At 44.6% G+C, this 207,193-nt stretch overlaps 28 protein-coding genes and 1 long non-coding RNA gene across 43 annotated transcripts; 16 read left to right on the top strand and 13 right to left on the bottom strand.

Moving 5' to 3' along the window:
- Positions 1 to 3,170: 3,170 nt before the first annotated feature.
- Positions 3,171 to 15,589, bottom strand: LOC100839617 (histone-lysine N-methyltransferase SUVR5). Of its 2 annotated transcripts, none has more exons than XM_010237570.3 (12): positions 15,296 to 15,589; positions 13,598 to 14,597; positions 12,369 to 12,674; positions 12,177 to 12,287; positions 11,138 to 11,248; positions 6,186 to 8,954; positions 5,881 to 6,042; positions 4,874 to 4,990; positions 4,662 to 4,765; positions 4,076 to 4,213; positions 3,907 to 3,982; positions 3,171 to 3,810 (listed from the first exon to the last, which is right to left on the bottom strand). In XM_010237570.3, exons 2-12 carry the CDS (start codon positions 14,474 to 14,476, stop codon positions 3,703 to 3,705), a joined length of 4,881 nt encoding a protein of 1,626 aa, XP_010235872.1. In that variant the 5' UTR covers positions 14,477 to 14,597; positions 15,296 to 15,589; the 3' UTR covers positions 3,171 to 3,702. The 2 variants fall into 2 exon arrangements, with proteins under 2 accessions (XP_010235872.1, XP_003572863.1); XM_003572815.4 differs by having other exon boundaries at positions 12,369 to 12,671.
- A 7,768-nt stretch (positions 15,590 to 23,357) lies between these two features.
- Positions 23,358 to 27,458, top strand: LOC100826447 (kinesin light chain). Its single transcript, XM_003570157.4, has 3 exons — positions 23,358 to 23,543; positions 23,814 to 25,783; positions 26,851 to 27,458. The coding sequence occupies exons 2-3, from the start codon at positions 23,862 to 23,864 to the stop codon at positions 27,062 to 27,064; spliced, it is 2,136 nt and encodes a 711-aa protein (XP_003570205.1). The 5' UTR covers positions 23,358 to 23,543; positions 23,814 to 23,861; the 3' UTR covers positions 27,065 to 27,458.
- Positions 27,459 to 28,528: 1,070 nt separating this feature from the next.
- LOC100826136 (RING-box protein 1) lies at positions 28,529 to 31,732 on the bottom strand. Its single transcript, XM_003570156.4, has 5 exons — positions 31,510 to 31,732; positions 31,347 to 31,397; positions 31,183 to 31,242; positions 28,937 to 29,008; positions 28,529 to 28,849 (listed from the first exon to the last, which is right to left on the bottom strand). Exons 1-5 carry the CDS (start codon positions 31,637 to 31,639, stop codon positions 28,812 to 28,814), a joined length of 351 nt encoding a protein of 116 aa, XP_003570204.1. The 5' UTR covers positions 31,640 to 31,732; the 3' UTR covers positions 28,529 to 28,811.
- Positions 31,733 to 33,309: 1,577 nt separating this feature from the next.
- LOC100825306 (uridine-cytidine kinase C) lies at positions 33,310 to 39,809 on the bottom strand. Of its 2 annotated transcripts, none has more exons than XM_003570153.4 (12): positions 39,658 to 39,809; positions 38,466 to 38,826; positions 37,519 to 37,633; positions 37,211 to 37,406; positions 36,924 to 37,037; positions 36,583 to 36,756; positions 35,894 to 36,088; positions 35,626 to 35,748; positions 35,298 to 35,410; positions 35,067 to 35,187; positions 34,668 to 34,928; positions 33,310 to 33,948 (listed from the first exon to the last, which is right to left on the bottom strand). In XM_003570153.4, exons 2-12 carry the CDS (start codon positions 38,800 to 38,802, stop codon positions 33,736 to 33,738), a joined length of 1,962 nt encoding a protein of 653 aa, XP_003570201.1. In that variant the 5' UTR covers positions 38,803 to 38,826; positions 39,658 to 39,809; the 3' UTR covers positions 33,310 to 33,735. The 2 variants fall into 2 exon arrangements, with proteins under 2 accessions (XP_003570201.1, XP_010235870.1); XM_010237568.3 differs by lacking the exon at positions 39,658 to 39,809 and adding an exon at positions 39,260 to 39,598.
- A 5,192-nt stretch (positions 39,810 to 45,001) lies between these two features.
- LOC100825611 (universal stress protein A-like protein) lies at positions 45,002 to 50,638 on the top strand. The gene is made up of 4 exons (XM_003570154.3): positions 45,002 to 45,261; positions 47,668 to 47,789; positions 47,883 to 48,001; positions 50,295 to 50,638. The coding sequence occupies exons 1-4, from the start codon at positions 45,078 to 45,080 to the stop codon at positions 50,401 to 50,403; spliced, it is 534 nt and encodes a 177-aa protein (XP_003570202.1). The 5' UTR covers positions 45,002 to 45,077; the 3' UTR covers positions 50,404 to 50,638.
- LOC104583827 lies at positions 50,426 to 51,286 on the bottom strand. The gene has a single exon (XM_010237567.3). The coding sequence runs from the start codon at positions 51,128 to 51,130 to the stop codon at positions 50,612 to 50,614; it is 519 nt and encodes a 172-aa protein (XP_010235869.1). The 5' UTR covers positions 51,131 to 51,286; the 3' UTR covers positions 50,426 to 50,611.
- A 1,365-nt stretch (positions 51,287 to 52,651) lies between these two features.
- On the top strand, positions 52,652 to 56,932 carry LOC100839315 (serine/threonine-protein phosphatase 7 long form homolog). Its single transcript, XM_003572814.3, has 8 exons — positions 52,652 to 52,818; positions 54,195 to 54,261; positions 54,362 to 54,967; positions 55,053 to 55,310; positions 55,394 to 55,461; positions 55,695 to 56,007; positions 56,084 to 56,182; positions 56,924 to 56,932. The coding sequence occupies exons 1-8, from the start codon at positions 52,652 to 52,654 to the stop codon at positions 56,930 to 56,932; spliced, it is 1,587 nt and encodes a 528-aa protein (XP_003572862.3).
- A 9,305-nt stretch (positions 56,933 to 66,237) lies between these two features.
- On the top strand, positions 66,238 to 69,712 carry LOC100825001 (dof zinc finger protein DOF5.6). The gene is made up of 2 exons (XM_003570152.4): positions 66,238 to 66,730; positions 68,507 to 69,712. The coding sequence occupies exons 1-2, from the start codon at positions 66,674 to 66,676 to the stop codon at positions 69,404 to 69,406; spliced, it is 957 nt and encodes a 318-aa protein (XP_003570200.1). The 5' UTR covers positions 66,238 to 66,673; the 3' UTR covers positions 69,407 to 69,712.
- Positions 69,713 to 70,651: 939 nt separating this feature from the next.
- Positions 70,652 to 73,683, bottom strand: LOC100839009 (putative pentatricopeptide repeat-containing protein At3g01580). Its single transcript, XM_003572813.4, has 2 exons — positions 71,368 to 73,683; positions 70,652 to 71,102 (listed from the first exon to the last, which is right to left on the bottom strand). The coding sequence occupies exon 1, from the start codon at positions 73,549 to 73,551 to the stop codon at positions 71,458 to 71,460; it is 2,094 nt and encodes a 697-aa protein (XP_003572861.1). The 5' UTR covers positions 73,552 to 73,683; the 3' UTR covers positions 70,652 to 71,102; positions 71,368 to 71,457.
- A 1,341-nt stretch (positions 73,684 to 75,024) lies between these two features.
- Positions 75,025 to 79,487, top strand: LOC100824698 (monodehydroascorbate reductase 2, peroxisomal). Its single transcript, XM_003570151.2, has 7 exons — positions 75,025 to 75,320; positions 76,107 to 76,158; positions 76,605 to 76,685; positions 76,944 to 77,062; positions 77,168 to 77,387; positions 77,511 to 77,632; positions 78,564 to 79,487. Exons 1-7 carry the CDS (start codon positions 75,198 to 75,200, stop codon positions 79,278 to 79,280), a joined length of 1,434 nt encoding a protein of 477 aa, XP_003570199.1. The 5' UTR covers positions 75,025 to 75,197; the 3' UTR covers positions 79,281 to 79,487.
- Positions 79,488 to 79,641: 154 nt separating this feature from the next.
- On the top strand, positions 79,642 to 82,435 carry LOC100824394 (monodehydroascorbate reductase 1, peroxisomal). Its single transcript, XM_003570150.4, has 7 exons — positions 79,642 to 80,193; positions 80,298 to 80,349; positions 80,456 to 80,536; positions 80,702 to 80,820; positions 80,952 to 81,171; positions 81,287 to 81,402; positions 81,489 to 82,435. Exons 1-7 carry the CDS (start codon positions 80,068 to 80,070, stop codon positions 82,251 to 82,253), a joined length of 1,479 nt encoding a protein of 492 aa, XP_003570198.1. The 5' UTR covers positions 79,642 to 80,067; the 3' UTR covers positions 82,254 to 82,435.
- A 389-nt stretch (positions 82,436 to 82,824) lies between these two features.
- LOC100824085 (pimeloyl-[acyl-carrier protein] methyl ester esterase) lies at positions 82,825 to 85,276 on the top strand. The gene is made up of 4 exons (XM_003570149.4): positions 82,825 to 83,659; positions 83,844 to 83,933; positions 84,588 to 84,655; positions 84,802 to 85,276. Exons 1-4 carry the CDS (start codon positions 82,934 to 82,936, stop codon positions 85,004 to 85,006), a joined length of 1,089 nt encoding a protein of 362 aa, XP_003570197.1. The 5' UTR covers positions 82,825 to 82,933; the 3' UTR covers positions 85,007 to 85,276.
- Positions 85,277 to 92,468: 7,192 nt separating this feature from the next.
- LOC100838704 (zinc-finger homeodomain protein 7) lies at positions 92,469 to 95,711 on the top strand. The gene has a single exon (XM_003572812.4). It carries the CDS (start codon positions 93,158 to 93,160, stop codon positions 94,514 to 94,516), a length of 1,359 nt encoding a protein of 452 aa, XP_003572860.1. The 5' UTR covers positions 92,469 to 93,157; the 3' UTR covers positions 94,517 to 95,711.
- A 554-nt stretch (positions 95,712 to 96,265) lies between these two features.
- On the bottom strand, positions 96,266 to 100,659 carry LOC100823773 (ATPase family AAA domain-containing protein 3C). The gene is made up of 8 exons (XM_003570148.4): positions 100,260 to 100,659; positions 100,085 to 100,180; positions 99,543 to 99,653; positions 99,157 to 99,466; positions 98,429 to 98,519; positions 98,013 to 98,322; positions 97,449 to 97,597; positions 96,266 to 97,102 (listed from the first exon to the last, which is right to left on the bottom strand). The coding sequence occupies exons 1-8, from the start codon at positions 100,533 to 100,535 to the stop codon at positions 96,598 to 96,600; spliced, it is 1,848 nt and encodes a 615-aa protein (XP_003570196.1). The 5' UTR covers positions 100,536 to 100,659; the 3' UTR covers positions 96,266 to 96,597.
- Positions 100,660 to 101,161: 502 nt separating this feature from the next.
- On the bottom strand, positions 101,162 to 104,623 carry LOC100823473 (chromatin modification-related protein MEAF6). The gene is made up of 6 exons (XM_003570147.4): positions 104,392 to 104,623; positions 102,853 to 102,953; positions 101,847 to 101,916; positions 101,729 to 101,756; positions 101,585 to 101,642; positions 101,162 to 101,468 (listed from the first exon to the last, which is right to left on the bottom strand). Exons 1-6 carry the CDS (start codon positions 104,545 to 104,547, stop codon positions 101,372 to 101,374), a joined length of 510 nt encoding a protein of 169 aa, XP_003570195.1. The 5' UTR covers positions 104,548 to 104,623; the 3' UTR covers positions 101,162 to 101,371.
- Positions 104,624 to 108,988: 4,365 nt separating this feature from the next.
- LOC100823169 (protein RADIALIS-like 4) lies at positions 108,989 to 115,911 on the bottom strand. Its single transcript, XM_003570146.4, has 2 exons — positions 110,944 to 115,911; positions 108,989 to 109,324 (listed from the first exon to the last, which is right to left on the bottom strand). The coding sequence occupies exons 1-2, from the start codon at positions 111,210 to 111,212 to the stop codon at positions 109,300 to 109,302; spliced, it is 294 nt and encodes a 97-aa protein (XP_003570194.1). The 5' UTR covers positions 111,213 to 115,911; the 3' UTR covers positions 108,989 to 109,299.
- Positions 115,912 to 120,588: 4,677 nt separating this feature from the next.
- On the top strand, positions 120,589 to 126,742 carry LOC100822859 (U-box domain-containing protein 5). Its single transcript, XM_003570145.4, has 7 exons — positions 120,589 to 120,911; positions 121,011 to 121,122; positions 122,686 to 122,769; positions 123,105 to 123,290; positions 123,402 to 123,509; positions 124,366 to 125,558; positions 125,694 to 126,742. The coding sequence occupies exons 3-7, from the start codon at positions 122,707 to 122,709 to the stop codon at positions 126,466 to 126,468; spliced, it is 2,325 nt and encodes a 774-aa protein (XP_003570193.1). The 5' UTR covers positions 120,589 to 120,911; positions 121,011 to 121,122; positions 122,686 to 122,706; the 3' UTR covers positions 126,469 to 126,742.
- Positions 126,743 to 134,194: 7,452 nt separating this feature from the next.
- On the top strand, positions 134,195 to 136,494 carry LOC100822236 (transcription factor bHLH63). Its single transcript, XM_003570143.4, has 6 exons — positions 134,195 to 134,762; positions 134,848 to 135,069; positions 135,147 to 135,281; positions 135,382 to 135,684; positions 135,771 to 135,849; positions 136,316 to 136,494. Exons 1-6 carry the CDS (start codon positions 134,454 to 134,456, stop codon positions 136,351 to 136,353), a joined length of 1,086 nt encoding a protein of 361 aa, XP_003570191.1. The 5' UTR covers positions 134,195 to 134,453; the 3' UTR covers positions 136,354 to 136,494.
- On the bottom strand, positions 136,412 to 140,439 carry LOC100822547 (universal stress protein PHOS34). Its single transcript, XM_003570144.4, has 5 exons — positions 139,187 to 140,439; positions 138,493 to 138,572; positions 138,161 to 138,279; positions 137,363 to 137,439; positions 136,412 to 136,743 (listed from the first exon to the last, which is right to left on the bottom strand). The coding sequence occupies exons 1-5, from the start codon at positions 139,425 to 139,427 to the stop codon at positions 136,718 to 136,720; spliced, it is 543 nt and encodes a 180-aa protein (XP_003570192.1). The 5' UTR covers positions 139,428 to 140,439; the 3' UTR covers positions 136,412 to 136,717.
- Positions 140,426 to 141,821, top strand: LOC106866510. Of its 2 annotated transcripts, none has more exons than XR_001406882.2 (3): positions 140,426 to 140,544; positions 140,675 to 141,307; positions 141,391 to 141,821. It is a non-coding gene; the product is annotated as an uncharacterized LOC106866510 (long non-coding RNA). The 2 variants fall into 2 exon arrangements; XR_002964695.1 differs by having other exon boundaries at positions 140,477 to 140,754; positions 140,863 to 141,307.
- LOC100821611 (tubby-like F-box protein 5) lies at positions 141,671 to 144,724 on the bottom strand. Its single transcript, XM_003570141.4, has 4 exons — positions 143,841 to 144,724; positions 143,647 to 143,734; positions 142,724 to 142,856; positions 141,671 to 142,640 (listed from the first exon to the last, which is right to left on the bottom strand). Exons 1-4 carry the CDS (start codon positions 144,231 to 144,233, stop codon positions 141,968 to 141,970), a joined length of 1,287 nt encoding a protein of 428 aa, XP_003570189.1. The 5' UTR covers positions 144,234 to 144,724; the 3' UTR covers positions 141,671 to 141,967.
- A 4,833-nt stretch (positions 144,725 to 149,557) lies between these two features.
- Positions 149,558 to 151,910, top strand: LOC100838397 (pheophytinase, chloroplastic). Of its 2 annotated transcripts, none has more exons than XM_014900782.2 (7): positions 149,558 to 149,874; positions 149,991 to 150,095; positions 150,208 to 150,367; positions 150,560 to 150,730; positions 150,835 to 151,084; positions 151,183 to 151,274; positions 151,369 to 151,910. In XM_014900782.2, exons 1-7 carry the CDS (start codon positions 149,583 to 149,585, stop codon positions 151,664 to 151,666), a joined length of 1,368 nt encoding a protein of 455 aa, XP_014756268.1. In that variant the 5' UTR covers positions 149,558 to 149,582; the 3' UTR covers positions 151,667 to 151,910. The 2 variants fall into 2 exon arrangements, with proteins under 2 accessions (XP_014756268.1, XP_003572859.2); XM_003572811.4 differs by having other exon boundaries at positions 149,561 to 149,874; positions 150,229 to 150,367; positions 151,369 to 151,666.
- Positions 151,911 to 152,071: 161 nt separating this feature from the next.
- Positions 152,072 to 154,585, top strand: LOC100821928 (probable pinoresinol-lariciresinol reductase 3). The gene is made up of 5 exons (XM_003570142.4): positions 152,072 to 152,351; positions 152,452 to 152,592; positions 153,678 to 153,915; positions 154,018 to 154,221; positions 154,368 to 154,585. The coding sequence occupies exons 1-5, from the start codon at positions 152,163 to 152,165 to the stop codon at positions 154,526 to 154,528; spliced, it is 933 nt and encodes a 310-aa protein (XP_003570190.1). The 5' UTR covers positions 152,072 to 152,162; the 3' UTR covers positions 154,529 to 154,585.
- A 200-nt stretch (positions 154,586 to 154,785) lies between these two features.
- On the top strand, positions 154,786 to 163,591 carry LOC104583826. Of its 4 annotated transcripts, none has more exons than XM_010237563.3 (12): positions 154,786 to 155,257; positions 156,359 to 157,640; positions 157,949 to 158,059; positions 158,145 to 158,177; positions 160,920 to 161,088; positions 161,169 to 161,350; positions 161,735 to 161,871; positions 161,972 to 162,067; positions 162,300 to 162,369; positions 162,495 to 162,569; positions 162,654 to 162,699; positions 162,832 to 163,591. In XM_010237563.3, exons 2-12 carry the CDS (start codon positions 156,411 to 156,413, stop codon positions 162,885 to 162,887), a joined length of 2,205 nt encoding a protein of 734 aa, XP_010235865.1. In that variant the 5' UTR covers positions 154,786 to 155,257; positions 156,359 to 156,410; the 3' UTR covers positions 162,888 to 163,591. The 4 variants fall into 4 exon arrangements, with proteins under 4 accessions (XP_010235865.1, XP_010235866.1, XP_010235864.1 ...); XM_010237564.3 differs by having other exon boundaries at positions 154,786 to 155,792; XM_010237562.3 differs by having other exon boundaries at positions 154,786 to 157,640.
- Positions 163,592 to 166,442: 2,851 nt separating this feature from the next.
- Positions 166,443 to 170,617, top strand: LOC100821009 (soluble inorganic pyrophosphatase). 2 transcript variants are annotated; one of them, XM_024461049.1, is made up of 10 exons: positions 166,443 to 166,674; positions 167,025 to 167,057; positions 167,984 to 168,112; positions 168,297 to 168,325; positions 168,804 to 168,869; positions 169,158 to 169,265; positions 169,436 to 169,501; positions 169,771 to 169,891; positions 170,000 to 170,081; positions 170,288 to 170,617. In XM_024461049.1, exons 1-10 carry the CDS (start codon positions 166,458 to 166,460, stop codon positions 170,328 to 170,330), a joined length of 894 nt encoding a protein of 297 aa, XP_024316817.1. In that variant the 5' UTR covers positions 166,443 to 166,457; the 3' UTR covers positions 170,331 to 170,617. The 2 variants fall into 2 exon arrangements, with proteins under 2 accessions (XP_024316817.1, XP_010235863.1); XM_010237561.3 differs by lacking the exon at positions 167,025 to 167,057 and having other exon boundaries at positions 166,515 to 166,674.
- An 814-nt stretch (positions 170,618 to 171,431) lies between these two features.
- Positions 171,432 to 175,053, bottom strand: LOC100846818 (ornithine carbamoyltransferase, chloroplastic). Its single transcript, XM_003570138.4, has 5 exons — positions 174,330 to 175,053; positions 173,254 to 173,588; positions 172,529 to 172,660; positions 172,175 to 172,447; positions 171,432 to 171,881 (listed from the first exon to the last, which is right to left on the bottom strand). Exons 1-5 carry the CDS (start codon positions 174,520 to 174,522, stop codon positions 171,699 to 171,701), a joined length of 1,116 nt encoding a protein of 371 aa, XP_003570186.1. The 5' UTR covers positions 174,523 to 175,053; the 3' UTR covers positions 171,432 to 171,698.
- Positions 175,054 to 178,487: 3,434 nt separating this feature from the next.
- LOC100846000 lies at positions 178,488 to 182,478 on the top strand. The gene is made up of 4 exons (XM_003570136.4): positions 178,488 to 178,739; positions 179,176 to 179,971; positions 181,031 to 181,459; positions 181,972 to 182,478. The coding sequence occupies exons 2-4, from the start codon at positions 179,245 to 179,247 to the stop codon at positions 182,133 to 182,135; spliced, it is 1,320 nt and encodes a 439-aa protein (XP_003570184.1). The 5' UTR covers positions 178,488 to 178,739; positions 179,176 to 179,244; the 3' UTR covers positions 182,136 to 182,478.
- A 2,896-nt stretch (positions 182,479 to 185,374) lies between these two features.
- Positions 185,375 to 188,231, bottom strand: LOC100846306 (lipid phosphate phosphatase epsilon 2, chloroplastic). 5 transcript variants are annotated; one of them, XM_024461564.1, is made up of 6 exons: positions 188,030 to 188,231; positions 187,559 to 187,860; positions 187,346 to 187,492; positions 186,425 to 186,650; positions 186,047 to 186,120; positions 185,375 to 185,854 (listed from the first exon to the last, which is right to left on the bottom strand). In XM_024461564.1, exons 2-6 carry the CDS (start codon positions 187,625 to 187,627, stop codon positions 185,633 to 185,635), a joined length of 738 nt encoding a protein of 245 aa, XP_024317332.1. In that variant the 5' UTR covers positions 187,628 to 187,860; positions 188,030 to 188,231; the 3' UTR covers positions 185,375 to 185,632. The 5 variants fall into 5 exon arrangements, with proteins under 5 accessions (XP_024317332.1, XP_024317331.1, XP_010235861.1 ...); XM_024461563.1 differs by having other exon boundaries at positions 187,559 to 187,857; XM_010237559.3 differs by having other exon boundaries at positions 187,559 to 188,231.
- A 695-nt stretch (positions 188,232 to 188,926) lies between these two features.
- On the bottom strand, positions 188,927 to 192,296 carry LOC100838102 (lipid phosphate phosphatase epsilon 2, chloroplastic). 3 transcript variants are annotated; one of them, XM_010237558.3, is made up of 4 exons: positions 191,890 to 192,296; positions 191,022 to 191,247; positions 189,768 to 189,841; positions 188,927 to 189,574 (listed from the first exon to the last, which is right to left on the bottom strand). In XM_010237558.3, the coding sequence occupies exons 1-4, from the start codon at positions 192,172 to 192,174 to the stop codon at positions 189,371 to 189,373; spliced, it is 789 nt and encodes a 262-aa protein (XP_010235860.1). In that variant the 5' UTR covers positions 192,175 to 192,296; the 3' UTR covers positions 188,927 to 189,370. The 3 variants fall into 3 exon arrangements, with proteins under 3 accessions (XP_010235860.1, XP_024317329.1, XP_024317330.1); XM_024461561.1 differs by having other exon boundaries at positions 188,927 to 189,595; positions 191,890 to 192,295; XM_024461562.1 differs by lacking the exon at positions 189,768 to 189,841 and having other exon boundaries at positions 188,927 to 189,595.
- Between the last annotated feature and the right edge of the window lie 14,897 nt (positions 192,297 to 207,193).

The following is a 207,193-nucleotide window of genomic DNA, read 5'->3' as shown; positions in this document are numbered from 1 at the left end:
GCTAGTCAAAGGAATTGAGCCCCGTGACCGCGACGGCGTTTTGGGAATCCCCATGTGCCCTGTGCGGCCGGCCGGCGATCCGCGCGCTCGATCGCTGGCTCGCGGAGCTCGACAGGCAAGCCGGCCGGGCAGTGGCCACGAACTTCTGGTGTATGTGGTGGGAATTAATGGTGTGATATATTTTCAATTTTATTTTCAACCCGAGCTAGCAAAGCAGCAGATATCAGGATGCCGGCAGCGGTATCAATCGAGATGATCTGCTCCTGCCGCTGCTTTGCCGTGATAGACAGGAAGTGGGGCCTCCTTGTCGTTGATAAGCAGGATTCTCAAAACTCCGCAATAAAAAGAAGTTTTTTTTCTTCTTCTCAAACATCAAAAAACCCGCAGAAATTAGATGCCATGACATTATGTTTTGGTGTGGCTGTACTATACATCAAACGCATGACTTTTAAGCAAAATCTTTAAATCTCAATAGATAGTATCAGAGTCGTCAGATTAGTATCTAGATGCTATCCCCCCTTCTCTCGGTCGCCTCGAAGCCGTCGTCCCCAAGCGTGAAACACAAATATATGACCGGCCGAGCAATTGACTAATCCTAAAATGAGGCGACTTGGACAAAGAAAAACTGTCATGTTTTAAATTGAAAGCATCAGTATAAACTGGTAATACATGAAGCTGTTTAGTTGGCAGCACATGAACATTTTTTCACGGATTAGTTACATGCCACTGTTGGTTGTCAATTGCATGCAAAGTGACCCATATGAAAGTTTCTAAGGATTCTAATTCTACATACCAAACAAGCTTCTTAAGAAAAACCAGTCGACTCCACGCGACGGTCGTTTAGGTTCATCTGTGCATCTATATTGCCATGTAATGGTGAAGTCGGAGTCATAGACTTGTGGAGCGATAACGTGGCAATAAATGCCTCATGAATGGTTGGTTCAGTGTTCAATAATCTTAGACACAAGGTTTGCGGCTTTTATTCTTCTAAACTTGTCATCGGAATTGGTTCTCTTATCCTTGACGTGTTGGCTGGTTGTTCGATAGAGGCTAAGGTGGGCTCTGTGCAACTATTGCGGCGAGAGCTTTACTTATTGTCATCTACGGTTAAGTCGAAGTCACCAATTCGAGAGGAGTGATGTGTGATGATGATGATATTTGCAGATGACCTCGACGATGGATTTCTTCTCACCAGTTGTGTGGATTGCCTGTTGGTGGCAAGGTCGCCGGTGGTGCACTGCGTGCAGCCGTGTTCCACGATGAATATGGACACTTGTGGCGATTTTTGCTGTATCTCCTGCTAATTAATTCGGCAATTCACTTTTGCTTCATAAATGGTCTTAGTCCTTTGGACTTTTGTTCAAAATAGAACACCCAGCAAAATTTGTTTGAATTATTTTGATCAACAAGACTATAGCACGGAATTTTGTCATCCTAATCGATCCTCTCTTATTTGTCACAACCTGCACACGTGTTCCTGTCAACCTGTTGTACCTAGTTTACTTAGGAGATTAGTCATATACTCTCTGATTCTAAATTCTTGATGCAAATTTCCCCAAATATGAAAGTATCTATTCTTAAAAAGCGTCTAGATACATGTAATATTTCGACAACAATTTAGAATCGGAGGAAGTATTTTTATTTATTTATTATATTATGTGTTCGAATTGAAGGTGCATGCATTCTGTGGTAGCAGCTGCAGAATGTAAAAAAGTGGAAAGCGAAGGAACAATTGAACATATGAAATTGTGGTGTTCTAGTATTAGCTGTTTTGGGCCTTTTGGCACCTGGGCACAGCATATGGTAGCTCACAAGATAGCTTAACGATTCAACCAAATCCATATGTATTCAAGAATCAATACTCGCATGGCTTAAGTTTAGGGATTTTTCGGCTTTATTTTGTAAAACAATACTTTTCCTTGGATCTTCCTTCATGGTTTTTATATTCAATAAGTAGAGTTCAGAAAATGAGTACAGTACTTAGTAGCCTATCGCCATTCGCCAGTGAATTTCAATGGGCTTGCAGCTAAGAGCAAGAATAATAGTAGTAGCCAACAGCCGGCTATAAGCCCTCTATAACCAGTCTAATAACTAGCACGTACAAGAGTGAGCTATAAAGATGTAGTATTATTTTTAAACATGAACCACATTTCCGTCTCATGGTTTTTATATTCAATATGCCAACTTTGAGTGACGATTCCTTGTAAAGCAAAAGATTCATACTCCAGCAGATATGCAAAGCGCCAGTGAATGAGATTCCCGGTACACCCTTCAAAGTGGCGCTTCGCTTATCTTGTTTAAGATTATACTTCCCTACTCCTTTCCGAAAGAAAAAAAGAAAGAAATATTGCTTAATTCCCTACATGCGCGTGCAAATTTGCTCAGGATGAAAGCTCGGATCTGATCAAAGAATCGTCACTGGATTTAGCGAATCTCGTGCGAAGATCGAGTTATTTTCCTCGGTTAAGTGACAATAATCGATTAGATCCGTTAGCACTAAAATTGGAAGAGAATTTCACTTCTTTCGGCCTCTCAGCTGTATAACTTTGTGGAAGGTTTGGGTTAATCTCTTGACTTTGGTTTTTTAGTGCTTTTTCGATGTTTTGCAACTTGCTGCGACAGGGGCATGTAGCACACGTGTTCAGTTGCTACGAGAAAGCTGGTCAAGGGCATCTCCGGGCCGCTTTCTCCTTCATTCCCCGATCATTTTGCCTGTCACTGTCTCTGTCGTGGGCGGAAAACTTGTTCCTCTGACGCGTGAATATCCAGCAAGATCGAGGGTGGTCCCTCTACGCCAGGCGCCCGCGCTTGCAGAAATACTCTGAACACGCCAGCAAATCAATTTAGCAAGGAAACTTCCATTCGTTCCTGAATCCAGATTCGAGATTGGACTATCCGGAGCGAACGGGAGGGCAAGACGGAGTCAGAAACTACAGGATTCAGTTTGTCTTGCAACCGTGCGTTGCCATCTTGACCGGATGTTATGGGCTGTACGCTAACGGCGACAGGTCGCCACATCATAGTAACAGGTCCTCTTTTGGCCTTTTCACCAATTGCATTTGCAACTGTGGTGGCTTCACGTTGCGTCTAGTGTTGCAAACCAAATTTCAGTACACTTTCTACATACGAAATTTGTCACGTCCCCAACTAGAAGAAAACAATCACAAAAGTTTAAACTTGGAAGGGTCGACTGCCTTTTTTCTTCACAGTGCAAACACAATTTCCTACAACACTGCCGAAACAGGCACCGCAGCACAAGCATAACTCCACGACAATCAGTCGAGTAATAAGTACAAATTCTTGCTTCAACTTCGACGATGGAAATTATGGGCAGTAAAAATTGAATGAACATATTTTACAAAGGCATTGACTTCTCACCTACCAACAATGCAGCCTGAATTGCTCTAATTTCAGGCTGCTTCTAACAAATCATCAGTTAAACACGATGCCATGACTAAAATCAATGCTACGGTGTACCTAGTCACTGTTGTGAGTCCTATATCACAATCACTATTTTGTTGCACGAAGAATGAGATCCTACTGCTGCCTTCAATTGGTTTCATCAAGAATGAGATCCTACCCTGCATTCAAGCTATAGGAAAAACAATGTTATCTTCTGCCAATTGACCACCATTGTACGACCTTTTGAAGATGCTCTGCTAATCAATGGATCATTCCTTTTTATTTTTGCACCCAGCAAATTCAACAAATACGGCCTCGACAATTCTGAGCACCACAATAGCAGGGGCAGCCATCGCCAGATAACAGCTTTTGTCGATAGTCATAGGACAATTCTTCTCCGACAGCAATCTGGAGAAAAGTGTAGTAACAATTAGCGAAAACCAATGCAAGTTCAAATTGCTTCTCAATGCATATGTTGGAAGAGTACAGCCAAAATATTCTTACATCCTGGTTAGCAAACAATCCAACGTGAGCGAGCTGGTCCACCAGAACTAATCGGGTATTGAGGTTAGGGGAACAGCTGTCATGCCAAAAACACAGAAACAAGCATCGTATCAAAATCGATTTGATCCAGTGCTAGATGCTCCTAAAATGCACCGAATAGACCAATTACCTATGGTTAATAAAGCGGGACACGTTCCCATATCTTGTGGCATCAATCATATATGGGATAGTCCCTAGAGTCTTGGCTCTTTCCTGGTCAATATGAGAATTGATTTGAAGCAAGTAGCTGCACTCACCTTTTGCCTCCCTGAAATTCAAGATTTTTCCTGTCAATTTCCACACACAGACGATTCCTAAAGAATATAAAACCTCGACAATTCCTAGAGAGAGTAGGAAATGACGCATGACATGGCTCTGCACTTAAGGCCAGAATTTTACAGGATAAAAAATGAGTAGCATGTGCCCAGCCCATCAGAATAATATAATTCAAAGTTCAAACCATTCAAATCTAACAGATCACAACCAATAGCTCAAACTCACCGAGAAATTAAGTGTTATATCTACAGAAATGTTAGATGAAATACCAATTGGATGTGAGATTGGAGAGCAAGGTAGGCCTGTATCGTCAAGCACGAGAAAATGGACATTGTATTAAATATGAAAAATTTAATGATGCATGCTCTCTACTGCCATATATCTGAGAACTTAAGTAGGTTTTAGCTTAAATTGGAAGGCATGAGAAAGAACTGGCAGACCTTTCTGTATTTCTCATGGCCTCATCATCCTTCACAACCTCCCCAACATACTCGCACACAAAAGTGCCCCGTGGAATAGGATCTGCAGCTCGAACAGCCCAACCCTGCAGTATTTGCAACAATTACAATGACTTGTGAAGCACATTTTATCTTAATGGGAAAGTGCTATGAGCAAGGTTCACGGGGACCAAACCATGGTTAAAGTACTTCACCTTATTCTCAGTGCTGAAGAGTTCCAATTTAACTAGCAACCCTTGCTGCAATACTTTATTCTGACAGGATGCATCACAGGTGCATAAAGAATTGCACTCGTATACCGGAAACCCTTCCTGGCAATTTGACAAAACATACACACACATCAAACTGTATACAATAACATAGATGGAAGTAATATCTCGACGATTGATGTGTAACTTCTAAAATTAAGAAGATAACTCAATCAGACAAGATAAAAACAGACATGCAGAGCAACTCGGCGACGCAGATCACCATTTTGACATTTGCAGATAGTTTGCCTTCTATCAAAAGTTTCTAAGGATTGGAAGCAGCCCAGTCACAAAAAAGAGGGACATGGGATGATATACTCTCATGGCCAAAAAATAGTCACCATGGATGTAAAGCAACAGTAAATGGTGGTTTCAAGACCTGTCCAGTACTACATGCACGACTCACAAGAACTATGGAAAAGGGTGAACGGAAATGCTGTGTGTATGACAAATTCTTAACAATAGAATGACAGAAAGCCCAGCCCAAGTCATGCTGGGCCACAATACTATACATCGTTAAAAGATCATACATGAAGTGTCGTACGTATAGCACTGCTAAAGGATGAAAGAAGGCTTTTCAGTCTTGACACAACTAAAACCTTACATTGACACACAGGACGTTGCTTTGACAACCTTACATTGACAACCATCATTATGGATGATAAGTTGAAAAGGTATACACGGGCATGATATCAGATGATAGTCAACATCACAAACCTTTTAGAATCATTAAACAATGTAGTATAGTAACTGCAAGTCCCATGTTGTGATAGTAACTACCATATCAATGGGTATGCTAAGTGCAGGAGAAGAATCCCGACTTACAGAAGCATTCAATTACTAATAGAGTTCTTTTTTACTTGCTTAGTCATTTTAGTGCAAATATTTGTTCTTTCAGTAAGACTAGTAAAAAAATCTAGAAATAAAAGGTGTCAAACACCAGCAATTATTACCTGCAAAATGATTTTCCTGTTTTCATCATATGCAAATCTGCCATGCATGGATATACCATTGATATCCAGCAGGTTTTCGTAGACACTGTCAGAGAGATTCACATGGTCACATTTCCCAGGAGAGCAGTGGCCATGAGAACATGAACAGCCAGCCATATAATTCTGCAGATACATCCTAAATTAGAAAAGTAATTTGACAAATATAAACAAAATTTACATAGACATGAACCAAGGGCAAGGAAGACCAAGCCCCTTGGCAGAACCAATATGTTTGTATTTATAGATGGTAATTTCCAAAAGAGTACCTCTGAATCAACATTTGAAAAATCCACCAAACAGGCTGTGATGTAGTTAAAACTTTGCCATGGCACATAATTGCAATGCTGCAACAGTTCTTCAGGTTTCATATGAATAGATCCTTTTGCATCAACATCAATGGCACAAACAATTGGAACTTTCTCCCTGCCAAAGCTTACATCCTCGCAAAGAACAACCTTCTCATTTTTAAGCTTCCACCTGAAGTGCTCTGAATCAAGAATATAATGATATTCTTCCATGCCCCACGTCCCATCACTATCTGGTGGATTTGTCACGGAAGGAACTATGGGAAATTCAACTCGAGCAGACTGTAAAGGTGTCAGGGTATTTGAATTATATCCAGATTTACAACCATTGGGGCAAAGAAATTCATCTTGATGCCAATTGATTTTGTGGCCATTGTCACTACAAAGCTTTGCAGCTTTCACAAACATGTTCTCGGGCATGGTTCCATATTTAACTTCCAATGCAGCAAGAAGACTTGTCTTGCAGCATACAGAACGGGCCACAGATAAAATATCATGGTTACTTGGATGGGGTCTTGTCTTTTGAATCTTAGAAAATAAAGTTTGTGCCACATCGGAGCATTGGAAATCCAGTAACTTGCCAAGGCTGGCTGTTTCAGATTCCACAATTTGTGATGTAATCATAGACAAATCAGAGCTTGAAATCTTAAAATGTTTCCCAATTCTAGAACTAGTCCTCTTCTTTAATGAACTTGACGGTCGCAAGTTTTTCCTGAAGGCAGAATAGTAGTGTCGACCTCGGTTAAGCTGATACTTCCCACGTCCTGGTGGTATGTGGCCAACAGTACCTTGGTTCATATGAGCAACTTGATGGTGGCGGCCAAGATCTGGCAGTAAATCGAATCTCCACCCACACAGTCTACAGACCAACTTCTGTGAGCCATCATCATTCCCAAGGTTATGGTCATCATAAAGGGGCTTGACACTTGTCCCTTCTGTACTTTGGATAGATTGGCCATTAAATCGTTGAGGAGGATTGAGAAGCCTGAACTCATGGGCATGATCTGAAACAATATGCTGCCATAAAAGATCCATGTTCAAAAAATTGCTGTTACACCACATACATCGGAAGAGAATTGAATATTGGAGATATTGAGCACCATGTCTGTCCTGCACATGTCCTTCGAGAAATTTTCTGTTTGTAAACGGGTTCATGCAAACAGCACAAGAATACCCTCTGAATAGCCATCGAGCCTCCTTTCTGTGAACTTCTGTCCAATGTAACGCAAGATCTTGATCATCAGAGAACTCCTGAACACACATTTTGCACTTCAGATCAGCTGAAGGATTAGTTCTCTCTTCTTGTAACACCACCATAGATCCCTCTTGGTTATTGGAATATATTTGCTTAGATGTATTTGCACCAAAGCCCCAAAGACTAGTGAGTTTTTCTCTTTCGCTAGATATCAACCTTAACAAAAATTCTCCAACCTCAGGATCTTTAGACACTTCAGCCACTATCTGAGGCATATAGTCACTACCAAGACCAGAATGTTGACGAGAAAAGTTGTTCCTCAAGAACCAATAAAGAAACTCACATGCACGATGTAAACATATTTTTTCTTTCCTTGATGTGCAACCCTTCAACAGACTGATAAAGACATCTTTAGAGATGAGTCGGCTCTTTCCGTTCCTGGCACGTTTAAGGAACTTTGGAAGGTGCTTCTCACAGTAAAGAGTGTGTCGCTTAGCATAATCCTGACATTCAACAATATTGTCATGAGAAAGAATTCCAACGCAAAGATGGCTATCTAAATTAGCTTTTTCCATGGAAGTTGACATGGGGTTGAACAGGTCAGTGTTCTCCAATCCACGAGTTTTATCACCTGAAATATCTGCAGCCACGGTCGGGACCAAATTAACTTGAACAGAAACTTGGGAACTGCTGGCCCTTTCTGAGCCCACGATAGATATTGCATTTGAGTTGCAATTCTTTTCCATCCCTTTATTTGGAGACTCTTCCCTCTTATGGAGACCCTCAGATGAACTGAATAAATTATCAGAGCTCATTATATCCAGGTTTGTCTGGGATCGGTGCTTTTTACAGAAAGTAGAACCATGCTGGGCTCGATGCTTGCATTGTCTACCCTGATTAGTCATACCACTGCACACTGCAGTATCACTAGTAAGTGCCTTGTCCTCCCTAGAAGAAGGGTCAACAAAATGCATGCTCTGATGCACACAACAGTAGATATCACCATCATTTGCCCACCTGCCACACTGTCTTCCCTTTGCTTCTATGTAGGCAGAACACTGCCTAGAATTCTTTGAGGAATCAAACTCATGTCTGGCACTCTGCACAGCTGGGTTGACACTGCCTGATTCTGCAATCTCATGGACCACAGAATTACTGAGGAAGGAGACGGTGTTATTCTGATCACTTGATTTTAATGCTTCTGCATTTTCATGCGTAGTAGGTTTACTAGAGAGGTTATTACAGTTTGGATCCTCGTTTAGAGTGCTGCAGCCAGCATCATCCAGGTGAGAAAAATGTGTTTCTCCTCTGCGTACTTCAAGTTTGGGACGCTTTCTGCGAGCTTGATGATCCATACCTGGATCATCATAGTTATTGCTTTGTTCAGTGTTGCCAGTGTTACCTACAGCATGTGATGAAAAGAACTGTTTCATGACTTCTTGTTTCCATGTTTTCCACTCGGGTACTAATTCAGGCTGCATTGGTGCATTCCACAATTCATCAATCTTGTCCCACAAAACAGATTGCTTAAGTTCCTGTGTTAAAATGGCAAGAATTAACAAGGTTGTCCGGGTTTTAACCAGCTTAAGAAATAGTACGATATTGTGAATGTAACAAAGGAAATAATCGATATAAGTACCGCCAGAAGACTTGCACTTCATTGGCAATTTCATCAGGGAAGCAACAACCGAGACATAGAGTTCGATGTAAGAGAGTTTAATACTCCGTATCATAACATCATATCACGAATGGCATCGTTGACAGCTTGATGCCACACAAAGCTCAAGTTACATCACGAAATTTAACATGTTTCTGTTCTTTTCTAATGATTCACTCTTTGGGAACCGGTGATCTACTTAATTTTAAAAAGAGTGGGGAATGCATTTTGTTAGCGATAAGGATAGGGGGCTAGCCAGCTCTACACCAAATAAGGGATCATATCCATCTAGTTAATTATCTCCTTATAGTTAGGGGCTAATCATATCTATATAAAGAGATGAGCTGCACCCACAATGATAAATTATATCATCAATCAAAGAAGTACATCAATTTTAGTTTCTCTCTTGAGCCTAGTCTCATCTGATCCGTGCCGCGCTACTTTTCAACAAGAACAAGTGCAGCTCAGAAGAGCTGCACTCACTGCGCTAACAGAAAAGCCCCTAGCGATCGATGAGTGACAATGTGCAATTAACGACATTGGGGAACAAAAAGAGGCAGCATGGTCCCTGGTTGCAACGGCAAAGCTAATCGACAAAGTGATTGAGATCGCAGGACTGCAACAAGCCGCGCCAGTGGCAGCCATGACAAATGTCGTCAAAGGGGCACAGCAGACGCAATGGACGAGGAGACATACAGTGGTGACGATGTCAGGGCAGAAAGCTCAGTCGGAGATATACAGTGGGGCATCTCCTCCCACGGCAGGAGCGTCGCGGGGGGTTCATGTTGCGGTCAGGATAAAGGGCCAGCAAGCCTCCGCCCACCAAATAAGGGATGATATCCTAATCCAATTAGTGGAAAATGTCACACTAGCTAGGAACTCTAGTCAAGCAGTTAAGATTAGCTTGTATAGTTAGGGGTTAACCATCTGTAAGTCACACCTTAGATGGTCAATCAATCAAAGAAATATTTATTCTTGGTTTACTTTCTCTCTTGAGCTTAGTCTCATTAAGACAAAAATATCATACATTGACCAAAAACCTACTATATTTTCTCATTTAGTGTTTCCTTTGGTCTGTGCACATGGTGGGATGATAGCAAATACTGCAGTGAAACACAGGAGGTGATAAGTAAATCCTAAGCTACACCATTTAAATGAAAAATAATTAGTCCTTTAAAAATGTACTTAAACGAGAGAATATTTCCTACTGGGTTTACCATCTTAAATATAACACGTATAGGGTAATATGTATATAGACAGGAAAGTGGAACACAAATAACATAAAAAGATAATTTCATCTGAGCCAAATACCACCATCTCATCCATAATCTAACGAGGTGAGATGTTCATGGAAACCTCTGGTTAAACTCATCGCACAATTTACCATTAGCTAGACACTATTTCTCCTGTCGTTGGGGGGGGGGGGGGGGGGGAGGTTAGGGATTAGAGGCTTGATCACCCACAGCCCCTTCACTGACAGGTGGGACCACTGTAAAGTCACTGACTTTGCGTCAGGGGATCCCTCTCCCGTCATCAGGTGGCGCCTTAATTGGATTTGCTCATTTGAAAACGTTAGATGGAAACATAAGTTCGCTAGAAGCCCATATAGCCGTCCTATTGATACCAACAAAATGTTTCAGGTGAATACTAGGTGGCAAGTCTTACTACAAGGCTATAAGCCAACGGCAGCCTGTATTGTGAAAGTAGAACTCAGTTAGCTAGTGCATACCATGGAAAGATCAAAGAATTATTTATGAGACTCCACAATCTAGATATATGCCACTTGTGCAGGGAACTTAAGAGCTTATCAAATATGTAGAATTGGTAATTCAAGAACTAGGTTAACACCGTATCCATGTTGATACAACTAGTCGAGTACAACCATATTAGAACATTTAAGTTCATGGTGAAACAGAATGGAGATAAGCAAACGAGTAACCTGAGATTTTGTAAGCACGCAACTTAGTCAAATAGAAAAACGTGACTGTTTATTCCATACTATGAACTAAACCACACTACAATAAATCAGTTCAACCTAGAGGATAACAGAATCCAGATTACCTCAGCAAGGATTTCAACAGTCTCAGCGTCATGAGCAATGTTACACTTTCGGCCCCACAAGTCGGAAGAGTTTTGCAGCCAATGACAGCTTAGGTAGTCTGGAAGAATCATCTGAAATTACACAACCAAGGTGAAACAATGTCAAGAAACACCAGGAAAATGCTGTTGCAATGTTATTGAAGATCAAACATTTTTCTTATTTGTGGCATCAGCAGTGAATGTTGGATGGCGCACAGATGGCCCTAATGAACATACTCCTTCTCAGCTGTGCTTTTAGAATCTCTTACAGCATTAATAAATAGAAAATGTATTGAAATCATGTACTCCCTCCGTCCCATATTAAGTGCCGAAATATTATATGTATCTAAACATATTTTAGTATATAGATACGTACATTTTTAGACAAATTTAAGTCACTTAATATGGGATGGAGGGAGTAATAAAAAACTGTTACTTTTACGTCCTTATATGGTCATAGCTGGTTTTGGACCTTCTGAGCAATTTGCACATATTTTTCGGACTGAAATTCACACATATTTTGATATCTTTTTTTACAAGTATCCTCCAGCATATCCTTGGACCTTTGAGCAATTCCCCCATATTCATGTCTTTCTCTAACAATTATCCTCCAGCATATCCTTGGAACTTGAGAAAACCCCCACAGCAGATAACAATGGTATAAGATCACAAAGTAATAGCTCATACTCATAGAAGAGCTATTTTCAAAACTTGGCAACACTAGCACCACGATAGTGACATTTCATGATACATCCTTGATAAAGTAAGGAAATAGCATTACAACACAGTGAGTGTTGTTTGTCCAGAAACAACAAAATATAAGTTATTTACGATCAAATAATGTCTAGATAAATATACCACCAACTACTACATATATATACAACAGTCACAAAACTTCCCGTTGCGTGAGTAAAATTGATAGAAAAATTCTTAAATATTTTCCTGAAGAAATAATATGTTGCAAAATTTTATAAGAACATCAAACTTGCTGGGAGAAATTAACAGGCGGCATTGTATTTACTTTCTGAAGTTTGACAAGCATCTTCCCGAGATCAGCGTAATCTTTGCAGCATGATGCTTCCTGAGCAAATTCTTTCCAAGCTGTAGCCCTTCGAGCATTCTCAATTATGGCCTATTGAACAAATAAACAGTATGGAGACCAATAGTGGTGGTACATTAATAAAAAAAAAATACTGAAGAAGAAAGAGCATACCTCGGTGTGAAGCTCATCGCTAAAATTTAGCATTGAGATAGCAAGTTTCTGCATGATGAATCGTCGAGGAACACTCAAGTCGTTTACCGCCTTTCGCCATTTGCCATGATTTCCACTCACGAGTGGCACAGGGTTTTCATCAATTGGAAGAACAAGTAGCATGTCTACCCACAAATAAGTTTTTGTTCGTGGGAAGAAAACGACAATATAGTTCTTCCTGTCAATGGTTGGTTTTGCTTTCAGAGTAGACAAAGGACAGTCTACTCTGCAACATCGAATCCCTGTTTGCCATTTTCCTCTACACTGCTTTTAAATGAATGTAATGACAGTTCAGGGTGCAGCCATTGGAGATACTAAAAGCAATTAGCATGCATAAATGTAGAAATATAGGAACATAGACACAGGCGAAACATAGTTCTACGTTTGATGTTCTGAGTAGCTCAGTAAACAAAAAATCACCTTGTTGTATTTTGCAAGCAAATTTTTCTGCATGAGTAACAGGAGGCCATATTATTGCAACATATAGGTTCCCACGTAGTCAACATGGTTATTTCAGTTACGAAAACCCTATTGTTGACTATCAATACCTACTCCAAGACCTCTAGAGAATACATTCAACAGCCAGACTTTCCAATCCTAGTTCTCATTTCATAAGTTCACAACTTGACATATAAAATTTCAAGATGAGGAATCTTATTCATGAAAGTATATTAGCACAATTTTGTTTAAAAAAGCACTCTTCGAAGCTTCATCATGGCTAGATATTCCAAACTTCATGCCTACATCTATGTTATTTTTTGTGAGTCTAACTACAAACAACCTTGTAGTAACATTTTAGCATGGTGTAGATACTATGCTACCCACTGACATTTCAGCTAAACGTGGAACAAATGGAACTGTATTCAGAAAAGTACAAGTTTCTGAAGCTTCAAGGAGTTGATGCAAAATCCTCTCCTAAGTACAGGTTGCTACTAAACATATAACAGAAATTCCTAGATAAACTAAAAACCTTATGAGCTCCACACATGGGGTACTCATTAGTTGCTTGAGTAAATAAAAAACATACTTTATCTATAGGAGCTGCAACTTAAAAGACACCTCTACCTCAAAATACAAAACTGAAGATGACAGAAATTTAAGTAGAGCTCTAAACAAATTAATTCACAAATATATAGTTCAAAGCCACCGTTCAAAGCCACCACCATGTGTTCGAAATAAACAAAGCATACCTTTACCCAAAGTGCAACAGCATGATCTTCTTCTCCAGTATTTCCTGTATCCATCTCTCCGCCAACATCATTAGTATTACCATTACAACTGTTGTCATGGACAAGCGGTTCCATGTCGTTTTTAGGTGAGACAGTTGTGTCTTTCTCTTCCTGAGAAGACTTCTTACGTACTACACCAATGCTGCATGCTATTTCTGATAGACCTTCAAGTGTGCACAACAAGTCCTTTTGTGTTGCTTGAGATTCGACCATATCAGCCTTGACTTCCTTACTTGCTATGTCAGATCCAACTTCCTTGCTTACGATGTCAGAACACACTTCCTTATTTTCTGCATCAACATTGACACTCTGTAGGACTTGTTCTTCTGTCATTTTCTTCTCTTCAGAAGGCAAGGCATCTCCATTGGACTGGCATAACTCAAGTCCTGTAACTGTACTGGGAGGTGCATGCATCTCTTCCTGAGAATTATGTACATCCTCCTTGCTAAAAAGGTGTTTATTGAAGTTGACATCCATGCTTGGGGAGCCATTACTCTCGGTGCTTACATTCAATTGAAAACTTGCATCATTGAAGTAAGCATCCTCACCATTCTTTTCTTTATGTGGCACTGAAAATGTAACCTGAGGTAAACCATCCACGCAAGCAGATGACTTTTCAGAGGAACCATCTAATTTCTCATCTATGCCTGTTCGAGAAGAATTGTTAACTTCGACAGGGTTACCACTAATCACATCATTTGTTAGATGAGTATCGGAGCCTTGCCACCCATAATCATCATGTGATAAGTTATGTTTCTTATCGTAAGCAATAGATGGTATTTTCTCCACATCATTCTGTAATTGGCAATCAGCTTGCATAATAGGAGGATCCATCAGCATTTCTTAGGTATATTGTGATCTGCCAATGCACTATGAAATAAAGCAGGACTTCTAAAAGCAGTGCAGGACTCCTCTATTGGCTTTAAGTCCATAAACTCTTGGAACTAATTCAACTCAACACCTAGAAACAAAGCTGCTGTTTAGGAGTGTGTATAATATTTTAGATGAAAACAAGCACAAGGTACGAAAAACAAAACGAAGCATACTTCGATATATAACAGAGCTACAGTTTAAATATAAATAAGCATACGATCAGCTAATTACAACCTGAGTTGTTATGCAGCTGCTGTCAGTACATAATACATATCAAAAAAATCTTAACCGCAAAGACACTGAGACTGACACCAAGACACAGAAAGTACCTTTGGACAAAAAACATGAGTACACAATCAAGCAAAATTTTGAGAACGGAAGAAATCAAGTTTACATCAATCATATTAGCACATCCCAGTTACATGATTTTTACGAAATAGCTACAGCAAAAACACATGAAAATTGTACGGGGTTGGTTAAACGTACAATACTGCACCAAGGGGTGGGCATTGGTGTGCAGAAATCAGTACCATCAATTATCTGTCATCAAAACCCTAATGGCCCGTTTCAATGCGTAGGAAAAAAAACTTCCATGGTAGAACGAAAATACCCTATGAATTTACGCAAGCCATAGGATCCAGTCGAAAAGTATCAGGATCCCTGAGGAGTTTCCGCGATGTAGTTTTAAGATTCCGACACGTATTTGGGCGCCGAACGATTCAAATCCCAAAATAAGCGGAATGGAGCCGATCCTTGAGGCAAAGGGGATACGGGAGAGCGAATTACCCTTCTCCACGAGCCGCCGCAGTGGCATCGGCGGTGGTGGCGACGGCGGTAGGGCGTCGGAGGCAGGAGCACCAGGCCCGCGACGACGTCGGAGGAGGATGCCGCGGGCAAGTAAGGGAGGGCGTAAGTCGCAGGGTCCGCAGTGGGGAGGAGACCTCGGCGGCGCCGACCAGACTAGGGGGCGGCGGTGCGGTGGACGCGAGAGGAGGAACACGCGACGGTGGTGGCGACGAAGGGTTTGCGACGTGAGGGAGATGTGGGGAGGTGGGCGGCGTGCGCGATACCCACAGGGCCACAGGTAAAAAAGGAAAAAGGAAATAAAAACTCCCCGACCCAATGTTACTTCACCGGATTAACCGCTCAGGCCGACTGGACGAGCATTAGGCGGAATCGATGTCCTGAGTTGGGCCACATGTGGGAGTCCTGGATAGTAAGGCCCGGTATCTCCACACAGGGTCCAGTATTATCTCCCAATTGGACGGCCAGGCCTTTGTCGTTACAATTTCCTAATATCTTGTTCCGCTGCTATGCCTGTGAATTTATCGGAAAATATTTTGCGAGACGAATTGCAGAGAGCATTCATGTATGTTTAGACCATGGCAAACAAATTTACTAACCAACTTTCATTTGCAATATTCTTATGCAGGCATAGTGAGCCTAAAATTAGCCGCCAACCTCAGTGCGACAGTCCGTCCGTCACTGGACCAGGCCTTGTGGGGATCGTGGGGCGGGGTTCTTACCGGTCGTCGTTGTGGCATGGCAGCCATCTATCAGCACCTTACCTGACGGTTTTAGAGAGTGATAATACCGACTTTGGCCTCGCAGTGCACGGCCCTTGCCACACTCTTGTCATGTTAAATGTATGAATAAGTTGATGGCTCGGTACCTTGGCAGGTGCCCCCGTTGATGATCGTATGGTGTTGTTGTTGGCTCGGCGGCTCCCTAGAAATGAGATTGGTTGCCACATTTTACCGTGGCGGGTGAAATCCCTTCGTAGCTTTACTTCACTAATCTGACACTGTCAGCGCCACCGATTCAGTTCTCGTGGCCATCGACATGGCCGTCAGAAGTGATCTAGTATTTATTGGTTTGGTTGAGCGATCCTGTTTTTTGTGCATCAGGCGAGAACCTACAGTCGAGAGAGAATAGAACACGGGAGGCGATCCGGTGTCTCGCATATGGGCCACGAAAAAACGGCCACTAACCAAAGACATGGGATTTTTCTGGCGGAACAGCCGCACCAAGGACAAAATCAAATGATGGAAAACACTCGTTAGTAGGATCAGACGGTAAGCGTTAGGGTGTCAAGTGGGATCCCACCAGTATCCCACTTATAGTTCAATTTTTTTTTAGTTTAATTGTTTAGCTAAGATTTTGAAGTAACAATTCCTAATGAACTAGAAGTGAGACTTAAGTTGAATCCCATTTACATCCCTAGCTAGCCTGGCGGATGGCAGAATGCTTGAAGGCTGTCCAGTTTTACTGTCTTTAGTGTGGCAACAACAAAACTAGTATGGCATCTCTCTTTTTTCTTTTCTAGGTGTTGTTTGGGAGTTCTAAATGTTTTGGTAATATTGTCTTTATGCGTGGGGAAAGACCGATGAGGTGAAATTTATGTTTTGATATTGTGTCTGGTGACAATGTTGTCATACACTTTGTGTTGTTACGTTCTTGGAAGTCGTTGTCTCATTGCCCAAATTTCTACATGTGTTGTGTGATGTTGTGGTTCCGAGTTAGCCAAGTAAGAGCAGTATGTTGTCATGCCGTTGCTAGCATGATTTTCCGTTAATAATCATTGCATGGCAATGTTTTCGTTCCTTCGGTATTGGCATCTTGGATGTCTATACTAAAAAAATTTATGTGTGTATTTTGCGTGTCGAAAGAGTAGTCGGTTGTCTAAGAAACGGTACTAACATACATAAATGGTTCTTGTATTTGGACCATATATTCATATTGATCATTATTTCATGATCACTGAATACGCATCGGCGTTTATCTGCAATAGTGTGTGTATTTGTTGATATAGCAAAAGTTTGAATCATTCGACATAAAAGCCAGATTTGCGTTTTTTTTGTGATGGTAAGCTGCAAGAAAAATCAGTCAAATCTATTGTGAGGGCGAAGTTTTAGGCCGGCGCAAATTCTCTTATTTTTCTATCTCGTGACTTTAGGGGCTGTTTGGTTTCATGCGCTGGTGTTATGGTGCTTGGCCAAATGCCTACCTGAAAGTTGCCTGCATCTCGATTGGTTGTTGTCCTCGTGAGGTCCCTGGCTCAGGCAGAGAACCTCAGGCTCAAGCCTCCAAAATCATGAGCTTGCGAGTTAATCGAAATTTTTAATCTAAAACTCACATCATGAATAGGAATAGTGGTGGTATTCCTCCTATGGCCCACCTTGTAGCACTTTAGGATGTGTTTGGTTGCTCGGCTCGGAGGGCGGCTCATTTTTAAGCCGTGTGGTGGCCCGATCAGGTGTTTGGTTGAATGAGTGGGGCTGCTCGACTTGGTTGCTGATGTATGATTTTGCAAACACGATCTGGTAACCTCTTAGTCACACCGGTGAGATTACCGCGTCATAGTTGCATAACAGAAGGATACCAACTGCGCACACCATAACACATCATCGAAGCTAGACTTAATGAAACCATGATACAACACAAATATTTGATGTCAATTTCTCGCTACAACATATTACGCTTTGAGTATTTCACAAACTTCTTCACCGTCCAAAACAGGATATTCGAACATTGACACCTCAATTATCACCAAGTCTGGCACTACTACAAAAATCAACACTAATTATCATCAAGACGTTGCTGCTACTGTGAGCACATAGTGACTACATGTACACAAGAGGGTATATTTCAGCTACCTTGCCAAGAGCATAGCAGCGAGGAACATATAACATCTACAGCCAAGAACATCAAGAAACATATAAAGGAGGAAAAATAGAACCGGATCGAAATATTTACCTTGCAAGAAGTCCAAGAACCGAAGAGACATTAGGATGTCATAGATAGCCAAAAAATAAGCAGATCCGTCCCTTCCTCTGCATAGCAATTCAAGAACGCAGCAAAAAAACAGATCAAGAAAGGCCAAGAAAACGGATCGAGAACAGAAACATATCAAGAATGGAGATGAGGAGCTTACCCCGTGTCGTGAGGTCGCCTTGCGTCACCGCCGCCGCTGGTGGCCTTCAACAGAGCGAGAGGAGAGAGTGGGAGCAGAAGGAGCGTGCGGCTCGGGTTCGGGGTCGTGAGGAGATAGCGACGCCATGGCTTCTGTTCGGGAGGAGAGAGCGGCGCGAGTGGGGAAATATGCCTAGGGTTGGGGAGAGGGGCCAGGGGAGAGGTATTTTGTATCAGCAGTGTGGGGGGGGGAGGAGGGTGTTAGGATGCGAGCGAACGGGCACGGGCTCGCGGGGCACGTTTCCGCCAATTTTGGCAAGGGAGCAGGATCAATTTTTCGGGGTTGATTTTCCGTGTGGGCCACTCAGCTCAGGCCAAACCAAACACAATGTTACGTGTGCGGGGCCGCCCGAACCCACCCAGACTGGCAACCAAACACATCCTTGATGTTTTGTTATGCTCATGCCACGAACCAAATACTCCATTCTACAACTAGCCTGGCTAGACAAAATCCATCAACATTTCACGCTAGCTTGAGGCATCAATATTTCCCACGCACGGTGTTCAGGTTAATCAGGCGGCCTGGCCTGGCTTCACGAACGCGCCGTGACAGTTGGGCGCGCCGCACACGCTCCTCTCTTCTTGCAAGTTGTAACGCGCCCCTCGGCCAGGCTTCGGAATCCCGGTTCCTGGCGTTGTCGCAAACCGCCCGCCGGCCACCCCTGGTTTCTCGTGGGCGTCACACCCGCGCTCGCACGGCACGGGTGGCCTGTGGCCACGGGACAACGAACGCGGACCTCGATGAATCCCATCATGAGAAACGGCGAAATCGGGGAAAGGTTTATTATCCCCGGCCGGAAGCGTGTGCCGGCACGATCGCCCATTAAAAAAGAATCCATTTGCGTTCATCATCCAAATCCATGCCTTATGCCACCGTCATTAGCTATGCAATGGCGCAATGCCGGTTCTAATTTCTGAAGAACCTGGAGTATGAACGAAACAGCGAGTCCCTCGTCCTTTTCCTTCCGACGCACATCTGTTCCTGCGCTCGAAATCTGTGAGACTCTGACCATTGCATAATGTATAGGATCCTCTTCTTCATTTTCTTCTTGCGTGTGTTTTGCGCGCTATGATAGGAAAACAACAATCGTATGGACTCACGACCGACCTTGCCACACGAGCCAGCGGGCAGCGGCGCCTAAATGCCTGATTGCAATCAACGCCGAATGGTTCATTAACAACAGGCACGAACAGATTGCATTTCTTTTTTCCATGTAGTCGGTGACCCCACACGTACGGTGGCAGCGAGCTCTGCCCAATATTTTGTGTGTTTCATCCAAGCATTGACCAGAACACCCAGGACTCCCAGGATGCAGGCTGTCCTCCAAACCCAATAGAAAAAGGTAACCGAACTGTCCACCCCGATAAGACCAGTGATAAGTTCCCTCGATGGAGTTTGTTCAGGGGAATCCATCCAGCCAAGTTCAGGGGACCTTTTCTCGCTGGCCAGGCCTGCCGGCCGGCCGGTGACGAGCAAGTCTCGCCAACCCTGCTGATGCTTCCCTCCTGTCTTCCTGCTCCCACTATTACTACTGATCCCTTCTTTATGTTTGTTTGTTAATTGCAACATGACAACCCTCGGACTCTAATTTCCGCCCTCCCGTCGCTGTCCTGCCAACCGATCGTCCACTCTGTCACGCCCGTTTCTTTCCACTAACAACCAGGATGCGACAGAGACAATCCATTTTTCTCCTCTTGTGTGCAAGAGAAAAGGTCAAAAGGGGGAGGGAGAGAGATGAAAGAGAAAGAGCAGCTCCTCCAAAGTGGTATTGCAACCATATATGGCCAAGGTATATAGCGCCAAATGTAATTATAGTACAAAAGACGGTTTCCTCTTTATGATAATATTTGAAAACCACTAACTATATTCATCTTAAATTATAGCCATGCATGCTCCTCCGGACTCCGGTCCTCCCTTTGCCTCTGCCTGCAAAAGGAGGAGGAGAACAAAAGAAGAAAACGAACTTTGTTCCTGACATGCCATTCGCAAAACGTTTATAACTCAAAATAACAAAGAGTATTGGCTCATGAAAGAGTGCTTGAAAGAGAGGTGATTGGTAGGGACGCCATGATAGCAGAGGTGTGGTCATCGCCATTGATAGCAGAGGTGTGCATTTGACTCCGGACTCCCCCATCCTCCCCGCGCACGTAGGACCAGCATATTCTCGCCGTTTCCTTGTACGGTACCTCTGCCTCCCGTCTTCGTTTGATGACAACGAAAGCAACGACTCAACTTAAAATGTGATTGATATTTGATCAGTCAAATGGTAGTATGCCTATGCCACAGCAGCACAGAGCAGTAGCACACCGACTGACTGGTTCAGTTCACCGACCATGCGTGCAACGGTGCAAGCAACCTGCATTTACAGTAGAAAACTCACCTCCATTTTGTGATTCAAATATATCCTTCGATAAACACATGAACACTGAAACAAAGCTCTTGGCAGCTTTAGGATCCGATTTGTTATATTTTTACGGTTTTGCTATTTCGAAGGCGCCAAAAAAATACGTATTTCTAATTCGATACTAACAACCGTCTGATTTAAACACTGAGATTCGTGCAAAACTATACAAGTACAAATGATGAGAAATTTTTAATCGGGTGGCTACGATCATTCGATTGAGAAATAACTATTTCTAAATCGACTGAGGAATAGACACTTCCATATTTCCAGTAGGAGGATTAGTATTCAGTTCAATTGATAGTGTAATTTTGAGGAAGCTAAACTAAATAAAAAAATCTTTTCTATCATACAAACTACATAATACACATTTACAAACCCCACAAATATTTTATAAATACGGTTTTGTATTCATAGACGACTCAAGTTATTTCTAAGTCAATGTTAACAAATTATCTGATCCAATCACTAAGATTCATGTGAGATTCGCGCAAGTACAAAACACAAAAAAATCTTAATCGAATGCCATTGTTATTGACTTGAAAAATATACCTTTCTGTCGATCGAGAATATACGTTCTGTAATGGGACAGTATTTTTTTAGGCCATTACAAAAAGCGTGAGACCATCCATCTCCGGTGGATAATGCAATAATGGCATGCTTTAATCAAATCTCAGCGATGAGCAAGCTATTCACCCGCGGTCAAAATCCATCCCCTCCCGTAGTGCAGCGATATTTCCTATCCACCACCCCGAACCTTCCCTCTTCCTCTCTAAAAAGGCATTTCTCTCCTAAATGGTTTTGGTGGCGATGACAACATGTTGTGTTATCTAATCGTGTGCTAATCATTTCAGATTTTATAAAGAATTTGTCATAAGACGATGAGTAGACCCTCGAGATGGAAAGAAGTGTAGCGGTGTTAGTGGCTTTTTTGATTTGATTTGAGTCGTATGACATCCATACTATAAGAGGGAATCCACAAAGGAAAGTAACGAGTGAATCACTTTCACAAACACGGGCATATATTTTGCACCCACAAAAAAGCCTACCCATTATGAGAAAGAAACAAAAATGAATTTCTAAGTTGAACTGTGTACTCTGGCTCAAAAGTTCCGCCCGAACTTCCGCCTGAACCTCCAGGTGCTCTCGGTTTCTTTCAGGAAAAATGCGGAACTTCCGGTACCTACATTTCCGGTGCAAAATGGTTCAATTTTGGGGACCTCATATAAATACCCCTAAGTCCCCAACGGTTTTTTTTTTTTGCCCGAGCATAAGCCAAGAATAGCCTTTCTCTCTCCCCAAGAACAAAAAGCTTAAATCTCCAAGATCTCCTTCCCTAATGCTTCCCCACTCTTGATTCTTCAAAGATTGGAGGAAAAGATCTTGATATAGGATTTCACCAAGTCAAAAAGTTGATTCTCCTTGTGTGCTTTGTGGATTTCGTTTCTCTTGGGTCGTTGGGAACCCTAGACGGAAGCGGTTGCCTCGTGCTCATCTTGGTGTTGAAGAACTCGAAGATTGGATTGGGCGCCTCTAATTGAGTTGTGAAGAGTGTCCCGGTCAAGTTTGTAAGGGTCAGGACTTCGCCCTCAAGGAAGCCATTAGTGGAGCTCACCCCACCTTTGTGGTGTTGTGAGAGGAGAATAGAGTGACCCTTTGTGGCGCCTCTACCTTTGTGGTAGAGCACTCTTCCAAACGGAGACGTACACCTATTCCAAAATGTCGAACTCCGGTCAAATCTTCGTCTCCCGTGTGGTGTCATTTTTTCTCCTTTACATTCTTGCAAGCTATATTGTTTCTCTTGTTGCTTCGGCTATTGCAGTTCATACTTGGGTTGCATTCACTTTAGAGAATTTAGTAAGCCCTAAGATTAAGTGTTTGTATCTTTGAAGAAAATAAAAATAAAAAGGAAAAGTTAAAATTTGTTAGTCGTCTATTCACCCCCCTCTAGTTGATCATACCGATCTTTCGGTTGGTACCAAAGCAAAGGTACGACAGTTAAAACATCAATGAGCAATCATACATGGACATCAACAGTAGATAACCAAAATAACTAAGAGTGCAGAAGTTGCATCTCCCGAAGAACCAGTCTTTGCAGGCTATATCGTCGTCGATTGCAAAAATTCACGTTGAAACACCAGACACACCACCTTACACGGGTGTTGCCGTCGAAAACTGGCCGCTGATGTAGGCAACAATTGGCCCGATCTCCTACGACGTTTTTCTCAGACACTGTCCAAATACATAGCTTGGCAAGTCATCGCCATCGCTGCCTCTAATGATCAGTTAAATTAATTGAAATTTTACAGATTTATTTAATACGGAGTATAATAATTTGTCTTAAAATTAATCGAACAATGACTTGATGCAACGGTTACAACATCTTACACAAATTTGTCTTTCTTTCGTCATGTATTCTTAAACATTATACGAGTAATCCTATTATTCTTGTTTACTCGTTATTATTCTCATCTACTCGTCGGTAGTTGGCCCCCCTCTCCCCATCTCCTTCTTGCCGAGCGACACAGCCCCCTCGCTCCGTGCATCTTCTTCCTCGGAGCTCCTTCTTCCTCCTCGCGCGAGCGCCGCCACCCATCCCGCTGCCGAGCGCCCGAGCCCCCTAGCTCGTCTTCCTCCTCGCTCGAGCGCCTCCACCGCAGGTTGATCTCCCCTTCGATTCTCTCGCTCCCGACCGTTTCTCCTCCCATCATCCCACGAACGGATTCCGCCCTTTAGATCCCCGTTTCATAATCTTCCCCAATTCGTAACTGAGGCAAAAATCAAGGTAGGGCGGCCGCCCTACCTTGCCCTACTGGGTCCTCCGCCCGTGAAGTTGGCCGATGTTGGATTTCTCATTAATTGACCCCTTATGGCTTGGTTTTGTAGCATTTATGTCTTAGCTTATTTGATTTTGTTCTGTTTACTGCAAGGTCGTTGAGCAAAGGGCAAGAAGAAATCTGGCCTAATTGTCCCCAAAGATGCCTGGAATTGCAGTGGATGGAATTGTTACGGAGGAGGTGCCGAATGAGGTGAATTCTTCTCAAAACAAGGAGAATTTGTCAGCCCCAAGGTCGCCTGTGGCCTCAAACATGATGGCAAGCATGCAAAGCGAGACACTTGAGATGCACGTTGAGAATTCTGGTGCTGGGGAGCCCTCAATCGAGCAGCTCTACAACAATGTGTGTGAGATGGAGAGCTCGAGTGAGGGTGGGTCCCCTTCACGTGAGAGCTTTGGGTCGGATGGGGAGGAGTCAAGGATTGACTCGGAGCTTCGCCACCTTGTTGCTGGGGAGATGGAGGCCATGAAGGTAATTGAGGAGGAGGAGGAGACTGGAGGTGCTGCCAATGTTGTGACTCCTGTTGAGAATGGGACCCCTGCCAAGGCACTGTCGTCTAATTCATCCAAGAAATCGAAGAAGGCTACAAAATCACAGCTTGAATCTGATGCCTCTGTAGGCCCTAATGGCAAGGCATCCCCTGAGGAAGGTGAGAGTGAGGTCAGCAAACCTGGAAGCCGAGTTGGCCGTCGCCGTAAAGCTAGTGTCAATCCACAGAATGGAGCAGAAGAGGCTGGCCTCGATAATCCAGACCTTGGTCCATTTCTTCTTAAGCATGCAAGAGACCTGATTGCCTCTGATAATCCACGGCGAGCACTGAAATACGCACTCCGTGCCACCAAGTCATTTGAGAGATGCACAGGTGGAAAGCCAAGCTTGAACTTGGTGATGAGTTTGCATGTCGTGGCTGCAATCCACTGCAACTTGGGAAAGTACGAAGAGGCTGTACCTGTGCTACAGCGATCCCTCGAGATCCCTGTGACCGAGGAAGGTCAAGAGCATGCTCTTGCAAAGTTTTCTGGTTGCATGCAATTGGGGGACACCTATGGGATGCTAGGTCAGACAGCACTCTCCCTGCAATGGTATGCCAAGGGGCTTGATATCCAGAAGCAGACATTGGGGGAGCAAGATCCAAGGGTTGGAGAGACTTGCCGGTACTTGGCTGAGGCTCATGTGCAGGCACTGCAATTAGATGAAGCACAAAGATTGTGCCAGATGGCTCTTGACATCCACAGGGATAATGGTCAGCCGGCATCACTTGAAGAAACGGCTGATAGGAGGCTCATGGGCCTTATTTGTGACACAAAGGGTGACCATGAAGCTGCATTAGAACATCTAGTGATGGCTAGCATGGCCATGGTGGCCAACGGCCAGGAAACTGAGGTGGCCTCAGTGGACTGCAGCATTGGTGACATTTATCTGTCATTGGGTCGATATGATGAGGCCGTGTGTGCTTACCAGAAAGCTCTTACAGTATTCAAAACTAGCAAAGGGGAGAATCATGCAACTGTGGCTTCTGTTTTTCTACGGCTTGCAGATCTATACAACAAGACAGGGAAACTGAGGGAGTCAAAATCTTACTGTGAAAATGCTCTCAAAATTTATCAGAAACCCATTCCTGGCACGTCTCTTGAAGAGATTGCCACTGGTTTAACTGATGTTTCAGCCATATATGAGACCATGAATGAGCATGATCAAGCACTGAAGTTGCTCCAGAAGGCCTTAAAGATGTACAACAATTCTGCTGGCCAACAGAGCACAATTGCTGGAATTGAAGCTCAGATTGGCGTCTTGCAATATATCTCAGGGAATTATGGAGAGGCGTACAACTCCTTCAAGAGTGCGATTACTAAGCTCCGCACATGTGGTGAGAAAAAGTCAGCCTTCTTCGGCATTGCCTTGAACCAGATGGGGCTGGCATGTGTTCAAAGATACTCGATTAATGAAGCTGCAGAACTCTTCGAGGAAGCTAGAACCGTTCTGGAGCAAGAATATGGCCCATATCATCCAGATACTCTGGGAGTGTACAGCAATCTTGCTGGAACTTATGATGCAATGGGAAGGTAAGCTTCATACTGATTCCCTTGTTAACTTATCTCTTACCTTCTACTGCAAATAGATTTTATGTCGGTATGTCACTAGCTGGAACTGCAAGTATACGCTGTTTCCCATCTTGCACTATTGTTTCTTTGGCAAACTAACTGTTACTCCCTCCGATCCTAAATTGTTGTCGAAATATTACATGTATCTAGACGCTTTTTAAGAATAGATACATCCATATTTGGACAAATTTGAGTCAAGAATTTAGGATTAAAGGGATAGCTTTTATCTGGGACTTCTTAGTTCTCATCATTACCAGACATCTAAGCCATAACATATTTGTCAAAATTAATAGAAGTGATGGTTTTCCATGTGCACCTCACCTTTCTTATTTCCATGATTTATCGCTAAGTTAATGTGGCAATCAATTTGGTCGCTCTGAAGTTTCAACGAGGGAACTGATTACTGGTCCATGTTAGTGCTCATGATGTCCTGGTATAGGGTTTTTGGTAAAACCACAAATTGTTCTGTTATAAATGGCAATACTTGAGCCTGTGTTATTGTGTACCACCTACCAGCTTGGCACATGGATTAGTCTCTTTATGCAGGCTTTTGCAGTTCAAATTGAATTGAGCAGATATTGATTGAGATAAAGTTGTATCTACTTAACTGAAGCTGGGCCATCTTAAAACAATCTTTTAGTGTAGCTGGCTATTCTGTGAAAGAAATATTGCAAATACTTTATCCTCTTTTTTGAGGAAAATACTTTATCCTCTTTCTTTATCTCCATTTGCTTTTCTTTGTCCGTCTGGAAACTTCATGCTACCTTGCTAGACATGTGGACTGCCAGCTTTATAGCGTTCTTTCTAATCATGATGCAAATTCTGAACTAAGAATACAACTGCCTTCTTGATAAGAAATGTCAACACTCTAGCCTAGCTGGCCAGATCAGATTTCTTAAGCAACATGCTTTCTTTTCTCCGATACCTTTTGAAGCACATGTTATTAAGATACTGAAAAATTTATGTTTCCCTCTCTCTCAGAAGGCTCAGTTGATGAGACTTTTCTTTTGCGTTCTTTTGTTTACCAGACTGGACGAGGCCATTGAGATCTTGGAATATGTTGTTGGAATGCGCGAAGAGAAGCTAGGCACCGCTAACCCAGATGTCGACGACGAGAAGCGGAGGCTTGCAGAGTTACTGAAGGAGGCTGGCCGTGGGAGAAGCAGGAAGGCGAAATCCCTCGAAAATCTGCTTGAGACCAACCCGTATACCGTCACAAAGAGGAGTACCGTCGCAGCATGAATGAATCATACTGCTCTGAAAGGAGGAGAAAAAAAGAAGGAAACTTGACTCGAGAGCGGTGGTAAGAATTGGTGCATCAATTCGTTTATTCGGACCTGGTGAGAGGGGTAAATGGGAATAGCGGGATTGTTTAAGAAATCTAGAGGTACGAAAATGTTCTGATTGATTGTTGTAAAGTTACAAAGGCTATTATCGCCGGTTGGTTATTACTTGTTCAGTGTCCTGGGCTCTGCGTCTTTGCTGTTCTTGTATAAGCGAGTGCTGCTTTGCAGTAGTTGTGTGCGGCGTTTTGGTTGGTTGCCCTGTCTGTCGCAGTATATAATATGGACAATTATAGTTCCCTTCTAATAATGATGATGGTACTACCAATTGAATAATACAGCTCATTTGACCCTGCAAGATTATCAGTTGCAAAAGCGATTCGCCAGCGAGACTGTACCTGCCGTTCGATAATTAAACAAGTTGCCGTGGTGTGCACTAGAGCGAGCCGTCAAAGACTTTGAATGCAGAAAATTCAAGCCAGCAAATGTACCGTCTGCTCAGTACAACTGCTTAGTTGACAGGGATGAACAGTAAAATCTACTTCCGATCCATAATAAAATCTACTTCTTCCAGTCCATAATAAGTGTTAGGCATTTAGTACAAATTTGTATTAACTTTCTACTAAACCCCCAACATTTGTTATGGATCTGAGGGGTATTTTTTTTGAAATATTATAAAATTCTGAAAAAAGACCCGAGCCTGCACCAACTATAAATTTTCCATGTCGAACAGAGAAATTTTATGTCTTATACAAAATTAACAAATCTCAGTGCTCTGAAAAGAAATAAATAGTACCACTAAATTTTGTTTATTTGAACATAAGTAACTCTAAAACTTTTTTTTTGCTTCAAAATTTACAGGTGTGGCTTTTTTGCGAACTTGGGGGTACAAGGAAATAATTACTTTTTTTGGTAGCCAGTCAGTAGAATAGCCAAAAAGTGAACGTCTCTTATCTACCACGTAATTTTACAAAATAGCTCCTCGGTTTAATGAAATAAAGTCTTGTGAACAACTGTATAAGTAAGGCAATGACACCCCGTATCATAAGATAGTACTGGAGTACTTATGAAAAGCCTTTTACTGATTACAGACTTATGAAAAGATTTTTACTACTTCCTCCGTCCCATATTAAGTGACTTAAATTTGTCTAAACATGGGCGTATCTATATACTAAAATACATCTAGATACATACGTCTAGATACATGTAATATTTCGACACTTAATATGGGACAGAGTAGTACTCACTTATGGAAGCAAGTACAGACTAAGTGGTACAGTACCCCTCCGATCCATAAAAAATGTCGGCCATTTTGTACTAAGTTAGTACAAACTTCGTAGTAAGTGGACAACATTTTTTATGGATCGAGGGGAGTCGTACTTACTGGAAAAGGTGGTTTTTTAGGAGCAGAAAAGATAGACAATACTTAGGCAACTTCAAGCACTGGAATTTCACATGCAAAGTACCAAGGACAAGGATACTCTCCAAAGTCACTTAATTTCTGCAAAATAAAGATCTCTCTTGACAGCACCGAGGGACGATTTACTCGAAGAGTTCCTACTGCGGCAAGCACACGTATGGTTTAGACCAAAATTCAAGATTCCGTCACATTAACCACCCATTGCATATTCTTAACCAGGACTTATCACTAGGAGTATTAAAGTACGAGGAACCATGAAGTAATTTCACCAACAGGCCATGGCTATCTAGTGACCATACTTCTGGAACTCCCACTCACTGTTGTCTGCAATGACAAGTTGGAGCGTCAAAAAGTGAGCAGGCACAAGTAGCAAGTAACATTTATACTGGAAGGATTGACAGGGCTACAGACCTAGAGGGCACACTTGACGGGTCTTGAGCCAACGGCTGATGCAGTGGAAGTGGAATGCATGGTTGCAAACTCCTGAGAAATGCAAACAAATCATCAATTTAGTTTTTTGTGAGTCCTTGACAGCATAGTTTAACTCTTTGCAAAATGCAGTGTCAAAAGTTACGCAGACACAAATAAGAACAGGGGCAGTACAAGTAATCATTATAAAACAAGAACAATGATAACCTTGCAGTAAAGAAAATTCACTACAGTAGATAAATGTATGGCTATAATATTTAGCTACAGAACACCATCGAGGAAAACTATATGGCAGATGTTGCAGTTTTATCACCTAATGATCTCATACACCCATGGGAGATCCATACTATTTTATCACCTAATGGTCTCATAAACATATGCAATATTCTTGAAATAATAACTTCTGATCTAAAAATACGCATCATTAGTATAATGATGAAGTGCTAAACAGGAGATATATAAGAATTTTCACTTCCAATCAATCCCCTCAACAGCTGATCAGTATCTCAAGAAGGTTTATGTCTGTAGGGCATTGGTGGGTACTTCACAAAAATTTCCCATATTCTGACCTCCATTCCTTTGAAACTTTGAATTTCAAACCAAATGATGTAATTACCTCAAGGAATAAATAATTACCTTAAGGAATAACCAAAAGTGAACAAATGATAGACGGTGAGCTGAACAATAAAGCTATTCTGTTAAGTGGATATACTTCCTTTCTTTCTGAGAACAACAAATGTTGTAACAGAATATAAGGCATACTGAAATTCAAGAAATGAGACAAAAGACCAACAATCCAATACTTCGGTTTAGTACGGGGATTAGAAAGCCATTATTGGTAGAGGAAAGAACTATGTTAGATGTTATTGTCCTGGGAACATGAGAGAAAAAACCAAGTACGTGTATCTAGCCATAAACGATGAAGATAAAGCAAAACCCATTGATTATGCATGCATGCCTTATATTCTGAAAGAACATTGCCGAAACCATAAGCCTTATATTTTGAAATGAAGGAGTACCATGTTTGCAGTTAAGAACATAGATTAGACCAAACATTGCCTGATATATCTAAATCTGTTGTACCCTACAAAGAAGTTAAGAACTAAGGGATGACATCCATTATCGACCTCCAAAAAAATGGGTATCCAGTATCCTACCACGGAAATCTAAAACATATGATCATATGACTACAATTAGAACCAGTAGGTCAAGTACAGACTGCAGGATAGATGGTTAGATTACATTGCCTTTCCTATAGAACATGTGCACCCTCTTAAGTTTTACTCTGAAGTCTCCAGTTGAGGACCCTTAAATAATGAAGAGGGTGCTGGTTAAATTATGAGCTTAGCCACTAGACCATGTAAGCCAAGACCACTCCTCATATCCCAATACCAGTAGTATGATAAAATGATGTTAGAAAAGCACTAGGTTGCTGAGTAAAGCGTTAGTAAATGATGCTGACAAGTGACAAATCATTACCATGCAAGAAATATCTTCCCAAAACAAGCTAATTGTTGTCGTAGCACAGTGCAGAGTAACAAATTGATACATATAAGCAGCAGCTCTAACTTCAGCTTAACCAACCTATGAGACCAAAGGGAACCATCATTGCATTTTTCAAATAACACAGCACCAGCTTTGTGCGACTAAACTAAGTGACACTGCAAACACCTGAGTTTCATGCAACTGAAATTAAGCAGTGCTGCAGTCTAGCGATAATAAGTAAATCCCCTTTCCAGAGAATTCAAGCAAACACCCTTCAAGGACTCCCAAAGCCATACAGGTTGTATACTTAACAAGGCTAACATCACAGAAGTAATATTGAGCAACCAGGGTCTTGTAAGATGCAAAATATTACTACTAGCAGCACAAGCCTACCAAAAAGTTACATTACGGAGTGGAAGGAAACACTCTCCAATATTGCTACTAGGAGTGGCAACCAAAACTGTCAGCTAACATCACGGAGTGGAAGGAAACACTCTCCAATAGTTCAGTCCCTAATAAACCTTTAACAGATTAAGAAACTTGTTACGTAACCTAGCATGTGTCACCGAAATTTATATGGTACGACTAACATCAGATTGATCAGGTACTACTACTCTACTATCAGCACTGGGCCACAACGACGCACCAACCAAGCATTACATTACCAGTAACAACCACCGCTAAATTGCAACATCATAATCAGTAAGAAAAGGGGGGAGTGGGTAGGAAGATCAGTATCATACCCCAAGCGACGGTGCACTCCTCGCTGGTGGCGCTGGCCTGGTTCGCCTGGCACTCGATGCCTACATAGACGCGCATCCAAAGCGCCGGAATTCAGATTAAACACCAAAACCCTAGAATCATATAAACAAATCGAAGGAATGCGGCGAACGCGACGAGTGCTCACAGAGGTCCATAATGTGGTTGCGGCAGATTGCGCAGTTGTCGACCACGATGTCTGCACGCACACGAAAACGGGGGCAAAATCACATCAGATCACGCGGAATCAACGGAGCGAGACCAGGGAGCGAGCGAGAAGAGGGGTGGATGTATATAGTTCATCTGCTTACCCCAGGCCCAGAGCGCGACGGCGTTCCACTTCTTGACCTCGAAGCGCTTGCCCTTCTTGCACCCGGCGCCGGCGCAGGAGGGGGAGGCAGCGGCGGGGGGCACGGCCACGGCGACGTCGCCCTGGTCCATCGCGAGCGAACCTACGACGCGAACCCTAGGAGAGCGGGGGACAGGGAGGGGGGCACCGCGAGCAGGGGGAGAAGAGAGCTTTCGCGTCTGGTGAGGACGAAACCGACTAAAAAGAGGGGGCGAGCGACATGCAACCCCCCTTATGGGCCGTCATAACAGATCGAGGTGTGTACGGGCCCAAATTCTTATGGGTCGCAAGAACATCCTTCTTCCCCACTACAAAAAAAAAGAACATCCTTCTTCCGAAGGAACCAGAGTTTTGTTTCCTGATACTTACATGAGGTATTCCGGATGCCAATACATGTAATTCAAAATGTTATTCCGGATGCCAAGACATGGTTGTTTATGCTAATGGAGTCGACGCCAATTAGTGATTTTGCTGTTATCTTAACTACTTTGTGGGCTATTTGGTGGGCACGTCGGAAGGCAATCCACGAAGACAAATTTCAGAGCCCATTATCTACCTTTGCTTTTATTCAGCGCTTTTTGGAGGATCTTTCAATTGCTGTCAATGAGAAGACACCTGAACCAGAGCAGGCTGGTCTCGGTCGCCATGCTCTAGCCCGGGCTGTGCCTAGATGGATCCCTCCTCCATCTGGACTTTGTAAAATCAATGTAGATGCTGGCCTTGCTCGTTCGGGAGCTGGCGGTGCTTGTGCTGCAGTATGTCGGGATGAGTCTGGGATGTACCTAGGTGCCTCAGCCATCACTATTGTGGGCTTGACTGATCCCACAGCCTTGGAGGCAATGGCATGTAACGAGGTTCTGTCACTGGCTCAGCCGCTCAGGATCTCCAGTTATCCAACTTCGTGGTGGCGTCTGACTGCTTGAGCGTAATCAAAGATCTGAAAGAAGTTAACTTATGCTATTACAGCGCTATCCTCAGAGAGATTGTTGATAGAAGAAAGTTATTTGCCGATGTGCTTTTTCAGCATGAGAAGCGTACTTTTAATCTAGAGGCTCATAATTTAGCTAAAGCGGCTTCACCGCTGTCTTTCGGTCGCCCTTTGTGGCTTCTTGGAACCCCCCGACATGGCTTGTATCCCTTACCAAGTCAGAGTTGAATAAAGCTGGATTTTCCCCTCAAAAAAGAAAAAACATGAGGTATTATTTTACAGTAAATTGTGACACTTAATACGAGACGGAGAGAGTAGTATGCAATTGCTGCGATCTTAACGGTTCCAGAGTGGAAGTCCACCTTCGTCGAGTTGTGCCAGACTTGTGGATTTCCTGAAGAACAACATTGATAATTATTTTTCTAAGCTTTTGGGATGGTGGTTGTGGCTTCTCCATCAGAGGTTCGCAAGGTTGTGTTCATGGCGCAGGAATGGGCAAACAATATGGCTAATGTTGTCCAGGGCTCCAGGCAGATCAATGTTGTGATGTTCGTTTGGTTGGAGATGAATATTCCGTACCATTCATCGCCCAGGTAAACTCATGTTTGTAGCATATGATCAGTTGAACGTATACAATTTTTCGCAGCGTGTTGCAAATGCCGTCACCATCTGCCACTCATTTTGTGTGCCTATGCGTGACAGATTAACAGACACACGAAAGCTTGCGTGACACATTAAGAGGCAAGAAAGCCCTAGCAAGTAAAAACACAATACTGCAGTGTAGCAGACTATAAGTACATTGTTGATAGGTGGGAAGAAAGATTTCAGCGAAAATTTTCAGCGAAAATTTGCTTATGCAGCTATGCTTACTAGGAACTTGTTGACATTATATCAGGATTTATCATTAGGACCCTCAAAATTTATTGATACTGGGATTTCCAGTATCGATTACAGGCAATGTATTCCTCCAGTACACCATTTTTCAAGGTTTTCAGAGTATCTCCACTCCATATGAAAACTGCACGCTGTTGATTGTGCTGGTATACGAGTTTACCTATCTTAATAACTTTGTAATCTACTAGAGATATGATCCTCATGGTGTCATTGATTTGAGGACCGTCTATAGCTTCCAGGAAAAATATCAGTTTTGAAGCATGGGTTCCAGGTACTGAAGATCAATTGAGATGGCTGGCTTCCTCTAGTCCTTGACTGAATTGGTGGTGAGCTTCAGGACTGCACACTTTGTAGAGTTACCTCTGGTTAGGTCCGGTTGAGACTCTTGAACGCAAAATACCCGACACTGCCGATTGTCAGGATTATAAGAGGACAGATGGCCATATCGAAACCCTCCAGGATACGGTTCCTGCTCATGGAATTTCCTTGGCGGGTCAAGACCAAATGCTCATGAAGCAGGTTGGTCAGATTGTCCAGCTGATGTATTACTTGGCGCTGACCTCTTGATAAGTTCATAACCTGCTAGGAAATAAACCATCGAACAAAATGAGATACCGAAATTTGGATCAATTAGCGCATTACATTAAGAGTAAAGGATTAAATAGCACAACCAGCACTCATGTATCCAAAGTACGGAGTATTTCCCGTTGAACTTTACCATAACAAGCAAAATGCACGGGTGCTGCTACAGAACTAAAATGTATTGCATGAGTTGTTGAAATGATTGTGCCTTCATATTTCCTTTTTTTGCTAAATAACAAGCAGAAGACTGTGATATGTACCACCTAGAATGGATTGAACAAGTTCATTTAGGTCCGGTTCCCAGTTACTGTCATTTTTTGTCACCAAAAGCTGGAGTCTCAATGGCTCTCAATCAAGCCAAAGCTCATGGATCTGAGGACCAAGTTAATAAAGTACACTTTATTTCCACAAAGCCAGTTGTAATTCTAAATCTAGTTCACAACAAACCATGAAAAGTGTAGCTACAAATAGTAATGCAACACATCCTCAACGAGTCTAATGGATTGAGAGAACATTTTAACCTAATTCAATTTCTAGCTGTCATTGATGTCTTGTCTCTGATGACTAAATTTGATGATTTGCTTTTTGTAACCAGATCTCATGCTTCAAAATCTTATTGAACACTACTTGATAGTATTCGGAAAAGTTCAACTAAATCAAGGGTAACAATGGGGAAAGAGAACTCAGGAGAACAGGTGATAACAGCAGTAAAATACCTCTTCCATCATTGGGGACTCTTTTGAAAGTTGGTTTGATGATGACGAATGAGGTATAAGGGTACCATTGCCCAACTGAGAAACAAAGAGATTTGTAGGTGCAGAACCATTGCGAGTTTCACTTGGAAGAGCTAAATTTTGCTGACTCGATGAAGGTTTCATCAGTGTAAATTTTGAGTTGAGCTCTTCAACTCGACACGTAAACTCATCCATCCTCTCATTCAATGTTGATATCTGTTCTGACAGCTGGTTGATTGCACCCTGTGCAAGACAACAAGTGTCAAGACAAGAGGAATTTGTACATCAGCATTTAGGTTATGTCAAAACATCATGACAGAAAAAGTTTTAAATTGCCATGCAAGTTATAATTCTACACAGGAATATAGTAGGAATTGCCACCTGGTTAATCGCAGGTGGTTCAGGGGTTCGCCCACTGCCAAACCTTCTGTTGGTTTCGGTTAGTTTATTCAATTTCACAATACTTTTATCTCCATGTGTTGAATATGAATGAGATAGCCCACTGGAAGATCCACAAGAGAAAGTCAGTTAACCTCATTCAGATTCCGATGGCTTTAACAAATCACTCAATTACAGGAGATTAAACTGGGAACAGAAATGAGATAAGGAAACCTTTTCATGAGTTTGTTTCTCCTATCAGCAGAAGCCCGGGAAAAAGCTTCCTTTGGACTTGAAACCAGCTCATCATCAATGCTGAGCTTTGTTTTCAAATCATCTGGTAATGCCTGAACATCATCTTGTCAGATACCACCACAAAACTAAGCAATATAGCGAGAAGGTGAATATTGAACTACTCCCTCCGTCCAACAAAAGATGTCTCAAGTTCGTCAAAATTTGGATGTATTTAGACATGACTTAGTGTATACATGCATTCAAATTTAGTCAAAGTTGAGACATCCTTTGTTGGACGGAGGGAGTATATAATTAGCAAAGTACATACCATAACATCATTCATCAGTTTCTCCAGCTGAATTTGTTCAATATATGTGCGCGGGATATAAGAACCATCCAAACCTAACTGCTCTGCTACAAATTTGACATAAAGTCTATCTCTACCTTGCACCTAAATGATAAAAACCAAGGTGAGAAAGTTTGCATTTCAAGTTGCCAGGAGAATAATGACTTAAGTAGTCAAGATGTGGGCAAAGACAGATCATAGTAAGTTAGTGACACAAACCACAGCAATAAAACAGAAAAGACATGCTCACCTGTATATACCTTCGGCTAAGTTGCTCCAGCCAGTCAATTTTAACAGTAGCCTTGCCATCAGAAAACACACGACTGCTTCTCTTCAATATAGCTGCTATAGTATATCCCAACGCCATCAAGCCACCAAGAAGACGTACACTGACTTCAAAAGTAATCCTCGGTGATATGATAAAAGGATTATCCGTCACCCACTCCTTCAAATTAAAAAAAAAAGCCAGTCAGCAAGCACGAATGCCAAAAATAGTGCACATAGGGTATGATGACAATAACTAAAAAAGGTAACATAAGGCATATGTTAGTATCTACGCTAACTACCATGGTAGAGAACACCATTAGTCTGCAAGAAGATCAACTAAAATGCATGGAGTTAAGAAGTTGCTAGAGAATAAAAAAGGAGAGTATCATTAAGACTTGGCTGATCTTTTCTTCTTTTTTATGCCGACTACATAAGTAAGCTTTGCTTTGTATGAACTGCAGGTGCTAATGTGGTGAAAATTTGAATTTTCTATCATGGAAAGGATTCCTGGAACCTATAAATATGGAGTAAATTAAGCAACAACTAAGAAAATGATAATGGACATAACATGAAGGATCCTAAAATGCAACACTTGTAAGTTGCAACAGAACAATCAACAATATTCTTCGCAAATATATATAGTATGTAGCCATCAAACATAGGACGGCATACCTCAAACATGAGATTATATTTCCCTTCCCTATTCCTCATTCTCAAATAAGATTGGCATGCTTCTGGATCTTCACCTGGTGGAAGTAAATATATATCATATGTTTCTTCATTGCTTTCTGTTTGATCTTCACCAAGAGCAGCTTTGATTTCATCAGGTGTTAGAGACCGCGGTGACTGAGAGTAGAGATAGAAGAGTCAGGTCATCTTGCTAAACCATAAGATAACTATCTGTTATTCAAGTTACGGCATTTCTAAAAATCAACACTCAGCCATCTTGCCAGAAAACCCAAATTGCTAGCACATGGATGACAAAAGGATTGAACAATTTAAGGAAGACTTACCTTCAGAATATACATAGGATTTTGGAACCCAGAGAAAGGATTGAACTTGTTGATAATTCTTATGTGTGCTGTCTTCAAATCCGGCTCAATGAAAGCCTTGTACATTGGATAAACCTGAAAATACATCTTTCGCCTTGTTAAATTTGCCACACGGATGGCTGAGAAAGTACTAAACATACAAATATAAATCCATAACCCGGTAATGATTTTCTACATTGACCTTTTACGGGAGGCAAAAAAGAAGAAGGAAACAAAGACATATATTCAAGTTCGAAAGGTCAAGCAACCGTTTCCGAGATCTGATGAATTATTTCCTCAGGCTCCTGGCCAGCTCGTTGTATGTCTCTTAGGACCCTCTTGACCAGGTCAAAATGAACACCACCAGTGACAGAAACACGCAGATCCAATATAGGCCGTAACTTATCACTCAACGCATATATACCTTCAATAATAACAATCCTGGAGCTAGGAACATCAACTGTTCTGTTGTCCATAAGAAATTAAATAGTTAGATAAGATTGAGCATGATGAAGTAAGAGCCTAACTTTCTAGTACAGTATTGTAAAACAGCAATGACTATGCACAAAAATATTACCTGTATCCTGTCCGGCAGCTCATCTTGAAATCATATATTGGAACCTGAACGGACCTTCCTTCCTTCAGACCATGAATATTTTCCAGCAGTGTGTCATAGTCTGTTAGACGTGGATCTGGCCATATTTCAGAAAGTACAAACATCAGTTACTCTCGTTTGCACCAGGATTGCCTCGATGCATACAGGTTCTAGCAAGAACTACTAATATTTCCATTATATCATACTCCCTCTGTCCATATTAAGTGTCTCAAATTTGCCCAAATATGGATGTATCTATACCTAAAAAGCATCTAGATACATGTAATATTTCGACACTTAATATGGGACGGAGGGAGTACATCATATGCATTAGTTACATTATTGTTACTGAAGTGGCATGCGGACATGCAGTTGCAAGTAAAAAACAATAAGATAATGCATAGATAATGTAACGGTAATTATCTGTAGAGTGTGGCTCTTTCTGAATCGCCTGAGTTTTAAACAAAAGTCTTAAATCTAAGTTGACGCGTCAGAAATGTCATCTCCACTCCTCCTCTCAAGTGGTGCCGTTTGATTAAGATCTAACGGCCAAACAAATCAACTGATCTCTAACTAAAAATCAGGCAACTACTCTATAGCAAAATTGTTATCTGTATTGCTTGTTACAGCATCTTCCGACTGTAAAAGGAAGTAGAGATTGAATCAGTCGGTTTACCATCACAATTTCCATTAACTATGTGGCTTGCATCATAGTAGTGCACTAGTTCTAGCAAGAACTACTACTATCTCTATTATATCATACATCATATGCATTAGTTATGTTATTGTTACTGAAGTGGCATGCAGACATGCGGTTGCAAGTAAAAACAATAAGATAATGCATAGATAGTGTAATGGTATTATCTGTATTGCTTGTTACAGCATCTTCCTATTGTAAAAGGAAGTAGATATTGAGTCAGTCAGTTTACCATCAAAATTTCCATCAACTATGCGACTTGCATCATTGTAGTTGTCCATTGATATCACAGCAACACTAGGCATGAAATTGAGCACCTTCTCAGTAAATACCGTCTTCCCAGCTCCAGAGGGGCCAGCAACTCCCACGAATATTATCCCTTCATTGTGCTGCACTAGAAGCTGGATGGCACGGATCATAACAAAGAAGCCTTTCTCAAAAGACAGTGGCTCTGGAAAGGGGACGATTTCATAGCGGCCCGCGTCCTTCCTTTTCACCAGCTGAACCTGGTCTCGCAGAAGGCCATTCCGCTTCCTTGGTGATTCGGACATGGAATCACTCCGCTCCATTAGTCTCCAAGATTGCAACTTAACCTGCGATGAAGAACCTTAAGATTCAAGAGTCATAATGACACATCTGATAGAAATGTGAAAAATGTTTCTCTACTCCATGTAGCCATAGCTCCATCTTTTATCACCCTTGGATGTGTTATGGGGATTCATGCCACTGTAAAAACTACAAAATTGTAGGAAGATAGATTGCACTAACAATGGCATTATAATTTATACACACTAAGAACTTGGTGAAAAAAGCACCTCTAACAAGATGTCAATTATTCTATGCATGGCTCAATAGAGCTGGAACTTTTTCTTCAAATTACAAGGACGGACACTCACACACACCAATACGATTCACCGGCATTAATAAAAACATAAATTCGTTAACTGATGTCATCACTCATTCACACCATTAGAATGTCTAACGTCCCTAAATGTGTAACTGAACTCAATCAAGAGAGACATGGACCTTTTGACCGGAGGCGATGGGCTTGGGGGACCCATAGAGATCACGCCACGCTACTGAAACCTTCCACGTGATTGCCCACTGAATGACTAACTCAACTCTTGCATATGGATAACTACTACCAACCAAACTCAGCAAGTAATCTAGGCAGGAACTCGCCGCAGAACTGCAGGCCGGGGCCTTACGTGGGGCACGTGGGTTCAATAAGCGGCATGGGGAGCATACGAAGCTCCAGGAGGCCGTGCCGAGATTCGACCGCACCAGACAACGGGGAGGAGGAGAAGCGGCGCGGTGGGGGGAGAGACACGAGTCTGGACTCTGGAGGTGAAGGGGAGGAGGCGGCGGAGGGGGGAGGAGCGGGAAATCCAGAGGTAATCGATAAAATGGGGAGAAGAGCTCACCAGAGGAGGAGGGCTTCGGTCGCCGGCGATTTGGGTGGCGAGGGCGGCTCCGCTGCGGTGGTACTGGTACGCCCTTTATGGAGGCGCCGCTGCTTGGCCTCGATCGAGTGCCATGAAAGGGAGAGATATTGCCCTTGGCAACGGGGGCAAGATGGGAATTTCTTTTTTTTTAATGGCCAGATGGGAATTTTGATGCTCGTACTAATTAAAACCGCGATTTTTTTATAATAAAAAAGCAAAAACACACTGTCAAGAGGACAGTGATGATCGCAGTGAAAAAAATTACTCACTCCCATCCATACTAAGACAACTTCGTTGAGATAAGTACGTATCTAGACGTGTTTAATTGCATAGATACATGCATTTCAAATCGCGATTTTCTGACAATTAAAACCAAAAAAACACACAGTCAAGTGGACGATGAGGATCGCAGCCAAAATTATTACTCCACCGATCCATATTTTTTTGTTGCAACTTTGCCTAGATACGCATGTTTTTAGACGCTTTTTATTTATATAGATATATGCACATATAGACAAAACTTTCATAATATGAATCGGACGGATACTGTAATAAAAGTAAATGACACTCCAAAAACTTGTTGAAGCGATCAACCACCACCAACGGCATGGTATCTCTAGGAGAGCATGGCCATAGAGCACATGATTAGAGACAACCATGGGAAGAAGATGATATTGTAAAAGCCAGATCGCCAAGATGCATCGAGACACCATGGACTTTGGGATCTGGAATTTCCAACCATTTCATGGCATTCATGTGCGGCTGAGGCCTCTCCAGACTTAGATCAATACTCCATCACATGCGACTCACATTGTTCGCCCCAGGAGCCCTTGCAGCCCAACAAGGACATGTGTCGCTGGAACTATCCGCCGACATGGACCAGCACAACTGGTTGTCAGATCTCATCGCCAATGAACCTGGCCACCAACCATGTTGCCTTTGATTCGCACAAACAACAAGCCCAAGAGTGGTGAGGCGAGCAATACCCATCAGTTGTTGTCTCAATGATGATGGCAAGGCTACATCTGATCTTTATATACATGATAAAGACGAGATAGTACCCCGTAGATGTGTGATTTGCAACAAGGTCGCGGCGGCCTCCTATTTAAATCAGGATGACCCGAAGTGCAAGTGAAGGCCTTGAAGAAGGGCCATTGGGTGGTGGATAGGGTTTTCCTTGAGCCGTCATTGGGAGGATGCGAGGGTCAGCTTGTTCATGGCATGAATTCGTATATATGTTTGCTCGGCCATGTCCTTATACATAGTACTCCCTCCGATCCTAAATTCTTGTTCTGGTTTTAGTTCAAATTCAAAAACCATGACAAGAATATTTAGGATCGGAGGGAGTAGTGAATACAAGTGACCTAAACTTCATAACTTGAGTCACAATGGATATGTTTGGTTTAACCCAAACTTACCTCGCCAAAAAATTGCTACTCCCTCCGATCCATATTACTTGTCTCAAATTTGATCAAATATGAATGTATCTATGTTTAAAAAGTGACTAGATAAATGTAATATTTCGACAAGTAATATGGGTCGGAGGGAGTAGCTAATATTTTGGACAAGGTTTTGGTTGCCAAGATTTGGCCAATTAATGTTGAATGCAAAAGTAAATCAGAATTGGTCATGACCATTGGCGTGTCAATATTTTGGCAACCATTAGACAAGAGTACGAAAGGTTAGTGGTGGCCAAAATGTTGGTAGTGTTGGCCGCCCTTGATCATCAACGTAAACACACACGTTCATCTTTAGACTATTGCTCTCTTTTTTTTTCTCATAAAATCTTTCCGTCCTCCCCACGCACCACCATAAGAGTTGCCATCCTCACCACGGCCTAGGAAGGTCTGTGCTGTTCTGAAGACCTGGCGTAAGCCCCCGCCGGGCATGGTGAAACTGAACATTGATGGCTCGTTCTCAAAGGATCCACAAGGGGCCGGTATGGGCATGATTCTCCGCGATGATCAGGGGAGATATTCTTTTCCTCCTATCGTGTTCTTCAGCGCTGCAACCCAGTGGAGGCTGAACTCTGTCCCTGCATGGAAGGCATCGCCTTGGCACTGCAGTGGAGTGAGCTGCCGGTCATCGTCGAAATGGACCGCTCGTTTGTGCTGACGGATGGGCGTGCGAAAGGTTTGGATAGGTCTGATTATGCGACCTAAGTTAATGAGATTAGAAATTTAGTTTCTCAGGGTAGAAGTTTGTCGTTTGTTAAAAGGGATAGATCTCAGAATCGTGTTGGTCATATGCTCACAAACTTAGCCAGAGTTGTGCATCGGACGGAGACTTGGTTGGGGTCCGGTCCGCCACCGGTGGTTGACCTGGCTCTCCAAGATTGTAATGTGTTGAATTGATTAATAGATCCCTTTTACCCGGAAAAAAAAAGAGTTGCTTAAAAAAAAAGTTGCAATTACATAAATTAGCTACGAAGTAAATTCGCAAAAAGGCAGACGTGAACTCACAAAAGAACATGGAATAACTAATTAGGTCCATGAAACGAAACCTCAGCCTAAGTCTACCAAGATATCTTGGAGATTGGAGAGAAACGTGTGTCACAGTGTCACACACCAGAGGAGAGGACACACCCGGTAAGTGGGGGCAGTGCTAATCTAAAAGCAATTGGCAAGGAGGGAGGTCCACAGGAGATTGTTCTGCTTAAGACATGAGATCGTCATCCCTTCGCAGCTTGATTACTTGATTCGATATGCATTCAAGTTTGTTGTCACGTATTCCCTTGCTGTGCCAATACAAGTTTTTTTTTAGTTAAAAAACGGTAAAAACGACAAATTTGATGTGCAGTGAAAGGCTTTGCCTTATAGACCGGGCTGTTTCTTCCCAGGGCTAATTTTGAGAAGAAAAAATTAAGGCACGCATAGAAAACCATTGCTTAGTGTGATTTAATGCGCTAGGTAAAAATATAACAAAATACTCAAGTTTGATCAAGTTCGTATAAAAAATCTATTCATATCTACAATATCAAATAAGTAAACTAATTTAAAGTTGTAGATGTTTGTAGATTTTTTTTTATAAACTTGATCAAACTCATAGAAGTTCATTTAGAGCAAAGTTAGGAGTCTTTATATTTAAAAGCGGAGGAGTAATGGACAGGAGAACTGCCAATGGTTTGAGCAAACAGAGGAAGTTTGGTATCAATAGTTCTACTGTAACACTTTTTCTCCCCATTAGCTCCATCGATCAACCACTCAAACCGAGTTTCATTAAAACCAACATAGAACATCTTACAAAAAGAAACACGTCTCGAATGAATGAAAAAAGATTTGCGTGACGTGACCGGCCGGATGCAAGTCACGAAAAGAAATATCTTCCCGGCACTTATCCCCGCCAAATCCGAGAGTAATAAAAGAAGATGACAACATATATTTTTGTAAGCTCTAAGCATATCCATGCGAGGAGCAAATTATCCTGGAAAACAGAGCAAATGTTCCCTTCAGAGACATTCTTGTTTGGTGGCAACCTTTTGCCGTGGACCAGCTCAAGATGAGCACCGGAATTCCATGGCGTCGTCTGCATGCCGAGATCGATCGATAAGGTGAGCATCATCCTGGTGTGCATACGCATCACGACTTCTCAACGAATGGTGACCCCACGGACAAGAACGACGTTAACAAGGAGAAAAATATCCTTGTGGTACTAGACCGATTTGGTTTCTGCCATCAAGGACCATGCATATCTTATTCTTGAGTGATTGACCTGAAAATAATCTAAAGGAAAGGAAGGATCGGCAAGATATCTTTATACATAATCTTGTCAAATCCACGTACAACTGATTATATGTTCTTTTTTTTTTTTGCCAAAGTTGGCTTTCTAGGGGACATTTTTTTTTCCTTTGAGGTCGCTAAAATTTTGCACTAATACAAATCGTTAGTTTGTTGTAGCACTCAGCCCAGAAGCACCGGGAGTCCGGGACAGCCACGAGAGACGCTGGCTGCTGTCGGCTGATGGGCAAGCCTGCCGTGGCCGAACTGTTACCAAAGTAGACGGACTTCCGAAACGTGAAACGTGGATCGCAACTGACGTGAGTCCCCGGACCAGCGAAGAGCGAACAACGTCAGCTGCCTACGTTCTACGGCATGCTTCCTAGCCACGTTGGCTTTGTACTGGTGCGACTTGCGGCCGGACCACCGTGGCCACGTCTAGGAAGTACCATAGGGATCACGCGGCGATCAGTGGCAATCAATGGCTGATTGATTGAGAAATGAGAATAAATGCTTTATGCACACCAGAGTGTACCAAAGAGTACCCTATACGACGTGTTTTAAGTTTACATCTTCAAACCATATACCAGTATAGTAGAAACTGTAAAAGCATTTTCCATGGAATATTCTCATGTAATATTTGAGTTGATGATGGTAATGTTTCTCCTCTATGCAAGACATATGCATTACGATCTTTGATTTGACTATAAGACTATTTGATTTAATTGATGTATATTTTCAGATGATTTTCTAAAATGTAAACAAAGTTAGGGCTACAGTGATGCAAAACATAGCATTTAAATAGCATATGCAGTAATTAAAAGGCTACTGTGGAACGAGCATTTAGCTAGTACTAGTAGTACAGACAAAATCAACAGCTAGTTTAGGTTTGGTGTTTGATGGTGTTTTGGGTCTAGAAGGAGGCGACACTTAACTAACTGGATGATGTCCCACACGTTGTTGCGGAAATTTTTAGTTAACATACGTGAGTCCACGTTGTTGAGAATATATATGAGTGAAAAGTAGCAACAAAATAATATCTAGTGAAAATGTATAATGAAATTGTATGACAGATTATAGATTCTTCACTTAGTGAAAATAGTTTGATGAAAAGTAGCTGCATGTGCAAAAAAATATGAGTTTTCCACTAAATAGGTGCGAACAAATTAATAATGTGATGATGTGATATGCTTGCATGTTGAGACAAATCAAGTAGTGAGTTTCTCGTAATTAGATAAAACAAAAAAGAGTGTACATCTTCATTTTGATGCCCTCGATCTTAACAGTGGCGTATGTCCGCAAAGACAACTAGTATATGAAATAATTACTCTCTGATTTTTTTTGCTCGTTTAGTAGGGCATCTTGACATTGTCAAGAAACTCTCAAAGTTCGTTCCCGTAGATCTGAGCTTTCTCATTTTATCTGACTATGTCTATATTAGGTTAACCAGAACTGTTAAATGATGAAATTTCAAGTAAGAATCCCGAATCGGGAGTATCCTGGGTTTTTATGAACAGTTAGTCACATGTGGATATAGCAAAATGAACCGAGATTATTAGGAGCCATTATAAATGAAGAAAGAAAATTGTAGATTGCCTTTTGTCCTCTCTTCGAAATTTCCCCAAAAGTAGTCTTCTTCTTGCCGAGGAAGTCAGAGCAAACGAGCAAGCGAGGGCGTGCGCAATGGCGGATTCGTCGGCGCCGACGCGGGTGATGATGGCGGTGAATGAGTCGTCGCTCAAGGGGTACCCGCACCCCTCCATCAGCTGCCGCGCCGCCTTCGACTGGATGCTCTCCAAGCTCGTCCGCTCCAACGCCGACGGCTTTCACCTCCTCTTCCTCCACGTCCAGGTCCCCGACGAGGACGGTACGTGTAGTCGCGCGCCTCTCTTGTCCGTTCCCCGGAGTGCGCCCTTGGGTGGATTTGCTTGCTTGCTGCGTACTTGAGGTGCTCGATAAAATGCGTGGGTTCCCTCTCGGTCGCGCAGGGTGGTGTGATGTAGCGATGTGTCGGTAACTCTTCTTCGAGCAGGGACTAATTGTCCTTAGCACTGCAAGCCCAAATGGTGTCATAGAAAAGTAGAAATGCATGATAATTCCTTAGTCCTTAGTGTTTATCGATGCTTTCCTAACTGCAACACGGATCCGTCGACTGTTGCGACCTGTTTCAGTGACTCTGTGCAGACTGTAGTGTTAGCCTGTTAGGTAATGAATAGCTCGATCTGTCTAGAATCTGAGTCTGGTGTGAGATTGCATGCTACTGATACATTTGGCTACTGATTCCGTTCGTAGCATCCTATTTTGGCTGCATATTTAGTGTTCTGACAAGGTGTTTTGTGCAGAGCTTGTTCGGGTTTTTTTTATCGTGGTTATTGGTAGTCGTTACAGCATATGCATAGTTTGTTTTTTGCATGATGGGTGGTGTACTGAAAGGGCTCTGATTTCATGGTCTGGTTGTAGCTTCTCTTTCTCCAGAGGGTACTGCATATGCATTGTTTGTTCTTTGCATGACACGTGTAACACTAATGCTTACTGAGTTGTATAGATGTGGATCATATAAGTTTATCTCCAGTAATCTTAAAAATATAAATACAGCGGTACTGCATGGTGTATTTTTTAAATTGATGTGATGCTGTGTAATTTAGAAGAACATGGCATTTGATTGATGCGTCCCAGTTGGATTCAGGATAGGCGAGGAATCCAATACACACTCATGGTTTTATTAAAGCTTTTTGTGTGGCATGGAATCTCCTGTTTTACCAACTTCTCATGTTCGACCTTGTTCTTCGTTGACTCCTTAATTTATATCATTACCACCCTACCAGGGAAATGATCAGTGATGTTTCTGCAAATTTTTGTGTTAATGTTAGGTGTTAATGTGCTATTGACTATGTTATATCCTTTGATGGAATAGTGCTAATTATCACAGACATTATCTCAATTTGTTTTAGCCTATTTTAGACTATCATTTTATGACTTTGAGACATTGTCTACCATGACTTTGCTGTTTCTGCGCCCAGCATTATTTTTTAGCAAAACAATTACTTACTCTGGCGTTTGAAGAAATGCTTATGTTGCAGCACCATTTGTCTCTTAATCCGTGTAATATCCTCTTTAGCTATTTCTAGATTGAAATGTATCCTCTGCCATTACTATTTTAACAGCAAAATTTGCTGTTTGCTTCATCCAATTTTCCTCTATGAGTGCTTAAGTCTTGTCTTCATGCACTTAGCTGTGCACCGTCAGCAAAAATGAGTGAAGAGATTTTCCACAATCCTTTTTCTAGTATAAACAATGTTTTAAAAGAAAGAAGATTTTCCCTTCCAACGTGTTATAGCACGTGCGATTTAAAAGAGCTCTGATGAATCAAGTTATTTTAACTTTAATTTGCCAAGGAAAATGACTTATCAACACAGCAGTATAGAGTAGTAGGCCTACAGCACCTAATCCTTGTCATTCCCTAAGAATAGACCAGTAAAGCTAAAGGCGCATTCTGCTATAATAATAGCAAGAGCATGGGATACACTTCCATTTTGAGTTTGGCTGCCCTATGAGTTGTTTAACATCTTTGCATCCTTGTTTTATCTCCTTCCCATTTGCTATACCATCTGAACTGGTGCATGAGATGAAATAGTTTTTGTGCTCTCAAATGATTTAACTTGAATCTTGCTTTTATTCGGTCAAAAAAAGTCTTGCTTTTGTTTCTCATGATTTTTGCACCAAAAGACACTTGAGCTGGTACTTGAAATTTAGTACTCCCTCCGTCCCAAAATAAGTGACTTGGATAAGTGAAAATTAGTACTCCCACTGGACGGAGGGAGTAGATGATAAGCAAGAAAGCTTGGGGAGCACTTCTCCTGAGGCCTTAATTGCTTTCCCTTTTGTATTAGCTAATCCTTCTTTCTTTGCCACTTGATGTAAACCCTTGTGTCAGCGCCACCTATGGCATCCCCTTGCTTGTGAGGAACTATCTGGCAAGCAAACTAGCTGTCTGTGCTAATTTTTATGTCACAAAATAGTATATATGGCATCTGGCTAAGAAATTGGTTGCGTAGAAATTCCACCTCGTGGAACATATATTTTCCACCTCTTCTTTGTTGTGGATGTTCAGCCCTGAATCCTGATGATTAAACTATTTTTCGTGGACTCACGGAACATATATTTCGATGTATAATTTCCCCCCTTTTATCTTCCAGTTCAACAGGCTAATATTGAGTACTTGCTTAAACATTTGGATATCTGCTTATGTTGCCTTTTGTTTCTAAATCCAAAGGATTTGATGATATGGATAGTATATATGCATCACCGACGGACTTCCAGACCATGAAACAGAGAGACAAGATAAGAGGGATTCACCTGCTTGAGCACTTCGTGAACCAATGCCATGAATTGGGGGTAGTTGAACCTTTTAGTTATTTTCTCCAGTATTTCAGGTTTCTGTTGGCAATAGCCATTTTGGTATATAATGTGTGTCAAATTATGCTGCAGATAAAATGCGAAGCTTGGACTAAACAAGGGGATCCGAAGGAGGTCATCTGCAGCGAGGTGAAGAGAGTCCAGCCTGATCTTCTAGTTGTGGGAAGTAGAGGCCTTGGACCATTTCAGAGGTACTATATGTCAAAATATTACATTAGCTTTTATAGCATTTTGTAAAGGGTGTATAAGTAATCTTTATTGTGCATTAACATGGCCATATATATGTTTTATTTTAGTTAGACAATACATCAACTATGTGTGCACCTCATCCAAACTAAGATACATTACTATCTGCTCTTTATTTTGCAATACTGGGCTGGATTGAGCTTGTTATGTGTTGTTGATAACCATGTTTTTGTGTGGTATTTACGGGCTGTGTGTGGTATTTTTAGGATATCTCAGTATTGACCCTCCTCTATTTCTGTTTCATCTCCACCGTAGTATAGTAGGAGGAGAATGTTGCAGTATTCTAAAGGAAGACAAATCTTACTCTCATATCAAGCACAAGAAATAACATCTTGCTATTTTTCTTTCATGATGTACCTAGAACCCTGGTATTTTTTTTGCTAAATGGTCTGTACAATATCCCTTCAGGTGCAAGTATAGAATCTCAATTCTTTCGTGATAAACTTCTCAGATTTACTTATATAATTATGGTAGCAATCTAAGATGAGGGTTGAACAAAGGAGCTCTGAATTAGAGAAATTGGGTAGCCAAAAGTCGTGTATTCAAAACAAGGGAAAACGACCATCAGTTTTTGGCCTAAAATATTTGTGTTGTATACTGTGGCGACTAATGAAAGGACTCCTACACGGTTAACATTGGACTTTGGAGCGGATTATGAATTGGTTATTGTAGATAGACATCTCTTGTAGATAATCACACTAGAATTTAGAATGTTATGCTTGATTTGGTAACCTTCAACTCAAATCTGAGTGTACTATAATAAATCTGATAGTCTTGAACTCTTTACATTGATCTCATTCTAATAAGTTGGATGTGTTTTATCCTCTGTATTTCACAAGCCAAAAATTCTTCCAAGTATGCCATTCTTTTTTTTTTTTGCGCTGGCCAAGTATGCCATTCCTGACTGTCATCTTTTTTAAACAGAAAAATGCACTAGATGATCGGACAAAACATAAGTCCTTATGCCCATGCATCTTCTAGTGAAGTCTTAATAAGTGTCTAAGTTTAAATTGTGGCCTTTGCCCATTGGTATTATCCCGACTATATTTTTTTTGGTTTGTGTTGGTACTAATTATGAATAGTTGTGCGCACGCATGTGCTTGTGTGTAATTATGAAGAGTGATTTTGATATTTGTGCTCCCTAGACAAGATGCTGCCGTAAAAATCAAGCAGCGGTAGAAGCCTGCCTAGCTATTGTGAAACAGCCTATAAACTCTTCTCGTGTAACTTTAGGCAAACGTGCTACTGATAGAAAGACTTGGTGATTTACAGAACTAATCATATCCCTGCTTATGATGTAGTGGTCTATCTGTAGAACTAGCACTGTACTGCACAGCCAAATTTTATCTGCGTGTTTACTAATTGAGCGTTTTGGCTACTATTCAGATCATATAGTTTAAAGAATATTACTACTTTGTATGGGGTTGCACCATATAGAATTGGCGAGTGGCAAGAGTTGGATCATCTAGTATGGTGTTTGATTAGCAATTCTTGCCTACTCAATGATTTTCTCTCAACTTAAGGGATATAATTTTCATATAATGTAAGGTGTGTTTGGATGGTGGTCAAAGTTCACCCTACCAAATTTTTGGCCATGGCCAATATTTTAGTCCTTGTTTGGATAGTAGCCAACTTTTTGGCAAACCCCCCATTACCAACTCTAGTTCATCTTTTCTTGCCAACTTTGGCCAACTCATGGGCTACCAAAAACTTCACCAAAATTTTGGCTAGCCAAATACTTGGCATGACAGGTTTGGGCTAAAATCAAACATACCAGTAGTTCCTTCATGCATTGTTTCTCTGCAACACTTTATAACACGTCAAAACTTTTAGTTACCTTGTTACTTGATTGTTAGTTTTGAAATGGTGGCAGTATGAAGTTTTCACATGGACTGGTATCATATGCTATGTTTGCATCCATAGTTGTGACTCAATGCGAAATTCCTGCAACCCATTTTTCACTTCATAGAAACTTAATTACTAAAACTCGGTTCGAGTGGTTTATGATTTAGAATTTCAGCATGTCACCTCCATCCTTATACAGCCTATATACAAAAGCAAGAAAATAATTCAATGTATGTATTCAATTAGTCTTTTGGCTCATTCCTATGTTACCACAGTATTTTCATGCGCAACTGAAAAAGTGTGCATTATGAAATATGTCGTGTAAATTATTTTAAATTTCTTTTGGTCATTTCTTCATGTAGATTTTCATTTGGATTGAGTTGTTTTTTGTAGGGTCTTCGTGGGCACTGTGAGCGAGTTCTGCGTTAAGCATGCTGAGTGTCCAGTCATCACCATCAAACGCAAGGCCAATGAAGCCCCCCAGGACCCTATTGATGATTGATGCTTTCGTGCAGTCATAGTACTTGAGAATGGGATATTCTTCACTGCTTAATGGGTTAATGTACAAATACAATATGGAAGTGATTGGAACTAGTACAAACTTTGCAGAGTGCGCACCCCAAAACCAGAGTGAAGATGAATGGATGGCTAGGACAGATTGTATCATATGAGATACATCAAGTTGTGAACCTAAGCTACTTGGATGATGATCATGTACTAGGCTTTGCAGAGATGAATGTTCCACCCCTTACTTGCCCTTGCCTGACCACGCCATTTGCAGCTGCAGGGTACCTGAAACCTGCATATTCTTTCGGCATGGCAACCTGGGGATGCTGCTGGCGCCCTCTGTTGTCGCCCTTGTTGTCGTTCTTCCATGCTGCAGGTTTTCCCGGCGCAAACTTGATCTCGAAGCCATCATCCATGTCATGGATGACGGCACGGGAGCTCGGCATGGGCTTCATCGGAGGGTACTTGAGCTCGAAGCCCTTCTCCAGGTCGCCTCCCACGGCGTTGGTACTGTAGAACTGCTGGTCGGAGGAGGACTTCTTCTTGGAAAGCCGACGTCCGCACAGTCGCCCCGCAATGCAGGCGGCGACGGCGAGGAAGGAGATGACGCCGAGCACGGTGAACACCGGCCCGAACGAGCCCCTGGACGAGGTGGCCGGCTGCGCATGCATGATGGCGTTGGAGGTAGGGTAATATGGCATGGTCTGAGGTAAAGAAGCCATGCTGCTTCTCAGCTCTTGCAAACTGCTCTCTTCTCTCTATTTTTCTCAAGGAAATGGCTTGCGATGGAGTGTTTGTTTCGTGCCGTTGTGAGGGAGTAGTGTGTGGTCCTTTTTATCATGGAGCGAGCCAAAGGCCTCGGATTTGAAATGAATCATTCCTTTTCCTCCTCGCAAGCCAAGTGCCGGGGTATGATGATGTTGCATCGCCCATCTTTCCATTCATTCTTTTTTCCTCTCTTCGCTCTCTTGCAGCAGAGATCTTTGAATGCATCGGACCACGAGAAAGGCGCGTGCTTTGGGATCTCTCTTTGGAGCAGTTCAATGCGCGAGCTTGGCATAAACGTCTAGGCATGCAGCCTGCTTGGTCGGTCTCACACACACACACTCTCGCTCCTGTACTGCGGCCCTTTGCTTTTGCTTTTGGACGTTGCATTGGATCAAAGCAACCATAGCAGCGGGCAGCAGGGACATCACATCGCTTTGGCTTCTTTGATTGCTTTCCCGTCCGCTTTAGCAGATTGTGGGGGCACAGGCACAGAGGAATGAACGCCTACTTGACTAGTCACCTTTCTTGGGCATGCCACTGCCATTTCACATATAATCAAAATTCTTCGAGGTGACATCTTAGACCTGTTCGCCATAGGTTTTTTTGCTCTCCCATGATGTGTGATCGAATGCGTTAGTAGACTTCTACGAGTAGCATGTATGGCAGGATGGGAATTTGCAGCGTGTAGGAAGCACAATAATTTTGCCTATGGTAAGTAGCAACGTGGAAGTAGTCATGCAGATGCATTGTACTGATTGAACCAGGAGAAGCATGCGTGGCAAGGATTGCTTCAAGAATGGAAATCTATGAGCCTCTTGGAGGGAATTCTCCTCTGTTCCTACCTGAATTTCCCTATAGATTTACGCCGTCATGGGAAAACAAAGAAACAAACGAATCGCGGTATCTGTGCCTCAAGATAACCATGTTCAGAGATCTCTTGGAGCTCTGGGATAAAACTCAGAAACGAAGCGAAATAAAATACTATTGCATCCGTACAACAAAAGATGTCTTAAATTTGTCAAAATTTGAATATATCTAGGGTGAAGTATCCGGTGAAAATCACCTATATGGTGCAAATTGTGAAAACTCCATCAAAAAGACTTCGCCTATATCTAGATATGATTTAGTGTATATATGCATTCAAATTTAGCCAAATTTGATACATCATTGTTGAACAGGGAAGCAGAAGAACGTACGCCCACTGTGAAGAAGGATTCAGTGCAATTACTTCAGATGACTTTGTGTGGCTGACGTGTGGGTCCTACATGTCAGCCAGCCAAAGTCACCTGCGGTATTTCACCGGAGCTGCGTCGCCCACTGGATGGATGGTGCGTAGAGACTAGAGAGGACCGTCCTGAACTGATGATCCGTACGCACATCGCGTCGCCGGACTGGCCCAAAAGAAAGTAAAGTGCTTCCATATGAGCGACCGGAGCCCAGGAGCATGGATGATGCTCCATTCTCTCTGCAGGCCGATGGAGCGCCACGATTTGGTCGCGTCACGCCGCGCTGCCGCTGCTTTGCTCGCCCGGGCTGTCCGCCGCACTCGCACTCGACGAGATTCTGGCACTGGCCGTGCCCAGGTCCCCCCAGCTGTCCTGTCGCCACTCGCCACCCATGCCCGTGTTGTCACCTCACCAATGTAAGAGACGTCTGGACAAAAAAAAAAGAAAAGAAAAGGCTAGCTAAGGCATTCGTACAAGTGACTATGTGAGGAGTGTTTAGCACATTTGCCCCCTTGCCGGACGTTGCAAACCGAAGCGGAGTTGTATTTCGTACATCTTGCTGTGTACTAGCACGAACCTCCATTTCGGATTTGGGTTGGGTCCATGTGCGGGGTCGTACGCAGGGGCAATGTGGGTACGAGGAGTTCAAAACATGGCCCTACGGAATTTGCATGAGGCTGATAGGCGCTGAGACCCGAAATGGTTGTGTGGCGTGCTGGCCTCCCGTACGTGGGGAGCACAGACGCCGTTCTTTAGGGCTGAATTTCGATAAAATTGATCCAAAACATAAAAAAAATTGAAATATGGACTCTTGGCGAAACTATTTCACAAAACTGACTCTTTCGTGTAGCGCGAGCATACTGGACGTTAGCCCTACGCTATAACGTCTTGTGTCCGGGCATTAAACCGGTGCCAGCGTGGCGTGCTTGTCCAGCGTGACGACGTCGGGGACCCACGGCAAGCCACTATAGCGCCTCGTTCATCCGGCGCTATACCCCCGTACCCTAAAGCGGCCGAACCGCTCGGGACAGAGGCTCACGCACACAAGGTTCAGCCCTTTTTCTTTCCCGTTAGAACGTGGCGGCGGCGGTTCCTCCCCTCCAAATATCTCCCCCGATTCGTCGATTTCTCCGTGGATTCCGGTCGCATTTGCTCCCCCCAGGTATTCTCCCCCGATCCCCTCAGTTTGGTCCGCATTTTGCCCGAGAAATTTCTGTACATTTAGGGTTCGAGGGTTAGGATCCGGCTAGAATCACAATCTTCAACAAAATGACATGTTAGGATCCGGCTAGAAGTGTTAAGCTGTTCAAAGTTATCACTTAAACATAGTCATACATGCGCCACTTGTTCCACTTCTCATTTGTGGCATTCAAATAAAATCCAGCACATACTCATGAACAATCAAGATAAGAGAATTGTAGTTTTGTGGACTGTGGCCGGCTAAGAACAAAGCTAGGTTTTTTTGGAATGTGGCCGGCCGGTAGTTGCTAGTTTTGTATGAAGAAAAAACTTATTGCTCAAATACCTTGATATGTTATACGAAGTTGTATTGTTGGGGATAATAAGACCTCAGAAAGTATGCTCTTTTCCATGCACGTGGGATGGCTGTTATAATCAATTCTTTTGTGTTAATTGTTACAACTATTTCTTAGGCATGGCTGGTTTGGATTGTTTCTTGGATGGTTGTCTTCAATTCATAAGATGGATTTGTAGGAAAGGCTTGCTTTGTTGATATAGTTCGGAGTACGGGTGTCCCATTCGTTTGTTAATATGTCTTAATTAGAACATGTAGGATGGCGCTCCTAATGGATCACTACGACATGGCTCACCGTGGGCGTTTGATACGGGATGAACAAATGGTAATGAGCATTTACATGTTGCTTCTTTTTGTCATTGTTTTGTTCCAAATGTGTAAGTGAGACGATCGAAACTTTAATTGCTTTTGTACTTGTTTTGTAGGATCTTGTACCCCTCAAACTTTGGTCTCACGGTGCCTCCTCAGGCGCCATGTCTTACGATGAGCGATACACACCGTTCATCTTGAGAACAGGGCTCCTTCCGTTCATCCATATGGTGACCCGGTCGACACCTTGGATGAACGCTTGTGCAATCACCGCGCTTGTTGACCGGTGGAGGCCTGAGACCCACACTTTTCACCTCCGGACCGGTGAGATGACTGTGACTCTTCAGGACGTGTCCATGATCCTGGCACTCCCCATCGGCAGGGAACCGGTATGTATCAATACGGCCTCTTCGGGATGGCGCCAGCAGATGGCGGATCTTATTGGTAGGGCACCGGAGGCCCCTGAGGACCCCGCTAACGACAGAGTGCCAGCGGGCGCAACGTACACTTGGATAGTTGAGGACTTCTCCGAGTGCCCCGAGGATGCTGCCATCGAGGTGGTTGAGCAGTACGCACGAGTATACGTGTGGTATGTCATCACACGTACTCTGTTTGCTGACGGGGGTGGCAGGATAGCTCAATGGCATTGGCTGAAGGCCTTGACCGTATGGGACTCCAATTGGAGCTGGGGCACAGCTGCACTTGCCTACCTTTACCGGCAGGTAATTAATATTTCATTGTTGTTACTATGTGCAATGACCTGTGATGACATGTCTTAATTTATTTCCTGATTGCCTTTTGTTTTAGTTGGACGATGCTTGTCGTAGGAGCAAACGAGACAGCGGCATAGGTGGTCCACTGCTCCTACTGTCTGTTTGGAGCTGGGAACGCTTCCCCGTTGGACGCCCGGAAATGTTGGCATTCAACAATTGGGACGATCACGAAGACCCACTCCGGAGACCCACTTGGGCTTACAAGTGGGACCGTACGAGAGATAACTGGAACGACACTAAACTTTTGTACAAGCAGTACACGAACGAGTTCGACACTTTAACCCCTGAGCAGGTAAATATTGTTGCTGCAGAAAATTATTATGATTTCCGTGCTCTATGGTAACTGAACATTGCGATGCTTGTGATATGTTTAAGGTGAAATGGCAGCCATATGGTAGCGGGGACGATTTCGGAGTCCCATTCGATTATGAGCTAAACCCAAAGTGCTTGGAAAAAAGACATATGTGGTTGATGCGATGTCCAATGATATGCTTGTGGGCCGTTGAACTTCATCAACCACATCGTGTGATGCAACAATTTGGGTTGTTGCAGACCAATCCCCCAAAGTGGAAAGACACAAATATACAGCTTCACGAGTAAGTTTTTGTTGTTCCCATTAAACTTTCCAGTGTTACCTTTTTACCGCAATAATATGGTGGCTTCCAAATATTTGTAGGCTTGATAGGAAAAAACAGAAGAGCAAACAAAATTGGCCAAAGGAACATAGGGTGCATGTGGACAAGTTCAAAAGGTGCTTGGCCAAGATGGAGAATGGTGAAGGAAACCCCCAACGGCCGGCAAATCCTGATGCATTTAACAACTACCTTCGTTGGTATCTTGAGAACGCCAGAGCGGAGATTTGCCGGCCCGCATACAACCATGAAATTTTGGAAGATAACAACCTATTTGACGAGGCTGCAAACGCGGAGTACAACAGGCTTGTAAAGGATGGGAGGCAAACATCATATGCTAATGTCTTGCACTTTGTGGTAATTGTGTTATGCTTCTCCAGTCTTTTGTGCTTTTTGAATATTCTGTTGTTACACAATATTTTCCTCATTTCAGCGTGATGAGATCAGGAAGGGCCCCGACAGAACCGAGATAGTTCTCGATGAAACTCCTCACGGGAAAAAGGGGGAGAGTACACTAAGGAAGTTTATGAAGGTGCGTGCTTGGATGTCTTGTATTTGCATATATGTGAACCGATAAATCAATTTTTCATTTCTGAACAATACAACGGCAAGGCAATAGGCTACGGCGGTTAGCCAACCTGATAGGAGGTTGCCGTGACTCCGAGATTTCATCGTCAGCACTGTCTAGTTCGTCTTCACCCACCAATGTTGATGAAGATCTTGAAGATGACTTGTCCAATGAGGTTTGAATTGTGCTTACATTAATGCAATTGTCATGTCATGTTAAATCCATGACAAGGTTTGACGCATTTGTCTTACGGGCAATCGAATGCAGGAAGGATGAGCTATGGAAGACGACACCACATTAGGTGATTATCAACGTTCAATCTCTAAGCAGCAGCGTGGAAACAAGGGAAAGGAACCCCACAGATTTACACCATTGGATTATTTGACAAAAAACAAGAAGGTGGTTGTTCATTCCGACAGTGAAGATGAGGAAGTGGCAAAGGAAGCTAATTTCAGCTCATGTACAAGGAGACGGATGAGGGGCATCTCCGAAGAAGAGCAAGAAGGAGAGGAAGAGGAAGAGGTACATGAAGATGATGAGGACGCGGAACCACCCCGACGGAGGAAGAAGTTGGCTACGAGGAGAGGAAGAGGGTCTAGGAAGTAGATGTGTTTTTAGATAACTATCATGCTTCTCGTTGGTGCTAGTTGAACTGTTATGACTCTACTTGTTGAACTGTTATAACTCTATTTGGTGTGCTCTCAGACTAGTTGAACTGTTATAACTCTACTTGTTGCTCTGGTGCTAGTTGTGTATCTATTTGGTGTGCTCTGGTGCAATGCAAGAATCACTTTTTCTGTTAATGTATACATGGCACACTCTGTTACGTGAACTGTTTTTCTATACAACTAGTAGAACTGTTATACTGGAACCTTCTGTTATGTAAAATTAATAGCTATAGCACCTCGACACCAGGTGCTAAACGGGTAAGTCACAACTTATTGCGACCAACATTGTGCCCTTGAATTGGCCGGTCAAGAAGCTGCCATCGACGGATATCACCGGCCTGCAGTGCTGGAAAGCCTGTATGCATTGTTCAAAAGCCCAGAAAGCACAGCCAAATATCCGCACGGTTGCACCTTTGTAAGTCCTTGTTCGTTGGCCAAAAGGCTCGACCACATGAACCATGCCCGGATTTGTATGCGCCATAGCACCCAACAACCTTGGGAGACGGTTGTAGGCTTCCTCCCAGTCACCATACAACATCTTGAGTGCGGCTTGCTTCGCCTTCCATGCCTTCCCATACTTCACCCGGTAATGGAACAGAGTATAGACAAGCTACATGACCGACTTAATGGGCATTATTGGAAGTGACTTGATGGAATTAGAAAGCCTATAAGCGATGAATTCTGAGGTCAGCTGTCTATGATCGTTCTTGACCGTAGGGTCATCTATGTTCTTGCCATCGCACAAGTGAGTTGCACAACAACTCACGATGTACCATTCGGACCCTAGTTTACGTGGCCTTGCACGGACAATCCATGGACAACGATCTTCGGTACACTTAACCGTGTATCGAATCTTGTTGTTAGAGTGGACAACCTTGTACAGTCGATGGTGCTTGACCGAGAACTCCTTATCCACATCTTAAATTCCAACAATGTTCGGAACCTCAAACCAGCCTTAATGCCATACCGTCTTTGTGTCACATCCCGATGGGAACTTGGCCTAGGTCCAAGCACGAACCCTTCGCCACCGTCAACCACGGCCTGATCCGCCAGGCTAACATCACGGAACAATGGTATACTTGGATCCCGGCCAGTTGCAACCTTGAAAGCGTTAGCTTCTTTGGCTGTCAACCCATCCTCATCAACTTCTTCCTCCGGACCATCTTCATCCGAATCCGATGCAAATACTCGGTTAAATGGGATTTCACGGTCCATGTCCTCTTGCTCACAATATGCCTCCAAATCACCTACATTATTGTCATGCATATCATCGTTCTCCTCTAGCCACGGTTCAGGTTGTTCGTCTGTCATCAAGCTCGATGGTTGCGCCTCTTCATGTTGGGTCTCTTCAGGTTCAGGCCGACTCATTGTAGTCTTGCCAACATCGGCCTCATCATTTGGCTCAGTTCGGACAGGACTTCTTGCGCAAGAAGGGGAAGCCGCACTACAGTTCAGGTCAATGTGAAAATCTAGAACAGCCTTTCTTGTAGCAAATATCTCTAGAGCTTTGTCTTGTGATTGGCCCACCGTCTTTTTATATGTCTCCCAACGTTGCTTGGAAGATATGCGCATTGTCTTCCAACGGAGGTGCACTCCATACCCAACATTGTGTCTTCCCTCCAACTCTACCACGTCGCTTGGGTCCATCCATTTCAACTCAAGCCTCACTTCCTCCAATAGCTCGGCATAGGTTGGACTAAAATTGAACACCAAGTCTCGCTCCTCCGTGTCCGCCTTTACATTGCCTCCCAAAAATGTCTCTTTGTCCACGTGATGAACATGAACAATTCTTGCCATCTAGAATATAATTAGAATGGAAAAAATCCATCAACGTCCCTGAGATTAACTAATATCCAACAAGAAAAGTGCTACATATCCAAATATTAGACACCCTAAATACCATTCCATAATTCGGACCAAATATATCCAACAAGAAAGTGCTGCATGTCCAAATACTAGACAACCTAAATAACATTCCATAATTCGGACCAAACATTCTTGGGCAAGTACATAAACTAGGGTTTGCCCCAAAGCCACCTCGAACCCTAAATGTACAGAAATTTCTCGGGCAAAATGCGGACCAAACTGAGGGAATCGGAGGAGAATACCTGGGGGGAGCAAATGCGACCGGAATCCACGGAGAAATCGACGAATCGGGGGAGAGATTTGGAGGGGAGGAACCACCGCCGCCGCTGCGTTCTTATGGGAGAGGAAAAGGACCGAACCCTTGTGTGCGTGAGCCTCTGGCCCGAGCAGTTCGGCCGTTTTTGGGGTACGGGGGTATAGCGCCGGGTGAGGAGGCGCTAAACTAGTCGTATAGCGCCCATGTACGAGGCGCTATAGTGGTTTGCCGTGGGTCCCCGGCATCGTCACGCTAGACAAGCACGCCATGCTGGCACCGGTTTAACGCCCGGACACAAGGCGTTATAGCGTAGGGCTAACGCCCAGTATGCAGGCGCTACACGGAAGGATCAGGTTTGTGAAATAGTTTCGTCAGGAGTCCATATTTCAAATTTTTTTGTGTTTTGGGTCAATTTTGTCGAAATTCGGTCTTTAGGACAGGACTGTAGAGTAGGACTGTAGGATTATGTTTTATTTTCAGCTCAGGATGGAAGTGGAGTACTCCCTCCGTCCCCGTCACACACGCATATCTGATTTTTAATTTGATTAATCAAATATGTATTTTTTTAATAAAAGGTATATCATTAGACTCGTTACAAAAAAAATTCTAATAATATTTTTTTAATTATTTAATTTATATTTAGTTAGCTAAATTAACGATATAGGAATGCGTGCGTTACTCATAGTATGGGATGGAGAGAGTACTGTATAGACCGTACACTGATACATTGTCGTGGGTGACCAGACAAAAGCACAATGGGTTTCGGGTTCTAGCTATATGACCTTTTGGGACAGACTATTCTTGTACGAATTTCGCAGGATAACACCAAAACAGTTACACTGCTCGTTCCTAGCAAAACAAACCCAAGGCCCTCGTAGACTCGTAGTTCAGCAAGAACTGTATTTCTTCGTAAACTGGTTTGCTAGACAAGGTTGAAGTAAATAAGTACCAATGATGTTTTCGTCTAGAAAAAAAAGGATTGCGTTAAAAAAGATCTTGCGCTGTATAGTTTGTATCCCAGGGAAGTCGAAACTTTCAGAAAGAAAAATCTGCGAGTCTTCGAGGGCATTTATGCATGTCTCGCTCCAAACTAGTGTTTGGACATTTCTGTGTAAAATCGAAGTTGTTCCAACAAAGGCCGAAATCCTCCACTCGGGCACCGTGATGTTCTTGGTCCGGCCTTGTTACATAGGCTGCAAATGGGCCTCAGTGTCAATAGTGGGCTACCGGGCTCTGGTGGTCTAAAAAAAGAACGATGTGTACGTATTTCTCTTCTCAGCACTACAGGTCGATTGCAACTAGAACAGCGCATATACTATTTTCGAAAATACATTTAATATTATATTTTTTAATATAATAATAGTTGTTTGATCAAAATTATATTCAGTAGTGAACTGAGCCTAACTCAGCTGGTCTGTTTCTTTGTGGTCTGGTTTCAGTGGTAGGTGACGTATCCGTTAAAACTCCTGCGATGACTTCGTCAATCTCTTAAGATCTGCTGGTTCAGTCTTTCGGAGGTGCTCATAGAGATAGGGTGTGCGTGTGTGCGTTCAATAGGGGTGAGTGTACGCACGTGCTGTGAGCGTCTGTTGTTGTACTGTGTTTCTAAAAATATATATTATATTCAGATAGTAGAAATGTGCTCAGAAAGATTGCAACGAGTAGGAAATAGTTGAAGCTGCAAAACCTCTTTCGGTTTTGATTTTTCAGGTTGTAATTTCGGATACCCGTGTTGCTAACCGGATTATGAAAAAAACCGAAATAAACAAACCGAAAATTCGGTTTTCACCGAACGCCCAGGCCTAGTTGAAGCTGCAAAACCTCTTAAAAAAAAGGGTGCAAAACCAGTTTGTTTCGGTGGGGCCGTGAGTCACTAGCGGCAGGTTTGCGCTTGAATTCAACACAAACCGCACGCTTTGTCGGGAACAGACGGCGACCGGGAGCCCAGCCGGTCGGAGATGCCAGGCGTGGATGGCGATAGGATTAAATCAGGACAGTGACAAAAACTCTTAATACCTGTACGGCGCTTTGAAATCCAGAGCTAGTTAATCTGTTGTTTATGCATCATGCATGCGCTGATTTGATCTTGGACACGGGCAGGGAGCCTGGCATGATCGTGGGCAGTGTTTTGGCCGGGTCACGTCGATCGACGGACGTCCTTTCCGGTGAACGGAACATATCACAAATCCATACATTAACCTCTGTCGTTTCCTCGTTGATCCATAAGCCCGATGTCGAAACATGTGTCCTTTTCCTCCCCTGCGCGTCAGCCCAACGCTGAGACGATCGAGCTAGTGTTATGTAATGTATCGTTGTTTCGTGCCGCTAGCTAATCAAACTGCTCGATCGTGTCGTGTGCTCCTGCTGGATTAGATGATGATGCGATCGATTCCTGGCGTAAAAAGTCGTCGAAATCGTATCAATATCATCGCGCGTGTAGTTGGATGGATCGGCAGACAGGCGCGTGGTTTGGTCAAAAGATGTGAAACGGACCTGCCGCCGAGCAGCGACCGGCGACCAACCCGATCCGCTGATGGATCGAGTGATGGGCGGCCGGAAACCGCACGGGAGTAGTAGTACGTAGGACGAATGTGGCCAGAAGCTTTATATTCCCGTCAGTCTCCATCGAGCGGCGCACGGGGGGCTAAGGCATTTGGTGCGGTGGACGTGCGAAATCTGAAAACGAGATCCTGCGCGACGCGTGGTACATACTACAGTTTTGTGTTGTGCACGACTGGGCAGCGACATCCGACCAAACCTGGGCCCGTGCCGGGCCGGATGGTTAATTATAGGCCCGTGAGGCTAGCTGCCGCCCCGCACGACTCGGGATCCATCTTTGACGGTGGGAATTAACGTTGGACTGTTGGAGATAGCCGGCTAGTATAGGCACGTTCCGATAAAAATGGGGCCTGGGATGCGAGGAAACCGTACGTGACGGCGCCTAGGTTAGGGTGCCGTGCGTGAGCCGAGTTGCCGACACGCGCCACGCCGGCATGTGGGTCAGGTGTGGGAAAACTCAAACACGCGAGGCAGCAGCTGCTGGCCGGTCGCATTTGCTTCACAGCCATCGCTCCCACTCTCCCAGATGCAATAGCACTAGTGGAGTAGGACTAGTTTGCCACGGGTAGGAGAGAGCCAAAAGGTTCATCGGTCGAGCCGGCGTTGACTGGTCAATGGACATTTTAGGCTCTCCGGCCGCCGCTCGCCGGATGAAGGGGCTCGGTCAGCCTTTTGGAAATTCCTCTGCTTCTGCAATCTCCGTGTACACGAACTCACGTTTTCGCTTCTGAACAATTAGTTACTCTACAGAGAAACGAAATTAACAGCGCGCCGTTCGGTGCTGTGCTAATGCTCGATCCGCGCATAGTGACGCGCTAACATTGTCATTGTTCCGGACACGTACAAGTCATATCGAAAAATATTCTGACAGAGACTGGAGATCTCTCGCCGAGATAATTTCCCGATTGTTTAGTCTCCTCTGACGCCAATGCGCGGCGCAGACACAAAAAAGTTTGACGGCGGCGGGATTTGTTTTGATCACGAGTTAACAATTGGATATCTGCAGCCACGAACACCGATAGGTTTGTTTAATAAGTGAAGGGATTTTACAGGTGAGCAGTTGACATTCGGTAATCACCAGTTCGCTGCCTTTTCACCTGGCGTAACGGCAGACCTATCGACTATCTCTACTTCTGAACAAGATCAGACATACGCATGCAAAAGGAATTGTTAAATAATAATAAGAAAAACACTTTCTCGAGCTTTTCTTTATCGATCAGTTGTTCACGATATATATGTAAAACTTGCATCATTGCATCGACGCCAATGAATATTCGCACACATCTTTGCAAACACAAAAAGCCACATTAAAGCATGCTGATCGAAGTGTGGGCCATGCACCCACAATCACTGTCGAGGAGTTTGTACTGGTATTCCCCGCGGCTCAGGTAGACTGGTTTCCGGCCAAAATTACAACTCCAGGCTGAACAAAATTTCATACAAGTAAATTTCTGTCTCCTCGACGAGCAAGCGAAGCAAATAAGAGACCAGTGGGGTCGATGTGTGTGGCACAGACAAACTGACTGACACCAAGCCAGCACACCCACAGACACAGATCGAGGACGAGGATGATGATGACGGGAGGGAATATATACCTTGCTTGCGGACGGCGAGCTCGGAAAAGCGAAGGAAACAAATTTTGAATCTGAAAAGAGAGGGCGCAAAGACAGGGAGAGATGCTTCTTCTCTGCTATCCTTGTCTCTTCTTTGCAACCACATGCCTTTCAACCCCTCGAAAAAGCATGCTTTCAAAACGACCCCGCAAAATAATATTCCGGTCATGTCTACGTACTTATACGTTCGTCCGTAGACTCCATAAGTACTCCAGAATTAAGAATTTGTATCGCCGTAGTATGCGATTTTTTACTGTCAGTGGTGGCGAGCAGGCCAGTCCTTGGACCGGATATTTTGATGTCTCGGCCTGTGGGTGTGGAATGGCCTTTTTAACTTGGATGCATCACCCGTGTCGCCCTACGTCGACGTGGTTCCGAATGCATTTTTCCTAATGAAGCCTGCACTTTCAACTTCATTCCATGCATGGCGAAAAATCATCCGGGTTTAAAGAAGGGTAGTACCTAGCATGTATCTTACAATATACTCTCTCCGTTCACAAATAAGTGTACGTTTATCATTTGGTTTTAAAATTTGTCCACAAAAACGTATTTCTCTCTTTCCAAAACAGTTTAGAGTAAAAAAATACTTTTCTCTCAACAAATGAAAATCAAATCTAATAACATTTTTTCACGCATTTAGCTCACTGAATACGGGAGAGTTAAGAAGACAAAGATGACGATTGACACATTCCCAATACATTTTCTATACCACACTCCTTAAAATTTCTATATGTACACTTATTTGTGGACGGAGAGCTTATAGCTGAAAATTGGTAATCAAGAAAATAAACTGGTCTTTTTTTTAACCCATCCATAAAAGGATAAAAGAATGCATTAGATTTTTTTTGTTTATTTGATCGACCCCACGTTAGTCTTGAGCTGACCATATTTGCTTTAACTTCTTTTCCTACTTCTGCATAATGTAACACCTTCTTACTTTTTTTGCACATGTTTGGTTACTTTTAACAGCACCAGCTTAGTTTGTTAAAGACAAATCAAAGTTTGAGAAAAAAAAAGATACTCCTACTACTGCTCACCACCGTCTTTGTCAACAGTGTACCTTTCGACAAAATTTTGTACGCGGTATTTTAAGGGGCTGCGGATGAAAGAACGCACGTCACGATGCAGAAGACGGAAAAGGAGATCGATCGGGTCAAGAAGAACAAAACATGGGTCCCAACAGGAGTGAGCTTTCGGTTTTCTCGTCGCTCCTTTTCTCACGGGGTCCGAAATATTCCACGTGGCTCCGGCCGGCCGGTGTCGTCATGGCGACGCATGACACTACACATGCCTCGTTAATTGGTTCGTTTTGTTAGCTGGACCATCGTCCATCCTAGCTAGGTCATGGTGCGGATCAGTAGACACGCGCCGTGGTGGTGCATGAGTAGAAAAAAAAAATAGTAAGCTTCTTTACGATGGTGATTCTCGAAGCATGGCAGTCGCTCCGTCACATGTTAAGTGACCTTCTATTATATGTATTTAGATGTTTTTTGATATACTCTTTTCGTCCAACAAAAGATGTTTTAAGTTTGTCAAAATTTGAATGTATCTAGATATAACTTAATGCATGGATAAATTCAAATTTAGTCAAAGTTGAGACATTTTTTATTGGACGGAGGAAGTAGATACATTCATTTTAGAAAAATTTGAGTCACTTAATATGAGATGGAGGAAATAGTAGTATTGTTTTGTTTCTAGAGACAAAATCACACTTTTTGGTTGGATCGGATTATAACAATGCAGGTTGGCCAAAATCATCGTGACATATAGAAAAACAACAAATCTAACCTGCAGGGCAATGACGAGGCATCCAGTCTTCAGTAGACGCACGCAGGGTAGTAACTGTGTGTGCGCGCGCGCGCGCGCGCACGCACCTGGCTACGCGCGCGTGTTGTATCTCAGTATACCTGACGCGTTACCACCAGTCCTGTAAAACAGCCCACGTACTACGCTCCAATTCGATCACCATTCATTTTACCTGCAAACAAACGTACAACCGAGAACCGACCGAAGCAAAATGGCAAAATTGACTGCCCAACACAGTCCACGCAGCTACGTACGCGTGCAGGCGCTTCGGGAATCCCGGCGCTTGTATACCCGCGCCGTATTTTTCCACCCTCGGAAACACGCGCATGCAGCAGCTATACACAGGCTATAGCAACAATGAAATTGGACCACACCCCATCGGTCGACGCAGCCGGATACGTAGAGGGCTATCCATAGCTGGAGGCGGCCAACCGACACGCGCATGTCGTACACGCAGCGGGATGCGAGCCAGCCAGCCGCGCGCATAGCACTATAGCAGGCCCCACTCTCGACGACGAACGAGAGATGGCGCCTGGGCTGGGCGGCCCGTCTTAGCCCCCATGTCTCCACACAGACGCATGCGCCCGGGCCCCGACACGGCGGGCCATACCCCGTGCCGGGCCCAGCGACATGCATGCAACGAACCGATCGATCCTGACCATCCAGCTCCTGGCGCCCGGCCGGCACTAGAACAGCGAGCATGGCTTAGGACACTCGCAGTGAGGAGTGGGCCTGACTTAGCCAGTAACATAAGATGTCAATTAGACATTTCGATGACATGGTATTATATTAAATAAAAAAAAAAGAAGTAGTAACTAGATATCTATACTATCTATACTATATTATGTTAAATTCAAAACGGTGGTGATGGTACGGGCGTCGCTGCGGTACGTCACTTTGCCAAAATTACGAATATGCCACCACTGTCCGAGGGTGGGCACGGTACGTCACATTTGTTCTTCCGTAGCAACGCACGGGGCTTTTTGCTAGTGTTACCATAACATCACACAAACCAAGACAAGACAAGTCGAGTGTACAACATAATAAATAACACAATACATGACACCACATATATATTACTACCAACTACAAAGATAGAAACTTAGGTTAGTGACATATACATGTTGCCGCTGCAAGTTACTCCCCACTGTTACCGGGCTTGCTCGTCCGATCGGTCCTCTGTCTGTACTCCTCCGGTTGGGGCTTTGGGCATGCATGGCGCGCCTTTTTTCCTCCCCTGGCCTTCTTATTCACATCTCGCGCGCCCCCCTCTCCCTCGTTCACATCGCTCACCAACTACAGCCAGCAGCTTCTCTGTCCTATCATCTCCTTCCTTCTCCGTAGCTTAGCTCAGCCGCTTCCTCTCCTCCCTCCCCACTATCCCCCTTCTCGATCTCTATCTTCTTCCTGCTAGCCAGAAAGCTACTCCGTAGTCCGTACATGTGTGCATCGCTCGATCGGCTTCAGTCTGCCAGTTCTTCTCTAGTTAACCACCTTTAAACTCGTCGACGATAAATAAAAAACACAAGACCCGCCGTCCTGCGGGAGCGTGTGTAGTAGGTAGACATCTAGGTTTTGTTGCTGGATCTTCAATTCGAGACGGGAAACCGGGCGGCCAAAGCCGGCAGCGAGGTTGTGTTTGGTTCCTTGCTGGATCGGGAAGCTAGCGCGCGCGGTCGATCGATCGATGATGGCAGGAGCAGCTCATCCGATGCATTTCTGCATGGACTCCGACTGGCTCAAGGTATATATGCACACATACTACTTGAATGCTTCATTACTCTCTTAGTTCTAATTTGCATCTCATGCGTACGTGCGTGCATATACACTGGAATTCTTCATGGATCTCCTCTATATATGTGATTTCAGTTAGCATCTCAATATGTTGTATCTTCATATTTATTCTCATCCTGCCCGTGTTCACAAACGCTGATGTGTGAAAACTGACCGGCCACTCCATTTCTTTCTCGGTACATGCAAATTATGCATACGACGGGTAGTTTTTTTATAGATGGACATGGAGTACCTTGTCCTGCAGAACGAAAAGCTGTAATTAATTGAACTACAAGAAGAAACGAGCGTCTCACATATATAGTTAGAGGAAATAGTTTTAGATCTTCACCGACCGATCTTCAGGCACGATCCAATACTTTACTCAGTCAACACCTGCTGAAATCAGCGTGTTATACATGCAAATTCTCTTAATCAGTTGGTCTTATCAAACTAGTACGTAGCGGATTTCCATTTTTCCTGTTTGTTAGTTCATGTCATTTAACGATTTAATCCATACTGTTGCTCTAATCTTTCATTGCGCATTTGGTTCAAAAAGGTTCTGCAACCGTGTTCTTTTCTTCTATCATGTTACATTATCTACAACTGTTAGCCGTCCCTGTTTGTTTGGAAGAATAACCTACCTGAACTGATCAAATTTACTGTAGGAAGATGTATGTGAAACCACGTTCCTCATAGACAGCTAGTATCTGAATGTTTCACTTTTGGACCATAGATAGTGCAAATCACGAGTTCACGACGTGTTTCTGGAACAACTTGCCACTGTTTTTTGTTACAAAATGCAACTTGATCTAGAAGGGAAAACTAGCAAAAGTTGCAACAAAAGCGAGTACACAACCAGACATTATACACTGTCCAATTTAAGAAACTGTACAAAGTGAATGCTATCTCTCGATTAGGGGACCCATCCATGCATATGTGTTGTGCCAGCAAAAGCAACAACAAGATAAAGAGTCGACTCCAGCAAGTACGGTTTGATCGTCTGATCTATTTCACTTTAACTTTAGAACATGAATGACAAAAGATGCCGCTGTTGGGATAAAAACATGTTACTGCGGATGAACAAAAGCTAGCATTACCGTAGCCCTAATACATGATTACATTATCACGTAGAGTTGCGTATATATTTAGGAAAATTTAACTTGATCTGTTGGGGTAAACTAACATGTATGTATTTGTCAAATTAAGCTCAGGTCCTGAGGGTTTACCACAATTTCACGACACATTATTCAAACTAGGTATACTCTTAATTATATTAGGACCTAATGCGTAATCATACAAAATGCATGAAGAATTAATGATGAAGAGATCAAGACCAAGAGTCACCAAGTACCACTATACTGTATCTGGCCGTCAAGAGAAATCTACACTGTTGTTACTTTTGAATGCATGTGATGAAAAGCGTAACTATGCAAGCATAGAAAGAACACAGAGATCAATGTGAGTCTCAAAGTACGGTATACCATAGGATCAGCCCCAGATCTAGACTTCAGCCTACTTGATGCCTCCATCATGAGGCAAAGCTTTACACTCTGATAAACCCTAGCTTGGTCTTCAGCTTCCAACATGCATGGGACCATGCACGCAGCTAGCTATCCAAAACGCTTTCTCGCATTCCGAGGCTTCCATGCATTCTTCTGTCACGACGGCTGATGATGATTACAGATCACATTGGGACAACGTGGTAACTTACATTTGTCTGGTGCCTTTTCCTTTTCTTTTCTTTCAGGGCATGGTTGTCCCCGAGGATCAGGGCGGGGCTATGGGGTCGTCATCGCCATCTTCCCCGTCCGATACTATGATCATAGCGTGCCCGCAGCCGATGCAGCAGCACCAGGCCCAGCAGCAGGACCGCCGCCTGCGCCCGCAGCACGACAGCCCGCTCAAGTGCCCGCGCTGTGACTCGGCGCACACCAAGTTCTGCTACTACAACAACTACAGCCTCTCCCAGCCACGCTACTTCTGCAAGACGTGCCGCCGCTACTGGACCAAAGGTGGCTCTCTCCGCAATGTGCCCGTCGGCGGGGGGTGCCGCAAGAACAAGCGGGCCACCAGGAAGCCCTCTTCCTCCTCAGCTGTTGTCGTCCCTGTCGCGCCATCGCCGGCCATGCCGATGTCGATGATGCTTCATGGCGGCCGGCATGTGGAGACCAGCGGCGGCCTCCACCTTTCCTTCTCCGGGTCGACGATGCAGCTGCCGTCGCACACCTCAGCGCCCGACCCGCTCTGCAGCAGCCTCGGGCTGCTGGACTGGAAGTACGACAACGTCTTCTCAGGCTCTGGCGGTGGCACCACGTTTGAGAGCGCGAACTCTGAGGCAGCGCATTTCACGGGGCAGGGCATGATGGGCATTGGAGGTAGCCGCGGCGGCGCGGACTGCCATGCCCTGGACGCGCTCCGGTACGCGGCCAGCCTGGGCATGGGCGAGCATCTGGCGCTGCCGTTCGGTGCAGGGGCACGAGCCGAACGCGACCACGCTGTGGAGATGAAGCCGTTGTCGCTGGAGTGGTGTGGCGAGGCGAGCCGCGTGCCAGAGAGCTCCACCATCAGCTCCCTCAGCGGGCTGGGCCTGTGGAGCGGCATGATCAGCGGGGCGCACCACCACCATGGATCCTCTGCCGCCATCTGAACCGGCGAAGCATGCATCATGTGGACGTCCAGCCCTCATGCATGCACGCATGTGTGCGTTAGTGGTTTGCTAATAGCATTAACAAGTACCAGGAGTACGTAGAAGTGCTTGCCTTCTTTTCATTCTTGTTTTGCTTGTGGTTTCATGCATGATTTGCTGCTGTTTCTTTTTTGTTTCCATCGTTTGCTTGGATCGATGTTAAGTTTGCATCTCTTATATTTCCATGTACTGGACAATGTTCTGTGTTGCTCAACGCCACACATTGCTGTGGTTCAATCAATGAAGTTCGTGGCTGTTTCTGTGATCTACAGTTGTTTGGAGTAATAATTCTGGTCAAGATGTTCAGATGCATAATGCATCAAAATTAGTATATTCACGTCTGGTGTTTTTTACCCGGGACTGAAGCACAATGCATAATGCCCAGTGGTAGTTACAGTTCAGGTAGATTGACACAACTTAGCCGGAATCGATGAATGTGGCTTCTGATAAACTTAAGGTCAAGTTTTCTCTATAAGCAGATTTATTAGTCACCACAATTTGATACAACTTAGTAATAATCTTATCAGCAACAGCTTCCATGAAAAATCACATAACTTCTAGTGCGGTAATATTGCTAGAGCAGGAAAGGAGATGGCTAGGAAGGGCTCATAGACCATAGTATAGTAGTCTCTCCGATCCATAATAAGTGTCTGGGATTTAGTACAAAGTTATTTTCTACTAAATTCCCGACACTTTATTATGGATCGGAGGGAGCAGTTGTTGCTTCATACTGAGGATACATCGTATTTGTAGCATAGCTTCAGTAGCACTTTTAGCCCAGGACTTGTTTGCATCAAATGCAAATTGCAGCATGCAAATCTGAAGTGACTAATAAATCTGCTTATATAGAGAAAGCAATCATACGTGGTAACATGTAAGACTGTATTCAACTGGTATAATTGGCCTTGGGCCTCGGCCAACCTACATTTCGTACTCTGTGGATTGGTTTACAGGTGCAGCAGTCTGCTAATACTACCAGAGCTGCATTTGTGTGAAGTATGCTAGGGGGAGGGGCATCTGTATCGGGTACATAGTAGAAAAGGATGGTAAACGGGAAGAGAAGTGTCTTCGTGACACCAAGATACCGCATGGTAAAGCACATGCCTTGGTGGTGCAGGAAAACTGTCTGGTTAGGCCGAGACTATACACCATAAAGCCAAAGCATGAAACATGCCAATTAAAGGCAAACATTCTGACAGTTCCACCTTTGTTAATTATATCAGTAATAAATCCATTAATCAGAGTGTTCGGGGTGATACAAGAATTGCTGCATAGGACAACAAACGTAAAATGATGCCAAGCTAGTCCCCAAAGGGTAAGGAGTTCTTAGATGATTTATGGGGAGGTTAATTCAACTGCATTGTGCTATTCTTAACCGCACCTAACAGAACAAATAAACATAGCAAAAGTGGAGTATCATAAATGGTTTCAGTACCTGTTAATCAGAGCCTGCGGACCAAACATAGGAGCAAGGGGAACTGTTGAATTTAGGATGTACATCATGTACAAGGTGCTGAGAACTGTAGATCAATTTTCTCTGCAGAAGCGTTGGAGCTTCTATCCATAAACTCATTTTTGTCCAGAGAAGAACCAAATAGTCACCATCTGACTGCTCATGGACCAGAACAAACACATTGTCCAATATGGTTCCACCTACCTACAAACCAGTCGTCATTTCAGGACATTTGTGTTGACATCAGATCAATAAGCCTTTCTGGTTATAGTAAAAATTTGCCATGCTCTGACCATCAGTAAGCTTTTTTTTTTTGCAAAACATACGTAGCTGATCATTAAATGCAATACAGTTAAACTCTTCTTAAGTGTCTGTGCTATGTATAAAATCTCACAACCAATGCAAAATTTGCCTGCAATTGGCTACTAGCAAATTAAATTACACAACTTACACGTTAGATGAATTTTACCTCACATATCCTGTTTTGTTCATCAGTTTCTTCTAGAAATCCACCATCAAGTGAAGTGAATTCAAATACTATTTTTCAATTCAGAGAAGATCAGAAATCTTCAAATACCAAGTGATTGTCCAACTGAAAGAAACAATCCCCGCCTTTCAATGTTCGTGAAAACTCCCTGAGCAATCTAGAAATCTTCTCCCAATCCTTGTGTGGCCTCTCCCCAGCAGTGAATGTATGCATTACATTATTGAGCTCTACTGCACTGCAACCAGGTACTTTATTCAAACCTCTATCTCTGATAATGTTCCTATTCTCTTTTGCACTGCTCCAATTTTCATCAAACGTGTATATATTGTTCAAGAGATTATAGTAGCCAGCATGGTCAGGATCCAGCTTGAGCAGTTTGGCAGCTACCACTTCACTCATCTCTGTGTCATGATGTGCTCTGCAGGCAGCAAGCAAGGCACACCAAGTATGAGCATCAGCTCTCCCATTTCCATGAAGGAGCTTCGCTGCCTCTTGCAATTCGCCAGCTCGGCCAAGGAGATCAACCATGGCACTATGATGCACTGCATTTGGCACAACTCCATAAACTTGGGTCATGCTTTCAAAGATGCGCTTTCCTTCCTGCACAAGTCCAGAGTGGCTGCATGCCGATAACACTGAAACAAATGTCAGGCTATTAGGTTTAACTGAAGAGGCAACCATCATCTGGAATAATTCGACAGCTTGCTGCCCGAGTCCATGGACTCCATAACCTGAGATCATCGAGCTCCATAGCACAACGTCCTTTTCCATGGCACTTTCAAATACCCTGACAGCGCAACCCAAGTTTCCACATTTTGAATACAAATCCACGAGTGCAGCTGCCACAAATATCTTATCACAGAAGCCGGTGATAACCAAATATCCATGAAGACAAAAGGCTTGGCGCATAACACCAGATTCCGAGCATGCAGCAAGTACCTTCACCATAGTGACAGCGTCAGGGAAAGGACCACCAAACAACATGCATTTGAACACTCGCATCGACTCATCAGGGAGACCATTTTGGGTAAAACCACTAATGACCACTGCCCAAGCCACTGCATCTTTCTTTGACATCCGACAGAATAACTGCATTGCCTCCTCATGACATGAGCACTTCATGTACATATCAACTAGTGCAGTTGCAACTGTCATCTCAAGTTCACACCCTATCTTAACAGCGATGTCATGCACCCTCCTACCTTCTTCAATATCTGGAGCAAGCGAACAAGCCTGCACAACACTCACAACGGTCACTGCATTGGGCTTAATTCCTGCCTCAACCATCTTCTTGTATGCAGTCAATGCTTCACAGATATCTCCAGATTGTACATATCCTGTGACCATACAGCTCCATGTGACAACGTCTTTCTCAGTCATTCCCTCGAACAACCTCCTTGCAGCTTGTACTGCTCCAATTCTCATGTAAAATCCAAGAATAGCATTCACCAAAACCAAGTCATACTCAAAGTTGTTCCTGATAACAAATGCATGGCAGGCCTGCCCGTTTAGGACATCCTTCAACTGTGCTGCTGCTGAGATCACACTCACAAGAGTAACTGGACTCGGCATGAAACCTTGGCCGACCACATGCCTTGAGAAGAACTCCAGTGCCTCCGCCGCCATTCTGTTCTGCTCGTACCCCGTCACCATGGAAGTCCGGAGAACCATGTCCGGTTCGCTAAACGCATTGTAGGCGTTGATCGAACCGACCATGCCCCTGCATTTCGCGTACATATGCACAAGCGCGGCGGCCACAAAGGCATCAGTGTACGCAGTGCAGGAACGAATGGCGAGCGCATGCAGGGCGCGGCCATGGGCGAGGGCGGGGAGCATGGCGCAGGCCTTGAGCAGGAGGGACAGCGTGAAGGCGTCCGGTCGGACGCGGAGGCACGGGATGAGGAGGAGCGCGTCGCACCACTGGCGCGCTCGGACATGGGCGCGGAGGAGTGCATTGGCAAGGCGCGGGGTCGGGACGGGGATTTCGTCGAACAGGTGGCGAGCGAGGCCGGTAGGGTAGGACGCGAGAACGTGGGATGTGAGGTGGTGGGAAGAGTGGAGGTGGCCCGAGCGAAGGAGGTGGGCGTGGAGGCGGGCGGCGGCGACCGGGGTAGAGGAGTCCGCGGCGGCTTCTAGAAGCTTCTGGAGCGGTTGCCAACCTCGCATGAGAGGGAGCGCGATGATCAGGACATCAGCTTCTCAAAGGCGCGTCAGTTTTTTTTATCTCCTTCCGAACTGCGCAAATTGTCCTTGGTTGGATTGAGTGTTTTCCCCGTGGGGCTGCCGCTATTTAGCACAAATGTAAACTTTAGCACAAATCTGAACTGTAGGTTCGTCCACGGAAGATATACTCAATCCAAGCAGGGTTTCTTTGATTTGTGCCAAATTTGCATTTCAATTCTTCTTTTGCGAACGAGTCCTTGGCGTAATGGTTAAGGAAACAACTCTAGTAGCACTCCTCAAGTCCTGAGTTCGACTCTCAGTGGGAACGAATTTCAGGTTAGGATTAAAAAATCCCCTCGTCTGCCTCACGCCTTAAGCATAGACCTAAGGCCCGCCCGTTCTCACATGAGATTCGGTGCTGTTGTGTATGGTGAGATTCGGTGCCGCCTGTGTGAGAAGGTCTTTTTCTTAATCCAAAGGGGTGGCTTGCCCCTTTGCAGGTTGAGTTTTTTTTAGCAATTTATCCTTTTACCAATGTTGATCCACTCATATAAAATTTAGCCAAAAAATTTACAAGATCAATCTCTATTAAACCAAACATACCCTAAGCTGCTCAAGTTGCCCGTTCTCACATGAGATTCGGTGCTGTTGTGTATGGTGAGATTCGGTGCCGCCTGTGTGAGAAGGTCTTTTTCTTAATCCAAAGGGGTGGCTTGCCCCTTTGCAGGTTGAGTTTTTTTTAGCAATTTATCCTTTTACCAATGTTGATCCACTCATATAAAATTTAGCCAAAAAATTTACAAGATCAATCTCTATTAAACCAAACATACCCTAAGCTGCTCAAGTTGCACAAAAATACATTGCAAAGTACGTGTAAAGTGTAATAGGAAATCTCGAGGTACGACGCGGGGGAAACGCTGCTCAATGAACCGCTATTTACCTTTTAGTTTACAAGACGTACACGTGGCTATCGGTTTGACCAACAGAACATAAGTTATATGATATACAAAGTATACCTACCATTAGAAATTATGATATAGTTCTAAGTTTCTAATACGGAGTAGTATAGCTTTTTATGACAATAACTAGCTTCCCGTGATATGAAACGTCCAGACGACAGACGAAAACGTACTGACTGACGACGGAAACCTAGGGTTAGATTAGATAACTCATATTTAGTTGATCAAACCGACGACAGCTTATAACCAAAAAATCTAAAAAAGAGAAGTTTTCCAATTCCAGCTCTCTTTTTTTGGACCTGTTGAGGAAAGAAAAACTACCATCTCATTTTTCTTTCAAAGGCAAGTCCACTGCCTTCCAAGTTGCAACACGCGCAAAATTATTATTTTTCTGGAAGGAAAATTATTTTGCTTCCACGACTTCTCAACCCACAAGAAAACCGAAAGAGAAAAACACCACGGAATTCCATCCTCCACATTAAATGAAAGCCCATATCTGTTTGCTTGATCGTGTGGGGAAGATAACACGGGTTGGACTGGGCCCCCCAGGGTGAGGAGGAGGAGACGCAAAGGACATCATCTCATCTCCGACTCCCCACACGAGTACACGACTCGCACAAGCCGAGCAGGTCAGAGGCTTCGCCATGGCCCGCATCTAGGGACGAGAAGAAGAAGCCCAGTACACCCGGGATGGGGCGCGCGTTCGTGTACGTCGTCCTGGGCGGCGGCGTGGCCGCGGGCTACGCGGCGCTCGAGTTCGCCCGCCGCGGCGGCTACTCCCGCGGCGAGCTCTGCATCATCTCCGAAGAGGCCGTGAGCGCTTCCCTCGCTTCCTTGTTTGATTCCTTTCCTGAGCTCGCCTTTCCGTATTTTGTCAGCTCGAGAACTCCCCTCCCTCTATAATCGAATTCGAGTGGTTTGGTTGTTGGATGGAACTGTGCCACTGGTGCTTCTGATTGCTTGTTTCCTTACTTCGAACTGTGCTAGAAATAGTTGCCCCAAAAGATGAACTGTTTTTTGTTGCTTGAGCCGTCAAGCCATGAATGCTACAATATCTTTTCACGGGCCAAGCAGGATGTTATTTAGGTTGTCGTGGATAAGTCTGCAGTTTCGTAACTGAAATTTGATACTAGGTGAGATTGTAGTGGCAAGATATTTCTTCTTCAGGATTGGCTCCTCTATTACACCTCCAAGGAATACATGTATGTTCCAAGAATGCATTTGTGTGCCTAGTTAAATTCAGTTATAGGGATTTTTCTTCAAGGAGCAAGAAACGGTGCTACATCTTCTGTGTGTGACCTTAAGATTCAGCGCATCAAAAGAAAAACCACCTCACAAACGGGAGTAAATAGCCCATACGGCATATGGATTCATCTGTGGTTGAATATACAATAAAACAATACCATGCTAAAAAGGAGACGAAGTTTTCTCATGGAAGATGGGAAAGCTGGTGGGGGCGGGATGAAAGCAAAAACGTCACACCTTTATCTAGAAAGCAGAGAATTTTGTTTGTGGAGCATAATCCATTGTTGTGTGCCCTATGATTCTATTGTTGAACACATACCTCTATGGTGATGATTTCTCTTGTATTGTTGCCAGGTTGCTCCTTACGAACGTCCTGCATTAAGCAAAGGCTATTTACTCCCAGAAGGTGCATTCTCCCACATTTTAGAAGTTTACATAACCGGTCTAGCATTCCACCTGCGCATTTGTTTGTAGTTATGGACAGAACAGTACAATTGTACTCATGATCTTCTGTCAATAAAATAATATTGTTCAAGATTAGTATTGCTCCATTTAATTGTTTCCATAAATTGAAATTTTAACTCTCTTATTTTCAATAAAATCTGATTCTATTCACATTTGTTAAAGCTAATTTGTGTAACACATTAATTGACAGTTTCACACTTTCAAAACAATGTGAATAATCTGTCATTTTTGGAATAAATGAATAATCCGTCATGCTATTTGTAATACTATGTTTCAGCATTTTGCTTACCATGGTATTTGCTGATGTGTCCTGTCGTCCAGCATTCGAAGCAAAGATTGTTAATCTTTCTAACTGTCTCTAATCCGCTAATCCCTGTGCGAATACAGATCCCGCTCGTCTTCCAGGATTTCATACTTGTGTTGGTGCTAATGATGAGTTACTGACGACAAAATGGTACAAGGAACAAGGTAGGTTTGTTAAGATTTTTTTCCAATCGTTCCAGTCACGGCATATTGGGAAATGCGATAGCTGATCATTTACTAAGTAAACATCAGATATGGTAAATAGAAAAGAAATATGATCTGGTAACAATATAGTTATTTTTGTTGGTTCTTCAATTCAGTTATATAAATATTTTTATCACCCGGTTATTTTATTGTATGTAGTGTGTATGCCTTCATGTTCACAATTTATCAGATCTACTAACTGTGAATTTTCTTGACTAGGTATTGAACTTGTTCTGGGAACAAAAGTGATATCTGCTGATGTGAGACGGAAGACATTGCTTACAGCCACTGGAGAAACTATCAGCTATAAGACACTTATAATTGCAACTGGTGCTCGGGTATGAATTTATATATAGCTTCTTTAAATCCTACTTCTGTCGTTTTTGAAATTTAATCTACTTGATTCATTAGTATTTTCCTTTGTGTCTCTGTATATGACATAGGCTTTGAAACTGGAAGAGTTTGGAATAAGCGGTTCAGATGCCACAAACATATGTTATTTACGCAGTCTCGACGATGCAGATAAGTTGGTGAATGCAATGAGCTCATGTTCAGGTGGAAATGCTGTTGTCATTGGTGGTGGCTACATAGGAATGGAATGTGCAGCAGCATTGGTTACTAATAAGATAAAAGTAACCATGGTCTTCCCTGAAAACCACTGCAGTAAGTAGGAGATGTTTGATCGCTTGAAACATTGTTTGTCATATTGTCTTACCATTTTGGCCGCCCAATATATCCTGCAAAGATTTTTGCTCATCTATATAAAACCTCTTTTTTTTTCTGCAGTGGCTCGGCTATTTACACAAAAAATTGCGGAATATTATGAAAGCTACTACACTTCGAAAGGAGTTACTTTTACCAAAGGAACTGTTCTTACATCCTTTGAAAAAGAAGACCCAACGGGGAAGGTTAGTTTCTGTTCCATGAAACTGGCAGTGCTGTGCAGTTGGTGACTAGTAACTTCTCATAACAAGTCAATGTCCAGAATCTCCTTTCCTCATAGTCACTAGCTAAATGGCTGTGCTTTGCTACGGATAAAACATATTAGACTGCTCGTGAATTAAAAAACTTTTATGTGTTAATGACACGTGCTAGTAATTTAAGCTTTTTTTTTACGATAGAGGAGGCAAAGAGGTGACGGACCACCGCCACCAATTGCCTCTTTTATAAGAGCAAAGATATTCAGGTGGCTGGTAGGGGTTCTTTGGTTAAAATACAGGTGATTGTTGAAGTCTCAGCAAACTCACTTAGCCACCTAAAAGTCATGTCAATAGCAATTCGCAGAAGTCCTGGTCATTATCCATTGAGAACTGACAAACAACTAACTGGGTTTTGTCCATTTGGCGGGAGATAGTTTAGATCATCTTTGTTATTCGCTTGAGTATGGCCTACGGGTAGTAGTCATCCATAACTAGTTTATCATCTCTTGTCATGGCTTTGATGAAATATAAGCGCAAGAGGCATCAAGAAAACTTTTGTTTGAGAGTTGTCTGAAGCAATAAGCGGACAAAAGATGAATGGGTTGAACCCAAGTGCACTGGGGAAAAGCAGAATATTTCATGGAAGAATCAGAAACCCCTTTGAATGCCCTTTTCTTAAGGGAAGTACTATATGATTGGAGGTAAAGCAATTCGGGGGGAAAAATTGGCTTGGTTTTCCAATAGTACGCACTGTGACACAAATGAGCATGATGAGCTTAACAAGGTTCAACAGTTCCTGCTCTTTTGTTATTAGATATATATTGTCCGGAAAGTATGAATCCTGTAGGTATAATTAAGCTACTGTCTTTATTTGCTAACAATGACAGTCAAAGTAAAAAAGGCTACTGTGTATTTACAGGTGACTGCAGTAGTCCTAAAAGATGGCAAACACCTTCCTGCTGATATGGTAGTGGTTGGTATTGGGATCCGTGCAAATACAAGTCTTTTTGAAGGTCAGCTGTTGATGGAGAAAGGTGGCATAAAGGTAAATGGGCAAATGCAAACTAGCGACAGCTCTGTGTATGCCGTTGGTGATGTTGCCGCATTCCCTATCAAGCTTTTTGATGGTGATACCCGACGGCTTGAGCATGTTGACTCAGCTCGTAGAACTGCTAGGCACGCTGTTGCAGCCATCTTGGAGCCTTCAAAAACTAGGGACGTTGATTACCTGCCATTCTTCTACTCCAGAGTCTTCACATTGTCCTGGCAGTTCTACGGGGATAATGTTGGAGAAGTAGTCCACTACGGCGACTTTGCAAGCAGCAGCCCAAGTTTTGGTGCATATTGGATCAGTAAAGGCCGAATCACGGGCGCATTTCTCGAAGGTGGAAGCCGAGAAGAGTATGAGGCGTTGTCGGTGGTTGTTCGGCGTAAAGCAAAGGTCTCAAGCATGTCTGAACTTGAAAAGCAAGGTCTGTCGTTTGCCATTCAGGAAAGCAAGAAAGATTTGCCTGACAGTGGGGTCACCCTTGGTGAAAAGCCTACCTTTGTATGGTATGCAACGGCAGGTGTTGTTGCAGCTGTATCGATTTCTGCATTTGGTTATTGGTATGGCCGGAAGCGCCGGAGATGGTGAATTTGAGAACAGTCCTTGCACTGCCGAGCTGGTGGAAGAAGGGAGGAAAATCTGTGGTGTGCCATCGTTTACAGTTACTAGGAGGAAATCCTGTGTAAACCTGTATGTAAGTGTAATCTTTGTTTCAAATGTAAACACGTATAGAAATCACATCATACATTGTTCAGCTTCAATGAAACGAAATGAAATGCTGTTACGGTATCTCAAGAGCCATCCTTTTTCTACCAGAGATCCATAATCTTGCAAATACCTTGCTGAGCGCTGACTGGCTGTTTGATAATCATCTCTAAGTTTTGCAAAGGTGCCTGAGATACTTGAAAATCCTTGCAAGCACATGCCCATCTTATCAAATGTTCAGAAGATACTGCTTCATCCTCATTACATTGCAGTGGCAGCCAAGGAACCAAACAGGCCTGATCAGCGAAGACAAGAGACACTAAAAAGACGCTTTACCTTCCCCGAGAAGGCGAGAAGAATTCCCTGGACCCTGCAATATTTTTCTTGATGGCAAGGGTAAGAAGAAGAAGGCAGGACCGGTGGTCCCACGGTAGGAGTGCGAGGAAGAGCAAAGGCAAGGCATTTGATTTCCCGCCATGTCCCCACTATACTCTCCTCTGAACCTCTCAAGCCGCAAGGCAAGAACAAAGAATTAACGGCGGGGTCCGCCCGAGCAGAGCTGCTGTGCGATCGCGGATACTTAAGCCGTCCATCCATGGCGAAATCGAGAGCCGCAAGCGAAGGACAGAGGTAATAGAGATCCATTCCAGACGTAAATTAAGCTGATCGGATGGGCCGAGCGTTCGCGTACGTGATCCTGGGCGGCGGCGTGGCCGCGGGCTACGCGGCGCTCGAGCTCGTCCGCCACCGCAACGGCGTCTCCCCCGGCGAGCTCTGCATCATCTCCGACGAGGCCGTACGCTTGTTCCCTTCTTCACAGCTTTATTTACCTATCGCTTAAGTCTGCCTTGTGCATACATGCATGTAGAAAGATTTCTTGATCCCCTCTTGACTTGGCAGGTCGCTCCTTATGAACGCCCTGCACTAAGCAAAGGCTATCTGCTCCCACGAGGTATCTTTACCTACATGACCATGCTCTGTTTCGACCATCAAGTGTTCCACTGATCCACTCAATCACACGCTCTTTGCGTAACTGTTATTTACTCTGTTCTTTGCAGGCGCTGCTCGTCTTCCAGCGTTTCATACCTGCGTTGGTGCCAACGATGAGTTGCTCACAGAACAATGGTACAAAGAACACGGTATGCTTATATCCATGATTACCACTGAGTCTTCTGCATATGATTTCTTTGTCTGCTTTTTTTTTGTGAGCAATCACCAGGGGTTAAGAGGATCCCCACAGGTCAATTTCGTTGCCTACCTCCTCTTCAGCATTGTGGATCATGTGTCTCTTCTACCTTGACCAGGTATCGAACTTGTTCTTGCGACAAGGGTGATTTCTGCTGATTTGCGGCGCAAGACGCTGCTCACTGATACTGGAGAAACTATCAGCTACAAAACACTCATCGTCGCGACAGGTGCTCGGGTACATACAATTTTTTTTTGCGTATCCTGTCACATTTAAACCGTTAAGCTTAATAATCTCGAACACCTTGCGCGTTTGCTTCGAAAGATTTGGAACCAAAATCAATGTACATAATCTGTTCACGATCGTAGGCCTTGAAACTGGAGGAATTTGGAGTCGGCGGTTCGCATGCCGCAAACGTCTGCTATCTGCGCAATCTCGAGGATGCCGATAAAATGGTGGGTGTGATGAGATCATGCCATGGTGGAAGTGCTGTTGTGATCGGTGGTGGGTACATAGGAATGGAGTGCGCGGCGGCTTTGGTTGCCCATGAGATCAAGGTCACCATGGTTTTCCCCGGAAAACACTGCAGTAAGTAGTCCATCATGTTATCTGAAGCACAATCCAAACTCTGAATTTCCTACTTAAACGAATATACTTAACAGTACATAATCAATCTGATGGAGCTGCGATTTGTTGTGTGCAGTGGATCGTCTGTTTACACCGAAAATCGCTGAATTTTATGAGAAGTACTACACCGCGAAAGGGGTTGCTTTCATCAAAGGAACTGCGGTTACATCCTTGGAGGTCTCAGATGGGAAGGTACAGTTTCTTTCCATCCCACGAAACATGCAAAATTTAAGCAAGAGATTTTTGAGAATCAGCGGCAGTGCAATTGCATGCCACAGGTGACAGAAGCGATTCTGCGAGACGGCAGGCGCCTTCCCTGCGACATGGTGGTGGTCGGCATCGGCGCCCGCGCCAACACGGGCCTCTTCGACGGGCAGCTGGCCACGGAGAAGCGCGGCGGGATCAAGGTGGACGCGCGGATGCGGGCCAGCGACGCCGCCGTGTACGCCGTGGGCGACGTGGCCGCGTTCCCCGTCGCGCTCTTCGGCGGCGACCTCCGCCGGTTCGAGCACGTCGACTGCGCGCGCCGGACCGCCCGCCGCGCCGCCTCTGCTATTCTGCAGGATCCCGCCGCCTCCAATGGGGATAACGCCAAGGAGGAGGGGTTCGACTACCTGCCCTTCTTCTATTCAAGGGTGTTCGCGCTCTCGTGGCAGTTCTACGGCGACAACGCAGCCGGAGACGCCGTGATCCACTTCGGGGACTTCTCGCCGGGCCCCGCCGCGCCCAGGTTCGGCGCGTGCTGGGTGGGCGCCGGAGGCCGGGTCGGCGGCGTGTTCCTCGAAGGCGGGACCCGGGAGCAGAGCGAGTCGGCGGCGAGCGCGGTCCGGCGCGGGGCCACCGTCGCGGAGCTGGCGGGCGAGCTCGAGAGGCGCGGGCTCACTTTTGCCGTTGACCCGGAGGGGCGGCTGCGTCGTGATTGCATTGCTGCCGGTGGGTACGCGTGGCACGCGACGGTGGGCGTCGCCGCGGCGGTGTCCATCGCGGCGTTCGTGTACTGGTACGGCTGGAAGGCGCCCTACGTGCTCAAACGAGACTTCTGAATCAAGCTGCCTACGGCCGGCCGGAGTCAAATAATGCACTGTACTCTATCTGCTGGGATGAAATGCTAGCCATTGGTTCAGAAGTTCAAATGTAAATATGTACGATGTATCCAAATCAGAAATCACTCTCAATATATATGCAAGGATGAAAATGAAGAAATAGTGGTTGCACTTGCACATGATGTGGACTATTCCATTATTGTTTGGGGAAAATTCTAGTTTCCAAATAGTAGTTGCAGCTAGCGCGGATCACCGTGGGTAGGATCGGCTGGTTTGTTGCACCAATCCAATCTACCGCGCATGCGTGCATTATACACATCTGTGGTGGTAGATCACTCACTAATCCCGCCTCCTGTTCCCGTCCGATTTCCCGGCCACTTGCTGTCGACCCTCGATCGCCACCCAACTCCCACCCATCCTCAATCCCGTAGCCGTCAGCCGCCGTCGACGTCACCAGCCGTTACACCGGCGTTCCCCCAACTATCTCGCTGCATGACACATCTCGGATTCCCCCTGCTCCCGCGCATGCATACACCTCCTCTCTATTAATACGAGCCGGCCAGCTCTCAAACACTTCAGCTAAGCACGTACGCACTCTCTAGCACACATTTGGTCGTAGTAGGCCGTGCTGCACGCGAGTCGTGGCCTCCCAGGCAATCAACAAAGATCGCGGGAAGAAGATGGTGAACCTGATCGAGGCGCAGAAGCCGCTGCTGACGGGGATGATGCGGCTAGCCGGGCTCCGGCCCATCGACATCGAGCTCGAGCCGGGCACCACCATGCACGTCTGGGCACCCAAGCACCACGCCGGCAAGCAGAAAGGCGCCACCACCATAAGCCCTGATCTCGACCCCGCCACCGCCACCAAGAACAAGCAGCCATCATCATCCAGCCGCCGCCGCCGTCGCCGGAACCGGCCCGGAGACTCGAAGCCCAACGTGGTCCTGATCCACGGCTTCGCGGCGGAGGGCTGCGTGACGTTCCAGTTCAACTTCGGGGTGCTCGTGTCCCGCTACAACGTGTACATCCCGGACCTGCTCTTCTTCGGGAAATCCTCCGCGACGGACAGCGCCGACCGGTCCCCGGAGTTCCAGGCCCGGTGCGTGGCCGCGGCGCTGGCCAGGCTCGGCGTGTCCAGGTGCGACGTCGTCGGGTTCAGCTACGGCGGCATGGTGGCGTTCAAGCTGGCCGAGTCACGGCCCGACCTGGTGAGGTCGCTCGCCGTGTCCGGGTCAGTGGTCGCCATGACGGATGCCGTGAACGCCGAGACCATGGCGAGGCTCGGGACCGGGTCGGCGGCTGACCTGCTCATGCCGGACACGCTCCAGGGGCTCAAGGCGCTCTTCTCTGTCTCCATGTACCGGAAGATGTGGTTCCCGGATAGGATGTACAAGGACTACCTCAAGGTAATTGTTTAAGCAAACCATGATCATCTACGCTAGAAGAAAATCGGATATATACATTCAAACTATCATTGGGGGATTTAGATAGTTTTAATCTTCTTTTAGTTTTAGTCATGGTTGGGGTAGTTTGGTTTGTTTGTCTGGTTAACTGACAAAATCTATATATGTTTGCCTTGGCGATGTCTAGGCAATGTTCACCAATAGGAAGGAGAGGCTGGAGCTCCTGCAAGGACTACTAACCAGTAACATGGATGCCAAGATCCCTACGTTCCAACAGGTAAGCGAATTGCACCAACCAACACCTACTTAACGTTTTCGCCAACATAGCCAGAGATGGATGTCACAGGGGCAAGAAAGTGGCACGCCCGATCTAAAGCAGTTGGCCTATGAGAGCGATTGTTGGATCAATAACTATGGCATCATCAAGGTTTGGTGTGTAGTATGTCAAAATTTGCTTATCCTAGGGTCCTTGCGACAGCAATAAAATACAATTGGTCACTCAGCTGTTTATTGGGTATTGACCATGCAAGTATAGGGATAAGTTCTTTTTTCACCCAACGGTGTTGGGAAAACTTCTTTGTAGGAGAGGTACAGCCGTACAGGGATACGTTTTTTTTTTTGGTAAGGGTATTGGCATAAGTCTTTTTTTTTGTGAAAAGAAAAGCCCAATAGAGTTACAGACTAGCTCTACTAGAGTTGACGGCGAAAATAGGTGAAAAGCCCAACAGAGTGGCAGACTAGCAGTTCACGGTGATAATGGGCTGTTCCATACTTCCATGGCCAACGTCTGCTGGCTGACGCTCCTTCATGGGCCTAAATATCTAAGTTCGGCCGCCCGCTCGGGCAAACTCTGACTTTGGGTTATCCATGTGCGATTACTTCTCTTCTTCTGAAGAAAAAGTAACCTTGAACTGCCGCCTTGTTTTTACAGAAAATAATGCTTATCTGGGGCGAGGAGGACAAGCTTTTCGACATAGGGCTCGCCAGGAAGATGAAAGAGTAAGCATTATTTCCATCCTCTCCTCCCCCGAATCCCCGACGTACGAATTCCATCTCCACTTTGAGTTCAACAAAACAAACTCCTGAACTTGTATGAGCAAAAACTCTCAGATACTGATATAGCCGCGTTCATGGCATATACGCAGGCAGCTGGGCGAGAACTGCTTCCTGCAGGGCATCCCGAAGGCCGGCCATCTGCTGCACCTGGAGCGGCCGTGCGCCTACAACCGCCAGCTCGGGAGGTTCCTCCGCTTCGTCAACTCCCAGGAAGACCACCACCAAGCCGTTTTCTCCAACGCAAGCGAAGGGTCCAACCCAGTTAACCGGTCCGGTTCTCCAAGCACGCGCTGACGGATGGTATTTGCTGCCTGGCGTGATCGTGTGTTTGATGTGTCGCTGTTCCCGTTGACTGCCCTTGTTGAGTACGAGTACTGGTGGTACGTAATGCCATGATGTTACTTGAAAGCAAGGGGCTGTTCGCTTTGCTGGGCTTGCTAGGAATCGACGTGCAGGTGCATGTCTCTCTCGGTTTCAGTCAATTCGTTGGGATTCCTTTGTAATCCTGCTATACACACCCGCGCGTAATATATTCCGTCAGATCACTTACAGCTGGCTGCATCACTATTATTGTTTCCTACTGTCCTGAATGAAAATACTCCGTAATAAAAAGGCGAAAAGCATGCACGCCCAGGCCTGCCGAAAAGTTGCTCGACGGTCGCGCGACAAGACGAGCGAGCAAACAGGAGCTACAGCTGCTTGTTCCGGCACAGGAACAGACAACTAACGCAAGCGCCTCACCAAACCAATCAGATGATCAGAACGACTCGTTCGTTCGTGGGACGGTGGGAGGGAGAGATTGGAGTACCGCGCAGGTCGGTTGTGCCACCAGCAAACAGTGCTACGATAAGCTAGCTAGGCCGGGCTGGAGCATCCGACGCTAGCTAGCTCATTCCCTGGCGCCTCCTCACGGCGTGTGCGAGCACGTACGTACACGGTCGACGCGGCTCGTAATTTTCCATGGCGCAGTGCCCGGCCCGCCCGCCCAAGAGAGAAAACCAACGGCAACACATGGTTTGCCCAAGCGCGGGCCTCGTGCGTATGTACGTGTTCGTATCGATCGTCTCGGCCGGAACCGGGCTGGGCTCTCGACTGGACCACGCACAGCTAGCTAGCGGGGGAGCGGCGTAGTAGTATGGTAGTGCTGGCCGTCCTGGCATGATGCGATTATAATTACTGTGGCTATAGCTGGCTGGCAACGGCGCATTGCAATCGTCATGCCAGTGCCTCCGCTGCGCTGCGCGCATGCAGTGAGCGGGAATGCGCCGGCGGCCTGGTCCGCGCTCTGGACGTACGCCATTTTCGGCGCGATCGTCGCATCTCGCGCGCGCCCGGGACCGGACGACAGCGCGCGGCCACGGCGAGGCGCGCGCCGGGCGGCCTGGGCAGCAGCAGGCCAGGGGGGGACGCGTCGCGAATGATTCCATCGGCGCGCGTCAACCGTGCATCCCCTGATTAGTACTAACCCGCTTCTCGATCCGCCGGGCCCCGGCGCAAGCGCTCAGAGCCTCAGACGACAGACGTACCCCCTGGAGCACCTCACGTCACGTACGCGCCGGTAGTACAGGTAATAAACTCAACTGCATGCAATGATGCAACGGAGCTCCGTCTCATCTCATTCCGCTCCGCACAGATTTATGGTTGTTGTTAATTTGACGTGAATACAGGGTCAGTACCGATCTGTAAGCGGCAGGGATTTCTCCAAAGAGTAAAATACAACACTAGTGTAATATACCCTCTACATCAGACCAATTTTAACAAGTACTCCCTCCATTCCATAACTCTTGTCGAAATATTACATGTATCTAGACGTGTTTTGGGAATAGATAGATCCATTTTTAGGCAAATTTGGGACAAGAATTATGAAACGGAGAGATACATTCTAAGAGGGTAAGAAGTTTTCTATTCCAAGCATGATGGAGAAGATTACTAGCCAAGTGATGAAGAGGATGCATTAGAAACAGAAAGAGTGTTTGGAGAAATGGACAGGTCTCATCTGCCCCAAGATAATTAATGGACGGGATGCAGAGAAATGTTGATTTTGCAACACAGTGTAGTAGCCTCAGAAAACGTGGGTTATGGGACAGGCTGATGTGAGGGTATGACCCACCCGCGTGGTATTTTTGCAAATCAACCCTTGAGAAAACGAAGTAGAAACGCGAGGTCCCGGCCGAAGCCGACGTAGTGGCCATACGGCGTGTTTAAATCTCGCCGAACCGTTTTTGGACTAAATGACACAGTAATCCCAGTTTAAGAGTTTAATTGTGCGTTTTCTGAGTTCATGGACTAAAATGTTCATTTCTGCCAAAATCATGACTAGCGGTTTATTTTACTCTTCTCTAAATTATCTAAATTACAGAGATTAGCCCCAGCTGAAGTGCTTGAGATTTGCTGCGTGTACATATGTCAGTACATGCACATGAATGCAGGTTGAAGTTTTTTTTTCCTGACACCGGCCAGAAGGATAGAATGCAGGTTGAAGTTTAATTTGGAGTGACCACCCTAGAAACGTACGTACGATACATCATATTATTCCATTTCCATGGACGGTAGCTAGTCCTATGTATACGAGATACGGTGTATATATCTCTATCCGGTGAGCGCAGTGCTGTCGATTCCCCTTGACTTCCGTCGTGGAATCAATGGTCACTGCTACGAATAGGCCGGTCCATGCAACCTCACTACACGGTACGAAGACCTGTGTTAAGTTCGTCCGATGGAGGAAATAAAATGGGCGCGTATATATATACCGTGGTCCTTGCTGTTGCATACAGTTTTTGCTGCTACATTAATTCATCAAAGAAAAACGCTCAGGGTGAGACTGTTAATTTGTACCGTGAGCTTAGTTTTTCTTAGCTTAAATGGCTAAATTCTCGTACGTTGCTAGGATATATTCGATTAATTAGTCAAACAAATGGGCAAGGCACGTAATAAACACTTAGTATCAATGATTCAGTAATCAAGTTCATAGCATCTAGCTAAAACATCAAAAAGATGGGCAACAATCACTTTCAGAGCAAGCACCCCTACGACCATACTAACTTGGATCGATCACCTTTCTTATTATGCACTTTAGGTGCTGCTCAGCAATGCTTTACTACTTCTTTTCCCAAACCGCAATCAGCTAGCTATAGCTAGGATACCTAGCTATACTTCAAAGCCAAGCATGCACATGCATTTCTTTCTGTGTTGGAAAGGGAGGGAAAGGCCCAGTGGTAACAACAACCACCCCTCCCGATCGAGTAGTCCTGACTGCAAATGCAGTGGCAGCTTGCATTCCAAAATTGGTTCAGGGTTCAGAGCTAACATGTGCCACATGCACGGGCGCTGATGATGAGCATGGGGTTAAGTGAGTGTGGTGGCCTTCCGCGCGGCCAGGCCTGGGCTGGCTTGCTGCCATTGATGCTGCATGTCTTTATTCCCAGTAGCTAGCTCTAAGCTAGCGCCTCAATTATTTTTCATCTCTTTGGATGGACCGTGTACTAAATGAGCACAAAAGAAACTAGGGCTTGTTTTTTGGTAGGTAAGACACTCGCGTAACGTACGTGCTTGGTACCAAGTTGTAGGCTAGCAGCGTGACCGTGGGTTAAATAAATGCCACAGCCCACAGATGCAACGTGAAGGTGGGTTAAATTTCATTGCCAGTTTACCTTGAGCTATATACTAGCTGCAGAACATTACTGCCATGGCGCCATATCTCATCCTAAATCGAGGGTTGATTAGTTTCTATACTTCGATAATATCAGAGTGTGAAATGGACTTTTTGTTAGATTAACAACAGCCTTGTTATTTCACATGTTAGGCGTTCGTGTGTAGAGAATCGTACGAAATGGGCGTGACCTGCATCTGCCGGCAAGTACTTGAAGACTAAAGGCAAACGTATTTGTTCAGATCGATTATCAAGAGTATATAGCTAACCTTATCTCATCCTAAAGAATCTGATTCTCAGTTTCTCACGTCTATTCATATCTTTGAATCCGTATGCAAAAGACACGTCGCTTTGGAAGAGCATATAATACCTAAACGAGTTCTTTACTTGATTCATTACGTATAGCCGGTGGCAAATTAAACGGATTTTTACACGTGGAGACATTCCTCCTCTGCCTTGTGCATGCATGCATGCTGGCGAACGGGTACAGGGTACGTACTGTCGCGACCAAATTAAGTCCCCGTTCAGTTTTGCTTAACCAAAAGCCAAACAAAACAAGCAAACTCAAAACTGTCGGTAAATGGCTCCCTAGCTTGTCTTCTTATGAGTGTATACATGACTACGTGTACGCCTTAATTTCCCATCTACTTTTTATCTCGGCCGTACGTGTGCGGTCGGATCTGACGGCTCAGAATTCAGATGGTCCATCCAGGGAGTAGTGGCTAGCACGAAGTCACAAACGCGTACGGTCTGGGTCCAGCCACGCCGCCGCGGCCTGTTGTTGACCAAAGCTAGAACAGGTGACGGCCGGCACAGTGGATCCGGGCTCATGCCGGCGACGCGCGGGTCTCGTAACTTGCCACGTGGGCTCCGAGCATCCACGTGTCTGTGCGTTTTGGGGGGTATGCTACATTTTATTTAAGGAGAAATCGCGTGCTCTCGAATTCAATCACGACACAATTATAGCCCCAATAATTTGATTGTTTGTAAGAGTATTAAATTGCTGAGGGACAAAGTCAAGGAGGATTGTGCAGTCATTTGGTTGTGTTTATGGCTCCATTTTTTTAACGGTGGGCAAGTACGTAAGGATGCTTGGTTTGGAAATCCTCAATCCTAGGTGGAACTGTAGATTAACAGTACAGTCGATCTCTCTGTGAAATTGAACTAGAGTAAAGTACAAAAAAAAACATCTCTAGCTGCTCTTGTAACTAAAAACTAAAGACTTTGTGACTAATACCCAGCCTAGACTAGTGAGTTACAAAAAAATCCAAAAATCACAGGTTTTCGCCAAGTTAATGATTCGGGCCCACACGTCATACTCAAGAGTCTACTTACTGTATCCATTCTTCTAACCAATCGGCTTTACCGAGCTGGGAGCCGAGCCGTGAAGGCGTGACTGGAGCAGCTTCGTCGACGTCCATGGCGGCGGTGAGGCCGTCAGCCGCGGCCTGCTCCTCGTCCATGACCCCTGCGCTTCCGGATGGCACACGGGCGAGGCAGAGCTGCACGAGGAAGTTCCAGGGCGTGCAGCGGAGGCGGCGGCAAGGGCGGCCCGCGGCGGGGGCGGTGGCCCGGGTGGCGCACGCCGGCGGAGGCGGCTGGATAGAGAGTGGGAGAGAGAGATGAACGCGGACTACCGGGGAAGAAGAGCAGCGCGCAGCACACGCACAAGTTTTTATTGAACTAAAACCCCGACAAAAATTTAGAAAGAGGAATTATATTTCCTAAGCGGACAAGACTCTAGGATCATCGTATTTTTGTTCAGCTCACAAGTATACAACCACCTTCGGCATCCCCGTGACTCTCGGAGAGGTGGTAGCCGTAGCAAATGCCGGAAAAGAGGGGCGAGACAGACGCGCGGGCAGCGTAGATGCAAGCGTATTTCTGGCAAGCAGCAGCCAGTAGTCCGGGGCTGCAAGCCAGCTGTTATGCACCACACGCACGCACGCCGACGCGTGACACCACTCACTCACCCAGCAGCCGTGCGGAGCTAGCGCGTGCGTACGTGCCAAGTGCCAACACAGACACTGCTACGGAGCTTTTCTGTCTTCGGTCTTCCACTGCTGGTTCACGAGTGTCGTTGGTGCTAGCAAACAGCACGCCCGTAGGAGTCGATCGGCAGAACTGTCATTCGCGGCAAGAACTCGCATCATTGCACCGCATATCGGCTCGCCGGAGATTGCCCGAGGAAAGAAGAGGAGCAGCCAGCCATGAGTGAGAGTGTGAGACAAGGAAGGGCGCATCGCTTCACCGCTGTGGGATGCTGGAATGGTAAATGGAGTAGTGGCAGACCATGGCACGCCAATTAGAGCGGCCTGACACTTACGCTGGTGTTCGCGAGACGGGCGGGACCCAGCAGCTCCCAGCGCCTTCGCAATTCCCGAGGCTGTCATTTCTCCACCGTCTCAGGTGACCGTTGTGTGCCCGCCCGGCTAGAGCTGTTTTTTTTTTTGAACCAACCTCCTGGCTATAGCTGATTAACTGGCGAGCTGTAAACATTGCTCGACGTACTCCTACCTGCGGGACCGGCTGCTGCATGCCACGTACGTATCGGAGTATTGATAGTCGTATCCTACAGCAGCCCCGGCCGGCTGTTCCGTGTCGGAAATACGGAAGTTTCATATGCCGCTGCATGCATTATTGGCCGACGACACCTACACGCTTTGTCGACGTGCCGTACGTACGTGCAGAGTTCGCCAAGCAAATCTAAACGCAATCAAGGCAAGTAAAAGTTTGGTCGCGCGTACAGAATTGCGTGGTGCGAAAATTCGCTGAAAACACGTACGCGTGGCGTCGATGTTTAAACCCTCTGTTAATCCGAGCTACTCCTATAATACTCCGTATGTGCATTATATGGCAAAAAGATCAGAGCAGCTAAAACTTGTTTCGAATACCCATACGAATATGCATTGCTATAATGTTTGTGATGCACAAATTACATTTTATTGATCTGATTAGTGATTAATGTAGAATCGTCTTGAAATACATGTGCATTTACTGTAAAAGGGTGGATACATTGACATGCATGCAACACGTTTTTCTCCGCTATGTATTCTTTTCTTTACACGTCCGACGGGTATGATTGTTATTCCAAGGAGCTTGGGCACTTGGCTGACTTGGTCTGAAAAATAAGGAACATGTTTGTCTTTGTCTAAAACAAGAAATGTGTCTTACTTGGCACTACAAAGATGTTCACAATTATGTCTTTGATGCGGAAGTCCTCTTTGATGTGACTTGTGCGGTATTCTCTTGGCCAACTATACCAAATCCCATGCCTTCCATCTTTTTATTTGGTGAAAGAGCGGTATTTTTTGACACTCCTGTTAACTTGTTTTCTGTGATCCGGTCTTATTAAGATGTGTTTACCAACAACAAGAAACCCAATAGAGCACTTTGTTGTTTAGCTGTTGTTTCGGATGTTTTTTTTTTCTCTGTGCGCGCATCAAAGGGGGTTCTCGTGGTCGACAAATATTCATGCGCTTTTTCAACATTTCACTTACGCACTGTACGTTTTCGCGCACGTACACCAAAAGGGGTAGCAAGTAAGCTGTAAGCAACAAGAATCAGGCATCGTTTAGGAAATTTCACTTACACGCTGTAGTACGTACTACCGTTTTACACCGGATAAAACGTAGTACTGGACATTGAAGCTGAACATACATGTACCCGCATCAACTGTGCTCCAATTACACTACATACCCAGCAAGCACCGTGCCCGCGCCGCGCTCCGAATCGTGTCGTGCGGTACAAAATCCTTACTACTGGTTTTTTTTTTACCACGCCCTTTCAGTCTTTCACGCGGCAGGCAGGAGAGGCAGCAGAATTGCAAGGGGCTTAATTAAGGATCGAGGAGACATGGGTGTACTTGGAGTCAATGGTGGTGGCCGAGCAAAAACACAATACGCCAGCCCCGGCAAGCAATGCGCACTTATTGCAGCGCCGCGGTAGGTCACCGGATCACCACCGCTGGAGAATTGTGGAGTCCCGGGCGGGCGCAGTTAAGGAAACCGAGCTAAAGAGCTTAGCTGCTGCTGGGCAGCAGGAGAGAAATTGGAGGGGGTGATGGTGCGTAGGCCATCGTGCAGTCGTGTGAGGGGGTGAAACATGGCCCTGTCGGTGGGCATGGCATGGGCTTCTTTCTTCCATCCACACCTCTCTATCACACACAACTCTCGCTTTCTCTCTCTATCTATAGCTCAAATCATCCTCCTTCCCCACTATGGAGTAGACTCCTTCAAACCCCTCCACCCATCCTCCCTCCTCCTAGCAGCTGCTTTCTCTCTCCTGTCACCCCCACTTCGCCCTTGCTCCCTCCACTCTCTTTCATACTGCTTGGCCTTGTTTTCTTTTGAGATGCATACATGGATGGATGGATAGATAAGATGGCTGGATGGGTAGCTTAGCTCTCTCTCAAGGAAACATTCCCCACTTTATGGATGCCGTATTGTTACTTTGCCATTGATATTTGTCATTAGACATCACTAACCAACTACTGTACCACCCATGTATGCATGTATGCTTCCTTTGTTTGTTAGCTTAAGCTAAGCTAAAGAGAGCCAAGAGAGCGAGAGCGAGCTCCCCTCCTTGCCTCTTTCCCCCTTGAGGCCAACACCCTCCTCCTCCTACCACAAACCTAGCTAGAACTATAAGATACTCCAAGTTACACAGCCCCACCACAGCCCTCTCCCCACCCTTTCTTCCTCCTCCAAGGAAAATAACAAGGAAGGGATCATCATCCTCATAAATAGCTCCAGTAAAACCACGCATAAGCTCGCTCGATCCAGACCTAGCTAGCCATGGAGTACAAGAGATCGTCGCATGTGGAGGAGGACGACGATATGGAGGAGGAGGACGAGATGGAGGAGGATGATGATGAAGAGGAGGAGGAAGAAGAAGATGAGGAGGAGGAGATGAAAGGCCGCCATCATCATCACCATCAGCATCACTACGCAGCGGCAGCACCGGCGGCCACGGGCGGCGCGCCGCCGCCGCACCAGCACGCCCATGGCCATGTGCTTGTCTCGTCTGCTGCTGCTTCCTCTCCATCCTCGTTGCTGGAGTCCGCGGCTTTCTCCAGGCCCCTCCTGCCTCCCAACTCCTCCCTCATCTCCTCGCCGCCCGGCTTCCTCTCGCCTCATGACCACCACCACCATCAGCAGCAGCAGCAGCCTCATCGGAGAAGGGGAGAGAGGGAGAGGGAGAGAACGGTGGAGTCAACTGGGGAGCAGCAACGGCAGCGGCAGCAAGAACCGGCCAGAAATGGCGTTCTGGGCGGTGGAAGTGGCGGCCCCATGCCGCCCCCGGCAGCGCCTGCCGCGCTCGCCCTCGTGACCGGCGGCAGCGCAGCCGCGGCGGGGGAGCCGTTGCCGTGGAGGTACAGGGAGTGCCTGCGGAACCACGCGGCGCGGCTGGGCGCGCACGTGCTCGACGGCTGCGGCGAGTTCATGCCGTCATCGGCCCCCGGCGAAGGGTCCGCCGCGGCAGCGGCGCTGGCCTGCGCCGCGTGCGGGTGCCACCGCAGCTTCCACCGCCGCGAGCCGGTGGTGGCGGCGGCCTCGCCGTCGCCCTCCCCCGCCTCTGCCGTGGTGTCCCCCTCGGCTACCCCCCGCGCCGGCGCCGGCGCCGGCGCCAACCCCAACTCCCGGCTCATCCCGCTGCTCCTGGCCCCGCCGCACATGCAGCAGCAGAAGCGCCCGCCCGTCGTCGTCCCGGGGTCGTCCCCGATGTCCGCCCCCGCCGCGCTGGCCGTGGCCGAGTCCTCGAGCGAGGAGCTGCCGCGACCGCCGCCGCAGCAGCAGCATCCGCCCCACGCGCAGGCGGCGGCCATGGCGGGGTCGGCCTCGGCGCCGGCGGCGCCGGGGAAGAAGCGGTTCCGGACCAAGTTCACGCCGGAGCAGAAGGACCGCATGCTGGAGTTCGCGCACCGCGTCGGGTGGCGCATCCACAAGCCCGACGGCGGCGCCGTCGACGCCTTCTGCGACCAGGTCGGCGTCTCCCGCCGGGTGCTCAAGGTGTGGATGCACAACAACAAGCACCTCGCCAAGACCTCGCCCTCGCCCTCGCAGCCACTGCCCCCACTCCACCATGACCCTCCTCCTGCTCCTCACCACCACCATCACCACCCAGCACAGCACCACCAGCAGCATGACGCGTGAGCAGGCGAGTAGCAGCAGCAGCAGCACATTGCGAGAGGATGCATTCTAGTCATTAGCCATTGGTTTTTTTTAGTCTCTTCTCTTCTTCTCCCGTGTAATTTCAGTGACCTCCTTGTTGTCAAGTGTTAACTCATGCATCGCCGGCGGGTTACTTAGGGAGTAGAGTAGTAATGTGAGGCAGGTGACCAGCTGAGGCATGCATTCATCCATTCCTCTTGCTCATTGCTCTCTTTGGATAAATAACAGTCTTAGGTTAACATGCTGAGAGCCAAATGCTTCTTGCTTAGGTCTTACAACAATCAGGTTCCTTAATAAGCTCTCTTTCTCTCTCTCTCTACCCCCATGTCCCCCTCTGTCGCTTTATCTCTGCTAGTGCATGCACGGCTGTGCTTGTAAGAAATGTAGCAGCAGACTTGCCAATGCACTCTTCTTGGCTTGGGCACTCCTTGCTTTTTGACTTTGCCTTTTGGGTTTGTTGGATTCCCTTTGGCAGGGGCATTGTGCTGTGCATTGCTGCATGGCATTGGGAAGAGGGTCCCGTTGTTGGGAATGTACTTAGGCATGGGGGTTTGTCATTTGGTGTGCAAAGTACAATTAAGGGGGTCATTACAGGAAGGTTTGTTCCTGGCTTCTAAGCTTCTGTGCTAGGTTTCTGTCTTGATGGGGTGGGGGACCATCTCTGCCTGCTGATAACCTCCTTTCTTAAGTGTTCTTTGCAGCTTTTTGGGGGGCAATTTTGTTTGAGCTACTTCTACCTTCTGCCAAAGTTTTTTTTTCCTTTTTTTTTGTGGCTTCCTTATTTCTGTGGTGGTGTCAACTGTCAAGTTGTTGGTCTTTGGCCAGAAGGCAAGCGCATGTGAGAGTGGACTGTTGTGTCAGAAGGTGATCAAGGAGAAAGAAGACCTGTGTTTTGAGTGTGTATGTTGGGTGGATGGCAGTGTAGAGTGAATGATGATATGTACATGTCGGCAGTTGAAGGCTTGCAATAGAGCCATTCACTTTGCATTTGGTGTGGCAAGGAGAAAGATGTGTTTGGCAATGACACTTCATCTCATCGTTTGTTTTTATGGTCACCAACATGGTGATATATACTTCTGTTTCCATCTCCATAGTCCTTCTGAATAGAGAGTATCTTAAATGACATGTGTTTCAAGTGTATTCTGGAAGGGAAAAGGACTGATCAGGAGTTGATTTCCCTCTCTTTTGGCACAACTATTCGACGCACTTGAGATCTGAAATTTGATGCACCGGGAAAGCTTATCAAGATTTTGCCTGGTGCCATGACAACAGCCTGATGAAACTTGAATACGACACCCAGATCTACAGGCACTCTCTGTACTTGGCTATAGTTCAGCTTTGATGGTTCCAAATGAGAATTTCAGAACAATAGTAGTGCGAAAAGAGAACAACAATAGTATGTGCCTATAGATGTGAAGAAGAGACCGAGCTTATTTATGCGATCGGAAGCTACATCAATGATACCGAGGGGGACCATACTCTGGTGGCACTGTTGTGTTTTGTACTCCTCTTTCGATTTTCAGAAATACAGTAAAAATACAAGGATACATCCAGCTATCAAAAAAAGTGAAAAAAAGTGCGAGCCCGCTTTGTTGTGAGTTTGAAATACATTATGTTTTGGGTTTCTGAATTCTGATGTAAGAAGCCAGCTCGTAGGAGAGGACCAGGAAAACAAGATGATAACTGCGTAAATGATTGCTACAGGCTACAGCTAAGGCCAAGTCGGTCCAATAAAAAACAGCCTCCAGAGAAACATTAGCCCAAAAGAATATTCTCTCATCTTCAGTAGCTAAACAAGAGTACAGATTAGCAACCGAAAATACATGCTCAAAGCGGCTGGGCTACTCACGGCCTACATATTAGAAGGTCTGATGGACAACTGGCTACAAGCAAGCACATCGAACAAAATTGATGGAACAAACTCTGGCTTATTAGATTTTCTGTCATTATGCAATCCAAAATCTCAGCTGCTACTGAAGTGGGAGGAGATTAGATCTCAGTACCACATCTCATCAAAGAACATATGAAGAGGGTAGGCTTATCAAATAAATCTACAACCCTGCTCAAGCTGTAGCCTCAGAAGAAAGCTTGATGCGTTGGTGATGCTCAGCAACCTTGTATTCAACTACCTCATTAAACAACTGGGGATCCAATATACAGTCAGGACGGCCGTAGACAGCAGCCTGCACACTGGCCATCAGCTTAGCAATCTCTCTGCCGGAGAAGCCATTGATTTTTCGTGCAGCATCCTTGAGTAGATCATCAGTTATGTCCCTTACATGTATCTTCTGCGGCTGCTTGTTCAGCAGTAAACTCCAAGGAGAACGCTTGCCATCTTCCTTAATCATATATCTGTTCAAGTATAACTTGAGCAGCTGAAACCGTTCCTCTTCCCCAGGTAGGGGGAACTCGATAACTTCGTCAATCCGGTCAGTGATTGCAGCATCAAGATCACCAGGTCGGTTTGTTGCTAGGACAAGTACAATATCCCTTGATTGGTCACCGGTTCGAAACAGCAATGCATTGAGAGCACTCCGCTGAGCTTCACTCATATGGGTACTGTTACGCCTAGTGAATTGAAAGGAAAAAATTAGATAGTAGATGGAACTTGATCTATCAATGTTATTACATGCATAAAATTCCAATTGAAGCGTGTCATTTGGTTCTCACAAAATTCAAATTAAAGTGTGTTATTTTGGTTCTAACTAGCTGGGCCGCAAAATAAGCTTTGTTTCAATCCAGTAGCTACAGAAGTGGTAGCAGAGTTTGGATTCACTTTTGGGCTGGAAATTACTTCAAGAAAAGCTTGAGACTGAGGAAATGTACTCAACATCAGCTCATTTACATAACTTCTGTGTTACAGCTAATTATAAAATTATTTAATACTCAAACAATGATTGAGTTGAAAACGTACTCGCATAAGAATGCATCAGCCTCATCAATGAAAAGGAGCATGCCTTTTCGGGACTTCTTAGCCCAATCAAAGATTTCATGGATCTTGGTAACAGCTTCTGATCCTAAGGGTGCAACATCTCCTCCGGTCATCATCGCATAATCAAGGCCCTGTTATGAAGGATACAATGGTGTGAATATTAGTGTTTACAAGGAAAATTATTCATTTGTTTAAATATGTAGGATGTGAAATTGAATTCCCAACAGTCTCCTCTGAAAACAACACTATCACACCAGTCAAAACTCAACAGCTCCTAGTGTCAGACAAGGTAATTGCTCCTTTTTCAACAATAAAGCATTCGATAGGAAAATGAAGGGATTGACAGTACAGTTACACACTACAGAAATCTGCCACATAGCTGGAGTTGATTGGCAAAGATTTCTGAAAGACTAGTTAAATTTAGAAACAAGTTATACACGGCAGTCTGGTTTTATAAGCACTCTATAATCCCACAAACAAACAAAGTTGATTGCAAAAGACTCCCTAATGATGGTAAAATATAAATTAAATGCATTAAAAACTTACAGATTTGCGAGCAATCTCCCTAGCTACTAAAGTTTTGCCAGTTCCAGGATGTCCATAGAACAACATATTGCGGAATGGTGCATCATGAGATTTTGTATTTGCAGTTGCTCGTGCAAGATGTTCAATCCTCCGTTTGAGTGAAGGGTGAAGAACAACATTCTCAAAGCCTGCCCCTCCCGACAGAGATGCTGAGCTAGGTTTAAGAGCCTTAAGTCCAGACAAAGGAAACTTTCGCATTGATGATTCACGAATCAGTGAAGGCTGACCCAAGATTCTATTAATGTAACCCCATGTAACCCTGGCTCCTTCCCTGAATGAAAAGCAAATAAAACCATCACATGCCTATACCATTTGTTTGTGACAAGGAAAAATATGTGATTCCTATCTTGTGGTTTAAGTATGATATCCAGACAAACCTAGTAGTATAAACTCCGGCAGCCAGTGCAGTAACTCCACCAATACACATTACTAGTTTACGCCTATCAGTCAATAGCATTCTACACCCACCTGCACTTTCAAATCAGAACTAGTATCAAAATTACTGCGAATTACAAATTATCATGTTTTCCTTAACAATAGGGGCCATTAAAAACAGAAAGACTAGTCCTTACCTGAAATCTAAAGCACATGCACAGATGATAATAAGAAAGGCTAAGTGCTAGTTTCAATTTGTGAAACAATGCGGCAGATTGTGGGTACAAAGATACAATGTAGTTCCACAAAGTATGATGCATGAGTTTTGGCATGCAATGCATAGTGCATCCTACAGGACAAGATTTGAGTTCGCAAAAAAAAATACAGGACAAGATTCGAGAACTGCACAACTTCATGTAATAAAATTCCTACTGATTATGCACAGTGAGTACAATACAGACAAAGGGTCTCAACTGAAAAGACCACCACCCAGCTGTTTTGTCGTGAAATTAAGAAGCAAAACATGGAATGATATAGTATATGAGCATACTGCCTAATTTTATTCATTTAAGTTCGATGGAAAGTCAAACATAAGGACATTAATCAAATACTTGAAAAATGACATGATTGGACAAAGCAAGTGATGTAACTTTTGAATGAGGAACTGTCAATATTTAAACAGATAGCAGACTAGCTTAATAATAATTGTTATTAGCAAAAGCATATGAACCTTCTATATGCGAGAAAGTTGTATTTATTGCAGCAAGCCACTTTTCTTTTTCGCCATCCATGCGTGTCAAAAGCATTTTCCTGTTGTAATCTTCTGTCAGCTCTGCTTCATGAGCGCGAGCTTTAGCTTCCGAAATAGCGTTTACTTTATCTGTCTCCCGCTGGTTTTCAGCATTGTCTTTATAGCTTTGTAGCGTTTGTTCTAAAATCTTCTGTTCTGTGGCACGCCTAGCTTCCTCTCTTCTCATGGCAGTAATCTCTTGCATCCTCACAAGTTCAGCATCCTGTCGCCTTTGAACTTCGCGCTCTGCCTGGTAAAGTACGTGCTTGGTTAAATCACAACTAAAGCACAGACAACAGTAGAGGAGGGAGGGGGGGCTTTAATACCTGCATTCTATTCCTAGTTAATTCATCCTCATAGCGTAACCTTTGCGCTTCAACTTGTGATTGTTGTTTCAAATTGTCTCTATATTCTTCGCCTATTTTCTGTCTCCTCTCCTGTAGATGAAACAAGGATCAGAACATGAGCGTATAGGCAGCAAAACAGCTCGACACATCATTACATAGATGAAAGATCTCTCGACTCTCGCAGAACACATAAGTTCCAATTTTTAATATTAACATGTCTTCCGTTTATTTGCCATGATGTTCAAAAGGGCGAGTCCTTGAAATTCACAAAGATCAAGGAGGTGATTTATTATGAATTATGATGTAGACACCTGAAATGCTTAGATCCTAGTACAATGTTTGAGGTGAGATCGCCTAACAGGTCTGCTTTTACAAAATCTAATGCTCTTCATTCCGGAAAAACCATGACTCCAGGAAGAAAAGGTTCGACAATACTTAGGTAAAGTAGATTCCAGTAGTCTAGCATTGGAATTCCAGTCCACTTGCATCAAAAGAAAGGGGGGAAGTCACAAATAACTCACGATGTCCTTGAGTTTCTGGTAGTTAGCGTACTGGACCTTCTCTGCCGCCAGCTCCGCCAGGCGAGCCTCCTCCTGCTTCCGCATTAGCTCGAACAGCTGGAGCCAAAACCAACAAAAACAAGGGCGTCAGAAGGGCGCAGAAGGTCCGGTTAGGGCAAAAGCGCGAACACCTTGCCTGCTTGGCGTACGAGGAGCGATTGATCTCCCGCAGAGCGCGGGCCCCGCGCTCCAGTTCTTCAGGGTCGAACCCGTTGGAGCGTGACGACGCGACAGCCGGGGCGGGCTCCGGGGCGGAGGCGGCAGGAGGAGGAGGAGGAGGAGCGGCGGACTGGCGGCGGAAGGGGAAGACGCCGTCCGCGTAGACGACGTCCCCACGCGACGCCGCCGCCGCCGCTGCAGCCACGACGGCTACAGTGGCGGCCGCCTTCGCCGGCGAGAGTAGGCGGCGCATGGTGTGGAGCACTGGGGCGCGAGGTTTTCCTGGGGTTTTGGCGAAGCGGCGACTGGAGAGAAATAGGAGAGGAAGGGGAGGAGAGCAGCTCCCTCCTTGGAAGTGGGGTTCGGGGTTCTTCCGGTAACCTTCTTTCTTGCTTTCCAAGCGAGAGTTAATAGTGGATGGACCTTAACTGGGCTTTACCACCTATCGGGCTTGAGTTGTTGTTGGCCATTATATCGGGCTCGTGTTGTTCCAGGCCATGCTTGGGCTTGTTCATTTTCAAGAGCAAGATTGGATTTATTTATTTTTTACGGCAGAGCAAGATTGGATCGGTTCCATGCTTAGTTGCTTACGCCACAAAACTTTATTCTAGAGAAGACGGAAGGAGTAGCTACTTGAAAATTATCGTATTTGTTTATTGAGATGATGCATAGAGCGAGCTACTACTTGATAAATCCACAGTTAATTCGAATTCATACGTACTACGTGAGAAGCTGTTTCGCAATCTTTTGGCCCGCAATTCCCTCATTTTTAACGTTTTAACCCCTACTAACCTGATCCAGACCAGCTGGTAACGCCTAACTCTTCTACCGCCACCAACAGCAACAGGGATGTAGTTACCGAGGACCATAGCAAGTTGATTCCTAAGAACAAACAGAATTGTGCCCAATAAACTTTCACAATCTATTAACCTGCTGCTACCTTATGTTGCAAAACGGGAAGAAAAAATAGTACTTGTATTTGCAAAACAACAATCCTACAAGCAATATAGCAAGAAGAATCATACAAACTAGACCCTATAAGAGCTAAGAAGAATCACACAAACTAAACAGCATTGCGACATGCAACGGTTAGTAGTCATCTTCGTCATCCAGGTCTGGATCATTCGATGGCCGTATTCTCTTGCCATCTCTCCCTCCAGGACGCCCTCCCTTCTTTGGTTTCCCTCTGCCAAAAAAATTTGTTAACCACCTCACGTGCTCTAGCTTTTGCGTAGAATCTCAAGGAGATTTTTCTTCACTGTGGCAGTACTAGATTGGCACAAAGGATAACTCAAAACTTACTGGCCATTAGCAGGAGTGCTTGCGCCCTTTGAACGACCAGATCCATATTCTCTTCCATCTGCCAGGGTGGGACAAGTATTAAGTTGAACTCAATTTCTGAACTGTTGCTGATCCCAACTGAAAAGAAAAACAATTAAAGCTTACCATCTCGTCCAGCCAGATGTTCCTCGACCTGGAAATGTATAAAGAAAACTAGCGTTAAGCAGGTAGGAAGGCAAGTGCTTTTCAGCAGCATTGGGTTTACAATTGCTCATAGTCATACCGCTGGAGAGGTAACTGACGACAGAGAGAATAGCCTCTCATCAGCCTGAAATTTTCTGGACCGCTTGAGGCTGAAAAACGTTAGGCAGAAGCCATCATGAGTACTTTATGTGATTTCTAGTACCCGAATTGCTTAAAAGAAGCAAAACTAAATGATAAGAACAGAGCATAGGGTTAATAGATTATGTCACATATTGCTTGCAGAGGAGCGACATCCAACAGTGTCACATATAATCAGCTTTTCTAAATATAAAGCTCTCAAACTAATGCTGGATAAGGTACCCACGCAACAGTGACAAAAACTGACCTAAGTACATACTCCAACTTGCACTAAAACAGCGACAAGTATTTAGGAACGGAGGGAGTACCAAATAGAACACACCAGCATAACTTTACAGAGTTATTTATCTCCTGATGTATACCAGTAGTGATTATTGACCCAATTATTATTAATTAATTGATATACAATCTTCTATATCTAAGTAGGAGAAACCCACTACTTGATTTTTCTCAACATGCAAACATGCCACATCATCACACCATTTATTTGTTCACACCTATTTAGTGGAAAACTCATATTTTTTGCACATGCATGCATGCTACTTTTCATCAAGCTATTTCCACTAAGTGAAGAATCTATAATCTATCATACAAACATTATACATTTTCACTGGATACTCTTCTGTTGCTACTTTTCACTCATGTATGTTCTCAACAACGTGGGCTCATGTATGTTAACTAAAAATTTCCGCAACAACGTGTGGGGCATCATCTAGTTCAAAGAAAGGTCAGGTCAGATCCCATCATCCCATCCATATAGCTCATGGTAATAAGGATACAGAGACATTAAAGAATCTGGGAGCTGAGTTCTCATAAATTACAAACGGTGATGGAATGCAATCATAAAAAAGAAACGAATAAATGAGTGATGTCCTCCATACAGAGAAGACACCCATCAGTTAATCAGTTTAATCAGAAACTGAATAATAGAATATTAGCTCTCTTACTTAGCAGTGTTTTTTGACGATGACAAAAATGATTCAAAACCTTTCAGCACGCTTCCAAATTGATTAGACTCTTGTAGGTATGTGGTCTCCATATCATAAACCTGGTAGAATACAGATATTATTAAAGTAAGGCATGGATTGCCCAAAATAATTTCTACTACATGCATGAATAGTACTCCCTCCGATCCATATTAATTGTCGAAATATTACATGTATCTAGATGCTTTTTAACCATAGATACATCCATATCTGGGCAAATTTGAGACAATTAATATGGATCGGAGGGAGTAAGAAATTTGGACTTCTATGCTACAATATTACGGATGTAGTATTTCGAGTGTCCGATGGCTTGAAGCTCCTTGGCTTAGCAAGCCACATAGAGTTTCGTTAAAAAAAACATATACACTCAGGAAGGGAGAGTTTGTTAGATGTCTAGTGAGACAACAGATAATGTACTGCATGTAGCGTTGCGGGTTTCTTTGGTAAAATGTACATTGGTGTCACTATACAATGTGCTCTCTAAGCTGTATTGGAAGACTTGAAATAAGATCAATATACTTCACTCTTTTCGGATTACAAAGCCTTTCTTTTATACTTGATCAATCGTTCCAATGATTTAATAACGTTGGATGAAATGCCAAGATAACATCAGAATATAAATGCAGACCCTTTTTTGGGTACCATGGGACCTTAACAGAGCCTTACAAGAGAATGTACAAGAATACATAATAAAATGTTCTTATGGCTATCGTATAACAGGATATACTAGCTCAACATGATTTATTTCTGACAGAGAGCTATTAACTAAAGCATCGAGGCTCGATGAGGAAAAAGACAAGAATATTTAACCAACTATTTTTGTGCTACTCATAGGGAAATTAATCCTATATGACCGGGTCACTGCGTGGACCTTATCAAGCGCACGCCACCTGGACCGACCAAGCACGCAGTTTCACTTTGAGATTTATTTTTATGACCAGATCTGCAGTTATGATTTCAATCTGAAGGCACTCCGTCGGGTTCAGCGCTGGGAGCCAGTGACAGGGTGGCATAAGATTATTTTCCTACTTATAGCAATCAAGTGTTTCACATGTCAAGCACACTGCAACTCGGTCGATAAAAAAGTAATCAATAATCTTTTGCCATATAAAAACAAGACCGGCAAAGTTCCACTCCTGCATCCCTAATTAATTCAATCCCCGACTTCAGTTTGCTACAATACCACCTCTTCCAAAATGAGCTCAATATTCACTTGATGCAATAACATTTAGTGTTTCATGTATTGGTTCAGAAATCTATCCTTCAGATTTGTATTGTTCCTAGTGCTAAATAGGATAAATTGGCGTTACCACACATATATGCGACTTCAATTCTACGACCCCTCATCCGTTTCAAGCCACCGTGTATATTATCAATGTTCATAGAGCGGGGTATGAAATCTTCGGGAACGAGAAATCCTCTATGTCAATTCCGAAGAAACATCAGAGATATAAACAGAGGAGACGTCTAAAGTGAGACAGGTACTGCAGGAGACCTAACCTGCCGCTCGATGGAACGGACCTCCTCCTGGAGCTTTGCGCGCTTACTCATCAGGGCTGAGAGCATTGCCGTGGGGTTTGGAGCCGGCACCGCCGCCGAGGGCGCGGAGCCCGACGCAGCCTTGTGCGCTCCCCCTCCTCCGCCCCCTGAGTCCATGGTCGCGTTTCTAGGGTTCGACCTTGTGTTTTGGCCTTTGGGGGCGCTCGGTTTTCAGATTGCAGTTTTTTCTTTCTTTGAGCTTCTTTCAGTCTGTACGGTAACTGGTCACCGACGACTCGCAAATTTGCCACGTCACCCGCGATTTTTTTTTAAGAACCCTTCCAAATTATACTATTCCCTCCGGCCGGAATTACTCGTCGAAATATTAGATATATTTAGACGTTTTTTGCACATAGATATATCCGTATTTGGGTAAATTTGAGACAAGTAATACCGGTCGGAGGGGTACCTCCGGTAATTCACTTTATACGGGACGGAGGGAGTAGAAGAAATAGAGTCGTTCGGTTAATTAGAGAAAATCGCACGAAAACCCGATACATTGCACGACTTATTCTAGGAATGCCGTGCGAAAAATCCTGTCTAGGAGCAAACACAAGGCGAAACCAAAGAAACGAGATACAAGCGTCAAAGCGAACCACTCCTGCTCCAACGACGCCGAACAGAGAACAAATCCATGCTCCAGAAGAAGGTAGGCAGAACTGGACTTATTCGACGACCAGAGCAATGAAGAGGCTGCCTCGACGGGAACAACTCGCCCCTTAGCAAGCCTGTGCTGCACGAAGCCGCCATCCCTGGCCAAGACCCTAGCCAGGCCCACCGCTGCAGGCATACTCCGCCGCCAAACGAGGGCCTCAAAGGCAACACATCTAAGGAGGACACAACGTCCAAGGACGCCGCTGTTACCCAATTCGGAAACCAAATTTGAGCTTTCGCTCGAAGACACTTGTCTGCAAAGGGTGGGGTGTGGCAAAGCTGCACGACGACGCCTTCAAGAAGATAGCGATGTCCGAGGACGCCGTCGCCGTCGGAACCGACAAGTCGGTACAGGGTTTTCACCTGCAGCCCCCGCGCACACACCTTGGACAGAAGCAAACAACCTCGCAACGAGCCAGAGGGCCGAATGCCTGACCAGAGGCCACCACACCACCGCGAGCGCCGATGAAGCCGGCGTACCCATGGCCCATCCACCATCGGCTAGGGCACCGCAACCGCCCCACGCACTGGATCTGACGCTCCCTAGCCCGGATCAGCTGCCACCGACGACGAAATCGGCATTGAACACCGGCCGGCCGCGACCCGCGGCACAGGCCCCTGGGCCGACGACCTCCTCACGACGCAACTCCTGCGGATCCGCACATCACACGCCGGACGCCCCACATCGACGGCCTCCGTGTGCCACCACACCTGCAGATCCACGCACCATGCACCGGCGGCTGCAGCCCCGCGCCTCCACGCACCACCACCACTGCAGATCCGGCCACATCGCTCCGTCGCGCCTCCAGACCCGTGGCCCCTCGAGGCACAGCACCACCGCCCACCGACGCCTGAAGGACAGCCGCCCTCACGCGCCTCCTCGCCTGTAGAAATTGCGCCCGCCACGCCCCGCTACACCAAGCACAACGAGGGAAACCCCCCCGCCGCCACCTTCACTGGACGTGCCCGGCTTCGCCAGCACGCCTTCGGCGGCGGCGTTTGTGGCGGAGGGAGGTACGGGTGGACTAGGGCAGGCGGCCGCTAGGGTTCCCCGGTGTCGCCAGAGGAGGGCGACGCAGGGGTCGGCATTTTTAATGATATCTCTGAGAGCTTTGCTTTACGTCACCCGAGATTTCTCAGATTTGTTTGTAAATAAACCTTTTTTTGAAAGGATCACCGATTATAATCATCAACAGCAATACAACACCATTATAATCATCAACAGCAATACAAAAAGTCCTAAAGATAATAAGGATCACAAATAGATCCTAGGACTACCTAGCGATGGCAACAAACACTAGAACGGGCCGGAATCGGGCCACTGTCCTTGTCCTACATCACATGAGCCAGACAGACCTTGCTAAAGGAGAGATTGTGGTACTAGTGAGGCGTTTTGCTAACTTCATCATTTTTGAAGTTTTGTGGCTTCGTATTCTAAAGTTGTTGTGTTAATTTGTGCATACTCGTGACGGTGTGTGTCTATATTATAATCCGTGTTCTTAAAATAATTAGATCTATACGAATTGAAGAGGAAGAGATGCGACTAATTTATGATCATTTATGTAAATAGCTATATTCCGACAACGTCTCTTCCATTCTAAGACATCAATTTTTCCTCTTTCCATTTGCCGACAGAGATCCGTTAAAAAAATAGCCTACAAATTTTCAAAACTCCGCCCACAAATTTCCATAAACTTAGAACTCCCAACTTGCTTATGTGTAGCTTGGAATTCTAGATTCGACCCTATGCGTCCACAATTTGGGTGGCTCGGTCTTCTTTATTAAAATTTAGCAAGGGGTTCTCCCACTTAAGCCATTCAAGCTCTAACTAAAGTTCTAATTATTTCAAATGGGATTCAACAAAAAAAATTAAGATCTTCCAACTAGATTTCACATACATTCAACTAAGAGTCTTCCAACTACATCTTGCAAAAAAAACATTATTTTTAAGAGGCTTTCCACTAAATTTCTTGAACTTTCATAGTCTCCCAATCAAAATTTACAAATTTAATGTCATTTTTTTACACAAAATATTAATCTCATTCAAAAAGGTTTGAACCAAAAACTGGCTTCCAAATGAGCATACCGTAAATTTCAACCTCTAGATCCAAAGCTTTTAATCTTCAAATATAATCAAAAGTTTGTAAGAGAACCACAAAAAATCATGTCAAACGAGTACTGACATCCGCGTAATGCATCGTCGTGGGACGATGCCCCCCCCCTCTCTATAGGGAAGAGATATGATGGGGAATCATACCTTGAGGCAATTGTTGTATAGTAAATCCCAGGTCATTTAAGGGGTGCTACGAGGTTCGACATACAGGGCCACGAAAGGACAATGTCGTATCATCTCCGCCTCGCCGAAAGAAGCGAGGGAACGGCATAAACAAGTGCTTAGAAGAGAAATAGAGATGAGGCTGAGGGATAGATGAAGAAGGGAGGGAAGCATCGTGTAAGGCAGTCTAGATATTTCTTTTTTTTAAAAGAGAGGTAAAATTGGTGTGTCCTAGTTGGAACATTTCTCTAAAGGGGACATGGTTTAACGGAGGGCATACACCAATACTGTGTTTTTGATACTTTTATCGCTCCATGTCAACCATCCAACAATAAGACAACTCATATAGTGTTGTCCTTCTAAGTACTTAGTCGAGATGTGCAGGAACACTATGAGGTCGATCCTCTCCATTATTAGCAGTGACTTTAATAAGGAGTTATCTTCTTTTCTCCACACAAGTAATTATCATGAATGACAAAACAAAATGTTAGTCAATGTTTCGATGTACTAACCCCAAATCATCGATTTTAAGAGGAACTCTTGCTTTGTGTGGGAAAAAAAACTTTGTAACCTCGGACATTGGACAATAGTTAATTACGAGTAATTCCGACCGGAGGGAGTACTCCCTCCGTCCTAATTTAGGAAGCATATTATTCAACTTTTGGTGTCCATCTATACCAGGCGTCGGATCTTTCTGCCAATTCGATACAACGTGATATGGGTCGGGGTGGCCCGATCATTTTTTGGAACCAAGCTGCTCCCAAAAACACCCTCCGCCTGGGGCTGCATGCATTAAATAATGGTAGGCTATTGGACCAATCGTAGGTAACTGCAGCCCGTGTGATTAGGCAAGCCGGATAAAAAAACATAACCTTTTGGGTCCACTAAGAAGCGACGCAGCGTCATGCAGGAATAAAGTAGTACTGTTGTGGGGGTAGAAGAGGAATTTGCTTGGACTCCTTGGTATTTGCGCCAAAACTAAGGCGCTGGAATAAACGGACGGAGGGAGTAAGAGCAAAGAAAAAACGATTATTGTTGCCATTTACGGATCAGGTCTCCCCATTTGCAGTATAACAATGAAGGCAACGTAGATCACTCTTAGATAACGATCCTCATCAATCATGCCCTCAATGAGTGTGAACTGTACACACCAAGGTCTACTTCCTATTCAGATTTTCAGCCAGACCCGTTCAGCTATACGACACCCACTGTCTACAGTCGACAGGCTCGGCAGCTCAGGTCGCACTCCAGGTATCGTGGACCCCATCACCCGCGGAAAACTGTACATGCGGATATGGCCTTCCTAACACGACCATGGCTGCCACAACTCCCTGATCCTCTTTTCGTTGTGGTTCATTGGGCCACTTGCCAAAACTCAGTATCAAGATCGAGCCGATGACTCATAGCTAGTGAAGGATCATGTACATCTTGGCAACTGCTTCTTACTTTCTTCGATCAGGACCGCCCTGCACAGTTCATGCCTTGGTCGCCTGTCCAAGATGGCTAATGTTCATCATTATCATATGACTGTTGAGTATTTGGACCTGAACTTGGTGGCCTGATATCAGTGACGTCCAACGAACCAAGACTCAATATATACTCCATCCATCTGGAAATAAGTGACACTTATTTAGGGACGGAAGGAGTTTCCTAAATATCCATTTCCAGCACACAGTAACCATAGTATTTTCAACAGGTATCAATAGCATGCCCACATCAGATACATTCTCATAATAAATATCAAACCAAACAGACCTCTATTACTACTACAGAGGTCTCCTGCTACCTATGTTGACGTACAGACAACACAAGAGCACATGGACTCGAACAATAAGCAAAGGTAACAGCATCTTCAGAGAGACTTGGTTATGTTTTTGTTTTGCTGCGAGGCATGCTGCTTCAAGCTCTCTAGAGACCAACCAGCTCCTTCCAGATCACATTCACTGAAGATTGAGGTTCCTTCCCCTGGAACAAGAAACCACAATCACGACATTGTTACCAGTTGGAATAAGTGGAAAGATCGGGAACCGAATGTGCACTACTGTGAAAGTGATTTATTCATCATAAAGGTGGGCAAGTTTAAGATGGTGGGGTTCTGTAATTATTTGCCTGCAAACTTTACGAAAATATGCATGCTTGATCACCATGGTGTAGGGAGTAAGCAGGTATGGGGCCTTCCTCTTTTTGGACAGGAATGCAAAGCGCAACTTCCGAAAGGGACACCTGCACTGGTGTCCTTATCGTGACTACTCTCACAAGCACACAATTTGAGTGCTGAATTTTTCGAAGCATAAGCAGCAGCACGAACACAGTAATGGCAAGAACACAGTTGCTAGCACAGAAGAATTTTAGACTAGCAAATACTAGACCGACCTGCTTCTCCGTTCAACTGAATAGGCTTATCTGTTCTGCTACAAATTAATAACTAACTATGGGTAATGTTGGGATTAATAACTAACTATGGGTACTGGAGTTTATACATATCTTTCCCATGGTACTACATGTAATTCGACACTAAATTGGATCATATATTGATAGTGGCCATGGTTATCCACTAAATTTTTTTGCCTGCAGATCATCATAATGGACAGGTGGTGTTGCCCGCGGTCTAAACTTTTAGCATACCAGTTATTTATGATGCATCCTCCGTTTAGTTCAATTTGCATGGTGTTGACAGACAATAAATAAGAAAGAGTTAGAAAAAGGAACCAGTTGGACTTGTCTGAGTTGTCTCGTCAAAATGATGTCTCAATCAACAGAGCCCAAAACAAGAAAAAAGAGTACAAAGTGTATATAACTAGTAGGAACTTGGGAATACTCCTTACAAACAAGGCTCACATGCTAAAACAGGCTATATCACGAGATGGAAATGGAAAATGGAAGCTATAATATACTCCCTCCATTTCACAAAGGTTGGCGTATTTTGTTTCGTTAAAACAAGGCTTTGATCAAGAATTACACTATTAATATGTAACCTATATGATACAAAATCATGATTATTAGAAAGAACTTTTAAAGACAAATCTATTGATATAAATTTCATGTATGTAAAAACACATATTAATAGAGTTATAATTGGTCAAAGCCTTGTCTTAACGAAACAAAATATGCCAACCTTTGTGAAAAATGGAGGGTAGGTAAGTTCCGAAAAGAAAAAAAGCAATCTGCCTAGTCAAATTTTGTACTTCGACAAAAATGTATAATTAATAAACAAATCGCATAAGAAAATTCTAAGGACAATGGATTTGACTTACATTTCAGAAGAGACATGATAAAGATGTTCAAAGCTCGTTGGACACTGAAAAATGAGCCCAGGGAACAAGACACAAGGAACAAGCTATAAATGCACGTCACATATTAGAGGGGAGAGGGGGGATAATCTAGGTGGACCACAGAATATAGGAAGTTCGAAATCATCAAATGATCAAAAGCTTCAAACTCAAGTGAGTACATCAAGAACAAACAACAGCGTTCTCGAATATATAACTAAGACTAGTTGTTCGTAATGGTGCATGAAGAGGATGTACAACGTGATTATGCATGCATGGGACAGTCATGGAGAGAGAGTAAGGGATTCTTAATACCTGCGGTCCTCATTGGCACTGCCCCAAGAGTTGCTGTTGCTGCTGCTAGCGCCGGAGACGCTGTTGTCAGATCCTTGACGGCCTCCAGCAGACTCCATGTCCTCCACATCCTTCTCCAGCTCTTCATAATGCCTCTTCACATCCTCAGCGGACTTCCCATCACCGACCGCTCGTGCCACATTCTGCCAGCGATCTGCCGTGTCCTTCTCAAATACCGCTAGAGCACTCTCAAAGAGAGCGTTTTGTCTTTTTGTCCAAGATTGACTCATTCTCTCTCTATTCTCTCTTCCCCTTTTGTTGTTTCCTCAACACAGAGAAATGTTTCAAGAAAAGCCAGGGGACTAGTAATGGCTACAACTTATGTCTGCTCGTACTCCTGTGGAACAAAGAGTGAGTATAGCTGTGCTATTTATATAGGAGGGGAAGGTGGGGCATGGTTCGTGGTATTAGTAAATTCATCGACTCACTGCTTCATGTCTGGTGTATTAGTAAATTCTTAAGGGCACATTTGGTACTTCACATAATTATAGTTATACCTAAAATACTATACAATGAACAAGTGGTAATATACAGTCCTACAAGGCCATTTCGCACTTCGTAACCACCAGGATAGCAGTATGCAGACATCCTTGTTGATAATTTACCAGCTTGAAGAATAGCAGATCCTTTCGGAACACAAGCCCTGATTGTAGCAAGTACAAGACAAAGTTAGCAACTACCAATTTGTGTTGATAATCTCCCGTCGGTAAGAAAGATCATCAATATCTGTCTATCACAAGCTAATGATTAAATTTCGGGAAGGTCTTACAAGTGTTGAATGCATGTATAATATCATACTTTTCTCAAAAAAAAAATCATACTCATTTTTTTAATAGATCATTTACACTGAAAAGGACAAGAGGAGTACAGAATCTCTTGTGCAATCCATATGTGGTGGGCTAGTGTTTACTATTAGCTTCATTCTTGTAATCTTGTTCTGCATCTCCGCTAAAATTCTTTTATGGGGATGCCACCCAATTTAGTATGAATTAATACACCCTAAATTGCTTATTTTGGACTTTCTGCAATTCAGGGAAAATGAGTCATTATTGAGTCAAAAGGATAGGACTACTTATTTCTTCCTTCATATTCTACTCAACTGAACTGCAAATTAGTATATGCATTTAAATGGGCAGAGAACACTGACATGCAATATGATACTCCCTCCGTCCGGAAACAAGTGAAGTGGATTTGTATAAGAATCTATACAAATCCAAGTCACTTATTCCGGACGGAGGGAGTATATGGCTCTGTGATCTGTGGTCAAACAAATTAAAGAAAAATATATCAATCCATAGTACCTGTACTTTGAGCAAAATGATAGCAGAACTGGACAGGTTATTCGGTCAAGTCTCCTTTGTCAGCTGCTTTAACATTCCAGGTCTCAGACAATAGAAAATTATAAATAAGAAAACATTACTGTCTAATGAAGTGGCATAATTAGATTTGGGATTCATGAGATTGCTTTCATGTTACGTAAGAGCACACATGTTCAATTTCCATGGAATAATGGTTCGTGATTTGTCGGAGTTACCACAAGCCTCGATAGTCTAAAGAAGAAGAAAAGAAGGGAAGATTATATGTTCCCCAAACCAGGATCCAAACAGCCCACGCTAAAGGAACCTTTATTTCGTAGTAGTCCTCAAGGATAATGGAATGGCAATACTCCTGGTAAAAAAAATACTAAATCTACTCAAGAGTTGAGCATTTAGAATTTCCAGTGGGTATTGCAGGAAACTAGTAAATCCATCAAGTAGGTTAAGCCCTATGACAATATTCTCTGAATATCACACCAAATATGACTGATTTTAAAAGAGTTCACATCATGATTTGTTTTAGCAACTTGCTGCTAAACTCATAATAGTTCCTTCTGGTAAATTTAACAAGTCCAAAGAATTTCCAACTTATTTCGAACAAGTCCAGTTATAAGTCTAAGCAAATATTACAAGAATTTAAACCTAGGGCAAGATCAAGTAAACAAAAGCATATGCCTAACCTAGTTGATAAGAATTAAGAAATAGCAAGCAGTAAATGATGACATTTCTAACAGCTTATCAGAATTTAGAATAAAGCACATACCACCACTTCTTATAAGGTGTAAGCCCTTCTTGTGTCTCCGATGTTCTTGAAAAGTTTGTTCTGTTAAGGTTAGCACCAACATCGTTTACCATTTCGTGGACCAACTACAGTTAAGTTACCTTGTAATCTTGATTTGTTCCAAAAATTTCATCTGAAAAATGAAGTTTAAAAGCTTATAGTTTTAGGCTTGCCTCAAGTAGTTTCATCTAATCTTATTCTGAGCACAACAGGATGCACGAAAGCTGCCATACTATTGGATGATACATGGTCAGAACACTTGCTACTGAATAGTAAGCGAAGACACGGTATTAATTTTGAATTAACACTGTAACTGGTACTATCTATTTAGTATATATTCATTGACACTGGTCAAAGCATTATCCACTTGCCTTATTATGTTTCTGCTTGGCTATTTACTAAAGGAATATAACAGAAAGATGCTCCAAGCCTCGACTTACATTCAGAAAGTAATAACTATTTGCCAGACATTTCTATATTACTACGTGTCCCCCATCTTGGTCCTCAATAATTGTTTCAATTAAAAGAATAGGACCAACAAGGGACTTTCCCCTGGTCTCTTTTATAGAAAGAAGAAAACCTGTGGCGCCTTGAGGAGGCTAGGCCTCGAACGTGTGGGCAGCATGTCCATTCACTCTGCTAGCCAACTGAGATTCCCATACTTGGCCAGTATCCACACAGTTAACTTTGCAGACGTTGCCACCTTTTCACAAGAGGGATTTGTGAGAAAGGGAAAGGCTATCTAGTGCAGAAGTAGATTATCCCATGAAGGTACGGAACACCACTGCTCCTTTGCATCAATCACATCAGCAAAAGTTGAAGGTGTTTGCACATATGCGGATCATACACACAATTTAGTTCAAGTTTTCACCATCCTAAGGTGTGGAAAGGTGGATTCGAGATGATGGAAAAGAACCCCACCAGGCAAGTAGCTAGGATTCTCACCAACTGGAGAGCATATCTCTACTGTGAAGCAATGTGTAGTCTCTTGGTAATGAATCTAAACTTGGTACTTAAACAAAAATTGGACACAAGTATCAACTTGAACCCTTATTATCTCACACCCTTACCACGATTCCTGGAAAGCTGTGGCACTGGATATCCTCTTTTCAGTCTTCAAAGTGAGGTGTTTTCTTTCAATTATTCCCCCTTTCTATGAAAGGTGAAGAGAATCATGTCATGCTTCGAATCAATATCCAAATGGAATTTATGTTGACCGACAAATTAACAATTCACTACACCTGTCAGCCTGCCATGATATGTGATGGGTGGAGGGGAAAACCAGTCAAAGTTTATGGTTGAGTGCACCAAGATTCAAAATATCATGTAAATATAAGTGCTACATGGCAACAATGGTTTTGGGTCAGAATAGAGGTTCAACCTATGCTCTTAAGCATGCTGCTCTGCAAGAAGAAGTATTTATGGAAGGATCTTATAATCTTGAACAATAGTATATGCAGATTTCCTAACCTTCTGACACTCACTAAAGAATGCAAGAGGAGATTTCTCTACAAAGAAGCATGGAATTATGTGATGGCGATGTCATAAGAATAAAACGATCATTAAATATAGCATCTGAAAGATTGGATTCTCAAACATAGAGGTGCACTTGCCAAAAAGTAGGGAACCTCGCAGGAAAAGGTACCTGATAATGGATCTGTGGCATATGAGCTAAAGAATGATTCCTTGATAAGACATGACAAAAAATACTGTGAGAATAAGTGGTCCAATTTTTTTGTAGACAGAAAATTGGCACGTAGGTTCATAACAACAGCAGGATTAAGGAACGGACAAGCATGACCCAAGAACATGAATTCCTCTGTTTGGGAATCATTTGGACAACATTGTCATCTTTGGTAATTAAGAGTTCCAAATTCCAAAGGTTCAAGATCACCAATCGAATTTGGTATTCTAGAAACAAACATATTGAGCTTGCAATTATATAGACAACATGTTTACAACTGTGAGGCCTGTGAGGTAATCCTAAGGTGGCAGTTACTGAAATAAATGTTAAAACGCTTGCGATAGATGCCGTTATCATCAACACAATAATACTCCATAAACACGGCTATGATCCACTCAGATGTTAGGAAACCAATGGAATGTAGATTTTCAAATGTCATCCAGACAAAAAACAACATGGCCAGTAATGAGTTCTGTAACATAATTAAGCACCACAATTTCTACACCAACCAACTATTTTCTTATGTATATGGCCATATGAGCTGAACCTACCGCTATATTACATAAACTCCCGACCTGTGGCAAAGAATGACAGAAACAAAGCGACGATTAAATGTCACTGCACTACGACAGACTTGTAGTCATAATTTGTTTCATAGTCGTCACTATATCATATCAAGCAATGATGCCAGGGTTAGAAAGAATCATCAAAAAACTACAAAAGAGAAGTTACTGCAGACTCAAGGTGGAACTTGTGCCATGAAAACTATCAAATTAGAAAGGGTACCCTGCTTACCACATTATGCGGTTTCCTGAGTTCTACATCTAGATAATGATGAACATCGGATGCAAGCTAACGTGTGCCTCCAATGTAACAATGGTGAAATACATCAGACGCCGCCGCCAATCTTGTGAAGAAATGAAAAACCATTGCATAATCGCTCCATCTGATCCATTATTTCTGCACGACACGATTTGGTCAGTCACACGGTGCATCGAATATTTAGTCATCAACCCTTAGGGAACCATCCGCGGTAATGTGAAAACGCCGGCAGAACGCAAGAGGAACATTTTGTATAGTGAACACGTCTTAAATTCCAGAGATGTGGCGGCTGGCGGGTCGCCATTCACAGACACGCCGCCGTACCGTTTCTCCCCTCAGGCCCTCGCAGGCGTAGAAACGAACACCTGGCCTACGCACGCACGTATACGAACGTTGGGGATATTGGTTACCTCTCGAACGGCCCAAGTAAAAATCCATGGAGACTGCGAGGACGCCGCGCCGGGGTTGCCCGTCCTCGCGCCTCTCTGCATTTCGAGAGACACGGCGGCGCTGGAGGTCGGGTCTGGCGGGGGAGTCGAGCGCGATGCGGCAGCCGGCAGGGCAGGGAGACAGAGCTTCCGGTTCGGCCGTGAGCTCGTGACTGGCCCGTGAGGAGGAGGAAGACATCCGGCCCAGCCGGACTTCACTCTTACCACTACTCGGGCCGCGGCCCGGGGCGTTTCCACACACCTCGTGCGGCCCTGTTGCATCCCTACCCGGCCCAACAGACTCGCACAGGCAGGTCCGTTCTCAACAAAAAAAAATCACCGGGAGGTCCTCGTCGTGCAGTCAGTTTCGCGAAAACGGGATTTGAGACGGAGAACCTTATCGACCTGCACAAAACACATACTACAGAGAACAGTCAGAAAACGTCGGTGGGAATGCATACCGGTAGTAGCATCTTCTGCTGAAAACGGTAGAATGCTTGAGACAGACGTGCGAGGAGCGGTCCGGCCTCTACTTGGTCGATCGATCGGGCTCGTCACCACGCAGCCTATCGTCGGTCGTTTCTTGTGATGAAAGGTTCAGAGATGTAGACGTGATTACGTGGGCTCGATCCGGTCGATGTGTTGTTAATGTGCTCGATTTCATAGCGTTGATCAGTCGGGACGTACGTACTTCGGGATTCTGGTGGGTGGGTAGCGATTCCGGCCAGCTACGTATCAGTATAACGAAGACCTTGGTTGGTCATTTATATAGTTTGTATTGGGCAGAACAATCTTGGGGCTGATACGTACATACGTCTTTGCACTTTCTTTTTAAAGTCGGAGCGTTTGGTGTAAAATTTGAAAGCAGCAGCAGGAGATACTTCTGCGACAAGAAGAAACCTGATTGGACTGTAGAGTCATGCTTTCTCGTCTTAATTAAGAAATGTATGCGTTCCACACTGCGCTTTCAAATAGGAGTATATCTATCACTGCGCGCGGCGTTTGAAAGAGACAATGATCAAATCCACAGTCAATCATGTTTTTTGTTGCATACAAATCCCTGACCTGCGCTGCCCGCTTCCACATCAACACGAGCGCGGTCGATCATGTCTTAAATCTGAACTGGTCGCGAGCATTTGTGTGATTGTGTCGTTGCACATCCATGCATTCCCCTTTCAGTCTGTTCTTGCAATTAATTTGGATCCCGAAAGAAAGGTTCCGGCCGGACTATTCGCCAGAGATGGCATATACTTCTCCATGTTCCGATCACCAGTCCAAATATCTCCACAAAAGTGTCGTTCTTTACTTACTTTTAAGTTTTAACCAATTGAACCAGCTGTCATTGTGATCGATCACATTCACCATTGGAACCTTTCCCCGGTCAAGAGAAGTCACCCCTCCGCTACCGCGCAGATCACCATTGTGGAGTTAATTATATCTGTTATATTTGCAGCTGCTGCATGTATATCTACAACGACAGAAAATTCCACGGCGTATCTCGATCGTGGCAGGGCTAAGATATGATATCGCGACCTTTTATGACTCTGGTAGGGTCGATTGACCCGGAAAAGAATTGGAACAGCCGATGGCAATGACGACGTTTCTTCCATTCTTCGCCTGGCTGCATGCGTACAATAGCACTATTTTGTGTATCATTGACGGCGCTTTCTCTGATCGATCAATCTTGGTCGTCGGCGGCCGGCGCTCCTCGACACGCGGCAGACAGATGCAGGTCAATCACGAGTCAGCTGGCCGGCCGGCCGGGGCAAACGACGACACCGGCAGCCAGGTACCCGACGATGTCAGCGTGCGGTTTGAACTTTCGACGATACCAGTAGTACGTAACCTATCTCTCGTGTCGTTTTATATGCTGCAACCGTGAATCCGTGATCGACCGTCGTCGCTATGCTCCAAGTTGGCCGTTTCTGACCGGGTCGAATCAAGTACGGAGTACGTACAACAGCAGTGCGTGGGCACGGCTGGCGGCACCGTCAAAAAAAGGAGATTGTGCATGCATGCATGCATGGCCGGATGGAAGGGAGCATGGCGCCACTGATTCAGTCGTCCTATATATTCGTATGGCCGTGTGCATGGGCTGACCGGCCGGCGACGCGGGCAGGCACTAGTAATAACTGCGTGCTCCAGCCGTTGGGATTTGAAGCCATGGCAGCGCGCGTCGCGTAGCCATGCCGCACGGTCGGCGGTGCAGGTGCAACGCATGTTGTACGTGGTGCCACGGTCAAAGTCAAACGAAGCGTACGCCCACGGACGTACCGGTCCTTTCTTTTGAGACTCCACGGACGGTCCTTTTTGTTTCTCCTTTGCATGCGCGTTCGTGGTCGAACGGCCGCGTGCCCGTCCGCCATGGACCGCAACACGATCGGCAGCTCGCGGTCGCGGGTCGATCATGGTGGGATCGGAGTAGGCTTTGCAACATGCACGATTAACCTTTCTCGCAACAAAAAAAACGTGCACGATCAACCTTACCGGAGTGTCGATCTCTACTCTGTGATCAGGGTCAACCGTCGCAAGCACGTGGACCACCCAAGCGCGCGATACGTCCGTCTCGCTCTCGCGCGCGCAGCAACTAACAACCGTTGCTCCTACGCAAAGTCGCAAAGGAGCGCTGGTAATTAACGTGTCGTCTGTTCCGATGCAACACATGGAAATAAGAACGTGTCACGGTCAGTTACTCCGATGTGCGCGCTACACGGATGCATACAATACCATCATGAAACCTCATCAAAAGCCCAGCCTCGATCTATCTGGTGACTGCCACGAGCGATCCCCCGGCCGGCCGGCCACATCTTGCGAGCGGACCCAGAACGCACTGTCCTCAAAAGGCACGGACCATCGATCGAGATTCGAGACGATCGACGCCATCTTATAGAAAACGATGGTAAAGTGAAAACGATCTGCGCTAGCTGTTAGTTACCGAAATTTAATTACTCATCGGCCGGCTTATATAACCCTGACCCGCACGGGGGACGTTGAGAGGAAGGCGTCGACGGAGACGTGCAGGGCGAGCGAGCGAGTGCGAGATCGATTCGATCCCCACCGGCCACACCGGCATGTCGGGGCAGGTGGAACCCGCCGTGTTGGCCGACGCCGATCGAATAAAAACTAACCGGGAGACGCGCGTCGCCCGGCCGTCGGATGGCTGGTCCGTTTTAATTTTGTGGCCGGCCGGCCGGCCCGCCAGCCTCTCTCACCGTGGCACGGCGTCAGCCGCAGCCCTCGTCGTGGATCGAGCACCCGGCGCATCGATTTGTCGCGCGCCTTTGCACACGAACAACGTCCTATCGAGAGAGAGCACGGTGGAGCATTCCTATAGCTTTAAGTTGTTCCGTGAGAGCAACGGGCTCTAAAATGCAGTGCATGATGCGTCAGTGGTCTGTGGATCGCCTTTTATACGGAATCGTCGGTCACCAGCCAGGGACAGTGTGCGTGATATCTATATCTATGATTGACACAAGGGCATGGATGGATCATGCATCATCCATGATGATGGATGATTGAATCAAGACGCAAAGTGGAGACGGTGCTCGATCGGACTGCAGTAACGATTCTTTTTGTTAATGTCGTCGTGTAGCATTTCTATACACATGATGTTGTCCAGTAGGAATAGGAATATATGAAGTCTAGCTTCTTCTTTCTTTTTTTTTCTTTGGAAGTTGGACGTCTCTAGATCGGAGTCATAGATAGCGCCAGTGGCTAGCTTTTAGGTGTGTTCGATTAAGACGAAACCGCATGCTTCCGTACGAAGCTAAGATTACGATCGAAGAAGCAAAGTCGCATCATACATAATCCAGACTTTCCTAACCAATTTTGGATTGTTAGTACGTTCCAAATACAAGGCTGAAACCATTCTTAATCTCATGCATGCTCCAGCCAGGAAGCTTAATCAATTATGAAGGTACTTGAGCAAAGACTAGCTAGCTCTGTTTTCCAAAAAGATTAGCTAGCTCGCTCGGCCGGTGTAAACACGCGCAAACTTTCCCGAAACAGTTTCAGATCCTTGAACAAGAAACAGAGAACCTTCTCCATCCAGCGCTGCGTGCGCAACCACTGATCACTTTTCTTTTTAAAAAAGGATTTCAACGCCTAACAAACATCCCGAAATCAGGTGGCCGCGTGCGGTAGGATTGCAGCACAAACGCATGGTTCTGCCGCGGGACGGGGCGGGCGGCCAGGCCAACCAAACCGGCCGTAGTCCGCTTTGCGCTCCCGGCTTCTTCGGGCCTTTCCCCTCTGCGATGGTGCACGCCCCGCGCACACGCACAAGACTCGAAATCAATTGCCTTGCCGGCCTCGCGCGGGGGTCCCTCACACCCTTTGCTGACCTTCATTCCCCACGAGCAAAGCAAATCCCTCTGTAGTCTTTACCGAGCCGATCGATGGTGACAGCAGAGAGAGAGGATGGATGGGGAGGTGGTGGCGCCATCGCGCGCGGGCCCCGCGACACCCGCTACGCCGGAGACGGCGACCGGGAAGAAGGAAGGAGGAGCGCGAGGGACTCAGGGGAGCGGAAATTGGACACGAGCCCGATAAAGAGCAAGAGGGAGAGTGCGCGCGAGGGGCAGCAGGTGGTGGTGTGTGCGGTGTGCCTGCTGGCTGTCTCTCCCCATCATTTCCACGATTGACGATTCCTCTCTCTCTCTTTCTTTCTCTCTCTCTGCCCCCACCCAGCCACCCTTCCCTTCCCTCCCTGCCGCCGTCTTTATCCGCCCCCGTTTTCTAGAGTGGTCAGACTGGTCCGAGAGAACCCTCCGTTCATCCATAGCGCCCGACTTCCTTCCTTCCTTCCCTGCCTCCGATTGCTCTGCTCCCTCTCGCGGCCTCCGACGACCCATCCTTGGTTCGGTGAGCCGGAGCGAAGGTGTTCTTGCGCTGCGGAGGTTTGTTTCGTCCCGCCCCTCCCTGCGTGCTTGCGCCCACTCTCTCTTGCTGCTGTTGCGTGGGTTGTTTGGCTGATTGGTTCGCTTTGTTGATTGCAGGAGGGTTTACCCCCCTCTGCTTCTGCTTGACCGGCAAGAGCAAGGAGGTTCTTTTCTTGCTCTGCGTGCAGCACGATTCCTCCCAGCAGGTGCAGCAGGGACTCCCAACCAGGTTGGTTTGGTTGCTTTCCTTCCTCCATGTTTGTTCTTTCTGTGTATGCCTCTGCTCCTGCTGCTGATTGGAGCCTCCCCGCCTCTTAATTGTCTGGAGGAGGATCGGTGCCATTTCAATGATCAACAGACGGTCCGGTCCTGCTTTGTGGTTTGTGCCTTTTATCGATTATTACTAACTCCTGTCCTGATCTTCCCCGGGACCAAACCCTCTCCTTCTCTTTTTTTTTTGCACCGTTTAGGTCCGCTCCTTGGTACAGAAAGGAGCCAATTTTGTGCTTTTCCTCTCCCCTCATTTATTTTTCCTTCTGTATGAATGATCGGTGAGATTGGGGTTTACGCCTCGTGCTGTAACATCCTGTAGTAGTATTGGCATGATGCAATAATAACATATGGAACTTGGAACAAAAATTCTTCCTTTTTTTGCGCTTATGTTCCCTGCAGCAAGCTTGACACTTGCAACAAGTATGTATGCTTGGCTGTTACGACTGCAAGTTCGTGATTTACCCATTACTCCATTTGTACAGTTTGAAGCATACAATAGAACTGCTTTGTCTGTCCTTCCTCTTATCCTGTGGTCTATTTTCTACAACCAATTGTCCAATTGTATGAGGTTGGAGGGATGAAATGGTCTATAATGAACTCAAACCACCATTTATTTTATTTTAATTTTATGCCATGCCGCCATGGTAGTTGAAAGAACAAAAGAACAGTTGGAGACCGGTTAGTTGACTTTTAATAATGGTGGGAGTTCAAGCCGTATTTTGACCAATCAGTTGACTTTTCCTATGCTGGGAGACTGGGGGTGTTGGTTAGAGCCATAACCTTTCTGTTCCTTAGGATATATCTTGGTTTCTTGGGGATTAGCCATTGTTGATATATGTGATTTAGTTATGCAGTTGATCCTGTAAGATGAGTTTGCTTTGATAGTCAACTTGCGCATTCACCCTGCAAAATAATAATAACAGATAGCAGCTAGAAGCATTGCTGGGATGAACATTTTCCTTCTAATGCATGACAGCTCTCCTGCATGGTTGAAAAAAAAATGTCCTAATGTGACGAAGTTGCTTACAGAACGCATACAATGAACACCTCTTGTCAAAGAAGACACAACTGATGTTCCCTTCATGCAACACCAGCATATCGTTTGGATTGGAGATTTGTGTTCTTATAAGGCATTGCTGCCCGGCTTTATTGACTAAAAGTCTGCTGATGAGATCAGCCTGGTTACTGGCAACACCAGAATTAGTCCCCAGGCTAAGGTATCATATAAGCAAGATATGGTGATAAGCCTATCTAAAACATAAACCATTCTTCTTATCCAGAAAAAACATAAACCATGATGAGCCCCATCATCTCGGCACCACTTGTGGAGGACGAAGCTGGTGATGCAGTGCCAGAGATGGACATATGTGTTTGACTGAACTACTCTGTCCTTTATAAGCAAGCATGCATAGACTGAATTTGACACCATCTTAACAACTTACTATTCTGCAGTGTCGTGATGGTTGAATTTGCTCTCGCTTATTTCCCAGCTTTCCTTGACATTTTTTTTGTTGAACAGGTTAAGACCATTGGGATTAAGATGGACAGTTACTCATCGTGGATGGAGAACACGGCTTCATCTCAGCGTAATTCCTGCCCAAAGGTTGAATACTGAATTAACCTCTCCTTATTTACAACCATTTATTCAAACATGAAGTATTTGTAATTAGTAATAGAGCTGATGCACATGATCTAATGCGCTGTTGCAAAACAGACATGTAGTGGATATCAATCATCGATCTCAACAAATGCTGCATTAACAGTTACATTTCTTGAATACCCTTGACCTATTTTGCTTCAACAGTAGCTGATGTTCCTGCTTCTTTCTGTAGTCCCTTAGACCTAGTTTGCTGTATCTGTACGAGAGCCATTCATTATTTTTCCATTTCATCTTCTTGTACCTAATTTTTTTCTTGTTGAATTGTTTTGCTTTGTTAGGTTCACAGTTCATTATGCAGTGAGCTGACAATAATGTTGGATAAAGTCTCCTCTATTCTTCCATCAATTGAGGCAGCACGGCCAGGATGTAAAGCGGGTATACAGGAATTGTGCAATCTGTACAATATAGTTGGAAAAGGAAAACTCATAACTCAACACTGCGTAGAATGTAGTAAGCTCTACTTGGTACGTTATTCCTGTGTTAATGGGAAACTTAAGATTCTAATATCATACATTTACTATTGATTTCCCAAACTTTTGTTGTTTATTTGATGATTTCGGATATTTATGTTTCAGGCTATCACCGGAGAGGCAATTTTAGTGCGGTGTGAGAGGGTCAGAGACTCGCTTAAGCGGAGCTTGTTCCTGATACAAAATATGGTCCCAACAGTATTAGCTAATCAGGTTAGTTGATTCAATGATTTGGTTTGATAATTTTACTCTCTATTTTATTGGTGTCACCAAAATAATTATGCCATGATGTATAGTATAGATTACAGAAGACATTACCAGTTCCGACATGTGCAGAAGTTATTAATCTTCCTAGGTTATCAGTTAACTACTTTATTATTTTTATTTTCGATAATGGAAGCTTTATTGGTTCTTATCATCACATCAAGCCAACAAAACCAAACTTATTTTCTCTAGGTTCTCAAAACCCACTTGTTTAAAATAGTGCAATTTAAGTATTTAGCACATTCTTTTGGAAAGGACTATTTAAGTATTCATCACCAGGATTAATGCGGCTAAACCGACCTGGACTAGAGGACTCTTTTGGGATATGATCATCCTCGGTGCCTGGGGTATCTGGAAGGAGAGAAACCAAAAGATTTTTGAAGGCATTGTTCCCTCCAAAAACTCTTGGGTAGCTAGGCTCAAATCTGATCTGGAACTTCTCAAGTACAGGCTTTTCTAAAGACACCCAGAAAAATCAACTTGTAGCATCTCTTTAGTTTTTTGTGGAGCAGCTTTGCTCTTCGATATTTGTTCATATGTTGTAACTCTTTCTGTGTGTAATATAATTATGCAGTAAGGAGCCTCTCCTGCTGTTTTACGGGTCAAAATATATATTTAAAAATAGTCTATAAGGGCGTCAAGTAAATGGAAATCGATCAGAACTATGTGGGCAAACTAGGATAAATAAATATCCATAGGACCTAACGGTGTTGCTTTATCATACAGTTTCAGGCAATCTTATTGCTAGCATCTTCACTGTTACTTTGCTTTACTTGATTATTTATAATATTGCTATTTAACACAGATTGCTGAGGTCCATATTGATCTGGGAGATGTAAAATTTGTTATTGATCCACTGGAAGAAGAGGCTGGCAAAATCATTTTAGAGATGCTTCGACAGTCTGATGCAACTGAAGAACTTGAGCTTGAGACATTCATGCAGGCAGCTTCAAAGTTAAACCTTACATCTCCTAAAGCTATCTTAATTGAAAGAAGAGCAATCAAGAAACTGCTCAATAAGATTAGTGGTACTGATCCAAAAAAGGAGGGGGTTCTTAAGTTTTTTCTGTATCTTGTTAACAAGTATGGAAAGAACATCAAATCTGACACTGGCGAGCGGAATGAAAAAATGCAACCTGAAAACAAATCTTGGAATCCAAGCTTAAGTCTTGCTAACGATGCTAGTACTCCTGGAAAATGCTGTACACCAACAGACTTTCAGACATATGAATACCGGAATAGTATGTCTGGAGAAGCCACACCACCTACAGAGCTTTGCTGCCCAATATCAACAAAGCTAATGCATGATCCTGTGATAATAACATCTGGACAGACTTATGAAAGAGAGTATATTGAGAAATGGTTCAGTCAGGGACACGATACCTGTCCCAGGACGCGGATAAAGCTAGAGAACTTCGCGATGATTCCAAATACCTGCATGAGGGATCTCATCTGCAATTGGTGCCAAGAACATGGTTTCTCAATCTCAGATTTTCTTCCAAGCAAAAATGCCTACAGTTATTTGCCAGAGCAATTACATGGGCACTCTATGTCAAGTTTGTGCAATGTTTCAGTTCCTTTAATTGATGGGAATGCTAGGAATTTTGTGTTTGATCACACTAATTCATCTGCCTTGTCTGATGCCAGTTATGTTTCAGACTCCTCCCATGTGAAGGACATGGAGGAGCCAAAGGATAGTTTTTCTCAGTTCTCTTGGAGTACAGACTACCAGAAGTATATGTCATTCCACAACTTCAACCAGGGCATGTTCTTGAGATTCTTTTGCGAACTGTCCCAGCTCCCATTAGAAATACAAGGCAGCTCCATTAAAGATCTAAAAAACATTCTTGATGATGAAAATGAGGTTTCATGTGCTATGATCTCCAATGGATTTGTTGAGGCATTCCTCGAATTCTTGAGAAATGATAGCGGCAGCTACAGTATGCAAGCTCAAAAGGATGTATTTCTGTTTTTTCTAGCTTTCCTTTCCAGTAGCAGGTAAGAGAATCTTCTCTGATTAGTTTGCATCTTCCTTTCATTAATTTAGATTGTTATTCCAGTACTGCTAGATTAATCTATTCTACCTAAGGCCTCATGGTAGCATTCTCACTGACACTTTCGTTTGAGTTGTAGGACTAAGATACCATCCATGAATGAAGAAGTATTCCAGCTGATCACATCCTTTCTTGATTCTGAGTTAAAAAATGAAGCTTTGCTGGTACTCTATGAACTGGTTCAACACCTGAGTCATCAACAATCCCATCTTATGGCCTCCATTGTTATTCCTCCAATTTTCAAAATTTTGGAATCTGAAGAGATCGAGGGCCTTGAACTTCCGTTGAAGATTATCTGTGACCTTTCATCTGATGCTGATATACAAGCACACCTGATTTCCCTTGGAATATTCTCAAAGCTGTCTCCCATCTTGACTGAAGGAAGCTTCATCGAGTGCTGTTTGAAGATTTTGTGGAACTTCTGCGATGCGGAAGAAGCCAGGGTGCTTATTACCAGAACGGATCGATGTCTTGGTTGCATTGCAGAGTATCTGGACACAGGGAGCCCCAAAGAACGAGAACTCGCAGTGATAATCCTCTTAGCAATATGTTCCCATAGTACAGAGGATTGTTCACTTGTTATGAAGGAGGGTGTGATCCCTGGCCTTGTGGACTTGTCAGTGAATGGAACCGATGAAGCAAGACGCTGTTCATCTAAGTTACTTCATCTTCTTAGGGATCTGCGGCAAAGCGACCAGTTGAGTAACACATGTTCGCAAGAAGGGGCTGTTGCTAATGTGGTGGAGGATCCTCCTGAGAGCACAATCCGCAAGCAGCCAACATCGAAGTCATCTCGTTTTTTCCAAAGAAAAATGAACATTTTCTCAAAACCTCGGTCCCTCACGCTGTTCTGAAAACTGCAGAGGTAGACTGAGTTGGTAGTCCTTGACTCCTTGTACATGTTACAACACTAACCTTTTTTTTATTTGTATAGATAGATGGTAGCAGTTATATTCCCCAAATGAAATGCTTGGTGAGATGATCTTTTTCATCCTCGAGCCTTTCAGTAGATTTTGATTAGCAGTTACAGATCCTGCAGATTGCAGCTGTAATGCATCTTGCCGTGTGTAAAATGTAAAAACAGCAGATATAGTTCATATTTAAGTGTCAAAAAGCTTTTGCCGTTCTGTTCCCTACTGTCGCCATGTTGCACGATAGCTGGAAAGTCTGAGGAAAAAAAACTGATCCAAGATTTTATTTATCTTATCTTAGCCAAGCAGGACACATCAGTTATAAGTAATCGGCTACTGCCTTCATCTCAGGCATAAATAGAACAAAACAAATGATGATAAAAAGAACCAGCTCAGCTTGGGTGGTGAGCCCGGAGAGATATACTAGCTGCCCTCCGTAGTTTTATCCTTAAAGGTCGCATTCTGATCCCTCAATCTTGCAAAAACTGATACTCCTTCCTCCTATATGAAGTGACTTTTTATTACATGTATCAAGACACATTTTAGACATACATACATTCATATTTGGACAAATTAAGTCACTTAATATGAGACAGAGAAAATATATGTATCTACGTGCTGTCGGAATGAAATCGCTTATCTCTTATAGTTTAAAATCACAACTGGCTGGTTCTCATCATTTGTTTTGTCTATTCATGCCTGAGATGAAGGCAGTAGCTGATTACTGATCACTGATGTAATTTCTGATTCCGATCTTCGGTACCAGCGGAGATTTACTTTGAATTGTCTTCTGTAGTACTAGTGGTAGTTTAGAAGTCGAGAGAAGTCACCATTTGTTTGTCACTCGGAGCATGCCCTTGGGTACTTCCAACCTTTACTTCAGTGTTCTTAGTGATGCGTACACAGAACAGAAAAAAAAGGAGTAGTAACAACTTATTTCAGCTGCACTCCCAAAACAATAGATACTGACACCGCCACCGCCACCACACAAGATGCAATCTCTTTTGCACTTCGCACATCTGCCTGCGCAGGCAGATGCTCCGAATTTATCTTTAAGACGGTGCTGGAAAGATCGCATATCTGTTCCTTTTGAGCGAGTAGCATGTCATTGCACGATTACTGACAAAAAAAAAAGAGAGAGTCAGAATCATGTCAGTTCCACTCATCATGATCTACTCAGGCTAGCACAGGTGTAGTCCGTCGATAGCTTCAGACCCTGGACCTCGGTTTCGGCGGTCATTTCCTGTCGGAATTCGGTGCACGGAACCACTACGCCCATCCAGCTACGGTTCGCGGTTCAGACACGAGAGCAGAGTACGCTTGGACTTGGCTCTGAACCCGGTCCGTGCACGTACTGTGTCACTCAGCGTGGCTTGTTATCACAGCTCTGAACCTGATTTCCTGAATGTTCGTTTCCGTTTCACTTTCAGCTCACTTGAATTCATTCATGGCATACTTGAGTGGGTCATTCCATTCGCTTACTGTCGCCCGTTGCTGGTTATGGTCACATCTCGTCCGATCCGGCTAACATCTGCCCCCTCTCCCAGCGGACGCATAGGTCGACTGACATTGATCGTGGATGGATGCGTCTCCTTCCTCCGGCCCAGGTGCAGCGTACGGTGTTCGCTCCATATCGCCATCTCTTAAAGTTTCTTCCTTCACCGTCGTGATCAGGAGTCACAATGCACACAGCTGCAACAGGTCCATGCATACTACATGTTCCCAACACCGCCTTCTGGCTTCCGGGGTTTTCGTCCGGTTCCGTAGATCAGCTCCAAATGCGCAGTGGAAACCCAAGCAGCATCGTGCCCGGTGCAGTACGGTGACATGCATGCTCCTGGTGCAGTAGTAGTATCGCCATCTGTTGTTTAAACTGCAACTTGCAGGTGTAAAGATAGTAGGCAGATTAGCGCCGGTTTCGTCAATGTTGATAGCACTGCAATTGTACAGCCACGGGCCACCCATGTAATTAGCCTCACGTTTCCACGCTGATTGACGTAACTAAGCTTCAAGAAGCTTCAAGCCTCTACTAATCAGAAGTTCAGAACCACGTCCAGACTCCAGAGAAAGAAAAAAAACCGGAAGCTGAGAGTGGAGCACAGCGCAGCCTTTCTACCCTGCTCTGCCCGGCTGGGCTGTATGTGTCAAGTCAAGATTCCGCAATAAATTAAGCTTAGAGCTGCTCCCCGATAGCTGGAGCGCATGCAGTGCAGGCAGGATGGCGATAGATGCTTGCTTGCAGATTAATTAGTTCCATACTCTGGAGTCCAGAGTGGTTTAATTTGTCCCCCTCTCCCTGCCGCTTTTCCTCTAGTGCCTCTATACCGTCCTGCCCAAGTTCAGTGCACCGATGGAGCCAGCAGCCCAAAGCAAAGCAGGCAGAGCGCGTCCCTTTCCATGCCGGATGATCGATATATCCAGCGACAAACGGGTGCCGATCAGGAGCCAGGACGGAGGAGGAGTAATAATAATTGATGGAGGATTGAGTGTCGAGCGAGGCAGTGGCGACATGTTCCCTCTTGACGGTGACTGAATCTGGTTAAGCGAATTAAACGTGGGGTTTAATCAGGGTTTTGGAAGTGTGGCGTGTGCGGGTGCAGGATAAGGTAAGGTTTTGTTTGTAGTGGCCTGTGCGATATGCGACCAAATTAACGGCCGTGCCGACACCGGATCAAAGGAAGGGATTAGAGATCGGAGGAATTTGCACAAGAAAATTGTTGGTGGAAACGTTGGTGCGTCTGCACCACCGAGAATCGCCTGTGAAGTTGTGATACGTACTAATGTGAAAATAACTACGGGTTTGTGACGTTTGTCTTCGAAAGCAGGCTTGGCGGGTAGAGAATACCTTCTTCGGATCAACAAGGATGGTAGCCTTGTAACCTCGTATTAAGGCCGTGATTTCTTCTGGTTGAGTATTCGTGGATCACGAGGGATCAGTTGGTCATCCACTTGCTGGGTGCTGGCCATTGGATTTTATTTTTATTTTTTTATTAGTTGAGAAAGTCATTGGAATGTTGAATCTGCTAGTACAACAAATCAACAATATTGTAAGTTCCTGGCATTAAAAGGACGTCTCAATCATTATTTTCAGACTCTGTACACACTAAATTCCAATAATGCATTTGCAGCGACCATTTCCTCAAGGTAATCATTTGGACGTACCCAATTAATTCCAATGTCCTAAATAAAATATAAATATTCATTTCTCATGAAATTCCAGTAGGTGCTGTATTGCTGTATTTTTGCACTGGTCACTGGAAATTTACACCGGAAATAACAAATAAGTGCTCTTAGTTGCTAGCTTGCAAATGTTTGCTTGTTCTTAAGTTTTGAAAGGCTTTGATAATCATCACTGTTAGTCCGATAAATACAACCTGTTCTCAGTGCATTTTATTCATGAGTTCACCAGCACCTGCTCTGTCCCGTCGCAACATTTGAACGGGACCCCATGTGGACTATTTGAACTGAAATGCCAATATGGGGTGCCTTGAAATCTGCATCATTGTCATTTTTTCCTTTTCAGAAGCTTGACTTCCTGTTCCCATGGTTTGTGACATTGTACCTTGCCCTTATCTTCACAGCTGTGTAGAGAGGCCTAAAGACGCATCCGACAGAAGGGAATGGAAGAGAGAACCACCCGAAAAGGATACCTACCAGATATCTGTTCTTCTCTCAGGGGACCTATCCATCATTCTGGGGCCCTAGCTTAGCTTGGAAGCAGCCAACAAACTTGATAAAGACCAGATGCTGCTTCCTCTTATGATTCATTACCCCCTGAATGTTTCTTATACTCCATCTTAGCCCCTCGAACAATCTCAAACAGTTTTACTATCCTATAAATTAGGATTCGGTATATATATCGATCCACACCTCCTAATCCATGTTACAAAAATATTGCTAAGAAACCCCTAACAACCGCTATTAAATTAACCAACTAACACGCAATGTAATTTCCCACACAAACTAGAGTAATCACCTTCTAAAAAAGTTCTTTAACAAAATAGAGTGACTTGATGCAAGATGTGGACATGACGATAAACTAGACAATGAACATGGGTAAGAAAACATTTTGACCAAGAATTAATTTGCTACTATATGGTTTTTATAACATGAAATTTATATATTCATCTTTAGAAATAATTATACTATGAATATATAAATCATGATAGGTTTAATAAAACTAGTTTAGAGTTATACCTTCTGGTAGATATATTTTGTAGTCAAATTTTAAGAAATTTGATTTTAGAACAAAGCTAAAACATCTTAAAATATAGCAATTAAGAAGATTTTTTTTCCGAAAAGGAGGGTAAACCCTGGCCTTTGCATCGATCGATGAACGATGAACGAGAGTTCACAAAAATATACCACAGGGTTCTGACGAGCCTGTCACGAGAAACGACAAAACAAGTCTTGCTCCGCGCCGGCAGGATTTACACCAAATGATATTTTGAGTAGCGATTTACACAAAATGTAATAATGCCAAGAGCTTTGCATGCGAGCTGGAAACTCCACTAGACTATTAATGGCAGTCGTTCTCTGATTTGCAACCACTTGTATTGATCCTAGTCAGACAGAACTACATGTAAGGTTAACATGTTGCCAATTAAGTCGAGGTTACCTCCAAACGGAAGTTGCAGTGTCCACACAAATAATGCAGGTAAGGTGAGATGCACCGTTAAACAGGGTACATACATGGTGAGGATCCGAGAAGTAACCCACTTGTGTGCACTGCAGTAATGCAGCCTGTTTCAATCAGAGTCTTGTTTTGAGACAAAGGCGAGAAAAAGAAAAGGATAGAGCTAAGCTAGGTGGTGCTGGATCTGTGATGGAAATCCCACATCTTTGGTCACTTTTGAGCGAGATTGATAGCCTCCTAAGCCTAGCCTTGCTACAACAAGAGTTGGTGACACAGACGCAGCAATTGATGAAACAGAGGGGGGCTGCATGGCATGGGTGGGGGAGCTAGCTAGCTTATTAGCCATATTCATCTCCCCGGCCAGCAGCACTTGCTGATCGCTTCCAAAGTTCTCCTGACCTTAATGCTCCAGCTAGTTCTTCCATGTCCGGCCCGTTAATTGCAGTTTTTTTGCTTTCGCTTTCCAATTAAATCTGTCTTTCTGCAGCGTTGTCTACGCCTCCCAGCTCGTTAATTTAAGGTCCTATGTGTGAACTGTGAAGCGTTGAGCTAGGAGAGGGCGAAGACGGGAAGAAGGTGGATGTATGATGCATGGCTGGACCGGATCGGCATCGGCATGTGGGGTGTCTGGCCAGAGGTGGTTTTCAGGGGCCCTGTTTGGGCGCACCGGCAGAGATCCCCTCTGCCGCGCCTCCCGCCAGCAGCGACAAATACAAGACAAGCCACACACAACACATACACACCCCACCACCGCATGCAAGGTGCTAACCAACAGCTGCTGCTGCATGGGCCTAACCAACAGCCCATCCATTCACGCATCGACCTGCAATTGATACGATCTTCTCAAGGCCAAGGTTCAGAAGCCATACGTACGCCTGGGTTTCTGCTTTGACCTGTGACCGTGTCTGCCCACAAGAAGAGGATAATTCACAGGGACGCTCTTTCCCGAACAGGAACGTGTACCGGGCCTGCCCCGCCCCCCCGCGAGTAAAGTTTGCATGCGGTGCATCGTCGACGTTCGGGGCCGGTGTGCTGTGCTGCAGGCCAGGGAGGGCCGACAATTAATTGAGTCGGATCGGTGTGGTGTGCGAACCGTTTCTTGTTTGCTTGATTCGAATTGCATGACCTGAAAATTGTGATTGCCTACATGATGAGCTTGCCTACCCATTTTAACATCGTATCAGAATCGATAATAGACCGTAGCATTGTTGCACACCGGTAAAAAGAAGAAGATAATTCTCGACATGATCGTAAATAAAAGAAAATCCAAGGTGCATATTGCAAGTTCAAATGCATCCTCGTGCATATGAAATACTCCCTGGCCGGCCGTAAAAACAACAGAGGAACTTTACAACAGTCTCATGCATCCTCATGCATGCATGCACGCACGCACAGGACAAGCTAGTAGACCTTGCAAGTCTTGTCCGAGCAGCATCACGTATAGTCTGCGTCGCATATAGTATAGGGATGAGGACTGATAGCACCGGACGAATTAAGCCGATCTGCACGTGTACTGACCATCGTATTAGCGACGTCGCAAAGTGCGATTCAGACAGTAATGTGCTAAATGGCCAAATGGTTGTTATCATTAATCAGGCGAGGTCATCATCCCTCTTAATGTAGTGCACACGTGGCGGGCTTAGTGTGCCGGGGCCTGGCCAGTGAATTCAGAGAAGATATAGAGCTGTCCATGCGGTGATGGCAGCAGCTGTCATCTCCTCCATCGTCCTTTTGTAGCCTCGGAAAGGTTCAGTGCTAGCCAGTCAGACACCTCTCGTTTCAGTTATGCGCAAAAGAGATAATTGCTCAGTTGCTGTTTCTCTTTTCTCAGAAAAGAGATGACTTTAAGCATATCTTAATACTGATTACTGGCCATGTTGACACTCGAGCGCTGAGAATAGGCCAATGATGTGCCTAAAATCAAATTAAGGCATTTTTGGGAAGGCAAGAGTGTTCTGATGGATTCAGTTAGTTTTAAAAAATTTATGTGTCCAAACAATTGGTTAGATGGTTAGGCCAGTGGTTGTATCTGTTTGATGCCATGTCCCAAGGGTCTGCGACGGCGGCCTTCTATAGGCACTGTGTGAGTACAGCATGGAATAATTAGATTATTTTCCGAGTCAGTGAATTTTTTTTTCCTTCTGTAAACGTGTGGGAAGGGGCGGAGGCAGAAAAAAATATAGGTAGGGCCAAAAACAAAAGGAATGATTTATTAGGGAGGCCGAAACGTAAAAATATGAAACTTTTATGGTGAAATTACAAAGGCTATGCAGTGATTTAAGTAAAAGTTCCAATTCTTAGAGGGGGGCAGCCGGGCTGGCCTGGCCCCTGCCTCTGCCCCTGCGCGTGGGTGACTTGCTTAATTATCACTACAAGTTTTGAGATCTCAATCCTCTGACAGAACTCATTTCTGAATAATGACATTCCATCACGAAGGGTCACTTTGTGGGGTTGATGAACCGTGATGTGCTGATTAAGCTCTAGAATGTAGTTAATTTAGAGAATCTCTAGTATATTACATCTAAATAAAGTTTTTTAACTAACTACTCCCTCCACCATTCATAAAAATATAACATTCTAGAATTCATACAGTCAAACTTTTTTAACTTCCACTTGTATATACTAAAAATATTTAGTTTGTGATGTGGAATTAACACTACTAGATTTGACATGATAACTATTTTCATATTATACAAATTTGATAATAGATGGAGTATATTACATAAAAAAATCAAGTTTCCTATGAAAAGCCATCGTAGTGCCAAAATGCAGCCTGAATCAAATTCTACTTGTGTTCCTCTTTTTTTAATAACCAAGTCGCCAATTTGTGGACGATTGGAGGGTGTAAACTGTGACCTCTTTAGCCACTGCATGATGCCAGCTGAAACACAGGGACCCTCACTCCTTTATCCAACGTACCCTACCTCACATGATCACACCTAAAGGGCCGAATCCAATCTCACAGCAAAAGGTACGATTACACAAAGGCTCCTACATATCCACCTATCGTCCTCCTCTCTATATATATGCATTAGGAAAAAATCCAGGACGCACAAAAGAGGAGGGAGAGAAAGGGACACGCAAACTTGAGGCACAAGATCGATCGTTGCTTATCTTCAAAGATTCACACATACTCCTTCCTGCTAGCTTGTAGTTACACACCTCACCGTCGTCTGCACCAAGAAGAACCGATCGATTAGCCAAAACTTGGCCTCAAATTAATCATCCTCTGTTCTTCTTATATTAGGCCAATAGGGCCCTATCACTCGATCAATTCTTACGCACGCTGCTAATGGCGCACTGTGGCGGCGGCGGCCTGCCGTCACGGAGGCCCGGTGCTCAGCTGCAGCAAGAGACGGCCGTCGAGAGCCTCTGCCAGAGCTTAATGCTCGACGACGTGATGCTCCATGACGGCAGGTACCGCGCGATTTGCGGCGCGTTCGGCGGCTACCTTCAGGAGTGGCCGGACATGAGCAGCGCATGTTACGCCGGCGGCTTCGGCGCGACGCCGGTGCAGGAGGTCAGCAACGGCGGCAACTCCTTCTCCTGCAGCGGCGGCGGCTCCACGAAGAGAAAATCCGACGCGTATCTCGACGCAAAGGTGAGAGATTTGGTATCTATGTGTGCTAGTGCTAGTGCAATTCCCGTCTTGGAACTGACATGGGTGTGTGTTTGTCTGTGATCAGGGTGAATGCAAGAGGCCGAGAGGGAAGCAGCAGGTGTGCGAGCTTGATCAGAGCTCAGGGAGAGGGAAGCCGGAGAAGGCCAAGCCGGCAGGGACAAGGAAGAAGGGAGACGTGGCAGCGCAAAAGCAGGACCCCAGGGCGGCCGGCGGGCAGAAGACCGACTACATCCACGTCAGAGCCCGCCGTGGGCAGGCCACGGACAGCCACAGCCTCGCCGAACGGGTACGTAGATCCTCTCAAGTCTGAACTGAGCCAACCGCTATCAATGGAGAGAACTGACGATGTGGCTGAATCCGCAGGTGAGAAGGGAGAGGATCAGCGAGAGGATGCGGTACCTGCAGGAGCTGGTGCCCGGGTGCGACAAGGTCACCGGAAAGGCCGGCATGCTCGACGAGATCATCAACTACGTCCAGTCCCTGCAGAAGCAGGTCGAGGTAGGCACCCGCGTATAAACCAGCCAGCACCAGCATTTTTGCCCTCTGCTTCATTTCTTTTCCAAATGCTCATCGGAGGCTTGGATGGATGGATATGCAGTTCTTGTCCATGAAGATCGCCGCTTCCAACCCGGTGGTGAACTTCGACATCGTGGAGGACCTCTTCGGCGGCCGGCGGCTGGGCCAAGCCTGCAGCCCTGCAGCGGCGACCATGCCGATGCCGATTCATGGGCAGATGGACACGTCCTGCCTCCAGATGCAGCAGATGCATCAGCCGGCCGCTGCTGGGTTTGGGCTAGAGATGGTCGTCAACAACCAGTACACGCCGGCACAGAGCCGGCCGCTGCCGGCTGCCACGCCGCCTCCGGTGTCGGCCGGGGCGTCAGTGGAGTCATGCCTGGACGTACGTGTCTGGAGAAACTTCCTTGGCAGGGTGTATTGCTGTAGCAGATGCCATTGCTGAACTCTTTTCTCTGTATTTTGTTGCAGGTGAATGGAGCTGCTGCCTGGGACATTGGCTCTCAGAATTTGTTCAGTGGGTTCGATGCACAGTTTCAGCAAGTACAAAGTGAGTTACTGTTTCTGTCAAGCAAAGCTTGCAGGTTACTTTTTTTTTTCTTTCGAAACTAACCTCCTCATGTGAAATAACATACATACAGAGTTATAGTAGGGGAGTTAAGATCACGTTACAGTTTAGATTTCAGGGTAATAGTCATCACAGAGCTGTTGCCTGCTATTACTGATAGACGATTTAAGAACTCAGCCAGAAACGAACACCTCAAATGATGCTTGCTTAATTTGAGTGTATTGCAAGATGCATGTATAGAGTTAGTTAAGCACATGACGGCATATGGCCTGAACACTTTGAAACTTTGATAAGCTGTTGCTCTGGAACTGCAAGGCAAAGCTGTTTGTGTGTGTAAGGCAGCGCTAAGACATAAGATACAGTTCGCAAAAAAAAAAAAGACAGAAGATACAGTTTTGTACTCCAGATGAATATTTCCCCTGAATCCAGCTGCTACTTTCCCCTGCAGGTGATTGTTTACTAGACAACCTCAAAATGGAAATGTAAGCAGGACTGCAGGATTCATTGCCATTCCTGGAGTTTTAACTACAGCGACACTTGTGGCTGAAGATTCATTATTCATAGCAACTGTACTAATGCAATATTCTGTCAGCAATGACAATAGAAGTACATCTGTGTGAAATTCTATTTTTGTCTTGCTAATCTATCAATTCGTAAGCAATGGGTAACTCTTCACTACCTAGCTGCACAAAGGGTTCAGACTTCAGATTACAAACAAAGCACTTACAACATATTCTCACAACGAACGGGTCCATAACAATATACACAGATCATATCGCATGAAATTACATTAAGTTGAAAGTGCAACACCAAACCAATGGACCTATGTCTCCAGCATATCCTCCCCTCTTTAAAGTACAGACTGTTCGCCAGCTTCTGCAAAAAGAAAATCCAACCTTACTTGTACTCAAAGTAAAAGATAATTCATATGTGCATCATCCCTGACAATAACTTCTGACTGGAAAACTCCACTCAGATGATCTCCTCGGGCAAGGTATGCTTTTTCAGGATTTTCACGAGTACTACTCAAGCTTAGTATCTTTCGAACCTTGGTTCATGAAAAGGCAACAATAATATAATTTTACTATCGCTGTGACTCGATCAATGAAATTACCCTTAAACATTGTTTATCAAAGTATTTGTCCATTAGGAACATTGTATTACTGTCTTATTATGAATTTCATCAGGAAGATTGCAGTGCTAGCGTGCAAAGAAAAAGGAGTCGTTCTTTACAGATTTACTGTGAGTATAACCCAAGGTGCTCTTGTAAAAGAGACAGAATTGTAGAGAAATGGCAAAAATATTTGCTTGCAATTCAGCATCCACATGCATAACTAGATGCTGCTACAAATCATCAGCATGCCTCCACCGATGCATGTCAATATGAACATACGCAGATGCCCACGCCAAACTTGGCACTACCACTTATATCTGGTAACAGTCTTTATTTCGTGGAGTGTTCGCAAACTATCAAGAATTAAGAACGTGAACTAACCTTTGCCTGGGACAATGATAACTGGTGCTGCTTTACAGTTGTGGAAGCAATACTCACTGACACTTCCCTGCAACACACTACAGTAAAAAGACAAGTTACAGATGGACTTGATAATGAATCCTCAACTCATGTGCAACTCTAAAATATGACGATTTATCAAATGGTGGAAGCAGAGAAACAACAAAGAGCATATTTATTACACCAAATTGAATTAACTTCAAGTCCTTGTTGTGGTTTCAGAAGAAATAATCCAATTATCATGTATTCTCACAAAGAGCACTGCAATTGATGTTCCATGCATTAGGTGAAGCACACCTCACCACGATCCCAAAGAAAGGCAAAATTTTATTGCGGCTCTGCCTTTTTTTCAAGCATTGAATTAGATCATGGACTTAGGAGTTTGCGACTCACAAGAAACTTGATAAGTAGAAGATCGAGACACAGAAAACTAGAAATCGAGCACTTGTACGCTGGCTATTAGATGGTGAAATAGTGAGCAAATTATGTGCTCACAAATCAAGTATATATGACCTACAATAGTACTTAATAATTATGCCAATGTTCCAAAGAAGATATGTAAGTTGAATGCTGAAAGGACTTCGCAATGCCCCTTTGAGGGAGTTCCATAGGCATAACCTTATCACGATATGATAACCATAGAATTAGTACTTCTCCTGACCAGGAAATTTCTACTTGCGAAGTTGGCCAAGACAATAAATTACAAAGCTATCTTATCAGGTCTGGAAACTTTTTTATGTCTTCCACCGCTGTGATGAATTCGGTTTAGGAGTCATATACCTCTGAATAAGGCCTCTACCACGTGTGCCAAGAATGACGGCCGCTGGCTTCAGTCGTTCTGCTTCTAGGCAAATAGCCTTTCCAGCATTCCCTTCAACAATCCGTGCCTTTGTACGAACCTTGCAAATTTCCAATCAAAGGCACATGTATCAATCCCTTATGGAAATTAGGAAAAAGAAACAGAACATAGGTTTTCACAAAGATAAACCTCACACAAGAAAGGGGTGCACAGTTTTCATTAAAAGGGTGCTCATAGAATCATAGTAGGCTCGTGGCATTGTGCATTAAGTTGCAAGGCAATAAACAATACACACAGGGGTAACAGAGCATACCAGTGACACCTTGAATGCCTCAATGGCCAAATCTTCCATCAGTTCCTGACTTTTGTCATATACCAGATCATTATGCACGCCTACACAAATTTAACATCACATTTAGACAAATGTTCAATTGACCGCAAAATTGAGAGGAAACATGTCTTGATAAGTAGAATTTGAATTCAAAATGGACCAATATCCTTCATATTCAGATTACAATATTTCTGAGAATTTCGTATACTTGGATGATCTCACACAAATTCTGACTATGACCAAATGCCAGTGGATTATTCAGGACTCAATTATACTATCTTGCGCTAGCCTGCCGATGAATCTATAGTAACATCAATCAAATATGCCCGGGATACTAACTAACAACTTCCCTAGTTGTAATTCCCTGTTATCGTCCCAATCTCACATCTAACATGAATGACCAGTAAATCCCAACGGGCTGCACACACTGACACACTTAACAAACAAGCCGCCAAATGAGAGTCACAAAAATATCTACTGATCGACAGCGACTGCATTGCACATAATTAAACAATTCGGACTATCATGATTAGGAATCCAAACCTGAATCATCTCGAAAATATTTACCAACCCAAGTATTGTAGCCCTACACCGGACACCTGTACACAATTGTTTCTATCTGATGTACTCCCTAGCATCTCAGTAGGTTTTAGACGAGGACATGAATGGACTCAACTGGAGACGGCGTGGACGAGGTGGACGGTGTCCGCCATGCGCGCGAGGTGCACGAGCGCCCAGTCGAAGGCGTGCTTGGAGTTGGGCCCGAAGTCGACGGCGACGAGGAGGTCCCGTCCGCGGCGGCGCTCCCCCGTCTCGCGCTCGAGCTCCGGCGCCGCGTCCTGCACCACCGGGATGAGCCGCGGCAGCACCACCTCCCTCCAGCTGTACTCCTCCACGTCCTCCTCCACCGTCTCCATCGCTTCGATCGCCGCCGACGAAATCAGCGGAGCACCCACCCCTCTGATTTCTGTTTCCTTCCTCGCGACGTCTCTGTGGGTTGTGGGTACGAACTACGAAGCACTATTTCGGGGCGGCTTTGCTACTTGTTTGGTGATCGCACTTAAACTCCTGACTCCCGGTCGTTCTGACCAACCCCCCTAGTCTGAATCTGAATATTCTAAGCAGAGAAACAGATTTGTGCTCCAAGAAGAAGGTGAATCCAAATCCTTTTTGTGCAGGTTTCGCCGTGTGTTCCGCATTCTACGAGCTGCAGAAAATTAGTATGGAGCAGCGGCGGAGACATGAACAAATTATAAGAATGGCCAGAACAGAAAGAATTATTTATGAAAAGGGTCAAAACATAAAAATATGAAACTCATATGGTTAAATCGCAAAATTATGTAAGGACCCAAGTAGAAATTCGAAATCTTAGAGGGGCCAAGGCCAGGGCTGGCCTGGTCCTGCCTCCGCCCCTGGTACGGAGTAGTTACGACTGACTAATCACGGGTTATTAACCACAACCTGTCCACAATTTTTTTTTGATAAAAGGGATTTTCTCCCCCGGTTTCTTAACAAAACCATATATAGTTCTACAGAGTTTAACACAACAGCTACACGTCTTGCTAGACCAAACTGGCAAAACAGGGGAAACACCTGTCCACATATTTGAACGTGCAAATGTGCAACGGCAGCAGATGACACGTCACGTATGTAGATTCAGAGTTTTGTGTCGAAGAAGTTGCTCGCCGGCTCGCCAGTGCCAGAGCAAAAAAGCTACATACGGTCAAAATGGCAGCACACGAGGAAGGCCACGGAGAAAGCGGCCGCAGGCGATAGCCTAGCCCCAACCTTACGGCGCAGTCACACGTCACCGTCTGCGTAAGCCTTGGTGGATCGTGCTGCCGTCCGAGGCCTTCTGGAAGGCGGCGGCTATGACCGACGCCAGGATCACAATCCTCCTCGATTTGCCAGCGTGGCGTGGAATCCCGGAGTTGCCTTTTGCGTCGACGCAAAACCAGTCGCCGGGCGCCTCGCTCTAAATTAACGCACGGGAACGGGACGATTCTTGGAGGAAGCGGGTGGCTCGCAACTGCGGTAAAAAAATCTTATACGACAGCGACCCGGTGCTGCCGGCCGTTGGATCTCAGGATCTGAATGGACCCGGTGCTGCCGACCTTGAATTTTATTTGCAAATGTTCTAAAAAAACATTATTTGCAATTGCAGGGGGTCGCAGAGGATTTTCTTCCCGCAACTGCAGCCCAGTAATCACGGGGATATCAGCACAAACGAATCCGTTTTGGCAGGTATAGAAACAAGCCGTAATCTATTTTGGCAAGTACAGATTGCGGTAATTAAGCAAAAAAGCACGGAGAAATTTGCTATCCGCAAGCATACTTAACTCCTTTTGGCAGGCGGATTTTGATTGCCGCCCGTAACTATAGCAGACTTAGCACTGAGGAAGGACACGGCGGGGCAGAGAAGGAGAAATAGGAGAGGCGGCCGACCACCTGCTTTAGCTCCTCTTCTTCCCCATGAACTTAACCATCATCAGCCTCCGCCCCCGCCCCGAGGCGCCTGGTCAGAGATGGGTTTGCGGTGGTGGGTGCAGCCTGCAGCGGCGTGGTGGTGGGCGCAGCAGACGAGTGTCGCCGGAGTTGCAGCGGTGGTATCAGCCTGATCGAGAGAGGTAGAGCTGAAGAAGATTCAAGCCGCTGGCTCGGCACGCAACGAAGCAGGCGGCGATTGCTTCTCAGGGCTTCGCGGTACAGAAAATGCTTCTTGCGGTCTTGCCGAAGCGACGTCGTGTCGAAGAGGACTATCAGGTTATGGATCAAAGTGAACGCAGTCCACACACACGTACAGGACCAAATCAACAAACTTTCGTCTAATCCGTGTTTGTTTTATGCCATCTAAATTTTGTCCAATCTGTATACTTGCAGGTTCGTTCTAAACGATAACACTCTTCACACCTGAGCGGTGCTGAAACGAAGCAGCGCATGCCGTCCATGTTTGTCTGAGCAATCGACCAAACCGATCTCTGTCTCTCAGACAGCGGAGGAGATCGTGTATGCAAATGCAAACGACCACAATCACGCCCACAGTTATCATGATTATATGGAAGGCTACAGAGGAGCAGATACACAAGATACTCATATTATCTGGCAAAGCATGAACAGGATCGTAGGACATGAAAAATGGGAACACAATCATCAACCTCAATAGCTAGAACATTGTCCATACTATTATCCATAAAAGGCAGCGCCATGTCACTGCTAAACATTACAAGAACAATAATACATAGCAGTTGGTTACAGCAGATCACTCAAATCTTCCTGGGGTTTGCCAATATACAGAGATATCATTGCCCATCTTGATCTGACAAAACTACCAATCTACCTACCATTTCCCCAGGGCAGCGTCCAGAGAAAACAAAGATTTGAGGATTTACAGCATGCAGGGGGGCAGGTAATGTCCTGAGCTAAAGTAGAATCAAGGCCCAGTTAATGCCTTCTTCAGTTATTCGCACGCCGGTTTGGTGTCGAAGCTAGTCAGGCAGATTGCAAAAGCCTGGAATGCTGAGAGCGGGTACCTATAGTCCATCGTGAATATGTCTTTTCCGATTTTCCCAAACTGGAGGATAACTTTTTCCTGCTCCGCTGCAGGAACACCAAGAGAGGGATCAACCGAGGCAACAAGCTGGAAGTTCTTCACTGATGCTACAGTGACCCGCCCGCGGAAGTTGAGGCACCAGCACTGCAGCTGCTCGTGCCAGCGAGGAGCTTTATTCTTCAGAAGCATAGGTGCTTCACTAGTACAAATTTGTCCAGATAAATCCGTGCTCAGGCTTGTTGACGAAAATTCTACATTAGGTTCCTTCCCTTTGCTAGTTGACAAGGTGGACACTTGATCATCAAGTGAATGGATGATGCCAGTAGGAGTTGGGGCCTTCCCGCCTTCCTGAATACACAAGGCTGGTATCGAGTGCATTGTGCACTGCATTCTCCTTGGCCCTCGATTGCGCAGGACGGTGAGCTCATATGAGACAGTAGCAACATTGTAATTACCTAATGGTAGTCTGGGTGATACTTGCTTCGAGTGTCGTTTACTTGGTCTGTTGTTTGGCAATACGGCAGCATCACAAGGAGGCTGGCTGTCGATTATTGTGAACTTTGTGCCAAGGAAATTTGGTCTGATTCAAGGGAAAACGATAGAGTGACTACAAGCCAAAACGTAATGATCATATAAATTAAGCCAACAAAATAGAAAGCTTACTTCAGTTTGCCAACATAGGTGCTACTAGAATGAGAAAAATCATCAGAGATCAGCGATATCACAAAAGAAGTTCTGGTGGCACGTCTGATCTTGCGGGCTGCAAGCAAAAGCTTGTCGTTTTCCACATGCAGAGCTGCATTACACAAGTTAGTGACATTCTTGACAATAATTGAGCATATATGAACTTTAGTATCTGTGGCTGTGTTAATTTCTGTAAATATATTTATCTTAAATAGGATGTCATGTACTTAACCATTCTGAATGCATCCTATTCAACGGCCTACCAAGTTTGTTGTGGGCTGCACATGATGTCTAGCCTATTCTGGTAGTAAGAAGTTAATGCACCGCGCCGACTTTGGGTCCTGCTATGCCATTGCTTGCTAAGCAATGAGGAGACGAATTTAATTTAATGTAGTAAGACATGGGTGTTGCTACAGTATACAAAAGGTGCTCTGAGTTAACCAGTTACAGTATTCCAAAAAAAATGTTACGATATACAGCTAGCTTCTTTCCCAAATTGAAGTTCAGGACTAGCCATCAATAAAGCTCTTACGGTGGAAGGGAAACTTTGCCTGCCTGGTTGTTTTCGGTTGTTCCAGTAATACTTCTTAACTGAATGTAGTAAAGGTTCGTGACAAAACCGGATTGGCACTCCCCTAAAGTGAACCATATATCTTTGATGGCATCTCATTAGCTGGCCCAGATTCCGTTAAAGAGAATAGAGCATGTAATTCACCCCCCTAACCTACACGTATGAAAAATCATAACCCCACTAGGACAGAGCTTATTCTGGGATTTGATTCTTGCAAATGGTACTACAGCAAGAAAGCTATGACTGAAACCGCGCATCTTGATGCAATGGTAAATGGTATCAGAACTAATGCTAAACCATATGTTGAAGCAACCAGACATGATTGACTTACATGGGCTGAGCCCCAGGTAGAGGAGATAAGTAGACGTCGCCCTGTCCCTCCTCACAAAGCACTGCACCGGATGATCACGAGGCCCCGGCTGCGCCAAACCACCAAGTTAAGGATGCAAACATTCAACCAACGCACCTTGATGAACAAACAGATCATGATATAAGATGGCATTGATGTGTAGAGACTGGGGATACCTGCTTTAGGGAGATCGGGAAGGTGATCCTGCCACACTCCTCGAGAGTCTTCACCACATCCTTGGTGACCTCACGCCAGGACCGGCAGACGGCAGCGCACGCCACGACCTGGCGCCGCGACGGCCACACCGCCTCGCTGGCCTCCACCCTCTGTATCACGTCCAGCAGCAGCTCCGGCGGCAGGTTCGCCCACTGGCCCTGCTGCTGCGGCTCCTGACCCTGCCGCTGTGGCTGCGACTGTGGCTCCGGCCACAGACCGGGCCAAGAATGCCGCGACCCCCCGCGGCTGTGGCCGTGGCCGACGCGACCATCGGAGCCGCCGGCACGCCTCGACATGCTCCCGATGCCGTCCCTCATCTCCTTCAGCTCCCGCACAATGCTCTTGAGAGACATTGCAACCTAGAGCAACCCCAAACCGTTCCCCAAACTTACAGCTTCCCTACTCAGCCTCCATCTTCGCCAGATCTATGGACGCCCTCGGGATCCCCGTCCGCCAACGGCCGCAGGGAGAGGGTACCCTCCCCCCATCTCACCTTCACTGTCCACCAGCTGCTGCCGCCGCCTTCCTCCCCCACGCCGTGCTCGCTCTGGAGGTCGACAATCAGGCCCCCCCACACCGCACCCAAGCTGGATCTCCGCGCCGGACGACCAGGGGGCAGGAGGTCGAGGGGAGACTAGGTGTGTGTGTGTGGGTGGGTGGGGGGGGGGGGGGGGGGCGCGGCAGGAAAAGGACGAAGACGACGCGGCCGGTGCGTTGGGGCAGGATGGTAGATCGAGTTCCGGCCGGTGAGGAAGCCAGCCGGCGGTAGCAATGGCGTTGGATAGGGGAGAAGGACTGGGGCGTCTTGTGGTTTGTATCAGGCAGGAAATAAAAGAAGGGGTTGGATTTAAAGGAAGAAAGAAACGGAAACGATTTTCCTTTTTTAAGAACGGTGGGGGGCAGCTTTTGAGGATGCTTTTCTCCTCTCCTTCAGTTTTCACTTTTCAAGGTGTGCAGGTACTGGTACTTGCAACTCCCCAAAACTCACAGCTGCTGCTCAGCAAGAATCCTATGCGTGAACATGGAGTATACACCGCTCCGCCAGCGGTCTCTTCTGGTCTTTGCGGTTTGAGCTGTGCTCTGGCGATGTTGCGGGGCAAGTTTAGTTTACTCTTGGTAAAAGGCACTTTCTGTTGGGAAGACTTTTAGGGTGTAAATTCATGTTCGTGTGTGTAAATTTTTCTACTCTTTTACTCCGTATTTAGCACTGTTCTTCATTTGGGACTGGGAGCACGTGCTCCTCGGCTTTGAATTACTCAGATTTCAAGTGCTTAGAGAATTCGGTGCTCTATGTATGAAAATTATGGAAGTAGGCGTACATGCATTCACTGTTCAGTACTTCAGTATACATTTCAATACACGGTGCTGTGTATCAGCGGCGGAGCCAGAGAAATCAACTAATTTGTTCATTCTATTGTAACTATGGAGTTCATACGTAGTATTGTGTCTAAATTGTAATGGATTTGATCAATTTTATTGGGTTCATCTGAACCCAATGCTAACACTACAACTCCGCCCTGCTGTGTATACAGCCAATGTTTCAGAAAAAAAAAGTATACATCCAATCATACCTCAAAATGTACTCCCTCCGATCCATAAAAATATGTCACCCATTTTGTACCATGTTAATACAAATTTTGTACTAAGTGGACGACACTTTTTATGGATCGGATGGAGTGGTACTCCAACCGTCCAACAAAGGATGTCTCAACTTTATCTAAATTCCCTCCGTTCGGATCGGATTAATATAAGGCCTGCGCGTATCCAAGATCACAATTTAACTACTCCCTCCGACCCATATTACTTGTTAAAATATTACATGTATCTACACGCTTTTTAAATATAGATACATTCATATTTGAGCAAATTTGAGACAAGTAATATGGGTCGGAGAGAGTAAGAAAATAAAAGTTATATGACAAAAAATGTGATTCAGAAAGACCCACTCAGTCCGAGCACTTGTCACCACAATCCTCTCGAAGCCTCTCTAAACATATGATTAAATCACATCTACAAGATCGACTGAATCCATTAAAAAGACATCCACGTGCCAACTTTGTCCAAGTATACAACAACCTTTGCTGTAAGACAGTCGTATACGCCCTTCTTTACACATTGTACCATCGAGCATTAGTACCACGTATAAGTGTTGTTTGACAACAACAACATGTATTATGGTTTTTAGTGTATAGTACTTCTGCATTTCAGGACGGGAATGTATCAGGTTAAAAATATCTATTTAATGGAAATTTAAAAACTTGTAGTGGTAGCCTTTACAGATCTCAAAAAAGGATCAGATAAAAGGTGCAGACTCTAATCATTTATTAACACACATTTTGTGAAACCTCCCTCGACCTATAACGACGTAAGGGCTTTTTAGAAAATGCGTCTAAGTGGTTAGATATTCAACATTTCATTTGATCCGTTTATTTCAGACCTAATAAGTAGGATTGAATTTTTTTTTTACATTTGGAGTGAATTGAGATTTTCACCTTATACGTTGGTCTAAAATAACATGCTCCATTAGATTAGTTTGGGCAAATTTCAGAAAAAAAGGAAATGAAACTTGTCGATGAGAAAAGAGCGCATGTTAAATTCTAAGATTCCAAACATGGAGTGCTTTGGTCAGTTACTTCCACAGCTTCTCGAATATATCCTGGCCAGAAGGAACTTTCTAGCACCTCTACGCTCATTGGAACTTTTTTATTTTTGAAACACCCTTCCGAAACGCAGGGCTTACTGGAAAGAACTTGACAGAAGGGCGATCGATGATTTGCCCCGCCCAGACAACATTTTCTTGTTTGCTCAACAGATATTCCTCTTAGAACACAATACAGATTGTATATATTCTAGTCTAGCAATAGCCGTCGCTTCATAGATTGAGCAAGGTATACGTATATACCCATGTACCAAATGATCATGACACTGATCCTGCACACATAATGGCGGACATGGTCATGAGGATGACAGCCTTGTTGGTTCCTGTTGGCATCGGCCGCTGCGTTTGCATCGCTTGCCACGCCATTCAAGGTATCATATCAACATGGCTCTCCCAACCCAAGAGACAGTACCACTAATTTGATTTAATAGGATACCCATTTCGTTGTTCCGTCCATAATACGGGCCGCCCGCGCGCGTGGAAGGCCACACCAACACCATTTTCCTCGCACGCCTCCGGCTTTCTTCTGAACCCCATGTTCAGGCGCAGAGGAAAGGAAGTTCGTCAAAAGGGGACCCCGGCTACCGGCGGAAAGAACTCCGGACGGAGTCCATCATGGTCCAAGCATGATGCCATGATCTCGAATTACTTATGAGCAGAGGCTCTCTCAATCAATCATGGCCTGCGCAAGGATGGCTTCTTTTCTCTTGCCCTTTTTTGACCGAACGAGCAACGTAGTACTACACGGGAGGGACGGGGACCATGTGGACGTCCCTGAAAACAAGCGAGCGTTCTCCAGTGTTTTCCATTGAATAGTACGTACGTTGGTTCTTTAATCGGACCATTCAAGTGAGTATCGGGGTTCAGCTTTCGGAGATTCGGGCCGGTACAATGGGCCTCAAAGCGTCAAAATGTTGCGAGTGAATGATGTGCTCTACAGTACTATGATACACGTACCGCTACCATTTGCAAATGATAATGTGCTAACAAATTAAGCCACTATGGATCATCAGGAGCTAATCCACTTAGCGGCGGGCCAGGCCGATCTGGACCATTGGTCCTTACCCTGTGTCCCATCAGGTCATCGCCGTCCGAGATGTTTGGTTTCGTTCTTTCGCGACGGTGACCACAAAATTCTCTCTTTAGGAAGACGCCGATCGGCAACCGATTCTCTCCTTTTCTTTTCGACCATCGGACGCTGACAGCCAAGTTGATGTACTACGATACGAGATCAGACCCCTTCGACCGATGCGTTTCTTCTGTTAGTTAACTATGGAAACATTGCACAAGGGTTCTCACTTACAAAGAGGAATACTACTACAAGACTTCTTATCCCTGATACCGAGAGAGCCGTCATGAATGAATTGTCGACCCATCTGTCAGTAGCTTGGGCTAGATACTCTTCGCCGTGCGTCCTCTAGTACGAATATTATGGGCTTAATCTAGAGCTGGTTTCGAAATCGGGCTAATCGACGCGCGCTCGGAGGCCTGTGCATGCCATGCCGGCGCATAAACTAACCAAGGAGTGGCCTCGCGTTTTGCGTTCCCGTCTTGTCCGAGCGCTTGGTGCGTGCTGCTACACGAGTCACGAACTCACGATCGCCACGAGCACAACGTCTAGATATCCAGAACACGATCAACTCTTATTCTACGGACTAGTTTCGAAGCTAAGCCACGAGCGGTTGTTTAGCAAACATAAACGTGGAAATGCACGTTTTTGTCCATATACAAAACACGTCTTTCGAACTATAATGTCACCAGATGTCAAGCTGTCTTTCCGACTTTTTTCTGAGAAATTGTGAACTTAGTACGATTTAAATAATATTATAAATACTTGTCGCTGTTTTAGTGTAAATTTGTACTAAAACAACAACAAGTATTTAGGAACGGAGGGAGTATTTTTTTTTAGGAAAAGATTGTCCGTAGGGAACCCTACATCATAATTGTGAGCATCGGAATTTAAATACTAATGGGTGGAGTCATACACCCACAACTCTACCACGACATCAAGAGGTGAGTCACAAAGACTATAATCTACTTGAATTTTCGCAAGAAAAAATATACTTGAGTTTATTTATACTTGTCATGTACGTACAACTTACAAGCATAGTATTTGGCGAGCATTATCAATTTATTTTTTCCTACCATGTATCTATCGAACGACACACGTTGCGCCTTTTGTTTTGAGCACGAATCAGTTCAACATCTCTATTTTGATTGTGCAATGGCTAGGCTTATGTGGACATCAGTTCATTTGGCATTTAATATTTCGTCTCCAAATATTATGGCCCTTTTTTGGTGCAGGAGGTTGACACGAATTTGCTTCCTCTCATTTTAGTAGAGGTGGCGGCAGTTTTTTGATCTATTTTGGTTATGCCGTAATGGTATCGGTTTTGTAAAAGAAATGCATTCATGTATGCATGTGTTACTCTTATGTACCAATTGGTTGCGACTAATGAGCACCGCTACAAAAGGTGCAACACAAGTAACCGACAGAGATTGGCGCCAAACGACTAGAGTGGATCGCCAGAAAATTTATGTCCCGGTTTGGATGAGCTGGTTCTAAACTTCTTAGTTTGTAGATCAGTTTTTCATGCGACCTGTCACACTTGAAATGTGATCATGTGTTTTCAGTTGTCGAGAATAATGTATTTAAGTTGAATGCATCCTGAATACAGAGTCTGGAAGTAACAAAGCTTCCATAATCTATAAAAAAAAAATGCATGCACCAACATGTCTTGCTGCTCACACGCAAGCAATATCATTGTAGTGCCTAAGACTCGCAAACATGCACCTGCAATGCACGTTTCGTCCAAAAAATGACATGAAATTGAAAATATGCTCTTTTGTTTCCAAATACATGCACACATTTTTAAATGTATTATGGGGTATAAAAAATTATTCATAACTTGAAAATACGGTTGTTTAGAATAACTTGCACATACAGGAACTACGAGGCTAGATATTTCATCGCGGCTACTCTCTGCTCGTGGGCCTCAACGGCCGACCTGATCGAAGCTAGCTAGAGAGTTGCCACGCCTCCATGAATCTCTCCCTTTCAAACTTTTGGCCCGGACGCTGCCACGGCTGCCCGATTGCCCGCCGCCACCCACACAACTCAAGCGCAAACGCACAGGTAAAAACTCTCCTGCCCTGCCCGCCCGCTCGTTCCCACGAATCACCGGGTAGAATTCCTTCTGAGCTCCGAGGAAAGAACAAGCATTCTTCTCCAGAGCAAACCTTTGGCCACGGCAGCATCCTGATGTCCGTCGCGTCCGCTGCCGCCGTCCGGTCCGCGTCCGGCCGCCGCTGCGGCGTCGGCTCTGGCCTCAACGGTTAGTTCCTCAGGGTTCTTTGCTTTGCCTCTTATTACTTGGACGCATGCTTATAATTTGGGTGATACGTACCGTACTCTTCGTGATTCCTTTGTGAATCGTTGGGCTCCTGGCAGGAGGCAATAAGTTTCTGATGATGCAGAGGAGAGACATCGTGACCAAGGGGATCGCGCTCTCCGTCTGCTCCTCGCTCCTCTCTTCCTCCAACGGCGACGCTCAAGGTTCGCCCAGCTTAGCTGTGCTGTTTTTTTTTTATCGGGAGATCAGAGATGGGTTCCGGTATATATCACAATGTTTGCAAATTGCAATGATATCTACCGACTGACGCTGTAGCGAGGAATTCAATCTTTGCAGGATTGGAGAGGTTGCCGTTCAAGGCGGACGGGTACAACTTCTGGACATGGCGGGGCCGCAGGATCCACTACGTGGAGCAAGGGGAAGGGCAGCCCATCGTGCTCGTGCACGGCTTCGGCGCGTCCGCGTTCCATTGGAGGTCAGCACAGCAGCTTAACTGATTGTGCCTTATCTCATCTCCTGTGTGGGGGCGTGTGGCCTGTGTGAAAGCCATCACCGCCAGTTGTTATGGATCATGTAACCTGTGCACTGCAACGATGGCCGATGCGCGTACGTGTTGCTTACTTGCTTTGCTTTGACGCGTGTCTGAACTTCTGAAGCCTGGATTCAGGTACAACATCCCGGAGCTGGCCAAGAAGTACAAGGTGTACGCCGTGGACCTGCTGGGTTTCGGGTGGAGCGAGAAGGCGCTGGTGGAGTACGACGCCACCATCTGGATGGAGCAGGTCTCCGACTTCCTCAGGGAGGTCGTCAAATCGCCCTCCGTCCTCGTCGGCAACAGGTGCCTGCCACCAGCGTTGTCAGAGACACACATTCTTCAGAGTTTAGTTAGAGCCGCATTGTTTCTTGGCATGTTACTGAAGAGCAGGCGTGCTGTGGTCTCAGCTTAGGGGGATTCACGACGCTGTTCACGGCGACGGAGCTGCCGGAGCTAGTCCGGGGCCTCGTGCTGCTCAACTCCGCCGGGCAGTTCGGGGACCCCAATGCGCCGCCGCCCATTGAAGCAGAGGAGGAAGTGGGCGTGTTGAGCAGGCTGCTCGTCAGGCCGATCAAGGAGGCCTTCCAGCGGGTCGTGCTCGGGTTCCTCTTCTGGCAGGCCAAGCAGCCGGCCAGGGTCGAGAAAGTCTTGAAAAGCGTAAAGCACCTCAAAACGATCTACTATAGCTTAGCTGCAGGAAGCGAGTTCTCATCGCTTTCTTCCTCTGACCCTCTCGATCGTTGCATTGCGTGCAGGTGTACAAAGACCCCAGCAACGTGGACGACTACCTCATCAGCTCCATCACGGCGCCGACGGCGGACCCCAACGCCGGCGAGGTGTACTACAGGTGTGGCGATGATCTGAACATCGTAGCGTGCTCTGATTCCTTATTTCATATACCCAAACTCAAGCTGCTGATATGACATATTTTAACACTGCAGACTGATGTCGCGGTTCATGGCGAACCAGAGCCGGTACACGCTGGACAGGCTGCTGGGGAAGCTGTCGTGCCCGCTGCTGCTGCTGTGGGGGGACCTGGACCCGTGGGTCGGGCCGTCCAAGGCGGCGCGGATCAAGGAATTCTACAAAAACTCCACCGTCGTCAACCTGCAGGCGGGCCACTGCCCGCACGACGAGGCGCCGGAGCAGTTCAACGCGGCGCTGCTCCAGTGGCTCGACACGCTGGAGGAGACTGGCACCGGCGGCAAGTCGGCCGAGCCCAGCCTCCAGGCCGTGTGATTCTTTGCTTGCACCCGATGACAGATCCACCAAGTTGTACTGAATCACAGAATGGGTAGCTTGCAAAATTGTACTCCCTCCGTCCCACACACTTAATATGGGACGGAGGGAGTAGTACAGTACGGTTTAGCAATCTGATGGTGTTGTCTATTAGTTGAACCTGGGGTTTTGCACGTAGATAGAGCAAATAGAGGACTGTGTCTATTTTCTCCATTGAAATAGCGCCCAATTCTTATGCGCCGTACGTGCCTTCTGAATTTCATTTTATTTTTGATCGGGTTCTGAAATTATAGTCAGCTTCTGCTGCTGGACTCCAAAGAAAGAGGACTCCCAAAGAAATAAAATCATCTTAACCGTCCCGAGCCGTTTCATGGACCGTCTGATTAAGCATATCAACGGTGTCGTTTCGATCTGATCTGGCTTACCGGCCACGGCTCGCAGTCGGCTGTTTCTCTCCCTCGTCCCCTTTTGGCCTTTTCTTTGTCCACCGGCGGCGATGTCAGAGGAGGCGACGAGGAGCAAGGTCCTGGTGGTCGGAGCCACCGGCCGCCTCGGAGGCAGCCTCGTGCGCGCAAGCCTCGCCGCTGGACACCCCACCTTCGCGCTCGTCCGCCCGCACCACCTCGCTGCCCCCGACTCCGGCCCTCTCAAGCATCTCGCAACAGCCGGTGCTACGCTCCTCAAGGTAAACGCGTGTGACTTCGAGTTCTTTCCATGTCCGTGTGCCAAAACCTGTGCATCCTGCCTGCATGCCTGACTCGCCCGATGTCTTCCTTGTGGTTCAGGGGTCGCTCGAACTGGAAGACTACCCGAGCCTGCTCGAAGCGGTGCGGCAGGTGGATGTGGTCATCTGCTCGGTGCCCACGAAGCACGCCCTCGAGCAGAAGTCTCTGATTCAGGCTATAAAGGAAGCCGGGTGTGTGAAGGTGAGCTCCCAAGTTGCAATGCATTATGCATCTATATTCTCTGATTAATTAGGTTTCTCAAATGGCCAAATCGATTTACACATTTCTGGGAACCATTACATATACAGGATAGTTGAGCCTTGGGCCTTCTTAGTCTATATGGACCTAAAGCTATACAAGACATACACAAACGTACATATATACTCTTAACAAATCCCACAATTTTCCTCTATGAATCTCGTAGTCAAGTAATGCCAAATGTTTATTCTCGAAATTGTGTTATTGGGAGTCAGTAGCAATGTAGCATGTGCTCGCTGAAATTAAGCACTGGCTTCACTTATCAGTAGCTAGTTCTACTCGTGCTATTATCATTTAACTAGCTAAATGCTTGTGGATTGCTATGGGAGTTCATTTTAGTGCTCAGCAGTTGTTTAAACGCTTGTGAGATTGTCTCTAATTTGTGAAAAGTAAAAAAATATATCAAAATAACAATTAATCAACTAATCAAAAGATTGTGACACATATGTCTACTACATATAATGTATGGTAACTGTGGCAATTAATTCCTTGGTAAATTTAGAGGTAATCTCGGTGAGGGTGAACAGAATGCCACAAACTCAGCTCTTTATAAGAGTATAAGGATACTTTAGTTTTTTTTCCGCACATCATTTTTTTTTGAGGAAACACAGTACAAATGCAGACGCTCACAAACACGCACATACACTCATCCCTATGAACACACGCACACACACTCTACCCCTATGAGCACCTTCGAGAGACTGGTCCGACACATCATCTTGAGATTGACGAAGTCACCACAGGCGTCTCGTAGTTGATGGGTACGTCACTCCCACTAAAAGCACAACGCCTGTTTAAGCCCTAGAATAAATCCAAGGAAGTGCGAGCACCCATGCCAAGTCTGAGACTTGAACCTGGGTGGGCTGGTTCCACCACAAGGAACCAACCACCCGAGCTACGCTTAGTTTGCTCCGCACATCACTTTTTGAGAAGGATATTATTTGGTTTCCTGATCTTGTCAACCAGAATCCTTGAATTATGGACAAAAAATTGAGCATTGCTTCTGACTTCATTGGGAGTTCATGCAGAGATTTATTCCGGCAGAATTCGGAGTTGATCACACAAAGGTGCATATTTCTGACATGGACCATGGCTTCTATGAGAAGAAAGCTGAAATCCGCCATCTAATAGAGAGGGAAGATATTCCACATACCTACATCTGCTGCAACTTCTTCATGCGATATTTGCTTCCTTCACTGGTGCAGCCGGGTCTACATGCTCCTCCGAGGGATGAAGTTACTATATTTGGTGAAGGAAACACTAAAGGTCTGGTGATATTACTTCTATCCAATCTGCTGTTTGATTCCTGAAAAGTGAAAAGTTTCTTCCACGTTTTCTTTTTTCCTCAAGGAAGAATTGTCCATGCAGGTATCTTTGTTCAAGAGAGTGATGTGGCTGAATTTACGGTGTGTACCATAGATGACCCCAGGACATTAAACAAGACATTGTATCTGAGACCTCTGGGAAATGTCTACTCACTGAACGAATTGGTTGGCCTCTGGGAGACAAAAATCAACAAATGCCTAAAGAAGATACATATAACAGAAGAGCAACTCCTTGAAAACATCCATGGTAAGTTAGAAATTAGAACTGCGCTTCTGTGTTTATACTTAGTGAATATAAGGAGTTCATGTAATAGGAAACAAATGAGAAGCCTTTCCCGTTTCTATTATTTTATTTGTGTTGTATCTCATTCTCTTTTGCTTTTTTATTTGCAGATGCACCATTTCCTTTGAAAATGGATTTAATATTTATATATTCAGCTTTTGTTAAGGGCAACCACACATATTTTGAAATTGATTCGAGATTTGAAGGATCTCAACTGTATCCTCAAGTAAAGTATACCACAGTGAATGAGTATTTGGATACACTACTGTAGATTGTTGGCTTGATCTGTATCTTCCTCATAAATAACATCCTTCTGTTTCATATGTCATTTTGAATAACGCGGAAAGTGATGAATATGAATCGGGTTCTGTCTGCTCATTTTATTCTACAAGATGTTCCTATTCCTTTTCTTTTATCTGAAAGAAGGAAGTGGAAATGATGATTGATGAATATGTATGAAATTCTGGGTGCTCAGTAAATTCTATATTTGTTAGATGTTTCTGACCCTTCTGTTAATTAACTGGCTCTTAGCTCTAGCTAGTCTTGTAAAGAACTACTTTTACCTTTTGGCATGTGGTCATCATCTTTGAATCTGATGGGTTATTTTGTAAGCTTTGTGTTATGTATACACTAATATAATTAGTTCAGTGTGGGTCGGCATCGGCATTATTTGAGTCACAGTAAAATAATCTATAGTGGTTGGGTCCTACATATGCTGGCTACTTTTAGGTATAATTTTGTGTCCTAGGAATAGATGATCTTTCTTAGAATATGCAGCCTAGGGAATGGAGAAGAGTGGCTTCTTTTTCTCTTCTGCCTTTGGTTTCTTCTCTCCTTGGTGGAGTGGAAGAAGAGGACAAGAATGACAACACAGATGAGAATAATCAGTGTTTTTTGTCCTTTCCTCTTATTTGTCTCTTTATAACTCTTGCTTATGTCCTCCCTTTGGGCTTCTAACTGTGAATGTTGGAAGAAGGCCATACTGCTCTTGGTCCTGTAGGTAATAACTTTCCTGATTCATTCCTTATCCATTCAGTTATGTAATCCATAGTTTATGCCATATATTTCATTTGTTTGGAATTGCAATATCCAGACTATGAGGTCAGTATTCTGTAAAGTGATAATTGATTCTAGATATTTGGTGTTCTGTAAAGTTGTTAGTCCAAAATATTTGATTCTGGATACTTAGTATTCTGTAAAGTTAAATCTCAGGAACTAACGTATGTGCTAATCCATCACTCATCAGTAATCCTCTCTTATGCATATAATCAACATGTATCATGAGTCATGACTTTGACATGATGATAAAGTGGCATCTAGACCCTAAAAGTTCCAGCGTAAACACAGGAGAATAGTACAATGCATATCCTCGCTTTGTCCTACTTTCAACTGGTTTCAGTACAGTTCTTGAGACGATTAACTATCACCGGCGGTGAATACCAGATTTCATATGCCAGTATCCCACCAACTGTGTATAAAGCAGTGACTTATATGGAAATGTATCTCCAGGGTAGTACTTTCCATGTGAGAGTCAGGTATTAACTTCCAAACACAAAGGTTCACAGTTTTCAGCTAGTTCACAGAAGGGCATGGCGACTTGCTAGTTTTATTCCTTTTTTATGTCCAGTTCTTCACCAGCCACCAGGACATAAAATTTCTTTGATGTGTTCATCATGAACAATGTCAACCATTGCAATTTAGTAGTACAATATTTCAAGGATCCCATGAAAAAGCAATGGGAAAGTAAAACCTGCGTACATCATAGTGATACTACTGGATGAACTGTGGTCTGTTGAATGAAATTAACAGTGGGTCTCCTGTCTCAGTTTGTATTTTTGCACCATGCAGTAAGTTCTTTTTTACGTATCATTCTAATGTTGTTCATTTTCGTTGCGTACAACTTATGCTGGATTATTTGGCAGAGTGACTTATCATTGTTGAGCTACATAATTGCATTGTGAACTAATTGCTGCTATAATATTGTCATGGAATGGAAGATGAGCCAAAAGTTACTTTGAATTTGTTTGAACTTCAAGATAGGCATAATTAATCTTGGTCTTTCTTAGTAATTTAATAAATATTTTTGTAATTTGTTCTGTAGATGTCACAATAATGCAAATCTTCTGAAGCACAGAAACTTCGAGTGATCAAGTATGCTAGCTGCAGAGAGCAACTCAGGGAACAACCGGCACTCTCGCAATGATTCTTCCACACGGCACAAAAGTGGCTATGAACCTTCAGATACAGAAACTGAGTGGCATGAAAGCCCTTGGAACGATGCAATATTGAAATCACAGAGGACTGTGCTGCCTAAAGATCCTGGTAGGATCCCACAAGTTGGTGCTAGAAGGCAAAACACATCCCCCAACCGTACAAAGGAGCATCCGGATGAGAAAACTTCAAACTTAAGAAACAGTCGTACTCCTCCCAGGGTCACAGAACAAAGGCACCAAACTTCCCCATACACTGGTGGAAAAAATGAATCACGCAAGAAAAGCAGCCGAACACCTCCCAGATTTCGGTCTTCTATGGAAAAATTTAGTCGTTCATCGATCAAGGAGAAGATTTCCCATCGCCGGTCAATTTCAACACCTAAACTACGAGCACATGAGAAGGAACATCCTTCTAGAGTTCCGGCATTCCATGGCACTCCTGTCTCAACTCAGGCAGAAAGAGACTCAACTGATTTTATGAAAGCAGATTCACACGCAGAACCGGAGATAAATGAGTTGATTGCAAATGGCAAGTTGTCCAATTCTAGGCATAATGAGTATACATGCACAAGCACAGAGTCAGTAGCTACAGGTGAAATATTCATCTCCCGTGATTGCAGGGCTCAGTTTGAGAAAACATCAGTAAAGCATAAGGATGTTGACAAATCTTTTACCTCTAATTCAAATGCCGATGCTGAGAATGACGGTGCTGTTACTCAAGCAAATATCAGTAACCTGGGTCAGACATCACAGTTTGTTTCAGTCCGGACAGTTTTTTCACAAACAACTACAAACACCAGCTATGCTACTGGTCGGCACTCCCAAATTAGCAGTGGCACCACTTTGAGTAACCAGTTTAATAGTGGCAGATATAGTGGGGACAGCGGGAAGTTCAGTGATTTTACTGGGAAACTAGTTGGAGGCGTCATGAAATTCACCTCCAATGTGCAGAAGGCACAAAATGATGCTTGGTTTCCATGTGTGACTGGAAAGTCATGCCATAAACCAAGAGCACCGAACCACAAAACAACTGATGAATCAGAATCAACTTTCATTCAGAAAGCACTCGTCATAGAGAAGATTAGACTTTTCTGGGCTGATAAGTATCGTCCACGAACATTGAGTGGATTTACCTGTCACAGGGAGCAAGTTCAACAGCTTAAAGAATTGGTAAAATCTTTGAGATACTTCCTAATGGCACAAAATTTTATGGACCATAAATTTATATTCTTGCTGTAACCCTGTCATTGAACAAGAGTTGTCTTGGTTATTGCTCAACTGAAATATTTATGAAAAATTATTCCAAAAATTTCAGCCGAAATACTCCATTTAATGCTAATTCATTCTACCTTAGCTAATTTGTATGGATTTACTTGTCAATTGCCTTGCCATGCTGTTCTACAGATGATCATTCCAGACTTCCAGTAGCTCAAAGTTAGTTCTCTAGTCTTATAAATGCAAGTTCCCTCTTGTGACAGGTTTCGCCAGAGTTTTGCCCTCATATCATTCTCAAAGGGCCTCCTGGGTCAGGGAAGAGATCATTGTGCAGAGCTGTACTCACTGAGATCTTTGGTGATTCCTCTCTGAATGTACAATCTTGAACACTGCAAGAAAGCCTTTTTAATATACAACCCATTAAAGACTGCATTAAAGTATTTCTTGATGCTTTTACAGGTATCTCACTGTTTGAAGAGTTGCAATGGCCAGGTTAGTTCTGTCACGGATGAGTAGAATTTATCTAATTGTTTTATGCACTTAAGAGTAGAATTTGGGATGTACATCCCACAATTGATTCATTTTAATGCAACATTTGTTCGAATTCCAATCATCGCCATCTGGAGTTTACATAAAGCAATCATGACCTGCTGTTTTTTTTTTCTCGAACACGCCGAGCGGCGTGTCATTTCCATTAAGAAGAAGGCGCAAGAAGTGCAAGTACAAAAAGGCCCAAAGGCTCAAAAAGAGAAAAAACGCAAAAGGCAAAACAAAACAAAAAGGAAGAAAAAGGAAAAAACAACTATACAAGGGTGGTGAAAGGGCTAGAATCTGGAGGACGCGCGTGGAGGGGGAGGCGGTCAAGAGCTCGCGCACCAGCGGCCCGCCACAAGTCCGCCTCCACAAAGATGTCCTCGACGAGCCGAGCGACAACCGGGGTGGCTCCCTCAAAAATGCAAGCATTCCGAAGTTTCCAAATCCTCCAAAGAGTGAGATTAAGGAGCGACCGAGTAGCTTTCACCTTTCCCTGCAGCCTACGAGCCCCCGCCGAGAGCCAAGCTACCAAGTCCTCATAAGGGCGAGGGAGACAGCAAAGTGCTCCAACCCTCGCCAGCACCTCATGAAGGACCGCCTTCGTGAAGGCGCAGCCCATGAGAAGGTGGGCCATGGTTTTCAGTTCCTGATCACACAAAGGGCAGCAGGCATTGAAAGGGAGGTTATGGCGTTCCAGGCAATCGGCCGTCCATCAACGGTTAGCGCAGGCAAGCCAAACCCAGATTCGGCACTTTAACGAAGTCCAACAACGCCAAATCTGCGACCAAGGTGGATAAGTCGGGCGATCCTCAAAGAAGTGAAGGAACGCGGACTGAGCGGAGTAGACCCCAGAGGCCGACCACTTCCAGCGAAGCACGTCCTCTCGACCTGGGAAGAGGACCACGGCTGCCAAGAGGTCGGCGAGCTGGAGAAACTCAATCATGCCCTGGGCATTGAGAGGACCGGAGATGTCCTGAACCCACGCGCTCTCCCCAAGGCCATCCGCAACAGAGCGTGTGCGGGTGACCCTCCGGCCAACAGCAGAGAAGACAACCGGGGCGAGAAACTCAATTGATTTCCCATCAATCCAGTTATCCGTCCAGAAAAGAGTGGAACGACCATTTCCCACAACCGAGCTACAAGCCTCGCGGAAGAGGGCAAGTACCTGTGGGCTGAAACGGATGCGGAAGGAAGCCCAGGGCTTCCCGACCTCGGTGCGCTGCAACCAGGGCCAGCGGAGCTGAAGGGCGGTGCTAACCAAGTTGGCATCTCGCACACCAAGGCCTCCAAGACGGGTCGGGAGACAAGCCTTGGCCCAAGCAACCGCGCAATGACCTCGTTGAGAATCAGTCCGACCTTTCCAAAAGAAACACCGCTGCTTCTTATTGATGGCATCGCCAAACCACTTGGGTGTGTCAATGGCCAAAAGGGTGTGAACCGGTATAGCCGAGAGGACCGACTTCACAAGGACAAGCCGACCACCCCTCGACAACATACCGGCACGCCAACCCGCCAGCTTGCGATCTATCTTGTCAAGAATGGGCTGCAAATCTTGACGACGGAGCTTGGAGATGGAGAGAGGAGCTCCCAAATAGAGGATGGGGAACTCCTGAACCGGGCAAGCTAGGTAGTGGCACACGACCTGGATCTCCTCGGGAGAACAGCGAATGGGAGTGGTTGAACTCTTGAGAATGTTCGAGTGAAGCCCGGAGGCCTCCCCGAAGATCTCAAGGAGGTCTAACAGGATGGTACAATCCTCCGCCGTGGGCTTGACGAAAACAACCACATCATCGGCATAGAAAGAAGCTTGACATCCCGGGGGTACACCCCGAAATGGGGAGAGAAGATGCTCGCGAGAGGCCGCATGGAGGAGGCAATCGCCGTTTCTCCAGACATCCACCACTCCAGCCGCCCACCCCTTCCACTGCCTCCTTCCTGGGTTCGTCCTGCATCATGGCAGGAGGAGCCAGCATGGTGAGGAGGAAATGTGGTGATGCATGATGTATGCATGTGCCGTCCTCAGCCGGTCCTTCCTTTCTCCTTCCCTCCCCTCTCCATTTCACTGGTGGTTTCTGCATTACGGTGGACACCTGCTCCACGCCAGTCCACACTAAAGAGGCTCCACCCTCTCGGTCCACTCTAACCGAATGGAATCAGATTGCTGCCGGCCCTCGCTAACGAATCAAGCCACACCAGCTTTCCTTGATGCTGCTCGCTCCCCTCCTGCCGTCCTTTGGGTGCGAGCTCTCCATCGTGACCTTTGTTTCTCTCCTCCTGATGTCCTCATGACGCGAGGGTGTTGTCAAGTTGAGGTGAAGTAGAAGACCAAACTATTGCATGTAGTTGAGGAGGAGCAGACTCGGTGTGTAGCTGAGTCGGGTGGCCCCATCAATTTCAATTATTAATCTGTTGACTAGGTGATTACATACACGTAGGCACCATGACATTCAAAACAAGGGTGGTATTTTTCCAATGATGAAAACAACACAGTATTAATGTTTCAGTCTTGATGCAGAGGCCGGGACATCCCCTTTTTGAAAGAAAAATGTTAATGTTTCAGTCTCAAATGTACCCGGTTTTGGAGTTTCGGGATGGAATATTTGATGGATCAGAAAACACTGTTCCCATTCTTCAAGCACCACATTAAGTTGTTGTCTTGTTGGAATTTTAAGTGATTACATGTTTCCCTGATTTTGGCAGGGCTCTGCATCTTTGCCCATTCTTGTCCCCTTATCATCAAGTGATCACCATGTTGAACTTAACATGAGGTCTCAATCTAAGAATGCAAGATATGCTTTGACCGCTCTGGCGAATGAAATGTCAAATAAGCATAAAACCTCTGAGGCATCTGCAAGAAAGAACTTTAAAGGTATACATCTTCTGCAGTGTTGTTTTTGGAGATCCCTTTTCTTTTAAAATCTTCCTAACATGCTTATTTGTTGATTCCAGTAATTGTTCTCTATGATGTCGACAAAGTTAGTGAGAATAATCAACGTTTGATAAAATGGATAATTGATTCCTCCTCTGATGCATGCAAGATAATGATGACTTGCCAAGATGAGTCCAATCTTCTTGATTCTATCGTGAGCCGTTGTAAGCTTATTACCATTGGCGTGCCCAATACACGTGAGGTGATCCTTCTGGCATGATTTCACAGAATTCCAGCAGTTATAGCGTACTCCCTCCGATCCTAAATTCTTGTCTCAAATTTGGCCAAATATGGATGTATCTATTCCTAAAAAGCATCTAGATACATGTAATATTTCAACAACAATTTAGGATCGGAGGGAGTAGATATTAACTTTTATCAGTTAGTGTCCAAAATTCAAAATCACAGGACTGTATTTTTTTTCGAAAATCATTAACATTTGTACTTTCACTTGACATGTCTCTACATGCTTTTTATAGATGATTGCTTCGTGATATGAAGCATGGGCAAACTTCTCATTTTTCTATGCATTACATTTTGCTGCATTATTCTGATAACGCCACTGACTAAACATAAAAACTCTTAGATTGTGGAGATTCTTACTTACATATCAAAAAGAGAGAGTTTTGATCTTCCTGCAAGTTTTGCTGCTACCATTGCAAGTCAATCTGCGCGGAATATGAGGGAGGCAATATTGGCCTTAGAGGCATGCAAAGCCAGCAAGTATGCTTGCAGTGTTTGTCTGTTATGAAGAGTATTTCGTGATACATATTATGATTTTAATATCTGCCTTTTACTTTTTTTTTTCCCTTTCATTTATCAGTTACCCCTTCATTGATGGACAAGCTATACCTCTAGGATGGGAGGGTGTTCTTCAGGAGCTTGCAGCAGAAATTTTAGATGACCCTTCTCCTAAGAGGTTCGGCATTTGGAGTTGGATTTTTTTTTTAAGCTTTTGAATGTTTTCCTCTGACTTCTCATTGGTTCTTGTAGGACAACAGTACCTTTTCCGCCATCAGTTTTTCAATTTATAAATTGCAGCAGCTTTGATCAGTCTGAATCAATTTTGATAACTAACACGGGAAAATGATATTGAACTGTGTGATTACATTCCTAGCTCTATTTGCATGACCGATGAAAGTTCAATGTAGGTTATTTTTGGTACGAGGCAAGCTCCAAAAACTCTTGGTTGAATTTGTACCTCCTAAACTTATTCTCCAGGTAATATATGCAAAACACATGTTATTTTTTGTGTGTGAAATATTTAAATTCAACTTCCAAGGACACTACTATATTCACAGATATAACTGTGCAAATAAACTTCATTCTTCTTGAATCTTCCGCAGAAACTTGTAGAGCTGTTCCTGAAGGGAATTCATGCTAGCATAAAGAGGGAAGTTTATTATTGGCATGCCTACTATGTGAGTTTTCTATGCCATATTTCTGTTTTACTTGCACTTCCCCAGTGACCTATGGTAACCATGTGTGAAAATAATGGATTTCAGGATAAGAGGTTGCCGGCTGGTGCAAGTGCACTGCTGAAACTGGAAGGTATTTTGCCATTGCTTTGCCCCTACCAGGCTTCCATTTGGATCATCTTAGTCAAATGTTATCTTCTAAGATTAAACAGCCCAAAATCGTTGTGATGCTCTGAATTTTAACGGTTGCCTTCTTTTTTGTCAGAATTTGTTGCCAAGTTCATGAGCATCCACCGGAAGAACCTGTCGGTTGTTTCATGAGGATCACTCTAAGTTTGCACCGGAACAGCCAAGGAAAGATTGTCTCCTTGCAGTTAATCTAAAGCCAATATGTTTTAGAAAAATCTACAGCCAATATTTCCAGCCATGGAGCCGGAGTTCAGGTTTGGGGAAACCAAAACGAAAACTGCTGTGAAATCAGTCTGGTGCAGTTGGTGTATGTTATATAGGTCCTTGTGCATTTGGTCTTGGCACACCAGAAACCAATTATACATCAATGTACATTGGCTTCAGAATGTACAGGGAATAAGTTTTTGCAGGTGTTGGAAACTTCTTGTTTCAATCTTCTAGACAGCAGAAGGAAAATGTGTGATCCGTGGTGTGTACATTGATGTTAATTTATATGTACGTGTGAAGTCGTTTGTGTTGCCATCATCTTTGCACTTCAAGCCGAAACCGACATGGGCAGAGAGGGAGTTTCTTTTTTCTCCCTCCCTCTGTTAACTCATGCACAGTTAATCACTTGGTCCGTCTAACCAAGGTCGGGCCTGCCGCGCGCCGCGCCGGACGCGCAGTCCTTTTTACCGGGTCCTGTATGGTCTGTGGTGGTTTCTTGGCTGTTGGCTTGCTGTACTGAAATTCTTCTCCTTTGTTGGCTGGCTGGGTGGTTTGTGCCTTTTGTAAGCTGGTTGTCCCCCAGCAGGATCTCGTAAACTTTCTAATAAAACAATGATGTGTGGATGGTATATGAATAGAATGCTGATATTAATGAATTTGATTGATATAGTAATGAAATATGAATAAAATATTAATTACATATTATTGATACAGTAAATGTAGTGCAACTACACCAAACTCTCGTAGGTAACAGAATGATTTTTTTTCCTTTGAGATGGAATGCTGCTTTAGCTCCCACACTGTACTCTTATGGGGTAGCAAACCAAACTAGCAATAGATGCTTCCTTTTTCTTTTTGATAATTAGAGCTAACCACGTTTGCCGCGTGGTAGCAATAGATGCTTCCTGCTTTAGTCGGCAAACCAGCACCATAGAACCATTCCGGGCAGCAATTGAATGCGCGCTAACTCATTTGGTGCCATAAATTCTCGAAAAGAATGAATAGCAAACAAGAAACTTGCACGTTCAAAACCGAAGCATCTCACCGAAGAAGAAAACAAAGCATGGGCTCTGCTGTATCGTACGGAACCCATGGTCCACGGTGGACGAGATCTATGCACGTCAAGGTCCCGATTCCCAGTATAGGATCGCCTCTCTCTGATTCTCGTGGGTGGTGCTGGGAGAGAGAATCCAGGTGTGCGGCTCGGGCCCACCGTGGCTTCCATCCCACGCCTGCTTTCACTAAAGCGTTATCCCACGCGTGCCAGCGGCGGATCTAAGTTTTTGAGACAGTGTGATCCAATATATAAACTTTCATCCCAATATAATTATAACCAGCAACTTTTTTACCTCAAACATACTAGTAGTATTGAATTTGGGGGAGAAAAACCCGGCATGGAACAATTTTGCGATAATTTCGATTCGATCAATGAGCAAAACTTAATTCGATTCAATGAAAGACCGAGAAAAATGTCGCCGGCTCCGTGTAAGCTGCTGCCCCGTCGCATGCTCGCATTGATGAAGCGTATGTTTGTCGTCCGCTGGCAGTCAGCGATGATGATGACGGAGAAATACGATGCGATGTTAGCTGCTCATGCTCGTCTGCTCGGCAAAAATACGATACAATGCCAATTGCTCATGATCGGTTGCTAGGCTGCTAGAAGGCCTGATCTGATGTGGTCATACGTACACTACACAATAGAAAGAAAAATAAGAACTGGCCGGGAAGATGGGCTATTTGGTCGGTCTGAATTTTCTTTTTTGGTGGATTTAAGATACACTAGTGTCTGGAGTATACGGGCTGTATTTTCAGGGTGGTCCATGGACCACTCTGGCCACCCTATGGATCCGCCGGTGCGCGTGGCGCCACCCGTTGCCGTGTGTATCCGGATCGGACGGCCACGGAAGGCCGAGCGACCGGCACCCGCTAGATCGCTATGCTTTCCCGTATATCTATCTTGCGTCTGCCAGTAGAAAGGCCTCGGCCCCCGAAATATCACACGCATCGGTCCCTGCGTTGCGCGCTTCTGCCTCTTCGTTTTGCTTCCGTTTTTGTTGTCGCCATCGCCGTCGCGGCGAGATCTTACGATTGTGGTGAGGGATCTTGCTCTCTTACTCGTTTGATTCTCTCGTAGTGGTTGTCAAATCGTGTTACCGTTGGTTTTGGAAAAGTTGGGGATGTGGTACTGTAGGAGTGACCGCGTTTCTCGAGCCTTGTCGGTTGACCTTATTGCGCTGCTTTTGTTCACTTCTCTCTCCGCTTTGGTGTTTCGGTGGGATCCTTTGCCGTGCTTCGCTCGGGTGATCGCGATACAGTTTGTGGCTTCTTTCTCGTTCGCCTTTTACCTTTTGCTGTACGGGGCATTTTTTTTCCATGCCTCTCTCCCCCCTACGATTTTGTACATTTCGGTGTTTTTCGACCTTTTTTTATCGCGATTAAAGTACTTATTGTCCGGCGACATCTTCTCATCGGTATTTTGAGAACTCGGCACTACTCTCTCTCTCTCACTCTCTCTCTCTCTCTCTTTGGCAATTTTTAGTGCGCTATATGGATTTCGATTGCAGCATGGGCGAAGCACAAAAATACGCTGAGGTAGGGCGAATTCGTATATCATATAACATTAAATGTTTATTTTATGATTGCAAAAATGCGTTCTCATATGTTTAGTTTGTATCTTTTAATAATTCTTATAATGTTTTGTTGCTTACATTCAATATTTGCATGGGTGGATTTTCTTTGTTTTGGGAATCCACTTTGATATTTGAAACGCTCGCAAGCAGGTTGTACTATCCGAATTCATGCAAGTACAATGTCACATTGCATATAAGTATAGACTGTCAAATGTGTAACAATCTTGATGTTATATTTTTTTTTAATAATCCAATGTTTCACGGAATGATAAAACACATGGAGGGGATCGTGAAATTAAGTCTTTATAAGAGTAAATATATAGTTATATATCTTTTGTTTTCAGAAACATCTCCATACTTACATACTTAAAGAAATAGATATTCATGTTTGATATATCTAAGTCGCATAACTTTAGTTAGGGATAAGTTGATTGTGTTAGTCGTTGAATCTACATTGTTTTTTAAGATTCATAATCAAAAGAGAAGGGAGTGGCTCTGATACAATCAACTAAGAAGAAAATATTTTGCTTAAAAAATCAGGCACTTGAGATACGACACACCCATAAGATATTTGGCACCAAGTCGTGGGGAACAGGGAGGGTGTCAGGCCGGAGGGGATCAGGAAAGACTCCAGACCTCATACGGTCTTTGCCGGCGGCGCGTGCTAGTTGCTCCTCTACTTGCCGGCTCCCCACACGATGAGAGGGAGGGACATGCTGGGAGAGATGATTGTCGACGACGGCAGTTGCTGGCGGCAGCAACACTAGCGGAGAAAGATGCGAGGTTTATGGAGGAAAAAAAAAACACGACGTTGGCCCATGTTTTTTTTTACTAGAGGGGAAAAGGAGCGAACGTGGCCACATAAATGATTTTGGGTGGGACCGTGGGGGTGGTGGTGGGAAAGGAAGATGATAAGATGCAATTCGAAAGGCGCCCGTCAGACAGACTTGGAATTCGAAAGGCGCCCGTCGCTTGTCTTCGTCTTCGTCTTCGTCTTCGAGCGAGCGCCGCCACCCATCCCGCTGCCGAGCAGCGCCCCAGCCCCCTCGCTCCGTCTCGTCTTCCTCCTCGTGCGAGCGCAGGTATCTATCTCCCCTCGTTTCTCTCGCTCCCGTCACCCCACGAACAGATCCCGCCCTTTAGCTCCCCATTTCATCTCCTTAATATTCGCCAATTCGTAACTGAGGCAAAAATCAAGGTAGGGCGCCCTACCGGGTCCTCCTCCTCCGCCCTTGTTTTGCAGTTGCATGGGAGCGGTTATTCCCCCTATTCTATGGTGTTCCACTTCCCTTTTCAGCAACTTCTCTCGCCATGACATTTGCCAAACTTTTAGCAGCATTTTTTGTTTGTTTCCACAACTCGTTGCTCCTCTCCAAATCTGTCCTTGCTATGATTGTTTCCCCCCTGAGTACTCGTGTTTGCTTCTATTCAGGGGGGAAGGCTCCTTCATCTCGTCTGATGTTGAGTTAAGTAGGACGTGACGCCATCTTGTCATTATTTTATTCCTAAGATCACTCTAGCTTTGATTTGTATACTACAGTCCTTGCATAGATTTTTTTTCTTTCTTTCAAAAAGGAGGTTGCCTAACTGCAGCTCCTCTGCATCAAACACAGCCATAGTCCCTGCCTAGATGATTAGCCTAACTGCAGCTCCTCACTTGCTATTGTTTACTGATATCTTGCTAGTGTTGTTCTGAAGCTACTTGGAAGGGCGGTGCACTTTACAATTGCTTTTCTGTGCGTGGGCTTGCAGTTACTCCTAATGGGAGATCTTCTCTGCCTTTTCAGTTTCTTGAATGCGAATCAAGTTACTTAGATCTGTCTAGATTTGGGATATTTTTCCTTTTCCTGGGGCCATTTTAATTTGTATGTGAATTGTTTTCGCTGACTGGAGGATACCAACGTCTGAATTCATTTGGTCCTTCAGGTCATGGATGTTGTAGTAATCATTTTTGCTGGATATGTACATAATTTGTCGCTAGTATATGATTGTCAACTATCATCATGCATTTGAGACCAAAGTGATCCATATTCAGGAAATACAGAAACTTTGTAATCCTGTATAGTGGATAGAACTGCTCTGAGTTTTATAATTGTATGTAGGCACGTTTTCCATTCTGAGTTTTATATAGTGGAAATACAGGGGCAGGTTTTCCATTTTGCCTATTTGTATGTAGGCACGATAAGGATGTACTCCATGTTTTATAATTGAATGGCAGACTTCCTGCCTCTTTCATCCAAAAAGGCAAAATGGTGTATATATAGTCCACAGTTTCAATGTATGCATTGGTTGCCTAGGTCTCTCTCTTAACATCCCTTTAATTCAATTTGCTTGTTAGAGCTTGATACATGGTAAGTATCAACTTAGCAGTGTCTGTTTTTAATTATATAGCCATGGCTGGAGAAGCTGATGGGAACACCCGACAGACATCAAGGTTCCCCCCGGCTCTGAATGAGCGTATCCTTTCCTCCATGTCTCAAAAGCACGTTGCTGCACACCCATGGCACGACCTGGAGATAGGTATTGCACACCCTCACATCAAGGATATTACCAGCTTTCTGTGTTTTCCTTAGATCTTTGTATTCTGTATGCTTTAATGTTTTGGTTATGTTTTATAGAATTTCAGCATGCATGATTTATACTGCATATAAGTTCTTTGTCTCAAATTTATCTTACTGGTTACTATACTTCATTTTAAATGTAGGTCCAGGAGCTCCTGCAGTTTTCAACTGTGTAAGTATCTTTTACTACTTGAGTTTTAGTAGTAGTTGGTGCTCTTGTTATATCTCGATCTATACCAATTTGGAGCTTTACCTTCATACTTGCATTACAAGTGGTATTGTCGGGACCGAGATTTATCTCCTGGTTCTCAAGTCTCGGAATCCTCAATTTTGAACCTATATATTTGTATTAAGTAGCAAGTACTGATTCCATAAAAGAATAGGGTCAAGTGTATGAAACTTTCTGGGACAGTGCAGAGTTTCATTATACCAAATTCCTGGTATCAGTTTGGCTTTAATATGATATATATTAGTTCAACCATGTTCCATAATCATATTCACTGATCAACTGTTATTCAAAGATGTTGTAAACCAGTCTAGACTAGATATTATAGTGTGATTTTATTCTTTATTTACTTGTTCTTATCTGGCGTGTTATCAAGTTATGTGGAGTGAAGTACTGAACATGGACTTGTATTTTTAATTGCCAGGTGGTTGAAATTCCTAGAGGCAGCAAGGTTAAGTATGAGTTGGACAAATCAACTGGTCTTATCAAGGTCAGCTAACACTGAATCATTTGATCTTAGTATGCATCATGTTTATACTCCCTGTCATATCCACTAGTCACTACAGTACCACCGAATCTGCCTATTCTCAAAACATAAAAGGAGATTTAAAGTGCCATTGATTCACACTGCTAGGTACAAACTGAGTACTTTTTTCATGCCTTAAGAATGTGCCACTAACATTACGTTGGTTATTAACACACATGAATGTGGAGAACTTGGACGTTACAACTATTGTTTTACACATTGACAGAAGAGAATGTTTTACTTGTGTTTCAGGTTGATCGTGTTCTTTACTCCTCTGTTGTTTACCCACACAATTATGGTTTCATTCCACGCACACTCTGTGAGGATAATGACCCCATAGACGTCCTTGTCCTGATGCAGGTATGTCATGGATGCAGTGTCCAAATATTTGTTTGCACATTATACTCCCTCCGTCCCAAAATAAGTGACTTGAATTTGTATAGATTCTTATACAAATCCACGTCACTTATTTATGGACGGAGGGAGTATAAGTTTTGCTCTGACCTCACATGCTATTTCTCTTTGGACAGGAACAAGTTGTTCCTGGATGTTTCCTGCGTGCCCGTGCTATTGGACTTATGCCTATGATTGACCAGGTCAGGACCAGGTTAACTTTTTACATCCCTTGATTACACTGGGGTCGCTTCGTTTCAAGTTGTACTAAATCAGCAACACTTATTATGGATCGGAGGGAGTATAATTGTATGCTTGATTTGCTTGTATGCTTCCGCACACTTTTAAATTCACTTGATGGATGAGATTTCATGACAGCCAAAAGAAAGGGAGAGTTAGAATGCTTCATACAAATTGGATTCTATCTGACTGGATTTCTTACATCTAGTTATTTCATTTTGATGTCACTTAGGGTGAGAAAGATGATAAGATCATAGCTGTATGTGCTGATGACCCTGAGTACCGTCACTTTAGAGATATCAGTGAACTTCCCAAGCATCGCCTTCAGGAGATCCGTCGCTTCTTTGAAGATTGTACAATCCTACATTATGATCTTTCCCTTCCCTTTCCAAAATGTTATGTGCCAGATCATCAACTACAGTGCCTGGATACTGACTATTGAACTTCTACTGGGTTGACAGACAAGAAGAACGAAAACAAAGAGGTCGCAGTGAATGATTTCCTCCCAGCAGAAGATGCCATCAAGGCGATCAAGTACTCGATGTGAGTCTCGCTTCTACAAAATACTCCCTCCGATCCATAATAAGTGTCTCAGACTTAGTATAATTTTGTTCTAAGTAAGTACAAAATCTGAGACACTTATTATGGATCGGAGGGAGTATGATACTCCATATACTATACAGCCTATGGACTCTGAACTGACTGTTGTCAAACCTACTCTTCCACTAATTTTGAATGTTATGCTGCAGGGATCTCTACGGTTCCTACATCATTGAGGGCTTAAGGAAGTGATCTCTAGCTGCTCAACTGCAGATGCTACGTGATTCTTCATTCCACAGCTTATCTATACCACGCGAGACTTATGTTAACATCATGTCCTTAAACCATGAATCGGGGATATATATATACCTTAACTGAACGGTCCATATATTTTCTTTCCATATATGCCATGTCAGCTCCAAATTATATGACCGCTTGCTCGAACAGCGGTCCCCAAACCGTCGCTTAACTGAACGGTTGGTGTAATAGAAAATCACCATTTCATAAAGGCTCATTTCAATATCTGATGTTATTTTTTATTGGTAAGGCTGGATGCCAGGAGCTTCGTATCTGCTGCTTTCAAAAAGAAAAAAAATTGTGCTCGGAGGCATATGTTGTCTACTGTTTTGTCGTGTTGGATGCAGAAGCAATGAGTTCTCCGCGAGGATTCTAATCCATAAGGGCGTGTACAATGGGATGATGTCAGTCTTTTCTTAGCGATGCCCGTAGGATAAAATCCGTGGAAGAAAGAGAAATTAAGAAAGGCGCAAGTTTCTTTTAATTAAGAGATGATCTTTTCACAAGAATGATAAAGCAAAAATAAAGCAATTTCCCCATTGTAATAGATTTCACTTTTTTTTAACATTTAATTATTTAATTTTACTCATCTAACTATTAATTGTAAAATAAGACAATAAGATATGATCTATTGTACAATATGATTTTTTTGTCTTTTTTAAATGACGTGAAACATGTAAAGAAAAGCTGCATTATGAAACCATTGTACATGCCCTTATCATCGTGTTGGGCTCACCCTTTAGTCCAAGTCAATATAGCAGTCAATATAGCGATGGAAGTTCATCCAAAAAACCATAGCTATGGACGTTCAGAGCTGTCGGGAAATCTTTAAAGACTGTCGATTCATCAGTTTCCGGCAACAAACTGGAAAATTGGAAAATTCTGGCGTTCAAATGGGGACCCGTAGGTCAAACTTTAAAAAAAAAAAACTTGACCCGTAGGCCAAACTACTCTCTTGGTCAACTCCTTTATGAGCCAACGAAGAAGTTTGAAGTATAGTCTAAGTAGATAAGCGAATAACGTGCTCAAGCAGAATAACGTGCTCAAGCAAAGAAATAATCCAGATCAGGTGACACGACTTGAAATGAATCACGAAGGTGCTCTGTTTATTCAGGATTACCACATTGCTACCTCCGAAGTACCAAATACTTTAGTAATTGGACAATCCATGCATCTGAATATTGCGAGGTGTTCTAAAGTCTCTACCCTTCACGCCTCTGAAGAAAACGTCTTGGATTACAGTGCAAAACCCTGAAGGAACCTAAGTTCTCAGAAAACTCTTCAATGTTGATATCGATGGAGCAATAGCATGTAGAAGGGCTACTAAGCCCCAAGCACATGAAGCATGATTGCATTCTGAGCGTGCATTCTGTTCTCAGCTTGTGGGAACACGATCGAGTTGGGAGCCTCAATGGCACCGTCTGTCACCTCCACCCCTCTCTCCGCAGGCAAACAATGCATAAGGAAGGCTTTTGGACCAGCTATCTCCATCAGGGCTTCATCCACCTGCAGGGACCAAGAATAACTTTAGTATCAGGCGAGGGCCATCCTATGTGCAGAGACTATTGACTGTGAAAGACTAAATAATAATGGCTTCTAATGAGCAAAATTCTAGTATTATTCTTTAATTTCTAAACATCAAACATAAAAGAAACAAATGTATGAGCATTTCCAAGTAGATGCAGTTAGCATCTAGTAAGCAAAAAAACAAAGAAATAAACAAGTATCAACATTCCAGTTCAAATGACATATCCACGTATCAAAATTAGTTTGAGCTGTTAAAAGGGTGGTAGACAAACCATGAATCCTTGGAACACTTGTTTCCTATATTCAGCTTCCTCCTTTTGGCCCATGCTGGCCCAAACATCTGTATACACAACATCTGCTCCCTTTACTGCTTCCTTGGGATCATTTGTTATTTCAATCTTACTTCCGGCACTCCTGGCGATCTCCACAGTCTTTGCATCTGGCTCAAAGCCTTTAGGACAAGCACATACAAAGTGTAAAGGAAGTACGGCAGCCAATAGAAGCCATGAGTGCACAATATTGTTCCCGTCTCCAACATAGACAACCTGCATAAACAATTAGCAAAATGAGAGAATTGGCCACAGGACAAGAAAATGACCATATGCTGTTATTTTAAGGGGGGTCACCTTGGTGTTTTCAATACGACCAATGTGTTCAACCATAGTGAGTGCATCAGCCATTATCTGGCATGGATGGTTATAGTCCGTGAGGCCATTTATGACAGGTACAGATGCATATTTTGCCAAGTCCACAATGTCCTGTCAAAATGCCAAAATCATATGTGAGATGTTAGGAAGAAAAATGCTCAGATGGAATCGAACATAAATCGACTTTCACTGAAACTTCTTAAGATCAATGAATGAATGCAGAATGTGAGTAAGTTTAGGGAAACAGTATCTCACTATCTCGGATAGAAGCAAGATATAGTGGAAGTGAATTAAATGGCCAGCCGAAACATCAACTATATGTTAAATTGTTTGAAGAAAAGTACAAATAAACAAAATGAATATGCACAGTAGAAAGAGAACTGCTGCAACAAAATTATTTTTTCATGGAATTCTCTGATAAAAAATATTTCCAGGTTATTAGGGTGGAATGGACTTACTATTTCAGTTATGAGTACACATTATTAAGGTTGATGCTCCTCTTAATAGATTTCAATTTGCAGAACATATTGCTTTCCCACCAACGAAATAACAAGAAATTACATTGTTGTCTTGATTGCGCTCAATAGGCGTCATGGAAGAGACAGATTTCAATAAGCAGGGATTTGATTTGGAATCTGTGTACATGCAAATTATGCTGCTAAATGGATCAAACGAAAAAATGATCACGTAACTCATGATCATACCTGGTGAGCAAAAAGCCTGGCCATAATGATGTCATTGTATCCAGAAAGTACTCGAGCAACATCACGAGTCTCCTCGCGCTTGCCCATCTGGATATCATCAGGTCCCAAATAAACGGCATGCCCACCAAGCAAGAAGAATCCTGTTTCAAATGAAACACGGGTTCTCATCGACGGCTTCGCAAAGATCATTGCCATTGACTTTCCTTTGAACGGTTGGAAGCTCCTATCTCCTGACTTTATCATTGCCTTAACTTCAATGGCTCGATTGAGGATCTTCATGATTGTATCTTTGTCAAAATCATTGATATGTAGAAAATCCTTAGGAATCAGTTTGGCTGCAAGAAATTAGTATGGTTAGTAAAAAGAAGCATATTTTTATAACATCTTCAGTAATGAAAGTTTCCATCGATGCCCAAAAAGTTTTAAAATGTATACCAGAGTTTCCACCATTCACATCTTCCCTCCCCCCCCCCCCCCCCCCACCCCCCCAAAAAAAAGTAGGATAAAAGCAAATGAACAACCATGTGAATTATAAAGCTAATGTCTTTACCACAAACAATTCTATCACAGTAACACAGTGATGTGGACAAGAAAGAAAATTCGGGCATTGCTTCTGCACTGTCAAAGAAGAAAATTTAATTAAACTCTTCTGTGATCACCATATGTCTAGTGCAAGTTTGTGAAATGTAATCTATACCAGATAATGAGATAATTGTTCATTCAGTGGCCACAAAAAAATGGAAGTGCCTGCCAAGAATTTGCCATAGCTAATGCAATCGTACTTGGATCCACATTTTGCACCAACCTTTTATTTATTTCTGTATTTAGAAAACTATTTGGGATGTCTAAGCTTCAGCTACTGTCAGTAACTACTAATTAGTGCCTGATGAATTAAAATTCGCATCTATAAGAAAGATGACTAAAAACAAGTACTCATTGGCAGCCTGATTATTGCTTGTTTGTCAAATCTATTCTAACGATGACGAAAACCCCACTAGAACCACAGTTACCATGTAGCTCCCTAGGCCCTAACCAACCAACCAACAAACAAAATGATACAATGCTTAAACCCTAACCATCTTTCCCCGCGGAGGAGAACGCGGCGGGGCTGGAGACTGCGGCGGCCGCAAGCCCTCGGCGAGCGGCGGAGGCGGCGGATGAGGCGATTGGTCTCGCTGAGGGATGTTGGAGCGGGAGCGGCTGCAGGCGCTGGGAAGAGGCAGGAGAGGAGAGGACGAGGTGGCCACCGGAGATCGCCGCCGCAGCCATCGCAGGAAGATGCTGAAGTGGCTATCGGCGACGGAGGGCAAAATTCGGGGCCGCCGGCGGCTCGCGGTTACTGCAGCCCAGTGGGGAGCGACGACGGCGCTGCGGCTCAGGTACGGCGGCTCGTGGCTGCGGGAAAGGTCAGGAAGCGACGGGACGGCTATACCTGGCCAACGGACCTCACATGCCCGGCACGGCCTGGTCCGTGGATAAACGGGCTTCGCACGGCCAAGGCCCGCTAGGCACGACTATAAGTGGGCCGTGTCGTGCCCGCCCGCTTCAGCCCAGACACGGCACATGACAGAAAAGGCCAGGCTCGCCGCCGTCGCGCCCGCTTGCTGCGCTGTTGCCGCCGCCGCGGAGAGGGGCCGCCGCCGTGCTGGAGTGGTCGGGGACAGAGAGATGGGGTCGGGTGCAGGTTTGGCGTCGCAGAAGCCGGACCGCCGGAGACAGAGAGGAAGAGGCAGTCTGCGGCGTGCCTGTCGACGGGGAGGTCGGAGACGAGGTAGAGGCGGTCGGGGGCGTGGGCAGAGAGGACTGGGGATCGACGCGGATTGGCCTCGATCTCAATACAGAATTCCAGATCCAGTCATGGCCCAAGGCGGGTCGCGGGCCAGCGCGGCCGAGTTATAATCGTGCCGGGCCGAGCCCGCAACGGGCCAAGGCACAGTGGGGGCCGTTGGCCAGCTACAGTTGTAACCGGCGGAGGGGTGGGGGGAGTAGGGTAAACACTTCATGTACTCTAAAAAAAAAAAGGTAAACACTTCGTGTAAGTGAGCTACCTTTTTTTTCGAGAAAATTTATGATTTGTTCGAGAAATGGGTCTGATCTTGTAAGTTTCCTCTTTTCTATCTCGACTGCAATTTACAGAAGTTGTTCCTGATTTTCTCTCAGATGTGGGTGCATGGACGAATTTGAATCATAGTTTATATCGTAGACCAGCTGACCGAGTGAGCGAACTATTATGACCTATGACGAAAACTACCAATCATGTAGCGCTCACAGCGTTTAAAATCGAAGTTTCGGTGATTTGAGTTACCAAAAGATTTCTGCATTAAAATTTCATTTTCTTTTTGTGAATTTCTTTTGAAAAATATTTGAAATTATTGAAAAAATAAAAAAACTATGGGGCCGATTATCAAATTTGAAACGTAGATGCCACGAAATATGTACCGAGTAACTATGTGGTTAAGAGAAACCTAGCTACTATGGGATAAGAGGTATCAACTTGTTTTCTCGCCCATTGGATTAAATTATGTTTTGATTGTATGGATTGATTGGATCAAACCTAACTCATGTTTTTTTTTGTATACATATAGGTGCTTATCTCCACCTAGATGGATTCCCTCTCTAATTTCCATTTCATGAATCTTACTGAAAATGGATGTTTACAAGACTGCGCTTACATCTATAGTATGGACACCTAAATAAAGTTTGGTAAAAAAACATGTCCACAAAACAATGAAATTGCTTGTGTCCGGATAAGATACTTCTCACTATTCAGGTTTAAATTGCACATGACACATATGGTTTCATTTTCCATCATTTCTACAAGCCTGACATGTTTTTATAGGACTTAAAGGTTCGTGTCCTTTTATTTTGTTTCCACCATTTTTTGACTGGGAGAAAAGAGATCTTATGTACTCGAGCGGAAAAAAATCTTCGTTCACGCTACCAATTGAATCAACTTGGCTTCACGCTAAGCTGATAGATCACGGGCACGTGAAGCAATAAAAATATCACGTTAAATAGAAAAAAAAAGTATGGGCAACAAATTCAAGTTGAATGACCCCCACCCCTTGACTTTGCTCGATAACTGATAACCCATCTGTTTTTTTATGTAAGGCATGTAACATCGTCACGGTATTAGTGCAAACTCGCCCCATGTGTAGATCGGGTGCATGCAGGGGAGGATACATGCCTCATGATTTGGCATGAGTCTTACTTGCTAATTCTAGCGATTTTATCTAAGACGTGTTTCCTTGAAATAGTCTACAACTCTACAATTTGTTAACTCCTATATATATATAGGTTGAGAGACCTCAAATACCACTTATATATCTACTTCTTTTTGCGGGTGTCTTATATATCTACTTCTGACATGAAGCTCTCTATCTCTTACTATTAAACTTCCACCTCCCCTTGCTGCTATATACATGATGCTATGTTGTTTTTTCTGAGAATACTAATCTCCTCTGAGCATACAAATCTGATGGGGACAAAAGAAATCCATGTATGCTTGTATATCTCTATGTCTCTATACAATAGGAGGACTAATCTCCTCTAAGCATACTGAAATTCTAAAGTGTGTGTGTCCATGTAGGACAAACTCTAAAGCTGATAAGAGTAGGTGCAAGAAGTGCCTAAACCATTAATGGTTAACTCAAAAATATATTCCCCTTTTCTCATCAAATTCCTATTTTATACTTTTACTTCCATTCAGCAGATCAACACATAAACAATCAAGAAAGCAACTTTATTTAAATTCTTGGTGCCTTCAAATGCAAGATCTCACCAGATTGATAAGTGACTTAAGGATGTGCTAATCTGATTGGAGATTTGATCCTTAATCTCCATTGAATTTGTCATGCTCTCCTGGTCTTCCGGTTTTCCCATCCTTGCTCCATGCGTCTTGCAGGCGCCACCACCACCTCAAATCCTCAATCCCAATTCCCCCCTACTGCGCCACCCCTTCCTAGCCCCTGCTTTCTTCCTCTCTGCCCACCGGTGCTTGGCACTCCAGTCAGCAGCCATGACCATAGCTTAATTCCTTATAGGGATTTGCTATGGTGGTGACGAAGAGAGGCTCAAGGTTTCCTACTCTTCCAATCATCGCCGTCCCAAATGCTTGATTTTTTCAGGTCTCCCCCATAGCCTCCAAGCGTCCTGGCCGCTGGAATCGAGGGCGCGCAAGAGGGCGCCAGCGAGCATGGGCTCATGGGCCCTAGCCGGGGGAATCAAAGGCGAGCAGGAGAGGCGCATAGGGGGGCTCGGACTTGGACGTCGGAATAAATGGCGCGCACGGCCCTAGCCGCTGGAATCGACGGCAACCAGGGACGGGGGAATACGCTTTTGACGCGGAAGGGCGACCAGGCGGCGCGCGCTAGTCTGACTCGAGCAGATTCGTGGAGGGGTGGCCGGGCAGCGCGAGCAGGCAAAGAGCGGGCGCGCGGAGGGGCGGGCGGGCGGCGGTGTTGTCTGCAGGCACGACAAGGAAAAAGAGGAAAGAGAAAAGAGACGGTGATAGACGCGGGGCGTGATATTTTACCACACGAGACGTATGGCGACGACGCTCATGCCATCACCACCAACTCTAATTTAATATATTGATATAGATCGATGATATTTTCTTGCTTCGCATCTCTTCGCCTCGCACGGTCGCACCGTCGGTTGCATCGCCGTGGGGAAGAATCCCCGGGAACGCCCGAGACTTGTGCACGAAGACAGCAGCGTACGTACCACACGAGGAAAAGAAGAGAAAGCAAATCATGAAGCATCCATCCACGAGCGGCAGTGTCCAGGCAACCCCACCTGCAGTCCTGCGTGCGTCACGTGGTTAACCCAGCCACGCGGTTCCGTCTTCCGTGCGGGCGCCAGAGCCAACCAGCCAACAACAACCTCCTCTCCTGCGCCGCTTGCTCGTTCCCCACCCACCCGAGATCCACCGCACCGAACAAGGACCCGAAACATCTCCGCCCAAGCTCGACCGCCCCCACAAGCCCAGGAGCCCAGCAGGACCCAGTCACCCGCGGGGCTTTCCCTTTCTTCCCTTCCAAGATTAGGGGAGCCGCGGCGCACCACGTCTCCAGGCTCCTGACGCCGCTGACATCGGGGCCCGCGCGCCCGCTCCCTGAAGGGTAAGCGACGGACACGGTGCGAGCCGATGAAGCGGCAGCTTTGTTCTTTCTTTTTTTCCTTTCGTGTTTTCCAGGCATCTAATTTCCCGGCCGAATAAAAATCAGCGGCGCCCTTTCTCTCGCCTTCCTTCTTTCTCTGCGGCGTGGAGGCGTATTTTAGCATTCTCTCTCTCTCCCTCGTGCCTGGCTGGTTCGTCTCGCGCCGCTTAATTTTGTTTGCCAACATAAATTCGAAACGCGAGCTGCGGGTTCCGTTCCTCGGGAGGTGGACGAGGCCGCCGCCGCCGCCGCTGGTTAGGGTTTCCTCCGACCACGCGACAGGCGGAGCCGCCCGCGCGCGCTCCCTCCCACGGCCGGTGTCAGGTGATTATTTCCTCCACGCTTGCTTCGTCTTTGCCGGCTGGGGTTTCGGCGTCGATTCGAGCGTTTGGGGTCCTGTCCTGCTTGCCGCGTGGTAGATTTGGGCGGGGCTTGTTGGTTGAAATTTTCGTACCGAGCTGTTCGATTTGGGGTGTGTCTGATTCCGGTGTTCGTGTGCGTGATTTGTTCTTGTTGATTTAGGCGGAGAATATTGTGGGGTTCTCCCCCTTTTTTGGTTGATTTGAGCAGCTTATCTCGTCGGTATCTTATGCTGCCCCCTTTCCCCCCAAGGATAGGTGGCTACGTGTTTCGCTGCATATGTTTCCGAATATTTTGGATCGGAATCTCCTAATCTTGGTGTCCTGTCTCTTCTCTCCAGGGTGAAAGAAAAGAAGGTTTGATCCATTCTAACCTTCTGGTCTTGTCTCTTTCTATTCAGGACCCCTTTGATGTCAGGAAGGTGCAATCTCCGGTGATCTCCCACTTCAATTCCGGCAGCCACATCCCCATGCCGACCATCACGCACTACGTTCTGGACCCCTTCCTGGAGACTGGGTCCATTACAAATACCCACAAGGTTGTTCCGAAGCCGCCGCTGCTCCCGGGGGAGTCTCCTGAGAAGCCGATACCTGTGCCAGTTGCTCCTGCTAGGACATCGCCGGCGCTCTACACCACGCCTGAGAGCACACCACTCCCAGACTCACCATCATCGTTCCCTGGAACCTGGTCGCCGTACCTCATCAACCATAAACGTCGTGGACCTGGCCTGATCAAGACACTTTCCCAGGGTGATGTTGGAGGTGAGGGTAGCCAGCCAAAGATACCTGTGACGTTACCTGCTTTGCCAAAAAGGAGTGAAACCTTCACAGCGCAAGAGTTCAATGGTGTGGTTGGAGGTCACGGTGTGGATGAGACCTTGGATGGGCAGACTGGAATGGTACTGAAGGGCAAAGCCACCCTTTCTGCCCAAGATGAGCAGAATCAGCCCGAGTTTGAGTTTCAGCATGGAAGTCCAGACGCTTTGGTGAGGCCTGTCAATGTTGGAAGGCTTGTCAATGGTGGAACTCCAAGAAATGCTGAGAATGATGCCTTCTTTGAGCCTCAGGATTCACAAAGTGTTGCTAGTAACTCCGAAGCTGAGGATGCTGGCGGGCAGGAGCGGTGGTGGAAACCCAGTTCCCCTTTTGGGGCATCTGTTGGCACACCTGGTGCAGAGTTTTATGATGCATTTGAAGGTACCATTCAGTTTTTACTAATGATACACTTCACTTGTTTGTTTGTATATCAGTATTGAATCTTGTTAATTTGTGTTTTACTTGGCATACTGCTTTGAACTGATCTCTTTGGTCGGTTGTTCCTTGTCATCGTCAGTAAAAAATGCAATAGTGAAACAAAACTAGCAGAGGAAAGAAGAAACTCCATAGGATAGAAGGTTTAGTTCCTATTTTAAAGCCTACTCATGTCTCTCCATGGAACTTATGATACGCCGTTAAATTTACTGAACATCCTACTGGTTCAGTCCTCTCCTACATGTTGTTTACTACATTTATTTTGGTGAAAAACAAGGGTTTGCACAGCCTAGTTTGGTTAGATTGGCATTATCAGGTTTCAGGTGCTGACTTAGTTCCTAAACTTCATGATATGTTGTAATTAAAGGCCATCTAGGTGTTGTGTAATCTTGTTTTTGAACTATAATCATCTTGGTGCTCCCATAACCTATGGTTTCCTTTATTTATTACAGCCCTTGCATGCCTTACTCCATGGCCCATCTACGCACCCTTTTTCTTTAGTTGATAGTAATATACTACTGTTGAGCCATTCGAACGATTATCTGTCAGTTAATGTGACTATGAGCTAAAATTTTCTTATAGCGAACATGCTACTTCCTCCATTCCACAAAACACCTCATATAGATTTGTGCACTTAGACCAAGGCAACTCTCGTTTCTATTGCTTGACCACTCATATTGGATTAGTACTAAATGGATGTGAACGGTTATTGGCTGGGTGTGGCAGCCAAGAGAAAAACGAGCTATATTATGGAACAAACCAGAAAAATCTATGTGAATTGTTTTGTGGAATGGACGGAGTATGAGCTAAAAAAATCATTCACAAGTGATATCTCGAACATATGTTTAATGATGTATGTTTGTAACTGCATCAATAGTTTGGCTAATCACTTGCTTGCATTCTGTTGCTGAAGATATCATCTATCCTCTCCTATTATCCATTCTGATGCTTGCTGTTTTATTTACAATGCTTCTCCACACTAAGTCCTGTTCGTTTGAAATGTAGAAATATCCAGTGATGGTGCAACTCGATCTTCTCGGTGTATAGATGATGACTTTCGTGAAATGAGGTTAAGTCTGTTGACAGAAATTGAGGGGAGGAAACAAGCTGAGGAAGCAGTTGATAACTGGCAGAAGGAATGGAAGAAGCTGAATCATCACCTATCACTTATAGCCTTGACACTTCCATCTCCATGTGTAGATGAGACCACTGATGATTCAAGTATGGATCCTGGAGCTGAGTTGTGCCAGCAAATAGCTGTTTCACAACTTGTAGCTGCTGCTATTGCTCGGGGATTAGCTCGTGCAGAAGTTGAATCAGAGATGGAAAGTGTGATTTCAGCAAAGAACTTTGAGATTGCAAGGCTATCAGATAGGGTACAGTACTATGAAGCTGCAAACAGGGAGATGTCTCAAAGAAACCAAGAAGCTATCGGTACTCGTGCTGAACTTAATATATTTATCTTGCAATCAGTACAATTTATACAATCATGTATTACTATCTGTGAACCTGGTTTCCTTCCTGGTGTCAGCTGTTGACTAGCATAGCCCATATTTCTATTGCATAAAAATATCCGACATTCGATACATTAGGTAGGTGAGAAAAATGACTTCTGCAGAACCAGGATTGCAAAATATATGAACTTACAGGTCCTATGTCTGATAAATTATGTACATCCCCTGGCAAAAAGTAGTCTGCTGGCTATCAGTGTTGACTAGAACATGGTATAGGTGTGTGGTTGTTGTGATGCATACATATCACTGGCTGTCTTGGTATCATATCTTGTTATCAGTGTTGACTAAAACATGATATGTGTAGTTGTCATGATGCATACATATAACTGGCTGTCTTAATATCATATCTTCTTGCCAGCTGTTTGTTGAATACTGCAAATAAGCGTGATGTTTAATATCGATCCTTGAATTCTCTCTTTGGATGTCTTGCAGAGATGTCCAGGCAACAGCGGAACAAGCGTAAGCTGAGACAGAAGTGGTTCTGGGGTTCAGTTGGGCTAGCAGTTACCCTTGGCACAGCAGCCATTGCGTGGTCCTACCTACCCACGACTCAGGCTAGCCCAGAGTCGGATAGCACCAATACCAACAGCGATTAGAGCTAGCTGAAGATGTATCCTCTCCTTTCAGAGGTCCTAACAAAAGCTCTAACTATACTTCCTAGAGAGCAAAGAAGGTTGTATAACTTTTCTCTTTTTGGTGATCGGCTGTGATCACTACAATCCTCGTTTGCCGCTTCCTCTGTAAAATGTGGAATGGGTCATCTCCGTGCAGGACAGGCTCTATTCTCCTTTACCGTAAGTCCCTCGTTGCATAGTTGGTTGAGCAAAATAATACGAGGAATGTGGATATGAGTAGCAATCGTCCTTGGTGAACTCTTGATCTTGGCAATTGCAGTTTTGATCTGGGTATTGACTGTTCTCTCGAACTACTTTTTCCCCAGTTATTGTTCTGTTACGTTTTCTGTCAGTTATTTCGCTTCTATACCAACGAGTCACCAGCATATAGTATTATTCTACGTCCGGCCGCTTAGTGTGGCGTCAATTTAGTTTGAGCAGCAAGTATTTTTCATTGCTTTAAATTGCTAGATATAACGCGTGTATAATTTTTCTGTAACACTATTTTATTAGCTGTGAAAATAGTTTTGCTGTTTGTCTTCGCATGAAATTTCCAAAACAACGTCATACCATAGATTATAGCCGTAATCTAGCTAAAAATAAAATGTATACGATAAAATCAAGTAAAAAGGCAGAAATCTAGTTATACCATTGCTCGCCAAGAAATGACTCCCTCGGTTTCAAATTAGCCGTATAGATAGTATGTTTTCTCAAAATACTTGAATATTTAAACTTCGAGTACTAATCATCGTTCTCTTGATTTAGAATGATATTCCTTCCGATCCAAAATAAGTGTCTCGGTTTTGAACTAAGGTTTAGTATAATCCTATTGGATGAATAGAGGCTAAGTAGAGATTGGAGAAAGATTTTAATTATACAATCCTATTTGATGAAAAGTTGTAGGGCTAATTAAGATTGGAGAAAGATTGAATGTATGGTGCAACAAATAGCACATATCAAGTGATATTTTGTCTTTGTGGCTTATTTTCTGTAAATAACTGCGTGCAACTAATTTGAAACGGAATAATTTAATACTATCTCATTTTCGCAAAGTTTGGCGTATTTGGTTTTGTTAAGACAAGAGTTAACCAACAATAATTTTATAATTACATATTTATATGATGTGAAAGCACAATTATAAGCAAGAACTTTTGGAGACGAATATATTGACATAAATTTCATGTTTTAAAAATTACATATTGATAGAATAATTCTTGATCAAAATCTTGTGTTAACCAAATCAAATATACCAACCTTTATGAAAATGATGGAATGCTTAAAAGAGAAAACTTGTTTTTCTGTTCAAACTTCCTACGAGTTCCCTTTTGAACAGGTCCAATACTACTTTGACCTGTGCAATGTAAACTGTGGTGCATGCACCTTAAGGATGCATTTGGTTGCCTGTGGAGTCTTATCTTGTATCCAGACAGAGCACACGTACGGAAAAGATGAGATATGACCGTCTGGTTGTTTTTCTCCCTTTTTCTTCCTTCCTCTCTTCTCTTTCCTGTCACATGCCACTCACCGTCTAGCGCAGTGAGGACGAGTTAGAGCATCTCCACTCGACGGCCCTAAACCAGTTATGGAACCGTCGGCACAAAAAAAAACCAGTCAGCCGGCCTTCCCAATTAAAATTTTGAGCCGGCGCTGCCTAATAAAATAACTGGTGCTATCAGGCCAAACCCAACCCAAAGGGAGGCGAGCAGGGGCGCCGGAGGCACGCATTATTACGGCGGGTTCGTCCTGTCAGCGACCATTAATCGCCCTCACCGGTTTCTCACCGGCTTCTCCTCGATCACCGAGGCGATTAATGGTGGTTCGCAGGGTCAAAGCCCGCTAGTTGACACGCGGCCGTGGCCCCGTGCATTCCCAACGCCAATCTCGCCGTGTTCACACCGCCTGCCGATCCGCATTTCCCGGATATAAAAGCAGCCCCCTCTCCGCGGTGCTCGCCATTCTTCCCTCGCCGTCCTTCCTCTCTCCTTGCCATCCTTCCTCTCTCCTCGGCCGGCCAGCACCGCTGGCTAGCGCGCTCCTTCAGCTCCTCCTCCTTGCCAGCGCTGCGCATCAACGACGAGCCCGACTCCTCCTCCCACGGAGCCGGAGTGAGCGTCGGAGCCGGAAGACGAGTGCCTCGCGCTCGACTTCCGCTGCGACGGTGACCCGGAGGGGTTCCCGGGCCTGCGTGCGGCGGAAGCCGAGGAGGCGTGTCGCCTCGGCCTCACCATGGCAGAGGCCGAGATCCTCACCTGGAGCGAGGCCGAGGCCAAGAAGGAGGCGGCTGAGAAAGATGGCGGCGAAGGAGACGGCGACGGTGAAGAAGGAGCCAGGCGTCATCGTCCCTGACATCACGAGGAAGACGAAGACGACTTTGACTTCGACGCCTATCTGAACGATGACTAGGGTTTTAGTTTCTTTTTTTATATAAATTTCGCCAAGTTTAATTAAATGTCGCCGAGTTTGATGAAATGTGCTAAATTTAGATTTGTTTGGAATTTAGCATTGGGAGCACGGTGGAACCCCAAATTTAATTTTTGCGCCGGCGCTTCCCAAAAGGCGTAGAGATCGGACCTGCCGGACGCCAAATGGGCGGGCGCAAGAGGGGACGCTATTAGCCCCGCTGCCGCCGCTTCCTGCAGCCCGATGTGGATCCCTGCGGCTCAACGTGGATAACTTTGTCACCGCGGTTCTCTCTGTATGGCCGTTGCTCGCTCTCTGCGACCCATTGGGGATATCGTCTCGCAGGTATGCCGCCGACCGCTACCTCCTCCCGAACCCCTCCCCTTTCCGTGGCTTACGCAAGAGGCGGTGGAGGAGCTCTCGGTAAGGGTGGCGGCGGAGTTGGAGCGGCGGCCACTGCGGCGGAAGGGGAAAAACAATGAGACGAGGCAGAACAGGAGGCTGCATCCGAGATACACATCCGATTCCTGTGTTTTCGCTCAGCCTGATTGAGGTGTCTTTTTTTGCATCAGTTGGATCAGGCAAGAGAAATGATGCAGAGTACGAAACATGGACTAAATTTTATGGGCCATGCGAGGCATGTGCAAGGCGACCAACCAAACAGACCTGAAATGACTTGTTCTTCACTACCATTACTTCAATCGCCGTTACTAGAAGGATCGACTATTATTTTGGTTTTTGAACCATAATCTCTTCTCGTATCAGCAAGGATCTTGAAGTTTTTGAAAATAAAGTCTCGTATATGCACGTTTCAAACTTCAATGGTACAAAATCAAAACAACGTGTTACTTATTGGAGTGTTGAGCTGATGTACATTGATCATACAAGTGTACAACACACGAATGAAGTGGTAAAGAATTCTTGCAAAAAATTTATAGGGGCCTGATTTAAATTATTTGTTTAATCTGCCCATGACCAATGATGTACAATGTGTAGTAAAGCAAATATATGTAGGAAAACAGCTGAATTGCTCTTCGTTCTCTCACCAGCAGGCTTTGAACCAGATGTATATATCACGATTAAACCTTGCGCCGGTCGTGGATCATCTGGAGGATGACGGCAATGCAGAACGCCACTGGACCAAGGAGGACTGTAATTTTCACCCATAATGAGGAAGCGAACGCTTCCTGCACGAGCGAACGCCAGAGCACAAACCACAGAGTGCCGAAAGCAGATCCTACAGCAGCACCCACGAGGATCTGATTCAGCGTGTGCTGACGATGCAACACCCGCAACCACGACTGCACATATATAATCGGGGGGGGGGGGGGGGGGGGTTATAATTTAGAACGCAGTGAAGAACTTGAATATCATAACCAAAAAGCATGGTTGCTTCTGCAATGGAGATGGTGGTTAAGGTGAAAGAGTTTCAAGGAACTGAGGAAGAATTGGCTGGGTAATGGCAAATTTAGCCAGACAGGGAGAAATCTTACTAGATAGGATGCTGATGCCATAGTTGTAGCCCCGATAATCATTGCCAGGTAATTTGTCCCAAGCCATTTGAACACTGCATTGCAAAGAATCCACATGAGTAATGCATTCTGTTTCACTGGAGAAATAGGTGGCTATTTCGTATATTTGATTGCTAATGTGCCACGGAAGTACTGTTAATACCACCGCTAGTGTTTTACAGTGACGAGTCTCGTTTAGCACAAAAGGAAGAGCCATATTAGCAAAATGATGGAATTACTGACAAACTGTATCATGGTTGAAGTAAATTAGGAAGGGGCTCTAATCAGCATTTATGTTTTTGTTGTTGCCAGTAGACTACGGTATACTGGCATGATTCAAGTAAATCTTGAAGTGCTTACATGATAGAACTAGAAACGTCGCGGCATAGAACATGGATTGAGCATGGGATGATGGCATCCCAGGACCAGATCGCAAAGCTTGATCCGGCCTTTGATGGTTGAGCATCTTTTTAAGAATTGTTGAAAGTGCCTTGTTCAACACCGCACCCATCAAAGCCCACATAACCTCAGCATCATGCTTCCAAACAGCTGCAAACGCAAAACCACCAGCCACCAGCCATTTACTCTGGACCACAATTTAAAAATTTCAGTACAAGGTCCATAATTTCTAAGTAAACAACAAAAGAAAGTTAAGCTCCAGATCCAGTCAAAGGTAACTTCAAACATAACGGGCTTTTGAAAATTTCACTAAAAGCCCATCAGACATAGTAGCTGTGAAAATCAGGCACTAGACACCGAAATACTCTTGATTTAAACAAAACTATATACCTATACGTAAAATCCGCTCATAAAATATGTTCCGTACGAAAATGCAGGAGCTCAGTAGCTCACAGCTGTGTACTGGAACTAGACGGTCGACACCTACAAAGGCTACAATAATAATACTACTCCGTACGCTTTTTGCGATTTCACAGTAATATATAAAGCGATGGATATTCCACAGAGACATCAATTCAATCACAATATCTTGGTGCCCAGTTCCTTTTTTCTGGGAGATGCTTCGGTCCCTTTTGGTAAGCTACTTCCTTTTCAGCCTAGTAAAGAAGTTCTAACTTTCAAGTATCAGATCTCATTTAAAAGGCATTAGCAAGTGGCAATTGGTTGCGAATTATATCCTAGAAGGATTACTAAGCTCATGCTTAGCCGTAACGTAATGCAGACGACAATTGATTCCCAGAAGTTCAAATTGCTACCCCTATCAACTTTGTAATAAATCTCTAACACATAGTATTTGGATTGGAGGGAGTACTGAGTACTGACCATCCCATTGAGCGACGCCTCAACCGGCGTCCACCAGGTCGCGGCCTCCCGCCTCGTGCCGGGCAACATGTTAACCGGATCGCCCCGCCCGGCAGAAACCTCCAGCTCCCGCCGTGAAGACCCACCGCCGACCCTGGCCATCGAGTTCTGCGACAACATAAGACAAACTCTCCTTTCTTCTTGAACTCGCGAGGATCGTGACAGGATCATTACCTTTTGTGAGGGGAAAACCAATCGATTAGCTGGGCGAAGTGCCAGGCGGAGACATAGTAACAGTGTCATCCCGGACAGACCCAGCTAAGAATCCAGAGGAATTCCTAACTCTGGCAAAGTGAGCGAGGCGATGAGCCAGCTCAATTACCAGATCGTGACGGGATTATGAAATGGCTGTGCGGGGATTGGAGGAGAAGTAATCAGGGAGAAGATAAGACAAAAAATGTTTGTTTTTTTGGGAGTTGACTACGTGCCACCGCACGCAACCCTGGCACGCGCTTGCAGCATTGCTTTCCCATCTGCTGCCGACCAAACGAGGAACACGCATGTCATAAGAAAATAAAAGGTGACGTCAGCAAGTTTATATATATACTTCCTTAATTTGCAGAGATTCTTACGCAAATCTACCTCACTTATTCGGGACGGAGGAAGTACTAAAAATTCAAATATTTAACTATGGAAACACTTTACCTCATTTATATTTGTTTTCACCGTGGAGTTCATCGTGACGAAAATTTCAAAATTACATGTCACTGTACATGTTTTGACAACCTTACGATTCGATTCTTTTCAATTTTAATATTGAAGCACTATTGGCAATAGCTTCCAATGTACTCCCTGCTCAGCAATGGCTCGCTTAGTTGACTCGCTGCTCAGCGATGCCAAAAAAAAACTGTAATAAAAGGTGAGAAAACACAACAAATGCTTTATTTTATGGAGTCATGTAAGCAAAGATGATGTGTTAAATGGACCAATGACAGTGGCGGGTCTACATTTTTGTAATGTGAGACGACCAGTACACGCAGTCACACACAACTTAATGAATTTATAATCACTAATTCATACACAAGATCGATATTGCAAAACGTACGAGGTAAATAATTTAATAAGTACAAGTTCAGGATATGACAATCTGCAATGCAACATAGTCTTAATGAAATCTCAAGTGAATAGAAAACAACTAAATAGCTCAAATATGTTATGAAACTCCGAACCTAGGCTCTCTTTTATTACAGGATTTTCAAAATATATAAGAAGTATGCTGGATTGTAATGTCGTGTTATTTTGATTCCTATGTAGTTGAATAACACATGATATGATTTTTTAACTACTCTACTGAAAAAGCATAGTGATCTGACAAACAGGTTGACGTCATTCAAATTTTCCTATAAGATACAACCATCGAATGCAAATGTATCTACGGATTCCTATGATTTGCAATATGACAGATAAAAATGCCACATAAGAAAATTTCTTGAGGACGCAACTTAACATGCATCCAAGGCCATGAAAACATTAAGATATCTTGCTCGATAAATATAGGCCACCTTTATACGCTTAATTTCGACACCTCAATCGCCACAGATAGAAGGATCAGCAATATTATTTGGGTTTCTGAACCATAATCTCTTCTCATATAAGCAAGATTCTTTAGGTTTTGAAAATAAAGTCTACTCTACACACGTTTCAAAATTCACCAGATCTAAATCAAAATGACGTGTTACTTGTTGGAGTACTGTTGAGCTGATCTAAATTGATCATACAACATTCATATGAACTGGTAAAAGAGGTCTTGTAAATTGTTTGTAGGGGCCCTGGCCGTGGGCCCTCGTGGCCCCAAACTAGATCCACCCATGACCAATGATGTTGAGTATGTAGTAAGGCAAAATTGCTAGTGAAGCAGAATTGCTCTGCGTTCTGTTCAGCAGGCTTTGAACCAGCTCCCTTCTGTGAGCGATTTCCAGAAAATTCAGAGAAAACCTACTCGGACTGGTAGACTTCAGTGTCCATCAATCTACTGTAGATGTACCACTATTCAACCTTGAGCCAGTGGTGAATGATGTAGATGATGAAGCCAATGCAAAACGCTACTGAACCAAGGATGACTGTAATTTGCACCCATAATGAGGAAGCGAACGCTTCCTGCACATGCAAATGCCAGAGCAGCAACCACAGAGCGCCGAAGGCAGATCCTACAGTAGCGCCCACAATGATCTGATTCAGTGTGTGGAGGCCCTGCGACACCCGTAACCACGACTGCACATAAGATAAGAGAGAATGCAATAAAGAACTTGAATATTATGACCTAAGAGCGTGATGCTTCTGCAATGGAGATGGTTAGAAGTGAAAGAGTTCAGAAGGAACTGACTAGTGGGGAACAGTTGACTAATGGAGTTACAATGTTACGGAGAAAGTGAGAAAATCTTACTAGATAGGAGGCTGATGCTATAGTTGCAGCTCCAATAATCATTGCCAGATAATTTGTCCCAAGCGAGTAGAACACTGATTTCAAAGGGTCACATAAGTAATGCATTCTGTTTCAATGGAGAAATAGGTGGGTATTTGATTATTAATATCCATGGAGGTACTGACATACTGTTATGCTACTGCGAATGTGTTACAATGACAAGCCTCTTAGTTTTTTTGTTTAGCACAAAATGTGCATATTAAATCTAATCTAATTTAATTTCAATTTCATTATTTAACAGAAGAGCCATATAGCAAAATGATAAGGAGGTATAATCAGCATTGATACTTTCATGTAGGATTACTGACAAATTGTATCATGACTTAAGTAAAGAGCTCTTTTACAATACCCTGAAATAAACATGAGCCGTCCATTTATGTCAATCGGATGGATGATTTTCGTTGGTACTCCATTACAGATAGAGAGGAGTACGACCTCTAAAAACTACGGAGTACCATAAGATTAGGGGTAAAATGATAATTAAAAGATAATTACCCAGGACTTGCGTGATTAAGAAAACCCTAAGAAAATACCTACCCAATCCATTCGGTTCTATTCTCCTGTGGCCGGAGAGGCGGCGGTTGCTCGATTGGCCTGCCGGCCGCCGGCCGGCAAACTAAGAACAGATCACATACTTGAACTAGCGGAATCGATCATGGACACCAACGTACAACTTTGAATGTGATGGGGGTTTTAAACAGTGCATGCAATCCCGACTATACTATCCAGTAAAATTGTGGTCTCCGCCGGCTTGATGGTCATGATGGTAGATTTCAGATCTCTATGCCCGAGTTATTCATGCAAGGCTGCATCAACGACGATTACAGGGTTGGATCCGATTAATTTGAAACCTAAATGTGCCTTGGGAGCTTCTACGTCGGGAGGATCAAACGGCGGCCGGCCGCCGGCGGATCTGCTCGATTCTGGAAGAAGGGTCCCAGGAAATTGCCCACGGATCTGCCGTTGACGATGGTCACATGGCAATTGTCTAATATACCCTCTTTTTTTTAGGGAAACTAATATACCCTCTTAGATGAAGGGTCAGATTTATTTGGTACTCCGGTTCTCATTATGGAGTACTAGGGTACCGTAAAAACTCTCTAAGTAAATTAGTAAGGAGCTCTAATCAGCATGCATATTCATGTATATTTTCAATATTGCGAGTATAATACTGGCATGCTGTATCATGATTGTAGTAAACCTTCAAGTGCTTACATGAAAGAACTAGAAACGTCGCAGCATAGAAAATGGATTGAGCATGGGATGATGGCATCCCAGGATCAGATCGCAAAGCTGGTGCCGGCCTTTCATGGTTGAACATCTGCTTAAGAATTGATGAAAGTACCGTGTTCACAACCGCACCCATCAAAGCCCACATAATCTCAGCATCATGCTTCCAAAGAGCTGCAAAAGCAAAGGAACCAGCAACCAGCCATTTACTCTGGTGCACAACTTAAAAATTTCAGTACAAGGTCCATAATTCCAATTAAATAGCACAAAGTTAAGCTCTGGATCCAGTTAAAGGTGATTTCAGCTATAACAGGAAGCCAGATCATACAAACATTTCTCTCAAAACCCACAACGCTACCAGACAGAGTTGTAAGAATCAGGCACTAGACACTGAAATACTCTTGATTTAAACAAAATTATCTATGCGAAAAATGCATTCGTAAAAAAATGTTGGCATGAGAATAGTGGAGTTCACAACAATGTATTGGAACTAGACACCTACAAGTACAAGGTTACACTGATAATACAACGCTTTTGCTATTTCATACTAATAAAGCAATGAATATTCCCCAGTGAGATCAAATCAGAATATCTTGATGCCCCAGTTACTTTTTGTGTGTGTTGAGATGCTTCAGTTCCTTTGGTAAGCTACTTCCTTTTCAGCCTTGTAAAGTACTTCTAACTTCAAAGTATGAGAGCTCATTTGAAAGGCATTTTAGAAGCATAACTAAGCTCATGCTTAGCAGACGATGACTGATTCTGAGAAGTTCAAAATGCTATTAAAGCTTGTAGCCAGTAACAATAAGCACGAACAGATACAATGCGAAACTATTCTTGTAAAGAACATACTAACCATCCGATTCAGCGCCGCCTCGACGGGTGTCCACCAGCTCACAGCCTCCCGCCCCGGGCCAGGCAACTCAGCTCGCAGAATCGGATCGCTCTCCCCGTCAGACACCCCCGCCTCCCGCGATGACCCGCTCCCAATCCTGGCCATCTCAGCCATGCACACGCCGAGCCGCCGTTGGGCCCTGGGCCGCCGGCCACGGTGCAGAGAGAGCCGGTCTTTGCACTGCGGGGGGCGATTCAGGCGCACGGGCTTGATGCGCGGCCATGGGGCTGAAGGTGACAGAAGCATGGTCCACAGCGGAAGAGCGCGGGAGAAGCGGCGCTACTGCGGGAGGAGAGCATCTCGGCTCTCGAGGATTTGACGGGAGGGGATTTTTTGGCCGGAGCTCGGGTTTGGGTGGATCGTGATGCTCCTTTGGCGTTTTGGCGTGACGGTGATTGGAGGAGATGGTTGTGCGGTGATTGGAGGACACGTGTGCGGTGATTGGAGGACACGTCAGGGAGAAGATAAGACACGATTAGAATACTTACTCCTACTCGGTAAAATCTCACGCGTAACACGCGCGTTGAACAAGAAAAAATCGATAAAATCACACTGGAAGACGCGTGCTTGAACGTCGAACTCTTTTAGAACGGGGGGCAGTGAGAGCAACAGAGGTGATAACTAAAATACCAACTAAGCAATTTTGGAGATGTGTCATGTTATTAATGAGTAAAAAAAGAATGCGAGTAATTAGATATGTTACCATCACATCACACTTCCCAAGATACAATGAGTCTATAAAGCTAATAAATGAGACTTCTTTATTACCATAAATATGTTACTACCCACCATTAAAGCAGTAAACATAAGCATGTAATGTTACTGGCTTATGTTACTCCCCATTATGACCAGCCTTAGAGACGATTGATCATTTCTTTAATTTGACGGCAAAAGATTCATGGATTCGAGTACTACTCAATCTCCCTTCCTGTATTTTTGTTCAGGAAGAAGGATTTTGTCTTTTTGAATCAAACCAACACTACAGTCTACAGACGACAGTGTATCCAGATCAGATCTAGAATTTCGGGAAAAATTTATATTCCTCCGTTCCGAATTACATGACGGAGGGAGTATCTCTTTTCTCAAGGCTGACACAAGAGTTATTATCTCTTTCACCTTTCTTGCCAAGCGAGGAGTTTGTGAGGTTGAATAAGCCAAATTGTTACTCCCTCCGATCTTAAATTGTTGTCGAAATATTACATGTATCTAGACACTTTTTAAGTATAGATACATCCATATTTGAGCAAATTTGAGTCAACAATTTAGTATCAGAGGGGGTAGTTTCAAAAAGAAAGAGCCAAACTGTTCTAGTCATTTTTGGTAGTTCTATAGTCATTTTTGGTAGGGAAGCCTACGGAATACTGATTATCACAAATAATTAACTTGCTACTTTTAAAATACTCTTTAAACTTTTCTTTCTTCTTAATTTTGATTGGAAGATCTAGAGGTTGACCTAGAATCATGATACCAGTGGGTTGAATGATGATACTCACAAACGCTAGGCTGATACGATGAAAAGTCGAAAACAGTCAGACTTGTGGGAATAAATGATCTTTTGACAATGTATGTGCAATGCACAAGCCAACTACTTAATGGGACAATATATGGGAAATTATTGATGAGAGAAAGTATTAAAAAACCCGGAATAGTTTAAATTAATGGGATTGATTTGTAATCAACAGAGAGAATTCACCCTTGGTTGAAACCTTTTCCAAATTAGTTGCAACAAAAAAATAATGAGATTGATTTGCAGCTAGCTAGATTTTCATAACCGATATGATGGGTCAAGACAACACATGATACAAGTGGCATTGGTGGTAATTAAATCGTGATGTATAATGTATATCGTTGAAGCAACATGGGGTGTAGGATTTAGCCGATCGGATGGTTGAGACTTATTGGATCTGTCATGACCCATCCTTTTAATGGTAGTACAATATATATATTTTCCGTGTACTTCGATTATGAGAAATAATGCGTATATTTGTCTTGATAAAGGAAGTGATGCTCATTTGGTGCTTGTAATATGACACACTAATAAATGATGGATATGAGAAATTTCAAATTTATGCCTTTTTTTTTGCTCATCGCTATCTGCAACCCGGTGGGTATGTCCAACCGGTGGGAGTGTGTGTGTGCGCACAACGGTAGAGACTTGTGGGGAGGGGGCTGCATTTCAATGTTCTGCATCTTTTTTTGTTTTACTTCGAAGGAAAGTAATTGAGATAAACCCTCCAACAATACATAGTTTTGATTTGGAGTAGTGGGAAGTACTCCTCCAGCAAGTTTGAGCTGCCCGCTCCTTTCAGATGGATGGAAAAGTAAGTTCTATATGAAATACAGTACATAGGAGTATAAAGTTTCTGCTTGGTTATTAGTGACGAACACACTAAACACCCGTAACATGTGGAGCCGACCACAATATGAACCTGAGTTGTGTGCTTCGCTCACAATTGGAAGAGCCACTAGCCCGTATGTTCTTCCGCTGCCCCGTTCGCACATCTCGATTGGCATATTTTAGGCTTCGGGTGGAATCCCCAACCCCAATTCCAATCTTGAGTCCGTTGTCTCCTTGGTTTGGCGATTCAATCGTACACCGGGACACAACGGTTGGTATCAGTCGCTTCGTCGGTCCTGTGCGCATCTCATATTCCTCAGATCGTACATGTCATTCGACTGCTAAGGTTGTTGATTTCTCTCGGCCAATTTTGGCGTAAGATCCTAAGCAGGGTTAGGTTGATTCGAGGGAGATTGCAGCCACGGCACCCTTCAAACCTAGTGCTCAAGTTCGCTACACGGTGACGGCAATGGATGAGATGGAGAAGCGCTTGTTGGCGAAATTGGAGGCCATCGCCACCCGATTCCAGACTCTGGATGGCAAGTTGGATTCCCAGGCGATGCATCTCGACCAGGTGCAAACCAAGGTCGATTTGGCGATGGTGTCACTCGGCAAGTTGGAGGTGGAGCAGCTCATGCTGGCGAAGACAATCCACCTTTAGGATTTTGGCTCTCCTGCGACAACCTCGAAGCCCATCCTTGGCCCTCGCCCCAACAACGCTCTGCAGCCGGAGGTACTCACGACTCACCCGTCCCCTCCCCCGTCTCCTGGTAGTTCATCTTCCGATGGCCAGCCTCGTGTGTGCGATGTGGGGGGTGATTCGACCGGCAAGCGGCCCTGGATGCCCCGTATGGATTTTCCTCGTTTCGATGGGATAGATGCGAGCATTTGGCTTGACAATTGTGAGACCTTCTTCACCCTCTATCAGATCCCAGATGGTTTCCAAGTGTCTGCGGTGATGATGTACATTTGAAAGATCGAGTATGTCACAGAGGGGGGGTGAATGTGACCAGTTTTAATTCTTTCTTCAAAATGAAGACTGAGGATTGAAGACAGTCACAGTACTTCAACAATTTAGATTACACATCAATTTTAGAGTTGCAGCGGAAAGAAGAAAGATGAACAGATTTATAGTAGCAGCAATGAAGACAGAACACAATGAATCAATTAATAATTCACAGAGTAAAAATTGAGTAACGAAATCACCAAGACTGAAGACACAGGGATTTGTTTCCGAAGTTCAGATTGTTGGCACAATCCTACGTCTCCGTTGAGGGGGCTGAGTCACACAAGACTCGCAGACACACAAGTCCACCCAATCCTCCTGAGCTAAGACCAAAGTCTCGCCCAGTTACTCGTGGTAGATCTTGAGGTGATCTCCGGACCTTCACAGACTGGTTGATGGCCAATCACAATTTTCGATTGCTCTTCAACACTGACTCCTAGCCGCTTAGGTGATGCCAATCACCAAGAGTAACAAGCTTCAAGTGCTCGGCTAGAGAGGGGATCTCATTCTTCACGCTCAGTTCAGCTCTAAGGGTTTTATCAGGTGTTCTTCAAAACAACTCACTCGGGATCACCACCGAATTTCTTCGGGGTGGGTCGTCTTATATAGCCTTGGCCACGGCTGATCTAGCCGTTGTGACCCGTTGGATAAAGTGAACTTTGAGCCTCCAGCTCACACTTTATCACTTTGTCTCACAACGGCTAGATTAGGTGGTCAAGCACGAAAGCGACAGATTTTCAAACACATTTGAACTCAAAGTGAAGACTTCACGCGGAAGTTTCTGTGAAGCCTGAAATGCTTCATTCTTCACTCCGACGAAAAACACACACAGAAAATGGTTTTCGCCTAAGCTGAACATGAAAAATAAGGTTTCACCTAAACCAGCTCCACACTTCAAACCCTTCTTAATAGTACGGCGTTCCTATACTCAAGTGAAAGAAAAAGCTACGGAAAGACCTATGAAGAATGCTATGCTTCACGTTCTTCATCGTTCTTCACTGAGTTCTTCATACTTCACGCCAGTACCTGTACTTCAATTTTTAGGGGTCATCGATGCTGGTTAAACCAACTCTTCTGAGGAACTAAAACCTGAAACACTCCGTGCATGTTGTCATCATTCATCAAAACCCATACAGGGGCAAGGTTTCCCTTTCAACATTATTGACTTGGCAGCTCATTGGTACCATGCTTATAAGCGTCAGTACGAACAGTTGGATTGGGTGACATTCCGCCAGGCAGTGTTGCTGGAGTTTGATTTTAACACGCATCGGGTGAAGATGAAGGAGCTGCTTCAGCTTCGACAAACTAGCACCGTGGATGAGTATCGTCGCCGGTTCGATCATCTGGTGTACAACATTCGCCTCTATGATCCTACCATTGGTGGTATTATGTTGGTCACCCAGTTTGTTCTTGGTTTGAAAGATGAAATCCATGCCACGGTTGAGGCCCAGATCCCTGAAACAGTTCAGCGTGCTAACCTGTTGGCATCTGTGCAGGAAGGTTTGCCGGACAGTCAGAAAGCTGGTCCGAAACCTGTCAAACAGCTTCAGCAAGGAGGCTACAAGGATTATAAGGGCAAGTTCACTTCAGGGGAGTTGTGGAAGGCACAACAATTGAAGGAATTTCGTCGAGCTAATGGTCTCTCTTCAAGTGTGGCGACAAGTTTGGTCCTGGTCATCATTGTGCTCCTCAACCAGCACCACAACTAAAAACTATGCAACAGGACGATCATCACACTCTCCTGTCAGATGAACTTTTGGATGTTGTTGCTGGCTTGGAAACTTGTCCTTGGAAGATAGTGTGTAGGTGTCTTTGCATGTTATTTCAGGCTCTGACCATGCACAAACTGTTCGTCTCCAAGCTTTGGTGAACAATCAAGTTATGCTCATGTTGGTTGATTCCGGGAGTACATACAATTTTATTGACTAGTCCTTAGTGGCTCGCTTGGGTGTCCCTGTTCAACCTCGCAAGAAAATTCAAGTTAAGGTGGCTAATGGGGATCTTTTGCCTTGTGATCATGTGATTCCTTCCCTTACTTGGTACATCTAAGGCCACACCTTCAGTCGTGACATGAATGTTCTGGATATGGGTGGTTATGATGTTGTTCTTGGCATGGATTGGCTACAGCAATTTCGTCCTATGAATTGTGATTGGGTTGACAAATGGTTGGAATTTGTTCATGACGGCCAAATGATCTGGTTGCAAGGAGTTCTGCCAGTGGCCTCTACTCAGTTGTCTGAGATTTCGTTGGAGCAGGTTATTAACCTACATAAAATCAATGATCTATGGGCTACTGCTGTTATTGAACCTGCTACACTAGACAATTGTTCTGTTGTGCCTTCTGTTGTTCAGCAGCTCTTGGACAGTTATCCTGAGGTGTTTCAAACTCCTAAGTCTTTGCCTACTTCTCGCGTTTTTGATCATGCCATTACTTTTGTCCCTAACATTGCCCCAATCAATACAAGGCCATATAGATATTCCCCATTACAGAAAGATGAGATTGAAAGACAGGTTTCAGAAATGTTACAGGCCGGTGTTATCACTGCTAGTATCAGCCCTTTTGCCTCTCCTGTGCTCCTGGTTAAGAAGAAAGATGGGACATGGAGATTTTGTATTGATTATAGACGTTTAAATGCAGCCACAGTTAAAAATAAATTCCCTATGACAGTCGTAGATGAATTGTTGGATGAACTAGCTGGCACAAAGTACTTTTCCAAACTGGATCTACGCAGTGGATATCACCAGATTCGTATGGTGCCCTGAGATGAGGAGAAAACAGCCTTTAAGACCCATCATGGGCACTTCCAATTCCGAGTGATGCCCTTTGGTCTCACCAATGCCCCTGCCACTTTCCAGTGTCTTATGAATTCCATATTTGCAGAGCATATAAGGAAGTTCATTTTGGTCTTTATGGATGATATCCTTGTCTACAACAAATCTTTACACGACCACTTCATCATCTCCAGCTCACTTTCCAGTTGCTTCAACAACATCAATTGTATGCTAAGATGAGTAAATGTCAGTTTGCTGCTACCCGGTTGGAATACTTGGGCCATATCATCTCTGATAAAGGAGTAGCTACTGATCCCTCTAAAACTCAGGCCATGCTGCTCTGGCCAGTTCCAACCAATGTCACTGAATTGAGAGGATTCTTGGGCTTGACAGGTTATTACAGAAAGTTTGTCAAGCACTATGGAATTTTGGCTAGACCACTTACTGATTTGCTGCAACATCACAGATCTTTTCAATGGAATGACACTGCCCAACATGCCTTTGAGTCTCTTAAACAAGCCATGGCCACTACTCCTGTGCTAGTCTTACCAGACTTCACTCAACCTTTTGTGATTGAGACAGATGCCTGTGCAGATGGGATTGGTGTTGTCTTACTCCAACAGGGACATCCAGTGGCCTACTTCAGCAAATCATTAGGGGCGAACAATAAGAATCTTCCTATTTATGAGAAGGAATTTATGGCTATTATGATGGTTGTGGATAGATGGAGAACTTATTTGTAGAGAGGTCCCTTCCTGATTAAAACTGATCATAAGAACCTATGTAATCTTGATGATCAAGTCCTCCACACTGACCTGCAGAAGAAGGCTATGTCTAAGTTGATTGGCTTGCAATATAAATTTCAGTACAATAAAGGATCAGACAATACTCCAGCTGATGCTCTTTCTAGAGTGGGTCATTTGTTTGCTCTTCAGGCCATTTCTATGGTACAACCTGTTTGGCTCCAGGAGGTTTTGAATTCCTATGCAATGATCCTTTTGCTCAGGATTTGTTGGTTGAGTTGGCACTAACAGGGACAAATGCCGAAGGATTTTCTCTGACTGATGGCTTGTTGCGGCAGGCTGGCAGGATTTGGGTGGGGGTCTCCACACCAAACTTATGACAGCCTTTCACTCCTTAGCTTTAGGGGGTCATTCTGGCATTCATGCCCCTTATCAATGGCTCAAGAAATTGTTTGTTTGGCAAGGCATGAAATTTCTTTACCCACTGGTGTCTGGAAGGATCTCACAATGGATTTTATTGAAGGATTGCCTACGTCCTCTGGTTATACTACCATCTTTGTTGTGGTGAATAGGTATACTAAATCTGTCCATTTCCTTCCTTTGAAACACCCATTTACTGCAGCTCAAGTTGCACAGGTTTTCTTGGACAATGTGGTGAAGTTGCATGGTCCACCTAATTCCATTGTTTCTGATCGCGATAAGATATTTACTAGCCACTTCTGGCAAGCTCTCTTCAAGTGTTTACACACTACACTGAATTTGAGCACCTCCTATCACCCTCAAACTGATGGTCAGAGTGAACGGGTCAACCAATGTTTGGAAATGTACTTACGCTATGCTGTGGCAGCCTCTCCTACTAAATGGTCTCAATGGTTGCCTCTTGCCGAATACTGGTACAACACATCTTTTCATACAGCCATTGGGTGTTCTCCTTTTCGGGCCCTCTATGGTGTTGATCCCTCTCATGGACTGTTGCCTGCGGGTACATCTGATAATAGCGATGCTAATGCTGTGATTCAGGACAGAGCATTCCTCTCTGAGTTTCTTTTACAGCAGTTGCAACGTGCCCAGACACGGATGAAGCAATCTGCTGATGCCAATCGATCTTTTCGTGAATTTCAGATTGGTGGTGAGGTTCTGTTGAAACTACAGCCTTATGTGCAACGCTCCATGGTGCAGCATCCTTATCCAAAGTTGTCCTTTAAGTATTTTGGTCCTTAACAAGATTTTGGAGAATTATGGTTAGGTTGCCTATAAACTAGAGCTTCCGCCAGACAGTTTGGTGCACCCAGTGTTTCTTGTTTCCCAACTGAAGCCCTTTCTTCCTAACCATACTCCAGTATTTGTTGATTTACCCACTCCTCTGCAGTTGGATGTTGCTGAACTTATGCCTGAGGAGATTCTTGATCGTCTTCTCGTCAAGAAGGGCAATGCAGCTTATCTACTTGGGAGGATCATGCTGTTCTTCGCCAACGTTATCCGGATGATGCAGCTTGGGGACAAGCTGCGACTCAAGGGGGAGCCAGTGTCACACCTAGTGTGTCACAGGAAGCGGTATCTACAAATACGCCTTCACGTGTGTGAATGCACCTGCGAGCGTAATGTGTGTTTGCCGTGAGACTACGGTTTGTGTGTGCGTGAGTTGTCGCTCAACTGGCGTCTGGTTATAAGCCAGCACTGTGACTTGGAGAAGGGATAGAACAGAAGTAATCGCCAAATCTGAATCCCCCGTCTCCTCCTCTGATTCCCCAACCCCAATTCCAATCTCGAGTTCGTTGTCTCCTTGGTTTGGCGATTCAATCATACACTGGGACACAACAGCTTCAAAATAACCTCTTCGATAAGAAATATCAAAGATGTTAGCACATACTAGCTTTTTAGCGAAACTTTCATTCTTGGGGCCTTATTAATAGAAAATAAAAAACCTCTCGAAGGCACCTAGCTGAGTAGAAAGCTATATCTCCATAGTCCGAAGATTGACCTCCAACTCCTGTCCCACTAAGAAGTAGTCCCCACCAAGTGAATGAAATCTTCTATACCTCAATAAGAGATTCCCGCTAGATGTTTCTCTCAACATGTTTCTAAGCCATGCATGTATTCATTATATTTTTGCACTAATCTATAAATTCAAACTATACCATCTCATCAATTAAATCATGTTCTTTTGGAAAAGTTTTATTTTTATACATTATTTTGTCATGCATGCCACTTCATCAAGTCATGCATGTTATATTTTTTTCCATCAAGTCATGCATGTTTTTTCCAAGACATACATGTATTCACTTTCATTTTCTGCATTAATCTATGAATTCAAAACCATGCCACCTCATCAATTCAATCATGTCTTTTTTTTTGGAAAAAAAATCCTCTTTTTACACATCATTTTGTTACATACTTCTTGTGTTTCATTGTTTTTAAATGTAAAAAAGAACACCTTAACTTTTTGTTCCCGTTAGTTTTCGCTGATTTTAAACATCTATTTATGCATTTGTTTTAACATGGTTATGTAGAAACGCGCAGGGCATCATCTATTATATAAAGTAGACCGCCTACTTTAGATATCAATCATTACACATTTTTTGTTATTTAGTTGGAAATAAGATTGTTGTTTGTTTGTTCTTTCCAAGATTCCTTCTGGTTTTATGGCCGGGCGTACCAACTCCTTTATGGAGTGAACCGATAAATATTTGGTACCATATTAAGATATTGTTTTAACTTTGTTGATGTCTATGAAGTAAAGAATATGCCATACAATTTTGTTATATGCTTTTAATTTGAAATATTATTCTTCCGTTGCTAATCAATTTAACTCACGTTAACTGAAAATTCCCGCAACGACGTGTGGGGTATCATCTAGTGAAGATAGAATTATTCTGCCCTCTTATCAAGTCCTTTCAAATTTTGCCCGCCTTCCTTTTCATAAATCCCAAACGGCCGATTAGTGTACAAGGGTGTTGGTGAACAACAAATAATACAACAAAAGCGACAAGCAAACCAGAGGAAAAAACATAAGAATCCTAGGTTGGAATCGTCGAAGCCCTCTTCCATGATGGAGTCACCAAAAAAGAGGAATAAGTTGGATCTCAAGGTGTAAGCCAGTGAGCCAGGAAGGACCACACCATCGGTCGAGCTTGGACGAATACTAGCTTATGCTATGGACGCTGCCTCTCATCTCCCGTATCTGTTAAGTTTGTCATAACTTGTAGACCATGCATGTTCAAATCATCAAGACCCCAAGAAAAAGGAGGGGGAAATGTCTCATGGTGATCGTTCCTTTTCTTTTCTTTTTTGCAAGGGCTCCCGATGATCTTTTTCTTTCAGTTTTGTTATTGAGAAGTCGTCTCTTTTTTAACTAAAAATCAGTTGACGTGTTTACCATCGGATTTTAATCCAACGATGGCAAATGAGAGATGAGAGAGTGAAAGTGAGCATCAGATCTTAATCCTATGACTCTGATATGTCGACTGAGATTTAAGACCTTTTCTTAAAAAACAAGCAACTAAGAAATAGACATGCCCTTTTTCTTTTTTCGACTGGCCGGTGATCTTTCTATAGCTTGACACAAAAGCAACGTACGCACTGTAGGGGAGGTGATCTTTCTATAGCTTGACACAAAAGCAAAGTACGCACTGTAGGGGAAACGAGATCTATAAGAGTTGCTAGCTGGGATAATTGTTGATACGACCAGTGCATGTTACCTCCTCTATCTCCTGAGCATGCAGTTAAACGTATGTAGCCACATAACGTGTGTGGCTGCACGTGGGGCCCGGGCGGGGCTACAAGGTTAATTGCGAGGAGGATCAGAGGAGGCTTAACGCCTAAGAAATGATGAAACTGGTCAGGACATCAAGTACCGTATTTCCTCAATGTTTCGTCTCCTAGCTAGCTACTCCCTCCGTCCCATAAAGATTGGCACGGATTTGAACTAGAGCTAGTTCAAATCCGTCCGACAGAGGGAGTAGCTCCCAGACCGGTCTTTAAGCTGTCCCCGTAGTGGGCCTTCTTTTTTTCCTCTATACCCAAAGGCGGGGAGCTTTTGACCGGCCCTTTTGGCTAGTGCAGATTGCACAAGGCATATCTGCCTATCAGCTTTAACCACAACCAACAAACCCCTGGTATAATCGAGAATTCAGTTACTAATCAGTCATGCCCGGGGGACACAAACCTGCAGGTGCAACAAGAATCCAGACTTGCCATCTTATCCGGCCCCACCAAGGGATTCTGCATGGCAGGCTACCCCAGGCTATAAAACGGCAACGAAGCCTCCCCTCCCATTCTCCATCAAGCGATCTGTCCCACATACACAGAAAGAACAGGCTATGGCGGCGTTTCACGCTTTAGCGCCGCTGGGTTCTAGTCCCTTCCTGCCGGCCTCCGGCCCTGCCCGCGCGATGCTACAGATGCAGAGGGCTGGAACGCCTGGTCATCGCTTCCACGTTCTACTGCTCCACCAGGTTGGACACGCGGCGACGGGCCAGGTCAGTAATGGAATGGTGAAGATCACTGTGCCCGCAGGAGGCAGCTCGGGGACGTCAGATCTCGTTCGATGTACAGCTGTGGGGGCATTCATGGTGGCGCTGTCCAACGACGACTACGAGATAAATGATTTCCTCATCTTCATCCGAACACCTCCTTTCTCATCTTCATCGGAAAGCCCTCTTCCTCATCTTTATCCGAACACCCTCTGTGAAAGAAACTCTTTTCTCTCGTCCGTTTGCATTCTCTTGTTTGTCTTCTTAAAAACAGTTTGAGTCTTTCAGACGTTCCCCAAGGCTATCAGTATTCTCACAGAAACTACCGTTCGATTCTTGTGTGTAAGAAAATCGGTCTTGTTTGAAGATCTCGGCGTCACCGCCAAAGATTGTGTTAACATGCTTGGGAGTTTGGTGAAGAGCTCGTGCCCCTTTCAAAGGTTATGTATGAGGTATGAACTTGTGAGCGCACGCAACTCCTCAAAGCTATATACTTGTGTTTCATTTTGATCCAAACTTCCGGTGTACAGAAAGTTGTCAACATCGACATATTTTTTGTGGAGGTCATGGAGGAGTGCGCTAAGGGCTATGTGAGGGCACACAACCTGTAGGCGGCCATGGAAGTGATGAGACCTTCGTCAGGGACGCGCAGATTTGAAGCCATATGCGTCAGCCGTGCCCGTGTGATAGAAGGGAGGCTCTTCTTGTTGTGTAAGTCTTTCCACTTCAGATACTTCAAGATCATGTCGCGGACTTTACGCTCGCATTAACCTGAATTGTCGTAAGCAGTTGGGGAGTTGTCCTTAAACCGTATCAGCGTTTGTATCCTTCGAAAGTTATTAGTAGTTAGCCGTATTTCCATGTTCTACTTTTGTTGAACTGTTGAAGTAGTAGGTTTGATCAGTTGGACCTTTGTTTTGCTATGTACGTGAACAAATTGTTGCCTAAAATACATATCTGTTGTGTTTAAGTTGTGAGGTGTATGATTTTTCGGCATTAGGACTTTTGCATACCAACACTATTAAGAATATCAAACTTGTGCGAACTCAACACTTTATTCAATATCTCAATGTTGGTACAACACTCCTTTTAGTGGCCAACATACTATTAAACATATAATCATATCATGATAACTCACTCTTTTCTTGGTTTGGTGATGCACTACTGCTTATTGTGGTTGTGGTATGCCTGTGGGGTGTGGAGCACACCTATTTATACTTGTAAAAAAGCATATGGTACATTCTAAACATCGTGCTACAATTCAGAGAACCATATCATCGTACTTATTCATGACCATATGGCTCTGATACGTCGACTAAGATATTCTCACTTATTCATGAACTTTGCAGTAGTAACTTCATGATAAATATCTTCTCCTCAAGCAACCATTCAAGCCTTTTAGAATATTGCAACTCTCTCGTGACACTAGCAGATTCCTTGTAAATATCTTCTTCTCCAATAATTTAAAGTATTTCAGAATTTTCTCAAATATGCATAATTAATTTTCAACACTCACCAATTATTCAGAGTATTTCAGACTATTCTCGAGCACGCAATGTTATTTCTGAACACGATGCAAAAAACATCTAAGTTGGTGATGATTTATATATTTCCATATATTTTATATATGTTCTGACTTTCGATTAACGGAAATTTACGATTGGGCTCGGCCGTAGACCATAGTGTGTCTCATTTCATGGACCGTACAATCGATGTGGATATGTACTGGTCTACTGGAGTTATTAGCCACGATCGCAGTGGGATATGTACTGGAGACTCAAAGATGCCGTTTGGGAGGGTATGGGCATACCCGTGCTTTGCCTTACCCATACCCAAATACTAGTTTACCCATCTCTTCCCCTACCCAAAATCCCCAATTAACCATATTACCCATACTAGCCGGCCAGGGAAAAGGAGGTTGCGGTCATCTGCAGGACGGCGAGCCTCCTTGGCCTCGTCGCCTCCATCCCAGGCTTCGTCAGCGAGGAGGAGGACCTCCTGTGCCGCCTGGTGGATCTCCGCCTCCTTCGCCTTCACTAATTTGAGCCAGAGACCTCGAATTTGAGATCAGCCGCTCGTTGCTACGGCGAGAAATTGTCAGCGTTTTGCTGCGAGACTCACCGTGCTGACACCTTCGCAAGCTTCGTGAGACCACCGCGAACGTCCCGGACCTCTCCTTCGATGACGCCGACCACCGGAGGCCCAACCTAGAAACCACTCCGTCTCGCCGTTGCCTCATCCTTGTCACCGGCCATCTCCGCCGCACTCCGTGGTGAGCCGAGCCCACTGTCTGACTCCTCTCACTTCCCTATCCCTCGTGCGCCTCTTTCCACCCCGTCCGGACTGCCGGAGCTTCAACGCCGGCGACTGCTCTACTCCCGTGCTTGTCTGCTCTGGGTATCCGTACCCTACCCAATTTTATGGGCAATTGCCCATACCCGCCCCGTTTCTCTGGGTAACGGTAGGGGAACGGGTACGGGTTACCCAACGGCATCCTCTAGAGTTAGAATTAGCAATGGATGCAGAGAGATCACGGCTTAAATCTTTACTTGCGGACTTGCCTGACTGGGCTACTGCAACTGCACGAAGTAGGAGGTCTACATTTTCAGATGCCTGAACACATCGCCGACGAGCACTGTTAGGTTCGTATGGCCACGGAGCAACTTGGAAGTTGGAAGTGCTAGAAAATTTCCAATCGAGCAGGTGCTAAAGAAAGAAAAAACTGCTGGAGCGGGGTAGACTTGCTTTTGGGACCCACAACCAGAAAATAGAATAAACGCGAGGCCTCAGCATCTTCACTCGTCCCCCTATATTTCATCCGACGCATAGCCATATGAGCAGGCGTCGGCGCAACAATTTGTTTGGGGTGGAACCGGCACCCAACCGCACCCCCAAACATCGCTTCCTCAAATTTAGTTTGTCTCACTGATAGTACTGGCCCGCGTTGCTTTTCAGTTTCAGTCGGCGCCCCCACTAGCCCCCCGTGAGAAGGGAGTAGATGGGGGACGCCGGCTAAATTGATGCGCCAGGCCGGTGCCCCACAACCCGTTTGGGAGCCTTTAGGGGACGCGGCTGGAGATACTCTTATCCAACTTTCCTCATCTCCCTTGTTCCTCCAGCCTGGGCCACACCAAAATCAACAATAATTTTAAATAAGTTCGAACCGAGGGTGCCGTATCGCTCGTTCGATCCAAATCCAACGTCGCTGATAACTTTTTGGCTAATTTGCAAACAGACGCCCGCAGCCCTTCCATGTGCTACTGCTAATTTGGCAACAACCCCTCGTCGTCTAAGTATTTTGTTTTAGAAACCGGCTCAACTGCTTGAATCGTTTCTAGGGCGACGTATCTTGTGAATCCGGGGCTTTCTCAACCGGCTGATCCACATCCAACGCCACGGATAAGAAACGATGAAAAGTTGCAAATACACGCCCGCCTGCTACCTTCAACTCTGACTATTTGGGCTGCAGGTTTGCAATCAATTATACCCATGTTACCTTCGTCCTCCACAGCTCAACGGGATTCACAGGGGTGGTGACGGCCAACTGCCAAAGCTCCAGGTGATCCATCGTTGTAACCAACGTAACCACGTGTCCTCTCTCTTCTTTTTCTAATCTCTCTCTCCTTTAATTAACAGATGCATGCGTTCCTCTCTCTCTTCTCCTAAATCAGAAAACTCCTCTTCTTCCTCAAGCAGCACTGTGCTTCCTCCTCCTCTTCTTCTTCCTCTAGCAGCTTCGCCCTTGCCGTGGGTGGCCGCCGGCTCAGCCGCGCTGTCCTCCGCCCCCATGGCCCCATACCTCGCAGATTTGCTCCGCCGCCGCCCATGGAAACCACCTCTGTTCGTGCATGCCTACAGCCTGCCATCTCTCTCCTTGTGTTCCCATATCTACCTTGTGCGTGCTTGGTTTCTTCTCCCGTTTCCTTTCACATAT

Source organism: Brachypodium distachyon, chromosome 3, assembly GCF_000005505.3.
Source record: "Brachypodium distachyon strain Bd21 chromosome 3, Brachypodium_distachyon_v3.0, whole genome shotgun sequence".
In the NCBI taxonomy this organism is placed as follows: Eukaryota; Viridiplantae; Streptophyta; class Magnoliopsida; order Poales; family Poaceae; genus Brachypodium; species Brachypodium distachyon.
Note: the sequence above shows the minus strand (reverse complement) of the source record. Positions and strands in the feature narration are given on the sequence as shown.

Coding starts and splice junctions, on each gene's coding strand:
- LOC100839315 (XM_003572814.3), top strand. CDS start 52,652: ATGGAGCGCCACGATTTGGTCGCGTCACGCCGCGCTGCCGCTGCTTTG. Junction 55,311..55,393: donor ACACTTTAACCCCTGAGCAG/GTAAATATTGTT, acceptor GATATGTTTAAG/GTGAAATGGCAGCCATATGG. Junction 56,008..56,083: donor CTAATGTCTTGCACTTTGTG/GTAATTGTGTTA, acceptor TCCTCATTTCAG/CGTGATGAGATCAGGAAGGG.
- LOC100846000 (XM_003570136.4), top strand. CDS start 179,245: ATGCCGACCATCACGCACTACGTTCTGGACCCCTTCCTGGAGACTGGG. Junction 179,972..181,030: donor GTTTTATGATGCATTTGAAG/GTACCATTCAGT, acceptor TTTGAAATGTAG/AAATATCCAGTGATGGTGCA. Junction 181,460..181,971: donor AAGAAACCAAGAAGCTATCG/GTACTCGTGCTG, acceptor GATGTCTTGCAG/AGATGTCCAGGCAACAGCGG.
- LOC100839009 (XM_003572813.4), bottom strand. CDS start 73,551: ATGCGAGGTTGGCAACCGCTCCAGAAGCTTCTAGAAGCCGCCGCGGAC.
- LOC100821928 (XM_003570142.4), top strand. CDS start 152,163: ATGTCAGAGGAGGCGACGAGGAGCAAGGTCCTGGTGGTCGGAGCCACC. Junction 152,352..152,451: donor CCGGTGCTACGCTCCTCAAG/GTAAACGCGTGT, acceptor CTTGTGGTTCAG/GGGTCGCTCGAACTGGAAGA. Junction 152,593..153,677: donor AGGAAGCCGGGTGTGTGAAG/GTGAGCTCCCAA, acceptor GAGTTCATGCAG/AGATTTATTCCGGCAGAATT.
- LOC100838102 (XM_024461561.1), bottom strand. CDS start 192,174: ATGCTTCTGTCACCTTCAGCCCCATGGCCGCGCATCAAGCCCGTGCGC. Junction 189,842..191,021: donor GACGTTTCTAGTTCTTTCAT/GTAAGCACTTGA, acceptor CTTTGAAATCAG/TGTTCTACTCGCTTGGGACA. Junction 189,596..189,767: donor TAGCATCAGCCTCCTATCTA/GTAAGATTTTCT, acceptor TCTTATGTGCAG/TCGTGGTTACGGGTGTCGCA.
- LOC100839617 (XM_010237570.3), bottom strand. CDS start 14,476: ATGCTGATGGATCCTCCTATTATGCAAGCTGATTGCCAATTACAGAAT. Junction 11,249..12,176: donor TGCTTGTCAAACTTCAGAAA/GTAAATACAATG, acceptor GTGTAATTTCAG/ATGATTCTTCCAGACTACCT. Junction 6,043..6,185: donor TTTCAAATGTTGATTCAGAG/GTACTCTTTTGG, acceptor ATGTATCTGCAG/AATTATATGGCTGGCTGTTC.
- LOC100825611 (XM_003570154.3), top strand. CDS start 45,078: ATGGCGGATTCGTCGGCGCCGACGCGGGTGATGATGGCGGTGAATGAG. Junction 47,790..47,882: donor ACCAATGCCATGAATTGGGG/GTAGTTGAACCT, acceptor ATTATGCTGCAG/ATAAAATGCGAAGCTTGGAC. Junction 48,002..50,294: donor GGCCTTGGACCATTTCAGAG/GTACTATATGTC, acceptor TGTTTTTTGTAG/GGTCTTCGTGGGCACTGTGA.
- LOC100824394 (XM_003570150.4), top strand. CDS start 80,068: ATGGGCCGAGCGTTCGCGTACGTGATCCTGGGCGGCGGCGTGGCCGCG. Junction 80,821..80,951: donor TCGTCGCGACAGGTGCTCGG/GTACATACAATT, acceptor TCACGATCGTAG/GCCTTGAAACTGGAGGAATT. Junction 81,172..81,286: donor TTTCCCCGGAAAACACTGCA/GTAAGTAGTCCA, acceptor TGTTGTGTGCAG/TGGATCGTCTGTTTACACCG.
- LOC100822859 (XM_003570145.4), top strand. CDS start 122,707: ATGGACAGTTACTCATCGTGGATGGAGAACACGGCTTCATCTCAGCGT. Junction 122,770..123,104: donor AGCGTAATTCCTGCCCAAAG/GTTGAATACTGA, acceptor TTGCTTTGTTAG/GTTCACAGTTCATTATGCAG. Junction 125,559..125,693: donor GCTTTCCTTTCCAGTAGCAG/GTAAGAGAATCT, acceptor TTTGAGTTGTAG/GACTAAGATACCATCCATGA.
- LOC100826136 (XM_003570156.4), bottom strand. CDS start 31,639: ATGGACCAGGGCGACGTCGCCGTGGCCGTGCCCCCCGCCGCTGCCTCC. Junction 31,243..31,346: donor CAACCACATTATGGACCTCT/GTGAGCACTCGT, acceptor GCGTCTATGTAG/GCATCGAGTGCCAGGCGAAC. Junction 29,009..31,182: donor GGAGTGCACCGTCGCTTGGG/GTATGATACTGA, acceptor TGCATTTCTCAG/GAGTTTGCAACCATGCATTC.
- LOC100823169 (XM_003570146.4), bottom strand. CDS start 111,212: ATGAGTCAATCTTGGACAAAAAGACAAAACGCTCTCTTTGAGAGTGCT. Junction 109,325..110,943: donor AGTGCCAATGAGGACCGCAG/GTATTAAGAATC, acceptor TTCTTGTTCCAG/GGGAAGGAACCTCAATCTTC.
- LOC100846306 (XM_010237559.3), bottom strand. CDS start 187,627: ATGACACTGTTACTATGTCTCCGCCTGGCACTTCGCCCAGCTAATCGA. Junction 186,121..186,424: donor GACGTTTCTAGTTCTATCAT/GTAAGCACTTCA, acceptor TTTGCAATGCAG/TGTTCAAATGGCTTGGGACA. Junction 185,855..186,046: donor TGGCATCAGCATCCTATCTA/GTAAGATTTCTC, acceptor ATATATGTGCAG/TCGTGGTTGCGGGTGTTGCA.
- LOC100846818 (XM_003570138.4), bottom strand. CDS start 174,522: ATGGCTGCGGCGGCGATCTCCGGTGGCCACCTCGTCCTCTCCTCTCCT. Junction 172,661..173,253: donor CCAGGCTTTTTGCTCACCAG/GTATGATCATGA, acceptor GCATTTTGACAG/GACATTGTGGACTTGGCAAA. Junction 171,882..172,174: donor AAGTGTTCCAAGGATTCATG/GTTTGTCTACCA, acceptor TGGTCCCTGCAG/GTGGATGAAGCCCTGATGGA.
- LOC100838704 (XM_003572812.4), top strand. CDS start 93,158: ATGGAGTACAAGAGATCGTCGCATGTGGAGGAGGACGACGATATGGAG.
- LOC100821611 (XM_003570141.4), bottom strand. CDS start 144,233: ATGTCTCTCAAGAGCATTGTGCGGGAGCTGAAGGAGATGAGGGACGGC. Junction 143,735..143,840: donor TCCCGATCTCCCTAAAGCAG/GTATCCCCAGTC, acceptor GGTTTGGCGCAG/CCGGGGCCTCGTGATCATCC. Junction 142,857..143,646: donor CTACCTGGGGCTCAGCCCAT/GTAAGTCAATCA, acceptor TGTGTAATGCAG/CTCTGCATGTGGAAAACGAC.
- LOC100823773 (XM_003570148.4), bottom strand. CDS start 100,535: ATGCGCCGCCTACTCTCGCCGGCGAAGGCGGCCGCCACTGTAGCCGTC. Junction 99,467..99,542: donor TAACTAGGAATAGAATGCAG/GTATTAAAGCCC, acceptor GTACTTTACCAG/GCAGAGCGCGAAGTTCAAAG. Junction 97,598..98,012: donor GGGAGATTGCTCGCAAATCT/GTAAGTTTTTAA, acceptor CCTTCATAACAG/GGCCTTGATTATGCGATGAT.
- LOC100822547 (XM_003570144.4), bottom strand. CDS start 139,427: ATGGAGACGGTGGAGGAGGACGTGGAGGAGTACAGCTGGAGGGAGGTG. Junction 138,280..138,492: donor AGGCATTCAAGGTGTCACTG/GTATGCTCTGTT, acceptor GAAATTTGCAAG/GTTCGTACAAAGGCACGGAT. Junction 137,440..138,160: donor GGTAGAGGCCTTATTCAGAG/GTATATGACTCC, acceptor TTTTTACTGTAG/TGTGTTGCAGGGAAGTGTCA.
- LOC100823473 (XM_003570147.4), bottom strand. CDS start 104,547: ATGGACTCAGGGGGCGGAGGAGGGGGAGCGCACAAGGCTGCGTCGGGC. Junction 101,757..101,846: donor CGTCAGTTACCTCTCCAGCG/GTATGACTATGA, acceptor ATACATTTCCAG/GTCGAGGAACATCTGGCTGG. Junction 101,469..101,584: donor AGCACTCCTGCTAATGGCCA/GTAAGTTTTGAG, acceptor TTTTTTTGGCAG/AGGGAAACCAAAGAAGGGAG.
- LOC100825001 (XM_003570152.4), top strand. CDS start 66,674: ATGATGGCAGGAGCAGCTCATCCGATGCATTTCTGCATGGACTCCGAC. Junction 66,731..68,506: donor TGGACTCCGACTGGCTCAAG/GTATATATGCAC, acceptor CTTTTCTTTCAG/GGCATGGTTGTCCCCGAGGA.
- LOC100825306 (XM_003570153.4), bottom strand. CDS start 38,802: ATGGAGCGGAGTGATTCCATGTCCGAATCACCAAGGAAGCGGAATGGC. Junction 37,407..37,518: donor AGCTGCCGGACAGGATACAG/GTAATATTTTTG, acceptor TATGGACAACAG/AACAGTTGATGTTCCTAGCT. Junction 36,089..36,582: donor AATATAATCTCATGTTTGAG/GTATGCCGTCCT, acceptor TTTAATTTGAAG/GAGTGGGTGACGGATAATCC.
- LOC104583826 (XM_010237563.3), top strand. CDS start 156,411: ATGCTAGCTGCAGAGAGCAACTCAGGGAACAACCGGCACTCTCGCAAT. Junction 157,641..157,948: donor TTCAACAGCTTAAAGAATTG/GTAAAATCTTTG, acceptor CTCTTGTGACAG/GTTTCGCCAGAGTTTTGCCC. Junction 161,089..161,168: donor TGCAAGAAAGAACTTTAAAG/GTATACATCTTC, acceptor TGTTGATTCCAG/TAATTGTTCTCTATGATGTC.
- LOC100822236 (XM_003570143.4), top strand. CDS start 134,454: ATGGCGCACTGTGGCGGCGGCGGCCTGCCGTCACGGAGGCCCGGTGCT. Junction 134,763..134,847: donor ACGCGTATCTCGACGCAAAG/GTGAGAGATTTG, acceptor GTCTGTGATCAG/GGTGAATGCAAGAGGCCGAG. Junction 135,850..136,315: donor ACAGTTTCAGCAAGTACAAA/GTGAGTTACTGT, acceptor TTTCCCCTGCAG/GTGATTGTTTACTAGACAAC.
- LOC100824085 (XM_003570149.4), top strand. CDS start 82,934: ATGGTGAACCTGATCGAGGCGCAGAAGCCGCTGCTGACGGGGATGATG. Junction 83,660..83,843: donor TGTACAAGGACTACCTCAAG/GTAATTGTTTAA, acceptor GGCGATGTCTAG/GCAATGTTCACCAATAGGAA. Junction 84,656..84,801: donor CTCGCCAGGAAGATGAAAGA/GTAAGCATTATT, acceptor GCATATACGCAG/GCAGCTGGGCGAGAACTGCT.
- LOC100838397 (XM_014900782.2), top strand. CDS start 149,583: ATGAATCTCTCCCTTTCAAACTTTTGGCCCGGACGCTGCCACGGCTGC. Junction 150,731..150,834: donor TCCGTCCTCGTCGGCAACAG/GTGCCTGCCACC, acceptor CTGTGGTCTCAG/CTTAGGGGGATTCACGACGC. Junction 151,085..151,182: donor TCGAGAAAGTCTTGAAAAGC/GTAAAGCACCTC, acceptor CATTGCGTGCAG/GTGTACAAAGACCCCAGCAA.
- LOC100821009 (XM_024461049.1), top strand. CDS start 166,458: ATGATTTTGGGTGGGACCGTGGGGGTGGTGGTGGGAAAGGAAGATGAT. Junction 168,326..168,803: donor CTCCTGCAGTTTTCAACTGT/GTAAGTATCTTT, acceptor TTTAATTGCCAG/GTGGTTGAAATTCCTAGAGG. Junction 169,502..169,770: donor TTATGCCTATGATTGACCAG/GTCAGGACCAGG, acceptor GATGTCACTTAG/GGTGAGAAAGATGATAAGAT.
- LOC104583827 (XM_010237567.3), bottom strand. CDS start 51,130: ATGGCTTCTTTACCTCAGACCATGCCATATTACCCTACCTCCAACGCC.
- LOC100824698 (XM_003570151.2), top strand. CDS start 75,198: ATGGGGCGCGCGTTCGTGTACGTCGTCCTGGGCGGCGGCGTGGCCGCG. Junction 76,686..76,943: donor AAAATGGTACAAGGAACAAG/GTAGGTTTGTTA, acceptor TTTCTTGACTAG/GTATTGAACTTGTTCTGGGA. Junction 77,388..77,510: donor CTTCCCTGAAAACCACTGCA/GTAAGTAGGAGA, acceptor TTTTTTCTGCAG/TGGCTCGGCTATTTACACAA.
- LOC100826447 (XM_003570157.4), top strand. CDS start 23,862: ATGCCTGGAATTGCAGTGGATGGAATTGTTACGGAGGAGGTGCCGAAT. Junction 25,784..26,850: donor ACTTATGATGCAATGGGAAG/GTAAGCTTCATA, acceptor TTTGTTTACCAG/ACTGGACGAGGCCATTGAGA.